General features: G+C 51.1%; 13 protein-coding genes across 22 annotated transcripts; 5 read left to right on the top strand and 8 right to left on the bottom strand.

Annotated features, from left to right (window-relative positions):
- The first annotated feature begins 33,802 nt into the window (after window positions 1-33,802).
- Window positions 33,803-56,898, top strand: LOC122365019 (ubiquitin carboxyl-terminal hydrolase 19-like). Of its 2 annotated transcripts, none has more exons than XM_043335893.1 (20): window positions 33,803-33,958; window positions 39,087-39,195; window positions 39,448-39,719; window positions 40,079-40,470; window positions 46,593-46,789; window positions 47,932-48,038; window positions 48,278-48,452; window positions 48,806-49,032; window positions 49,903-50,079; window positions 50,467-50,577; window positions 51,062-51,175; window positions 51,459-51,584; window positions 51,916-52,175; window positions 52,413-52,503; window positions 52,962-53,046; window positions 53,284-53,379; window positions 53,660-53,885; window positions 54,245-54,388; window positions 54,728-54,888; window positions 55,267-56,898. In XM_043335893.1, the coding sequence occupies exons 1-20, from the start codon at window positions 33,938-33,940 to the stop codon at window positions 55,407-55,409; spliced, it is 3,234 nt and encodes a 1,077-aa protein (XP_043191828.1). In that variant the 5' UTR covers window positions 33,803-33,937; the 3' UTR covers window positions 55,410-56,898. The 2 variants fall into 2 exon arrangements, with proteins under 2 accessions (XP_043191828.1, XP_043191827.1); XM_043335892.1 differs by lacking the exon at window positions 33,803-33,958 and adding an exon at window positions 34,077-34,173.
- Window positions 43,280-45,332, top strand: LOC122365020 (protein SHQ1 homolog). Its single transcript, XM_043335895.1, has one exon. It carries the CDS (start codon window positions 43,365-43,367, stop codon window positions 44,907-44,909), a length of 1,545 nt encoding a protein of 514 aa, XP_043191830.1. The 5' UTR covers window positions 43,280-43,364; the 3' UTR covers window positions 44,910-45,332.
- An 892-nt stretch (window positions 56,899-57,790) lies between the features above and the next one.
- On the bottom strand, window positions 57,791-65,107 carry LOC122365014 (ubiquitin-conjugating enzyme E2 H-like). Its single transcript, XM_043335886.1, has 5 exons — window positions 64,930-65,107; window positions 60,468-60,544; window positions 59,868-60,035; window positions 59,563-59,691; window positions 57,791-59,261 (listed from the first exon to the last, which is right to left on the bottom strand). Exons 1-5 carry the CDS (start codon window positions 64,980-64,982, stop codon window positions 59,122-59,124), a joined length of 567 nt encoding a protein of 188 aa, XP_043191821.1. The 5' UTR covers window positions 64,983-65,107; the 3' UTR covers window positions 57,791-59,121.
- A 2,368-nt stretch (window positions 65,108-67,475) lies between these two features.
- On the bottom strand, window positions 67,476-74,669 carry LOC122365013 (tRNA (guanine(10)-N2)-methyltransferase homolog). Its single transcript, XM_043335885.1, has 2 exons — window positions 74,449-74,669; window positions 67,476-69,641 (listed from the first exon to the last, which is right to left on the bottom strand). The coding sequence occupies exon 2, from the start codon at window positions 69,566-69,568 to the stop codon at window positions 67,988-67,990; it is 1,581 nt and encodes a 526-aa protein (XP_043191820.1). The 5' UTR covers window positions 69,569-69,641; window positions 74,449-74,669; the 3' UTR covers window positions 67,476-67,987.
- A 918-nt stretch (window positions 74,670-75,587) lies between these two features.
- On the top strand, window positions 75,588-79,577 carry LOC122365012 (actin cytoskeleton-regulatory complex protein PAN1-like). Its single transcript, XM_043335884.1, has 2 exons — window positions 75,588-76,869; window positions 77,259-79,577. Exons 1-2 carry the CDS (start codon window positions 75,833-75,835, stop codon window positions 78,034-78,036), a joined length of 1,815 nt encoding a protein of 604 aa, XP_043191819.1. The 5' UTR covers window positions 75,588-75,832; the 3' UTR covers window positions 78,037-79,577.
- On the bottom strand, window positions 78,256-88,904 carry LOC122365011 (myotubularin-related protein 14-like). Of its 2 annotated transcripts, none has more exons than XM_043335881.1 (11): window positions 88,664-88,904; window positions 87,590-87,849; window positions 86,722-87,015; window positions 86,189-86,408; window positions 85,695-85,880; window positions 85,311-85,456; window positions 84,414-84,918; window positions 83,767-83,924; window positions 83,349-83,426; window positions 80,297-80,386; window positions 78,256-79,951 (listed from the first exon to the last, which is right to left on the bottom strand). In XM_043335881.1, the coding sequence occupies exons 1-11, from the start codon at window positions 88,766-88,768 to the stop codon at window positions 79,777-79,779; spliced, it is 2,217 nt and encodes a 738-aa protein (XP_043191816.1). In that variant the 5' UTR covers window positions 88,769-88,904; the 3' UTR covers window positions 78,256-79,776. The 2 variants fall into 2 exon arrangements, with proteins under 2 accessions (XP_043191816.1, XP_043191817.1); XM_043335882.1 differs by having other exon boundaries at window positions 85,695-85,862.
- Window positions 88,905-91,556: 2,652 nt separating this feature from the next.
- LOC122365025 lies at window positions 91,557-96,611 on the bottom strand. The gene is made up of 7 exons (XM_043335908.1): window positions 96,063-96,611; window positions 95,519-95,627; window positions 94,666-94,989; window positions 93,927-94,398; window positions 93,415-93,537; window positions 92,826-92,996; window positions 91,557-92,451 (listed from the first exon to the last, which is right to left on the bottom strand). The coding sequence occupies exons 1-7, from the start codon at window positions 96,087-96,089 to the stop codon at window positions 92,169-92,171; spliced, it is 1,509 nt and encodes a 502-aa protein (XP_043191843.1). The 5' UTR covers window positions 96,090-96,611; the 3' UTR covers window positions 91,557-92,168.
- Window positions 96,612-96,782: 171 nt separating this feature from the next.
- On the bottom strand, window positions 96,783-101,186 carry LOC122365024 (endothelial zinc finger protein induced by tumor necrosis factor alpha-like). Of its 6 annotated transcripts, none has more exons than XM_043335905.1 (2): window positions 101,127-101,186; window positions 96,783-99,505 (listed from the first exon to the last, which is right to left on the bottom strand). In XM_043335905.1, exon 2 carries the CDS (start codon window positions 99,423-99,425, stop codon window positions 97,335-97,337), a length of 2,091 nt encoding a protein of 696 aa, XP_043191840.1. In that variant the 5' UTR covers window positions 99,426-99,505; window positions 101,127-101,186; the 3' UTR covers window positions 96,783-97,334. The 6 variants fall into 6 exon arrangements, with proteins under 6 accessions (XP_043191840.1, XP_043191837.1, XP_043191836.1 ...); XM_043335902.1 differs by having other exon boundaries at window positions 100,936-101,176; XM_043335901.1 differs by having other exon boundaries at window positions 101,043-101,175.
- Window positions 101,187-102,548: 1,362 nt separating this feature from the next.
- LOC122365022 (leucine--tRNA ligase, cytoplasmic-like) lies at window positions 102,549-124,278 on the bottom strand. The gene is made up of 23 exons (XM_043335899.1): window positions 124,215-124,278; window positions 117,651-117,894; window positions 115,192-115,413; window positions 113,762-113,923; window positions 113,102-113,343; window positions 112,717-112,843; window positions 112,180-112,366; window positions 111,594-111,865; window positions 110,958-111,121; window positions 110,414-110,562; window positions 108,967-109,102; window positions 107,959-108,101; window positions 107,563-107,690; window positions 107,089-107,227; window positions 106,589-106,697; window positions 106,170-106,263; window positions 105,709-105,846; window positions 105,252-105,381; window positions 104,789-104,913; window positions 104,157-104,273; window positions 103,929-104,027; window positions 103,370-103,601; window positions 102,549-103,064 (listed from the first exon to the last, which is right to left on the bottom strand). The coding sequence occupies exons 2-23, from the start codon at window positions 117,873-117,875 to the stop codon at window positions 102,856-102,858; spliced, it is 3,549 nt and encodes a 1,182-aa protein (XP_043191834.1). The 5' UTR covers window positions 117,876-117,894; window positions 124,215-124,278; the 3' UTR covers window positions 102,549-102,855.
- A 678-nt stretch (window positions 124,279-124,956) lies between these two features.
- LOC122365023 lies at window positions 124,957-127,606 on the top strand. Its single transcript, XM_043335900.1, has 2 exons — window positions 124,957-125,257; window positions 126,771-127,606. Exons 1-2 carry the CDS (start codon window positions 125,156-125,158, stop codon window positions 127,443-127,445), a joined length of 777 nt encoding a protein of 258 aa, XP_043191835.1. The 5' UTR covers window positions 124,957-125,155; the 3' UTR covers window positions 127,446-127,606.
- Window positions 127,607-131,164: 3,558 nt separating this feature from the next.
- LOC122365027 (excitatory amino acid transporter-like) lies at window positions 131,165-155,800 on the top strand. The gene is made up of 11 exons (XM_043335910.1): window positions 131,165-131,278; window positions 141,541-141,852; window positions 144,137-144,359; window positions 144,575-144,638; window positions 145,433-145,523; window positions 145,794-145,920; window positions 146,381-146,582; window positions 146,791-146,891; window positions 148,799-148,924; window positions 149,062-149,196; window positions 150,809-155,800. The coding sequence occupies exons 2-11, from the start codon at window positions 141,573-141,575 to the stop codon at window positions 151,164-151,166; spliced, it is 1,707 nt and encodes a 568-aa protein (XP_043191845.1). The 5' UTR covers window positions 131,165-131,278; window positions 141,541-141,572; the 3' UTR covers window positions 151,167-155,800.
- A 415-nt stretch (window positions 155,801-156,215) lies between these two features.
- On the bottom strand, window positions 156,216-213,341 carry LOC122365015 (transcription factor SOX-5-like). The gene is made up of 8 exons (XM_043335887.1): window positions 213,114-213,341; window positions 179,627-179,909; window positions 179,227-179,416; window positions 164,291-164,503; window positions 163,710-164,115; window positions 163,174-163,416; window positions 161,537-161,704; window positions 156,216-158,299 (listed from the first exon to the last, which is right to left on the bottom strand). Exons 2-8 carry the CDS (start codon window positions 179,899-179,901, stop codon window positions 157,881-157,883), a joined length of 1,914 nt encoding a protein of 637 aa, XP_043191822.1. The 5' UTR covers window positions 179,902-179,909; window positions 213,114-213,341; the 3' UTR covers window positions 156,216-157,880.
- Window positions 188,420-196,034, bottom strand: LOC122365016. Of its 3 annotated transcripts, none has more exons than XM_043335888.1 (3): window positions 195,876-196,034; window positions 195,630-195,670; window positions 188,420-189,546 (listed from the first exon to the last, which is right to left on the bottom strand). In XM_043335888.1, the coding sequence occupies exons 1-3, from the start codon at window positions 195,924-195,926 to the stop codon at window positions 189,192-189,194; spliced, it is 447 nt and encodes a 148-aa protein (XP_043191823.1). In that variant the 5' UTR covers window positions 195,927-196,034; the 3' UTR covers window positions 188,420-189,191. The 3 variants fall into 3 exon arrangements, 1 of the variants encoding a protein (XP_043191823.1); XR_006253657.1 differs by having other exon boundaries at window positions 189,420-189,546; window positions 195,664-195,670; XR_006253656.1 differs by lacking the exon at window positions 195,630-195,670.
- Window positions 213,342-248,945: the final 35,604 nt, after the last annotated feature.

Here is a 248,945-nt window from a genome sequence, read left to right as displayed (position 1 = left end):
GTATATCAACAAATACTTATTTCATATCAGGACATACAAATGTAAATTTAACAGCATAAAGTGCTCGATATCAGCTTCTTTTATTTAGTACTCCGAAATCTTTTCGGGTGGCAATGTGTTAAACTCTCGCCTTGATTTGTTCTGCAGTATGACATGAAAGGAATAAAACCAATGAAGAGGCATTGTAACACAGCTATAGCTAATTGCGTGATCTTTGATCAGCCAGTTAAAGCTAATTCATAGTCATTATGTCACGCAGAAGGAACTTGCTACTTGCTTCTCTCCCAAGCCGCTGTGGTCTGCTACTCTTGAGACGACGGATTATTCTCATCTCTCTGAACTCTGGCTGTGTCCCCGACCAATTGGAGACTAATCCCCTAAGTGGGCTCATTGAATTCCAGCGGGCTAGACCAGTTTGGAGTTCCAAGGACGCCTCGGCGTTCGTTCATTCCGCCGGCATCCGACATTCTAAAATATCGTATTGTTTCCGCTAACACAGACTACAAGTGAGCTTGTCGCTCTCCGAAGAGCTACTCGCCGGCCAAATGACCGTTTCGTGTAGCATATCTGCGACGATGGATCGGAGTCGTGTTCGGCCTGGCAGCACTCTCGCGCACCAGTAACTGCCGTGTAATCAAATGAAAATGCCATTAGGGGGCCGGCACGCCGCCACAGCCGCGGCCGCAGGAGCCGGGGGTCAAACTGTCGGTAGGGAGGCCGGGTCCGACTGCAGGGTCAGACTGGTGCGGCCATGCACATTGCACACCTAAGGTCATCCGGGCAGTTGCATGCAAGGTGCGCTGTTTGAGTCTACCACTGTTTAGGAGTGAGCTTTTAACTGTGAGTGAGATAGTAAATGCAACACACACGCACATCGGTCAAACAGATATGAAATGTACGTGTCGAATAGCTTGTTGTGACGAATCACAATATAACCTTTCTACTCATGCAGCGGCAAAATGGCAACAAAGTCAATTTCTTGACGGACCTTGGGCATACTGAACTTTTTAATAAATCATGGATGAGTGTCTAAAGAGTTGAATTGACACCAATCATTCGATACAAGCTACAAGGTCCATCACCATAGAGGACAAGAGTGAATGTCACCCAGTCAGCTGCTCGTCCGTCCACCTGGCGGGGCGACTCACCGCCTGACGCAGACAAATGACCGAGTCTGAGACGCCTCGTAATGACGCCTCGACCGCACCAGTTGAGATACCGGAGACAAATGGAGTCCCGCACTCGACGGCATGTTGTGAAAAACGGGCCTAATGGTGGAGACTGCTTGGGAATATCTCCGACGGTAAACAGCCTGACAGGCCGACGAGACATAATTCAGTCAGTTTCTGACATTGGGGGCTGAGGTGACATAGCTGAGTCACTGCTGATGCATGACTATTATTTGGCCACTGCTGATACCATGCTGAGCTGAGGTGGCGAAGTTTAGCCACTCGTGACATTGCGCAAAGTCGCTGACATTCAGGCAGTGTAACTAATGGCACTGATGGCGCTCATGAGCTGTTGCAGGTTGGGCCCATGTTTTTTATCCCATATATGTACAGTAGTAAGAATATGCACACTGAAAGGTAATTTGAACTGGGCATTGGCCAAATTTTTATAATTTAACGCGAATCTCTTGTTTTTTTTCTCTCTCTCTCGCGTGTCCAGAATAATGCCTACTAGACACTCTGCTTACGAAACTTCAATGTGTCAGCTTTTCTTCCTTTTTTATCATTCGGTTTCTTTTTGTCACGGCAACTTCTCACCTTTCCTTCCTTTTCTTGCCTGTTCCCATCTTCCATTTCACCGGTTCACCCTTTTCCTGCCCAGGCCAGCTGTCGCCACTCTGGCCGTCATTCGCTGCTGCTCTCTCTGGGGCCAATTTTCTGCGTCGTTGATGGCTCAAGCGACGGTAATTACTGCCCAGTGTTTGCTGCGGTGACGAGCTGCTGCTGACTGCGACAGAGAGGGTCGGTCGGTGACAGCCGAGCCTGCAGGCCGAGCCCGCCGAGCCGGACTGACCGAGTCGAACCCGATCGAGCTGACCTCGACGAGAGCGGACCGGATGCTGGTCAGGTGCCGACTCGGCGGTCCGAGCGAGCTGGAGACGCGGGACGAGCACTAGGAGACACCGGAGACATCGGAGACACAGGAGACACCGGAGACTCGGGCTCTGCCGGAGCGCGGCCAACACGGCGGCTGAGGTAACCGGAAGCCAGCCAGCGCCGCGCTGCACGGAGCGACAGCCGGCCCGCACAGCTGTCCAAAGATAAAATGGCTCAACTTGGTAAACAGTCGCCGAAAGTTGAGAGAAATCTTGACAAAGGCACGCCGCCGGCGGTGCCGCATCTGGTTGGGAGCTTCCAAGGCCTGTGTGCGCGTATCAGGTGTTCAATGAGAAAGCGCACTTTCTTATACGCATCATATGGTTTTGACGTGCTTATAAAGGCATGTGCTGAAAGTGGAATTATTTCTACGAAAATAAGGCAAACGAAGTAATCAGGGTAAGGTAAACTAAGCCAGGTAAATGTAAAATCAACAAAGCAAGGTGAATATAGCATTGAAGCAATTTAGCTCAGCTCAGATCAAGCAATGTCAATGTCAATGAGATCAAACGTGATTTCAAATCACGTCAGCAAGTACCGGGGAGGCCAGTTCAGGTCAGGTCCGAGGCGCGGAGGACCGGCCGGCCGGGCCAGTTCAGGTCAGCTCTGACCCGCAGACCGGCCGGCCGGACCAGTTCAGGGCAGCTCTGACCGGGCAGGCCCGCCGGTCCAGACCGCTGCAGCTCGTGGTGATCGGTTTCAGCTCTGGTCGGCAGCCGCCAGCCGGTGACATATGGCCGGCCGGGCGCGTCCGGCCCGGCGCCGCGCTCGCCGCCAGCGCGCCGCGCCCGCCGCCGGCAGACAAATTCGCCCGATCTGTGCCACTATGGAGATGGCCTGCGGCGACCGATGGCGGCCGTCAGCGGGCACGCCGGCGGCGTTCAGAGGCGCCGCAAACAGGTCAGTGGGGAGCGGCCGGGGGGAGGGGGAGCGTGAGGGATGAGATGGGGCTCCTGTTGGGAGGAGGGGTGCGGAGTCAGGTAGAGGGAGGGAAAGGATGCAACGGACAGAGGGAGGAGGCCATAGAAGCACAGTAACGGGACTTCAACGAGTAGAAAAAGAGGGTCTAGTGGCGGGAAAAAGAGGGAGAGAGAAAGAGAGGAAAAGAAAGAGAGAAAGAGAAAGAGAGAAAGAGAGAAAGAGAGAAAGAGAGAAAGAGAGAAAGAGAGAAAGAGAGAAAGAGAGAAAGAGAGAAAGAGAAAGAGAAAGAGAGAAAGAGAGAAAGAGAGAAAGAGAGAAAGAGAAAGAGAGAAAGAGACAGACAGACAGACAGACAGACAGACAGGCAGGCAGACAGGCGGGAGGAGGAAAGCGGGTGAGAGAGGAGGAGGAGGAAGGGGTCACGGACCCGTCTGTCACATTGACTGCCAGATGGTGCCGATATCCAGTCAGCACCCCGCAGTCGGCAGACGCAATCTCGGTGACATACTGCAGAAAGAGAGGTATTTTCCCGCGCCGTGGCACCTCGGTGATTGCGTTTCAGAAATGAATCTTCCACTGCGCGTACGGCCTCGAGTAAAGCTGTTACTATATAGATTTATTTCTTTTGGGTATGTGATCATCTTCAAATATATCATAACTAGTTCATTCATGTGAAAAGCGACGGAGGGTTTCCCATAGCTTTTTTTTGTTATATTAAATAAATACCTAAATATCGGTAATGCTTCCAGGCAACTAATCTTATTTACATTTTTGCTTTGGCATGCTCGAAGCCGCTTAGTGCATTGACATCATATGTAAAAAACGTTTCTCAGTGTTCTTTTCTGTGTGTTTATCAGACACACAGTATACTCCAAAATAAGCTTGCATTTATCGCTAACTACATAGACAGCTTAAATATGTATTCTAATCAATAGTTTTATTTTGTCCGCGATAGCGGTAGCGATCGACAAGTGAAGTCAGGCTGTCAAACATGAGCGCGTTTTGCTTTGATCAATGACGTCGGCTTCTATGCTCGATCTCTGACCTTATCGAACATGGCTCGGCGATGTCGAGTCACTATTAATTAGCCGAGCCCAGTTCAATACATAATCAACGCGAAACGCCGCCCGATTCCCGCTAGTAATTGTTGCATGACTAAATCTGGGGTTCAGGGAAATACCGCACGGGTTCGCCAGCCGTCCATGCTCAGTGGCTAATGTGACCAGCCCAATCAATTAGCGTCAATTATACAGCGATAATAGCAGCGCTATATGGTGTGAATTTAGTGTGGTCAATGGCTTATTGAGAAATAATTAGATTATTTAAAATCACTGAAACTATTGCTTTCAAAACTACAAAACCCTAATTCTGGGCTCGGTACTCATAACCCGCATGAACAAAATGACCGATGGAAGCTTACATGTAGTTAGTTGGACTTTGGAAAGGCGCGTATTCCCGAAAGAGATAACCATCCCATCCATGCATTGGTTATCAATTATCTCTGCAGCAGCATTGTTTCCGTCCCTTCAGCCGTCAGGATCGACCGCTGTGCTCTGGCCAGTATGGGCGTGTAACTCGCTTATCAATCTGGCTCGAGCGATGTGGCCCTCCCCCCCCCCCCTCCGTCCTGGGGGGCCCGCGGAGGGGTCGAGGGCTGCACGCCAATCGACAGACCGGCCCGCCTGATGACGCCTCGTGCTGCCTTTTTGCCAATCGAGGCGGCGATGCTGTGAAATGCTCCGCCATCCGAATGGCAATTGGCAGCCGACACGAGCTCAGGGCGACGCGGCGCGGCGGTGGGCTCTGGGCGACAACAGCCGCTCCGCCGGGGCCGGAGCCGGAGCCGGGTGGCAGCCCAGGAAAGAAACGGAAGGGGTTGAGGTAGAAAACTACTACTTCTGTTGTATTGTCGGGCTTAGGTTGTGGCTGAAGTTATTTACAGCTCTAGCCTTGGGCTTTCAGCAGGGACTAGGGGTGCTGGGACCGGACTTGGGTTCAGGCTCTCGATTGGCACGACTGACCGAGACAAATGGCGAGTGTCAATCACGAACGACCGATATTAGCGTGGTAAGGGAAATGACAGTTATCGTGTAAGAAAATGAGAAACGATAGACGATCATGGACTAAGGATTTAAATCTGACCGAAAACTGAACTGAGAATTGAGAAAATAGACCAAGACTGTGTGCCAGAGCTCCCAGCTCACAGCGTTCTGCCGCCGGTGGCTGAGTGCCGAGCCGTGCCCCGCCGCGGGGGTCACGAGGCACCTGCCTCCCAGGCGTGCTCAGCCGCAGTTGTCCGCTGAAATACGGCGTCCGTCGAGCGCGGCTAACAGATGGCGGGAAATGGAATCGGCGCGAAAATGGACGCCGTGTCAGGGAGCAGGATGGTGTGTCAGCTTCACTTCCAGCGGCGGGGCCACGACGTATGATGATGAAGGTACCTCCAAGGTGATGCATCTCCCAGAAAATGACTCATCATGTTTCTTGAATACCTGTAGAAGTCCTTATCAGCGAACTAAAAATACGCGTGCATGCCTGTTGCTATATGTATCGGTAGACAGCTCTAAAAGACCCCCATCTCAAGACTCGGCCAACGAAATGCGCATTTATCCACAACCATGAACGAGTTATAGTAGACACATTCCGGTCCCCCAGGCCTATACCAAGCTTGTTTGCATTCCTATCGCAAAGTGGGCTTCCCGGAACTGAGCTTATTAAAGTTAACAACACCAGAGCAGCTGGCACCGACCCATTCTCGTATGTACATAATGTCGGTTCCGGTCTTTGTGTACCGTATACTCTGCTAGCTATTTTTAGCCATCGCCCTGCAGCCGGTTCCTCTCTATAGCTTTGCCGTATACCGCTAGCCCCAGCCCCTTTCCGAACCCGTGCGGTACGTTCCGGGACCGCTGGCAGTGCCAGTGGCGCCCTGTCCTTGCCGCAGAGGACATCCCAGCCACCCGGCGACGCTGAGCACCCACCGGAATTATTTGGCGTGATGTACACAAACGACCGCGGCTAGGGCCATTGTTTATTGGGTCATGCCGCCAAACGAGTCGCCATATGATGGTGAAATATCGTCCTGCTGGGCGCCAATCTGGTTTATTCGGCCAATTTTACGCTACATGGAGAGGCCACAACATTGATGTCCTCCCTCAGTCACGCCCACGGCTGCTCTGGTAGCCCAAATGAACCGATACGCTGCCGGAAATGGGCTTTTACCGAAGCGTGCACATTAAGAATGATCCAGTAACGAAAATGACAAATATGTAGCATGTGATGGCTTTCGTGTTGTGAAGAGCACGAATCATTTTTCCAATACACAAAAAGATGTTTCGATAGTTTCGCCCTTTTGATTTTTTTTCAGAGAGCCTAAATCCTTTGATAAATGTGCCAATTTATCAAAGTACTAGCTAAACTAAATAATATGTGGAACAAAGACGATAGTGATTGACATGATGATTGGCAAGCTGTACCTATCAGAGGAAGAGGAAGAGAAAAAAGAGTGACAGAGACAGAGACAGATGACAGAGAGAGAGAAAGAGAGAGCGAGAGAGAGAGAGAGAGAGAGAGAGAGAGAGAGAGAGAGAGAGAGAGAGAGAGAGAGAGAGAGAGAGAGAGAAACGACTTATCGGATAACCCTTCTGTCACGTGTCGTCCACCATCCCCGGTTCGTTTTCGTTATCGGCCGTATATTTTCGCCGGGCTGACGTCTGACTATGACAGATTGGAGCCGTCTAACTCAGCGGGGCACGCATGACATCGTGGCCAACTTCGGAGACGTCCCGGTCCGCCGGCCGATTATCAAAGTTGGGGGCGGAGGCGCACAGCGATTTGGATATATCGGCTGCCGGCTGGTGTCTGTCGACAATTCTTACTGGGAGCAATGGCGTGCCGTGGTAAGAGAGAGAGAGAGAGAGAGAGAGAGAGAGAGAGAGAGAGAGAGAGAGAGAGAGAGAGAGAGAGAGAGAGAGAGAGAGAGAGAGAGAGAGAGAGAGAGAGAGAAGAGCAGGGAGATGAGCGGTGATATCAACATGAACGCAACGTAAATATCTGAGCTATACAAGCTGGAAAATTCCTAGAGATATTTCATGCACTTTCACTAGTTAGGTAGTTTTCAATAAGCGCTTCATTTGATCATGGCTTTTATGCAATGAGTACATACATTATCACCAGCCTCAAATCATTTTTAATTAAGAAATGCACCTAATGCAATTGCTTAAAATGGCTGGCTCATTGACATTTGCTTCCGATGTCATCCTTCCGCCAGCTTGATCTTATGGATTCGGGACATTTCAAAGTTAATGTTTGCTAACTAAAACCTCACATTTGTGCTAAACTGCCTCGCAGACATTCCAACAAAGGGCCGCTCAGCTGAATCTCGGGTACAAAGGCTGGCTCGGGCGGCGCCCATCCGTTCTGGGAGAGTGCACACGGCGCAGCTCTCGTATTTTAACCTCGGCGAGCCGGCCTGGTGAGCGCCCTCCCCGGGCTGGGCGCGTCCGCTGACAGACGCCCATTTCCGGAGTGGGGGCAGGGTGCGGCGCTAGCTCAGGTGACTCGGAGAAGGAGCGCGTCAGTTCAGAGGAGTCGGGAGGTTCTTACAGCACATGTGACCTGGTGACCCGTGATGGAAGCGTTTTTGTCAAAGGCACAGAATGAAGAACTCTCCCGGTCCAGACACCCGTGAGGTCTCTAAGTCTAAAGTCTAAACTCAGGTGACCTGGTTCCCAGAAAATGGGATCTTCCAGCGACCAAGAATATCGCAGCACAGATGAGCTATCGGACCATGCTATATGGGTTAGATCGGGTCTGGTATGTCGGCATCACAAACAATCTGATATCGGTGTATGATTGGCGACTGGTTCGTGTTTCTAGTTGACTATTGTGTCCCGGTTACCAAGGGATGTCTGTCTCGATATGTCGGTCTTGATATCATTAGGCAAAGAGCCTGTTCTCTAGCTTCTGATTCGCCCCCGCTACAGCAGCTGGATGGGGTTGACGGGACTGCTGCTGTGCTCTGATTTTAATAATGAGCCCTCCAGCCGAGTGTGCTCACATGTGGCCGAACAGCGCACTGTAAACTTCTGCGACGTCCGGAATAAAAACCCAAACTTTTGGATGATTCTGCAATAAAGAAACGAAAAACGAAAATCAGCTTACAAATAACCGCAGCGCTACCCCACTAACCTGCTATCTGATGCTTCTGCTTGGAAGTTTAGAGCTGCGGAAGCCAAACAGAAAAGCCTGTTATTGGCCCAAAAGAAAACTTGTTCCGGCCTGGACGGCCCCCATGTGTAACTTTGCCGCGCAGCTCTCTTACCAGACAACTTCTGGGAGCAGCTCCTACACCGTCAACCTGCCTCTAATGCAGCAGCTGCTGTTTTTGTCCGGCCCTCTTAGGACCAGGCGCTCTCCCGCTTTCCGCGCGGCAGACGCAGCGGCGAGCACCCCTCGCCGGCGCCGCTCGCACTATGTGGGCGAGATGGGGCCGAGCGGCCGCGCCGGGGTCGACCATTTCGGCCCATGCGAACCCGTATAGGATCATGATATGAATATAGGGAGGCCGAATGGTCCATATTGAACGCCGACCGGTGCCTTTTGGCGGCTGAATGGGTACTGACCCTGACTCCATGTATGTCGCAGAAGTGGCCCGACCACTTTGGCAGACGACTCTTATGGCTGCCACCCACCCGGCAGCGGTCCGACCTGGGATGACGGTGCTGAGGCGCAGCCGATAGCGGCTCGAATATCAGAGGAGTGCACGCGGAGTTCAACTTCGCGTATTTTTAGTAATTCTTTCGTAAATCAGACTTGCAGCCGTCAAACGCTGGGCTAGTTACTACATTGTGTGGTCAAGTCTGAGGAAGCATTCGTCCAGCATACTGCATAGACAAGGAACACGAGCATTTTATATGTTGTAACAGATACCTCACGTGTATGTAACTGTGAAGATTTGACACGTTGAGCACTACAGCGCAAGCCTGTCCCTATCGAATAGGTATATTGTTGTCCAATCAATGAGATCCGTTCCCCATTCGGTGTAGTCCACCAAACTGTTCGGCCTGCGAATCAATAGGTGCACCGGTGCTTGCATAAAAAAAGAATTTAAAAACCCAGAGACTGATTTCTTGAATGTGGGCTTTGCAAAGTGCAGCCGAGAACGATCTCCTATTTTTCGCCTTTGTTTGCAGCGGCATCAAGTGACATTATCGCCTCCGGAACAGCCGGCCCTGTCAGCTACCGACTGCCGTCCGAATCAATAGGCAGGACCAACGAGGACACGCTCCTGTGCAGGAGGGAGAGAGAGAGAGAGAGAGAGAGAGAGAGAGAGAGAGAGAGAGAGAGAGAGAGAGAGAGAGAGAGAGAGAGAGAGAGAGAGAGAGAGAGAGAGAGAGAAAGCGAGTAGGTGATAGAGAGAGAGAGAGGGGAGAGATAGAGAGATAAGAGGGTGGGAAGAGAGGGAGAGGGATAGAAAAAGAAAGAGATGGGGAGAGAAAGAGGGAGAGAGAGGTACACAGAGAGTGGGAGGGAGACAGAAGAGACAGAGAAAGAGGGAGGCAAGAGAGGGAGAGAGAGAGAGAGAGAGGGAGAGAGAGCGAAAGAGTGGGAGAGAAAGAGGAGAGAGCGGGAAAGAGAGGGATGTGTCAGAGAGAGCGAGAGAGTGAGAGAGAGGGATAGAGAAAGAGAGAGGGGGACAGAGAGGGAGAGAGAGGAACGCACCCAGCGAGACAGAGTGTCGACATGACAACTCTTACGGAGAAGCTGCCCGCGGAGAGGGAAACTGGACAGCCGACATCCGGAATCACATAGCCAAAAATACCACAGCTCAGTAAAAATGTGTAAATGTCATGTGTTAAACGACTATGTCACATGTAACGCGTTGATAAATGGTCCAGTTCCCCGCCCCGGACCTCACGTATGTGGTGCGTATCTCACCAGCCATACCTCACACAGCACCACTGCCGGGTTCGCGGCGCGCTGGCTGGCCCTTATCGGTCACCGCGCGGCGGCCCGTGCTGATCAGGGCGGCGATTGGTGCAGCGCGGGCCGCCGGGGCCCGCTCTGAGCCCGCGCCGTCTCCTGTGACGGGAATAAACTGGCCCGCTCGCCGGCAAACAGCGCTGGCGATAACCTCCGGTCCGAACAGGCCACGCCGAATCGGTCAACCACGATAACCTTTGTCCGCTAAAGGCTACGTCGATGAGCCTGTATTGGTCAATCAATCTTCAGCGCCGTGCCCTGGGGACAGGAGTTTCTCGGCTTTTGTCTTGGGAACGATTCCTTTGAAATACACCAGACTGCATATTTAGAGTATCGATTTCCAACTACAGATGATTACCTCGATTTTGTATAGGTATGGGGCATCAGGAGGGTATATTGCCTCTTCGAACGCGATGGGGAGGGGAGGAGGGCAAGACAGGTGTTGTGTTGCGTGAATGCGATGACGTTTGTAATGGCATCTGGGAGAATGTTCGTGACAGCGCTCGTTACAGTGATCGCAACAGCGTTTGTGGCAGTAATTGCGACAACACATGTGATAATTAATATGGCACCCTGTTCGTCGGTGTGATTTCGCCAGAAATAGCACCAGTGACAAGATTGAAAGAGGTAAAACAGTGACGGCGGCAGTCGAAAGTACAGTGATTGGCAGTGACGGAGCAGGGGCATTCCACGATAGATCGTACCACTTTTTTCCAATTTGACACCCTCATCTCTCGGATTTTAACGATAATTGGTCTAAGGGGTAATCAGGGGCTCTGAATCCTCCTGTGACAATTTCAGGCTTATCAGATGAGTAGTTTTTGAGTTATAGTGTATAACATGTTTTGGATCTTGCGTTGCAGCGCCAAGTTTGGCGGGCTGTAACTCTAAGACGGATAATCGAAATGCCAAATGCTATACGGCATTGAACTTGCATTGAAACAAAGAATAATATGCATTTTTGAAATTTTGAAATATAAACTATTTTTCATATATAACATCTCGAGCTTCCTTTCATTTGCATTTTTATGCCTTTGGGACCAATTTTTTTTGAATTTTTATTTTCTTAAAAACATTTTTGGATCATTTTTAAGTAGTATGCAAAAAATTAGGAAGGTGTTCTTTCTATAAATGTACTTATTTTGCGTTACCGTAATGGTCTCAAATTGGGATTTCGGGAAGAGAGCCTACAAATGGCGTGGTAAAGCTGCCTAGTGACATCACTGGTTACTGAAAGTTCAATTGAAGTCATTTGTGCCTGAATTTTGCTTTGTTGACCTTGCGTGACGTCATTCGTACGTCACTAGGGTCATATGAGTTTTTCGTCAATAACTCTCGATCAAATTGAACTAGAGTGACGGGAAAACTACCAATGGACTCGGGAAGACCTTGCGAATCGAATGATGTGCAATATGATTTCATTCACCTAGCTTTGTGGCCTGACCCGACTGTTAACCATCTCTGTGGCGGCGCTGTTTGTCTAGCGCCGCGCTGGTTGGCTTTGCCGCGGACTCGGGGCGGTCACGTGATGCCCGGGGGCTGGCTGCCGGCTGGGCCGCCCGGTCGGGGAGCGGAGCCAAATACACGGCAGTGTGCTGACCCGAGGTCAGCGACTTATGCTGACCTCACCAGAACAAACAGTATACCATTTGACGCGCCGGAGCTAGGCAAACACAAAGATGCTAAAATCGCGGCTCTGCGACCATTTGTTGCGAAGTTATCTACCAAAAACCGGACCCGTAATTTGGGTCACTTGAAAAGACCTCAGGGTTCACCAATGAACCCGAGACCTTAAAATGTGGTATCATTCGATGCATCTTGTAACGGCGCACATGCTCGTTTTTTCCGCAAGGTTCTACCTACATTAGAAGCGAAACGGCGAGCTGGGGTCGTACCGACCCCCCGGACCCCCATTTTGTATGCATTAAAATTAGAAACTTAAAGAAAGAACACCTTTCTAATTTTTTGCATGTCGAATTTAAATGACCTGAAGTTTATTTTGAAGAAATAAAAATGGCAAAAATTTTGGTCCCAAGGGCCATTATAGACAATTAAAAAAAAATGTTACGACTTTTTCAATATGTAAAGCTTTTCTTTCCAATTTAAAAAAAGCTGTATTAATCTTTGATTCATCGTTAGTTCAAAGCTGTTTACCGTTTCTTGCTTGCTTAGCTCGTTTTTGAGTTATAGCTCATCAAATTCACCCTTACAATCTGAAGTTGAGAAAATATTGTGCAATATAACTCAAAAAGTTTTCATCTGAGAAGTCTGATATTTTGGCAGGTGTTTTTGGAGCCTATGATTACCCCTAGTACCAATTTTCATTCAAATCTGAGGGATGAGGGTGACGGGCCTGGTACGATCTATCGTGGAATGCCCCAGCAGTAACAGAGCAGTAACTGTGGTAGTGACGCCACGGATCTGAGCAGTGATCATTCATTGATCGCGGCACACGATCTGGCAGCGTCTCACTCCGTGCAATCGGTTGATGGCTCCATTCGACGGTACCTGACCGTCCCGGCTGCACTCCGGCGTGCTCCGACTGCGGCCGAGCACGGGGCGGCCATCGCACTCTGCCCTGTTAGGTAATTCATCACATCTGGACAGGTAATTTCAGGTGGCAGACATCGCCGGCCCAGATCCACGCGGTCTATTTCCACCGGCCGGCGGCAGGGGCGACCGCTGTGTCTGACAGAGTGGCGGGTCACAGGTCATGGCAACGGTCACAATGGGTCACAGGTCGGCGTAGCGGTCACAGGCCACATCAGTGGTCAAAGACGGTCTAACCACAAATCACAGGCCATGGCAACGACCACAGGTCGGCGCAGCGGTCACAGTTCAGCGCAGCAGCGGTCACAGGCCACAGCTGTCGCAGACGGTCCAGTCACAGGTCACAGGCCAGAGCAGCGGTCATTGTGCAAGATGCATCACATGATCCGTGATATCAGTGGCATCAGTTATTGTCCTAATCACTGCATTGTTTCGTGTGTCCCTTTGTTACTCGCTTTTGAGTAAGGCACTTATTCAAAAGTAACAGGCTCACCATGCGTCAGCGTGTCGAGCCAGTTAGCTCATGTTCAGTGAATGGCAGGTGATTTATCGATGTTAAGATCATTTATCAAAATGGTATAAGCATCCGGAATTTAGTAATTCCTAATCATTTCACCTCTTTCACTACCATACTCCGCGGCCATCAATTGCTGGTAGCCATATCAATAGCGAGGTATGTACTCCGCCCACGGATCAAGGTGCAGGTTTCTTGGGAACAAAATATACATGGCATAGCTATTTGGATGGTATACGACCCAGTGACCCAGTCGACACATACCAGTGACGGAAGCACTATATCCTCACCCTGGCTGATCGTGGAAGCCTATAGCGTCTAGTGTGTGAGCATAATGCACTAACGAGGCCTTCCAAGAGACAAGAGGTCACCAGAGACAAGATATGACGGCAAGGAGAATAGTGTCGCCGGCATCAAAGTCAAACCGGAGGCGACAAATGCAAATTGCGCCGGCGCCCAGGGCCGTGCTGCATCTCTGATGGAGCGTCTTTTGCGAAAACCTGCCATAACCGGCTGTGTGGTAAGTGGACCGCCTTTCTCATATGAAAGGCACTGGCAGACATACGGACCATGTGGAGCAGTCAGGCATGACGACTGAAGATCACGAGTTGATGGAGAGAGCCGATCGTCACATTCTAACGCCCCCTGTCCAGTCCAGCCGGACCCGCGGCGGTTGTCAGGTCCTCTGTCTCTGAACTAGCCTCTCTGCACCCAGTGACACAGCGTACTGCCATTCTTTTGTCACTGCCATTCTTTTGCGAAAACCTGCCATAACCGGCTGTGTGGTAAGTGGACCGCCTTTCTCATATGAAAGGCACTGGCAGACATACGGACCATGTGGAGCAGTCAGGCATGACGACTGAAGATCACGAGTTGATGGAGAGAGCCGATCGTCACATTCTAACGCCCCCTGTCCAGTCCAGCCGGACCCGCGGCGGTTGTCAGGTCCTCTGTCTCTGAACTAGCCTCTCTGCACCCAGTGACACAGCGTACTCAGGCTGGACGTTCGCATTATCCCGTCTATTGGACCCTCTGCAGTAGCGGGACTCGATAGCAACGCTGGCCGACCAGCTCGGTTTCCGGCTCCAGCAACGTATCGCGGCGGTTCCGATGCAAATTGTCAGCGCCAACTGGCCTTTTGTAAGCGGGGAACTGTCTCTGACGGAGTCGGGCCCGGTCCGGTCCGCCCTCCGAGCCGCCGCTGAGGGGCGGACGGCCCGCCGGCCGCGGCGGCCCGCTGCGCTGTATATTTGTGTCTGCGAGTATAGGGACAGCCGGCAGCCGGAGCGGCTCGCCGGCCTGGCACGGCCCATTGGGTCGCTCCGGAGGAGGCGGACACCCGGCAGCGGCGGATGGGTGAGGGTGGGGAGAGGGAGAGGGAGAGGGAGAGGCCGGCACCGGCTGCCAACAGGAGGGAGTCTGTTCTGCCAGTTCGATAGAATAGAAACTCGGTGCGATGGGATCCAGGCTGCCAGTGATATATCGCACACGGCCCGAGTGGAAGGCTGGAATTCCGCGGCTGGTGCAGCGTTTGGAGGGACGACAGACGAAAGAGGAGGCTACCCAGCCCACTCCGCCCTGGATAGCTGCATTCATTGTATATTGAGATGGCTCAATGGCAGAGTTTTCATTATCGATGGCTGTGATATAAATAGGTTCTGCGTCCAAGTGCAAGACTGGTAAATCGTCACAGCTAGGAAGTTGGATCGAGACGTCCCTCATGGTCAGTCATCGTGGCAGGTGCACCATCGACGGTTGAACTTTGTTTTATACAACACAGCTTGACTCTTTAAACAATTTTTTGAATTTTACGACTCATGAAATGGATGGTGCTGTGGTAATTATAAGTAATTAATCTTTCCCTGCGTAAAATTATTCAATTGGCAGAGCCAACTAATCATTTTTGCGACCTACGCTACGGACTCATGCATACTGCATGTTAAAACGCTCACCTTACCATTCTTATTTTTCTCTCCGTTTCAGGCGTGCATTTAGAGATTAACCGGCCGGCTCGCCGGTGCAGGGTGCCCGCAGTTCGAGTCCGGCCGACCTGTCTGTCCGGCCTGCAGGTGCTCCGGTAATGTTCTGTGCGCAATGTTCCAGTAATGTTCTGTGCGCACCCTGTCCGTCAGTACTCGTGTCAGTTTCCGTGACACGCGCCGCCACTCTATGTGTCGTTTATTGCCGGCGCCGCCTTTCGGTCCAGCGGGACGTCAAAACAAATTAAACAGAATCGGATTAGGCAGACTGGGTGGGCCCAGGGCCTGGGAAACGCCGCCGCGGGACCGGAGCTGCAACAGCGAGCCGGACGGAGAGAGGGGAGAGAGAGAGAGAGAGAGAGAGAGAGAGAGAGAGAGAGAGAGAGAGAGAGAGAGAGAGAGAGAGAGAGAGAGAGAGAGAGAGAGAGAGAGAGGAGTTCCGCCCTGGTGAGGCGGAGTGTTAGACATGACCGCCTGGCAGTCTGACATGACCCGTCGCATGTGCCGACCTCTACCCTTTGCCGGTCCAGGTTGGCCTTGGAGCCGGTGGTAGATGAAGTGCTGATGGGACTGACGGCTCGGTCCCGAGCAGTCCCGAGGCACATAACTCGAAATGTACGCTCCATTTGGATCACTACATGGTATCACGAGTACGCTGCAGTATCACGGAGTAATGAGCAGAAGACCAGCGGGATTCAACATTAGTTGGATGCTCGGTCAACAGACTACCTATATGATGTTATGTCGCTGATAAGGATGGTAAAATAATCACTCGGATCCAGAGTCTGGTGTATCAGTTAGCTTGTTGCTGATGTGGCTTTGTGACGTGGTTCAGTGGGCAATTACAAAGGCTCTGCTCACTGTTCTATGCAGTGTTTTCTTTGGATGCGCATAATCTCAGAGAGACATTCATGCTAATATGTCCACCATTTCTTTCTACAGGCAGCTCGCAGACAGTCCATTACATACTGCTGAATGGCTGTGTGTGGACAACGCTCCGAAAATAGACCAACTGTGCCTTCCCGAGACTTGTCAAATAAACATTGATTAAATCTAGTGAGCCCACAGCTCTGACGCAAACCGCATTTCTACCGGCTTAAAACCGACCCACTGTTCTATGCAGATTAGCAATTATTTGGCTAATGATTATTTCAATGGGACGAGTAGCTCGTAAAGGGAATTTAAATGGAAATTCAGAGAATGGCCCATGTGAGTGGCCACCACACATTAATGAATTCCGGTAAGCCGTATGATTGTCTATTGCCCTCGGCAACAGCCCTCTATACTAAAAATTGGAATTGACTGTAAGTGAAATGCGAATGTACCGCATTTACAGTTTTGAGCTGACTTACAGGTTGTATGTGTGCTGTTATTGAATAACCTGGGGATGCAATAGTTCCGTTGTAATTATTTCTGATTCGGTTGCCATCCGCTAAGACAGCACCGAGATCGATCTTCTCGAACTTCTCGATCTCGAATGAAACATCAGAGAACATTTCAAATTGATTAGGTGCCTCCTGTCACTGCAGCTTCGATCTGATGACGGCTCAATGCAGTAGAAAATATTAATTTATGACCGCACTTCACCTTGGCTTGGGTGTCTGACCGCCAGACTCTAGGTCGAGCCACTCCGCGGCGCTCGATATATGAAGACTCCTGACGAGGATTGTCTGAGGCTGGTTGGATCACCTTGTTGTTTCAACTTGTTGAAGTCAGTGAGAAGGAGTGGGCTTGTTGAGCTTCAGCTTCTAGATAAACTCCCAACAACCCAAAATTTTCCGATTGAACGGAGAACGTCAAAACTTGAGCAACAAACTCTGCTTAGTGCAAGTTCTAGCTTCGACAATCCGTCTACTCCGATCATTCGAGCCATTTTTTATCTTTCTCACCTCACTACCAAAGCACATTTACAAGAACACACAGCTACTTCAGCAAGCTAGTTACGGTCACGCCAGTCATATCGACCACACCAGTCGTGCAGACCACGCGCAGTGTTTGGCCAGACGTTGAATGTATGATCAGCCATAGCTGGCCTTCCGAGAACTGCGGGACGGACTCGAGACGATAAACTCGCCTGGGACGAGTGTATAGAGCCACCGCGGTACCGGTCATGGTTCCGCGAACGGCCCAGGTCAGCAGGAGCGGAGTTCTGAGAGCTGCTAGAGGGACTGCAGTTTGCGTCTACCCTCTAAAAATAGGGAGGGGATGTCTCCACCACAGAGGTGATGATTCATCTCAGAGTGGATGATGTCTGTCTGTCTTCATCATAAAGGCGATTAGGCCTGTCTTTACCCCAACTGATAAGCGGACAACGGGACGAGGAGGATGTTATCACCGCCATCAAGACGATACGTTGTTGATTGAATTTTGCGTCCTCCCACTCCCGTCATCATGGTGATGAGCATGTGAGCAGGCTGGTGTATTTGGTTATAGCTCGATATAAAATGACATTGAACCCATGTGGTGCAGACCCTGATCAATGCAAACCAAAAACTCTTTCCGCATCTGTATTAACGTTTTCTTCTCTCTTCGAAAAAATAATCCGATCTGGCAAAATGCCTTTACACCAAGATTGTAATTAGTGAATCCAGCCGAATGAAATACTTTGCAAGGCACGCTGTTTCAGGAACCCGTTTTCATCCCTGCGTGGTCTCCATCGCTGTGTCCAGTCGATGTATTTTATTCAACTCTGAAGTAGATTACTCGCTACCCAGTGGCATAAACTTCTATCAGCGTTCAGAAAGTTAAGCCTGAATTTCGTGGTAAACAACACAAAATTGACTCGACCAAGACCCGGGAAAAGGAGACACAAATATAGTGTGCAGCATCCTTTTCATCAATGGCCTCTGCTGCAGCTTGCTGTGCATTTTTCTTTCGGTATAAGGCGTCGTCACTGCAGCAACATCCTCTACTTAGATTACCAAAAGGCAGTTAAATAGAAGGCCTGAATCAGGGATCTAACTATGATAAAAAACGACAACATGCCGAGAGGTCTGACGGAGAATAACGTCATCACCTTGTAATATCTGTCAAATGACGTAATCAAGCTGCAAGACCAATGGCCTTGGCGGACGGGGCTGGTGATATACCGATAAGGGTGGGTACTGGGAAGTGGTACCGGCTGAAAGGACTCTGGGTCCGATCCACTGCCCGGGACAAGCTTTCCGTCAGCAGCTAGTCCCAGAGGAAGGGGACTGTCTGCCTGACCCGCTGTTGGGTACGAGTCCGCAGAACAAGGACTCACTAGGCTGTGTCAGGAATTGAAACCGTTGGAGACGGCAGTTTCTGAGTGCAGACGATTCTATAACCGCAATACGAGTATATCACACCTTGGCCCAGTGTCAAAATAGGTAGCTCCGAGCAAGCTCCGAGTGTCGTAGAGCAAGATCGCAGGAAAAGATCCGTTCCTTGAACTCCGCCTGGTGCCGTCGATTCCTTGTTGTCCTCCAAAGAAATCTGTTCATTGTTCTAAATATTTCCATTCATTTCTTTAGGGTTATTCATTGAGGCAAGCAATCCGAGACGGAAATAGGCAATCAGCTATATGTATACATATTTGCAGAGCATTGCTCGTAAAATTATTTTTGGTCTTTCGCTTTTCTTCGCTGTCATTTGTGTGTAATCTGTGCAATACAAAAAAGTTATTTTTAGCTTCACGACAAAGCCAGCACCTGATCGGTCATGCTTTGTAAATTTTACGTGACAAATGCACGGACCAACGTTTTTTCTTGGCAGATTAGTATGTCCGCGGCGCGCAGTACCGAATTGGCCCCTCGGAGACGGCGCGGCACCGCACTGTCCGCGACAGTTGATCCACCCACTGCCACATCGATTTAACACACTCCGGCGGGGTGAGGGAACTGGGTGTATGGTGGAAGGTGCCGCCAGCCACCGGTCCCGCCCCTTCTGTTACCGGCTCAGTGTTCACTGTCTGGGTAGAGCTCCGGGTGCCACAACGGTCCGAGTGCAGTCTAGGCTGCTAAGCTTACATAGTTTAGATTTAACCTGCCCTTTTCTCATGCACTGATCCACGCTCCTGAGTGCCTTTGGCGATTAAATGGCTTACCAAGCAAACTGGGCTAGGTCCTATACCTCCAATGTTTTCCCTAAAATCTCAGTCCATTAGGTTTGAATTTACATGATATGAATTCATTCCCATCGCTTAACCAAAATTCAAACGATTATAATAAAAAAAAGCAAAACGAAACAAACGACAGATGGTGTTGCCGGTGTAATGCCATCGTCACGTCAGAAGTCGGATTGCAAGCTTAGCAAAAGCTTGAGTCTATGCAGGAGCCCCAGCGGCCAGCTTCATCAGACCCGGAGGACGGCGGCCACCCAGTGCCGGTGGTCCGAGCCCCCCCCCCCCATCAGCACCCCTCCCCTCCCCGGCCATCAGCAGGGCCGCCACTAATAGCGCTCTGCTGGAAAGAAGCTCCGGCCATTGAGTGGATCTGGCTGTAAATTACAGATAATGCCGCGGACGCCGATGCAAATAATTGAGCGCCTGGACGTGAGTGCATGTAGCGATTTGGCCCCGGTTCTGGCAGCATGTTTTCCTAAGCCCATGCCCTACTCAACCCTCAACGATGTGCGAAATAGCGTTTCTGTCACGATAAAACTAAAAGAAAGAGCTGTGATTTCCTTTATGTTATTGTTCGAACATCTGGAGCCATATGTTTATGAACATATTAAATCAGAATTGCCAATGGGAAAACTATCTCAATTATGGATGAATAGGTAGCTATCAGACATCAATGCATTCTTTCGGGTGAAACAGAAGAATCTTATGTGTGCCATTGTTCGTGTAATATCATAGCTGCAATTAATGAATGTCCAATGGATGGAGTTCACGTCTTAGGCACTGAAAGTAAGTTTTTGCAGCCAAAATGTGCTGCTATGATTTGCTGGTTGTGTCGGGCAACAACTTTTCTAAAGAAAAGGCGTATCAAATTGATGTCGCATAAAGCGTTCGTTTCATTTCGATGGTCGGCCCATTCTCGACCAAAAATTGTCCGGTTTGATATCACCCTCAGCTGATTCGGCGACAAAACGACCGTGTTTGCTCCGTGCGTGTCGGCTGCGAATGATTCGTATTCTGCAGATGAATCGCATCGGCTCGGCGGCTCGGGATGGGGCTCAAACGGCGCGCATTTATTTAATCCGCTGGATAAGGCAGCCATTTTCTGTTGAGTGAGCCGTCTTTGGATGACAAATTGTATCCCCCACCGTCACTGCTGACTGTGGAATTTCACATTGGCCGGGTACGACGCCGATGTATCCGGCTCGGTAACCGAGATCGGGGCCGCCCACGTCTGCAGACCCGTCAGCGACCGTACCCGACAGCTCTCCCCCTTGGTGGCTAATCGGGCCGTGTTGGTAGGTTTAGTACATTAATAAGAAATGAACGTTGGCATGGAATAAGCAAGGGTGCTACAATTTCGCATGCGCTGTTTAACATGGATTTTTCTGTTTCGATCATGACATTCAGGCTTTTCGGTACATTGCAAAGTGCCATTACAGATATGAGCTAGCGAATATCTGCAGCTTGCAGTTATGAGACAGAAATTGTACCAACATATGCGCGCATTGAGCTGTGATTGCGCTTTGAACTTTCATTTTGAACAGTGCTATCTTATACCACCGATGTAGTTGTCGGTAATGCTAAACGGCTGCAAGGTGATACATTTCGCCGATTTTGTTGTCAGACATGGCACTAGTTTAATAGCTTTGTAAAGCATGATGCGACGAGTGCTATTGCTTGTTGCAGATATGACACTGGGGACTCTCTGACAGGAGACATTCCCAATCCGCATTAGCCCGTGCGGCGAGCGAGTATGATGGTATTCGCGGCGGTGTGGCCGAGCCAGTGATAATATCATCGCGAGAACGGTCAGCTGCCGAGCCGAGCGGCGCGCCGCCGAATGGGTATTGTTTAACACTTGGTGAAACTACTGAGACCAACCACCGCTCGGAGGGACCGACCGACCCGCAGTGGAGGTGGTCAAACACCGCGGACAGTCGACAGTTGAGATAGGCAGACGCTGATCGGCAATTACGGTGGCACACAATCTCAACAACACACTGAGGATCAGATTAGAGCGATTACACGGCAGACAGCCGGAACAGAGTATTCCTTCCAACGGCAATCGAATGAGATCAGTCCACTGTCCAAGTACTACCTGGTTCAGTGGGGCCATATGCATTTCATTAATCCGGCGGTATCGACAGACCAAAACAGCTCACCCAGTGCAATGGAGCCCAGACTAATACAGTTAAGCATACTGCGGAGCCCGAGCGATCTGCACACTCTGCCCAGTCTTTCCCAAGCGACTGTTGTTGTTGCTGCTGAAAGTTGGTTCATTAGAGTTTTCGGGAATCTTGTCTTGATCTCAGCTTTGTTGCCTTGTTGGCACATATCTATGTATGTACTCTGTATACCGCAAATTGGAGCAGTTATCAGCGCAGTCCCAACCGCTACAGCAAATACCTCCGTTCCAAGTAGGATTTGTTCATATTGGAGCTGCTAATCTCGTGAAACCTATAAGAAAATGACAAATGGGCGGACCTGGAAAATCTGACAGTCGCCGTGCAGATTGGAACAAGGTTAACAGCCGAATCATTCCCGGAGGTTGCGGGCGAGAGACAGTATTGGAACGGATCAATAATTAAACCTGTGCCGATGTCTGGCTCAGTCTCTCGGCCGACTGGAGCCGGTGTAAGCACGTGGCACGACCGTGTCAGCTCACCAGTACGGCGGAAACAGTTGTGTCCAAAGTCTGACCGGGTGACTCTGAAGTTGTACTAAGCGACATTTTTGGAGCGCGGCACCGACCGTGAGTTCGTCGAACCTCTGTCACTCGAGGTGCAGTGGTGCGCGGCAGTCAGTACCTCCTACGTACACCGTGACAAAGTTGACTGGACTCTGCAGCTGAGGTCAGAAGGGACGCTCTTTTGTGGCCGGCGGGACGGCAGAGTCTGAGCCAGTCCGAGACACTGTGGTCAGCCCAGCGCAGGGCTCGCCGGCTCGTATAGAGACCCCCGCCGTCGGAGCGACTGACAGAGGAGACGTCCCTTCATTTCCGGTCGTCTGCGCGGCTCCTATTCGATCGGCGCTCCTCACTCCGAACAAAGACGGATCTCTGAGGCTGATGATGAATAATTTCGGGAAGAACTGCAGCCCGAAGTAGGCGACCATTAAATTGTTTGATACGCTGCCCTTGCTGAGGGTAATACAAGAAAACCAGACTGGGTGAGAAGTTCAGAGACAATATGCTTAGTTGTGGACTATGAAGTTACTGTGATTAGTCCTTAAGTCTACAACGTTTTTTTTCCGCGAAAATTGTGTGCTATTGACACTTTTTGATATTCTACAAAATTTGAAGAGGCGAGAGAGAGAGAGAGAGAGAGAGAGAGAGAGAGAGAGAGAGAGAGAGAGAGAGAGAGAGAGAGAGAGAGAGAGAGAGAGAGAGAGAGAGAGAGAGAGAGAGAGAGAGAGAGAGAGAGAGAGAGAGAGAGAGAGAGAGAGAGAGAGAGAGAGAGAGAGGAGAGAGAGAGAGAGAGAGAGAGAGAGAGAGAGAGAGAGAGAGAGAGAGGAGAGAGAGAGAGAGAGAGAGAGAGAGAGAGAGAGAGAGAGAGAGAGAGAGAGAGAGAGAGAGAGAGAGAGAGAGAGAGAGAGAGAGAGAGAGAGAGAGAGAGAGAGAGAGAGAGAGAGAGAGAGAGAGAGAGAGAGAGAGAGAGAGAGAGGAGAGAGAGAGAGAGAGAGAGAGAGAGAGAGAGAGAGAGAGAGAGAGAGAGAGAGAGAGAGAGAGAGAGAGAGAGAGAGAGAGAGAGAGAGAGAGAGAGAGAGAGAGAGAGAGAGAGATAGGCAGGTTCTCGCTTCACGTGATGGAGATCACGCCACCGTTTGACACCGGGCGTGCCGCTGTGGTTTGGCCCGGAGCCAACAGGGGCTGACAGGGTCGTCCGACGTCCGCGCCACACACCAGGTCACGCCTCTGGCATCTCTGAAATCACCTGCAGTCGCCCACTGCTGAGATCACCCCCGGTCATGTGGGCAGGTGAGTTCCGTGCCGTCACTGTTTACTGTTTAGAGCAGTGAATTCTAAACCTTTTTGGTCAGTTTTGTACCATCGTGAGAATATTTAACCCGCGACCTGGTGGGGGGGGGCTATTTTTTGCCCCCCTCAAGACTTTTCGATATATCTCCAGAACCACTGCACCGATCGTCACCAAACTTTCAGTACCCTCCCGGACATCAATTTTACACATTGTGACCAAAATTTTTTCTAAAAGCTATGATAGGTTGGCCGGAAATGACGTCAGAGTGACGTCATGTTCTGCCGTTTTCGACCCAAAAAAGGGTTTCGCGGGAAGAGCTGTCAGGCCTATAGCTTTGCAAATACAGAAAAATGTTTAGGACATAAAAGCTGTAAAATTGACAGGGCTACAAAACTGCTATCTCGGATTTTTGAATTTTTTTGATTTTGACCCCCAAAAATCAAAAAATAGATTTTTGGGATATAATAGTCAAAAAATCCAAAAAGTTTTTTGAATTTCGCAAAAACCGGAATATATGTGATAGTCCTTACCGCCTTCCATCCACATACCAAATTTTAGATTGATACCTCTTTTTTTGGCGAAGTTATAGCGAAAAAAACTGTTCAAAATTGATGACGTCAAATTTTCAAACTCAATTTTTAGCAATTCTAGACCTCGTAGTGCAAAACAAAGACCACCATTAGACTCCCCGTGACGAGCTGCATCGAATCGATACCCTTTTATGCAAAAATATCAACTTTGAAATTTGACCTTTTTTGACCTGACCTTGACCTGACCTCCACCAGAAAGTGACCTAAACCGTACCTGATGGTCTTATAACCAACACCATTGGGTTGGAAATGAAAAACTGGCCATAAAACATGCATCACACAACCTTAGTAAAGTTGGGTTCATGTGGTGACCCTTGGTGACCTTTGGTGACCTGACCTGTGACCTGACCTGGTATGACCAGTGACCTCTAATAGCAACATATGTACTAGACAACTGACGTCCTATCGCTGATTTTCGACAAAATGCGTTTTACTCGGTGTTATAGCGCTTTCCCTAGAAGCCCCGTGAACGGTGAAACATTTTATCTTTGACCTGACCTGTGACGTCATCGGTGATCCCGAGGTCAATAAAATTTGGTTTCCTTCAACAAATTTGACAGGGCTATCGAACGCCGTTTGAATTTTGCGGATCCGTCCAGTAGTTTCGGAGATACGAGGGGGGCAAAAAATAGCCCCCCCCCCCCCCCCCACCAGGTCGCGTTATAAACAGACCCCACCAGGGCGCGGGTTAATCCAGCCAATACAAATTGGCATGTAGCGGGGTCGGGGATATCAATATGGATTCCTCGCTAAACGTTTTTAGATTTGAGAGAAAAACTTTAGCACCATAGTCCTTAATTTCACCTTACAGCCCATGTTTCTCCATAGTTCGTTTTTGTTTCGTTTTTTCCCTGCTTCTGTTTCGTTAGATAAGGAAATGCTTCTCAGCACATTCTCTGCCAGTCAACACACACAGCCTCCCGTCTCACGTCAGTCCCATTCCGTTTGGAACTTATACAATGCCGTCCGTGGTGATACTGAATCGCACTTCATTCTGTAGTTTTTGGTAGGGTCCTCGATTAAATAGTTCTTTGATATACTATACACGTATTGAAACGGCAGAGTATTATCATATCGATTACGTTTGGATCGGATAAAAAAGCATGGATTCGGTCCATATACAATGAAAAGGCAGAACAACAGATATACATATACCTAGCAACGATATAGAAATAGCAAAATCACAGACGCATGCGATAATATGCTAAAGGTATGCCATTTGGCAGCAGTTCACAACCATTCTCAATACATGATTTCATGTTCCGTTCACGAATTACGATAGCCAGCATGTCTCGCATCGTATTATTGTAAGTGCAGCGGTAATATTTTAAAATATATTGCCGCTTTTGCAATGTGCAATTCAAGCTAGCTTTCATCGAATAAATAAATGAAAAGACAACACTGAACGATTCCAGTATCGATTGAACATAGCTGTTTCGCTGTTTCGCAACATAAGCGAAGTTTAAGACCTATATGAACACAAGCTGGACCAAACTCAAACAGCGTAGCTTGTTGGTCAGTTGCGCCAAGTTTGACCTTCACTACGTCGGTTGTTTGTCCTGCGAGCCGGCATTACGATCAGGGTAAATGATTTTTTTTAATATTTTTTTTTTATAAATTTAGTCCGAACCTTTTGATGGGAAGGATTCACAAGGACAGAGCCACCGCTAAGCGAAGCTTGTTGCGATGACCCTGCCCTCTACCCTCCGATCGCGCAATTCCGATTCTATGGCAGAATTTAGAGTCCAAAGTTTTACGTGCGCACAAAGCCGTGCACGGCCGGTCCCCTCACTGACTTCGCCTGGCTACGGCCTGCCACCAACCGCAACCATACCTGCCAGGAGCCCCATAAATGAATGAGCCAAAACCTGCGCCTTATCGTCCGAAAAGGTCAGCTTCAATGACACAAGGATCATGATTCATGGAAATGATCATGAAATACCAGTTATCGACGATGAATAAGTATGAATCATCATCAACATCAAATTCTTCTGAGGCTATTTTCCTGTGCCTATAAAGATAATTCATGACTAAAACATTGCATATAGGCATATACTTGCAGCAAACATTGTAACTGGGGAAACATACGGCAAATGCATTTTGCTGCGAACTGTGATACGACTATCACCAACATTACGAGAGTTATTGCTATAGGCGCCACCTGCAAAGCAGGATCGCCTTCGCATGGAAAAGGTGGTGAACTATGCAACTCGCATTGTCACACGGAAACGTAAGTTTGATCGTATTTCTAAGACAAGACAGGAGCTCGGCTGGCTTACCTTCGAGAACATGATCGACTATAGAGACTGTGTCCTCGTGCACTCACTGCTGTATCAGGAGAATGCACCGTTTCACCTAAAAGCACTAGCCACGTATCGCGCGGACATATCAGAGCGTAGTACGAGAGCGACCGCTGCTGGTCTCCTTCATGTACCGCGGGCCCGTCTGGAGCGAACTCGCTTGGCCGCACCCATCCGGTCGCTGAACACGTGGAACGCTCTCGACGAAAAAAACGCGTGTCTGCAGAAGTGACTTTACCTTCAAGAAAAATGTGAAAAAGTCGATGCTTACCAAACTCTAGAGCACGCACACACCTACCATCATTTTAAACAAGAGTGTTTTATATTACATTGCGTCACCATCTTTTTAGCCTTGTCATTGAGCTAGTCGTTACATGTCTTTTTTTAGCTTTTTTTAGGCATCACTCACGCCACTGCGTCCATGTATATTTTATTCTGTATATCATGGCAGCCGGTATGTGTATTTGTATGACGCTGTGGTGTAACAAGCCAATTGTATATTGGAAACCACAAAGATATGCGAAATAAATAAATAATAAATAAATAGTCGCATGCAAGCCACTCAAACTCTGTTAAGTCGATACGAACACATGGAAGTCGTGCTAAGCCTGGAGAGGTTCCGATCCCACAATTATTTTCAGCATTGTAGTGGTGTAGCCCTATCCTATCGCTCATTGCAAACCAAGTAAAAAAATGATTCGCGTATGAAGATATGAAGTATTTAGGGCTCGATCAGCTTATTTCAGAAGGTGGCGCAGGACCCGAGGACATTTAACCCGCGCCCTGCTGGGGGGGGTGTTTGAACACCCCCCCTTGTGGTTTTTCGCGAATATCTCAAAAACGGCGGCGCGGAGCGCCGCCGTTTTTGGTACACCTTATCATGCATCAATTCTACACATGTTGTGAAAATTTCAGACCAAGGTCATTCAAGGTCAGGTCACCAGGTCACTTGAAGTGACCTCACCACATAAAAAGTTTCAATGTCTGTCATAGCTACACCGAGTGACCGATCGCTTTGAAACTTTCAGCGATTGCTAAGAACAATAGCATGTACAAAATGCATATCTCAGAATTTTGATATCGATGACCTAAGGTCAGGTCAATTTTGCGACCTCCCCATTATAAGTCAATGGGAGAAAATTGAAATGCGTCTCTTTTGGACGAAAGACATTATAAACACTCCCAAACACTGAATTACAAGTGGTTTAGACACACTGAACATGAAAATGGTGTCCGTGACCCCTGTTTATGCCCTGAGGTCATCTTAGGTCACGAATGGTATCTAACAGTTTTTCGCAAATAACTTTTGATAGAGGCATGCTAGAGCGATGAAAACACCTTAGATGTGTTCAGCTCGACGATACGGATCGACTGATATGCAACATGACCCTTTCCGGTCAGGTCATGACCTTGACCTGAGGTCAAATTTTCAAGTTGACCTTTCAAGGTCAAGTTATAGTTCATTCGATGCGTCTTGACGAGAGGAACACGATGCCGGTAAAAGTAAGCTCTTACAAGGCTTTGGTCAAAAGTTATTGCAGAAAAACTGTTTCCGAAAAAATCGGCTATTTTTGCAGTTTTTGCCCCCTGCAGGCAAAACCGTTGACGTTAGGTCAAATCTGAGATAATTACTCAGAAAGGGCGTTAATAGGGCTATCGAATGCGCTTTTCCGCGGCGCTGTAGCTCTATTGGTTCCCGAGTTATGCGTTGGCTTCTTGGAAATTTTCGACATTCGACCTGGAAATCGGCGAAATTTTGCCTTCAATGACCTCTGGTGACCTGACCTTTGACCTGACCAAAAAATTGACCGAAGTGATTTCGTCATTATTTTTGACGCTCTTTCGAACGCCGCCTTCCGCGTATCGCTACGTGGCCCAGGAGCCGAGTTAGAAGGGGGGGGGGGGTGTTCAAACACCCCCCCCAGCAGGGCGTGGAAATCCAGGACCCCCAGCCGGGCGCGGGTTAATAACCAGTCACGCCGCTAGTTTCCTTCCCGGCTTCGATGAGCGCGAGCGCCTGAATCTATGCTGTGCCGCATTGCCTGCGTACTTCTGACCCAGGCACTAGATGGCAGCAGAAGTAAGCGCCTGCATTTATGCTGTACCGCAATGCATGCGTGAACAAAATAGTTGTTTGCAAGTGTATGTAGTTATGTGGCTACCGCACAAACTGATGTTAAAACACGTTCAAAATATTTCTTAAATCGTAATAAGTATAAATGGTGTGATTATGGCGACGACGTCCGATGCACAAAGCTGAACTCACCTGCAGTGATTGGGCAATCCACCCCGACCAGGTCCCTTCCTGTGGCCCACGGTGACCTTGAGAGTTGAGACGCTCCTAACCAGTTTAGCCGGAAAATGAAGTCCTCAGTTTATTCGGATTGCAGATTTACAGTCTCGGTTGAGCAGAAGGATAATCCCTCAGTCAACAGATAGATTAGAAGATCTTCCTCACTGATAAATGCGGTGAGGCTGGTGACTTTGTTCCGCAATTTGGCCCGAGGATGGTGCACGCATTCCTCACCAGTCACCGCTGGTCCTGTTCCACCACTGAAGGACAGTGTCCTTTGTCCTCAGCTCAGAAGACAGTCTCCTCTGTCCCAGTCCTCCAGAGTCAGTGTCGTCACTGTCCGCCACCCCTTCACTCCACCACTACCGTCGTCACCACCACCCTCACGGACCACCGCAGGCGACACACTCCCGTCGGCCGCCCGCCCGCCGACTGAGCGTCGCCAGCGACGAACGACGGGCCGCCGCCGCGCGCGCTCCCACATCGATCACCGCCACAGCGCCAGAAATTAGCGACGCCGAAAAACGTCCGCGACGCAACGACGACGACGCGGCCGCCGCTGTCGGCGGCAGGTCAGGTGACACTGGGAGGGCGGCGGGGCGGGGCCGGCTGTCACCTCCGGCCGGCCGAGTTGGAGCCGGGCGGTCACCCGAGTCGGAACCTCCCCCCCCACCCCCCACTCTGCCCCTGCCCTCCCCCGCTCCCGACCGACCCAGCCACTGAGCGTCCACAGACCACAGGCCGTCCCAGCGGCATTCATCGCGCATGGCCGAGAGGCCTCTGCCCTGAGCAGCGGCTGCCGCGACCAAGGACGTTCCTCTATAACAGCCAAAGGTCAGCTCAGGGATTTGGTAACCGTTTGAAGGCACTCCGTCTGGCATACACCGCCTTTCCATTTGATGAAATTGGCCGTCGGTCGGGCTGTCAGTGCACATGGACGGGTGTCACCTGAACAGCTCCTTTCCGGCGACCGATACGCTGATCTCCGGGGAAATAGGATGACACCGTCAGACAGCCGTCCATGTCTCATCACCAGACGCGCCAGACTAACGATACTTTCTGATAAAAAGTTTTGCGCGAAGTTTAAAGGACCCTCCCACCTTAAAAAAAGTTTATGAATTGGCTATATCAGTACATAAATGGAAAAATGTTTCATCATGAAATTAAATGTAAAATGTTAGAATGAGCCTTCAACTTCTCAACATCGTCAGAGTCGTCAGCGTCTTCAGAATCCGACCATGCCTTAGGCCCTACCTACTGTTGGCACTCATAAGTCAGATTATTGGATAAAACATTATCAGCGTCTGAGCGAAGTGATCGTTTGCAGGACAAGGTCAAAGTGTAAGGCTGCTCTGCCCCCAGCAGGTGCAGGAACCAGCTAAGAAGTCCGGCGAACTCCGTGGCTCGTGCATAGGCGGGAACATTCACTAGGGCGGGAACTTTCCACCCCCGGGCGGAGCTCAAACGACACTACACCTGGCACCTGACCTGACATTACAGATATCCTATCGGCTGCTTATTGACGGAGTGGCTCTCGGAGAAAATTGCTGCCAATAGAGGAGACCGGCGAGTGTGAAGGCTAGGTCGGTGTCAGGGAAATGCCGCCGTATATGTCAGGTGTATGTCACACCGGGCGGCTTCTGACGGCGAGCTGCCCCGGCGCGCCTCGATGTGGGTCAGCCGCCCCCGCCCCCGCCCAGATGAGGAAGACCGCCAAAGGGCGGACGGATGGTCGCGGTTTCCGTGCCTCTCGAGCAGCGTCCGCCCCGCCTCCGTAGGTCGGTGTTGCCCCCGCTGCGGCGTCAATAGCACTGCAAACCACACGATCAATCGGGAGCCATGTTGGGCTATGTTTATTTTCATGTACATATTTGTTCTAATCTTATTAGTATAGGTATGCATTTGCTCATACAATTTTGTCATTGTTTATTCATATTCACTAATGTGTTCATTATCATAGCACATGTAAATGCTTTGAATTAGGATACCGCCTAGGCTTATCTAACCTTTAATCGGCCAGTTATGGGATGCTAATATTATAAACGTAGATACGTGGGCGGTGGGAAAATATCGGGAGTTATGTTATGTCGCCTTCATGCTTTATAGCTAGTTCACGAGCTAATGCATTTTTTCGAAATGCCTTATATTCGCCAGTCGCAGTTGAATTCTGGAACTGTTTATTTGGCTCGTGAAAGTACATATAGGGTAGGGTTGGGTAATTTGAACAGGTGGGGCAATTTGAACATAGTATGAATAACACAAAATTACGGAAAATCCATAGGTGGGTTTTCCAATAACAATAAGACCAATGAGGGAAATTATCGTAAGTAAAAGGGCTATAAAGCCGTTTTCACGACGGCCATCTGGTACACATTTGGTGCACATCTGGTACAGATTAGGCGCAGATTTGGCCAAGTCAGGTTCAGTGTGTCTCTTAGCAGCTATCAGCTAGGGTTGCACTTATTGCTTATATGCCTGTTTTGTCATAGTATCAATGAGCATCATCGATTAAAACACTGAAATAAATACATAAAATGAAGATATTTACTTTAAAAGAGATTAGGTGCAGATTTGGTCAAATTTGGTGCATTCGCCGGAAAGCCCGACGTGAAAACGGCTAATATGAACGGGGTTTAAAGTTTCAGGGAATGAAAATGTCGCACACTGTAATAAATAAATTTCGCAAGTAGAAACGCCCAACCTCATATTAAATTCCGAATGGTAGGTAATTGAAATGCAAAATTCTATTAAAACAAATCTTTGAAAAATATCTACCTATATTTGGTCTATGGGACTTCTTCAGGGTAAAAAATGTTTGTAATGTAATTTTACTAGCCGAAAAGTGTTCATTATAGGTACCTAGGTTACGTTACCAGGTGGTGGTGCCTCGATTTAAGCATCAGCTTTTGCACCACCACCTGGACTATTTGCTTATTTCCATTTTATGTTTAAGGCCGCCTCACACTGGACCTCGCATGCGGGTTGCGAGTTTGCGGGTTTTGAGTTTGCGGGCATAATACTAATTCATAGAGTGATTAGACCGTTCTTTATGGCAACTTCATGAATGCAGTGAAGCCGGTACACCTTCAGAAAATTACACATAGTCGCAATACCAGCGCAACGAACCAAAATTCGGCTCCAACGAAAAACCCGCAAACCTCGCAGAACTCGCAGACCTCGCAGCGAGGAAAATCGAAAGTTGACTCAAAATCAACTATTGGAATGCGATGCATGAGGTCGCTCGCAAGCTAAAAACATATACAGACTCGCCTGTTAGATGGTAGTGTGGGTCACTCAGCTTAGATTGTATGATTTGAGCTTGAATAAACCCGAAAACCCAAAAACTCGCAACCCGCATGCGAGTTCCAGTGTGGGGCGACCTTTAATAAATGTGTTTTGTTTGTTTGTTGTAGGTAGGTATTGAGAACAACTAAGCTTTCCATTCGCCAATCAATGCTATGCACGATTACCTAGTTCATAAAAATGCTGAAGTGTATAGCAAGCCATCGTCCAATGCTGTCCAGTCTGCTACCTTTGTCCAACTGATTCCGAATTGGACATTGGACAAAATCGGAACTCCGAATGTTCAGGTTGCGATTGGCACCACTGTAACAGATAAATAAGGTTGGGAGAGTTTTTATGGAACGGAAATGATAGACTATATATTAAACTGCGTGTAGGTACCTATAGCAAATCTTTTAAACGTTGAGCCGATGGGCGAGACGTTTAAAATATTTTTTCTACCTACGAGTGGTTTAATAGTTTTATCCCGTACCACCGATGACCGATAGCTTTCGGGCGCTCAAAGGTAAATATAAAAGTACGACAAATTTCAGACTAGACAAAATGTCGACGTTTAACAGTCTGTTAATCGTCTAGACTTTAAGAAATCAGTTACACGACATCTGATAATTTTATCTCGTTACATGTAAAGCAATTGTAAACATTGTCTACGGTGCGGGATAACTTCACGAGAGGCGACTTCTGTCAACGGACCGGTGTGCAGCGTGCAGATATATGATACTCTGCAACTGTTATTTTTGTTATGTTGATTTTTTAAAATGAAGGTATGTTTAGAATTGTTCGGCCTTTTTGTTTATGCATGAGACAACATCGGTGCTCGCGAGGTTATTGTTTTTTGTTTTTGTTTTTTTGGCACGTAAAGGCAGTATGTTCAAATTACTCCACGTTGGGGCAGTTTGATCACACCTTGACTTGATGGAGAAATGAGGCTATTCTATTCAAGGTATGCTCAGTTCGTCCAAAGATGACGCTTTCATGGTGAAATCAAGTGACATTTGCGCTACTGAAACAATTTTTCTTCATCCAAGGTTGAGCTGGAATTTGGTAGGACGGAGAAGGCATAAAAATATGCCAAATTACCCCACCCTACCCCACCAAGTCCAAAAAAAGCTCTTCCCTTTCACTCGTTTTGTTGAACAATGTGGGTTTGAGTCTGTGGCTGAAAAAAAACAAAGTTGTAGAGTGTAGATCTTCATGCACTTTTCCACACTCCAGAACAGGGCTGCGGAGTCGGAGTTGAAGTCGGTCGGAGTCGACTGTTCTGCCCGTAGTCGGAGTCGGAGTCGGATTCGCTAAAATCTTACGGACTCCGTCTCCGGAGTCGGAGTTAACGCTGCCTAGCTCAACGTCATGCACTGCACCTATTTGATTGACGATACTGTGCTCGAAATTAGATTTTGTCGAAAAAAGGCCATTTTGCTGTTTTGGACGAACGTTGTCAGCGAGAGAAGCTGAAGACGGTGAATTCCCAAGAACCTGCTTTTTAATTCTGCATTTTATTTTTAACGCAAAGCCTTGGGGCTTGGAACGCACAGGGGATCGTTTCAGGCAAGATAAAAATGTATCCATTATGAACTTCAATATCATGGTATGGTTTAAATGGAACCGTCCGGAGTCGGAGTCGGAGTTGGAGTCGGAGTCGGGGTCGATTTTTGAAGCCGGAGTCGGAGTCGGAGTCGGAGTAACCCTAAAATTCATCGACTCCGCACTGCAGCCCTGCTCCAGAGGCTGCCCCACACCACATGTTCAGGTCCAGAGCAGATGCCTTGGCTAATTGCCAGCTAGTAACTTCCCCCTACCCCGACTAGGGCTGTAGCCCGTCGGGAGCAAAATTCAAAAAAAAAAAAATCGGACAAGGCTCGGAGAAGGATGTCCTGCGGAAAAGCTCCGGCTTCTAGGTGGCAGCACCTGCATCCGAATAGATGGCAGCACACCATTGACGAGCCAAATAATTTCGTTTACCATGAGTACGAGCCTGAAGGCCTAGAAGTGGACGCCTTGACCTTGTGGGCGCCCTTCACCGCTAGTTCAGCACTCTGAAATTGAAAGATAGTCGAAAAATGATCCATCACCAAATCATGTCAGTCAAATTCTGCAACAATGCATTCTCATCCTGGCAAAATATTTTAATTTAGCTGCTTCGCTGTCAAAACAGCGCATGAAAGACAAAAGATACTAATTGTTGTGGAACCATGTTGTTATGTCGTTGAGGTAAGCCAGTTTTATTCATGCAACTAATTTGTGTTGCAGAAACAGTTCAATCAGCTGTTCGTACTCAAGGCCGCGTTTCTATTCTCTCTTGTGTTTATTCGCGTTTCCCCTCTGTTTTCAGCGCGGATGCAGGACAAAGGCCTCGAGGTAGATTAATAAGTTTTTTTCTCGCGATTTTCACTTCCCATGCATTTAGTTCAAACTGAAACGGTCTATTGAGTAAAACTGAAGCTGAAATCCACACAACTTTTCAAGGATAAATTTTACTCCTTTCTATGCTTTATAACGTCCTAAATTGAAATCCATTTTTCTGTAGTAAATATGATTTAATGATATTGTGTGGATTATATCTATTTGGTGAAGTAGGTATCTGTCATAAGCGTTCTTATCCTGTGTTCCATATGAAAGAAAATAGTTAATATGATCAAAAGCAAAGGATGATCAAAGGATCAAAAGCAAGCTTTGTTGTGGTGCCCCACCTTTAACATGGGGTTTGAGTTTAGATAGCCAAGTTTGCGGCGAGGTTCAGAAACCACTATCTATCTAGGTTGCAACCCCCGCGGCCTCTTGGTGTTGAAGAAATTCGTTCCCTTCATTTGAAAATGGGCCTTGTACAGTCTGTCTTAAAAGTACCGCGCAAAGTGACGGTGGATCCATCGAGCCTGACTGAGCAAGGGCCTGCTAAATTTGGGTCACTGAAGCAACTGACATCCTTATCCATTCCCTAGGTCAATTGGTCGGTGACTTTTAAATTAAAACAGGCCCTTTCTCGGTCAGGCTTGATGGATCCACCGCCACTTTGCGCGGTACTTTTAAGACAGACTGTACAAGGCCCTATCTTCAACATGGAGCGACCGTTAGTGTGACGTCACCTCGTTTAGTCATTCTGATTTAAATGGGTTTGTTCGTTGAAAAATCGCTTAAAACTTGGTCTGAACTTTGTTGTGGTGCCTACAGAGTAAAAAGAATCAGCTTTATGACAGTAATGTGGCCTGGGGAAGGAGGTAATTTTGGGCTGTGACGTCACATATTTGAAAGTTTGTGTTTGGAATATGGGAAGCCTAAGATGTTTAATGAAAAATAAATGCCAGAACCGTGTTCCTGGTCATCCAATCTATAAAGTCGGGCACAATTTAACTGGTTTTAACAACATTTTAGAAGGTGGGATAGTCCCTTTAATGGTGTCCTTAATGGAATCATTCCTACAGGGTGTAGTGGGGTATCGGTAACCCTGGCGTTACCGGTAGTGCAATAGGTACCTAGTTGTAGTGGGGAATCGGTTACCCTGGCGTGGCGTTACCGGTAGTGTTCTGTGCAAGGCTAAGGTTTCCTGTATTAGGCTGCCGTGCCAAGCCGAAGCATGCTGTGACGTCACTGGGTAAGAGATGATACCGTACCACGCTATCAGTATCGACCGACTCAGAACGAGTCAAACTGACTCAGACCGACTCAACCGACTTAAATTGATTCCGATTGACTCGGATAGACTCAAAACGACTCAGGCAGACTCAAGGTGACTCGACCGACTCAAACCGACTTAGATCGACTCAGACTGACTCAAACTAACTCAGACCGACTCAACCGACTCAAATCGATTCCGATCGACTCAAATCGATTCTGATCAACTCAGTCAGACTCAGAACGACTCAAACTGATTCAGGCAGACTCAAACCGACTCAGGCAGACTCAGACTGATTCAGATCGATTCAGGCCGACTCAGATAGACTCAGAATGACACAAACTGACTCAGACCGACTCAACCGACTCAAATCGATTCCGATCGACTCAGTAAGACTCAGAACTATTCAAACCGACTCAGGCAGACTCAAACTGACTCGACCAACTCAAACCGATTCAGGTCGACTCAGACAGACTCAGATAGACTCAGAACGACTCAAAATGACTCAGACCGACTCAACTAACTCAAATCGATTCCGATCGACTCAGACAGACTCAGAACGACCAAAACCGACTCAGACAGACTCTCACTGACTCGACCGACTCAAACCGATTCAGATCGACTCAGGCAGACTCATCTCGATTCCGATCGACTCAGACAGACTCGGAACGACTCAGGCAGACTCATACCGACTCAGGCACACTCAAACTGACTCGACCGACTCAAACCAATTCATATCGACTCAATCCGACTCAGCTAGACTCAGAACGACTCAACCTGACTCAGACCGAATCAACCGACTCAACTCGATTCCGATCGACTCATACAGACTCAAAATGACTCAGACTCAGGCAGAGTGCAGACTCAGTCAGACTCTAACCGACTCAACCGACTCAAACTGATTTAGACCGACTCAGACAGACCCAGCGGTGACCTGAATCATCAGACCTGAATCGGTTTGAGTCGGTCGAGTCAGTTTGAGTGTGCCGGGTCGGTTTGACTCTGCATGAGTCTGTCTGAGTCTGCCTGAGTCTGTCTGAGTCGATCGGAATCAATTTGAGTCGGTTGAGTCGGTCTGAGTCAGTTTGAGTCGTTCTGAGTCTATCTGAGTCGGTCTGAGTCTGACTGCGTCGGTTTGAGTCTGCCTGAGTTGGTTTGAGTCTGCCTGAGTCTCTCTGAGTCGTTCTGAATCTGTTTGAGTCAATCGGAACGATTTAGTCGTTCTTAGTCAGTTTCAGTCGTTCTGAGTTTTCTGAGTCGGTCTGAGTCGATCTGAATCGGTCTGAGTCTGCCTGAGTCTGTTTGAGTCGTTCTGAGTCTGTCTGATTCGATTAGAATCTATTTGAGTCAGTTGAGTGGTTGAATAGGTCTGACTTAGTTTGAGTCGGTCTGATTCGATCTGAATGGGTTTGAGTCGGTCGAGTCAGTTTGAGCCTGCCTGAGTCGTTCTGAGTCTGTCCGAGTCGATCGGAATCAATTTAACCCTCGCATGTGTAGGGGGGGGGGGGTCGGATGGACCCCCCCCATGGTTTTTCGCAAATAACTCGCGTAAAAAGCGGCCGATCGCGACGAAACTTTCAGTACCCTCACATTGATCAATTTTACACCTACCCTGAAAATTTCATGACCCTGACCCCAATGACCTTTGACCTGTGACCTCTTTTCCGAGACCATGTTTGGCCGGAATCGCGATTCTGCGTATGTCGGCTCGCATTAGCCGCGCGTTTGCAAGCTTTTCGTGGTTTCAAACGTTCAAACATGTGATTTGATGTTGCTTCCATGCATTAGGGTGGGTGTCAAGGTCACCTGAAGGTCAGGTCAGGTCATTGACCTTTGGTGACCTCAGGTGACCTCGGTTCACTTTTTCGAGCTGTACATGTTTCTAGGCTAGTTTTTGGAGCTGAATTCGAATTTAGCAACCATTTGAACATTTACGAAGTAGTTTTGGTGCCTTCGTAACATGTTACGAAGCTGTCAGATGCGGTTGACACGTACTACGAATACCCGTCACGACGCCTACTGGTTGACCTGACCTGACCTGGTCTAAATGCTTAAAGACATCATCTGTGATCAAAACTAACACGATATTCGTGATCAGCACCCCGAAAAATCCCTTAGCAGCCACGCTTTACGACTTTCTAACAGGTCCCGATTTTCCCGACTTTGGGTCATTGACCTGACCTGGAAGGTCAACCAATGACCTAGGACCTTAAAATTGGGTATCATCGGCTTCCTCTCGTCACGGGCAACACGCTCGTTTTTTCCGCGAAGCTCTAGCTCGATCAGGGGCCAAACGGCAAGGGGGGTCCAACCGACCCCCCCCCCCCCCCTACACATTAGAAGCTGGCAAACGCCGCACACATGCGAGGGTTAAGTCGGTTGAGTCGGTCTGAGTCAATTTGAGTCGTTCTGAGTCGGACTGAGTCGATCTGAATCGGTTTGAGTCGGTCGAGTCAGTTTGAGTCTGCCTGAGTCGGTCTGAGTCTATCTGAGTCTCAGTCGATACTGATAGCGTGGTAAGTTATCTTCTCCTACCCAGTGACGTCACCGCATGTTTCGGCTTGGCACGGCGGCCTAATACAGGAAACCTTAACTTTGAACGAAAACGCTACCTACCGGTGACGCCAGGGTTACCAAAACCGTGTAGTGGTAGGTAATGAAATTATCAGGACATCTATTTTTTGTCATATCTGCTCACCCAGTTTCTTTTCTGATATGCAGGAAATTTGGATGAATGTGTGCCTGTTGAAAGGTCATTTTGAAAATTTGACCTCGGATCAAGGTATGGCCTGGCCGGAAAAGGTCATGCTGTCGATTTGTATCATCAACCTGAACACATTGAATTTGTTTTCATCGCTCTAGCGTGTCTCTATTAACAGGTATTGCATAAAAACTGCTGGGACCCTTTCATGACATGGTATGACCTCAGGGACATAAGGTGGGTCACGGGTGCAATTCTTCGGTTCAGCGTGTCAATTTTACCTGTAACCCGATGTTTGAGTGTTTTTTTTTTTACATTTGTTCGGACCTCTCTCCAACGAGCATAGTCCTTAATTACAGGAGAGAGAGCACCTGCTCCTCCTCGTCGTCCTATCCCCAACCGCCAGGCTACGGCTGAAGTGGGAGCCTACCCCACACTGGTGACGCAGCCGGGGACGACGCCCGCGGAACGGGTGGAATCGGGAATCGAACCCGAAATCCGGCACTGCCCGTACCGCGGGAAGAATGACGTTTGTTCAATAGAAGCTCCTTTGAATTTCCTCCCATGGACTTATAAAGGAGAGGGTGCAAGATTGACCCAACCTTAGGTCACCGATGTCAAAATTCCGAGATATACATTTGATAGATACTGTTACTCGGTACTGTTATCGCGATCAATCGCTGAAGGTTTCAAGACGATCGTTTTAGTCTGTTAAGCTATGAAGAGCATTCAATTTTCCTGAGGTGAGGTCACTTGAAGTGACCTGGTGACCTGACCTTTAGCGATCTGGGTCTAAAATTTGCACAACATGTGCGGAAAAGACGCATGAGCAGGTGTACCATAAACGGCGGCGATCTGCGAAAACCACAGGGGATGGGATTGGGGTGTCTGAACACCCCCATGATATTTTGCAACAGCTGACAACAGGTTGACAATAGACCGTGCAGCTCAACTGAGATCATGGCAAGATTACCATTAGTTGGCGTAGGTGGAAAATAGTCAATGAGCTTAACTTAAGTTTCAATATTTTCAACATTTTCATTCGTTTCGTTAGCATTTAGGTTATGGTGTCATCACAAAAATAATGCTCTGTGAGACTGTGACTCATCCATCTAGTAATGCAACTACATTTTCATTAGACTCTGGACGCTCCTTGACCGTTGCATTTTACCTAGATAATGCCTGATGCTACCAAGTCCAAGAAGAAGAAGAGTGGAGGAAGTGCAAAGAGTGATGGGTCATCACCGGGTCGACAGGGCACTGCCCCAGCAACTCCGGTTAAAAGTAAGAATATGTTCCATCAAGAACATTGTGAAACTGAGACATAGCTTGGATAATGCATTTTTCTTTTCTTTTTTAATGACGAATTGTATGCTGTTACCAACCAAAGGTTGTTGTCATCCAATATTGCATCATTTTAAGTGCTTAGTTTAAATCGTTTTTGTTCTATCATTCTGCAGTTATGTCCTGCGTGGCCTTTCCATCTCTAGCTCTAGCTGTGAGCGCTCTGACCGTGTTGTCCTGCGCGGCCCGCAGAAGCGCTGCCGGCCGTGACGCACGAGTGGCGTGACGCCGGCAGCGAGGTGCGCGTCACGCTGGTGACGGGCCCGCTGGCCGGCGCCGGCCGCGTGCAGCTGGACTGCTCGGAGCGCCGGGTTCAGGTCCGGCTGCCGGACGGGCGCACCTGGTCCAGTCGGCTGTTCGCGGCCGTGCTGCCGGACGGATCGGAGCACCAGCAGCGGCCCGGCGGACGGATCCTGGTCAAACTTCTCAAACACGACCCCAGCCTCACCTGGCCCAGCCTCGAGGTGAGTCACATGCCCGAGAATCTATCCTGAGCAGTCTCACAGTAGGCCAATCTGTTACCCAGGGGCCAGGAGGATGAGACATTGATGTTTTTCCTAAGTCAAGGGCTTGTATGTTTATTCTTAATTAACCATGTGAGCTTTGTTAGGCTCAGATTCAGAAGCTATGTTAAAACGACTTTTTAAAGTTTTCAGAGCCCCCGACTTGATCGGTCGATCGATCTGTCGCCTGATAAGGAGTTCCGAGTAGACCACAAAATATAAGTCGACCTAATCAAGACCCAATAACCTGCACGAAAAAACTTTACCACGGAACTTTGACTTTCTCGCTCACCGGGCTCATCTGATCTGCCATTTTTCAGCCGATGAAGATACCTCGTGTGAAGTCATCACCTCCTACCAAAGAGACACCTCCTACCAAGGAGATGAAGGAAAAGACTAACACCGAAAAGATCGAGGAGACTGCCGGCCGCACCTCGGAGCGGCCGGGCTCTCCGGCCCCTAACGGTGCCCTGCCGGGGCCGAGTGACGCCCCACCGGGGCCAGATGACGCCCCGCTGGGGCCGGACGGCAAACCAGGAGCGTCGCCCCCACCCCCCGCTGTCGTGGAGCCCGTGCTCCTGGATAACCTGAAGCATGACACGTTCGAGACAGACGCCGATATCCGTGTCTCGGTCTACCTCAGACATATCAAGAAAGAAACGCTCGCCATCAGTTACGACTCAGACAGCTTCAGCATGGTTTTCGGCACCAGGTGAGCTTGCTAATCTCCGCTTTCGCTGTCAGGGAAAGAGGCCCTTCTGCTAGTTCTCGGTGGTCAATGAATATTTCTACACTTTAGTTCGGTCTCGCCATAAGTATTATAGTAGGGTACTGTTATCCATGTCTTCGGCATTTTATGTATCCCTACCAGTATTTTTTCGATGATAACATAATATTCTGTGGTCATTTGTGTGTGTGGGAGGGGGAGGGGAAGAGGGGGCCTGCACCTGATGACCTCCGTGCTCAAGAGTCAAAACTAAAAGCAAGCATATCCATTATTTACGGATACAGGCGGCCGTGGATTTGGTTTCATTTAGTTGAATTGCATGCATATCCCTTCTCTTATCGGTGCGCCGTCAGCTGTCACCGATTGCCGTTTTATCGGACTGTTTCGTATTTCGGCACACGAGTTTCCGGCCACAAGAGGTTGCCTCTGGTGCAACATGGGCCAGGCATTAGTATCAGACGCTATTTATAGTTACGAGTGGTATAGAATTACGTAAAATGCATAGGTCGTGGTGAAGCGGTAAAGAACTCTCGGTGCTGCGTTGGTTAGCGGATAGACAAAAGGGATCACTGATCAGTGGGCAAAGGGTCAGATGAGACTTTAGGAGCCTGAAGTAACCAAATTACCTGCAAAATTAAGGCGGGCTGCTCAGATCAAGCGGGCAGGTTATTGAACGCCATTTGGGTCAATGCGTAAGAAGGTAGGGAAAAGGGTTTGCGGTGGAATTAACCCGCGCACCGACGGGGGGGGGGTGGTTGGTTATCCGCCCCCCCCCCCCTGAGGTTTTTCGTGAATAGCGGGAAGCGCCGCTAAATTTAGCATGACTATTCTCTCATAAATTTTACACATGGTGTGCAAGTTTGAACCTCCTAACTTTTAAGGTCAGGTCACCAAGTCACTTTGAATGACCCAACCTCAAGTCACTTTTTGCACTTTGCCACAGTGTCAACTGTCAGAGCTACATTAGATGACGGAGGCCTTTGAAAGTCGCAGGATGTTATTAGGTCATTGGTAGCTGCACTTGTTATAACTCGGAATTTCGATATCGATGACCTAAGGTCAGGTCAATTTCTCGACCTCCGCATTTTAAGTCAATGGGGGAAAATCAACTCCCTGTTTTTTCCACTAAAACGCGTCGAAATGGCCCCATATACCATCCATGACTTAACATACGATCAACCTTCACTACCTTGAGGCCTGTTTTGCTGTTGACCAGCTGTAAGGTCATGTGACGTCATCAAAGGTCACCAACGGTTTTTTTGCCAATAACTCCTTACAGGAACGAGATACAGCCGCGCGGATGGTCTCATTGTGTTCAGCTCGTCAAGGCGCATCGAATGATATACATGATGATTGATGACCTCGAGGTCACGTGACCTGAGGTCAACCTTTGACCTTAACCTTTCGACGTCAACATATATATGGTTCGATGCGGATTGATGAGGGGATCACGCTGATGCCCTTAGTTTGTTTCTATCTCGACTAGTTCGAAAGTTATTCGAGAAAAACTCCATATCTAGCGCCGCCATTTTGACTTTTATGATCCCTGTGACGTCATCTTTGACCTGACCTGAAAATGACCTTCGTAAAAATTGTAGACCTTGTCCGTGCGTACCCCATGCCGTTTACCGCTTGTCGCTATCTTGCTTCGTTCTCGAGATCTCGGGGGGGGGGGCGGTCATCCCCCCGTCGGTTGTAAGTTGGCGCAGACCCCCGTCGGTTGCGTGTTGACTTTTGTATCCTATTGGAAACAGTCCGTTTTGCATTTCTCTATTGTACGTATTTTCAAGCTATGTGTTTGTGTTTGTCCGGTGTTTTTTATTAGCTTTCCTGAGTTGGCATTTTGCGGCACTTTTCAAAGTTTTTGAATGTTTGTTATGCGACAGATTAACTTTCTATCAATGGGCATTACAAATCTCTAAGATGGCTACGATGGGCAAAAACGTTCAGTAAGCCCCTGAAGGTAACTTCGGGTCATTTTTTCAGAACATTCTTTGAAATCGCGTGCGGCGAATCGGATGGTGTCATTTTCATCTTGATCTGCCCTGTAGCTGCTTAGTTAGATGGCTACATTATGGGGTAAATGCTCCTCTCGCAACGCCTGAAATCTTTTCTTGTCGAAATCTTGTCGTTTCTTGTTGAAATCTTGTCGTCTTTTTCTAGAATAGAAAGAAAACTGAAAAACTTTTCTTGAAAGCGTTTGTTTTAAACTGCACAGAATTGCATAAGGAATCAAAACCCTAGAAGGGTCTGGAGTTTAAATTTTTGGGTGATGACCCCCTCCTACCTCCCCCTCCAGCGTCCAGGACCGCCTTTCTGGAATGGATCGCCTATGATGGCTGCGGTAGGCGAAAACTAAAGTTGATCTTTCAAGGTCATCGAGGTGATCTGAGCCCTGTGGTTGCTTCTATCTCCACGGGTCATAAAATTAGATGCGATGAATCGGACGGCGTTAGTTTCATTTCGATCAGTTTGGTAATTCCTGGGTTTTAGGATGGCTTAAATTGACTGTGTTTTTGTATTTAAACCCGTTCGCGATGTTTTACGGTGTTTTTATATTTCGAGGGATTTCTTTCACGAAGACGGTTTCATCACGAAACTCCTCTTCATCTTATAATATGTGAAAATTTCCAGCGTTCACACGAATGTGCGCGGCGTAGACGTTTCGATCGGAGGCTGAGTATGATTTGCTTGTCGTGTATCAACGAACGCTGTTACGAATCCTGCGCATGTGATACGTTCCCGACGTTGCCATTGTTTGGGGGCTGGCAATGTTGTCGGTGGCGGGTGACTGGTGTGGTGAAATGTGGATGAATTGAATCATCCATTCTCTATTTTTGTTCAAATTAAGGCTTTAACTCATCAGAAGGACGCTGAAAATGCTGACGCCAAGATTCACCGTGTCTCAAGAGGAGGATGTCGTCATTATAGAAATTGAAGCACCTTTTGCCCATGTGAAGGATACTGAGGTTTTTATGGAGGGGAACTTGTTCACTTTCCACTCATCGCCTTACTACCTGAGGCTCCACTTTTCTGGATGCATTGTTGAAAATGAGAAAGCATCTGCCAAATTTGTTGCTGATAAAAGGGGTTTTGTTGTTCATGCTCCGAAAGTCAACAGTGGAGAACACTTTGAAAATTTGGACATGTTGACTTCGCTGCTTTTGCCAAAGGGAGAAAGAAATGTTCATAAGAACATTGAGGAGATATATGCTGAAGTGGAAAATGATGAAGACGATGTTGGAACAGATATTGATTGGTTTGTGTCCCAAGAAATGCCTGGCGAGGATGTAGTTTCATGCGGATCAAGATATGGATTCGCGAACAAGCACCTGGGAGTGTTCACACACCTTCAGTCAGAGCTAAGTGAAGTTGTTGATGTTCAAGACCCAGATAACAAAAGTGCAGTGCAGAGATCAGCAGAGAGGAAAAGCCAAGAGCAAAAGGACTTTGATGATAACCATTACCTTGCTGATATGTTCGAAGAAGATGAATCGCTAGCTCATGTGTTTGACATGAAATCTCCAGCACTGTTTGGTCAAAATGACCTGGACCAGGAGCAAAAGGATCTGATGCTAAACTTGAAGCCAAAGTTCTTCAAACTGGGCCCATCAGAAATGAGAGAAGCTGGACTAGCTCTTGTTGATGTGATGTTTGCTTTCTGCTATGATCGAAGGACTACAGGAGGTGATGGGAGCGTTGAATCAGGCTGGTGCATCAGCAAGCTGAGCTCCAGTCTTTCCTGGCTGGAGAGACACACAAGTCTCAAAGAAACAGTGGTAACATGTATGAGAAGAAGCCTGTGCTACCCACTATACAGGAACTGGAGGCTATCCTGCCAGGTCCTTGATGATCTGCGCTGGCTGTTCCGGGCAGGCAGAAAGCATCTGGTGAAAGCACTGCTGCAGGTCCATCAGATGCTGCTGGAGAGTGAGCCACGCTACATCCTCAACCAGCTGTACATAGACGACATGTGCATGTGGCTGCAGCAGGTGGACGAGCCGGTCATCTCTGGCCTGTCCGACGCTCTGCAGGCCCTGACTGTGACAAAGGAGGATGTCGGCCTGGACCTGGTGGAGCTGGAGGCTGCAGCAGGCCTGGTGCTAGCTGAAACACAGTCACAGCAGAAGGACCTGGCTGATACAATGGGTGGCCTGGCTCTGGATAGTGATGACAGTGATGACAGTGAGGACAGTGAGAGCAGCTCTGACAGTGATGATGACAGCAGCAGCAGTGACAGTGAAGAGACTGATAGTGAGGAGGACACTGATACAGACAGTGAAGATGACACTAAGTCAAAGGGTGAACATGGAACCAGTGCCAGGAGTGAACATGGTGATGACATGAAGGGTGGACATGGTGATGCCAACAGTGAAAACGAAACTGATGGTAAAGGTGAATGTATCTCTGGCGATGACAGGTGATGCGTGATAGCTGGAAAGGGTGTAATGAGGTGTTAATTCATTGTAAGACTAGGTCATAGATATACATCTAGTTCTACATCTAGTAGAAAAAGCTGACATTTCGAAAAGCTTTGGTGTTGTGGAGTGTGTCGGTCTGTCGTTGGTGTGATGAGTATTGAGCGCGGAGAATAGTTCGTATGGATATTTTGTGGTCATATGTCGGCGATCATCATATCCATAGTCGTTTGTGAAGCATTTTGTCCCTTTTATGAATGTTTGCGCTATGTTTGCGATGTCCTATTTTGCCTTTATATGTGAGTTCTTGCGGTACGTCCGGGCCGATGCCGAATCGGTTCGAAGCCAAGGATCGTGTTTGATGTGCAGTGCACGCCATACCTGGAGAATCACTTCAAACTGGTATACAATACAGTGAACAATCCAGTGCATACCTACTACCTACTACACACTGGGGAACTGCTTCCTTAGACTTCCGATCACTTTGATCTCTGATTCCGTGAAATCGATGGGTCAGCAAATTACTGACTCTTCGTATATTTGATATTCTCTTTATAGGGAGATAATAAGTTTCACCTTCATAGTTCATAGCTAGTTCCCTCAATGAATCATCGTTGAGCACATCACAAGTATCTAAGTTCTCATTGGCTGAATACCGCTGAGAGCGGATAGGCGTTGGAGGGTGGACGGTGGTGATTATTTATGCCTAGCAGTGCACATATTAGGTATTAAGTAAGACCTTGAGGTCCATTTCTAATGCACATCGAGTATGGCGCCGACCGAGGGCTAGTTGACAGCCTCCTGGTAGGATGACTAGGTAGGATGATACGCAGACGGCGTCCCGAATCACTGCACCAGACTGGGTAGATTTATGTCTTTTCCCCGACGGAGGGAGGAGGGGCGGCATAGCTCCGTCGAGGGGACATCTAGAGAGATGAAGTGTAGATATTGCATGACTGCAGCAATTTCTACATTACCAGAATCGCTGTCGATATTACTACGGAGCTAAGAAACCCTGCCGACCAACTGGTGTAAGTACACCGCACATGATAGCACCGTGGCCGCCGGCTCCTGGCGGCGTTGTTTCTTTGTCAGAGCGCCAGTTCTCCACCCCTCTTCTGTGACAGTAACTGCCGATTCCTCACAGCTCTGCGTCTTTGTCCAATCTACCAGTCCCGTATCGCAATGTCCGCCGATTCCTGAGTCTGTCTTGCCCCGCGTTCGATGTCTCTCGGACGGCGAAGATTCTACGTAGTCCGGCCAATCCCGTTCAAGGTCAGCGGGGACTCGGCTGCGGTTCTGGAACTTGATTCTTTGTCGTCCGAGAGACATCGAACGCGGGGTTAATCTCCCTCTCCCCGTCACAGGGACCGGCGCTGTCTGATTCCGCTCTCCGAATCTACTCTCCTACCCGGCCTCTTCCCCTGTGTAACTTCGCCTGCGTTCCCCCTCTAGTTTTCATCCCTTCCCCCTCTCTCCTGTGTAACAGCGACCGCCGGCTCCTGGCTCCACTGTCTGTCTAGTTTCCATCCCTTCCCCCTCTCTCCTCCACAGCGACCGCCGGCTTCTGGCTCCACTGTCTGTGTCTAGTTTTCATCCCCTCCCCCTCTCCCCCTCTGTGACAGCGACCGCCGGCTCCTGGCTCCGCTATACTTGTCTAATTTCCATTCGCTCCCTCCCATTTGACAGTGACCGCCGGTTTCTGGCGGCTCGCGGCCAGCTGGACGAGTGCTTCCTGTTCCGCTGGACGGTGCCGCTCAAGGGCCGCGTGCTGCCAGATCTGTGCTGCCATAAGGTGACCAACTCTGCAGTGGAACTCCGTCTGGTGAAGGCTATACCGGGCCGATGGAACGCGCTACGGCCGCCGGCGCCGCCGCCCGCGCCAGGTCAGTGAGGGTGATGGGGGGAAGGAGAGGGTGGGACACGATTCCCGGGGCCTCAGCGGACCAAATGGTCGCCCCGTCAGTCAGAAGTATCTTAATTTCTCTATCTCTTTCTCCTTTGTTCGCATTACACAGAGCCTATCGACTGACCTCTTATTTACCCTCTTGCGTGTTTTTTTATCTTGATCTATTGCTGCTCGGAGACATGTGGTTTTACAAGCTACAGATCATCAAGGCTGCCATTGTCGCAGTTTATCACTCGTATGTAACCCCATGTATTTTTTGTGTCTGTCTCTGGCTGCTCTGGTGGGTCGTACATTACTCCGTCACGGCCGCTGGGTTCCTGTCCCCGTGACCTAGGGATTACCGGTACTTTCTGACCTTGACATGTCCCCCACTGGGGGTTTACCATACCGCCTACCGCGTGCACTGCAGGCCGCGCCTGCACCCTTGCTCCTGCTCCGCCGTATATCCTGCTTTGCAACTGCTCGGTTGCTTTGCCCTCACTGATATTGACTCTGGATGCCAAAAATGTTACCCCAGCTGACTAAGTATCAATATTAATGACCAATAGAAACTGCATAAATTTCAGAACCTGACGTGTAGCATCAATAATAATATCGCACCATATCAACACAGCTGTTCCCTAATGCTCTACTATCACGCTCGTTGCAGATAGAGCGATCGGTGCAGGAGCGGTTGGTTTGAACATTTGCCGTCCTGTGGGGAGGGGTGCTGTGATTCAGACGCACTCTGTGTGACCACTCATCCGTCATACTTTCCTGTATCCGTCTAGTCCCTTATCCTGCTTATCGACGACCGTAGCTCTAACGTCAGGCTGATATCTCCTGTCTGATTCACTCGACGGACCCCTCTCGCCGTGCCGAAACGTGGTGTCTCCGGGAGTCCCCTCCCGCCCGACCCCCCTCCCAGTGATAGTCCGTTGTTCGGTGACGCCAACTGTCGGGCCGTATCGGCCGAGCCGGCTCGGTCAGTTTGTCAGTTGAAGGAGTGCATTGGTCGGAGACGCATCCTGTGTTAGCTGACAGTACCTCCGAGCTGTGTTAGTGTGTCAGTGAGCTGTGCGGGGTTGTTAAAGACGTCTATTGGATGAGGAGTGACTGACTGTACGATGGTGTCGCCAGTGCCGGCCGCGGCCGCCGCGTCGCGTCGCTCGCCGTCGCGGCTCTCCGAGAGCGCTGCCGTGCCGGATCCTGCCGGCGGCGGCGACCGTCCCGACCCTCCAACCAAGGTGAGATCCATGAGCTAAAGTTGGTGGGGCAGAGGCGGTAGATGGGTCCTGTCTGAACGGCCGTTTTAACGTAGTCTGCTGTATGCATGTTGCTAAAGCCGACGAACTAGCAGATCGATTCTGATGGATTTTGTATTGTAATGACGACGTTCTGTAGTGGAGTGCCCTAGTAGAATTATACACTTATCGATGCTCTGATGTGACCCATGGCTACATTCTGACCCGTTACTCCCGCACAGCTCGTTCGGCCGCCGTCGCCGCTGCCCATCGCGCTGCCCCCGCCGCCGCCGCCGCCCGTCCTGGCACCCCTGGAGCGCGGCTTCACCGGTCTGGATAACATCGGCAACACGTGCTTCCTGAACTCGGTGATCCAGTGTCTGGCCAACACCCGCGAGCTGCGTGACTACTTCGCAGGTGCGTGATAAAGGTGGTGAACGACCTCTGCTCGAGATGGCTGATAACTATATTGGTAAGATGATAGCTGTATCGGGACATCAACAGCGAAATATAACTGTTCATAAGGCAAATTTACTTGGGGAATGGGCTGCCTGCTATGATATAATTACAGGCCAGCGGTGAACGAAAGATCACCCTGATAGTAACTACAAAAAAGAAATGGATGAAAGCTGATTATTTTATTTACGCCCAAGTAAAGTCAGATTTTAATCAAAACTAATAATGCCAGACGAGCGCAGTGTAGTTAACGATTTAACACTACCAACTAACCCACTTCCATGCTCTTACCTCTTTGTCTGCGTGTGCGGCAGACTCGCTGTTCCAGGCGGATATCAACCAGCACAACCCGCTGGGCATGAAGGGACAGCTGGCACTGGCGTTCGCCGTGCTGATGCGCGTGCTCTGGTCGGGCGAGCACCGCTCCTACAACCCGCACAAGCTGAAGGCGCTGGTGGCCAAGCGGTTCACCCAGTTCACCGGGTTCGCGCAGCATGACGCCCAGGAGTTCATGGCCTTCCTGCTGGACGGACTGCATGAGGTGAGAATGGGCTGCGGATGGAGGTGATCGGGCGGGAATATAGGAATTATATGTGACTGGGCGGGGCTGGAGGTGAAGGAGAGAGGATGTAGTGACCAAGGGAGGACTGCCGCGGTGGGGCGAAGGGGTGGTGTCTATGGAGGAAATTAGGATATTAGGATGTTTTACTGGCTTGGTCACTGGCCATTGGTCAGACGTGTTATTTTTCACATATCCTGGCGCCGAGATGCAGAGCATGTATTTTGTTAAGTATTTTGTCGAAAGACCCTTTGGAAGATGTGTTGAGGGCTTTAGGCAAGACCTGAAGGTTGCGCGGCCGAGTGAAGTTTTGGGATAGTTGCGACTGTCGGTGAGGAAGGTTTCGGTTCCGCGCGTCCTCTGTCACAACAGCTGATAGCATATCAGATGATGGAATCAAGTCAACAGATATGATAACTCGCCCCCGCAACGGCGCAACCGACTTTCCTGATGCAGCTTCTTTCGACAGCAGGGGCGCATAGTGACCCCGCTGATACGCGCCCGAAAGCCCCAACAAACAGCAACTAAATCTTTCGACACATGACATTTACCAATACTCTCGGGGTCTCTTTGTTTACGACATAGTTTCTTCGGTGGCGATACAATGCTTACACTGATACTTGTGTTATCTAAGACCTTCAGATCTCAGCCTTACCCATGGCCATGGCGTTTGCTATATTGTTGCTAGGACCCGTCCTGGCTCTTGCATTTCGTATATAATTGTACCAGCGATTTTCTAGAATGGTTATCCAAATAACTATGTCCATGCCACACTTTTTGCTACTAGCTCATAGACTGTTCAGTGTTAATTACTTTGCCTAACCCCGCATCCACTACTGTATTTCTCCGCAGGACCTGAACCGCGTGGTGGAGAAGCCGTACACCCAGACGGAGGAGGCGGGCGACCGTCCAGACGACGAGGTGGCGCGCGAGGCCTGGTACCGTTACCGACTCCGGGATGACTCGGTCATCGTCGACCTGTTCCAGGGACAGTACAAGTCCAAACTGGTCTGCCCCGACTGTGGAAAGGTACGGCGGCGTTCACAGGAGACTGGGATAGTACAGGGACTGCTGGGTGAGTGTGGGGTTCAGGGTTTGAGGCAGTGAGGCAGTTTAGAGATTGGATGAGAAGAACCTCTCCATCGTTTTGTGGCTCGGGTCCTGTACCACCGCCTTGACGGTTTCTGACCTTCCGGCTTCCATAGCGTCTTTAAACCACGTCAAACCATCCTCCCTCTCCACAGGTCTCAACGATGTTTGATCCGTGCCGTGCCTATATTTGTCGATCCCGCTGCCCAGTACCCTGTGCGTAACCCGTTCTCCCCTCTCTGTACAGGTGTCAGTGACATTCGACCCGTTCCTGTGCCTGTCGGTGCCGCTGCCCAATGTGTCTGACCCCCCCCCCCCTCTTCACAGGTGTCGGTGACGTTCGACCCGTTCCTGTACCTGTCGGTGCCGCTGCCGAAGAAGAAGCGACCCGTCTGCGTGACGTTCTTCAGGGCCGACCACACCGTCCGTCCGATCACTGTAAGACGAAGGAGGGGATGAAGGCCGCGAAGGATGGAAGAAGATGGCGAGGACGAGGAAAAGAGAGGAGATAAGAGGGTTAATTGCTTTCCGAGCTATGACTGACATACACCATTAATTGTGCTCTATTCTGCGTTTGTGCATGAGTGTTTTGTCCTAAGTCTCGAATGCTCCATCCGATATCTCTCAGTCGACTGTACGTGTCCGCGGACACTGTAGTGCGCGCGCCCCGTATGACACCTCCAGTACACTCTGCAGTCTGCAGTAAGTGTCGGTGGACACTGTGTATCTGTGTACGCGTCCCGTCTAATCTCTCTGTTCTCCCAGTCCCAGTATACCATGTACGTGTCCGCGAACACAAGTTGTGTGCGCGTCCCGTCTGAACTCTCTGGTGCTCTCCCAGTACACTCTGTACGTGTCCGCGGACACTGTGTAGGTGTGTACGCCCCCCCCCCCCCGTCTGACCTCTCCCGTGTTCTCCCAGTACACCCTGTACGTGTCGGCGGACGGGCTGGCCGATGAAATCATGGAAAAACTGGCGGAGAAGACGGGCGTTGCCTCCAGGCTCATCAAACTCATCGACGAACGCAAACACAAAGTTAGTATCGTCTCAGCCCTCCAGCCCTAATATTAGCGGGACTGGGAGTGCATCTGGATGGCGTGAATGCGTCGGGTGGCTCTACAGTTAAGGTTAGATAAGTATGGATAAGTTATTGCTATATTTTATGTTGATGTATGAGGTTCAATCAATCGTTATTTAAACTTTTCTATCATGCCGACCTTGCCAACAGGCTGATGGACCCGTGGCTGTCTCCCTTTAGCGTTGTTGCCGCATGGTACCCGGCGCCGGTAAGCTGACCCGTCTCCCTCCTTCCCACCAGGTACAGAAGGTGTACACGCGCGGTATGTCAGCGGGCACCATCGGGCGCGGCTCGCACCTGCTCGCCTTCGAACAGCTCGACCCGGCCCGCATCGGAGAGCCCGTCCTGGAGCTGCTCGTCATACAGGTATGACTTGGTGGGTGGATGCTGGATAGTATGGCTGGATGGGTGGACACAGTGGACAGTATGGCTTGGTTTCTGAACAAGAATGGTCAGTAGTGATCATTTTACGACCTTGGATGGAATGTTAATTAGTAACCGGTGCATTCTGTCTCTGACAGCGTCTCGCCCGCCCTTATTACCCAGCCGGGCTTGTGTTTGTATTGGTTTTCCAGCCGCCCACATCGCCTGCAGTACCCGAGCGCGGCGCGTGTCCGCCGTCCCTGTGTCTACTACCGTGAGTTAAGTACCCAGCAGGTTTGTGTTTGTACTAATTGTATCGCCCTGCCGTCCACAGCGTCTGCAGTACCCGAGCGCGGCGCGCGTCTGCTCCAGCTGCAAGAAGGAGCCGACTGCTGACGAGAAGCTGCGCCGGTGCACGCGCTGCTACCGGACCAGCTACTGCGACAGCCACTGTCAGAAGGACCACTGGCCGCACCACCGCGAGCTGTGCCGACCCTGGCCGCCTGAGCCGGTCGGCTGTCCGTTCCTTGTCAGCCTGCCGCGCTCCCGGGCCACCTACACGGAGGTCTGCAGGGCCATGGAGGCCTTCTCCAGGTCAGTACAGGCCGGCAGATGAGGTCAGCTATCTGAGCTGAGGTCTGCCGTTATATGCTTTCTTCGGGCCTCAATGACGACGATTGGCAAACTGCTTTGCGTTAGCTTATCAACGTTACTCATAACCGCTTCTCTGAAAGTAGTTTTGATGACGAACACCCTAGGTGAATGTGAACATAGAGTTAAACTGCTCGACCTGTCGGCGCTGACAGCAGTTTTATGTATCTCCTCCGTCAGGTACTCTGTGAACGTGTTCTGCGTTCCGGTGACGGCCGACCGGGAGCGAAGGGACTCTGTGAGCTCCGGCACCAGCTCCGACAGCGGAAAGGTGAGTGGCGCGCCGCTCTTAGTTTAGTTAGTATAGTTAGCAGCTGTGATCGGGAGCGGAGGGACTCGGTCAGCTCCGGCACCAGCTCCGACAGCGGAAAGGTGGGTGGCGCAACGCTCTTAGTTTAGTTAGCAGTTAGTAGCTGTGACCGGGAGTGAGGGACTCTGTCAGCTTTGGTACTTGCCTCTGACAGTGGGAAGGTGTGTGGCTGATGGCACTCCAAACGAGGCTTGACGTTCGATAGTGATACATGGGGCTTATTTATAAGTTTCTCTGTAGCAAAAACAAGATCTCCTGCGCCACTGGTCTCACTGTCCTGCATTACTTACGTGACGGCATGCACTAGCATTTCGGGCACTGTCTCTTCGGTTCTCTCGCAGTGTGTGGTACGGCCGTGGTGCGCCTGGATGATCGTGTCACTCACCCTGTTTAACCGAAACTCTACCGTGTCTCCACAGTGCACTGACACGGAGGAGACCGTCACTGAAAAGGAGGTCAGCTCCAGTGACTCCACCGACTGCCGGGAGGCGCCCTCCTCGTCAGGTAGGTATGTCGCGGTTTCCGTACTGAGTAAGGAGAACTGGCGTGTTTGTTCAAGATCGGGAGCGACCGTTGACCACCAGCTGTTTGTAACTGCGACACTGTGCGCCACTGGCAGCCTGCTGTCTATTTCCGTCCGTATATTTTTTCAGAAGTGACCGGCGACCACTCTAGCTGCTGTTTGTGATTGAAACACTAGTTATGTGTGTCGGCTGATAGTTTCTTATTGATTCTGTCCAGGTATGACGGGCGACCAGCAGCTGTTTGTGATCCGCTCGGTGGACCAGCAGGGCGAGAACGTCGTCTCCTCAGACAGCGGACGGATACAGGACAACGGTAAGCCACCCGCTGCAAAAAGGTTGGGTCATTTTACCTATCCAGGAAACGGGGAAATGGCCAGTCAAAAGGGACCCGGCCCCACGTGTGACTGAGTCCTTGTGATCTACCTCTCTGTCGTTTGCTCTTACACCAAACAAGTGTAGAATGACCTGCTATTCTGTCCCCATTGCATCGATGCGTTTGTTGCACGACTCGCACGGTGCGCTCCTGTATTGAGCAGTGTCTGTCTACCGAGCGTGTGTGTTTATCTCTGACGCTGTCGTCGCGGTGTCGCCAGGTGACGAGCCGCTGGACCTGCGCGGCCCCTGCACGGTGGCCATGGACTGGAAGACGGCGCGCCGCCGCTGGCAGCCCTGCTGTCTGGTGGACGACAAAGAGCTGGAGTCTGACCCGGACCCGCACCCGGAGCCGGAGCCGACCGGCCGGATCGGCCTGCACCAGTGTCTGCGGCTGTTCACCGAGCCGGAGCGGCTCTCCCCGGGCGAGGCCTGGTACTGTCCCAGGTGTGTACTCTCCCATATACTGTCCCAGGTATGAGTCTGTGCTGTCCCTGGTACTGTCCCAGGTGTGTACTGTCCCATATACTGTCCCCCGGACGAGGCCTGGTACTGTCCCAGGTACTGACGTGCGCATTCTCACTTTCTGTTGGCTGGCGATATCTCAAAACTATAAACCCGTGTATGTGGACGTTGGTCCTGCTGTGATAAGATTCCGTGACAATATCGTTCTTACAGGCTTCGACTTCCCCTGTTCTGTTGCTTTTACTGCAGCCATTGGCTAATAATTTCATCTGTCCTCCACCCCAGTCTGTTTGTGTGGTTTTCCATATGACACTGCATCTCTCCGATGTGCTTGTCCACAGGTGTAAGGCGCACCGTGAGGCCGAGAAGCAGCTCAGCCTGTGGCGGCTGCCCCTGAACCTCATCATCCAGCTGAAGAGGTTCTCCTTCAAGGAGTCCTTCTACGGCCGCGACAAGATCGACAGGATGGTCGAGTTCCCCGTCCGGTAAGCACTGGCCCTTTTCTCTGGTCTTTAATTTTTGCTTTTGAGGCCGTCAGCCCGCCCGTCCTTCTGTGTTCCTCTGTTCGTTTGTTCGTTCGTCCGTTTCTTTGTTATGGTTGTCTTGTTTTAGGACATTTTACTTCACCGGCTGGCTTCTATGGCAGTAGTCATGACGTGGTCTGACGTCATATGGAGGGAGTGCTTGTGCTCAAGCGTGTGTGACAGTAGTTATCTCGACAGTGACAGTACCAGAAGAAGCCAGGCGAACCCGGCTACAGCAGCGTTCAATCTGCCACCGCCGGTATGCAGTGAGGTTGACCACCGATCCCCACTGACCCGCAGGGACCTGAACCTGCGCCAGTACCTGACCGAGGAACCAGACGATGGCCGGGTGCTGTACGACCTGTACGGCGTCATCAACCACCACGGCGGCATCCTGGGCGGCCACTACACGGCGTTCGCCCGCTGCGTGGACCCGCTGCGGCCAGAGAACGCCGAGCTCGGTACGGGCGATAGCTGGGGACAGCGGGAGGACCTCAGGGTGGACAGGATTTCCGAGCACCCGTGTACTCGTTTTCAGCTAAGTCTTTTCAAGTGACACGCTCCTTGATAGAAACTTTTTTTTTGTAGAAAACCATTACTCCATTGGCACAATTGAACATGATTTTATTGACATTAACTTCAATTGTTAATTGCATTTTGCTGCCCGTTATTTTTGCACATAGCATCTGTATCATTGTATGGTTGTACAAAACCGTGACTGCTTATAGTATTTATACCGATATCTGTAACTGACCGTGTGTCTGCGTTGTCAGACCCAGTGTGTGCCGTGTCTGTCCCCCCCCCCCCCATCCGTCATTGACAGTGTTTCCGTGTCTCAGGCTGGCGCCGGTTCGACGACGCCCGCGTTGTGCGTATGAAGGAGGAAGAAGTGATGACCAGCGAGGCCTACCTGCTCTTCTACCGACGGCGCATCCCGTACGCCGCCCCCGAGAGGGCCACGGACGCTGAGGAAATAGACTGAGACGGGCCGACCGAGAGTCTGTCCCGACCTCCGGGACAGGCTCGGAAATAGGTACAAATGGGGCGAGCGTGCCCCGCAGCGCCGGGCGAGTGCGCCCCGCCGGCTGGGTGCGGAGTCTGCCGCCGACGGGAAGCCGGTGACGTTAGGATAGTGGACTGCATAGTCTCGAGGGTGGGGTGGTAACCTGACTGACCGTTCCGCGCGGCAGTGGACCGGGGGCTGGCTTGCTGCCTTGAGAAGTCGGTCGAGACAGTCCTCTACGGGTCACCCCGGAGTGCGCTAATAGCCGCCGGTCGGCTGGAGCGCCGCCCACTAGGACGTATAATTCGTCAGAGAAAGACATGAATCGCCGCAAGTGTAACCGCATATTGTGTACCCACCCGCGTGGTTGTGCCTCTCCTTGTACGCTTAGATCGCTCCAGCAATGCGTCCAGCAATGACGGGATAGACTGTTCTTTCTATCCAAGAACAGTCTGCTTACCAATGTCCGCGCTAGCAGAGGGTACATGCTATGGTTTCCATCTTACGACAGGACAGATTGGCTTTAGTTTGTGTTTGATCTCAGACTGGGGGCAGCCGGCACTGAGCTGGACACAGGACTGCGTTGGTGCTGTATAACCACTCAGGGTTATCACAGCTAATCCTGCTGACATGTATGATCCTCACAGTTCTGTGTGCTTTGACAGCATTGACAGCGAGCGCCTGACAGTGCACAGACGGCATAAATAGAACTCAATGCAATATGTGCGTGTATGGAGTATGGGATGTGCTGGCGCCAGAGGTCAGCGATGTGCTGCAGCTGAGACATACCTCCGGTTTTCTGGAGAATAGCCCAACTCGGCGCTAACAGCCTGTGTATCAATGTGTGTGTCAGGGTGAATGTATGTGGACGAGAGACGTTTAGCTGCATGAGCGCTTTGTAAATATGTCATTCAACTGACTGTGAATGTTTGGACTAGAGCAGTTACCCCAGTGAGTGCCCCGCTTCAACTGAGAAGTCGAAGTCAAGGACATCCGAAATCACCTGTTTCATTGCTTGTCGTCGGACTGGGTACCATTCTCATGTGTATCCGACATTCGAATGCAATCAAGCTGGGAATTGTGTGCCTGTTCATTCGTTACCTCATTTCACTTGCATATCCCAGTGTCAGATGTATACCGCGATTCTGACTCCATACCGATCACTGGTCGCTTGCGTTCAACGGAGGTCCTGTGTCGAACAATGGGGTGCTAGGCGGTGTTACCTCTCACAGGATTGCCTGTGCTGTCCGAGTAGACTGTGCCGACCCCCTCCACTCCCGGCTGCTGTACCCGGGGCCTGTGCTGCGACACCTCCAAACATGTGATTGGCGTGGACCAGGGCCCCTCCGTGCGAGCGGGCAGGCGCCACTGGTCGTTTTCATGCGCGATGTATTCATACCTACGTGATGTGTGTATGCTGTACCGCGCATGATCGCCCTATGATAATACAGAACTTGCCGTTCCTTTATTGAGTCTCTGGATGGTTGTCGTGTATTGACAGAGCTGACCCAGGATAGAACCGATTGGGGCCATGGTTGGAACGTCATTCTTGTCAACGTTGTTCGGGATAAGAGGATACGACCCGTTCTCGCCGCACTCTTGAACGTGAAATTCTGGTCTTTGCCCACTCCTTGGCAAGGGTGTAGTGTCATTCCCACTCAAAACCACGTGCGGGTTACGACAAACGTGCGACATCAGTGCAGCCAAGAATGTGAACGCAGAACGGCATCTCTCGTACGATGACATCACCCAGCTCATCACCCGCTAATTGATGCGGTGATTTATACCACCGCCATGTTCCACCGCTGTCTTTCACAGCTTCGTAGCTATTAGGCATTCCACGAAACATATAAAATTAAAAATACTTTCGAAATATTGAACGCCTGTATTTCAGGGCCTAATTCGTAGGTGACTAACCAAAAGCATTATTTCCCAAACAGAAGCTGCGGCGTGTGCATTGTTTAGTGGGTCACAAACGAAGCATATTCCTTCAGGTCATACAGAGGATAAAGCAATCATTGCCTTGTTAGAGGGTTCATGTTTGCAGTACTTAGTCGTGGATTGGTGCACTGAAGTCGGTTTACAACCACACGCTCATCAGTAGGGGACTGTGTATTTTTGCGTGGGCTGCCCCTCACAATGATGGAGGTATGGGTGGTTTCCGTGCTCTTCAGTCCTAGTGGTAGTGAGGTCGGGGTTGACTTGTCGATCGTTAACTGTTGGCGGCCGACGCCAGAGAGTTCAGCTGTCCTATCCACCGTACTCCTCTCCTCTGTCCCTCACTCCTCTCCTCTCTCTCCTTCAGCAGCCCGGCTGCCATCGAGCCACACCTACACACCGCTGCGCTCGACACTCGGGGCAGCAGGGAGCCCTACTAATTATTGACACATCACTAAACCACTATGTACAGTACACGGGAGACAGGAGCAGCCAGTACCACTGCCAGCTACTGGTGAAAGCGACAACTCCTAGTTTCAAGCGGGCCCACGGCGAGCGCTGGTATCTGCTCGCAGGGCGGCTCACCAGCAATGGACAACACCGCATCGCTCATAACCAGTCGACTAAACCGAACGTAAAACCCGGCTACCGACGAAGCAAACCGACAGTAGCAGACATTTCGCGCATCCCGGCCATAGTGAAACACAAGAGAGAACATATAGTGATTAACGGGGATAGCGTGCACAACACAAAGCTACCGAATGAAACAAGCGGGTGCATTCGCCAGTCGCCACATCTCTTTTTGCGTGGCGAGTAAGTCAAACAAACGAACTAAAATATTCAATAAAACTCATCAACACACGATATACTTATCGATTTCACACAGACCTATGACTCTCGCGGGCGCGGTCGGCAGCGTAAAATTATCGACGGCGGCGGGGCGGCGCGGCGCTACAGCAATGTAAGGTAGTGCTGAGAAGAGATCGCGGACCGCAGCGGTCGCCGGCGGTCCTCCCGCCGTCCCGCCGACTAAAACGTAACAAACACGGCAAGCAGAGTGACCGGTGCCGGTCCCTGGAGCGGCCCGAGCGGCCACACTCGCCCCGGCCGCCCGGCAGCTCACCACGCGACACATACGCACACATCTATATACGGTAAAAATACGCCACGCGCGTTTCTCTGTCAGTGTTCAGGGGTGTGGCGGCGCCCGGCGAGCCGCCGCTGTGTTCTCCCTCACTGGGGACGGGGACGCCCGACTGGACATGGCACCGCCCTCCGTCCCATAGGTAGGGCGGGCACCGGGACCGCGCGCCGGTCCGGCCCGGCTCGGTCCGCGTCCGTTGGAGTCGCGCAGACCAACGCCAGGTCTGGTGACACTGGATGGGCCGACTCCGGGTCCGACTGTGTCTGGTAGATCAGTTTCAGGTTCGGCACTAGGGCTAGACTCGGATGTGATGGCCAGACCACATTCATGCTCGGCTGTAGCGGACAGGCCAGCTTCAGACCCAGCACTGGATGGACCAGCTCCAGACCCGGTCACACCGGACACACCAAGCTCAGGCTCACGGTCATCGCGCATCACAGCGCAGTGAACGGAGCCCGAGACACCACCTGGGTCGTGGCCCGGACTGGAGCCCGGCACAGCATCAAAGTCGCGGCCGGGGCTGGCGTTAGAGTCGTGACCACCAGCACTGGATCCGGAGCGGGGCCTCGGGCCGGAGCCGGCGGACCCGGCGCGCGGACGGTCGGCGGGCTATAGCTCCATGTCGCGTGCCTCGTCCTCGGAGAAGTCGGACATGGACGACTCGCTGGCGTCGCTGGAAGAGGCCGCGTCGGCGCCGTCGGCCTCGATGGGCGCCAGCGCCTCCTCGGTAGCGTAGCGGCGCACATACTCTGCCGGCCGACGGGGGGGGAGGGGAGAGGTGAAATACGGTCTCTGTTCCGGCGGGGAGGGGTGGGATGGAAGAGGCTGATGTGACGAAGTATGAGATCAATGTCGGGATTCATTTCCGCCTGAACTGAACAACAAACGTAATAATCGCACCATGCATTAGGCAAGCGCTACTCGATGCGGTTTCTTCTAGTGATTTATATTCGATGAACCGATATAGGTATTTTAACCAATTCAACAGGCCGAAAGAATAGCCATTCAATCCCGAGCGGAAAACTGAGAAGTACGAACTCATGGACTCACCCATGACTTTTTTCTTGTACTCTTCAGGTTTGTGCATGTACATGGCTGCCGCGTCTCCGTTGAGCGGATCGATCGGATTCGGGTAGGTCAGCAGCTGTGGCAGGAAAGACTCGAAGATGTTGGACAAATCTGAAAAATAGACCGCGAAGGGAAAGAAACAATAAGTACTAATTTATAGATTAAATGTTACCTGGAGAATCAATTCCAGGCGAACTTTCCAGCGCACTCATCTGCGAGTTCACACAAGCAACTAGCATAAATACTCTAGTAGCAACTAACGTCAGGTAGATCTACATCGCGCTCACCGTAGAGTGCCGTCCAGGCCTGGTTGATGACGTCCAGACACACGGTGCCGGACATCTCGTCAATGTTGGGGTGGTACACCTTGTTCATGAAGCCGATGCTGGGCGATTTGAACGGGTAGTGCTCGGGCAGGTGGACCCGCACTCTCCAGACGCCGCCCTCGTACGGAGCTGCCGGGCGGGAGCGGAGGTTACGGCAGATGTGGTGTTACGGAGACATACGGACGATATCACAGAGCACACCAGATCACCAAGGCTGCTGTACGATATTGCAATGCTGACGAGGACATGCTGGCATCGAAATGTTCCTCCTTATAGTGAAGGATCATCGCGGGCCCCAATGGTAGGGAAAAGCAATAATAAAAAAATACGGAAGAGCTTTATGCCTGAAATGACCACCAGCTTTCTGGTGAAATGGAAAATGCACGTTGTTCTTTACCCTGAATACCAGCACAGCTACCATCTCTGGAGCTAAGACAGATTGTCAGCTATCTTACTTTCAAACTGATTTTAGCATTGAATTGAATAAGACCATCAGTGACAGGGCCAGTAGCAGTTTCTGCTCAGTAGCCCAGCGTTATGTGCTTGTTGGTCAGTACTCACTGTTCTTAGGTCCATAGAACTTCACTGAGAATTCATTCAAGCCTCCCATGATTGTGACTTCATGCTTGCTCTCAATTCTGAGATAGGTGCAGTTAAGGAAGTTTGCTAGCCCCTCATACAACAAGCAGCTTCCAGCCACATAAACATAGATCAGAAGTGTTACTAAATTCATAGAGTAGTAAAGGACAGTGTGTGGCACCAAATCACAGAGGCAACCACCAGTTCCATCAGGATTTTAGCTTCGGATAGCCATTGCCAGTCCCCAATCATTAGCCATTAACCCTCGCCCGTATTGGTGTTTTGCCAGCCGCGAACGTATAAGGGGGGGGAGGTCCGTTGGATCGCCCCCCCCCTTATCGATTGGCCCTGATCGAGCTAGAGCTTCGCGGAAAATATAAAGGTGTTACCCATGACGAGAGGAAACCGATGATACCCAATTTTAAGGTCCTAGGTCATTGGTTGACCTACCAGGTCAGGTCAATGACCCAAAAGTCGGGAAAATCCGTACCTGTTGGAACGTCGTAGTGTGGCTGCTAGGAGGTTTTCGGGGTGCTGATCACGAATATCATGTTAGTTTTGATCTTAGATGATGTCTTCATGCATTTAGGCCAGGTCGGGTCAGGTCAGGTCAGGTCGGGTCAGGTCAGGTCATCCAGTAGGGGTCCTGACGGGTATTCGTAGTAGAGATGTCAATCGGATACCAACTTTTTGGTAAACCGATACCAAACCGATACCAATTTGGTATTTGGTATTTCAATCCTAATAAGTTTGGTATGTTGTTGGTATCATGAACCCTCATTAATGTATAAGAGGCTAAGGAATTGGTAAAAAGTCGGTATTTCCCTCATGTTCTCAAGTTGGTTTGGTTTCGGTATTTCCCCACGGTGTTGGTTGGTATTTGGTTTGGTATCAGTATTTCGATTTTCTGTAACTGACATCAATAATTCGTAGTACGTGTCAACCGCCTCTGACAGCAGTAGCCCACGCCGGGCCTGTGTTTGAACACCCCCCCCCCCCTGCGGTTTTTCGCAGAATTCTCAGCGCCTCCGTTTTTGGCACACCTGTTCGTACATCTTTTCCGCACATGTTGTGAAAATTTCAGACCCAGGTCGCCTTAGGTCAGGTCACCAGGTCACGCCAAGTGACCTCACCTCGGAAAAAATAAGAATGCTCGTCATAGCTACACCGATTAATTGATTGCTTTGAAACTTTCCGCGATTGATATGAGCAACATTATCTATGAAATGTATATCTCGGAATTTCGATATCAGTGACCTAAGGTCAGGTCAATTTTGCGGCCTCTCCATTATAAATTCAATGGGAGAAAATTGAAAAGCGTCTGTTTTGCACGAACGCTATTCTAGACACTCTTAACATCGAGATGTAGGTAAGATTGACACACTGAACCGAAAACTGGCAACTGTGACCCCTCGTTATGTCCCCGAGGTCATCTCAGGTCACGAACAGAATCTAACAGTTTTTCGCTAATAACTGCTGATAGAGGCGTGCTAGAGCACTGAAAACGCCTTAGATGTATTGGCTCGACGTTGCGGATCGACTGATATGCAACATGACCTTTTCCGGTCAGGTCATGACCTTGACCTGAGGTCAAATTTTCAAACTGACCTTTTAAGGTCAAATTATAGTTCATTCGACGCGTCTCGACGAGAGGAACACGATGCTGGCAAAAGTAATGTCATGACTCTTTTGAGTCAAAAGTTATTGCCGAAAAACGTTTTTTCATAAAAACGGCTATTTTTGGAGTTTTTGCCCTCTGGAGGCTAAACCGTTGACCTGAGGTCAAATCTGAGAACATTATTCAGAAAGGTCTGTAAAAGGGCTATCGAATGCGCTTTTCCGCGGCGCTGTAGCTCTATGGGTTCCCGAGATAGCCGTCGGCAGTTTCCAAAATGTTGAAATAGTCAACATTTTACCTTTGGTGACCTCTGGTGACCTGACCTTCGACCTGAGCTAAAAAATGACCGAAGTGTTTTCGTCCTTATTTTGGACGTTCTTTCGATTGCCGCTTACCGCGTGTCGCAACGTGGCCCAGGAGCCGAGTTAGAAGGGGGGGGGTGTTCAGACACCCCCCTCCCCCGGCCCGGCACGGAATCTCAGAGCACCGGCCCAGCGCGGGGTAACATGTTACGTACGAAGGCACCAAAACTACTTCGTAAATGTTAAAATGGTTGCTAAATTCGAATTCAGCTCCAGAAACCAGCCCGGAAACATATAAACTCAAAAAAAGAGAGCCGAGGTCATCAAAGGTCAATGACCTGACCTGACCTTCAGATGACCTTGGCACCAGGCCTTATGCATGGGACCAGCATCATATCACACGTTTGAACGCTTGAAACCACGAAAAGACTGCAAACACGCGGCTAATGCGAGCCGACATACGCCGAATTGCGTTTCCGGCCAAACATAGTCTTGAGAAATAAGTCACAGGTCACAAAGGTCATTTGGGTCAGGGTCATGAAATTTTTAGGGTAGGTGTAAAATTGATTAACGCGAGGGTATTGGAAGTTTCGTCGCGATCGGCCGCTTTTTACGCGAGTTATTCGCGAGAAACCGAGGGGGTCCGTTCGCCCCCCCCCCCTCGATACAGGCAAAAAAAATGTTTGTTCTACTCCAGCCTGCAACTCGCTGGACTGTTCTTCCATCATGCTAAGAAACCTGATGGAAAATATTGTACCTATATTTATCATCAAAGCAATCATCATCAAAGCTCCAGGCCAAAAAAGATTATGTAAGCAATAATGTTCTAGCAAGAACAATCTTCATTGAAATGTCAATGAAAGAAGTTTAAATTGTTTATGGTGCATTCTTGTTTATTTCATCTGCTCAGGGCTGCAATGTCTAACAGGTCAATAAAAGAGAAAATGGCAGGGATTTGCCAAACTTCAAAGCATGCCTGTCAATTCTCACCAATGTGAGCCAGCTAACTTGTAGTATATTCAGGTGGTTGCCATAGGATAACTGTGGCAGCCAGTTTCCAACAAAGCTACTCAGGCAGAGCTGATAATGACAATGAATATGAACTTGACAGATGAAGTGCTGTGACCACACCCTGCCTAAATGCTCCAAGCATATGGAACCTTCTCTTGATGAGCTATCATAGAATGAAAGAATCAACATTTATATTGAATATGCCTGATAACCTAGTGTCACTTCCTGCCAACCTTCTCCATTTAATCCTGATTGGATCTAGGCAAGGTATGCAGGGCCTTTGGATGCATAAAAGGGTGAATTTGTGTGTGCTTATGTCAAGATTCAAGAACCAGTTTTCATTGTGTGATTTAATGAAATCAAGCAGCCTGCATGTCTGTTTCATTTCTTACATATTTCTCAAAATATTATGAAAAATGTTTCAAAATTCATGATTTTCTAAGAGGAAAAAATGAGACTTCCTAAAAGTTTAGACTGGTTTATAGGCCTATGTTTTAGTTGGGTGAATTTAATTGAAAAATGAAGTGCACCCATGTGAAAAATGTATTTGTATTGGTAGCTTTTGTGAAACTCAAGTTGGGCCATAGAAAATTCCTTGGTATATCAATAATTTATGTTGACCACATAAAATGTTACATTTTAAGCAATGAATTACAGTGGGCAACATTCTCAAGCATTGGGAAAACGAAAATTGAAGGTCGCAGATCACATTTTGATGAATTTTTCTGTGGCATCAAGCACTTGTGAAGTTCAACAGAAATAGAAAGGATACTGATAGGTGCTTAGATGTTATAGGCATAGTTCAACAATCACACAATATACTGAAAATATAGAACAAATGAGATAAAAATGAAAGTAGGTCAAAATTCAGGTCTTTTGTAAGAAAGCAATAATTTATTTTGAGCTGGTGGCTGTCAATGCTGTATTTTTCTTTAAAGGAAATAGTTCACTTTCCTGAAATTAGTATTTTGCTATGGATTTATGTTTTTTTATGCTCAAAATGATCAGAAAATAAAACAAAACGTTTTTGTAAAAAGGATTATTTTCTACATTTTAGTATCAGAAGAACTATATTCTATATAAAATAATGTTTGACGCGGAAGCTTATTACGCGTTGACCAATCATATTGCGTAGGACAAACCCATCGGCTGTAAGCAGCATTCTGATTGGCTGACGATGACGTGACTGCATTCCTCAGCAAGGCACGCATTCCTCTGCAAGGCACTCTTTTCGGAACGAAAAATGTAATATCTTCGTCTAGGGTGATCGTTGGGCCGTAAAAGCTTCTGATTTGTGCTAGTCTCAGCGCAAGCAACAAAACTGCTATTCCAGTTCAAAACCCCATGTCAAAAGTGAACTATTTCCTTTAACATAACCTCAGAATGCATTGATATAAGCTACATATTGCAAAATATCAAAATGTTATGTTGGGAAAATGCAAAGGGCATCGGTGAGCACCGTCAAACAAAGACATCACAACTTTTCGATGCAAAACCATGCGATAAAGGATACAATTTAATGACATCAGTGTCCATCCTCTTCTTTCCTGCACTTGGAGAAGACATCTTGACCAAAAAAGTGTCACAAACCGTAAAAATTTATCTTGCCCCTCAGGGCCTCTTCCTGTAAAACGACTCAGGAGCCAACCACCTTCAAGGCCACAGAAACGCAACACAATGAGGACAGCGGAGCCAGCGGAGGAAGCCAGCTGCGCAACGATCGGACCATTTCAGGGCACATTTCCAAATAACTGAAACATCCGTGGAAATTGTATTGGTATGTTAGCAAAACTGTATCAAATATACATTGTACGAAGACTAGTCCGTGTTTTAGAATAGAAATATTGTCCCTTTGTCAAAAATAATGCCAATAAATCTTCAAATTTGCTTGTCATTGCTGAGAACCGTTCCGTTATTGAAGGATGCTCTACCAAGAGCTGTACCACGTGACCAGTCAGCTGGTCGAAGTAAACAAACCGTGGGAAAAATATAAAAGAGGCAATATTACGAAATTGACAAGTACGTTGAATGATCTTGCAACGAATATGTATGGTTCGACATGTTTTTTATAACCAATCATAACTGCGATTGGTGCTGTTGGCGCTGCATGGATGCATGATCCATCATTCCTTCACTCGGAAGCAAAAATCTGCCGCCGCCAGCTTTGTCATGACCAGACACACACACATTTTTGCTCTTGGTCTCTGGCAATGCAAACATTTGTAACAAAGCTGACCGTGAGCTTCCACCTGTTTACCGATGTTGGACGTTTTGAAAAAGTGTAGAGATGTCAGAGGGGATTAATCAACAGAAGATAAAGCGATTACTTTTACCCGAATGAGCGAATCATGGATGTCTGATATACCTAACTAACCAAATAAAATGTTAAACATAAGATATATTAGCTCGAACATTTTCACTTCCACAACTCATACAATATCACAAGATGCAATGAATGGTCATAGATCGATTCAAAGCGATATTTAAACGGCAGACCAACACAAATAGGGCTCAGCATGAGCTGACGAAAGATGTAACGAAATGCAGAAGCGTGTGAAACGGGATGAAAGACTCTACGCGATAACAAACAAGTGGCCAGAACAAAGCCACAACTTGTGGCTTCTCGGAGTCTTCAACTAATGCATGGTTGTACAATGCAATATATTGAGCAGCGGCAGTGATAGATTGCAAGACGGGCATAGCCATATCGTCATCGTGTTATATCGTTGGCAGATCACACAGGTCACACAACAGCCAGCACCGCTCGAGACGGACTCACTGAAGAGCTGTACTGACTCCACTCCCCTTATCAGGTGCGCTAACGCCTACGCTCAATCACAGCCAGAGACTCGTCACTGCAGACACCCAGCTTCCGCCCTACGTCTTGTCTCATCTCTTCTCCCATCAGCCCGACTCGATCACTGGCGTCCGCAGATCAGCCTCAGTCGCTGACGTCCGTAAATTGGCCCCCCAGTCACTGGCGCTCGGCCGGCGGCAGACACTCGTACCGCTGGTGCACAGAGCGCACGGTGACGCCGTCCAGCTCAGCTATCCTGCCCATCACCAACTGCGCCGCGTCTTTGATCTCATTGTAGCCGTGCAGCGCGTCAATGTAGAGCGGCAGCTGCTCCGCGCGACACCCAGCCGCCTCCAGACGGGCCAGCTCAGCGTCCGCCGCCGCCAGTGCTGCCGCGAGCGACGAGTCATCTGCGCCGTCCACTGAGGGTGACTCTGACACCGAGTCTGAGCCCGCTACTGCGCCGACTCTGGGGGTGTCTCGTAGGACCGGAGAGGCGGCGCTATCGCCGGTCAGAGGAGTGTCTCCGGCTGGTGGGTAGACCCCACCAGACGTCGAAGTCTCAACACGGCTCGGTGTGCCAGTTAGCAGAGGAGACCGGAACGGGACGGACGCACTCGCCGTGCTCGCTAGTACCGGAGAGGTAGAGTTCGTCTTGCTCGCCGGGGAGGTAGAGCTCGCAGTTGTCGTTTTTCCCGTGGCTGGAGAGGCGCCAGTCCGGTTCGCCAGTAGCGGCGACCGAAACGGCTGCCGGAGCCGGTCCCTCCCGAGCGGTGTGCTCGCCTGGGACCGGCGCCAGGTTCGCGGCGGTCCGCTCATCGCAGCTGCCGGAGGAGAGCCAAGACGATCCTGGAAACGGACATCAGAGTCGGTGAGAGAGAATGCCAAGGGCGATTTCACGGCGTGATACGGTAATGTGGTGAGTTCATGCCAATCACTTTTCACTCAACGAGTAATGGTTTCCTCAGCAGACCCGAGATTGTTCTGAAGACGATACAACGTTAGCCTATGAGCTAACGTTTCAAACGCATTATACGTATACATTTACGTGCGTGCATATTTACGTAAATATGCGGGCCCGTTATCGAGTAAATATTCTATAGTTAGAGGACGTGAATGACTCGTGCCACTTTTACCCATAATGATATTGTCATAGGCAACGTTTAAATTATCCACATACGTGAACCAGCGTCATAATGGATCGATCGAAGCGGAGAGGAACTAAGAGCGTTTTTTTCAGTGATTAACACAGAAAAAGATGCTACGAACAACAGCTTGTATTGGTCTTACAGTTCAAACTTCAAAGCGGTGACAATCCATATTCAAGTGATCAAACACCAAATTCCTTTAGAACGCATTTTCTTTAGGTCAAAACAGTCTCCCAAATACATTACTTACTTCAATCGGGAATCGGGATAGGCCCCACACACTCGGTTCCATACCCGAAATTGGTCGCTCCTACGGCATAAAAAGCGCAATGTCGTGAAAAGCGAAGTGTTCACTTTTGACTTTGACTTTTGACTTGACACACTCCCACACAATGACTCCGAAAACCAAATTTAGACGCATCGAAGTTAACTTTTCCATCACTTCACGAAAAACGCTTCAACTTACGATAAAGGTGTCGCGGCCTGCCAGATTCATGTTGAAGTTTCATGAAAACAGGTGACTAAAGAATCCGATCAAATACCTATGGACGATGATAAAATGATCGACGAAGCCATTTCTCGCAGCTGCATATTCATGACAGATCACAAGGTACACTGACCTAATGTCACCTGACCAGAACACGCTCCTTGGCCTTTTCGTTCGCGGCGACTTCACCCTGAACACTGTCACCATCCTCACTAGTCCCCGCTGCACCACTACGGTCACCAACAGTCCCTGTCATTCTGTCACCAACGTCACCACCGGTCGTTACAGTCCTTGTATCACCGTCACCACCAGCGTCCGTCGTGGTCTCACGATCACCGTTCCCGCCCTCCTCCGTGAACCCACTGCTGAAATAGTCACTGACGAACCGATCGACACTCGTATGCACAGTGGCGGCATCCCCGTCGCCCGGCTCACGCCACTTCTCGAGCGTCAGCAGGCGGCGGCTGGCGCGTGCCGTCAGCGTCTGTTCACTGTTGGCCACCAGTCGGAGACAGGGGTGGCTGGGGAGCCGGTCGGCAGAGTACTGAGCGCGCGTCACAGGCAGCCAGAACACCAGCCGACCTCCCAGAGTCAGCCGGTCGGCGGCCAGTCGCAGCAGGTCGCCAAACAGCGCTCCGGGCCCATAGGCCACCTTGGAGGGGAAGTGAGCGGCGCGGTGCTGCGCCGGGATGGCGCCGCCGGACGGCCGCGCCGAGCCCACCCGCTCGGTCGGCTCTCGGATGCCGTACGGCGGGTCGGTGATGATGGCGTCCACAGTGACGCCGCGCCGCCACAGCGCCGGGAGCGCCGCGTCCGCCACCAGCACGTCCACCAGGCGGGACTGCAGGCCGTACTGCCGCAGGTTGGCCGCGATACTCTCACCCGCCCCGCGCCGCCGACCGCGCTCCTGCACCCGCGACGGCCGCGTCCGCGCGTGCACCGTCAGGTAGTCGATGTCTGTGCCGAGCACGTGGCCACCGAAGTGGGCAGCCGCCACCAGTAGCGAGCCCGTGCCCACGAACGGATCGTAGACGGTGTCGCCGGACCGGACCCGCGCCATGTTGGCCATGATCAGCGCTAGCTCCGGGTCCATGCTCGTGTTGCCGATGTAGGCGCGCGTTTTGAGCGAGTGCGCCTTGATGGCTGCGCGCGGCCCGTCGCACAGCCAGCGACCGAAGAACAGTTGCAGCGGCCGTTCGGGCACCCGGTTCGGGTCCAGGCCGTAGTACTCGATAGTGTCTAGCCGCAGGTCGGGGTGCCGCAGCCGGACCGGCCCCTCCAGCGGCAGATAGTCAAACGACTCCACGCGCGCCACCTTGGCCTCGTGCGACAGCGTCCGGTTGAACGACTCAACGTTCACCTTGAAGGAGGTCTCGGGGCCGAAGTGGGGCAGCATGGTGTCGGGATGGTCGAGCAGTCGCTGACGCAGCTGTCGGTGAAGCTCCTCCTCAGAGTCTGCTGCCGCCCACAGCTCCAGGCAGCACTTGACGGCTACGGTGCGCTGTGCCAGTCGACGGGCGTCTGCTTCACTGGCCAGCCGTACCTCCAGGTACGGCGTGGCGGTGACAGAGCCCGTCCAGTGGGCTGTCAGACCCAGCAGAGAGAGCACGGCGCGCAGCTCGGGCTCGCGGAACTCGGTCAGCTCGTTGGAGAAGCACAGCAGGTAGGTGCGGTCCGAGTCGGTCCCGACTGCTGCGGGAGAGCGGGTCTCGGCCGCCATCTCACTAGGACGGTCTGACGCACCGCTGGCAGACACTACCCACGAGCCACACCGCACTATCTACGCTGACGCGCTGCCGGAAAGACATTTGGATAGTGTTAACTGAAAGATGTTTCATAACCCAATACATTTTCTAGCACGTGGAATCAAACATATCTTTACCATAGGACATAGGTACCTGTAAGAGGAATCTTAATCATATCATTTGTTTGCTGACTGGTGAACAGAATCAAATCAGCTAGTTAAATAATGGTAAAAAATAACCTAACCTGAATGTTTTCAGAATGTGAATCATTCATGGAAGTCCTATAGGACTTCCATTCCAAAACTTCCAGTCCAAAACTAATAAAAAAGAATGGAGATTTGTCCAAAAATAAGCTTTGGATCATAATGCAAAGTGCAGATCATGACAATATAATCAACAGCATCTTGTCAGGGTAGGGGCATTCAGCCAGTGCACACACAGTGCATAATTCCTGTGGAACTGTGCAGGTCTTACAAGCAGTGGTGCAGACCCTAACTAGGCACTATGCTGAAATACTGTGATGGTGCCGCATTGTCCAAGAAAATTATGTTCCCCACTCAGACACAATCAGTATCCATAGATAATCACTCTTTTATTGCAATTGACCAGCAGAAAAAAATATCTTAAATTTCCATGATATGTTGAATACAGCCTGTTTGAAGCAAAGTTCCAGCCTGGTTGGTATTGACTAAGGTGGACTTGTCACCCTGGATGGCCAGTAAGGCTCATCTGACTGAACTACCATGGTCTGCAGTCTGAGCTGTGGGTAAGATAGTGCACCTGACCGCTCTAGGACTTGAGCTTGTCATGAATGTTTGAGGCATATTCACACCAGCCTTGTTACTATTGAGTCATACTCATGACTCACCAGTCTTGTTTCCAGTCAGAGAACACCATCAACACTCACAGGCCACAGGCACAGCCCAAGCCCGAAGCCATGACTGTGGGGGATGGAGGAGAAACTAAGAGTGAAATATGAGCAAGAATGAGAGAAAATACCAGAGAGCTGTTCACGGGCCCTGTGTGTGATAGGACCATACAAAGGCTCCCAGCTCAAGCTGCTCTGCCCACTGCCTCCAATGTCATCCTCCCATCATCTCACTCAGTCAGCGACCGCTGTGGCCGCTTGGGACCAGCCACGGCGTTGGCTGTGTGCAGTCCACCAGACACAGCCATGTAAGTTAACATCATACTGACTACCTACCCATCCCCTACCCTATGGCTTTGCCCCTACCCCCACGCCTGATGCGCTGCACACACCACAATCAGCAGTTTGCGGTGCCCGTGAACAGCGATCAGGTGCGTAAGAACAAAAAAAAATGATAATTACTATGAGTACGCTTTGTGACTTATGCTTGTCAGGTGAGAACATTAAGGGTGCGTTTCACGCGTAACGCTATGAGAAACGTTTTTCGTAAATAGCTAGAGCATCGTTGCTTCGATTGCCTTTGTTTTTGGATATTTTATGAAGGACATTAACCTCGTCATCACAGAGTGGTTACCGTTGTTCTGCAATCCACATATACTGAGCAATTTAGACAAACATATTGCAAAATCAAAATTTCAAACGAATAGAACTCAATAACGGATTGTCGTACGACTGTGATGTTTGCAGTTTTGGACTGACCAAGTCAAGGAAAACATTTCCTAGCAAGCCTTTTTTCAAATTTTGTACTATGTTTTGCATGATACAATTTTCATCTTGCAGTGCATTGCATGAAAGCCATGACAACAATTTCAAAAATGTGGCTGCTAGGAATCATAAAGACATCAATTCTCTACACAATCCTGTAGAGTGAATCATCATTGCATGCATCACTATGCAGTTCTATTCATTTGAAAGTCATTGCACAGCTAGTTCATAAAATCGCCGAGAGATGTCTCTGGCTGTATGGCCCGTGCGTTTCGACGGTCCCCTCGGCCCGTCACTCAGCGGCGTTTGTTGACACAGTGTCACACCCATTAGTTACGGCGCTCCGCTGGCGTTTGGCCGCCGTCGAGGTGCCCTGAACCCTCCCTGCTAAGTTTCGCCGTGACCAGACGGGTCGGAGACTCATCCCACGATCTATCCATGAGCGGCGCCCAGCCAGGCGTCTCCTATCGCGCGCCTCTCACTCTTGATCGGGAGTGCGCCGGGAAGAGCTTGTGAGAAACTAGCAACTTTGAAAGATGTCACAAGTTTGTGTGAGTGGTAAATTACGAACAGCGAACTGGTATATTTTGACAATAGGTATTTGACCTGACCTGGGCAGTCCGTAGCCCGTATTTGACCTGACCTGGGCAGTCCGTACTGAACATAAATAATGAAAATAACCAGCAATGCCTACAAATTCCATGGAGATATTAGACCCTTAGTGACGTGAGACCGAATATCAGTTCGACTGTTATGTCAAAACCCTCGCAGGGTATTTTTCATACCCCTCCCCCGGCGTTTCGAAACTTAGCGTCGTAGCTCGCTTCGCAACAAAGAGTCGATGCAGTCGATTGCTCTCAACGAGTACCTACTCGCGATTGGTGGTATATTTTTTACCCTAATTCAATATTTGACCCAGTTATGGCAGGTCAAAGTTCAAATTTCGGGGAAAGCTGCAATTATCCAATCTTTTTAGCCAATATTGGCGAATCTATGAAAGATAGCGACATGAAACCTTCATGACCGTGTTTCTCAACGAATTAGCAACAAAATGATGAATAATTGATTGAATTTCAGTCAAAATAGCGTCTCTAGAGATAATTTTCACGTATCACTTTTGAAGCAATAAAGCTAGGCAAAAACTGCATAATAGCAATTAGCAGCATCGTAATCCTCTCGTAATTTCGCCTCGTAGCATATATGTGTTGACTTCGAAAGGTCAAGGTCAAAGATTGACCTCGGATCACATAACCAAGACGCACACTGGTGTGGCTATTTTTTGCCCCCCCCCCGTATCTCCGTAACTATTGGACGGATTCGCAAAACTCGAACGGCGTTCGATAGCCCTGTTGCCTTGAGAAAATTAATTTCATTGACCTCAGGTCACTGATGACGTCACAGGTCAGGTCAAAGTTAAAAATTTTCACCGTTCACGGGCCTTTTAGACCATGCGTTATAACATTGATTAAAAGGACTTTTATCGAAAATCATCGATAAAGCATTGGTTGCCTAGTACAGATGTTGCTAAAAGACGTCACTGATACCAGGTCAGGTAACCTATGTAGCTCGGTCAGGTCACCAAGGGTCAACAAATGAACCCAACTTTACTAGGGCCGTGTAATGCATGTTTTGTGGCCAATTTTTTCATTTCCAACTCAATGGTTTTGGTTAGACGGCCATGATTTAGGTTGGCCATGGCCAGGTTTAGGTTACTTTCTGGTGGAGGTTAGGTAAAGGTCTAGTAAAAAGGTCAAATTTCGAAGTTATACTTTTGCATAAAAAGGGTACCTATTTCGATGTACCTCATCACGGGGAATCCAATCGGTCGCAAAACGTCCTCAATTTTGCGACCGATACCCCCGAACCCGATTACGACACGCTGAAAAAGTTTTGTGATACAATTCGAAAGCTCCGACCCGAACGATTTCTTGGGGGATTTAAGTCCGGATGAACTTATAAGATTCCGAGACATAGGTACAAGTTGTAGCTACCAATGGCCTTATTACATCGTGCACTGCAACTTTCAAAGGACTCGGGCATCTACTGTAGTTCTGAAGTGGTGACAAAATTGCAAAAAAATGTTTTATAAAGCATATTCTTCTGTGCCTTCTGATGCGATAGTCCGGCACTATACAGTGTAGCTCATGCTGATAGCTCATGCAATAACCCGAGTTTCGAACATCTAGGATATACCTGAACTGGGTGACCTAAACTTCTGAGACCAGGGTTCCACAATTTCATACGCGATTAGAAATTGGTGTATGATAAGCTATGCCAAGTTTCGCGGCGCTTTTACGGGCAAAAATTGCAAGTTTGACCAAAAATGTCCCACATCCTCAAGCGATGATTAATGAAGCTAACACTATGAATGTGACTGAAGCTGCTTTCCTGTACCTCATTCTGTTAGCCTTTACATTTTTCCGATCTTTCCCTATCCGTGTGTGTCGGCGCGGGTTCGGCCCAATGTGGTTCGACTGAAAGCATGACATCTGGTCCTTTCCGCCCGGCCTGACCGGCGCGGCGGACCCGTGCCAATCCTCCCGAGCTCGCGGGGCGCGGATGGGGAGGGGCGGCCCGGCAGCCCAACCCCTCTGCGCTAACAGATGGATGGACAGGGGAAATGTGATACTTGTCCTATGACAACAAACCGGCGTTCGGCGCTAGGGCCATCTACTGGTCTAGAAACGTATCTCTATGTCGGCAAGATCCTCGCCAGGTGGTGTAAAGGTCGCGTGAAACGCACCCTTAAAGGAAATAGTTCACTTTCCTGAAATTAGTATTTTGCTATGGATTTATGTTTTTTTATGCTCATAATGATCAGAAAATAAAACAAAACGTTTTTGTAAAAAAGATTATTTTCTATATTTTAGTATAAGAAGAACTATATTCTATATAAAATAATGGTTGACGCGGAAGCTTATTACGCGTTGACCAATCATATTGCGTAGGACAAACCCATCGGCTGTAAGCAGCATTCTGATTGGCTGATGATGACGTGACTGCATTCCTCAGCAAGGCACGCATTCCTCTGCAAGGCACTCTTTTCGGAACGAAAAATGGAATATCTTCGTCTAGGGTGATCGTTGGGCCGTAAAAGCTTCTGATTTGTGCTAGTCTCAGCGCAAGCAACAAAACTGCTATTCCAGTTCCAAACCCCATGTTAAAAGTGAACTATTTCCTTTAATAAAAAAAACGTGTTTAGCTCAAGGTCACAATACGCACCCTTTGTTGCCACTTGCCTCCAATGCCAAAGGAAAAGGGATGCCTACAGAATTCAAACTCAGACTCCTCTTATTTTAAATGAACTTTTACAGAGTCCGAATATATAAGAATTTCCGTAAACGCCTCTCGACCCATCAACTACAAATATAACAATAATGCGGATTTCGTGCTTCAAGTGCAGCATGTGAATATTGAGACTCTGTTCTTCTGATAAGCAAAAACTGTGAATGCTGCAATAGCCCACAAGTTGCTAAGCGAGCCCCCAATAGTTGTCAAGCAAATAAGGATCGTGCGCTAACGCGACGTGCAATACCTGCTGACGAACATAAGTTATGACGCGCCACACGTCTCTAGCTAGCCATAACTGTATACTGAATCAGGGTCGTCAACCAAGAGCATAATAAATTCATACTTAATTATTTTCATTTTATTTTTCCTTCTTTTCCTTTTTCACATGGCTATTATTTTGCCATTTCAATGAAAATGCATTACAGCTCCAGCATTGAGATGGAACTACTATTAGAAATGAGCTTTTTTACACTGCCCAGTGCCCACCTTCTACCGCTGGAGGGGAGACCGCCCTCGAGGAGGACGTGTGATGGCTACACCGGAGGGCTGTTCACGGACCCTGTGTGCGGTCGGACCGCACACAGCCTCCAAGCTCCGCCCACTGCGTCCCTACGTCAGCCTTGCGTCACCGCACACAGCGACCGCTGTGGCCGGTCGGGACTGGCCACAGCGGACCGTCCACCGCACGCAGCCGTGACGTCAGAGCCGCCTACCCATCCCCTACCCCCACGCCTGCTGGACGTACCGCACACACCGCACGCAGCAGTGTGCGGTGCCCGTGAACACCCCTCGGGAACGCACGCGGCGGGCTCGAGATTGGCACTGAGGCCCTAACGCCTTCCACTTTCAACAATGTCATGTGGACCCAATGGCGCCGCCAGAAGGTTCATCAATTTCTCCGGATGAATCAAGAGTCCTTGCCCCTGGACCTCAGCGGCCCATCGTCTAGCGCCGCGCCGATGCACTGCTACCGACGCCACCGGACCGCACGTGCCGCTCGCAGTCGGCTCTGTTTACGTTACGATGACCCAGTACTCAGTAGTGCCGCGCAGTGGCCGGGTCCACTCCAAACAATGGGCCGACTTCGGCGTCACCGGACAGCGGCCTGCAGTTGGAAGCGATCGGTCGAGCGGAGGAGCCTTCCGTCCTCCGTCCGAGCGGCGCCGGGAGGGCTAGAAGTGCCCTCGCGCTCTTAGAAGCACCAGCGGTGCGTGAGCGTGATCCCCACCAATAACGGAACGCCGCGGCTGGCCTGAGCATTGTGGCGAGGTTCAGTCTCCTAGACTGTCCAGTGTCCACCAGGACGTCGATCGGTATGTTGTGGATTACGCTGTGTCTCGTGCCGACCCTGGTCGCCGCCGAGGACCAGCTGTCGGCCGTGGAGCAGCAGCGGCGGCAGCTGACCTCCGTCGACATACAGCCACCGGCGCACGTCATCTACGGCCTGCTGGTGGAGCCGTGGCTCAACAGCAGCTCGCGCCACGCCCGCCGTCTGCCGGAGCAGCCGCCGCCGGCGGACGATGAGGCCGCCCTCGCCGACCGTCGCCAGGCGCTGGTGGCAGTCGCCGTGGTCAGCGCGGCGCTGGAGCGGGCCGACACGGACGCCGCTGACAGGCTGCGGCGGGTACTGGCCGAGTACGACTCCGCGCCGGCCGACCAGCAGCACAGCCTGCTGAACAGCTCCCTGGCCGAGCTGGCCGAGCATCTGCACGCGCCCGTGATCCGGCTGGAGGCGCTGCTGATCGCCCAGCAGGCGCAGTTGGAGGCCGTCGCCGGGGCTGTTGCCGCGCTGCCGGACAGCTCAGACGCGCACGATGCCATCACGAGGTTCGTCAACTCGGTGACGGCCACGGTGGGACAGCGCGTGTCAGAGGCGGAGGTCACCATCAACCGACTGAGTGACTCCCTGAGACAACTGAACGAGTCCATCGCCAGCGACCGACCGACCAAACCCGACCGGTCTGAGAAGGAGGCCGACCCGGTCCCTGCACCACCCGGCCGCTGCTGCGACCAGCTCGAGGAGCGGCTCGCTCGGCTGGAGGCGGCAGCTGCTGACCGGGACCAGCTGGCCGAACGGTTAGACGCGGCGCTCGCCCGGCTGAGGGACCTGGAGGAGCGGCAGATGCTGCTGCCGCGGCCCAGTCCGGCAGTGCAGGGGGGCTGGCGGCCGGCTGGTTCAGTGGAGAAGGAGCAGGACCTTAGTACCGCCGGGTCGGAGCGGCTCGACACGCTGGTCGTCGGCCGCAGCGCCTCCACCGGGGAACAGGATATCATCACTGCCGACAGCCTGGTGACGGCCGACGACATCGGGGCGCAGGTGGTGCTGGGGCGCTCCATACAGGTCGCAGACAGGTGGGTACACGTCACACGACACACCTCAGTTTCCTCAGCAAGTCAATCATTCAGCGTCAGTCAGTCAGTGACGGACTGCCAGCCGGTCGGTTGGTCGGTCAGTCAGATTTTGCCGAACAAATGACCGTCAATAACAAGCAGAACCAACAGTCAATCACAATTACGTCGGACTAAGCCGCAGCTTATCGCTCAGAGCAGTATAGGTGAGACGAGTTATTGTCAGCCCCCGAACATTTTTTTTTTCAAGACCCAAGATATGTCAAAGAGCTTGTGGCGCGAATGTTAGATAATGTTTGGCGTTGAGCTATTGTCATGGAATTACATCGTGCGTGCTGCAAAAATGCGTCGCCCGTCCCCGCTCTAACCACAATTCCCCTCTGTTGCGGCAGCGCCGGTGCGCGGACGCGGAGCGGACTGCCCCCTCAGACTCCTGTGGCCTCCGGTCGCAGTCTGCACAGTCTGCTGCTGGGGGGCGGCACCCCGGACCGACCCGACACCAGTGGGTGGCGACCGCTGAACACCGGAGCTGCCGCCGAGCGGCGGTCCCGTCTGCTGCCGGCCTCGGGTGGACCGGGGAACACTGCAAACAGTGGACAGCCGGCCTCAGCAGAGACGGCAGACAGTGGTGAGACAGAAGACACGGCGGAGAGTGGCGAGACATCCGAAACATCCGAGACACCGAGCGGTGAGGTGACGCCAGACACAGCAGATCCAACCGAGTCGCAGTCAGCCGACACGCCTGTCCCAGCCGAGGCGTCCGCGCGGGCCGCTGCCGCCGCCGCCGCTGCTGCTGCTGGTGACCAGACAGCTGAGCCCAGTGAGCTGTCACCGGCGGTGGCTGCGGCCGGAGTGGCGCCGAGACGAGGGCGGCCGGCGGGACCGTCCGTGAGCCGGCCTCAGTCACCGTCCATAAGCCGGCCTCGGTCGTCTGTTTCCCGGCCCCCGCCGTCTGTGATTCGACCTCCTCAGCCGGTGGCCCAGTCGCGTCAGGGCCGCATCGGGCCCGATCTAGGCACTGACGGGTATGTTCGCGGCTCGGGCCGACCGTTCCAATGCCAGCCGACAGCTCTGTATGTCCGACTGCCGGGTATGTACGAGTGGTGTCAGTTCAACTGTCCCATCTACTGCCCGCCCTCACACTGCCGCTGTCAGGGGTTCAGGGGTTAGAAAGTCTACAGTGCTATAGCTGCCGCTCTATACTTACGTAGCAAGAACTGGCGGCGCTGCCTTCTGTTTAGCGACGTCGTTCGGTACACGTTCGCGATCACAATTCAGTCAGTGCCAGAACAACCATCGTGTCGTCCTTGCCGTCTTGGTAATATCGTCACTCAGTGCGCATTGCGTAACGCTCCACTCAATGCGAGGTTCTCCAGTCACAATCTCAGATGTGATTGCCGCTGAAGCGCCCTGTATTTGCCGCCGTACCGCCCCATGCCCCGCAGAGAAGCACCAGCCCCGGTCATAACATTGCCGTCAGCCCGCTGTTAGAACGACTGGCCGACCTAGCGCCCAGATCCCGGCCCGTCACTGCAGCGTATACACACACGATACATCCCTCGGGCGTGTGTATGGCGCGCGCACTGGCCGGGCCGCAGCCGGCACACCTTATCACACGGCCGGAGTATGGGCGCACACAGCGCAGCTCCGGCACCGGCAGGCCGCCCGCCACCACAGCACACCGCCAACCAACAGACCGCACCGCCGCGACGGCGGGTACACGTACAAAACTGAGCGGGCGGCGCCAGCCAGCCCGCCGCTGGCCTGGGCACAGGCTCGGACCCGATCGGCGCCTGAAGCAAACAACAAACGGCCAGGGACGACCAAACGAGGCGTGCCACCGAACTAACACACAAGCTGCCCTGAGCCTGGATACTTGCACAGTTTATCGTAATAGCTAAAAGCGACACCTGATTTAAGGAAGCATACACGTTACCCGGGCTGAGTCCCTTGGTTACATGAGCACCAACGTCTCGGCGGCGGGCCTCGTTTGATCGTCCCTGTCCCGCGGCACGGTAGGCAGACACAGACGCGGTGACGGCGAGCTACCCCCCCCCCCCCGCCCCTGCCGTATACGGTCAGAGGGGAGGGACGGCGCGCGACACCGCTAGAAGACGCCATAGGTACTCAGTGATAGGTCTCAGGTGGGCGGTCATACCGGCAAACGAATACACACTAGTCCGGCGGACAACAAAATATGACTGTGTTACGTATGTCTCGTAAAACGGCGATCCGGCGAGTCAGATCAATAACGGAGCTAGCGCCGCGCGTGGACGCGCATTTTAGTAATAAAAATAAAACGCATTCGAGTAAATAGGCACTGCACATCATTTGATTCGACGCCCTCCCGCTCATGACACTTCAAATGGTACAGGTCGTTAACTTGACTTTGCCCTGAGCAACATAGCGTCTCGGTACATATCGTGGCACGGCACGCCAAAATACTTAACACAAATACGGTATTTTGACTGTACAGATTCAGCGTCGCTACGCAACTGAGCAAGCATGGAACGGTCGGTATTTGACTGTGCTACGGTGTCGGCCTACGGCTCAATATGTCTGGGTGGAGTATGTCATAATTCCAGGTCATTTATCGTATAAACATAGGCATCCAATACGAAGAGATGATATGCAGAATCATCACATCAAATCTTCAGAACTCTATTTCAATGCACGGTGCTTTGATTTGAGTACAGATTCCAGTACTGGTTTGCTGTTGTGTGTGTTTCTCTGGCCAAACAGAGCGGCTGGTGGCGGCCGGTGGGTGCTGACTCCTCTGTACGGGGTAGTGGTGCCGCCCCGTCCGACTCACGGTATCCAGTCGGACTGAGCGGGTGACGCGGGGGCGGCGCACCGGCCGGCCGGCGGGCCTCACTTGCAGCTGAGCGGCGCCGGCCGGCCCAGGCGCGGTCAGGTCATCAGCATGCCCACCCGGCCGGCCAGGCTGGAGACGATGGCCGGCACGATGGAGAAGCCGGCCGGCGCGCCCGTGGTGCGCTGCGACAGCGGGCCCGTCTTCAGGCCGACTGCCGAGCTGTACGACTGCAGGAACAGACAGCGGACCGCGCGCAGCCGGGACGACCGTCTGTGGAGCATAGACATGACGTCACGAAACCGAACTGCCACACTACACAGACACACCATACGCAGTCGGGACGACCGTCTGGGGAACACACAATAATGATGTCACGGGATTCAACTGCCACACTAGGTACACGGAACACATGGATCGCAGCCGAATATATGGCCGTCCTGGGGAGACACAGTAATTACGTCACACTTCACAGGAACGAATAGTGAGACTGACAAGAGTGAGAGAGCAGACACGGTATCGCTCACATACGGAAGAGCAGCTGTGCTAAACACATGAATGGTATGACGACGTTCTGGTTGTGTCAATAGATCAACCGTTTGATGCAGTGCCACTAACCTGGTTTCTGGCTGCTGCTCGGTGCTCTGTTCGCCGGATTCGTCGATTAGTGTCGTGGTGGACTCAGTGAATTCGTGACCCATCGAATTGCTGAAAATAACAGAAGACAGCTAAAAACATAGTGAATGACCGATAAAATGTACTCCAGTTTTGAAAGGTAACTGCCTATTCGCGGGGATACCAACGTCAAGCATTGCGAGGAATGCCGCCTGGCAGTAGGGGAGAGTGGGGAAAGATGCCCAGGGTTTTGCTATGTCATATATTATTCGAAAATGACGATCGGAAAGCAAAAACTTGGAGTTTCTACGGAAGCCGACATCATTTTTCTCCAAAAATATCACACTTTCGTGCCTGAAATATGATAACTTTTTTTTGCTATTAAGCATTTTCCTGAAGAAGTGAAAGGGGGCATCGTACCCCACAGGGTGGGAAAGACGCCCCCTGGCGTTGGGGAAGATGCCCCCTGCACTATAAGTGACATAAATGAGCACGTGAATCGCCTGAACGAATCAGTAGTCCCTTCGAGCCTGCAGTAGACACCAAACCTCATCGTAAGGGCCCTCAAAAGTAGTCTTAAGGGGCTTCAGAGGTCATCGTTAGGGCCATCATAGTCCAGCGCCGCCAAACAAGCCTCCGTGGTGGCGTTCGGAGACCACTGTGGGGCCCTTATAGGTCTTCATGATGCTTGAGGGCCCTCGAGCCCATCGTGGGGACCTCAGATGCCAGCGAGGCCCGTGGAGCCAACGTGGGAGCCCTCAAAGGATGTCGTGAGGGGCCCTGGAGCCAATAATGGGGCCCACAGAGGCCGTCGTGAGGGCTCTCAGAGTCAGATGCCGCCCAAAAAGTCGCTGTGTGGGCCGAGAGACCGGCATGGGGAGCACCCGACCGTACTGGACTCTCAATAGTCCCAGATCGGCTTTTGTCTCTCATCACAAGTATGTAATAAACGATTTGACGGGCTGCTTGATGGACAGCCTACGGATTTAGGGGGGCGTCTTTCCCCGTCAGAAGAGGGGGCATCTTACCCCAAGGTACCGAAGTAACATTAAATCAGTACAATTTGTTAGCCATAAAACTTCACCCTGAAACAAACTATTTAGGACACAGTACACGCATGTTAACCCGCGAGTTGCTGGGGGGGGGGGCGTTAAACGCCCCCACTTTTTTCGCCGGGCCATAGCATAAAAACAGCGCGCCGCAGGCGCGCCAAATTTTAGGTACCTGTAGGGAATTGATTGAAGTTTATTGTGGCAAAGTTTCAAAAAAATCGGTCGGAAAATTTTTGAGATATCGAGGTTTTAGTGACGTCATGATTTATGAGTTTTCGACCAAAAACGGCATATGTTCAAAAAATCATATAAAATCACAGAATAGACATACAGACATGCCGTAAACGCCATTAGACTGCCAATACCATGATCAATCAAATGGCTATCTTCGATTATTGATTATCGTTCCGTATTTTCCATAATCTTGAACTGAATCTTGGCAATTTTTCGTGACCACTTCGCGACCATGATACATGCATTTCTTAAATTGAACTTTTTGAGCCAAACACGTACACATATGATAAAATGAATGTCACCATCGTGTTCTACGCCCCAAATTACCTATTAAACATGTGTCACAGGCTGCGAATATCAGTTTTGATTTTCGGGGATTTGTGCCTACCCGGTTGACCTGACCTTGACCCTGACCTATGCTTGACTGACCCCTACATGGGGCTGACACTCTTGTAGGCCTTATATGATGGATTGTGCACCGTTTTGACAGAGTTTATGACGAGAGGCGCCCATTGCGAAGTCCTGAAGTCCGTGCTACTGAAAGCCCGATTTCAGGTGTTTGACCTGACCTTGACCCGACCTGTGACCTCAAAATTCAACTTTAAAGTACTCATCTGAAGCGTCTCGTCGCGTTCTTTCGTTTGCCGCCTCGTGCGTTTCGCTGCGCCTATTGGTTCTCGAGTTATCGGCTGGGGGCGTTTAACGCCCCCCCCCCCCCCCAGCAAACGGTGGGTGGCAAAATACCCCAGCAACTGCCGGGTTAAAGGAAAAGGGCCACCTTCGTGAAATATGAAGATATCGTTGTTTTTCATTTTGACATTATTATTTTTCATTTTCTTTTTAAAACTGGTGCCAGAAGTGCACAATTCGCGAAAAAGTATTTAAAACTATTTAACATATTGGTACTATGTTGATACTCTCTACGGCACCTACTGTATGATGGCATAGCGATGACGTCACACTCAAGCCAATCAGCGTTCAGAAGACAGACTCGTCGGATTGTGTCAGATAAGCTGATTGGTTAAAGCTGAGCTGGTTGGAGCTGATTGGTAAAAAACCAAAGCCTCGCCGCGGGTGGCTGTATTGTCGGATAAGAACGCATTCCTGGGATAAGGACGCATTCCTGGCGTATTTTCTTTTAAAATTGCCGATAACTACGAATGGAGGCCGAAATCGGCCGTAAGGGGGTAGACAGATAGGTTTTCGGACACGGGCTACAAGATGGCTATCTCAGTTTTAATCCCCATGTTAAAGGTGGCCCTTTTCCTTTAATGTATCACGACTATAGCAAGGGACGCAAAAATTATCTACCTTCTTTGATATTTACAATGTTTTGACACCAAAATATTTTTTGAAAGCAACAAATAAAAAACATGCAATCACCAGCCAGCCGTTGCCCAACTGAGCTTCGCAAATTTGTGTGCAGTTAACAAGGCAGGCTTCCGCTTTACGCTAAGAACATTAATTTCCAGGTTCGATTTTTTGTTTCGCCGCTAGAGGGGGTGGGGCGTCTTTCCCACCCTGGGCATCTTACCCCACTCTCCCCTAATATCAGATGATACGGTATGAATCCTTAGCTAACTGCAGGAGTGGCCTGTCAGCCGCAGCACATAAACACAATACCACACACAGGATCGTATGGATCAGTCTCACTAGCTGCTGCCGCGAGAGTGTATACCTAGACGACCCAGGTGACCCACAAAACACTGCCACCATATCACACAGACAATGCTACGGGTGATCATGGAATGATGGTTAGTTTCACTTACTAGCTGCTGCGGGAGTGTGTTGACGATCCATGTGATCCGGAGCCGTTCACAGAGCCGGACCCAGTGATCAGCTGCCAGCTGCGGGCCGGACGGGGACACCGAGCGGTCAGACGGGGAATGACAGCTGGGCCCAAACAATCTCACACGCAAACACTTATAAAAAACAGCATGGCAGCAGCTCGAAGAAGAGGTAATCACTGCGATCCACCCGAGCGTGCCTCTTCATGCATGAAAGGAACAGGGTGATAATTCAGACTACTACTTAGAATGAAAAATCGGTCAGCCGTCAGGCGATTGATAACGCCTGCAGACAAGTTACCTACTCAGTAATCGCCAATCACATCCAACCTTCCCTGAAATCCACCATCAGCGCCCACCCCTCCCCATCGTCCCCCATCCTCCCCCACCGCGCACATACCTGCCCACGGAGCCGCAGCTCTCGTGCCGCGCCCGACTGCCCCCGGCTCCTGTCGGTACCGTCACGGGACTGGTGCGGGGCTCGTGGTAGGAGCCGCCGCTGAACGACCCCGCCTCGGAGCGGCACGGCCGCAGCTCCGGCCGACTCACCCAGTCGCGCTGCCGGGGACACGGCGGGGCAGAGGGTGAGAGGGGGCGGGGAAGTGAGAGGTGGGATCGACCAGGCAATGCTAGGGACCAGAGGCCAGTTTTACCAACAGAAAGATAGCCGCCTGCCGGTATTTTTTTCAGACCGCTTCACATACAAAGCGTAAACGCGATGAGCATATAAGCAGATAGGGCCCTATAACCGTTTACGCTCTGTATGTGAAGCGGTCTCTAGGCAAAAAATTCCGGCAGGCGGCTATTTTTCTGTTGGTAAAACTGGCCTCAGCTGTCGAGACATCGAAATACGCAGTCAAGCAAATAAAGCTGGGAATAGCACAGCATGACTAAGTGCCGATGACTCAGTTATATGACATAAGAAGTTCCGTGGTATTTGACACAACCGCTGACATCCTGTGAGACAAAATACCAGCACCGCTCAATCCTGCTGCCAAAAGACGTTGAGTTATTCTGACGGCCGCGTGCCACTCTGGCTGCTCTCACCTGTTCTGGTAGCGACTCCAGCGAGCCGGAGCCCTGACGTTCGAGCAGGCGCACCTTCCGCTCGGCCCGCCGCCGTGCCGCCGGGGAGGGCGAGGGCGAGCAGTCGGCCGGTCGCAGCTCTACCGTCTGGTAGCTACCGACCACCGGCGGGGGCGGGGGCGGTGCAGCGGCGGCAGCAGACGCGGCTGAGGGAGCTTCAGGATCGTCCCGGCGGCGTCTCCGGCCGCCCCGCCGCCGCTCGGCCCGCGGCCGGCCGGAGCTGCACGATGACGACGAGGAGAGCTCCAGCTCGCTCAGACTGGCCTCCAGCGAGGTCTGCTGGTCGACGAACGGCCACGCCTCGCCGGAGCCCCCGCCGGCCAGCAGTGTGGTGGTGGCGCAGTCAGAGGTGGACGAGCTCGAACTGTGGATGCTGGAGGCGTCCGTCTCCAGGCCTTCGAGCAACACGCCGCCCACCAGGTGCACGTCTGACTCTGTCCGCTGCAGGCCCGACGGTGACGGCTCGCTGACGACGGGAGAGAAGGAACAACGTGAGCACGGCGCATGTGGCTGGGAAATCGACTCGGAAGTCTGAAGAATATGCAGAATCAAAACTGTAGAGATATCATTCAAGAAAATATTTTTCCATTGAGGCTTGGGCAAACAAAGGTTGGAACCATAGGTGGAACTTTGTGCCGAGCGGAGGCCCGGGCGCAACAAATCAGCCACCTCCCTAGCCCGGACATCCGCCGTCTGCTGCGGCTCCAAAGCCAAGCCGGCCTGGAACTGGGAGAGCTCGGGCACCCCCAGCTCGGCACAAAGTTCCACCTATGGCTGGAATGCAGTAACACTCAATGCGGAATGCTCAATGTTTCCGGTCAACAACGTATCACGGGTTACGGCCGACATGCGACTAACCCAAAGTGTGAGGCGCTGAACTCGTCGCTCTCGATGTGTGTGAGGAAGTTGAACGCGAAGTGCATTATCTCTTCGTCCTTAGCTACCCGATCCTCCAGATTGTGACCGAACAGGAACCAGTCGTAGGCGAGCGTCAGGTATAATATCTAAAAACAATCAGTGTTAAGTGTCACTCACATTCTGGCGAAACCCAGGGGCGATGACCGTAATGAGACTGCTAAACTAATTATTAATAATGTGACTGTGTAAACTAATTATGACACTAAGAGTCAGCAGACAGGCTACATCTGGTAGAATCACCATCTGTTGTTCATTGGGGCTGCCTTTAGGGCGCGTCGCCTGCAAAGGTCATCTTGCGTCCATAGCAGACCCGCTCGTTCATACCTGTGACGCGTCGAGCGCCTGGTGTATGAGCCCGTCGGCCCACAGTGTCAGCCGGAGCAGGCAGACGAAGAGCGGGGTCCGGTCCCATCCGGAGATACAGTGGATGAGCAGGCCGTCCTGACTGGCGTGCAGGCAGTGCAGCAGCAGACGCAGGTAGTTCTGCGTCAGCTGCACAATGTCCCATGTCTGTCAGGACAGAGCGGGGGAGAACACATCAGTGTGTTAGTGGTGGAGGGTTAGATGCACAATGTCCGCAATATGAGCTCAGCCGCAGATAGCAAGTTCGAGTTAAAATGAATTTTTGTCAAATGGGGTTTCCAATGTGATGCCTGGCATTATGCACAACATGAAACTCAGCCATCCGACTGACCAACGGCCAACGCAGTTTCCTTTTGTCACGAGTTACGTGGCCACGACATCCACCGTATCTAAAATCCAGTTGAGCTCCAGTCCAGCTGCCCCACGGTCGGACTACATCCTCCTCCGTTACTCACTCTGTAGAGGTGCCACGGGACCTCCGGCCGGTCCTGCAGTGGCGGCGGCAGCACCACCTCGGCGTCGATGTAGCTCTGGTTCCAGTCGAACATCAGCCCCGTGTCCTGGTAGCCGTGCTGGCAGTACTGCTGGAAGAACTCACAGCCCGGGTACGGCAGGCTGAGCAGCTCGAAGTCAGCGTAACGCTCCTGCTTGTCCACCTTCTCCGACGAGGAGACGCTAAAGGGAGAGAGGGTGGTATGGTAAGACAGGCTACGGACGGGAACGTGAAGCAGACAGATGACTAGGCTCAAATAAACAGAAACCCTCGGTAAATACAGTGTAGCGATTGGATCCGAACTTTGAAGCAATATGATAATTTCCGAAGAATCCCAAACAATGAAACAGCAAGCAATTATAAATTTTGTAATCTAAAATGTAATACGGAATGCAAAAAAGATCATCTCAAGCACGACAAAATAAAATAAAAAAACGGTCGAGATATGTTACTTTGTCAATGCCTGTGCATACAATAGGATGGGTATATACTTACTAGACTCCAAACTTGACCTTCTTGTTCTCAACCATCAGATCTGCGATTGTGTGTACGGAGAAGAGCCGCAGCAGGGTCATGTCCATGTGTCGGAGCCGATCGAACAGCTGGGTGGACGACTCGGGGGGCGGCGGCGGACTGGGCGCCGGCGGCCGCTCCGGCTCGGCGTCCGGCGCGTCGGCGTCAGCGGCCGGCGGGGACGCGGGCCCGCCGTCGCCCGCCGGCCGGCCGCCGAATATCGAGTGGAAGTAGTGCCGCGGGTACATCTCGGCACCGACGGACAGCGTGGAAGACCTGCCCGGCGGAGCGCGGCGAGGGTCGGAAACGGGGCACATCGGTGCGTTCAGGGTGGGACTGGAAGTGCGCATCATGTGGATTGTGGAAGCAGACAGAAGAAAACGATTTATGCGTCGAATCTGGGTTTTTAATCGAGCATTAAAACCATTGGTTGTCCAAATATACAATAGATATCTCAGTCTCCGTGAACACCACCCAAAAACGTAGGTAGGTACCAAGACTACAGAACATAGGGTGGCATGATAGCAAAGCATTAACTGCATTGAACTACTAGCCTCGAACTACGACCCTGCTTCTGATTCCGCATCCCGTCTTTCGATCTCGAATTCCATCATTCCATTTTGGATCCTTGCTCTCAATTTCGAACATCGTATTTCGGGCCCAATTCCCATCTCTTGATCCTCAGCTCCTGAATTTAGCTTCCAGCTTCGTGTTTCAAAATCCGAACTGTCTTCCAATTTCATTTACCGATCGATCCGATCACAGACTATCCTCCCATTTCGACACCCAGTCCGAGTCCCGACCTCTGGAGCCCTCCGAAGTCCGACACCGGTCCGGCTCGCTCCCTCACCTGCAGATGTGCCGTCCGCGGTAGAGGATGACGCTGATGGGGAACCGGCCGCGGCAGCGCGCCATCCGTGCCACCAGCGCCAGCCGGTGCAGCCGCGCCGAGTCGACCGCGGCCGGGGAGACGCCGGCGGCCGGCGCCGCCGACAGCAGCACCATGCGGGACGGGTAGTTGGAGCCGAGCTCGCCGCCCAGATTGGAGAGAATGTCGGCCTGGTAGTCCAGCCGGAACAGATCCACCACTTTCTCCATTACAGACTCAGACTGAAATCATTGGGTTGGCATCAGAATGAGTCATCTCACACTAACCTACCCTGGAGGAAATCAGGTAAATAAAAGCTTTGAAATATTTTTGGAAAGCATCACCTGAGGAAATGTCGCCAAACAGTTACCTACTTTACTAAAACGACTTAAAGTGGGATGAGAAACTGCACTGAGAATGAACAACTGAAGGCAGCATATAAATAAAAATACACTTCACATTCAGGAGAGTAGGTAAACGATGTCACTTTATCAACCTAGTTTAAAGTAGGGTGATAATTTGCATAAGAATAGGGAGCAATTAAGGCAGCATAGACAGACACACTTCAATTTGAGGAGAGTAATTAAATAAACATTGAAATAGATAAAATGATTGTTGAAAAAGTGAAATTAGCCACCATGAGCCAGTGAGTTTTAGGGAGTTATACAGAAAAAAATACGCATGCATAAATAAGGGTATATGTGTAGATGAAGTATCAAGTAGGTATGGTTGGTAGGTAAGTTGGTAGGTTGTAGGCTGTAGGTTGTAGGTTTTAGGTTTTTAATGGGTTTGCTGAAACATTAGTACAAAGTAACTGGATGGGCAGGTAAGCCTGTTGGTAGATTGTAGGTTTGTAGGTTACCTATAGGTTGGTAGGTTCAATGTTGTAGGTGAGTAGGTAAGGTTAGGTCAGGTTAGATAACTCCACCATACTTCATCTTCACATTTACCTTGTTCACTTTCAGTCATATAAATACAAATACTTTAGCTACCTATTCAAAATGAGTCAAGGGTTATAAATGATAATGAACATACGAGATAAGAAACATAGCTTACCTTTTTATCTCTGTCTTGCACTCTATACTGTGTTTTAAAGGCATGACTTAACAGATCTTTTATCTCAGCTTTGGATATTGACTGCATGGTCACTGACGATAACATATTGTGGTATTATTAAATGTGCCGCAAGACTCAACAGAGCCGTTTGAAAGAACCAAGGACAGCGATTTGGGATAAACAACTTCAGAGCCAGACCAGCTTAAGTTAAATCATTTCTTATCTCCGTGGCAGCTGCACTTCATAACAGTAGGCGGAACTATGGTCATGAGTACCCAAATATAGGAACGTCCCCATTTTTGGGAACGGAGTTCCCAAATATGGGAACGGGCGTTCCCATTTATGAGAACGGAAGGCAATTTTTCGGCCGTTCTCCCACTAAAACTCAAAAGTGCATCACGTCTCAAAAAAGTGCACGCTGATTTAAGTATCTACTAAATCTCCATAAAGTTATCTTTAATCTGACCGTGGAAGGAGGAAATTGACCGTGGAATGATATTTTTAATGATTTTTTGAAAATGACAGAATGGTGGAAATATGGGTTATACGACATTTAACATGCAATTTTAAGGAAAATGAAGCATTTTTTAGTTTGAGGTAAAGTATAATAATTTTCGCCTGGTTATGAACTTTCATACTATCGACACCAGATGCTGACAAGTGCAAGCGAAGACGCGGACGGTCCCGAGGTAATATTGTTGACTTTTGTGTCGGGGCGGACGACCGCGTGGAACGTGAGTGAATTTACCGAGCTACTGTTGTAAACTCAGTTTAAGCGGTTGAAAATTATCCAGCTGTATTTTATCATCCCGGAAAGACATATTTTATTTGGATGCTAGCTGTTTAGAGTTGTTTTATAAGGAGCGTCATGAGCGTGGTTTTTGTCTTCCGTGTTTCTAAGCGTGATCGTTTTGGGGGAATTTCTCTTATATAGCTCGCTCTGTGTGGCTTATTTATAATTTTTATGCTGATTTCGATAATTCCTCGTGCCCATCCTACCAGGCCTTTTGCCACTTACAATCATCAAGAAAGGAAAAAACTAGATTTTCATTGGGACTAGGTGTTTTGAGGGTGTAACATATTCAGCGTTCCCATTTTTGGATACTTCCTTGTACTCGTCAACTATCGGTGATAAACAGACAGGTGCTTGACATGTCTCCACCCTCAGCGCGGACGGTGGATATAGGTATGGAAGACCTTGTTGAACATCGCTGAGCGTTGTGAATTACGTAATCCTGCAGAGGGGGGCGTGCCCGCTGCGAGATCGACGGGAATAAAAGCGCAGAAGACCGGGCGAAACATGCGACGGTCTTGCCGGAAAGGTCATCTGATGATTGTTGCGTTAACAATAATTTGCGGCGTTGGACGTGATGCTTGTTAATGAAAAGAGCCCCTGAAAGGCGTCGGTGAAATCGTTCCCAATTTTGGGTACGCCGTTCCCATAATAAGGAACGCTTGCAGCGCCAGTGTACGAGAGCGTTCCCAAATTTGGGCTCGCGGCCCGGACGATGGACTGCTTTAGAAATAGGGGAACGATTTGAAACTACGATGGGCCTTACAATATCAAACTCTTTCCCAACAATATTGAGACAAATATCAGGCGGTTCACCATCGTTTTATATTTTTTGGACGTCATTTAACGGTTCTTTTTCTTGTTTTAAATAATGCCTACATGGCGTTCCCATATTTGGGTTTATCGTTCCCAAACATGGGAACGAAAATGCGTTCCCGAAAATGGGTACGCTTGACCATAGTTCCGCCTACTGATAAGGGCGAAAGTCACATATGGGCGTTTCCGAAACTTTTTAGCGGCAGGCGCTGATTGGCTTGTGCGCTATTTTCGGTCAATTTAGACTGTTCCCTATTGCGACAAATACTGCCTATTATTCACAATAGCCAAAGCAAACACGTAAACTTGTCTGAGACATTTAGAAACACCCTAATTCGCCTGGCACCTCACACGCCCCCATCGACGCAACACACGTTGGGCCGAGAGAATAACAAGAGGATGTAGACTGTAAACATTCGTTGTGAGATTGCAAGAACAAGGTAGACGGATAAGAAATTATGAACTTTGATTGTGATGACATATTTTGATGATGCCTTATCCATAACATTTTTACTTTTAATCGAATTTCAAAAGTTTTTAAATATATAAGTCAATTTTATTGTTTTGTTAAAAAAATTGTTGCTTAACAAAACGAATTTTGGAAGAAAATATTGAAAATTCGTTGTGAGTTTACATATGACGTCATATTTTAAGATATTCAAAATCGAGCGAACAATGATTTTCAGCATGCTTGAAATATCGTGCCACGAGGTCTTTGAGTGTGTATTAAAAATGCAAATTACATAATTATAAGAGTTCTTTTTAAACTTGATCGTTCAAAAGTATACCGTTTACTATTTATAAATTTACAAGCAATTGTATTCTATCCTAAATTTAACATAAAAAATGTATGAAATACAAAAAACGATTCAACTTATCGTAAACGTCATCAAATATATTTCAAAGTTCTGCAGTGATATAAGCGTGATTATGTCTCAGAAGCGCCTTTATCACACACGGGGCAAATAGCTAAAACGCAGCAAATCCTGATGCTCAAAAACACTCTAAACTAAATCAATGCCAAAATGTTCACAAAATGTTATTCCCACACAAAATGTTGTAGAACTAACTCAGTCACAGCTAATCCGTGAATTTCGAGGCACCAAACGTCCTTCGCGTTTTATAAAGGCATAAACACAATATTTTGTTTTCACAATGGAGTGATTATCACCTTTAAACTAACAATAGTGTCATACCAATATCATTATTATTTACCTACCATCGACGGTAAACACGGGCCCGACGGGCAAAGTACCCCGATCAAAACTTAAAAAATACATCTTATACAAATCACAAATTGCATGTATTCAAAACCCATAGGTACGTAATGCGTTCGCTTCACAACATTATCGTGATTTTTCTTTTACAATCTCGCCAAATTTCATCATCACCATGCCCATACTTTAACATGTACAATAATACCACTTTACCCTAGCCTAAATGCCTTCATTATTTTTCCAGATTGATAAATGGGCTTCCAACCGGACACATGTTTCATACGATACTTGAAAAGTTAATCGATGCATATCCAGCTAGCAGAGCCAGCCTCGTGAAGTCTGAATGGTAGCTGACTGACGCAAGAACTGGCGACCAACGACCCGGCATCACGTCTATTTATATACGTTAGACTGGCTTGCTCTGATGCCAACACCGCTATGAAGCAAATGGGATGAGGATGAAAAGGAAAACATCCTGTTCCGAAACATGGAAAAACAGACCTACGAGTACATAGGTCGGACGCACGATGGCAGCGATTATACATATATACCTTCGACAAACGCAAGGTACCTAGCATTTTACTGACTATCTCTACAACTTGACTGGCTTGGACTCAATAATGACGATTACACGATAATTAATTAATGACCATAACTGCCGGTTCGGCGCAGTAGCTGCCTACACGTCCCGCGCCGCTGCGGTCCGCGGACTCGGGTAGGACTCAGAGTCGGACTCAGCGCTGGACTCTGAGGAGCCAGAGCGGGCCCACGGCTCGCGCCACACGTGCGACGTGCCGCCGGTGACGTAGCACGAGCAGCCGGACGGAATCCGCACGTCCTGTAGACGGGGACGTACGAACGGGTTGCGCGGGTCCGCGCACAGCATCTTGACCACGGCGAACCGCTGCACGCACACGGAGCTCATGCACGGCGCCAGGAAGTTGCAGCGGTGTCCCTCGTACCTGCCAATGGTGGAAAGAAGCGAGAGCTGACATATTTAATACTATAAATGTCTACAAACACTAGGGGCCAAACGCTGTTTGAGGCAAATCCATTTGAAAACACATGACTGTAGTGAGGCAAACCAAATTGGATATGCTAGGTGAACAAGACGCAGGGTGGTACCTAATAAGTGGAGAGTAAAAAGCACCCGAATCGGACTTCCGATCGTGATGTTGATAAAAGACACTATAGTTACTGATCGACCGGGAAAAGTGAGGACAATTTTACGTTGCGAATCTGTATTCTGTATCAAACTAGCCAATGAAACAAATATTGGGGGGGGGGGATATACCACGCTTTGTTTGGGAGGGGTATATGAAACTTCTGGACTGACCTGCACCGCTCGATGCGCACGGCCTGCGGCAGGGCGGCCGTGTTGATGACCAGCTGCCAAAGACCGGCGAAGGTGCGCGCCCAGCCCGGTCGGCTGTAGCGCACCTCCGACTCACACACAAACTCGCCGGGACCGTGGCGGGCCGACACGGAGTCGGCTGCCGTCCGACTCCTGGAGGTAAGGGACACACAGGGGTCACAGGTCAGGTCACCGCAGGGAGGTCACAGGTCACGAGTCACGAGTCACAACATGGGGCAGGGTGAGAACGAATGAAGAGCGACATTATACTGAAATTCGTCGTTTTTCCACCGGTTATTCGCAGCTCTTCCCTGAAAGCTCTTCACTTATCGTAGGCATAATTTTTTTATTCGTAATGATGGAAAAAACTGCGACTTGAACCCTCCAAGCCCTATCCCGATGGCATGACAGAAACCCATAAAAGTTTAGTCATCTATGGCACCCGGTCCTTAGAAAAATCACTTTTCGTAACAATTCGTAGGACAAAGCCCTCATTTCTGATTTCCCGATAAATTGAGTCAGCCAATGTGTCCGCTAATGGTAACGAGTATTCCCCCTCCCCGAGCGTTACCGGGAGTTGTCCAGCGTGCCGTTGTCGTGCCAGCGGAACTCCTCTGGCGGGTACTGGTACAGCTGTTCGTACATCTGACGCAGCTCGTCCGTGTACCGGCCCACGATACTGTCCACCGTCGACCTGACGGCAGCGGCAACGGCAGGGCAGCGGGGTCAGATTAGCGAGAGCACGTCAGGTCAACAGTGAACGTTCAACAAATTCAAAATGATCACAAACTGGGGGCACATGTGTAATGGAACACAATTGAACAACTGGCTCTTCAAAGAAATATCCGATGAACGACTGAATGATAATTATGAATGATGGAATGAATGATTGATTGATTGAATGAATGAATGAATGAATGAGTGAACCAATGAATGAATGAATGAATGAGTGAGTGAATGAATGAATGAATGAATGAATGAATGAATGAATGAATGAACGAGCCGAAAGAACAATTGACCGACCGACCGAACGAACTGACGAATAGATGAATGGATGAATGAAGCATTCCAGCGTTCGCTCACCGTGGGTAGTCGTCGTGGTCGTAGTCACAGATGGGCTCCTCGGCGGCACAGCCGACCGGTCTCTCCGGAAACAGAGCCGGCCGAGACGGCGGAGAGACCAGACCGGTAACGTCCACCTCACCAATCTCCTGCAGGGTCGCCTGACCTCCTGCTGACCCCGGTCGGTACCGGGAGGGTCGGTCGGGGGAGGAGTGGGAGTAGTGACCGCCGTACTCTGGGTAGGACTGGTGGGAGTTGTCTGCTGGGTAGGACGGTCGGTCACCGGCGTTGTAGGAGGGACGGTCACTGTTGTAGGATGGACGGTCTTTGTGGTAGGAAGGGTAGGAGGGCCGGCTGGAGTGGCCACTGCTCTCCGGTCGGTAGTGGGCGCTGTCAGCTGCGGTGAAAGGGTCACCGCTCTCCGGGTAGCGGTGTCGGCTGGCGGCCGGACGAGGTAGGAACTGACTGCTGCCTGTCACCGTCTGGATGTACTCTGAAACAGGACAAAGGGGGGATAATATTAGCACAGGCGACGGAAAGCTGCAAGTTTTCCGCAGCAGGTCAGCACGAAGCACAATTTGAGTACCAGTCCCAGTCGGATTATTACCACACTCGCCAAAACACAACATTCACTTCAGGGCTAGAACAATGCTCAAAACTTTCTAACTGAAAACCGATTAGCGGATATAGAATGGCATAAAGTCATATCTATCCGCAGACAAAAAAATTGCACGAATCTCGGACCCGGCCTGGTACGGACCGATGTCACAGACGGCGCGGCACTCGTCCTGCGTGATGAAGTTGTTGCGGTTGCCCTTGCAGCCGCCGTAGTGGAAGGTCTTGCAGCGCTCCTCGCCAGAGTCCCAGTACCAGGCGGTGACGTGACCCGAGCAGGGGCCGGCGTCCGGGTACTGCTGGCAGGCGGAACGTGGTATGGCCGGCGTCTGCGGCTCGGCGGTACCGCTCAGGATGCCGTGCTCGTGCTGCCACGGCGCGTGGCGCCCCTCAACCGCCGCTGGCTGGTCGGGGAACAGCACCTTACCGGAGCCCGAGTCGGAACCGCGGCCCAGCCGGGACACGGTGCCTGGAAGAATGGAGAATTGCGGTTAGAAATGGCACAAAGACTGAGGACAGGTAGCTTAGCAGTATTGTAGCGAGTGCTTGGAGCATGTAGCTAGTCACTTGTCCATCGTACTACGAGCAATTGTTGCAATTTGCTGGGCAAGATGTGCTATAATGATGACATCAAGAGCATTAGCATTCGCAGCTCGTCATTTCATTACATAAGGGCTTTGCTGACTACGTGAATCAGCAGCATCTGAGTCGTCTGTTCTAGGTCAGTGTTACGCTGATGTCAGGGTCAGTCTCAACGAGCCACGACGGTTGTACTCTGAGGCGGCACGCAGAGGCCTAGGTCAGGTCACGCACCGTATCGCTCGGAGGGTCTGTGTTTTGTTTCGTGCGCGGGCCGCGTGACGACCTTAGCGAGGCTCGCACGGCGTGGACAGACAATGGCTCGTCTGCGACCCGTCTCGTCCGGCGGAGCCGCGTCGGAGCGTGACGTCACGGGTCAGCAATCACCCTCCACCGATGGTAAGAGGGTGGGTACTCACCGTTTGGTGCGGCCACCTCCTCTATTGCTGCAGCGAGACTGTTGTCGACCGCAGAGCTCAGCGGGGATTCCGAGACGGCGGCAGTGGTAGCGATCCACAGCAGCAGAACCTGGACGGCATGAGAAATGTTAGAACAAGGGGATCATGGAATGATGAACTCAGGTGTATTCGCATAGCATTGAGTCTACGCGATCTTCGCTTAACGGCGTCTCCTTAAAATTGTACGCATCTAATCACTGAGACGTGTTTTTGATCCCCCATCAGGAAAATGTGCCGCTTCTATACATGACTCTTGGTTTGAAGTTTGAACATAGTTTTTTTAAGGTGGTTACAGTTTTGGAACTCGGAAACTAGGAAACGAGCATGATGCACGAGACCTACTGCTTTGATAAGCCAAGATCCCATTCAAAAAAATCAAAACATACCTACTTGAAATGTTTATCACAAAAAGATATGTAACGTCCTAGCAAGTACCCTGTAACGTAACGAGTAAAAAAGGCAAAATGCCACATCGATAACAGCACGTCATAAGTGGCGAGCTTACCAGTAGCGTTTCTCGGCACAGCTCCATCCCTCGGCTTGGGGTGCTCGCTTGTCGAGAAAAGTCACGGCGAAAGCTAGTCAGTCCTCACAGTGGCAGAAACGTACCGAAATAGAACACAAGTCTCACCGACCAGCAGATCCCGTGCCCCTCAGGCTACTGTTGACGAGTCGTCACGAGTCGTCCGTTCACGAGTCCCCTGCCGTGAACGGACCACCTACCGCCGCCGAGTGTCGCCCCAGGACCTGTGCCGGCGGTCAGACCCTGGGCCTTTCTCCGCTGACCGAGGTCAGCCGCAGGTCGAGGTCACGGCGCCGCCGGCGACCGCTCGGGTCACACCACCGTGTCGGCCGCCGGACGGATGTGCCATTGTGCAGGCCGGATCTACTGTTCCGCGGCGGTACCCCCGCCGGAGTGCCGACCTTGAGGACAGTGCATGTCGAGGTACAGGACGCAGGGGCTAATGTCGCCCGGTGGTGACGAAATCGGCCCAAAGGCGTCACGGAGGGCTCAGAGATGACAGGCCGAGGTTACGGTTCGGTTCGCGCGGTTTGCAGCAGATCCTCAGGGACAGACAGGACTGGGCCGGCTGCTCTCTTGGGTTGATACAGTCCATATCAGTAATGTACACGTACGGCACTCGTTGGAGGCGTTGAAAGTTAATAATGCGTGTTCGCTCGAATAAGGTATGCTTCATAACAACTCAGCCACAAACACATTTACTTATGAATTCATTGTTATTGTCTAAATGACACAAACCATACAAATTGAACACAACACAGATTGCCAAGCCCTAAATACCAATGGCAGTCACCTATCTGACTTAGAATTGTTGACTCTCAGAAAGTACTCAAACCACATCGAAAATAGCCATTCAAGAAGGCTCAAAATGACAAAGCGTTTTACAAGTTACAACTGCCATAACCCATGCACAAAAGCCTTCATCCACACATTGTGCTGAGACGCCGTAAAAAAGGCCCATCGTATCAAACACTACAATCCATCCTGCTTCACAGAGATCAAACAAAGAGCTGCATGACTGAAAACGATCACACCGCTTCACAAACCTCTAACCCCCTCCCTCCCCTTGGCACAAAACCGTGATCAGACACGTACCACGGGCAAAACTGTAATACAGAGTGACTTCTGCTGTGTGGCAGTGACATCATGGTACACCGACAGTCTGTCACAAAGACAGACAGCCGCCAGACAGTCAAAGTATATACCTCCCCCACAGCGAACGAAGCCACTCACCACTCACCAGTCCCCGTCCGGTCAGAACGGGTACGACGGGAAGGACAACATGAACGACGCGGCCGACAGCTGCGGCTGCTGCTGCTGTGACTGCGGCTGCTCGCTCTCAGCCGGCGCCGGGAGCTCGCCCGCCGCCGGGTCGTCCTCGTCCACTGGCGCCGGCTCCTCGTGCACGCGCTGTATGTGCGCTCGCAGCGTCTGCTGGCGTGTGAACGCGCGCTTACACAGGTGGCACTGGAAGGCCAGCGGGCGGCTGTTGATGAGCCGCGTCGGGCCCGGCAGCGGACGGTCGTGTACGGCCTTCATGTGCGCCCGCAGAACGCTAGGTCGGCGGAAGGGTTTCAGACAGAGTCCGCAGTGATGCGGCGCCGGCTCCGTCACTGGCGGACGGTGTCGCTTGGCGTGCGCCTGGTACCGCGCCGCGCCGCTGAAGAACTTGTAACACGTCGGACACTGCACTTTGTTTGGGTCGGCGTGCTGGCGCGCGTGCCGCCGCAGCAGCTCGGCCCGCGCCAGCACCCGCGGACACTGGTCGCACGCGTGGCCCGGCCCGGTGGCGTGCTTCTCCATGTGCGCGTCCAGTTTGTCCTTCCTGCGGAAGCGCTGGGCGCAGACGGGGCAGGCGAAGGCCTTCTCCTCCTGGTGGACGAGCATGTGCCGCCGCAGCCGCTCGGCAGTGGGTATCTGCAGGCCGCACTTCTCACACACCATCGGCTTGTCACCCGTGTGCTGACTCATGTGAGAGTCCAGGTGACTCATTCGGTTGAAGCCCCGATCGCACACACCACATTTAAAACGTTTCACCTGTGCGTGCACTCGTTTGTGCATGGCGAAGTTGGAGTGCATGCTGAAGCGCAGTCCGCAGACATCACACTGGAACGGCTGGTCGCCCGAGTGGACCCGCGAGTGCTGCAGCAGGTACTCGCGCCGGTTGAAGCCCTTCTGACAGATGGGACAGACGTGCGGCCGCACGGAGCCGTGGCTCTGCTGGTGGCGCCGCAGCCGGTCCAGACGAGTGAACGTCTTCTCACACTGGTCACACGCGTGGGTGGCACTGCCGTGACTCAGCAGGTGTTTGTTGAGCACGCGGCGTGTTCTGAACGCCTTCTGACAGACGTGACACACGTGCGTCGGCTTGTCGTCCTCTACCGGGGCAGGCTCTGGCACAGGCTCGGGTTCACATTCCTCTTGCTCCTGCTGAGTGGGCGGCGGACACCGACCGTCAGTCTCATCTTTGACGTCCTGCGGCGGAGGCAGTGGCGATGACTTCAGTGCAGGTTGGTGGGAGACTGAAGGCAGCGGCAGCTGTGACGGAGCTGATACCACTGGATTCTGATGATGCTGTTGTAAGTGCTGCTGTAGCGAATGTGACTGCTGCTGCTGCTGCTGCTGTACAGGTAACTGCTGCAGCTGTTGTGGGAGTGACTGCTGGTGTTGATGTTGCTGATAAGGGAGCGAGTGCTCCTGTTTCTGCTGCTGATGCAGAAATGACTGTTGCTGTTGCTGTTGTGGCTGCTGCTGAGGCCGCGGTGGCTTCGGTGGCGTGGACATTGCATGAAACGCGGCCGACAGTTGCGACGGCGGCGGGTGAGACGGCGGCGTGTGCAGACCAGGATCAGTCTGAGGCTGAGGTGGCGCGGGCGGCGGCTGGCACTGAGTGGCCACCGCGCCCACCTCGAGCACCACACAGTCGCCGGAGAGCACGAACCGGCCCTGGACGCTGTGCTCGTGCGCGCGGAACAGGTCCACGTGCCCGTCACAGAGGCTGCAGAGCCCGCTGCGTTCCGGCTGGCCAGTCTCGTCGCTCAGCCGGAAGCGCAGCACGAGTCGGTCACCGTCAGCGCTGACACTCCCGTAGAGAAGGCGGGCGGCGCGTCCGCCGGCCGGCTCGGCCGCCTCGGGTGGCGCCAGCACCAGCTCCAGCGGGTCGCCGCCGGCAGCGAACGGCGCCTCCAGCAGCAGGTGGGCGTCCAGCAGCGCCTCGGTCGACTGCGCCGCGCCGCCCGGCTCCGCGTCCGGCCTGGAGAGCGGCGGCAGCAGCTCGTCCACCACCGGCCACAGGTCCCGGTACGGCAGCGGCTCATACTGCAACTCCCCGCCGGCGTCTCCCATCGCTGATACCACCGGAGCCGCAGGTCACAGTGGTTGGTGGATCCAGCAGGGCAACCAGTGATGAGCTATTCAGTCACAATCTGAAATCAAAATAAATTTTTCAAGAACACGCAGTACTTGCTGTATATCAAAACATAAAATTATGATTACAGAAACATTGGCAATGCATTCTTGTCTCATTGTAATGAATGCACCAATTTGTCTGATGGTAAATCGTCTTATGATATAGGTAGTTTCTGTCCTGAGGGAGGGAGAGGGGATAGAAGCATGCCATGAATGGTGTAGGTAATGCTGGAACTAGGCATCATTTTCATGAGTTCAGAGTTTTTGTCCATTTTTCTAAAATTGCTAGGTACTGCATTTCTGATGATGCTTGTGGGAAAAATTCGAGCCAACTGTATGAGCTTCAGTGGAGATACTAGCAATGTGATGTTGGATTGTTTGATACTGTCAAAAATTAATAACATTAAACCATAAGTAATTGCTCAATGCCAATTGGTCACAGCAAACAGTATTCAAACTTTAAAGGGACCCTCCCACCTTCAAAAAAGTTAATGAATTGGCATGAAATGATTTCACTCGGTTCAGAAAGGGCGAAAACAAATATCTACCAAATTTCATCGAAAAATATTCACCGGTTTTCAAGATATTAGACTTTTACTTTTGTGTTTACTTTATGGGAGCTCCGCTGTTCCTAGCTACTTTGCTTGAAAGTGCGGCACTTGCTGCATGCATAGAAGCTGCATGCAATATGCATAGGGTCTCAGACTCGGAGTGTAATCGCCACGCTGATTGTGGATTGCTCTTGATCGTCAATACATACATACATACATACATACATACATACATACATAGAAGCTTGGAACGGTTTACCTCCTAGAGTTATCAATAGTTCCTCCTTAAGTAATTTTAAAAATGAGTTAGACTTGTATTATAAACAGCGTGGGCTAGTGTTCGATGAAATGGTGTAATTGTACCGTGTTTTACATACAGTGTTTGCTCATCTACCTGTAACCTCGTTGGGCCAAAGTGGCCTGCTGTTACATGGAATACAATACATGTTATGTTATGTTATGCTATGCAAAGCAGCATATACCACCATGCACTACCAAACATTTAAGTAAAAGATTTAAAATCATTAGATCTGTGCAGACGCCACACATTCAAAGGGGGCATTCTAATGCATTAGCCCCTCTGAATCCAAGTGCTGCAACTTTGAAATTAGATATTTTCTATTTGAGGCATTTCTTTATCTTGTGAGCGCTCAAACTGGTAAGTGCAAGCCAGGGACCCCATTTTGGCTATCTCAAAACTAATGTTAAGGTGGGATGGTCACTTTATTATAAAAAATGCACCTGGTCAGGGTAGGCACCCGCATGAATTGCATGCGAGGACCGACTGGACCCAACTAAGTTGAAATAGTAACAGATATTTCCATCAAAATCAAAATACAGTCAGGAAATAATGACATTAGGATTCAAAGCTTTGACATAGGCACAAAAGTACCTACTAAAGTTTGCTTGTTCGGCATGCTTGAGCTCGAAATCCACGATTGCCGTGCACCTTGTTTTATATAAGTGCAACTAGGTCAGGAAAGATTCCCTATTTAATATGCACCATTTAATGCACCATAATATGCATCCCTATTTAATATGTCTGAGCCAGGTCTAGATAAATCAGCAAAAAAGATCGAATAAATACCCAAAATAATATGAATAATAAATCGTCACAAAAGAACGAAACTGACTCGCTCTGATCGGCGGCTGGCTAGTACTCTTGCCGGCGCTCACATACGTGCTGGTTGCCCCGGCAACGGGCTATTGACCAATGAGAAGCGAGGAAAGTGCAACGTCACTGCGATTTTTCATATACCTGTGCCCCCCGTAGCGCGCTTCTCATTGGTCAAGAGCCCGTTGCCGGGGCAACGTGCACGTATGTGTGCGCGGGCTAGCGCGCTAGCCGGCCGCCGAACAGCGCTTCGGCAACTCACGTCATTCAAGGTTGTCGAAATTCCGACTTCCGAGCGCTCTGTCAAATAAGTCGTGAGTAAAATGAAGCTCATGACGTCATTGGACCGCCTGCCCAAAACGTGACGCACCTCCCCCAAGGCGGTGTTTCACGGGCCCTGATCGGCGGCCGGCTAGTACTCTTGCCCGCGCTCACATACGTGCACGTTACCCCGGCAACGGGCTATTGACCAATGAGAAGCGAGAAAAGTGTTACGTCACTGCGATTTTTCATATACCTGTGCCCCCCGGACGTGACGTAGTGTGCTCGCGCGCGTGCAGGGTCTCTGCGATCGAAAAAGAGCGCTAGCAGCGCGCCACTCGACGCCGCAATTGTCAAAAGCGGCGTGTTAGTATGCTTTATTATGAATGATGTGTGTAAAAGTGAGTTTTTATGTTGTTTATTTGGAGGAAATGGTTGGAATAAATTAAGTTATTTTTATTTCTGTTGGTTGGAGTTTTTATTCAAAAGATTTCGGTCTATACCATTGATATTTACTGAAAATACCTTCGCTTGAATAAATTGCAGATATTTGGCAACTGAAGTGTTAGGTAAGCCTAAATGATATGTAAAAAGGTAAGAGACATCCTGATTATCATTTGAGAAACGAAAATATATGAATTTTCCTTATAAGACTCGCTCAATATGCTACTCCGCGGTTTATGCCCCGAGGGTGTCCGAGGGTTCCCGTTAGTTTGTCGTTGGCGCTCGGCTCGCGCGCGAGCCGACGTCACCGCCTGTGACGTCGGCTCGCGAAATACGTCATACCCTGCACACAAAATAGCCGGCTGCCGAACAGCGCTACGGGCCGCTGCTACCACGCTGCTATCAAATTGCGCGAGCTGACGTCATACTTGTGGTAGTGTTGGAGCAATGGGCCTGTTGATGTTTCCATGGAAACCCAATTTGACACGTGTAAAAGCAGCGTGCTGCTATCACCGGTGAAACAGGGCCCAAGATTACTTTACTTATACACCTCCCCTCTCCCCCTAGACCTATAAAGGCGCAAGTTACTTTACAAAAGCGGATATTTGTTTTTTTTTGCGTCCGCGAAGGACAATTACAACTAGTGAAAAAATAAATCCCAAGTTCGCTCAGAAAGAAAAAACGCCGGTATTCGTCAATAGTCAATTGTTTTATTTCGAATCAAAATTCACAGAACCGTGCACCCTGTGTCGCCGGGACAGAACATTTCTTTAAAGCCTTTTGGTGTTGCAAATTCACCGCTTAACACCATTTCCCTTGAGTGCTGACCAACAAAATCCCAATCATGAGGAACCCTCCCCTAAAAACTCCCGTAAAAACCAATAACAACCTTCGCGGAAATTCTGCGACAAGTTGGGCCAGCTTGCGGGAGCCGGTCCACTTGATTAGTCCCTAGTCACCAGAGAAGCCACCTCTGGCTGCCATCTTGGGGCGGTCATCACGCGCCCACCATGTAGACAAGCTGGTCGCCGATGGGCAGCGGCTGGCCGGCGCGTCGACACGTCACCTCCTGACGCGCCGTGTCGATGTGGAACGTGACATCCTCGCCCAGCATCTCCTTGCCAGCGGCTGGCTCTCCGAACACGGGCATTTGCCGCGGCCCCAGCTGCGGGTCCGTGTATCGCAGCAGGCGCACCTGGGTGGCGTCTGCCGGGGAGCGAGGCGGTCAGCTAATACGAACAGGCCTACGTACAGAGAAGGGGCCAAGTGGAAAAGGGAGATTAGGATAGACAAGCACCCAGCCCATATCCCAGCTGGACATAGTTATATTTCAGACATTGACTCATAGCGAAGCTTCACGTCATATTTCATGATCATGAAAATACGCTCGAGTACGCGACACACTCCCTAAAAAAAAAAAAACTTATCCCAAATTGCAGCTGTCTCTTGAACACTTTCTTCCTCATGCGTCAGCTACCCCGCCCCGCCCACCTTCCAGCCATCTCACGAACCTTTGACGGCGCGCTCGGTCCTGGCGAGCCGCACAGCGACGCGGCGCGGTGTGTCTCCCTCTCTCACGGCCAGTTTCACCTGGAACAGGCCGCTGCCCGGCTGCGGGTTGACCGCCACCAGCGGCACGCTCGGCTCGGCGCGGTACTGGACGTACGGGGCGCCCGGACAGCACTCCTCGCGCACACGCTCGTCGGGCGACTCAGTGGAGAGACGCAGGTTCAGGCCCTCCAGCTGTGGCGAACGAAGGGAGAGGGTCAGAGAGCGTCAGCAGGCAGGGGTAGGTATGTAAAAGACCATTTGAGGTAGAACAGAACGTTACGTGTCAGAGAGGGCGAGGCAAAAGGAGGGACAAAAAGCTAGACGGGGTAGCGGGAGAGCTGGTCGCAGACAATCACACAGCCGTAATAGAATCATTAGGGCAGGAGTATTCCTCTATACTCCAAACAACACACGAAGTCGACGGGTGGTAAAATCTACCTCATGCCATCATGCCAACATCGCTGCAAGATCCCGTATCCCACTGCGAATCTCCTCGCGCGGGGAGGGCCTATTGCTTACCTCGAGCGTGCTGACCAGGTACTCGAGGTTCGCCTGCAGCACCTCCCGCTCATCAAAGTCCAGAGTGAGGTTCAGAGCCTGCATACCGACGATGCCGACCTGTCGAAGGAAGATGGAGAATCGGTTGATGTCAGCACGAGTCAGGATGTCCCGTCAATTTAGCAGCGTCCTACCAAATGTCACATTATTTTGTGAGTGATCGATATAAAGATTACTTCCACCACCGACCTTGTCGATAACGACTGACACGAACGGCATGATCTTCTTCATGTACTTTTTCAGCTCTGCCTTCTTGCCCATCTCTGCAGCGATGGCCTTCTTGTCAGGGAAACTGCCCCCGTTTGCCTGAAGACACACAACGAGTCAGTGGTATATTCTACACCCTCAACCCGCTAATCAGCGGTCAACAATAACCGTGTCCGGCTAACTCGGCGATCTGGCCATAACTCATCACCATACCTTACCAGACACCAGTTATCAGGGTAAATCGACATACCGATTAGAAGTCCATGTTTGGTGCTACACAGGTTCAAAATCAATGGCATGGACGGAGACCATAGAAAAGATAGGAGGTTCAAGAAACTCATGACCCTCTATCGATAAGTTGGAGCTCGAGGAACATCACTGAATATCGTTACAACAAAGCTCAGCTGGCAGCTGCCCGCCTGGACTCTAGACCCCAATCTAGCGGCAGTATTGAAGCAACCGTCAGACATCAGCGCCATACGACACTGCTTCACTCCGACTGAGTGGACACGTCCAGCCCTTCAGTGCTGCCAGTGATGACCACAGAACCCATCTAAGTACACGACATCAGAGCCAGCCCCTCGGTACGGCCAGCGAGGGACGGCAGAACTCACCGTGTGCATCTCTTTAAGCGTGGTGAGCACACAAGCCTGCCAGGGCGGGTAACTGTGCGCGATCCACACCGTGCCGTGAGACGGAGCCTCCACCACGCGCGGCGCCTCGCCTTTCTTCGGCTTGCCTGCGGAGCGCGGCGAAGGGGAGTGAGACTCGGCAGTCAGGGGCCCTGACATGCCCTGACTCAGGGCATGAAAGAACGGGTGGTATAAGAACGAATGATTGTAAATAATGACAAAGCAAGCTCAGATTATTGGCGCGCAAACCCACAGAACTAGTTGGCTAGAGCTTACTAACGTGATTTACTTGTTCAAGAATGCAAAAAAGCAAAAACAGGAACCATGAGCAACAATTGACATTATCATCATGGGACACCTGCAGACATTAAAAGCTACATACATTAGGTACAATCAGAACACTTACATGCCATGATTACACAATATCATATAAAAACCCACTGACCTGGCGTCATGTAGTTCTTGTACTTGATTCGGAAATCGTGCACGGCGTTGGTGAGGTATTCAGCCTTCTTGAGCAGCATGGGGTCCACAGGGTCGGCTGTTGGCCACCGCGCTGACTGGATGCTCCCCTCCTGAACACACAAACAGATGGTAACACTATCGGGCGAACTGAATACTTCCGTCCTAAATACAAAGATAATAATGGTAACACAAACAGAAACGGCTGGGTGAACGGTGGAAACACGTCTGCTCAGTCCGTAGACACTATAACATGACGAATCGAACTGAGTGAGAAACACCAAAAACCAACCCACGTTTTGGATCAAAATCATACCATGACCACACATCGGCAACAATAAATAATTGGAACATCAATCATACATCTATCTGAATTGAGAATCGCCGGCTGACCTCCCCCTCCCCCTCTCCCCGGCCGTCCACTCTCGCACATCCCTTACCTTGCCGATGAGCTGCCAGATTTTCTCGGCCACGTGCGGGCAGATGGGACTGAGCAGCAGCGCCTGCACCTCGATAAAGCGGAACACCAGATCCACGTGCATACCCTCCGTGGTCTGCTCGCGGTACGTGTCACGCACCTGGAACGGACGGGTTGTTATTAGACCGGTGGTTGACTAAGTTAGTTATCGGACACTTCAGGTTCCACTGATTACCATACGTCAATGTCTGACACCAATGCCCGTGGAAAGAAGACGTTTTGGGACAGCAGAGACCGTCATATTGAAGGTGTGGTACACTGACTCACATATTAAGTTATACTGTCCCACTTGATTCGGCAGTTATAGTTTTTAACCTTAGTTCATCAGTAAGGTAACATTGCGTGGAAAATAAGGTTGTGGTTGAATATGTGGCTGACCATCGAAATGATCTACACTTTATCGCCCCGACCCGACAAACCCACCAGCTGCAGCTCGAAGAAGCCCGTCTTCAGGGCCTCCTTGAAGAGACATTTGTCGTAGTTGGCCTGGGTCTGCACGATCTGGTGGTTGATGGCGCTGTAACATACGTACGGAGACCTCAGCGTAAGCGAAGGGTGTCACGTCACATCGGGTAAGATATGGGGCAGACCATCACACCCGAGGGTCCCAGATAAAGAGAATCGGTAATCAAAGACGATGGGCAGGTCGGAAACAATAACAGACCAGGCAGCAAGACTAATCATTTTGTCAAGCTGCTGACAGCAGCATGAAACAGACTGATAATGGTTAGGTTCCTAATCTATTCATTCAGCAATCACAAAACCTCATAAGTCACACAAGTCCTAAACAGTCTGGGATGTAGCTTCTTGTCGTACTCGTCCCGCTTAGCCTGGTGACCTACTTGAGGAAGACGCGGTCGTTGAAGCAGCTGGCGCTGCCGGCGCGCAGTGACGCCTTGTTGGCCACCATCTCCTTCACCCACTCCAGCATCGTGTACAGGCGCAGAATGCCTGCGGAAGGGAGAGACACAGGACGTCAGGCGCGTTTAAGTGAAGCTGACAGCACCAAACTCACAGACTTCAGGGAGATCTAGCTCAGCGATACAATCAGGCACAATGACATTCACCGTAACCGTCCAAATCATGATCATCGATACAGCTGCTATCTGCTACATACACTTGGTTACATTCAGTATTTTATCGAAAACGCCCTTGACAACATCATACACCCCATGTTACATTGTTACTTGCACCATTTGCTTCCCTTAACCCATACAGAAGCACAGTAAATGCCCCTGACAAACATTTTACAGCCCATCTCCTACAAAAAAAGATGCGCAATTTACTTATTGCTCTGGGATCTACCATAATTCTCAAAGACACCTATACGCTATACACATACCGGCGTCAGCCATCGACTCGACAAAGTTGGCGTCCTCTACAGAGTCACCGGCGTCGGCCAGCGAGAGACGCATGCCGTCGGCCGAGAACTTGTCGATGGCCTCCTGCAGGGTCAGGAAGTTGCCCGTCGACTTGGACATCTGTGAGGGGGGTGGCAGAGGTCAGTCAGCGGGGCAGACGAACGGCACGAGCGGAAAATATGTGTACGCTGTGTAGATTCAGAGAACCGGCTGAGCGTTGAAAATACCAATTAGCACTCCAGAAAAAAAAATATGACGAAACGCGAGAGACGCCCTCACAAATGAATGAGTGACAAAATTATTGAAATTTGGAAAGTAAATGGGACTGAAGCGCCCATATCTGCTGTCTGATCTTGTCCTTTAGTTGAGCAGCAGGGCCAGGTATCCTTCGGCTCCGATTCCCGACCCAGCATGATATACAAATTAAGCAGCAAATGCTTTCTTTTCAGCCCTACCTTTTCGGAGTTGAGCAGCAGGTGGCCGTTGGCGCGGATGGCGCTGGGCCAGAAGCGCGGCTGGTCAGCCCAGATAGCCGTGTGGTTGTACATGTAGTACGTCAGGTGGTTGGGCACCAGGTCCTTCCCTGGGGGCGGGGTGGGCGGTCAGGGGATTAGACGTTACCAATCATTACGTGATCACGGCGGAGGCATAGTATAGCGACGGTTCGTGCAGACAACAGGATGAAGCTGTAGATACGCAACAAAAATAACACGAAGTAAACCCGATTACGAGTGAAGTGCGCTTACCGAGAACAACGTCGAATCTGCCCTCTGTAAAAGGATGAAGTTTTGGCGACGTACAGGCACAATACGAGTATGCCGCTGACTCTGGTGTTCCATTGTCGAACTCACCTGACACCCGCAGGTCGACCGGGTACCAGAACTGAAACTCGCGCCGCATCTTGTCGAGAAGGTTGCGCGGGATGTCGGTTTTCGGTGGTTTCTGCGTTATGCAGAACACGTAGTCCCATACGTCGGGCGTCAGCTGTTCGGGCCTGCCGGAACGGGGACGGGAGGAGACGGGCGAGTCAGGAGCGTGGTGGTGGCTCCTAACGGTGATCCAAACAGGACGGCCGTCCGGTGTCACAATTCTCACAACGATACACAGATCACGAAACAAACAGTACGGCAGGCAACAATGTCACATCAAAGAGTGAAATTAAAACAATGAACACCCGAGGGCAAAGGAGAACAATAACACAACCACTAACTACCATTAAAAGTTAAAAGAAATAGACAAAAAAACTTTAAAATACCACCATGATCACGGCTTTACGGCCCTACACATCAGTAATCGTCAAAAATATAAGTCAGGGCCAATACCAGAAATGGATAGCAGAACATGCTCACTGCTCAGCTTTCAAGCCACGAACTCCGCTCCAAAAGCACATCTATAAACTGCACTCACCTCACCCTCCGTTTCCGACCATTCCTCGATTTGCTTATGAAGCAAAAGAAAAAGAAGAAAATGTATCTGATGTGTAACGGCATTTAGCAAGGACGAGATTACACTAAGAACTGAATCACTTAGCTGCTGGTTAATAACCCACCAAAATGTCAAAGATTCGCGGCATGAAAGCCAGAGCATCAGCATAGCCAACAGAGTAGAAGCAGAAATAACTAAGTGCCTGCACCTAGCTGCAACTTCAGGGCTTCAGGCTGATTTGATGTCGACGCTGTAGAATCAAACACCAGCCACTATAAAAAGCAGCTATATAAAAGCCAGCTAGGAAACTCGTGTGAATCTAGTTATAAGCTCGTATCAAGTGAAACTGACGGATATAACAAGAGAGGGTGAGTGATCCATCACCAAGATTGATCAGCCTATCCCCTGTCCTGATGATGCCCCTATCCTCTGACCTGATGGCCGGCTTGGGCGCGGAGCCGTCGATGACACCCCCCTGCAGCAGGTGTGCCACCGTGTAGTAGGCCATGTAGATGGTAGAGTCCGATAGAGACTCGATCAGCCAGCGCTCGTCCCATGGCAGGCGGGTTCCTGTTGGGGAGAGAGAGTCAGTGGTGAGTGGTTAGTGGTCAGACGTCATTGGTCAGTGGTCTGACGTCATTGGTCAGTGGTCAGACGTCAGTGGTCAGTGGACGACTCAATCAGCCAGCACTCAGCTCACGGCAGACGGGTCTTGTCGGGGAGGAGGGGTCATCAATGGTTGAATTGTGTTGTTGCGTGTTTTTTTTTTCTCGGGGAAAAGAGGGCGCGAATAATGAGGTTCGAATGCCGGCTAATTCTGAAACAATGTGACGACTAGGGTAATCAAATTGGATACAGCCATACTTCGCCGACATCAGAACCACAATTTGCTGTGCAAAGGTACCCCAATCCCATCTTAACCCTCGCCCTATAGGGGGGGTCGAACGGACCCCCCCCCTGTTTTTCGCGAATAACTCGCGTAAAAAGCGGCCGATCGCGACAAAACTTTCAGTACCCTCGCGTTAATCAATTTTACACCTACCCTGAAAATTTCATGACCCTGACCCTAATGACCTTTGACCTGTGACCTACTTTTCGAGACCATGTTTGGCCGGAATCGCGATTCGGCGTATGTCGGCTCGCATTAGCCGCGCGTTAGCAGTCTTTTTGTGGTTTCAAGCGTTCAAACATGGGATATGATGTTGCTCCCATGCATTAGGGTGGGTGTCAAGGTCACCGGAAGGTCAGGTCAGGTCATTGACCTTTGATGACCTCGGTTCACTTTTTCGAGTTTTACATGTTTCTAGGCTAGTTTTTGGAGCTGAATTCGAATTTAGCAACCATTTGAACATTTACGAAGCAGTTTTGGTGCCTTCGTAACATGTTACGAAGCTGTCAGAGGCTACTACGAATACCCGGCAAAATCCTTACTGGTTGACCTGACCTGACCCGACCTGGCCTTAATGCATGAAGACATCATCAGTGATCATAACTAACATGATATTCGTGATCACCCCGAAAAACCCCGTAGCAGCCACGTTTTACGACGTTCTAACAGGTCCCGATTTTCCCGACTTTTGGGTCATTGACCTGACCTGGAAGGTCAACCGATGACCTAGGACCTTAAAATTGGGTATCATCGGCTTCCTCTCGTCGCGGGCAGCACGCTCGTTTTTTCCGCGAAGCTCTAGCTCGATCAGGGGCGAAACGGCAAGGGGGGTCCAACGGACCCCCCCCCCCCCTTATATGTTCGTGGCTGGAAAAACACCAATACGGGGGAGGGTTAAGTCAAATTAATCGTCTATCGAACTTCTTTTCACCCCGATCATCTCTCCTCCCCCGGGGCGACGCTGCAGGAAGGCCAGGAAGGCCGGTACCCACCGAGTCCGTAGGTGCGTGAGCACGCGTGTTCGTGCAGCCAGTCGAGTGTGGCGGCGAAGTTGCGCCGCGTCTCGTCGTGGTACGTCTCCATCTTCTCCAGACACTCGGCCGTCTTCTTGCGCCACGAGGTCTCGCCGTAGTCCAGGTACCTGACGGACAAAAAGGAACAACTCAGCTATAGAACCTCTGACCCGTAGCAGGAGCACTTACAGAGTACACAACTGGCCGGGCGGGCAAGATTCAGACAAGGACCACATATTTTTGGCCCAATAGTAAGCTACCTCCCAGTAAGTTACGCAGAGTGGCATAGCAGACATACGTTCTTGTCACTTATTTGCTGAGTAATACTTTTTAGCTGATAGCTTGATAGCCAGTAACGCAAATCACCGATGGATTTGGTATTAAGCATCTGCGGCCAAAATCTGCATCTACATAATCATATGTGCTTTGCTCTAGTAATTAAGGCTATCGACTCCCAGTTACGATATTATAGGCCACCGAAGCGAGTCTGCTTTTAGCACCCTTCTTTCACTGCCCCACTCACCACTGGTCGCAGAGCGCCACCACACACTCGTCTCCAGAACGGGAGATGATCAGCTTCTCGGGCTCCTGGTAGATGACGGCCTGGCCGCTCTCCACCAGTTCCTTCTGGATCGGCTTCTTCACGTCCTGTACCTTCTTGCCCTTGTGGGCGGGCACCAGCATCACCTGGCGACGGAGGCGAGGCCGTCAGATGGCGAGGCAGATATCCAGCCACCGAACATATCCAGCACAGGTATATTCAGTGAATGGTGAAAAACGATAGCAGAAACGGCCACAAAAATAGGCATGAAAAATAAGCATCCCGACGTGAGGCGATTCTCCGGAATGCGTAAGACGAGGTGTTCGTAATACGGATATTAGTAGACGGGGACAACGTCCAACTCAACTCAAGACAGGGACGAAGGTTCGATTACTAGCATATGTGCGTTGCAACACGTTCAGAACGCCATTGCAGAATCATCATGAATGAGTAAGAAATGGATGCAGCAATAAACAAGCCCACATGCGCCCCAAAGCTTCGAAGCTCTGGCTCCTTATTTTTTGCCTTTGCACGGCAACTGAGCTGCTTCCACATTCCAACGCCCTAATTCGACGGCTTATCGAGTGCAAAACAACCTTACCCACCCTCATGACTCACCCCCTCGTAGAATCCCTTCAGGTAGACCTGCTCCTTGGCCTCCGCCAGCTTCTCCTTATCGTTCTGGCTCTGCACCTTGAGCGCGTCACAGGCGGTGACGGCACTAAGCGGACCCAGGCCGGGCACCTCGATAATCGGCACCGGCTCGAACGGCAGCACCATCTCGTCCGTGACGCCGTACTTCTGGCGGAGCGGGGCCTTGTTCTTCAGGTCCCGCAGCGCGGCCAGGTCGTCGGGCGCGTCGGATGGTACGGAGGTCACCACACCCGTACCTGGGGCGGTCACAGGGGATGGCGCGTTATCTATCTGATGGGGTTTAAGAAATCAATTGAGACAGTTTGTGCTGGAGATGCACAGTGATTGCGCATTGGTTCACTTCGTAATTCAACAGCTGAAACCGATGCAGAAGCCCACAAGTGGAGCACTATTCAATAACTAGCCTGCTCTGCATGATTCTAAAACTTAACAAACGGCTCAGTCACTGACCCATGACATTATCCCAAGTTGCTCAAAACTATCCCCTTCTATTCTGTCACCATCGTTTTCCCCGACTTCACCCTTCGCCCGTGTTGTCACCCCCACTCACCCTTGTCTTCCTTGATGGTCAGCATGGGCAGTGTGTAGATGGTATCGTATGAGGTGAGTGGCGCCCGCAGCGGCAGACCCATGATGTCCTGACCAGTCAGCTCGGCCAGCACGGGGACCTCGCCCTCGGACGGAGTCAGTCCCTGGTAGGACATGTTGCGCGCCGCCCGCCTCGTGCACACAAACACCTGCGCATAGAGAGAAAACGATAAGGTGATTTCACTGAATTCGTCAAGTGAATTCGTCACCAGCACAATTCGTCAAGGGAGTAAGTGATTTAGCATTTGAGCTATCTGTCTGGCTAGCTGGTGATCTATCTACATAAATCTATCTATGTAGCTGGCAAGTGAGCTAACTTTCGTCGGTGAGCTAACCAAACCAAATCGGGTTAGCTACACCGATTTGGTGTAGCTAACCAAATCGGGAAAGGTAGGTCCTGATACAAACAAGTTAACACCGCAGAACGTCGTTACAAATTTCCTTTCAATACCAACGACAGAGCCCATATCGGTAGCCTAGACTGTACAGTGTCACCTACCTCGCCGTTGCTAGTCTCGAAAGCGATGTACTTCATATCGGGCCGCACCCAGCAGTTGGTCTGGCCGTACATGGTCTCCGGTCGGAGAGTGGCCGCCACCAGGAATACCGGTTTGTTCCCGGCCGCCCTGTCAGAGGGAGTACCACGGTCATCACACTGGTATGCTCAAACGTATCGAGGCAAGATATCGACGCAAGACAGATAGTGAGTACTCTAAACATTCACAAGAAAATAAAATACATACACTGAACACGTCGAGGCCAGTTTTGGCGAGACTAACCGAAAAAAAAAACAAAGGCACCAGCCGACACAGTCATGACGATGCCCTGATCTACCGCATTTTAGATCTGCCCGAAGTTCGAGCGTGCGCCGTGCGGCATCTTACTTGAGCGCGGCCGGCACCGTCTTGGCCCTCATCTTGATGAGCGTGTACTCCTGGGGGCCGACTCCCTCGCCCGAGCTGCGGTCGTGGTCCATGCAGGGCTGCGCGTCCCTCGGCGAGTAGATGGTGTACCGTTTGCCGAACTCCACCTTTCCCAGCTGGCGGAGTCGGAGGAACTGCCACCGCACGAAGGAGTCGTAGTAGGGGTTGGCGTCGGTGGTGATGAAGCTGCGCCGCCAGTCCACCTGTCGGCAGGGTTGGAGAGCGCAGTCAGTGACGGATTTAGTGACGGCACGCAGTGGCATTGTCCAATGCCAGGAAACGGCGCCAGAGTCCAGCGCCGCGGTTCAGCACCGAGATTCAGTGGCGGGGCTCAGCGGTTGAGCGCCGGGCTACCTTCCTTGCCTTTCCTTTGCATCCGCAATTCCATTATTTCTTCCGTTTATCAGACCCCACTCTTTTTCATCCCACCAACACCACCATATCCTCTCCAAGTTTCCGCCCTCGGCACGTCCATCCCTCCATCGGGAGCAGCTCCATTTCGGCCATCAGCAATTCTTCCCCTCATTCACCAGCAGTTCCTCTCCTCTCCCGGCTCTCCCTCTCCCGCAGCCAGCCGTTCCCGTCCCCCTCCCGTCAGACTCTGAAGCCGCTGCCGCTCACCCTCAGTCCGAGGCGGAGCAGATCCTGCTGCGTCAGCGGAGGGAAGTAGCGCAGCCAGTGGTCGGCGTCGGCAAACTTCTTGATCTCGTCATCGGGAAGCCCAAGACTCTGCATGATCTGCCACTGGTACTTGCAGCCGCCGGCCTTCGCCGCTGCTTTGCTCTGGGGATGGACGCAGACATCAGGTCAGGCAATAGGATATAACCCGGCAGTTGCTGGGGTATTTCGCCCCCCCCCCCCCACCGTTTGCTGGGGGGGGGGCGTTAAACGCCCCCAGCCGATAACTCGAGAACCAATAGGCGCAGCGAAACGCACGAGGCGGCAAACGAAAGAACGCGACGAAACGCTTCAGATGAGTACTTTAAAGTTGAATTTTGAGGTCACAGGTCGGGTCAAGGTCAGGTCAAATACCTGAAATCGGGCTTTCAGTAGCATGGACTTCAGGACTTTGCAATGTGCGCCTCTCGTCATAAACTCTGTCAAAACAGTGCATAGTCCATCATATAAGGTCTACAAGAGTGTCAGCTCCATGTAGGGGTCAGTCAAGCATAGGTCAGGGTCAAGGTCAGGTCAACCGGGTAGGAACATATCCCCGAAAATCAAAACTGATATTCGCAGCCTGTGACACATGTTTTATGGGTAATTTGGGGCGTAGAACACGATGGTGACATTCATTTTGTCATATGTGTATTGTGTACGTGTTTGGCTCAAAAAGTTCAATTTAAGAAATGCATGTATCATGGTCGTGAAGAAGTCACAAGAAATTGCCAAGATTCAGTTCAAGATTTTGGAAAATGCGGAACGATAATCAATAATCGAAGATAGCCATTTGATTGTTCAAGATATTGGCAGTCTAATGGCGTTTACGGCATGTCTGTATGTCTATTTTGTGATTTTATATGATTTTTTGAACATATGCCGTTTTTGGTCGAAAACTCAGAAATCATGACGTCACTAAAACCTCGATATCTCAAAAAATTTCCGACCGATTTTTTGAAACTTTGCCACAATAAACTTCAATCAATTCCCTACAGGTACCCAAAATTTGGCGCGCCTTTATGCTATGGCCCGGCGAAAAAAGTGGGGGCGTTTAACGCCCCCCCCCCCCCAGCAACTCGCGGGTTAAATCCAGGGCTGCTGAGTTCAGGTAGTGAGGCATGGGCGAAAAGAGTGAATGCATCGGGCATTAGTTCGTGAAACTGGGCTTACTGGGTATCGAGTGCACACTTAGCACACCATTGATTTCAGTAGCAGCAGTGAAAAACGCTCAAACATTGAAGGTAAGGAAATGTTATGATGTTGCTCCATCCAGCTCGCATTTCGATCCCTGAATACACTCATCCTAAACTGAAACTTAGACAGGTCATATCCTCTATGAGCAGACCGTGGCCACCTTCTGGTGGGTATGCACTCTCAGTGTCTGTATCTACCTTTTTCCCCTTGGCCTTGTCCTTGATGATGGGCTCGCCACTGTCCTGCTGCTGGGTCTCATCGTCCCGGTTCTCCTCGGCCGGGAAGGTCGGCGGACAGCCGTACGTCTCGATTTCGCGGCGCAGCTTGTCGGCGCACGCCTTGATCGGCATACCGGTGCAGTGGAAGCCGAACGGGAACAGGCACTGTTTGCCCTGCAGGCGCTGGTAGCCGACTGCAAACTGGAAGTGGGAGCAGACATAGGCCACATGGTGAGAAAACAAACACTACAAAAAAAAAAATCCAGCACACTTGCACAGACATCACTGAAGTCAAAGATGTGTCTTTTTATGAACCAGCATAACGCCTTTTGGGGCGACTAACGGAGCGAGCGAGAGGGTGAGCCTTGCACGTGCGAAATTTCGAGGGGGTACCTCCAGCTGACTTGTGCACGGCACCTTACTAACCGGTCTCTAGCAATGTGCCAAATTTGAGCACAATCGGCCCAGCCGTTCTCGAGATCTGGAAGCGGCACCCTGCACGTGCGCACGTGCAAAATGGGTCCCAACTGACCTGTGCACGGCACCCTACTAACTGGTCCCTAACCGTGTACCGAATTTGAGCGCCATCGGTCAAGCCGTTCTCGAGATCTGGAAACGATCCCTGCACGTGCGCACGTGCAGCAGCACCCCAACTCTGGCACATAGATATGCAGTGCCTAGTGGGTGCCTACCTACATGCCAACTTTCAGCGCAATCGGCCAAGTAGTTACCGAGATATTGCAACAATTACAAAACTGACACCCCTTCGTTTTGCACGTGGCAAGTGCATAAGGGGTCACCCACATGCATCGGGAATAGTCCAATACTTGGTAGAAGGAATGAAGCTACCCTACAAAAATTACCGCATGTAAATCGGTCAAGTGGTTGCTGAGATATAAGCGTCGCAGAATCGTGACCACGGCCGGCCGGCCGCTGCCGGCCGCTCATACTCAGAAATTTCCGTTATTCTACGGAAGACTCCGCTCGCTTCGCTCGCTCCGTAATAATGCGAATATAATAGTAAGCCATCATGCTTTTTGCCAATATGGCAGCTGCAGCTCTCCTATCCCACAAATAACTAATATCATTGCAACAAGTAGTAAATGTAGAATTGAGCAAACAGCCTTTCTAGTGGTTGATAGCATAGAGCATTCCAATCTAGCTTAAAGATCAATCCTGTATACTCAACAGTCACCATTCACAGCGCTAAAGCAAGCAGCTAGCAATACATACACCAGTATAACGCCTTTGGGGCGAGTAACGGAGCGAGCGAGAGGGTGCGCCTTGCACGTGCGAAATTTCGAGGGGGTACCTCCAACTGACTTGTGCACGGCACCCTACTAACTGGTCTCTAGCGATGTGCCAAATTTGAGCACAATTGGCCCAGCCGTTCTCGAGATCTGGAAGCGGCACCCTGCACGTGCGCACGTGCAAAATGGGTCCCAACTGACTTGTGCACGGCACCCTACTAACTGGTCCCTAACCGTGTACCAAATTTGAGCGCCATCGGTCCAGCCGTTCTCGAGATCTGGAAACGACCCCTGCACGTGCGCACGTGCAGCAGCACCCCAACTTTGGCACATGGATATGCAGTGCCTAGTGGGTGCCTACCTACATGCCAACTTTCAGCGCAATCGGCCAAGTAGTTACCGAGATATTGCAACAATTACAAAAGTGACACCTCTTCGTTTTGCACGTGGCACGTGCATAAGGGGTCACCCACATGCATCGGGAATAGTCCAATACTTGGTAGAAGGAATGAAGCTACCCTACAAAAATTACCGCATGTAAATCGGTCAAGTGGTTGCTGAGATATAAGCCTCGCAAAAGCGTCCGCACGGCCGGCCGGCCGGCCGGCCGGCCGCTCATACTCAGAAATTTCCGTTATTCTACGTAAGACTCCGCTCGCTTCGCTCGCTCCGTAACAACACAGCAATGTGATATCATCAATTCAGTGCTGGAAATGAGGCCGCTTTCTGGTCCCGGCGTTTTATTCTCCTCGCAGGTTAATCCCGTCCAGCGTTTAGCCTTTCGGGACCCACTCAGGGTCGCGGTTGTTTTCGCCGCTCGCCCTAGTCGAGATGCAAAGTTAATAGTCACACGAAGCTTATTTAGGGCCAGCCAAACCAGTCTAGTCTGGAGTTACTGTTAAATGTATGCATATAGATGAAAGTAAAAGGTTTTGTAGAATCGATTTATTTCGAAGTCGTATATTCAGAGGCCCCAAATAAACTTCGTGCGACTATCAACTTTGCATCTCGAATGGACCGAGCGGCGAAAACAACCGCGGCTCTGAGAGGGTCCCGAAAGGCTAAGCGCTAGACGGGGCTAACTCACCCGGAGAATAAAACGCCGGGACCAGAAAGCAGCCTCATTTCCAGCACTGATCATCATCGTTATTATTTAGTCTGAGCATCAGTGAAAGGGATTGTACTTACCTCGCATTTAGTAAGGCTAAACGTATGTCCCAAATGCAGTCTTCCATTCATGTACGGATATGGAAAAGTGACAAAATATTTCTCGCCTTTTCCTGATTTTGATGATTCTGGGGCATTTTCTTCAAAAACCTTGTCTCGTGACCATTTTTCTTGCATGTCACGTTCGATCTCCTTTAGGTAATCGACCTTGAAGGTACCCTTCCTTTCCATTTTTATATCACCCATTTTGGTGCTGGGAACAAATCTGAGAACAACAAAAAAAAAAAAATTATGACAAGTACACACTAACACAAGACAAAAGCAATCATTGCTAAATAAAAATCCTGAAATTTTGAGACGGCAGCAGCACAAATTACAAAACAGAATAGGCTTAGGCAGAGACACTTCAGGGAACTACTGAGTACTCATACTCATAGCTCAACATGCTGAGCTCAACACACAAGAAGTTGAGTAGGCCCTACTACATAGATATGGCAGCAGGGGCGACGTCTGCTAAGAGAATACCGAATTAAGTGCCAGGACCAGAAGCAAGCCACAATTTCGATGTCGACAGGCTGAGTCCGGTTTTGATAGAGACTTAGAACAGGGCCCTGTTTCACCGGTGATAGCAGCACGCATTGCGTGAGCTGACATAATGTGATGACGTCACACTAATGATGTTTCGTGTAATCCATGAGCTTTTCCATAGCTGCGTTTGGAACAGAGTTGCTGTCTTGTTGATTGTGTTTGATAAATTTGTTTGATCACACGGCCATGAAGATGTTGGCAGCAATATTTGATGACATCACACAGATTGACGATGTCATGGTTTGTTGCTGTTTCCATGGAAACCCAATTTGACACGTGTAATTAGCAGCGTGCTGCTATCAGGGGCGTTCCACGACAAATCGACAAGTGCCCTGCACCCTCATATTTTATTTTTTGCTTAAAATTGGTCTAATGGGTTGTGATGGGCAGGGAAGCCAGCTGTGGCAAGGATTTTTTTCTTCGAACAACGGTTTCCGAGATAATAGCCCCGAGCAATTCCTGGAGGTCGCGCTGCAGCCCTATGTTTGGCGGCCTATAACTCAGAAACTATTGGTTTTTCTATGATAAAAACTTTATATGGTTCAACTCACAATCAACCAACAAACATTTTGGCTATCCCGAATTTTCAATTTTTGAAAATGTTGATCACGTGACCTTTTGACCTATTTTTCGAAGAGTGACCTTGATATTTTCCCCACTGAAAGTTGCAATTTTGTCTAATGACGATTAAAGCCTTATCAATTATCATTCATATGCGATAATAAAAAAGTGGTTATCGCCCTGCGTTGACCTCAGGTCAGGTCATTTCTGTTCAAAATTACGAGCGGGAGCGTCAGCGAGATCTCGAGAACAAAGCAAGATAGCGACAAGCGGTAAATGGTACAGGGTACACACGGATAAGGTCTATAATGTTTACTGAGGTCATTTTCAGGTCAGGTCAAAGATGACATCACAGGAGCAAAAAGGAAGTCAAAATAGCGGCACTACATATATATGAAGTTTTTCTCGAATAACTTTCAAGGTATCCCAGCTAGGAACAAACTAATAGCACCATCGTGATCCTCTCGTCGATCCACATCAAAACATATGGATGTTGACCTCGAAAGGTCGAAAGGTCAAAAGTTGACCTTAGGTCACGTGACCAAGGTCAACGCAGGGCAATAACCGCTTTTTTATTATCGCATATGAATGACAATTGATAAGGCTTTAATCATCATTCGACAAAATTGCAACTTTGAGTGGGGAAAATATCAAGGTCACTCTTCAAAAAATAGGTCAAAAGGTCACATGATCAACATTTTCAAAAATTGAAAATCCGAGATAGCCAGAATGTTTGTTGGTTGATTGTGAGTAGAACCATATAAAGTTTTATCGTAGAAAAACCAGCAGTTTCTGAGTTATAGGCCGCCAAACATAGGGCTGCAGCGCGACCTCGATGCTCACCATAGATAGTAGATAGGAAAGAGGCATAGGGAGGGACGCCGGTGAAAACAGGGCGCCGGAGGGCATATTAGTCACGTGACATTTGGAGCTTCTCCCCCCTCCAATGGCCTTCAAGATGCTAAATGTCACGTGTGAATTTCACGAACCTTGATCAAATCGCCCCAGGCGCCCTGTTTTCACCGTCGTCCATTGGGAGCGGATGCTCATAGGATGCTGCCTCTTCTCAATGTCATATGACGGTCATATCTGTTCTTGAAAGCGTTGATGCTTGGAATCAGTACCACATGTTCAGGCAGTTGGTTCCACTGGTCCACAACTCTTGAGGAAAAATCTCCATGAATTGCTCGAGGCTATATTTTTTTATTTTTTTTTATAAATTTAGTCCGAACCTTTTGATAGGAAGGATTCACAAGGACAGAGCCACCGCTAAGCGAAGCTTGTTGCGGTGACCCTGCCCTCTACCCTCCGATCGCGCAATTCCGGTTCTATGGCAGAATTTAGAGTCCAAAGTTTAACGTGCGCACATAGCCGCGCACGGCCGGTCCCCTCACTGACTTCGCCTGGCTACGGCCTGCCACCAACCGCAACCATACCTGTCAGGAGGCCCATAAATGTCAAGCGCCCGTCGCGCTTCGAACCCGGACTGTCGTAACCGGGAACGCGTGCTCTCACCACGCGGAGTCCAACGCTCTACCAACTGAGCTACGGGACCGGCATATTTTATTCTTCATTGAAAACTGGTTTAAGGGGTTGTGATGGGCGGGGAAGCCAGCTGTGGCAATCTCGGAAACCGTTGTTCTAAGAATAAAATCCTTGCCACAGCTGGCTTCCCCGCCCATCACAACCCCTTAAACCAGTTTTCAATGAAGAATAAAATATGAGGGTGCAAATTTAATTTTTTATTTGTTGATTTGTCGTGGAACGCCCCTGCTGCTATCACCAGTAAAACAGGGCCCAGGCAAAAATTCCTAACAGTTTCAGACCAGTCCCACGCACAAGGGGGAAAAGCTCAAAAAATTGAGCGCTCAAAAAATTGAGCGGGCCCCATTATGAAGGAATAGGCGAAACGATGGTATTTTACAATGCCTTTAGCGTCACACTACGGCAAATATCGTATCCAAATAAGGTATCAAATGGCAAGAGAGAGCAACAAGGTTTCTTCTCGAACACTCGCCGTGATAATTTATATCGGTGTTTTTGGAAAGAAAATGCCCTAAAGACGCTCAACTTTTTGAGCGCCACTTGTCGTTCGGGACCGCGATACTCAATAAATTGAGCGCCACGACAGACGACAGTCAGCTGGCGCTCAAAAAATTGAGTGCCGGCCAGCATCTACACTCAATTTTTTGAGCGTTCTCCGTGACAGGTGAAGCCGGTACTGGCTGCCATTTTTGATGTTATGTTCGTTGAAATACGTTAAACTGAGTTGAAACAGAAATGCAGGAAGTTGAATGCTACGTAGTACCTAAACTTTTCACAAACCCATGGCATCATGTCACATTTTCCGCTAGTAGTTTTATCGGTCTGTCGGATTCGGCACACCTCAAATAATTGTATAAGGCTTGAATAATCCGTATGAATACTGTAATTGATATTCTCTGACTGTACTGGGAGAAGGGAATAGAATACAGAGATATCCACCCACCCTTGAATATTGGAGAATTATAGCAGGAAAAACTGTATTGCCACGGTTACAACTTACAAGGCCATCGGCCGCAAACAAACAAGAATACTATACAATGTGGGTTAGATTCACAAACATCATCAAGTGTGGAACACAGAGACGAGCAAAACAACATCACATTATCGCATGCCAGCCCGACCACATTGGAACCGGGTCCGGGTGACCTGCGACCGGAACCTGCGTCTTGCCAGCATACATCACAAAAGCAGGAGGCAGTGTCGTACTGCTTTGATCCAAAATATGCCATATAACAAATGATATAAACGACCTAAGCTCGGACTAAGCTTTTCATTATCAAATCCTTAACATGTAAAAGACGAATGGAAACATCGAGTCTCAGACCAGCAGTAGCAACGATCACAGTAGCAACATCACAAAGAACACGCGTCATTATCAGACAGCCGTTTTGTTATCGGGCTACAGGCGGCGACGGCGTGGTTGCAGACCAGCTGCGAGGTAGCGGCGTGCGGGCAAAAGACGCGGGCACACCTCCATGTGGCCGTGCGGACAGTGCGCGGTCGGCGTCGCATAGTGGGCGGCATCGGGCTGTCCCGGGCCGTCGAAGCCGCACAGGTTGTCGGCGCATGTGGGCGCGCGCGGTCACCACGGCCAGCTGCTCACCGCCAGCACAGACTGCGCAGCGTCGCCGCTCCGCCGGCCAGAACACGCAGACAACCCTTCTTGCAGTCGCACAATACGTCGCCAAACTCATTCACCTGCTCCACCATGTTGTTGATGTCACCGAGTCGTTCGAGTTGTGGCTCGTGCCGTCGAGCATGACCTGCCCGATCGGACACGGGTCAGCGGCTTCTGCTCCAGCGAAGTCTTCATCTTAGTGACGTCTTGCTGATCTCCACATAGGCTGAGCAGATGACCTTACCCACAGAGACGGCCGACGTCCTCGCCAGCGACCGCTTGGTTGTGCAGACCTGCCAGAAAAAGAAAAGCTGTTTGGTGATCTCAAACGATTTTTTTCTTTATGCAGTGGAACAAAACGGAAAATATGTCATACAACAGGAACTAAAAAAAAAGATGCAGCCTAGGTCGTCTAAGAAATGGGTGCAACATTGATAAAATTCTTCATTGAATGAATTCTGCAAATGCTTTTGATAAAATGTGTGGTGATTATAAGGAGACCACTTTACTATAAAATTGCTCAGGATTCCCTATCTGGACCTGTCAAAAAAATCCTGACTGCACACCAACAATGAGCATTAAATCCAAAACCTCTAACAGGTACCTAGGGATAATTAAATTCTGATTCAGGAAAATATTTCACATCATACAAATAAAAACCTTTACTATATTGAAACTGAAAATGTGATGCTGATCCAGTGACCTAAGGGTCTCAAAGTATAACAATGAATTAATCGATTATAAATTTGGTGGTGACTGCCGACTGGCGTCTGGCGGCCTAGACCTTGAGGCTTGAAAGTGGCCTTCCTTTTCCGTTGACTCCGATCCTCCAGATGGAAATGATATAAAGGATCATTTTTATCTTATTTCATATGAGCGAGCCAGTCAGCAAAGTGGCTATCCTGTTTCAGCATTCACCCACACAATAGTTGACTGTCAGTCTGTCCAGCTGTCAGTGTTGTGAAGTAATGAAGGAGTTGAGTTTTGTTGATTATAAATTGTGATGTTATGCAAAGGACTGGAAAATGAATGTGAAAACTATGGAAACATATTGGCAGAGTATTGTCACTTACTATCAGGACATATGGATAGAGAATACATTCAAATTAATAAGAAATGCCAAATATCAAGCCTATCAAGGTACTCAATCACTGATAGCAGTGGACTATCATATGTTTTAATGTCAATTATATGAAAGTTAAGACTGAAACTACCTTTTACCTCATCATAACTAATGAAAAATTGTGTGACGAAAACATTCACAGCCTCTTTGAAGCACTTAGACCACTAAAAAACAAAAATTTTCACGTAAATATGTTGTGTCTCCTTCCTTCAAAACATCATATCGGATGGCGCCACTTTCGTCGACAGTTACTTATCTGCACGCAAATCGAGGAAAACGTGAATTGATTGACGTTTACGTGTTTCCAAATTTAAAATCACAGCATATTCAAACTTTTCAGTGTACCTTTTAACATCTAAGTACAACTAAAACGATAAAAACTTACCCTCAACACAAGGACGACGACAACCACGCGACCGGAGACGTCGCGACGAAATAAACAAACGGCGCCGCCAAATGAAAAATATTCTCCGATATGGGTAATGTGAAATTGAATCGCAATCATTTTGGGTAGTATGAAAAATGCTCTTTCCAACAGAACCCTAGTAAAAAACGTGAATGGACAAAAAATAACTTTTATTTCGACATAAATATTGGCCTGTTTTTAAGTCATCCTGGTATGCCGTAAGATTTCGACCTATAAATTGGTGTTCCCCCAATCATTGAAGCTTGAGCAGTGAAAAATATGAAAGCCTAATCTGTTTTGCATCATTAGTGATTCTCCTAGGGTGTTGCCATTTCTCCCTAGGTGTTGCGAGTTGCTTTTGCAAAACGTGTTCCTGAAACGGCTCAATTTTTTGAGCCCTCAGCATTACGCCTATGGGAGCCTCTGACGTCACACGCTCAATATTTTGAGCGCTCAATAATTTGAGCTTTTCCCCCTTGTGCGTGGGACTGAGACAGCTAACAGCTGCATAAGAATTCAAACAGCTGTGTAAATTAGGGCAAAATTTTTGGATCTTGGGACTATTTGATTCTGGAAGTCGAAGTCAAGTGGAGACCAGTGACCACGCATCGCCAGCGAACCCAACACAGCACAACTCTGCTTCCCCGCTAGGCGCCAGCCACGGACCACATCAGACCACATAAAAAAAATGACTACCACGGCTACCCACACTTCTACCCAAAATAATGAGTTATCGGAACATACCAGTAATAATAGACATTAAAAATGATACGGCAGTCGGCAACCCAGCACACGCTCACCACCATCACACACAGCGCGCGGCAGGATCGAATGCGCCGTTTCCGCCGTTTTCACACCACATCCGTCTAAGTCCGACGCAATCGTCTGCCAGAATCCAAATAAATGACGTCAGAAGAACAATTTGTGTGCGCTTCTCTTTGGAACTGGAGCCTGGGGGACATGATATCTTCTTGTTCAAAACTCGTTTTTTGCTTATTTTTTCTCACATTTCAAATGTCAAATATCTGTCGAAATGAGCTTGACTGCCACGACCTAGCAATGCACATTGTGATTTGCATAAGAATGAGTCATAAGTAGTTTTCTATTGCCTTGCATAAAACCAAGGCCAAACCAAGGCAAGTCATAATTCAAGTCATATTCACGGATCTTATTCTTGCATCATGATAATGACAGAGGAAAATGACGACATTTACGCGCGACATTACGGAAGAAATAGTAGCACATTCAAGTGTGCTTATATCATTATATAAATGGACAAAAACGAATAAGAGCTTGGATGATCAGGAAAGCTTATGGCCTGCATTCCCATCTACATCCATCACTACGCATGAGCAATGAGCATAATATGCAGGCATATGCAGCAGTTACGTCATATTTTTAGAGATTCGCACATGATCAATTATGAAATACACCACTTGTACACCACCCCTTGACACCACCCATTGTAGAGTTCAGTGACACCACCAGATAAACAAGACCCTTGGAGATTGCGGAGGAGATTGGGGCGGTTTAGAGCGGTTGTCTTTGTTTTCCGGGCTACGGAACCTGCCGGAATTTCGATCGACCCCATCGTCAATCGGTGATAGGGCCCCTATCACCGAAAGAGGCCGTGCGAGGACTTGGTTGCCAGGTTGAGGACGGGTCTGACCAAGGCAGGTCTGACGATGCCTACGCCAACCTCCTCGACCGAGACGACTGGCCACGGTTCGTCGGCTAGACGAAAGCGTCGTGCGGGTGTCGACGCCGCCGCCGTCCCGCCGGCCTTGGTCCAGCCCAAGGCTATATAAACCAGGTAGAACGCTCCCGACGAAAAAGTGGTGACAAGCGATAATTAGTAGCCGCGACCCTCTTTTGTTCAAAACTATATCCGCAAGCAGCATTTACAGGCTAGCGGAAATCGACCAATCGGCGTTCGGCAATACTCAACGCTGATTGGCCCGATGCTCGTGACGAAATTGCGGGGGACTGCAGCTATTCCCCTATGGCGTTTAATAGACTTACGGCTTTTGAAGGGGATTTGTACCAGTTTTTGTTGGGTTTGAGGCCATTTTTGAGCTTGGATATTCTTTCTGTGACTTTTGACTGTGTAATAACGACATTTAATCATAACATTTCTATATACTACCGGTGTCACATCGACCAAAAAGACCGTAAGTACATGGGATAGACGGACCACTGCTGATGGGGCCACACATGCCGGCGTGTGGTCATCGGAGGCCCATGAGGGCTCGACATAGGCCCTTCATGGGTCGGTATAGGCCCGGTGGGTCCAGTGCAAGCCTATCAGGGGCCGGTGCTGACCCAACAGGGCCCAGTGACATATAATGTAAGGCCGTCTAGGGACGTTGAGGGCTCATGGGGGCCATATAGGACCAATAGGGACCACATAAGCCAATCAGGGGCCATTTAGGCCAATAAAGGCACTTCAAGGGACTTGAAAAGGTCATTCAAGAGCTGTGGTGGGCCCATGAGAGGACGGCACCGGTCCAGCAGGTGCAGTCAGGGGATGTTGTACGGGTTTCTCAGTGGCCCATTTGGGCATATCAGTGACCAATTTAGACCCAGCAGTGGGCTTTGTAGACCTATCAGGGGCTGGTGATGGTTCATCAGGGGCCAGCGTTAGTCCATCGGGGCACGGCATATGCCCATCAGAGGTAATTGCGAGCCCACGCTGAACAATGCTGGCCCTTCAACGGCCCCATGGATCTACATTGACCCATGGGCCATGATGTGTCATGTATGCCCCTATGACAGGCCTACTCAGACCCCTGATGGACGTTCCCGGCCTCTGATGACCCTATGCTGAATGCTGATGGGGCTCTAAGAGTCTCCAATAACCCTTCGTCACCCCATTATTACCATACGCTGGCATTAGGGACCCCACATCAGCCGCAGGGCAGTCCGTACCATGACAGCATGTCTTTTCGGCCGATATTTCATCGGTAATATTTATCAAAATCATGATTTTATGGTGCCATTATATAGGTAACAGTCATAAGAAATATATTTCAACTCGAAAACAGCTCGAAACAGCATATGATTTTAAAGAAACCCCTCCGAAATCCAAAAGCCTATTCGGGTCCATAGAGAATAACTGCGGTCCCCCGCAATTTCGTCACGAGCGTCGGACCAATCAGCGTCGAGTACCGCCGAGCGCTGATTGGTGAATTTTCCGCTAGCGTGTAAGTACTGCTCACGGAACAAGAGTTCGTCGACAATCCTCCACAAACGTCTGTCACCATTTTTCATAATGCTTAACAGCCGGAGCGTACCCCCCTGGTCCAGCCTGTCCCTAGCTCGACTACCGGCGTCGGCTGCTCGACTCCCGGGAGCCCGGAGGTGGATTTCTTTTTGGATTTCGTGGCCAGCAGCTCGGATGAGGACAGCGATCTTTGCTCGCTGTTGAACGCAAGGCTGAACGGCTCCTCTGCCTCCGCTGACGCCGCCGGGCGCCGGGCCTACACGGATGAGGAGGAGCACACCCTGGCTCGGCACGTGCTGCAGCTGCGGCGGAGCGGCGCCCGGCTCGGCGGCCGGCACGCCTGGCAGTGTCTGGAGCGGCGCCGGCTGCTGCCCGGCCGCAGCTGGCAGTCGATGAAGCAGCACTGGCGCAGCAGCATGATGCCGCGACTGTTCCCCGAACAGCCGCGGCACCGGCTGGGTGGGAAGGGCCGGCCGCCGTACCGCCGCTTCACCCGCGCGGAGGACGAGGCCATTCTGCGCTACCTGGAGGCCGAGGAGCCGTGCCGCGCGCTCCGGGTCGGCGGCCGCCGGCTCTGGCAAGACATGGCCCTTCAGCTCGGTGGCCGCACGTGGCAAAGCCTCAAAGAGCGCTTCCTGAAGCGGGTGGCGCCCAACCTGAGCCGGTTCAGTGAGGTGTCGCCGGCGCTTCTGTCTGCCCTCCAGTCGTGCACGTCTTACCTGGTGTTGGATATGGACGTGGAGAGTCGCTAGGTCTACCATCGCCGGAGGACGACGATAACGCAGTCACGCAGTAACCCAGGCTGTGGCAAAGAGTTTGTTGATACAGATAGTTTGTTGTTGATGCAGAATGTCTTTTTTCTTCTGTTCTTCTAATCACTAGCTCAGATGCACGAATAAAAAGTAGCGTTTGTTCTGATTGTTTTCATATCTTCGATAATTCCGATCGGCAGATTTCGCTTGCGCCGAATTTCAGCATCATGGCATGTCAACAACTCCCATTAACTTTCGCTGTTAAGAAAATATAGATAGTGTAAGCTGAACACGTGAGGCTACAGCATTTCCTTTCAATCTCAGCATTCATATTCAAACGCATCACCATTCAAATACATGACCTAACCTAACCAAACTTATTCCTGCTGTAGGAAGGGACCATGTTGTGCAGCTACTGACTTCCCAATAGGCAATAACCGGCCGATGAAGTTTTGGGGCCTTGGGCCGATGAAAATGACGCCAAAAAGCTGCGAGTTATAGCACCTCTTGCACCTTGCGGACTGACTCCCCGACTGTCATTGACGGGCGCCCTCGAGCTGGTACCTCTTGGAGTCGCTGGATGGCGCCCTCCACTGCCACTAGAGTGGACGGCAGCCGGCACCCTCAGCCGTTGCTATACGGCGCCCTTGATGGTCGCTGGACGGCGCCCTCGATAATTAGCGCCCTGAGGGTCGCGAATGGAATTACTTCAGGCTGTCGCTGGATGGTGCCCCTGCGATCGCCAGACATTAACGTTCTCTGTACACTCTACACTGGGTAGCGTCCGTTAGCGTCCCTTTTAGAGACCCTTTTAGCGTCCCTTTAACGGTCTCTATGTAGTCATTGGATATCGTCCTCTACATATACGGTCGCTGAACGGCGCCCTCGAGAATTAGCGTCCTTTAGGGCCGCTGAACGACGCCCTCGGTGGTGTATGGACGGTGCCCTCGACTGTCTGTATATACGGCGCCCTCGGCGTTTTCTGGACGGCGCCCTCGACTGTTTTGTACGGCGCCCTCCACTGCCGCTAGACGGCGCCGGCCACTGCCGCTGGACGGCGTCTTTTTGTCCTGACGCCGAGCAGCTCGATCACAGTTCCCGGTAGTGTCAGTAATGGATAGTGACCGACCGAGCCATATCGAGCTGGCAACAACAAAGGTGCGGACGTAGCCGACAATGGCTGCTCGATCTGAGGAATATTGCTTCGCATTGCGGACGTTACCGCCTACCTCTGTGTATGAGAGCGTGCGGTGGTTCTCGGAATGTGTCCTTCAGTGGCGTCCGCATTCAGATGACGGTGGCAATCGGCATAGTTGCCGTTCTGCCAAATGGCAAATAATTAGGTCATAGCTAACATCGGCTTGGGGGGAATCGCAAACTCGCGAATGGCAATCAATGCTCCCGCCCCTCGTCCTGAAATCAAATCAAATTCCTTTACTGATCATGCTGACCCAGGCCGTGATGGATCAATAGTCAGTCATTGGTAATGTTGAAATATGATTGTTTATGCCGTTTGATTCGCCGTTTTGATCTTCCTACTGTTACCTTTTATCCGTACCTACACTTCCTTTTGCTGGTTTTATTTTGCGAGAAGGCAGCAGCGGTTGCTCCTTGTTGACCGTCGTAAGCTGAGTCAAGAGCTGAGTGAGCTCCGTATATTATCTCGTAAACACGGGCGCCGACAGCGAAGAGCGGAGGACATAACAAGTGTAACGATGCCCTGTCCCCGCTCCAGCCTCGGCCTGTCCGGTGAGGTCAGGGGGCGGGGCGGGGTCAGGGGGTGGGGCGGGCCGATATGTGAGCACCGACCGGGGTCGGGGGGTCAGGGAGGGGAGGGGGCCGCTCGGTCGGCGCCGGCGCACACTGGTCGGAAACGCTCCAGCGAGAGGCCAGCGGCCTTTCCGCAAAAGTTTTTTGCTTGTTATTCCACAACTAGTGAAGCAAACTTCATAAAACTTTGCATACCTTCTCTGTCATATGTAATCTATCATTTGGATGTCAAGCACTAAATATGTGACGTGAATTTGTTAAGTTATGACGTCATAATTGAGTATAATACAGGATCTAGCACCACTTTAAGTCAACAAGGGAAATTGGGGGCTGCTATTCGGGCACCGGGAATGGTTTCATGCACTTCTTGCAAGGTCCAGTGCTTGACTTAAGCATTGTTGACTTTGCGTGACGTCATTTATGACGTCACTAAGGCCATATAAGTTTTTCGTCAATAACTCCTGATCAGATGGAGCTAGAGAGTCGGGAAAGCCACCATTGGACTCAGGAAGACCTGCCGAATCGAATGATATGCAATATGACCTCATTCAACCATTTTCGTGACCTGAGGGGCTCCGATCTGACCTTGACCCGAGGTTAACACCTTAAGTTGAGTTCACCCGAACACCAAGTATAGCATTCAACGCGCCTGAGCTAGACAAACACGATGATGCCAAAATCGCGGCAGTGCGACCATTTTTGGTAAAGTAATTAACCTAAAACCGAACCCGTGCCTTGTGGCACTTACCTGACCTAAGAGGTCACTGGCTGACCTAAGACCTTAAAATCGGGTAGCACCTGATTTTTGCGTCTTATAACGGCACACAAGCTTTTTTTCCGCCAGGCTCTAGCTCAATTAGAGGCGAAACGGCGAGGGAGTTGTACCAACCCTCCCCGGTCAATATAGAAAACCAATCGGTCCGGCCCGGGGTAAATACCGGAATTGTGATCTAATGTAACTAAAGACGGCCCAAGGTAACCCGACGTCAGTGACAGGCGTCCTATATTTGCAGCGTCTTATATTCACGAAGGTTTCAATTTCCACTTTCTTCAGCCGAGTGATGGTTGTCAATAGCTGATAGCAAGGCTCTCTAAATACAAGCCGTAATCGCCACGCAATATGTGGAAGGCTTTTGATGTCAATACATCAACATAAATGCATACATAAAACGCGCTTTTCACAAAATTCATAAACTCAAGCGCATCTGTTTTTAATGACCAGTCAACTACGCATGGATGCGTGCAGGCCACACAGGTCAGCGTAAGCCGGGCGCGGCGGCCGAGCCGAAACTGGGGCGGGGCGGGCGGTAGTTGGGTAGGAAGAGCGGCTCCTGCAAATTTTGCGCAAATATGCGCAGTTAGCTTTTATGTTGCCCTGGTGTAAATTTAAATCCTACTTCATCTCACAAAAAATCAGAGTGGAACTAGATGGGACTACCTGTTGTTTCCTTACCTAAACTTTGCAGTTATATTCCAGAATCACTGTAGGAGAGCCTTCATAAAAAGCTATAGTACATCTTAGTTAGGGATTTAGTATGCCAAAAATTTTGCACTGACCAGTCGGCAACTTCATAACGAACATTTTGATGCATAATATGTGGGATTTCAATTTGGTGTCTATCAGCAATAAGACTCTGAATATCCGGCTCAAGAAACCTCTTGCTCCGCGTCAGTTTCCGAGTTCTGGGATACCCCATCTTCGGGGGCTGATTACAGTTATTTTTGGTCACCCGGATTAGTTTTTTGGCCTAAGTATAATAATTTGATCAATTTCAAATCGATCTATATAAAAAATAATCCGAAACTCCGGAATCGCCCGTGGCCTCTCGTCAGGGCGTTTCCGACCAGTGTGCGGCGCCTCGTTATCGGTTGGCTGCCGGAGGAGGGCAGGGGAGTGGAGGGGAGGGGAGGGCCTAGACTGCGCGGCGGCCGCCCGGCAGACAGCGCGGCGCCGCCCGGCTGCTCGGAGGCCGCCGTCACCGACCGACCGACCGACCGACCGACGCGACGGAGGGACGCGGCGCCCACAGGCACGGCCGGCCGGAACTGAGCACTGAGGGAAGGTGAGTTCTCGACAGACGACCGAGGGGCTTCCAGGGAAGGTGAGTCCGTACAGCAGACGGCTGAGGGGCCGAGGGAAAGTGAATAGTGAGCCCCGTCAAGCTGCGCCCGAAGGACTGAGAGAACTGAGAGTGTGGGAAGGTGAGTCTTCAGCAGATCTCCGAGGGACTGAGGGAAGAAAAGTCCTCAGTAGACGATCGAGGGACTGAGGAAGGGTTAATCCTCAGCAGACGACCGAGGGGGCGGCGGAGGAAAAATGAGCCCTCATGAGACGGTCGAGGGACTGAGGAAAAGTCAGTCCTCATGAGACGGTCGAGGGACTGAGGAAAAGTGAGTGCTCAGTCGAAGGCCGGGGGGGGGGATGAGATGGGAATTGATTTCTCGGCAGATTTCCGAGGGCCTGAGGGAAAGTGATTCCTCAGCAGGCGGTCGGGGACTAAGGGACGGTGTGTCTTCAGCGGCCGATTGTTCGACCTGGCACTGAGAGTGGACGAAAATGTGCATTATTTTGTCTTAAGGTCAGTTTGTATGAGCTATTGGTGTTGATGTTGCCTGATATCATTAATATCCTTGCTGAGCGTATGAGTGCTGTCAAATTACACACCGCGCTCTAGACTTTCGCTCGCATCAAGCCTATCTATATATGTAGAACATAGCTAACTTTTTCTATGGGCTAGTTGATCATGTGACCTGCGTGCGTGTGTTTTTGTTGGACAAAGTTTTGAACAAAATCGGTTTTGTTCCAAGTGTCTGCCTAATTATTTACCTACACCGGGCTCTGCTTAGGCTTTAGATGTAGAAAAGGAAAGCCTAATAGTTCGACTTCATGACTTTACTAATCACAATATTAGTCATTGGAACTGTTCTGGGAAACAGATAAGCCCGCGCACATGGCCGGGCATGCCCCGATACATGGTTGACACTTGACTGGAAGCTCCACAGAATCGCTCTCCAGTTCCGAAATTGCATAGGTACGTAATTGTCCGATAATTCCGATTCTCTATTTTCAAACGGTGTTTGATAGTCCTGATAGAACGGTCAAACCATGCGCAATGCGATGACTGACCTAGAGTCCTTGACATCACAATGACGTTAGAGGCCACATCAAGGGGAAAATCATCCATATTTACGCATACCTATCCACGCTTTGGACGCTAGTAGCCGTTTAACATATCACTTTTGTGACTCAATGTCAAATCATGTTACAAAAACCCGGTACGCATAAATAAATAAATAAAAGTTAAAAGTTAAGAAAAATACGTTCCATTCAGCTCGTCCCGACAGTGAAAATACGATCACCTATTCTTTTAGCGATTTCGTATGCACTACCGGTACCGATGCATCCAATTTTATTGCAAATAAAAACGTTTTCCACCATTAACACCACCAACGTCAGTTAATTGCTTTTGCCCTCTGAATGCCAAACCGCTGACTTTGAAATTGAATTTAACGAAGCAGTAGAGAGAAAGGCATAGGCGGCGGAACGGGGAGGGCACCGGGGCACCCTGCCCCCCTTTGATTTTGGCATTTTAACATTAGCCCTATGGGCGTTGCATGGAAAGAATGGGACCAAAAGTCGGCAGTGCCCCCGCTTAACCCTCGCATGTGTAGGGGGGTCGGATGGACCCCCCCCCATGGTTTTTCGCGAATAACTCGCGTAAAAAGCGGCTGATTGCGACGAAACTTTCAGTACCCTCGCATTGATCAATTTTACACCTACCCTGAAAATTTCATGACCCTGACCCAAATGACCTTTGACCTGTGACCTCTTTTCCGAGACCATGTTTGGCCGGAATCGCGATTTCGCGTATGTCGGCTCGCATTAGCCGCGCGTTTGCAAGCTTTTCGTGGTTTCAAACGTTCAAACATGTGATTTGATGTTGATCCCATACATTAGGGTGGGTGTGAAGGTCACCTGAAGGTCAGGTCAGGTCATTGACCTTTGGTGACCTCGGGTGACCTCGGTTCACTTTTTCGAGTTTTACATGTTTCTAGGCTAGTTTTTGGAGCTGAATTCGCATTTAGCAACGATTTGAACATTTACGAAGTAGTTTTGGTGACTTCGTAACATGTTACGAAGCTGTCAGAGGCGGTTGACACGTACTACGAATACCCGTCACGACGCCTACTGGTTGACCTGACCTGACCTGACCCGACCTGGTCTAAGTGCTTAAAGACATCATCTCTGATCAAAACTAACACGATATTCGTGATCAGCACCTCGGAAAACCACTTAGCAGCCACACTTTACGACTTTCTAACAGGTCCCGATTTTCCCGACTTTGGGTCATTGACCTGACCTGGAAGGTCAACCAATGACCTAGGACCTTAAAATTGGGTATCATCGGCTTCCTCTCGTCACGGGCAACACGCTCGTTTTTTTCGCGAAGCTCTAGCTCGATCAGGGGCTAAACGGCAAAGGGGGAGGGGTCCAACCGACCTCCCCCCCCCCTACACATTAGAAGCTGGCAAACGCCGCACACATGCGAGGGTTAATTGAAGGTGCTCGGCCGCTACTGGAGAAAGGGCCTTGAAATGATAGGTAATCGAATCCTTGATGTCATTTAATTAAACGTCAAAATCGATAAATTTTGACCGAACTATAGGTAAGCACTTCTGGTAGCCTGACCTTTGAATTATTTGTTACGAAAGTCATTTATATATCACTTTGAAACCCGTTTAAACACCATTTTATTTTTTCGCTTCGCTACCTGAGTACCCAGTAGCCAAACAGAACAGGAGCGAAAAAACGCCGTCCTCTTACCCTCCCCCGTAAACTCTATTTCGGTGTGTGAGTTACTCTATTTAAACTCTATTTCGGTGTGTGAGTTACGGGGGGTTTCTCGTGTGCCGTTGCCAAACGCAGCAAGAATCCAGCTCAAAGTAGGGGAGAGTGGGGTAATTTGGCCGCTTTTTTTAGAAAACGATGTAACTAAAAAACGACAACACATTTCTGCATTTTCTCAACGCTGACAGGTGTGGCATACATTTTACTTTACTGGACAGTAAACTCGAAATGATAGAGTAACTACTTATATTGAAATTGTGACGTATTACAAAGGTCTGCAAAGCGGCCAAATTGCCCCACTAACAGGGTTATTTGGCCGGGGGTGTGGGGCAATTTGGCCGGTGTTAGTTTGAGGCCATGATTTTTGTTATAGGCGAGTCAGCTTCACATTCAGCAATGACTCGTGTCCTAAGACGCATTTGAAGCATTTTGAAGGTTGACTCAGCCGTCACAGGGGTCGAAAATAGTCAAAATAGCGGCTCTAGATGCGATGACAGTTTTTTTTTACGAATAACTTTTGAAGTAATCAAGCTAGGCCAAAACTAAAAGTACCATCGTAATTCTCTCGTCATTCCGCATCGAAACATGTATGTGTTGACCTCGAGAGGTCAAGGTCAAAGGTTGGCTTAAGGTCACGTTACCTCAGGTCGCTTGACCTCAAGGTTACGTGAGTCATCATGTCATCATGCATATCATGTATATCATTCGATGCGCCTTGACGAGCTGAACACAATGAGACCATTTGCGCGGCTGTATCTTTTTTCTGTAAGTATTTATTAGCAAAAAATCGTTAGGTAACCTTTGATGACGTCACATGCATGGCATCAAGGTAGTCAAAGTTGGTCATGAATCATGTCCTTTATGGTATAATTGACCATGACAACACGGCCGTCCCAGCATAGTGACTCTGAGCGCACCGGCCAAGTTGCCCCGCTAGACCCGGCCAAATAACCCCACATTGCCATTCTGAAAATTTTTGTCTATAAAGTTGTCATGGCTGTACAGAACTACATGAAATTGTTCTTGGAACCGCTGAATACCCTCAAGAATGGCGCTATAATGTTGGAATTCGTTTACAGCCCAAATACTACATGTTATACAAATTTTTAAACGGAAGTAAAAGTTACCATTTTCTAACGAAATTCACGTTTTATTAATTTTGAATAAAACTAAGAGGGGGTAAGTTTTGACATTTGTCCTCGAGTTAGTTCTGCCGATGACAAATGAATAGAGGCAAAAGTTATTTCATTCACTTTTATCAGCTTTCTTACAGGTGGGGGCGGCCAATTTACACCACCGGCCAAATTACCCCACTCTCCCCTACCTAGGTGACTTTTTAATATTCATCGCACACGTTCTGGCAAAATAAAAGTAAAAATTAAAATGCCGGTTCAGGTCAGATCCCAGAGCGGGTTTGTTTATTCCACCTCAGAAAAGTTTGCAATCACGCCAGGGCTAGTTTTTTTTAACGCAGAACATTTTTTCTCTTAGAATTGATTTGGGGATTAGTGCAGTATCTGTATTTCAGAATTTATATATGCTTGACCGAAGGTAACGTCAGATTCGTCATCATCACGTTATTTAGGTACAATACAAGCCCATGGGAAAATATTAACCCTCGCCCCGTTGGGGGGGGGCCATTTTGCCCCCCCCCCCCTGTGGTTTTTCCTAAATGCCAAATTTTTAGTACCTTCCGGGGCATCAATTTGACACCTTCACACCAAATTTCAAGTCTTAGGTCACCTTAGGTCAGGAGTTATTGAGGTCAAACTGAGGTCATGTTCAAGCAAAAATGAGCAAAAAACATGCAATCTTGAAACGCTCACCAAATCTACAGTTATCAAGCAATTTCAAAGTTCTTTATATGGTCTAGTAGAAAAAAGCGGTGCTACAAAACTGTTATCTCGGATTTTCAAAATTGTGGGTTTTTGGCCCCAAAAATTCAAAAAATTGTATTTTTTAGAAAAACTAAATAAAATCCAAAACTTTTCCGAAGTTCGAAAAAACGAAATATCTGTGATAGTCCCTGCGCTCTTCTATATACATACCAAATTTCAGATCGATATCTCGTTTTTTGGCCAAGTTATAGCGAAAAAACTGTTCAAAAATAATGACGTCAAATTTTTGAACTCAATTTTAGCGATTCTAGAGCACGTACGGCAAAACAAAGACCACCATTGAACTCCCCGTGACGAGCTGCATCGATTTGATACCCATTTTATGCAAAAATATTAACTTTGAAATTTGACCTAATTTGACCTGACCTTGACCTGACCTTGACCTGACCTTGACCTGACCTTGACCTGACCTTGACCTGACCTTGACCAAAACGTGACCCAAGCTGACCCCAAAGGCTGCCTGACCCACATAATCGCATTTGTCATGTGAAATGGACCATAAAACATGTATCACACGACACTTTCATATTGTGACCCCCCCGTGACCTGACCTCTGTGACCTGACCTGGTATCAGTGACCTCAAATAGCAAAATATGTGTTTGAAGAACATTTCCCCATCGATGATTTTCGATGAAATGCATTGTACTCGATTTTACAACGCATTTCTTGAAATGCCTGTAAACGGTGAAAATTTGACCTTTGACCTGACCTGTGACGTCATCGGTTTGACCTAGGTCAATAAAATTGGGTCACAAGGTAGTTCCCCGTTGGGGCTATCCAACACCGTTTGCCGCTTGTCGCTAGGTTGCGTGGTTCTCGAGATCTTAGGGGGGGGGGGGCAAAATGCCCCCCCCCCCCAACAGGGCGCGTTGCTCGGCAGAGCCCAACGGGGCGCGGGTTAAAATGCGTCCTGCTACGAATTTACAAGTCAATACCACCTTATTACTTCAGCATTATGCCATATTATCTGATCTGCAATGGCCCTGGTGCCATTTAGGCACTGGCACGGGCATTGGGAAAAAGTCATATGAGGTCATGTAAGGCCATTTATAGTTTTTTTTTCTCTCCATTAATCCCGATGTGATGGTGCTAAAGACTTGTCATTGGTATCAAACTGCTTGCCTATTCTTGACTTGACTGCTTTGAAGCATGACCCTCTTGGGTCCTACCGGCCCTCGACATGAGGTCAGATTTTGACGTTGACCTTTCAAGGTCACCGAAAACATGCTTCGAACCGTCTTGATAAGAGGGACACGATACTGCCAATTTTATGTCTCATTTTATTAGTTCAATACAAATAAAACGAAAAGTTACTTTCTTCAGAACATTTTATTTTTGATGACCTCAATATGACCTCAACATATGACCTGATATATGACTATGACAACAATATATGAATATATGACATATTTTTGACTCCTTGCATACCTCAACACGGTAGTGAGGTTCATGCCACATATGTTTTACCTTGCTAGAGCAATCGCTGTGGCATTTCAAAAAGCTCTGAATAAAAAAAGAAATTATCGTCAGAGTTGCTTCCAAATCCAGCTTACTTATGAACCTACTTATATTTTTATCATTAGGTTAAACTTGTTTTAGCATTCACAATTCACATATTATTGAGCAGGAGCTTGTAGTTCAGATGTGATCCACCATCATTGGTTCTGAATAACATCCAGGTGTTTTCCTCGCCTGTTTAGGGAACCAATCACTCGCATAAAATATTGATTATCTCTTAGCTCTTTTGCTCTCACTGCCAGCGAAAACTAAATAAATATGCATGTTTTTGACGTTTTTACCTACCATTGAAAATTTAAGCTGATTACAACTCAACGGTTTAATTTAATTATATTCTATTATGGTCGTAATAAAAACAACGACAGCACCTGCACCAATTCCTCTGATCGGTAATGCGCCTTTCAACAGAATCACACAGAAAAACCAACCTTCTGTCCAAGCTTCGATGGTTTGAAAGGTTTCTTCTGCAAGATCGGGATTTTTCTGACAGGCGGCTATAAAAAATTGACAGCTGTGAACACAAGAGAAGCGCTTGGAGAACTTCATCCGCAGTAACAGCACAGCTGGAGGGTGTCGCATCAGTCTGTTTTGTCTTTGGCTGACGTCAGTTCCACGAGTGAAATGCGACGCTATGCCCGCTAGCTAGACAGTAGGTAGGTACGACCCAGGCACTAAAGAGCTGTACGACCTCTGATGCACTACACAGGCACTGGGATCTACCGTGCCTCCCTGTGACGGTTTATGGTGGTGTATTCGAGGAACGAGATTTTCTGCGGTCCTGGGTGTCCCATGTGCCCCTATGGTGATTTATGGTCATTTATTCGCCGTTGCGTCTGGGATATCTTAGCCACTGACGGATGGCTTTAAAATTAGTTCACTGAAGGTGGCAGCCGTGAACCGAGCACATGTTTCATAAAGCACATTTATGAGTTAAGCACAATGGGGTCGTTGGTGCCTAATAACCTGCAAAGTAGAAGAAAATTACAGAGCTGCTGTATAAATCGTTCACCTTAACAACACGGAAATGATACGTGCGCTGGGTTGCCCGGGTCGGCCGCTCCTGCCGGCCGGCCGACACATATTGGGGCGGCAGCGGGGACGGTGACTGGCAGCCGAGTGGCCTGCGCTCCTCAGATTGGTCAGCCAGCGTGGCCCCCGGTCCGCAGATTGGGTCAGCCAGGTCCGATCGATGAAGGCCGGCCCCGGCGGACTGGGGAGCGGCCGCCGACCGGCAGAGGTCGAGGGTCAGCCGCCCGGCGACGCACCCTTCCGGTCACCGAGTCTCCGACACTCGCGCTTCCTGGGTGCTGAGCGCTAAGCAATCCTTCCTGCCACTGAGCCACTGGGCTCCACTTTCCCGGTTCCGAGACTCCCAACAGATATTTCCTTGGGATGAGCCACTCGACAGTCCCCCGGTGAGAGGCTCTCATCAACCGTTTGAGCTGGATGGTTTAGCTATATAACCTTGAAACTGCCCCTGAGCAGAGGTCTGGCTTCCTGACTACTGCCAAGTCGGGGCTGGCCCCACTCCCACCGCCAATATGTCTAGGCGGCAGCCGACCTCACCCGTATAAACGCGCCCCCTTCGACCTCCGCACCGGTCTCAAAGAGAACTCTCGGCCGGCCGTCAACCGTGCTTTCACGGTGCATTGTTACGTAAGTCCCGGTCAAGTGCGACTGGAAAGCCATTGGTGCGCGCTGGTGCGCCCGCGTGGGCGCAATGTGAGCTGACGGCGGCTGATGGCTCGTCCGCGCTTGGTGCGCAGCTCTAAGCTCTGATAGCTGCCACAGACGTAAAAACCCTGCCGGAACTCTAAATAAGAGTACAGGGGAATTTACTTATTAAGCTATCAACTCAGTCATCTTAAAAATGCAATGTTTCGTAAATTGCTTTGGTGATTCAGATGCCGTTTTAGCACAAACGTTCAGGCGGATCAAGTGCCTTTTTACATAGTGCTTCATCCATTGACCTCTGTACACCTGTGTCCTGTGTACAGAGGTGTATAGGTCTATGTTTCATTCTCACCTGCTTTATTCTATTTTCATGCTTTATGCTTTGTTGTAATAGATTCTTTAACTTGCGTTTTGTAACTTGCGTACAGAGGTGTATAGGTCTATGTTTCATTCTCACCTGCTTTATTTATTTTCATGCTTTATGCTTTGTTGTAATAGATTCTTTAACTTGCGTTTTGTTTTAGTGGGTACCTATTTAAGTGTCAGAATATGTACTTCTTGATTGTCGTATCGCGGTCGAAGTATTTTCAAGTAAATATTTATAGAACCATATCTGCCTAAGTGTCCTTAGTTCCTTCCTTTACAACGCAGGAGGATGACTTTTGACTTGAAATGATTAATTTGCTAGAAAGTAGCCACAGTTTTCGTTCATGCGCCAGGTAAAACTACCAATGCATATGTTTGGCTATGGAAACGGAAATTCTTTTGGCTTTATCATCTCACGATAGAACTTCGCACTCTGTTGACGTCATTTTGATACATGGATATTAAGCAGAAACCACAAATCTTCGAAGAATTGTGTGGCTTTGCTGGTGAAAAAAATGATGTAGCCTCCTGATGTCAGACTATCGCATGTATTTATTTGAGCGGCCGCTGTTGGGTTTTGACGCTACGACCTCGCACATCTCTCCGCCTCTGCCATGGTGTTTCCGATTGCCTCCTGTCCGTCCTGCCTCCCTGCCTGACCCGACCACCCCTCCCCATGTCGGGGTCCGATCCTGCGGTAATTGCCGATCACCTCCGAGGAGGCGGCAGCGGCGGCGGCGGCGGCGGCGCCACGCGGCCGACGGGCCGGCCTCAACTGGCTGCAACGATCCGCGCCCGCCAGCTGGCAGATAATCAATGCCCGCGGCCGGACGGGACGGCACCGGCCGCCGGGCCAGAGACGGACGCCACGCCGCCGGGCGGAAGAAAGACGGCGAGAGACGGAGACTTTTAGCAGGCAGGAGACGGGGCAAGTTACGGACGGGAGACGGACGCGACGCCGCCGGGCGGAAGAAAGACGGCGAGAGACGGAGAGTTTTAGCAGGCGAGAGACGGGACAAGTTACGACCGCCGGGCGGGAGATGGCCGCGTACTGCAGCAGGTCGAGAGATGGAGACTTTTAGCAGACGAGAGAAGAGACGCGAATGGAATGGACAGTGGACACGATGGTAGACGGCCGCGCCGCTTGCGGCTGCCGGGCGGCAGGGGCGCTGATGGTGCTGGGGACTAAGGTAAACGAATGAATATACATTACATATGTAGTTACAGATACGCGGACGGAGACTAGGAAACGGAATGTTGATGACCGTGCAGTCATGTCGGTTCACTTTGAATGTTTGCCAAAAATTAGTAGTATATGTAGATGTGTCTGCCTAAATGCCCGAAGAGCGGCAGGTGACGTCATGACATAAAAGTCGATGCGACATCGAAAAGCCTCCGTGTAAGCACGTCTCCACTGGGCCTTTGTACGGTGGTGGATGATTCGGTTTCCCGTCTCCGCCTACGGTCAACTACGGAAATGACATTACCTTCCGTGGACTATGATCTTATTGTGCGGCTACCGAATCAAATGTCGCCGGGCGGGTCGGCAGTCGATACAAGGAGCCTTCACAGACTATGGAGACAGCGACCAAAGGATCAATTGATTGCGAACGACATGGCAGCCTCAATTTCAGCAGTGGATCAGAAACACTGCGATGGAGGCGATGATGCGACGTTGCGACGATATGTTTTAGCTCGTATCCGATCCGCAGACGGGGAGAGAGATCTGCATTCTGCAGTGTACTTGGTGCAGTTTCCGATCGTGCAGCAGTTACGTATGCAGTATGAACACGAGCAAATTATTTTTTCTAGTGAATATGAACAAAATTTTATCCTAGGCTCTTTGCAGGACGTTATATAAATATTTCTTAACATCCTAGTTTCAGGAGCATTTAATGTCGCTGTGAGTGTATTAACATCTCATTCCGTTTTTTACCCTCCTTCCTATATTTGCTCTCTTGCTGTTGCTCTTTCTCTCGCTCTCTCCCTGTTTGACCACCCCTCTCCCCCCTCCCTCAGATCCGGCGGCGGCGGACGGCAGACGGTCCGCCATGGAGAAGGTCTCGGAGAAGACGGGCGGCAGTCAGACGATCCGCATCCCGGGCGACATCCCGGCACCGAGCGGCGGCAAGTTCCGCCAGTGGGTGCGAGAGAACCTGCTGCTGGTGCTGACCGTGCTCGGGGTGTTCAGTGGCTCGGCTATCGGCCTGCTGGCCAGACAGACCGAATACTCGGACGAGGTGGTGCTGCTCGTCGGGTTCCCCGGCGAGCTGCTGCTGCGCAGCCTCAAGATGCTCATCCTGCCGCTCATCATATCGTCGCTGGTCTCAGGTGAGTGTGACGTCATATCACTCGCTGGTCTCAGGTGAGTAGGACGTCATATCACTCGCTGGTCACAGGTGAGTGTGACGTCATATTACTCGCTGGTCACAGGTGAGTGTGACGTCATATCACTGGCTGCTGCAGACTCTAGCGTGAGTGTACTACATATGGGTGCTGCTTATTTTATTAGTCGTCTTGGGTAAGTGTGATTTGAGCATCGCCTTCCCTGGTGGCTTGAACACAGGTGTCCTGTGCGCTTCGCACTGTAAACAGCCCATTATCTGTAAAAGGAAACAATCACCGACATATACAAGTACATCATGATCTGACATACAGTCCTGTACCAAATGTGGCATATATAATCGTTTTCCTCAGTTTAGACTTTGCGCTTTATTGCAGCGATGCAAAACAAAACATTCGCAATCTAGAAAATGAGAAAAAGAAAAAAACTTGACTTATCTGCCAGAAGCTTCGGTTTCATTTCGTTTGCTTTCCTGGATTGCTCCGAGTTGTATGAGTGATGAAAGAGATCCGATGAAAACAGAGCCGAAATGGTTTCCGGTTATTTGGGAGAGATCCGGCAGCCTCTCCTTTCAGATGCTCTCAGCTCTGCGGGAATTATTCTCTCCCCGTCCGTCTGAGAATCCAGTGGCTATTCCTTGGGATGATGATTATTCGCGCCCGCAGTTTCCGCGTCGCAGCGCGCTGGACCAAGTGGGATGGTTTTTTATATTTTTTGTTTTTTGTTTTTGTTTTGCTCACGATAAAGATGATAAATAAATTGTAACCACACTTAACACTATATCATAAGTTATTGTAAGTGCTGTGTGGCCAGTAAGCAGTAAGCACTGGGACCTGCAATATCTCTAGAAATGCAAAGGGACAGCTACATCTTACAAAAGAGGGCATCTTAGGAATTACGGCCCGTTGCGTCAACCATCATAGGTCAGTAAGCAACAAGATTCAGCTGTCAATTCAATACACCCTTTAGACATGAGGCTGGCTGCATTACGAAAGTAAATTAATAGGCAGTCCAGATCCGGCGATCCCCCCCCCCCCCCTGTCGCGGAGCCTCTGAGTCTGGACCCGTCTAACCGATGCAGCGTTTACCTACATCAGCGCGCTGATGGGATTGGGATTTGAGATACGCTGCGGCACAGTATCCCCCAGGCGCTGAATGCTAGTGGCATCTAGCGGCAGTGATAAGAAATAGCAGAGTGTCTTGCGGCACAGTATTTGCCAGGCGCTCTATGCCAGAGACATCTACCGGTAGTGGTACGAATAACTGAGTGTCTTGCGGCACAGAGGTTTGCCAGGCGCTCTACGGTAGTGACATCTAACGGTGGGAATATGGAATACCAGTAAGTGTCTTGCGGCACAGCGTCTTTCAGGGGTCATATACTAGTGACATCTAGCGGCAAGCTTATGAAGTAACAGCGAGTGTCTTGCGGTACAGCATTCGCCGGGCGCTATATGGCAGTTACGTCTAGCGGCAACAACGTGAAACAGAAAGTGTTTTGCGGCACAGCATGTCAGGCGGTATACGCTGAACGGGACAAGCGCCCGGTCTACCGAAGCTGTGGTGTCGACCGCGCAGCCGTTTGGGTAAAACATCCTCTAGCGGTAGGAATGTAACATTTTTATTGAGTGTTTTACAGTTGCGGCACAGCATTTGTCAGGCATTTTATGGCAAAAACATCGAACAGGGGACACAGGGCATATTTTAAGGCACTTGCTGCGTCCCATTCTGGGACGCAGCCCCCTCGCCTTGGGATGTAGCCCCTGCTGATTTGACCCACTGCGTCCCTGCCCTGTGCCCTGTCCGGTTCCCTGACCTGTGCCCTGCTGTGTGCTCTAACCTGTACCGTACCCTTCCATCTAAAATGTCCTGTGCCATGCCCCTGTAACCTGCCGTGCCCTACTTTCTGCCCTCCTCAGTGCCCTACTCTGTTCCTTGCCCTGTGCCCTTAGTCGTAGCACGTGCCCTCTGCTCAACTTTGGGACGCAGTAAACATGTGTTAAAATATGCCCTCGGGGACAAGCGACACACATTCGATTCCTGTGGCACAACATTTTTCAGGCGCCATCGCCAAACAGCTAGTCTTGGGACAAATCATTTGCAAGATCATAAGCTGTGAGTGTGACTTTTGAAGCTTGTGTCTCTGTGCACCGTTTGTCCTTGTGACTGTGCGCTATTTAGGTAACCATATATGTGTCCTCTGTGTGACCCCTGTGACCTCTGTGAGCCCTGTATGATCCCTGTGTGACCTTGATGACGTGTGGCCACCTACAGGACTGGCGTGTCTGGACGCCGGCGCCTCGGGCAAGATGGGCTCGCGGGCGCTGCTCTACTATTTTTCCACGACCATCATGGCGGCGATACTGGGCATCACCGTGGTGGTGGTCATCCACCCGGGCGACCCGAGCAGCTCTGGTAGCCAGCAGGAGCAGAATGCCTCCGGTGACTCCGGGGACGGCGACAACAACGTCATGGACGCCCTGCTCGACATCATCAGGTGACGTCGGACTCTGGGCACCGCACAGTTCAGCAATACGAGCATACGAGTATGACAAGCTCGATGACAGACACTTCGTGCCTATATAGACGTAATTAATTGAAGGATGTAATTATAGACGGCTTGCTCTATAAAGAATATGAGTAGGTTAATATTGAATTGAGATATGATAATCTAAATAGTACGCAGATATTTAACGCGGGTCTTATTTTCAGGAACATGTTCCCAGACAATTTGATAACAGCCTGCTTCCAATCAGTGAAGACAGAAGCAAAATTGGTAAGATGATCGACTATATATGTATGTAGAATATGTAGAATATGTGAGCGTGAGAGAGAGGGGAAAGAAAGCGAGAGAGAGAGAGAGAGAGAGAGAGAGAGAGAGAGAGAGAGAGAGAGAGAGAGAGAGAGAGAGAGTCCTAGCCCTGCGCGCTGTTTACCTGTGCCCGTCCCGCCTGTCCCTGCTGTATGTGTTGCGCCGCCGGCGGAGACCGGAGGCGGTACTGTCACGTTATTGTCTCAGCACGGGCGGCAGTGGGACGGGTAGTTTCCGGCTGTCGGGCGACACAGCGGCTACACAGCCGCCGGAGACGCCTCCGAGGACGGTACCAAGCGAGATTTGTGTGCTCAGTCTGCCGGCCCGGAGACAGGCCTTTCCGACGGCAGAACGTGGGGGGGGGGAGGGGATAGACGAGGGGCAGGGGCAGGGAATATGGATGCAATCGTTGGCCGTAGTAACGATCAGTCCTACGCCAATATTGTATTGCTGCGGGCGAGTGTTTGAGCTATCTCATGTTTGTGACTTTTCTTGAGCATTTGCAACGCTTACAATATATCTCGGAGCCGACCTTTGATGATCTAGCATGAACTGTCTGGCGTATGTACCTTTCTGTTCTGAGATTTGGTCTGCCTTACTGTGATCTGTCATGCCTCAATGTCACCTTCCGCGACCCACTACCATTGTGACCTGATACATATACCATTCCTAATTATGACCTGCCTGTCTCATTACGAATTACCGCGCTCCACTGTGACCTGATCTGCCCCACTGTGACCTGACCTGTACCACCTCAGGTGAATAAGACAATCGGTGAGGGCGCCGATCAGCGGCAGGTGACCAAGGTGCAGCGGGACCTCGTGGTCTCGGACGGCACTAACGTCATGGGTGAGTGACGCGATTCTTTCGGCGCTCTTACCAATAACGTACTGAGTAACTATCCATTCCTACGCAGTGCTGACTAGTCGGGCGAGTTGTTGGACGAGTTGTTGGACGAATGACAATGAAGATGTAACTTATGAGAGAACATGTATTCGATAAATGATAAAGGTAATTTGGGTGTATACTCGATCATTTTGATTCCATAGCTGAAAATCTCAAGTTTGTGCTGAAGTGCGAGAGCTGGAGTGACCTCACTTTGGATGGCTACAATTTCAGGTCTGATCATCTTCTGCGTGGGCTTCGGCCTGATCGCCGGCCAGATGGGCCCCCAGGGCAAGCTGATGGTGGACTTTTTCCTCATCCTGAACGAGATCACTATGAAGATGGTCTGCATCATCATGTGGTGAGTCTCACAATACGGGCCTGTCGATAAGCAGATCATGATCGTTACTTGGATTCACCGGGGATTTACCACTGGGCTTCTCATTACTCTTGGTTAAATTAGAATTCACCCAACAAAAGTATGCTCGTTTGCGTGGGTCGACGAACCAGGATATTCGGGATTGAAGTAATTTTAGCCGGATAAAACCAGACTCGCGTATCCGGGTAGTGACAAAAACTTGCGGCAGACGCGTGTTGGATTAAAATCCAGTCCTGGGTATTTATCGGTACCTAATAAAAGACAGAAACTCAATAAGAATATACGGATTCACTTGAATTGAGCAGAGTGGAATCAACTCGAAAAACTGATGCCGGCTGCTGCGACTGTTGAGTATGCTTATCTTTCCTCCGACCAGTAGCATATAAAACATTCATTATATGTCAACGTTGCACAATACTGACCCCCTTTTCGCGCCGGCCAGGTACTCGCCATTCGGCATCTGCTGTCTGGTGGCCGGTAACCTAATGGCCATCGATAACCTGGCCGATACGGCGCGCAGCCTGGGCATGTACATGGCCACGGTGGTCACCGGGCTGCTCATACACGCCACCGTCTCACTGCCCATGGTCTACTTCTGTGTCACGCGCAAAAATCCGTTCAAGTTCTGCAAGGGTATCGTTCAGGTATGACTGCTTGGTTATAGCGTTAATTTTACCGATATTGCGGTAGTGAGTGAGTAAGTTGTAATCTAATGGACCAGATGTTGAGATTTGTCACTGTCGAGGGTTGTGAATAGTAAGCTGAAGCTAATCTCGCTCTGCAATATGCGCTCATATATTCAAAGTCGGCAAATTATGGTTATGATGACGCTCATCTGGTATCGGCTTCCAGGCATGGGCTCTGGCTCTGGGCACTGCCTCCAGCTCTGCCGCTCTGCCCATCACCTTCCAGTGCCTGGAAGTCAACAACGGACTGGACAAACGCGTCACCAGGTAAGGATTTCTCGCCAGACATCATCTACCCACCGCCCAAACTCGACGGCTGGCTACCCAGGCAAACCACCTAGTCTGTCGCGGAGAGGCGACCCAGTTCACACTTCCTCCTCTAGCGGCTTAGGCTGGTAATACGACCTCAGGTTGCATTTTCTCTTTTCATCTCAGTAGTATCTCTTAGGAAGTCATTTCCTCTTTTCCCTGCTTCTTCAACTTCATCAACTTGCACTTGCCGCGCCCCTTCAGGTGGCTTAGTCGTTCAGTCTCTTAAACATTCTCGCTGATAAACCAATGGTCATCACTGAAAGAGACGCACACTTACGTGATATGACAACATCTGCGATCCGCGTCGCTATATGCGGATGTAATACGTATGTGTGCCGTCTATTGTAATACAATGATAGTGTGTGCGGTGCACTTCTTATTGATTACGTTTACTTATGCTAGCACTCAGGACCGATCATGACCATGATCGTTTGTAAGAGACAAATACGTGCAATGTAGCGCACGACGTCGTAAGTAAATATTCCCAGAGTAAAGGGAGGTGACTGGTAAGCATCCACGGTAACTTCCGTTCGGCATCCCGCTCATACCCCTGGCCGAGCAGACCAAGACAAAGGAGTTGGCGCATTGGATATCGGTAAAATCCAGATATGTAGAGTCCGGAGTCCGGACTCGGTAAATGAGTAAATGAGATAATATGAGGCTGTTAGAAATGAGTAGCGGCTCGGTGGCTGGTAGTCCTTCTGTATGAGATTGGCAGACTTTCGGAATAGTTATGCAGATTAGGGTGCTGACTACTGCCAGACTTCAGGGAAGTAAAAGTCAGCATAATTCTAAGCACATAAGAGAAGACTGTCTTTGATAGCCCACCGGACTGATAGTGTAGTGTATAACCCTTCTGTATAGTTAGAGAAAGTCTCTCTGTTGTAGTGAAGAAGAGTCTTTAAAGCATCTCTCAAATAAAGTTAAGCAAAAAATGCGACCTCCGTGACAGCCGACGGCACTCTGTGGATGGAGTACCTAAGTGCACCATGACGGCTTCAGGTAGCCGTGAGCTAAATAAAAGCATGGTCAATCGTGCTGTCGAGAATGCTCTGTGCCAGTCGGCCGAACTCCACCGAGTAGTTTCGCTGTGTCAGTCGGACAGACTCGGCAGAGTGCCTTTTCTGCGGCCGTCGGCCGCCGCTGAAGTGGCTCCGCCTGTCGCGGCGTATGGCCGGCGGAGTCGGCGACCGAAGAAGCCTGCGAGCCGGCGCCGCTCGAGCCGGAGATTGGTATTGATCGCGCCAGATAACTGGCCTGATCGGAGGCGGCGGTCCGGCGGAGACCGGCAGTGTTACCTGAACGGGAGAGCGGCGGGAGGAGAGGGAGAGAGAGAGAGAGAGAGAGAGAGAGAGAGAGAGAGAGAGAGAGAGAGAGAGAGAGAGAGAGAGAGAGAGAGAGAGAGAGAGATAGAGAGAGAGAGAAGAGAGAGAGAGAGAGAAGCGAGTTATGAGGAACAGCAGTGCTGGCTTTTGACAGCATATTTTTTATTTCTTCGAGCATATTCGCTATTTAGATACCATATTCGCTATTTAGGTACCTATTTATATTTAGGTTTTATGAGCTTAAGCTTTTATATTTAGGTACCTACAGCTTTGTATTCCCGGAGACTCATTCCGTCGGAAAGTTACGATCTTTGATGCGACTCTTGTCGTTTTATTTGCGTGGTGTTTTATGTCTGAATGTTTGTCCCCTCCTTCGTCATGTTTGCGAAGCCTTGTGTGTGCCTGACTGTTTGACCCTACTCCGTCAGCTTTGTTCTGCCGGCCGATGTTTTGTGTTTGACTGTGTGATCCTTTTCCGTCAGATTTGTTCTGCCGGTCGGTGTTTTGTGTTTGACTTTTCGCTCCTTTCTCCGTCAGATTTGTTCTGCCGGTCGGTGCTACAGTCAACATGGACGGCACAGCACTGTACGAAGCCGTCGCATCCATTTTCATCGCACAGAAGAACAACATGAACCTCAGCATCGGCGGCCTCATCACCGTTAGGTAAGGCTGCTCAGGCTACTTTGGGCCGCAGTGGAAAGCAATGGGCTTCCTTGTGGGCTTTATGGGCATCTACAGCAACCTGTGACCTGATTTGTAAACCCGTGACCTGATTCGCTGACCCGTGTCTCCTCCGGCAGCCTGACGGCCACGCTGGCCTCGATCGGCGCTGCCTCGATCCCGTCAGCGGCGCTGGTCACCATGCTGCTCATCCTGCAGGCGCTGGGACTGCCCACTCACGACGTGGCCCTCATATTCACCGTCGATTGGCTCCTGTGAGTAGACCTGTAGACCATTTGTGACGCTACGGATTAGCTATAGTGAGAACACGAATAGGCTCTCTGTGACCGCGATCGATGGTCGCCAGTAAGTACAGTCCACAGCAGACGTAATGTGGGGTTTCAGTCATGGGTATGTTCTGCTTCTGAAGCTTAGGAACGATTAACCAGACTACAATGAAACTTTGAATGTAGCTTATATGTATCGTCACCCTTGCAGCTGCAACTTTAGCTATTGACATCTTCTTTTCGATCACTCCGCATTAAACAATCGCCAGTCAACGCCAACCGTTGAGATTGGTAAAACCCTACATTACTTTAGCGGTGGGCTGTACGTATGTACATTGCCTACTACCTTATACGATAGGGCCGCTGTCTCGTGCAAGTAAGTGCTTACATACATCGACCACTTCTTACGATAGGCTGGCTCATATAACATGTGAGTAGGTATCTCTAGTATCCAATGCGTATTCCATCCACTCATGGTATGACTCCTCTTTAGAGAAGGCTCGTATCCAATTTCGATATCGTTTATTGAAGGTAGAATGGCATTGGAGTTGCACAGTGCACTCGCATTCACGCTCTTTACTACATAAGCTAGTAGATACTAAATATGATCGTAAGTAATATCACGTGCCCACGAAAGATCAGTTAATGTAAGCAACCGTCGCATTTGATACATCTATCATAAATTCATATATAAGACTAAATTTACCTCATAGGATTTTGGAATATCAATCAGTAAAGTGTTTTCATGTGTTGGGGTGTTGCTATTGCTTGAGACTTGATCCAAAGCTAATATAAGCAAATTATTATCTCGTATGAACCATATACGGCGAACTTTTAAGCTTTAAAGATGCTTTACTATTTTCTCAGCCCTGCATTGTTTACAGCGTGTCCACGTGCCAGTCATTTTCTCGGTAATCGCTTACTCTCCCGGCTGACGCAAGCCGTTATTTTGTTCATAACGTTGTTATGCTGTCGTTGGGGATATTTGCCTGGATCGGTTATTGGATGAGCCCGTCTAGCTCATATAGCGACAGCATACCGAATTATTGGGAAAGCGGTGTGAGCTACCAACATTTTAGCTACTGGTCCTGGTAACCTGACCGGTATCTGTTAGTCTGATGATCGGGGCCGTCCCTGAAATCTTATACCTAATTGGTCCTATCTCATCTGCACGTTAGGTGACCGACTAAATTTTCCTATATTCCTGGCGATTTGTTCTGGTGACCAGTGATCTCTTCAATGTATGTATATTTCCTGTGATGAACCTGACCTTCTCTCTAACTCTAACTTATGTCCAATTACTTTCCCTAACCCTAATTCTAGCCACGAATATGTCTGGCGACGGGCTGCCATATTCAACGATATGTGTAGTGGCAGCTCTAAATACAGTTTCATCGATGGGCCTGACCTCCTCAGCCGCGTTCATCGATGAGTGGTGAAGGGCCTGACCTGTATAAAAAAACATCATCATATGCATCGATTTGTGTGGCAATAGTTCAAAATTAAGTTAAATTGATATGTCTGGTGATCGGACTGAGCTCCCCATATTTACAGTGACCTTTGTAGATGGTCTCTGTGACCCCCTGTTCGCTCTCTCCAGGGACCGTATGCGGACGTCCATCAACGTGCTGGGCGACGCGTACGGCGCCGGGATCGTGCAGCACCTGTGCCGGGACGAGCTGGCTCGTATGGACGCCGAGGCGGAGCGGCGCGACCGCGAGATGGCCGAGATGCTGCGCAGCGGCAGCGTGGCACTGAGCGGCGGCGGCCGCGGCTCGCTGCTGCCCCGCGGCTCCATCTGCCCCTCAGTGGCGCCCAGCGGAGCCATGCTGCCGCTGCGGCCGACCGGCGCCCTCTCGCCGGCCGAGGACCGGCCGCCGCCCCCCGCCCCCGGCGCCGCCGCCGCCAGGAACAGCTGGTTCGAGAAGCGTATCCCCAACTCCGAGACACAGATTTGAGGGGTGACGGCGGCCATCAAGGGAGGAGATGTTCCCTCACAGCTGACGGAAACTGCGGACATCGATGGATTCGCCCACAGCGATTGGCCAGGTGGGCTTAATACTGCAGAGCTGATGAGAGTTTATGTCGCAGTACAGGCCGGTGCTTCGACAAATAACACTGTGGTCCTGGGGCAGACTGACTGTCCGTTGTGTCTACAAACGTCGAGGCACACTGGGAGATCAGTGTGATTGTACGGCATGAAAGGGGGATGTGAGGATGGTTGTCAGAGCGGTAGACGTATTTTGTTCATGAAGAGGGTCCGTAGACATTTTCCGCACATTCCACAGACAGGGTTAGAGACGTGTGGTACAAACAGATAGATATATCGTTCATTGGTTACCGTTTATTCCTAACTCGGCGCAGTCCGACGCGTGTGACTGTGTACGCATGTGGATGTCCATATGTCTGTGTTTACTTGGTGGTTTATGAGTGTTGGGATGGGCTAATCCTAGCACAGCCCTGCCCTCATATCTGTGAGATGTTGGCAACTCTTGACGTCTGGGTCGGGCCGGGGCGGGGCGGGGAGGCACCAGACCTGCTGGCCCGTCAGGCTGCTGGCCGCCTCAGTAGATGGCAGCACCGGTAGGCCGCGGGCCGCAACATCCACACAGGGACTTCCACAAGGCTTGCTGATGTCTGGACGGGCCGGCGGGCCGCCTGCGGTCGCCGGCCCTCCGCTGTAGCCTAGAGCTCGGCCGGGTCGGCCCGGCCGGCTGGTGGGCGGCTCTCCCCGCTCGCTGCCGCTCCGGGCCGCCGGCTGAGCACGCTCTCTGTTAGCTAAGTCCTCCTCCCGTCTTGCTGGTCGGTTGTTGAAGGCAGGTCAGACGCGCCGCCGCCGCAGGGTGCAGCGCAGACCGCTTCGGCGTCGTGCTGGGCAGCTCTATATTCTTCTCTTCTTTCTCTCTTATCTGTCCTATCTTCCTCACCTCGCACTGTTTCTCTCCCTCCATCTCTCACGCTCCCCTCTCTCTCCTTCGCACGGTCGATGTTATTGCATGCTCTGAGGCAGGTCTGTTCTCGCAGTACGTGTGATCAGATCAGTCGTCTAGTGTGATTCAGTGTTGTGGACCTGGCTGAATGTCTGTTTGTCTGCCTGCTGTTACGTACAGCAGACATATTTGTCCCACAGGACGGTGTTGTGGAAATCGTACATGTGAATTGTGATTGCTGATCCAACTCGTCGCAGAAATCTCGTCGATCGCCCTCAGCCAACCTGGCTGGGGCGTTTTTATAGTGTTTACTGTTGACCTTTTGTAGCTGTTTTATAGGACGGGCTGCTACTGGATTTACAGCCCGCCGATAGCCAAAAGTAGGGTGCACGTCTCGGATGGAGAGCTGTGCCTTGTCCGTAGGTCTTATGGTGAAAATTGTTATTATTTTTCTGGTCGGCTATTGGTTTTGACGGCATTATTAAAACCTGAATCCGTACATTTCAGTATAGCCCTTGGTTTCGCGTCTGGTTTTCCTTGAAACTTCATTCAATCTTTCTGATTTTTTAAACGATTATGTTAGTAATATTTAATTGTTATACTTGTTGTTCCGTGGTGTAGCGTTGATATACACGTTGATAGTTTTCATAATAATGAGAATTTAAGGTTAAAAACTGTTTTCCTAATTAATTTAAGCGTATTTTATTGTGATTTTCTTGTTTACTAAATAGCTTCTCGTATGACATGTTAAAGAAAAGTTGTCTTTTATATGTGTGTCAATATTATTTTAATACTTTTTTAAGGATTCGATCTTTATTTAAAAGATTTATCGTAGGCCTATTTTTATGCTGTAAAATAATCAAATCCCGTTGACAATATTATGGTTAGGTACCTGGTAAAACTTTGGCGATGACATGTAGTCTTTCCCTTTGAAGAGTCTCCTTTTATATGAACGCATTACCGTTTAAAGGCACAGAGCCATGATGACAGTGACTCGAGCAAAATGCCTGACCTTATATTGTACATATTTACCTTTCACTTTCTGAGAGGGATAGACGTGCAAGGAAATTGTTGATTGGAGAACATATCGATTGAACTTGATACCGACCGTCTAAAATATCCTGTTCTGCGCAACTCGGTCCGACTTTGAGTTATCACCTTTAACCTTACCTTTGCTAGGTAAGGGGCTCATATCAGATACAGTATCGAATGTACGTAACGACACATATCGGTATGGACGCGTGACATCTTGTTTCCATTGTAGTATTTTTATAATATGCCTTCCATTCGTCGATGTACTACATATTTTATGTTTACAACATGGCTTTGAAGTGCTAACTAGTTTCTGTTTCATTCTTACCTATCAAATAATCATAATTTTGCGTGATCGAGGGTTGGAACTCAAAGGAAATAACTCACATTTGCATAAGTAAATATTTATTCCATCTAAATAACTCAATCATTTTGTGACGAGGTTAATCGTTTGTTTTAAATCTGAGACCTATGAACGACTGCTATAATTAAGAAATAAACGTTTGCGAAACAACTTTCGCCGTTAGGCATTTTCTTTAAAACGTTAATTGTTTGGTGTTTGTGGTTGTAAAAACTCCGCATTAAATTGTCTCAATCTTGGCATTTGTTCGTTTTTCACCTTTTGGTGATCACTAAAATATCTAACCAAGTGCGCGGATAGCCTCGTATTCGAGGCTCTTTCTATGTGCATATGTGCTTGCTGTACATGCTTACCTGTGCGCCAGTTCATCGCGCCGCGAGGTCACTTTGTGTCCGCTCTCCACCTGTCCCTCTGTTTCCCTTGTCTTTGATGTACGTTGACCGTCTGTATATGTACATATAGTGTGTGTCCGTCGGCCCGCGCGGCCGGGGCCGCCGCCGTTCGCTATCCTAGTTGTGTAGTCAGCAATAGAGTGTCGGGCACGGCGGACCGCCGCTCGCCGGTTGCCCAGTAGATGAGTGTCGTCCGCCGCCCGCGCAGAGCACATCGCACCGCACGCAGCACGCACACGTCGCGTACCAGCACCAGCACCAGCACCAGCACCAGCACCTGCACCAGCACCAGCGTCCGCCCTCTGAGAGCGCGCACCACGGCCGGTGCCGACGCCTCTTACGGCAGACGCCGCGCCGGCTAGTCATGCATGTATGTAGGTTTGTCGTTTTCAATACCTCGATCAGCACCGAGGTAATCTTGTCATCTTATGAAGTAGGATTTCCCACGCACGTCGCACAGTTGTTACATGGATTTAATGTGCGGCACTTGACTGAAAGGACATGCCATTGTACGCACAATGCACATAAATCATGATCACTGTTATTGAGTGCATACTGTCGTACCATGTTTGAAGCTCCGTGAGGTTAGGACACAGGTGAAAATTTTTTAAGTGAACCGAAACTATAACTGTGCAGCTAAATTCTCTCATTCTCTCCACGAAAGAACGGGTGCAGGGATATCTATGTTGTAACAACACCCTACAGTCAAGCACGGTGTTCCACCTTCCAAAGTGTCATTTTGAGGCCCAGTCGGTCAGCCCTTTTATTTCGGTAAAGTTTAAAGGCACCTCCAGGATGGATTGTGGAGGAGCTTTTCAACATGATGCTGCACAGTGTACCTACCGTTTTGTCATGTTTAATGTACATACAGCATATTGGGAGTGTCAAGTGATTATTATGTGTTGCACTGCACCTTGCACGAACGAAGTGTGAAATGAAGTCTGCTTGTGAGAGAGAAAGCTGATCGAAAATTGGCTGGCTAGCTTATCATGGACTGTTAGGCTATTGTATCCAAATTGCTGTATAAAAATAAGCGTCAGGCTGCTGCGAAATCTAACCCAATATTTGCGCAACGTGGGTGTCGTTGGTAACGTGAAATTGGATGTCAAGCGCCACGTCGACTTTACGAAAGAGTAACGTGTCCTGCACCATACACATCAACATGGATGAAATGTCAAGCGATGGGTGTTGTGTGCACAAATATGCGTGCACCGCTGTTTGTGCGCAGTACATGGGCGTTAGTTGAGCGAAGCTAGCTGCACAAACCGGATGTGCTCTATGCTGCAGTCTCTCCACAGGGCGCTGCGTCGCCCCGGCTGTACGGAGCCGGGACCAGCTCCGCGCGGAGCCGGTCCCAGCTCCGTAGGCCGCGGCTCGCAGCGTCGCGATCCTCTCTCGTCGTTTGGCTGTTGAGACCGCCGTGGCTGCTGTAGCCGGCGTTGGTAGTGTAGCCGGTAGCCGGTGGTGTCCTGTGTCGAGCGGTAGCGGCAGAGGGCTCGCCCTATTGCCGGCCGTTCTGTAGGTGTAGCGGAACTGTCGTCGGACGCCCGCCCCTGTCCGTCAGTCCCTTTGTGTGGAGTTGTCGGCACTCCGGTCCCGTCGAGCGACCGACTAGTTCAGCGTGGTGTGTCTGTGTGCATATCAAATTTAGCCGGCTGGCTGTTAGAAATCGGGCAGCGGAACCCACCAGTCGCACTTTCCTCGAGAAATGACAATAGTTGTCCGCGTGGGGTTCTAGTCGCCAGGCTTCGCGAGTTGTTTTCGTCGTTTTATGCGTGATACTTTGCTGTCATAATTGTCACCACACACAATACCTGGGTTACTAGACTGGTATATGTGTACTTTGGACTAAAGTGATAATACATGTCTGAGTTGGACTGCTGTTTTCCTTCCAATCCGATTCGAATGTTCGAAGCTAGTTTAAGTGACATGAATTTAGTCCAGTATGAACCGTTCAAACGTTCTAGGTGGAGTGAGTCGGGTCGTCCACACTCTGTTGACTTTCCGATCATTTCGATCACTGTCAGTCATATTATCCTCTCGTGCCAGGGGCGAAGCAGCCTTACTGCTGAATCGTCTTTCAAAGCAAAGCTTCATATTCGGGTGAATCACTTCTGTCACGACAGACGCCGCTACCAACTGGGTCAATGATCAGCCGCTCTGACAGAACCCTGGGGAAGATAAATCGAGACAAAACGTATCTTAACCATACGGTACCGCATAATAAATCCAATGTGGCATGTAACCGTTGTGCTTCCAAAACGAAAGTCAACACATTCATAAAGCCTTGACGTCATTACATTTTCAATATATTAAGTGATCTCCATCTAAACATTTGGCACAACAATAGTAAAATCAACACTGCTGCCGAGGGAGTGGGACATTACAAGACGGTGTTTGTGTCCAAACGGGGGATTCACGGTGCCTGGCGAGCGGTCTGCTGTGTCTCCTCGACTGCCAACAGCGAGACAGGGACACGGTCAGTCGGTCTGCCCCAGTGACCGATGCAGAGAGAGCGCTCGTGAGCAGGACCGAGAGCGGTTGGGTGGATCGGGAGGGCCATCTGTTTGGGAACAGGTCAGGCGGGGTGGGGATCGACACACATACAAACACATACGTCCGCGTCTGCTGGGGACAGCGACGCGGCACACCTACCGACACAACAGCTCTGCACGGCTCTGTCGTCACGCAGGACACAACCAGGCCTCGCGCCGGCGCAGAGTGCCCCGGCAGAGAGAAATAAATAACAGATGGTGTCCGATCACCACCAAAGTCCGCCGTCGCTGACTGGATATGTTATATGTACATTTCTCGTCCCCTCCAACGACAACATTACCACATGACTCCGCGCCATCCGCAACATTGCAATCACCCGTGGAAACGCTATGTTCTAGATCCAACGAGGGCGGCGCGTGGTCCCAGTATAAAACTCAGCGCAGAGCAATCAAAGACACGCGAGAAGAGATTCACATACTACAAGAGAGCAACAGGCAGTGTCCGGCAGTGCCGCACACTGAAAAATTAACAAAGGTTTAGATGTTTGAACACGAGACCATGTGACTTCTGGGACAAGTCTTTTAGTGAACATAAATAAATAATTCCAAAATATTTAGCCATCAGCGCCGTAACCTGCCTCCGACCCCGAAACCGTCGCCTGACACAAACATATTTCTTCGCCCGTCAATCTGGCTACTGGGTGAGCGACAGTTACGACCTCGGCCAGCAACACATACGAAGCAAACATTGAGTATTTTCCGCATTCGCAGTCGCAAACACGGTACTGTGCTTCCCGATAATGGCACAGACCGACACTGAACTGCACTCGGCCTCAAACTCTTAGACGCACTCAGAATTGGCTATGTAGAGTCATCAGCTCATCTCGACACCTAGAGTCGGCTTCTCTGACACCAAGTCAGTTCCGCTCACGACATTCTCGTCCCGACTCGCAGGCGTCGTGTGAGAGATCACGTTATCTAGCTAGCAGCATGAACCATTGTCAGGGGAGGCGGGCTGCAAAGTGTGCTGTCAGCGCTCTTTCACAACGCCAGGCTCGACAGGCATAAGTACGTACTAGCAGACAGATGCGAGAGCTCTTTCCGAGACAGACAGCGATTCCATGAACGGATGAGGTCCGGTGGATCCCATGCCAGATATGGATCCACTGTGTCCTTTTAGCGAAGTCACCTGATTCTTCATGGATGCACGCTCAGTCGACCCTTCATACATATGCCTGTGCCATGCGGTTCCTTGGCAACAGCTGTCTGCTCCAGTCACCGACCAGCTCTCAGCTGTAGTTGCCTATAGTCACCGGCAGTCCTCAGCTTTAGTTGCCCATAGTCACTGACCGATCCTCTGCTTCAGCTGCTTACCGTTACCGGTCTCCCCGGCCGCAGCTGCCTGTCTTTACCAGTCTATCGGTCCTCTGGTGGTCGCCCGTGTCCGCCGATCACCTGCCGCTTACACCAGCCCGGCGGTAGGCTCGGCGGCACTGACCGCCGCTGCCGCCCCCAGAGGAGAGTACGGCGACGCCGAGTCACGCGAGGTGGTGGGGCTGGGCTGTGGTGACAGCGCTGAGGCCCCGGCCGCTCCGGCGGCGGCCGACGCGCCCTGCTCAGCCAGCGCTGCCGGGCTCAGCAGACCGGGCAGGTCGGTCATACCCTCCCGACACCAGAGGCTGCGCATCTCCTGCCGGCGCCGCCGCATCAGGGCCTTGTACTCGGAGATGCGCAGCTTCTTGCCGTCGACGATGCAGGTGCGTTTGGGTCGCGGCCGGTACCGGTACTCGGGGTGCTCCTCCATGTGCTGTTTGCTCAGACGGGACTGCTCTTCGTAGTAGGGCTGCTTCTGTTCGTTGGTCATCGCCTTCCACCGAGCACCTGGTGGCCAAACGGAGAAACTGAGCTTCACCGAGATCACACCAGGGATGCGCATAAAGAGTCGAAACCGAGGCCAATCGGATCCCAAATTTCCCATGATTTTAGGACTAAAGTACGTATCGCTAAAGTACGTAGGACAAAAGTACGTATGCAAATGTTCGTACGCAAATATACGTAGGCGATAAAGTTCGTATGCCAAAAGTACGTACGCAAATGTTCGTACGCAAAAGTACGTATGCAAAAGTACGTAGTGCATAAAGTACGTATGTCAAAAGTACGTACGCAAATGTTCGTACGCAAAAGTACGTATGAAAAAGTACGTAGTGCATAAAGTACGTATGCCAAAAGTACGTACGCAAATGTTCGTACGCAAAAATACGTATGCAAAAGTACGTAGTGTAAAATGTACGTATGCCAAAAGTACGTACGCAAATGTTCGTACGCAAAAGTTCGTATGCAAAAGTACGTAGTGTATAAAGTACGTATGCCAAAAGTACGTACGCAAATGTTCGTATGCAAAAGTACGTATGCAAAAGTACGTAGTGTATAAAGTACGTATGCCAAAAGTACGTACGCAAATGTTCGTACGCAAAAATTCGTATGCAAAAGTACGTATTTAGTGTAAAAAGTACGTATGCCAAAAGTACGTACGGTTCGTATGCCAAAGTACGTAGTGTATAAAGTACGTATGCTAGAACTAGAAGTAGGGTATAGTAGTGTAAGTTGAGCCACTTTTTCTTTATTGCTGTTCTGTTGCCATACTACAGGGAACTCATGATAAATTCATACATATACCAAATAATATAGCTTTGTCCATTTTGCCCATTTACTCATCGATAAATTTTGCTTTGCCTTGTAGCAAATGCTCATTAAATAAAGAATAAGAAAGGTATTACACATTGATCAACTTAACCCAAGGGTGGGGTACGTACTTAATACCCTACGTACATTTGCTATACGTACTTTTGTCCGTGACGTAGGCACTTTTGTCCACACGTAGGGTAGACCGGGGCAAGTCGCCCCGCCGAGGTAAAACGCCTCACCGATGTTTCTCGGAACTGGCAGGGTTCTGGGGAAAGATCCTCTCTTCTGGTAACCCGGCCGGACCCGGGGGGTAATTCCAACCACCGCAGCCCGGGAAGGGGCGTTTTCGCCCCCCCCCCCCTATCTAACTCCGTAAATAAGGGAGCTACGCAAACAAAAGCAATACCAAACGAAAGGTCCTTACGAGACGATTCTAAAGCACCCAAATTTTTTTACCTCAGGTCAATTTCCAAGGTCAGAGGTCAAGGTCAAAGGCAAAAACCGGCCACATGTGTAGTGATCTCAAAGTGAGCGTTCTAGAGGACGGCAGGATGCAAGGATGCATAAAACCGGCAAAATTGGGTGTCAAACGAAAGAAGAGAATCTGAGAACTCCGAAAATGTACTCAACATCAAAGGTCAAGGTCAAGGTCATGCTCAAAATTGACCTCAAACTTTGCACTTTTTCGTACATCTTGCGTGTCAACTTCCAAGATGTTTTGAAATGTTTTGAGGCTTATCAGGTCCCTATTTGTGGTTCATCTTACGATACAAGGCTGCTCAAAGGTCAAGGTCACAGAAGAGAGTCCTTGCTAGAGGCTATTTCACTGATTTAAGGTAGTAATAATAAATAAGACAATTTTGCCATCCGGGGGCTCTAAATAAAGGCTTAGAGGAAAATAGATGCCAGATTCGTGATCAGCGGGTACGAATCCATCATAAACGACTTTTGATGTGTCAAGGTCAACCAAAGGTCATTCGAGGTCACATGAGGTCAACATAAAACTTGCCCTTTTCCAAACAAAATATATATCGTTCGACGCGGCTTGACAAGGCAAATGCGATGGTACCACTGCCGTAGCTCGTAGCTACGTAGCTCTAGGACCATTTTTGTCGAAGTTATTTGCGAAAAACTAAAACCACAGCTTGGGGTCGTTGACCTGACCTCTGAGTTCTGACCTCAGGTCACTAAAACTAATTTTGTATTTTTCTCTAGGTCAAACGCTACACATCCGTGCTCGTAATTTGTCTTTATCTCTAAAACTATTTTTAGCAGCTATTTGAAGTTCGCGTCTGTGACACCGAAGTTTGCCGTGCAGGGGTCTAGAAAAATCGACTTTGTGACGTCATCAATGTGGCTAGGTCCAATTTCTTTTTCTTCAGAAGATGTCAAATTGATGGGAGAAAAGGTACTGAAAGTTTCGCTTTCCTATCCTATCCCTAAGCGTTCGGGAGCTATCGCAAATATTTGCCGGGGGGGGGGGGGGCGAAAAACGCCCCCCGGGCCCGCGAGGGTCTAGTGTATGGGGCCTCTTGCCTCAGGCCGTGGGGCGTTTTGCCCTGGGGTTGGGGGAAAATGCCCCATTTGCAGTTGCTTCATAAAGCACTTCCTAGCTGGGAGTCCGATCATAAGTGAATGAATTTGAAGGGTGGAATTTAAAGTAAAATGTCCAAAGAACACATTGAGCACAAATTTGGCCTTCCAGGTGATGTGAGACCAAAGTAGGTACCTATGTAGCAAAATAAATTATCTGGGGCGTCTTGCCCAAGTCTTTATACCCTACGTACATTTGCTAAGCGTAGGCTTTTGTACGTGACGTACTTTTGCCCATTCGTACTTTATACCCTACGTACTTCTGCGATACGTACTTTTGTCCGTGACGTACTTTTGTCCGTGACGTACTTTTGTCCATACGTACTTTTTACCCTACGTACATTAGCTATACGTACTTTTGTCCGTGACGTACTTTTGTCCATACGTACTTTATGCCCTACGTACTTCTGCGATACGTACTTTTGTCCCTGACGTACTTTTGTCCATACGTACTTTATACAGTACGTACTTCTGCGATACGTACTTTTGTCCCTGACGTACTTTTGTCCATACGTACTTTATACTGGACGTACTTCTGCGATACGTACTTTTGTCCTTGACGCACTTTTGTCCATACGTACTTTATATTGTACGTACTTCTGCGATACGTACTTTTGTCCCTGACGTACTTTTGTCCATACGTACTTTATACTGCACGTACTTTTGCGATACGTACTTTAATCCTACGTACTTTTGCTTACGTACTTTTGTCCTACGTACTTTAGCGATACGTACTTTTGTCCGTAACCCATTTCCCATACATTGACTTTCCATGTTAAAGTGCGTTAGAATTGGGTCGTAGTTTGAACCGAGCTTTACACTTATCAGCATTTCACTCACCGAGTATTTTGCTAATGTTGGAGTTGTGCATATCCGGGCAGGCCTTGAGTATTTTCCTGCGCTCGTCCTTGGCCCAGACCATGAATGCGTTCATTGGCCGCTTGATATGGGGCTTGCCGCTGCTGTCCTTTCGCTGCTGGCGTATTATCTTAGCTCCGAAAAGCTTAGCTGAAATAAACGGGAAATTCGACCGTTAGAATTGTCACCTATGAAACGGATAGGTACTCTTGTACAAGGTTTCATTCGAGGACAGCGATGGTGTTAGACAATGCACAGTTAATCCCAAGTTCTTATTTGAAATGACGCATGATTGCTTTACCACGTTTATTCTGCTCAGGACTCCGGGAGGTCATATGAAATTGCCAGAAGTGGTATAGGTAAATATCAATCATTTGGTATATTTATCTAGCTAGGTGGGAATAAACAAAGTGCACGTTTTCATTCATTCCAATAGAGAGGTTCGCCAAAATGTCCACAGCCACCTCTAAACCAGATCTACCGGACCCACAAATTCCGCGTTTCCGAAGAACCCCGGACGAGTTTTGCGGCACAGTATACTTCAGGCGTCTACTACCAGAGACATCTATGGGCTATAATGGAAACTAATGCTATTGCGGTGCAGTATACTTCAGGCGTCAAACATCAGCGACATCTACTGGCTGGAATCGGAACAACCACTCAAGTCTTGCGGTGCAGCATCTTTCAGGCGCCCAGTGCTGAGGCCATCAATTGGGTGGAAATAAAACATCACCCGGTGTTTTAGGTACAGAAGGTATACAGTTCTCAACTTCTGCACGCATACCGTGCACGGGGCATCCGAGCTTCATTGGACACGTTTCAGTTGTAACGTTTCGAGGTGACTGGCCGTGACCGAATAGCCGTGATGTTCCGGCATACAGATTGCAAGTTATACAGAGCGGAAAATTCCGACGATTCAGGAAAAACAACATGAGTCCAGGGATACTGTTTCTTCATGCTCTAAAAGAAAGAAATGGTGAGAAGCATTGTTGCCTCCAATTAGACCCCCGTTTTGCCCCCAGTCCTGGGTCTGGTTTGTGTTTCGTATTTCCGCCACGTCATGGTTTATAGCATGTGACATCAGCAGAGCGTGATGACTGACTCCCTGGACTCAGCCGGACGTGGACTCCCACTCTGACTCGGGAAGGCCGACTCTGACGTGTCGCGCCATACCAGAGTCATAAACAATTCCGTCACTGGCTGACTCGCCTGACTCTGATGACTCGACTTCACTTCCCGGGTCGAATCATCGGGATATTTTGGGCGTTCGGTCACGCCTCTCTAAAACAGCTTACCCCAAAGCGACTGTTTGCATAACACGCGCAAGCGGCGATCGAAAACTTCGTGTAATATTATCTGATTCATGTTGGGAATTCAAATAAGAAAACAAATTTACAGATATTTCCTAATATTCGCTAACTACAAAACAATCAAAATATAATGTTGTCGCTAGCCATGCTTATGTTAAACATGTGCCTACCTGTTGATTTACTGGCGTAGATTTAGACCCTGTTTACAAGCATCATCACTCCCTGGTGAGGAATGAAATTAACGACAGACACCCACAGCCACTGTACTAGTGTAAGCAGGACCACCCTACCGCCACCGCTAGTACTCACTGGTGCAGGTGGCCGCGGTTCCGAGCTCCGAGTCTGCCTTCCCTGCCTCCTCTCCAGCCCTCCCGGGCGGTGACACCATGGTGAGGCCGGAGAGGCCGTTACCCAGCCTCCCAGTCGGGTACAGCATGTGCAGCGGCAGCGGGCCATCTCTGACAGAGGTGGGTACTCCTCCGGCCAGTGAGAGCGGCAGCCCGCCGACCGGGGACGGACCGCCTGCGACCGACGTCGGCAGATCCAGCTTAACTGCAAAACAAGACACAGACCGTCAGCTTCCAGTCTGGGTGCACCACAATACTCGGCAAACACCGATTCACATAGTAAACACTAAACGTATGTCATGGAAGACGGTGTAAGTTAATGCATCACATACACTTAATCACGGAATATATAGTCTACGACATGTCGTAGACTATATATGTCGTAGACTATATATTCCGTGCACTTAATAGAAAGAGACGTCTGTGTTAGAGTCTGATTCTCTATTTCTGGTCTCCATGTCACATTGCAGACATGAGACAACAATAAATTTTGCTCACATTGGTCGACGGAGGACGGCGGCAGACCCGCCATGCCGGGCGGCAGACCGTACGGCATGAACGGAGACGGCATCAGTGGCTGTGGCGGAAACACGGAGAACGGCGCCGCCGCCGGCTCAGGCCGCTGCTGCTGCTGCTGCTGCTGCTGCTGCTGCTGCTGCTGCTGCCTCTGAGGGCCTGCTCCGGCCGGTGACGGAGAGTCGCGGCTCTTGGTCAGGTTCAGAGGACCGTCATCTGAGGACAGCAGCGGCGGCGGCGGCGGGATGGACGCCTGCTGCTGCTGTTGCTGCTGCTGCTGCTGCTGCTGCTGCTGTTGGGCCTGCTGGTGTTGTTGCTGCTGTTGCTGCTGCTGCTGCTGTTGCTGATGATTCATCTGAGCTTGTGCCGCTGAGGCCCACGAGTATACCTGTGGAGTGTGAATTGTGAGAATGACGGGACGACAGGCATATGTAGGTATCGCTTGCGTTAGTTTTATCCCATCAACGGAGCCAGGTAATTTTCTAAGACACTCTTTTTTATAAAGGGTGTTGAGTGAATGGTCGACTTCACACCACATCATCAATCGACTGGGCGACACTGACCGGATGTGTGGGTGGTGAGAGAGTCGATCCCGGCGCCAGAGTCGGAGTCGGAGTCGGAGTCGGCGGCTGGGCGGAGGGCGGTGCGAGTCCGCGGAACGGCGGCCCCAGGAACGGGTAGAGCAGCAGGGGGTGAGGCACGCCGAGCATCTCTGGGGGCCGGAGTCCGGCGGCCGCCGCCCGCTCCAGACTGTCCTGGTGACGCTGCTGCAGAAACTGCCGGCACAGAGAAGTGCACCCAGAAGGTGTTAGACAAATGTTGCACAAATGTTTTTGCATAACGGACTGCAGAATGTCAGGCAGGCAAAGACACGAAGATATTGGCTGTAACAAGTTATAAGCAAATCATAACTGACACCGCATTGGTTAATGTTTCTATAGAAAGATAAGTCTGCCGTCATAACGTATTTATGTTTAGGAAAATAAAGCTTACTGCCAAAGCTTAAAGTTGCAAGGTTAAAAAGTCGCTATCTCTTACATCTATCTATTTATTGCATTGTCTTTGTTCCGCTGGATCAGTGCATAACCAGCACTCACACGCTAGTAACGTTCACACCCATTAGTGAATTGTAGCGTATTGGCTTTGACTGATTACCCCGCACCGTAATAACATGCGTCCCTCCACCGGAAGGTGACTGGGTGGGTGCCACCGTCGGCGATACTGGGTCGCTGGGATCGCCGGCGATGTAGAATGCATCGGCGTTTAAAGGGCGCCGCCGCCGCCCGGCCACCAAGTTTGTCCATTATGGCGGCAAGCCTAACTTGGACGACGCTCAGATGGGAAATAACGAAGGATCAAAGGCATTCGGAAAGAAGTTTCTTACCAAAAGTTTGGTCAAAGTAGCAAAGTAGGCAGTGTTTGATCAGTTCTCTTCAAAACATGCGTCAGAAATGGCAATTACGTTGATAAGGGTTGATACGGCAAGTCGGAGTCAACTTATGCTATTTACGAACAAGGCATAATAAATGGAAAGCCGGCCGTATTATACCTAAGATAGATAAACATAAGATTTTAGGAGTCAACCATTGGACTTCGGACACTCAACTTCAGGACCTATGAAATGTCGCGTTACTATCGCACATAAGCTCTGTCCCAAGCTTAGCGTAACATATTTCACGATTGTTGCAGGAAGTAATGAACATTAATTGGGCGTAAGGGCGCGTTACCTTTAGTTGGAAGTTATTAAAGACCATCCGTACGCCAGCGAATCTTAAGTCTTATTTTCTGCAGAATTTTATTTTTAGGAACCTTCCTTTGTTAGCCTAGTGGTTGACTAAAATGGAGATAAGTGAAGATAACTTACGACTTATGATAGTTTCCAAAGCTACTTCTATCTACAGTACATACATAACCACATTTTAAAGTTAGCTTTATATAACTACATTTGTAGCGTTCTAACTAGTTTGTATTAAATTCTCCTAATCGCTTGTAAAATAAAAATATAAATATGAATACTTACATGAAGGTATCTCCTATGGATATTTCAAAAATTTATCAGAACTGTACTACCTACATATGCTTACTGAGCTACTGTTAGGAGCAGATGTCGACACAAATAACTTCAAACGAAAATTACGAGATAGTTAACTGCAATAATGACTACACTTCGGGATTTCATGTAACATTTTATTGAGGACATTCCAAATCATTTCTGCGGCCAGGGAAACAGGATGCTACATACTGATTTGGAGTCCCGAGTGGGCACCACTGTTCTGCAATCACCGTCTTTGTTTGACGGCCTAAACGATATAGGCATTAGTCAGCAAGGACTAGCCGGTGTTTGGGTGATAAAGAACAAAAGTATCAGCGTCTCAGCGATGATCAATGACTTTGGCATTTGTTGAAGTTCGATGCTTTCTCATTCGACGCCATTCCAGCATCTACAGCGCCATTTTCTTTGTCCACCCACGGACCTGTCGAACTCGGTGACACACGATCGGACACTGATCGGCGAGGTACCGGACGGGTGGCCGCAATTACCCAGCCGGCAGCGCCACCTATACCGAGCCCAGCCCTGCCCGGAGGAGGCCGAGCGACCGTCCGTCCGACGGGACTGTATGTACGGAGCAAGCGGCCGTGGGCCCGAGGAGAAAGGCCGTCGGAACAGAGTGCCTCCCTCGTCTCCTTTTCTGATCGGTGTGTGAGCACCTGCACATTCGGGATTCGGGATAGTTCAATGGATATACGGGACGAGTTGAAACAGAGTTTATCCCGTCAGTAGGTAATCATAATGCAGAATGTCTATCACCGACCTTCCGGTCTTAGCGTGAATCAGATTGATTTGGTGTAATTGATACCAGATTTAATTTTGTTAATGGACCTAACAGTATTAATGAAGCACAATTGCTAGTTTTTTTTTATTTCAAGGCTTAGGACTAGAGATGTCAGTCGGATACCAACTTTTTGGTATACCGATACCAAACCGATACCAACTTGGTATTTGGTATTTCAATCGTAATGTGTTTGGTATTTTGGTGGTATCATGAACCCTCACTAATGTATAAGAGGCTAAGAAGTCGGTATAAAGTTGGTATTTCCCTCATTTTCCCAAGTTGGTTTGGTTTCGGTATTTCCCCACGGTTTTGGTTGGTATTTGGTTTGGTATCGGTATTCCGATTTTCCGTAATTGACACCACTACTTAGGACTGAGCTCATCGGTCACTGAACAATGAACAGTGAGCACGGAACATCCTCCCCAGATACCAGCGGCTCGTTTCAGCCGCGGCCGCCGCCGCTGACTGACGGCCCTCCCTCCTGACAGACGCACCTTCTCCGCCCTCGGCCGCCGCGAGAGAAAACAAAAGGTCCGCCGGCTGCTGACGGGCGCACACCGCCAGTGGAAACATCGCGTCGGCGAGTCATTTGCGGGGCCGTCCGCCGCGCGCTCCGTCCCGCCGGCAAAACACGCCACCGGAGCACACGAGCGTCAGTCGAGAAAATAAACACGGCTCCCTCGGGGTACCGGGGACGGGCGGCGATCGGCCCGCCCCCGCCCCCGCCCCCGCCCCCGTCCCTGGTCTTGCACTGTGCTCTGCAACTGGTGCAAGATACGGCATGAGGCCGCCGACCGGGCGGCCGCCCGCGGGGGAGGGAAAGGAGCTTCATCGAACGACCCGCCCCCTCTACTTTAGTCACAACAGGTCACTGGCGGGGGAGAGGGGGTAGGAATCGGCGACCAGCGGCGGCCGGCAGAGTGCGGAAGTCAATATCGGCAGCTGGGCAGGCGAGGTGGTTGATAGCTTTATCAAGCCGCGGTAGGTTGGAAACCCCCAGCTCAGCCACATCACGCAATACATAACGCACCTGCCCTGTTGAACGTATACGGCTCCATAAGTAGATTTATTTCCAGTAAACGACAATGATCAGCACGCTTACGAGAAAAGAAAAACGTTTATGTAACTATGGACACACGTTTGTGCTGCTCGTTGCACATGAAACCGGATGTAAACCGTTTCCGAATCGGCGTGCTCGCAGTTCCGGTGGGCGGCCTTCTTCCAGCGACCTGCAGCGCCTGCTGCACATGACTGCCGAGCACCGTCTCGCAGTGCTAGTCTCCACGCGGGTTTTGTATTGGAGCGTAACCAGTGGGGGGCGGCATCAGGAACCGGACCGGTCTCATGAGGACAAGCCACGTGCCAGGGGATGCAGAATGAAAAACAGCTTGGTTCACTCAGCGTTTGAACCCAAGATCTGTCCAGTACGAAAAAGCTTGCCTCCGTTGACCTCAGCGATACCGATGTTTTTTTTTTTCCTTTCGGTCGCGCGACTTTGCCGCGGAGGTGCCGGGACCAAGCAGTCCTTCGAGCAGTGCATCAGTGGTCAAGCTGTCAAGCAAGCAACTCTCGAGTTTTTTCTTGAGCCGTCTTCAGATCCGTCTAAAAGCCGTCTCATATCTCGAACCTCGCATCTCGAGCCTTTTTGCAAGAATCGCTTCTGTTGTGTTCTGTCGAATCTTTCTCCCAAGTTTTCTTACGAGCTGTTGGTCCAGTCATCAAACCGTCTGCCGGCTCCATCTCCCAAGTCTTTCTCCAAGCTGCTTGTTCAGCCATCTGAGTTATCTGCCACGTCGTCAGCAAGTCGTCTAGTCTGTCTGACAGTCCGCCAGGCTGACTCCTGAGCCGTTGGGCCGTCGGGAAGCAGCTCTCTCCTCCGCAGATCGGGACCGGACGGGACCGGACAGCGCGGCGTCCGGACGGCACAGGACGGCACGGGACGGCCATCGGCCGCCTCCCTCCCGGGGGACGGTCACTCGTGTAAACCGGCTCTGACGGCTGATGATAATCCCATCTGGTGCGTTGCCGGCCGCCGGGCACTGCCGCCCCCGCCCCCGCCGCCGCCCCCGCCCCGAACAATGACGGCGGAGTCAGATGTGACAAGGCTGCCGCCGCCGGCTGCGAATGACAACGAGCGAGAGCGACGGAGAGCAGCCCCGGGCGGAGAGGCGCCCAAATCCGACCAACGGGACATCTACGGATTTGGAGAGGACGGAATGTAAAACTTGTGACTGGCGTGCGGCCGTGCCAATTTCAGTACAGCTGGAATCACTGAGGCAGCCGAATTCCACAGTCATAGTCCGTCACATGTTACACGATCTGATGACATTACTGTTTGAAATAAAACAGATATGAATCTATCGAACCGCAAAGACAAACCGTAAAACAGTTAGGTATCGGTCAACTGAATTTGACAAAATGTTTAGATTCATTTCATAACAAACGTTTGCAAAATCATCATCATGTTCATTTCTGTTTTCCTGGCGAATGTTCACTTCCATATCTCGGACGTAAATAGCATTACAAACACCTGTAACGTGGCCTCACAAACATGAAAGCAGCGCTCGTGAGCGTGACATTACTCATGCCAGGCCAGTTTTGATTTACAGCGAATGAAGCGCCTATCAGCATTTAGCAATCATGCATGACATCCATTGCAATATCATGTGACCAAGCCAGGGCGCAACCTCACGTCAGTCCGACACTCCCTGGCCAAGGTGTGAGGGTGTAAACTGATCGGTCATTTCTCCCCGTGCCGCGGGGGCGGGTGATCTAACACGTCAGGCCGCGATACTCTGTGCGGTGACTGAGGAGCCGGTCTACCGAGGACCCAAACACACGGGGCAGGCGGAAATTGGCCGGCCCGCGTCGGCCGCTGAGAGATGAGACTGGAAGGGGTGAGGGTGAGAGCGTGAAAAGTGAGAGAGTGAGACGGACGGGGAGAGGGTACAGAGGGAGCCGCCGGGTGACCTCCGCGGGGTGGGTCACCTGAGACCGCTCGTCACCCGAGGTCGATAGGGGAGGGGCACTGAGACCACTGCCAGCCGCAGATGACTGCAGACAGCGCGGCGACATGCGACATATGGTGTCACGAGGGGACAAACACGTGTGCAATTGGCTTTTGATACAACGCTCAAATGCAAAACAAAAGAGCGGATAAACTGTACCGTTCACAACAGCAGCATGGTGCAAAATGTGTAGCGGCATATGACGTCAAAGCCAACTTTAAATGTATCGGTTTTCTACACACCGAAGGTCTTGCCGTGCGACCGCTCCTAGCCATTTTACTCTCCGCACACTACACAACTGATCGTCACTATTTAACGCAGTGTTACATATTGCAGTAGCTGAGAGAAAGCCCTCCAGTCGGACCCGTGAGCGGACATATTGCCGGCGTCGGACGTTTGTCTGATGTCCAGCTCAGAGAGTGATCACATTAGGCTGGAGGCTCAGCGGCGAGCACCGACCGCCGTCCCTCGAGACAGCCCGCTCGGCTCAGCGTCTCGGACCCGCGGCATTATCGTCCGGCCCCCTGAGACACACAGTCGACCCGGCGCCGGACTGAGAAACAAGCAACAGTGGATCGGCGAGCTGTGGCGAACGACTGAGAAATAAGTAATAGTGGATCTGGGAGCTGTGGCGAACGACTGAGAAACGAGCAGCAGTGGATCTGCAAAGTGCAAGGTGTGGGAAACGAATGAGAAACAAGCAACAGTTGCCTGTGCGAGCTGCGGGGAACGACTGAGAAACAGTGACCTCTGCGTACTGTGGCGACGCCGGACTGGGAAACAAGCAACAGTGGCCTCTGCGAGCTGTGGAGAACGACTGAGAAACAAGCAATAGTGGATCTGCGAGCTGTGGGGAACAAACGAGAAACAGTGCCCTCTGCGTACTGTGGCGACGCCGGACTGAGCAACAAGCAACAGTGGATCGTTTATCTGTGGAGAACGACTGAGAAGCTAGAAACAGTGGCCTCTGCGAGCTGTGGTAACGAATGAGAAACGAGCAGCAGTGGATCTACAAGATGTGGGGAACGACTGAGAAAAAATCAACAGTTGCCTCGGCGAGCTACGGGAAACAACGGCAGCTTCTCCGTAAAACACTGAATCCTTCGCTGACGACAATAAAGCACTCTGACATTCGCTGACTGATGTAAGACATGATGCATAAACTCGCCATTCCATATCACAATTAAAACGTCTCTTTATCCCGTATGAGACAGTAGTTTTCCTAATCGATTATAAAAAGTAGCCGTCGTCAAAGCAAAAGATACCTACCCATACAATTAAGTGTTCTAAAGCAAATATATCTGCCGAAATGTATGTTTTGGATTATGCATGTTTAGATCGGCCGCGATTTATCGGATAAATAAACGCGATAAATCGGAGCGATTTAATTATTTAATACTGTAAGCATTATTCACAATTCACATTCATCGAAGTGGGCGTTTTGAAAGTCATACGAATTGATATCATCGATTGATTTCAATTAAATACCATTCACAATATTTCACTCCACTGGGTGTCAATTTCCTGGCCCGCGGTTTCGACTAATTCCTTTCTGTCCGACCACCAGCGATTACCCCATCTCCATTTCAGATCGGCTCGTGCTCCATCAGTTTCCGTTTCTTTCTGGCGTGCTCCCCTCGCCGCCACTACATCATACCATTATGCCCATCCGATTGGGCCATCTCCTCGTCGCGGCTAATAACCCCAGCGCCCGGGGCGTCTCCCCAGGTCCCCGTGTCCCCTGCGCCACCGCCGCGCCGCCGCCACAAACGCCGCCGCCGCCGGCTCGACAGCGGCGCGCCGAATTAGGCCCAATTCTCATTCGGATATAGAATAATGTGGCGCGCGGCGCGACGGCCCGGTGACGGAGCACCGGTCGGCCGACAGCCGCTGACCGATAGCCCTTTATGTGGCGGCCGGTCGGCGGCGGCGGCCGCGGCGGCAGCGGCACAGCGGCGCGGCGCCGCGGTCGGCTCAGGTGGCCCCACATTGGATTAGCGCCGCTAACGGAGACGGAGAGTGGGCGCCGGCCGTAGCGAGCCGCATGCCAATGGCGGCCCGACGGCGGCCGGCAGATTTACAGACCGATCCAATCGGCCGGCCGGCGCCGCCGCACAGTAAACTGAGCGCTGCTGCTGCAGAGTAGTGGGCAGCCGCCGCCGCCGCCGGACAGTAAAGGCTCCTACAAGGAATTGAGGAGCCAGCCGCTGTCACTGGACAGGGGACAGTAAAGTGAGGGACGCTGCTGCAAGATGGTGAGGAGGCATAACGCTACTCCTAACACATAGGCTTTGGTCAGTGGTGTTTTCAAGACTTATTTCATTTTTGATATTGCTATCAATTGAAACGAGCTACATTTCTAAATTGCTTCGAAAACAGCCGAGAAAACCATGATCGTGTTTTGTTATGAACTGCCATCATTAGGAACCACGTTTTATTCACGTCCTCATGCATACAGACCTCCAGCGTCCAGTCAGGCTGATCCTCCCCACCGGAACAGGAGTGGGCGGAGGGTTACGTAAAATGCTTCTTTTATAGAAAGGCAGAAACACGGGTCACTCGCCGTCCCTCGACTAAAGAGCGTGATACAACAATGCACGGGGACAGACCCCCGCGGCGTGTGACCGCCTGCCGCGGCGGGTGGCCTCTTCCATGCCGGAGTCTTTTCAAGACGTTTCGGGTCGGCCAGGTCGGACCTTCTCCTTCCTGCGCTTCTGAAGAAAATCGACAAAATAATAACGATAAGAAAGATTAAAAATACTTCCCTTCTGCCAGTACCAAATAACTTATCATGTGGATACCGGCTGTGTGCGTTTCTCTCTTCCGCTCAGCGCTCTTTTCCTTCCGTCTCTCCCCTCTCCGGCAATAACACACGGCCGAGGAATCCGTTCCCGCCGGCTCATCGGAGACAGTTATATTTGTACCTGTCCGACTGCGCCACCGTCCTCGTCCCTCCAGAGGATCCTTTTTCACTTTCCATGACTTATTGGCATTTTTGCCTCGGCTCCCCTCTGCCTGACGTGGGTGTGCGGAAGTTTACGTTGAATCTGCTTTTAGGACGTTCTTTCTGACCATATCGAGGGGGACAAAAAGCACCGGTGCGGGGTCGGTAAATGAGCTGGCTGGTGCGTCACTCGCCGTCGGATAAGCGAGCTCCTTAACCGGGTGTCGGCGCATAAAGGGCGCCACTGGAGCCCATTTAGATACGGCTGGCGCTATACAGCCGTGGTGTTTAGTCCCCAGACTGAACCGCTGACCCGGGAGTGGTTCAAGATGGCACACCTAACAATGCGGGCAACAGAAGCTGCTTTCGCATTGTGCTTTTGAGGTTCCTCACACAGAATGAAACAATAGATTTTATTGTGGTATACCAACATACCTACTTAAATTAATTACTTTGACCTCAGACCTATTCATGAAGGCGTAAGCACCCAATGAAAGGTAATTTGGCATTGCTAGCTTAGTTCACTCCTCACTTAGCACTTAGCATCAAGCAACTCAATTAAACACCGTTTAGAAGCGATTCATTGGCCGACTTGAATGATTCAGACTTATATTGTTAATTTGTTACGTCATCGAGCAGGCACAAAGCTCATACCCTGTCAGGGCTGCCTCCAGTCGGCAGCCGCTGTCATGAACTCTTTCGCCTTTATGTCATCTAGGGTCTTCTGCTCTCAGCCCCCGCCAGGGTCGCCCCGCTGTCCTCAGCTCTCTGCTAGGGCCGCCTACGTTGCCACCAGGTCAACTATAGTTTCCACAGCCTTCCGCCCCTGTAGCCTGCAGAATCGCTTCTACTGCCCTCAGCCCAGGGTCGCCCTGCTGCCCACACTTCCTGCCAGGGTCGCCCCCTCTGCGGCCGGGCTGGTCCGTGCCGCAGGTGTCGCCAGTCGAGCGCAGCGCCCACAGCTCGGCGCGGCCCGATGACGCACCGCCGGCATCCGTGGCCACGTGCCCAGCCGGCAAACGAGACGAAACCGGCGCACTATCGGCGACACCGCACCGCCGTCCGTCTCATCTGCGCCGCATTAAAGCGTCATAACGGCATTCTTCCCACCTCCGGCGGCAGCGCGACAAACAGCATTCCTCGTGCGGCACACGGCGAGCTCATTACGGCTGCCGCGCCGCCTCTGCCGCCGCCGCGCCGCCGCTGTCGCCCCGGCCGACCGGGCCGCGCCCACCACAGGTCTGAGGTCCCACCGCCAGCAGCGGCGGATTAGGTTTTTGCGCTGCGTGCCGTGACAGAGGCCGTCAGAGACGGGGCGCCGCCGACAGCAGTAATGGTATAATTTAATTAGGCCTCTCCTGCTGTCACAATATTTTTGAGGTGTCATGGGGGTTCGGGGTGTTGAGCTGATGGAGCCCGAAATAGCTGGGAGGTGATTCAACTCGGACGGCCGCGCTGTGTGGGGAGAAGACGGCCGCAGCTACCGCAGCCGGAGGGGAAACAGGCACTGACGCTGGCCGGTCACAGAGCTTCCCAGAACATGGTGTTTGGAAAGGCCACACATCGGCGGAACCACGGAGGAACTGCTGTTTCACAGAACGCATGATCGACTGTTTGACCACAGGGTATGTGATCAACGAATGCATGAGTGAAGCTGCGCTGCATCATGCATGATAGCGATTGATGAACTTCATATCTCGCTACATGGAAACGACATCTGGCATTCGTGGGCGTTGTTTGAGGCACCCACACGAAGTGCGGAGTTCATGGCACCAAAGACTGCCGCGGCGCGTTGTGAACTGTCGACGGTAACATTCGAAGCTGCGCGGGCGCCGCCGCCTCCGCTGCCGCCGCCGACTGACGGAGCCGGGGTGCGCCGCCCACCACCCGGCCGACAACAATAGGAGACGCTCCACCGCCGCCGAGCGGGGGCGGGAGGAGTCAGCCAACCACCGATACCCTCCATTTTGTGCAATCAATGCCTGCCGCGCGGCTCGCCGCCAGCGCACGCGCTTCATTGCGACACACCGTGCAAAGCCGCCCAGCCGTGTCAGCCTAACAAATGGACGTCATTTAGCGGCCAACATAACGCAAATACCGCGCCGCGCACGCCACCATCGCTCAGCGTGCTGCCGGCGGAAACGGCAACAAATAGTCGGCACCGGAGGACGACTGTCAATCGGGCGGCCGCAGCGACTTCAAAGGCCGGCGGAAGGGCCGCGCCGCCGCCGGAGCGCGCCCGTGTCGCCGCCGCCGCGCGGCGCCCGTTCGCCACGACTCATTGGCGGCGGCCGAGAGACAGTGAGCGACGCGGCGCTGCGCTCCGTCTCGTGACTCAATGGAGCGCGCCGCCGACCGAGCCGGCACCGGCCGCCGCTCGGCGGTCGGTCGGCCGGGGCTCTGACGTCACACAATGCCGGCTGACCGCCGGGCGGCGGCCATTATGTCTGGCGAGGCTCCGCCTGCAGCGGCGCGGCCTACTGCGCCGGCGCACACCTGAGCTCGCCGGCGCAGCTGACTGCCGCGCGGCAGGCGGAGCGCCAGGTGTACGGCGGCACAGCCTACGCGTGGTCCGACAGGCGGCAACGGCGGCGGGGACGAGTGATGTTGGGAAAATTACTGGTAGGTTGCAAAGCCTTACGAATGATGGGCGAGTTAATCTGCGTCCAGTTTGTCCTCTAAAAAAAGCAAGAAGTGTTATTGACAACTTTGAGAATGCTACGCCGGTGCCTATTCCTATCTTTTGACTTCGAGAAAGACAGGTGCCAATCCCCTCCCGTCTGTCATGGTTCTGCGCTGGGGACAGTTGCGGCGCGTCGCATCTCGTGCTGACGCGCCGCTCCTCGTCACCGTCATATTTCATCGCGCCAAATATGCCGCAATGAGCAACCGGAGTCGGCGACAAGAGCCACAGCCGATAACCTCGCATAGTCGGTCACATAAGCGGCGTCCACCCCTTCCGGTGCGGCCGCGCGACACGCGACAGAAGCCGGGAAGGGGAGAAGGGGAGAGAGAGACGGGAGGGAGAAGAAGGAATTGGACAGGGATGGGTGAGGTTAGTGAACGAGCCATGAACTTGGAACGGCAGAAAGGCTTTGCAGATGAGGCGGAAAGGCCAGGGGTTATTTTCTACACTGTTACCTGGATTGAAATGGGAATTCGGGAAAAGTAATGAGAGGGAATTGACGGTATTTACAGAAAGTTATGAAAATTTTGTACGGAACAGGTCTTAAATGATTCCACAGAACCTCCAAGAAAATACTTTGTAAAAGACTTTATCCGTGGAAGTTATGATAGCATAACGAACCGTCATGGCAGCCGGCGCAGGGGCCCCGAACTGCGTCGGTGCCGTCCGACATAGCTCCGTCCTCAGCCCCGCTCTGTTGGTCAGCACATTCTCTATGGCGCCGCCTCATTGTCCTAAATATAAACGACCTGACAACATTCTGGTGAGCGAGCCGGCCGACCGGCCAACTATGGGCGGCGGCGGAGGTGGCAGAGGCGGTGGAGGCGACGCGGTTGCGACAAAAAACGACCAAGATCCGGGCTTTGAGCGGCGGCTTGGTTCAGGCAACCACGATAAAGAGCACGAAACATGAGTTGCTGTGGGGTGAAAGCATGGGAGCATAGCCTTTAGTCGACTAGCGTTATGACTTTTTATGGGAAACCATGAGAAATATCCCGCATACACCACGCATGGATTTGTATGGATAAATCCTAAGAGATAAAACTGTTTTAATATAAACACCATCATGACTTCCGTCCTTTTTTAGTCGGTTCCGCTGAGCTCAGAGCTCAAGGTGCTGCCATGAAGCCACTGCCGCCGCTACTGCCCCTCCCGTGCGGTCTGCAGGGTCATTGTTGGGCGGCCGTCCGTCGGCCGGCGCCGTATACCTGTTGACGGGCGGCGGCAGAGCTGCCGGCGGCCGTTTTGAGGCCGCGCCAAACGGCGCCGTTCGCCTGTCAGCGCGGCCCGCCGCCCCGGGGGTGTCGGTCGGCCCCCGGCCACGGCAGACCGGGTCGGAGGTCAGGATGGAGGACTCGCACGGCGGCCCGGACCGCCCCCGCTCCCCCGGCGATCATCTGACATCGACAGCACGTGATGGAGGCGGCACCGGTCCGAAAACAGCGTCTAATGAGCGCGCAGCCCGCGAAACCAATGTGTTTGGTCAGTGATTGAATCGCGTGAAATGAATTCAACGTGTCATCTGGAAAGAGAAAAACAAGCTGAGGAGAAATAATAGCGTTCAAGATAAACTGTGTAGTCGAGTGAGAACTGTCCGCAGTTTCGGTGATGAATAGTTCAACAACAAACCTAATTTCATTACTACAATAAGCTGAGTTCAAAGCCAGGCGATTTCTCGCCAGAGATGCTACCTTTCTAGACGCTGCCGTTTCTTCTTCGTCGTCATTCTCGCCTCGTCCGACGTTTCTCGTCTCGTCGATTGACGCGTGTCTGCTCTGTTCCTCTCCCTTGGGGGCTAGTGACGAGCGCCGTCCCGACAGTCTGTCCAACAGTCCGCTCCCGGCACCCTCAGACTGACAATAGTCAACACCTCAGCGCGGCACGCTTCATCGGCCTTCAGCCGGATGCGCTAATTCCATTACCGGCACGATCAACAAGCCGACGCCATTACAAACAACAGATGGCGGCACGGGCGGCGCCCAAAAACGGTCGACATCCATCGTCGCCGGTCCCCAAGCCATCCGATTGTGATTTTTACCCGCTAATAAATGGCCCTTATGAATGACTGGGCATGATATATGTGCGTCCTTAAAACGGCACCACGTAAACAGCAATAAATATCGCGCCGTTTTCGGTGTGAAGGGGCGGCCCGCAGCTCGCTATGGAAAGCGATGTTGTCGGGGTGGCGGCGGACAGGGGTGTGTGACAGTCGCGGCTCAGCGCCGGGTCAGGTGCGCCACTCCTCTCTCCGGCTCCCCTCCGTCCCTCTGCCGCTGACAGCTGCCTCTCCGCCCCTCTCCTCCGCGCCGAAACCATCGCCATAAAGTCAACAGGCTGCGCGTGGCGAGTCGGACCACAGCCGGCCAGCCGCCGCCGCCGCCGCCGTCTTTAATCATTCTTTGTTTGGGCACCTTCGGCGAGAAATTAATACGGCCTGCGTCACACCGGCCAGCCGCGGCGGTTACTGAGGAGAGAGGGGAGAGAGGGGAGAGTGGGGGAGCGTGGGCGGAGTGCTGACTGATGACGGTGACGGAGACGGTGACAGAGACGGCGCGGGAATAGTGACAGTGACGGTTACGGTGACGGTCGCGTTTAGACCGCCACCGCAGATGGTTTCTACTCGAGTCTTCACGAGATCATTCATAAATGAGTTGGGTGGGGAGGAGTCCATATACGGGGTGAGCCTGTGAGTTCATATACAGGGGAGGGTGTGAGGTTTGTATACGGGTGCATAATGGTCGAAGATTTATTGAGCGGGAGAATAGAGCTCCATTGACAAGGAGGGGAGAGTGGTAGATGGTATATAAACTGAGCAGGCGGGAGCCGATGGTTCATTTCTGGATGAAACGAGGCAGTTGGGAACAAAAGATGGTGTCGTAAATTTATCCTACTGGCTGATTGACCAAACACAAATGTTAGCACTGGAATGCCAATAAAATTCCCTACTGGGTCACAGAACATGCAGAGCAATTTCTAGCTACAGCAATACTTTGCTATCCAGCTGTGTTCGAGAACAGCTCATTGTTCTCTGACTCCCAGAAAACTGCAAGCCGCCGGAAGCTGCCCCTCTTTTGGACTGCTCCGACTTCCCGGCTGTTACTAGTTCATCCAGCAGCTGATTTCCCCGGCAGCTTCTCGAGGAAACTGCCATCTCCCCAACAGCCGCAGCCCTTCTCGCCACCGTCCCCGGCCACTCGAGCTTGCTAACAAGGGAAGTTGGCGACCACCGCTCGGGGCGCCGCCTACACCACGAAATGTGTTGTTTATCGTCACAATGGCGGAGGCCGGCGCCGTTCCGAGGCCCCACACCGACCTGGAGAGGCCGGCTGAATGTCGTTACTGAGGTGCAGTCGACCGCGGTGCCGGGAACACATTGTCGCCGGCTCAGTTCCGCGCCACAGAGCCGCTCGCGAGCCAGTGCGATCAACCGGTCTGCATCGGCGAGCTGCGAGCTGAGAACGGCTGCAGTTGGACGGAGCTGGGCCGGGGCATTAATCCGACCGACTGTGAGTCACCGAGGGCATCCATCGCCTGCCGTCCGCCAGTGATTTAAACATTAGCAGCGATTACACCGTGAGTAATTTCGCTCCGAAATGATCATCCGAGGATTATCAATGTGGCGTGTTTGCTCGTTCAAAGAGAGATGCTTGATCAAGTCACTTTTTCCGTATAACAGAAGGGTAATAAATTGTACCTACATGTGTTCGCGGACTAGCACTATCAATCGCCTGACAATTCTGTTACGTGGGGGTGGGTTCTATTGTTTTGTATCGCTTTGCGAAACACGAATGTATAGCTGCTTTTAGGAACGAGGTGGCGTGCACTTGTTCCAGCTCTGCGTTCAGAAGGAGGATAGCGTTGAAATGCAGCTGCAATCTCCAAAGATTGGACGCATTACGCAAGAGGATATTTAATTGTTCACTGGTGACATTTTCTGCTTACTCTGAGCCCTTTCTAGAGAGTAATCTCGAGTTGCCGTCGTTCTCGCTGCTTACCTTGAGCTGTTTTTGCTGCTCCTACTGCTTACCTTTAGCTGCTGCTGCTGCTGTTGCTGCTGTCGAAGCTGCTCCTGCTGCTGCCGCAGCTGGATGCTGTGCTGCACCAGCCTCAGCTGTTCGATCATTTCCTGGATCTTGTGCGGGTCCATCTGATGTTTGTCCACCAGCATGGGCAGCAGGTCCGGGTGGGAGCGGGACACGTCCGGCATAGGGGCATCTCTGGGGACGCGGGTCAGGTCAGGTCAAGTCAGGTCAGATCCTATCAGCAGCTCAGGGCATGAGTGAGATTTTTTAATATCGCAAACCTCTATGAAACAGTTTAGAAGGTACGTCAAGTCAACCTTCGTTGGTGAACAAAGAAAAGCGCTGAAATAATACTTCGTCATAATTCGAAGTCTGCATTCCGCCAAATGTGCCCTGTGTACTCACGCCGAGCTGACGGGCGGGCCGGCCTCGTCCAGGAGCCGTGAGGAGAGCCGCCGCAGCACGCTCTCCATGCTGCGCCGCTGCGCCAGCAGCTCCTCCCCCGAGCTGGGCGGCTCGTGCCGCGGGCTGAGGCCGCCCCCGCCGCCGCCCCCGCCCTGACCGGCAGGTGACTCTCGACCGTCGCCGCTCAGCGCTCCACCTCCCTCCGACATCGCCAGGTCCGGGTCTCCCTCGGCGTCCGACAGCTTCGACGGTGGCGACTTGCGCTTGGCCGACATGACTCCAGCTGTAACACATGGACGGAAGGGAGGTGGGTAAATTCGGCGTCACGGAATGTTGATTACGATCTGTGGGTCGTTTGGCTTGGTGTTGTCGCTCGTCGAAAGTCGAGAGAGGAGCCTCCTCGAGAGACATTGAGCCGAACGTGACACCGGCCCAATCGAATTTCCAACAAAAACAGGAACCCAAACAGATTTCACACAGGTGCTGGCCGCGTGCACAAATGATGAATTGTTGCCTTCCGCCGGCGTAAAAAGCGGCCCCCCAAGCAGGGACGCTGCACGTGCCACCATTTGCAATGGCCCGAATCCGGCCAACAACTGGCGGGAATGCGGGAACACGCCGGAGGAATGGGACCGCCGTCACTGTCGGGCGCCGCTGCCCTGGGTGGTCGGGTGGAGTGGCTCGTGCCGTCCCCTCTCATCCTCCCCCCTCCCTTCCCGAGTCCCGGGAGGCAGTGTCAAGTGTCCGTGGGCTAGGGTTGAGCAGTATGTAGTCATTGAAGGATGTGGTACCCGCTTCGAGAAATTATGTTTCCGTTGGGTGGTCGTACTGAGTCGTTATGATGCGATCCGATACCACACCGCAAGTGACATTAATTTGCTTAGAGGTCCGATATGAGAAAGGCGTAACGCGGCTGTACTTGACATAATTATCCAGGTGGGGATAGGTTAGGTTGGACTGCATTAGCGCTGAATGGTAGCAAGCGGCATAAGACGGCCGCTTGTAGTTAAGTTGCGGCCTGGTGCTGGAAAGATAACTTATACGCTGAGGCTTGACTGCATTTAGGTTCTCTTGAATAGGTGCGATTCTTTTACGATTTGTGAGACATTTATCTCACGTCGGACCTTTGGTCTGCCCGGACAGCGATGTGAACCGTCCCTGTGGCCGGCAGACCCCTTCACCCAGCTGGCTCCCCTCCGTCGGTGCCTGGCAACCCGTTCTCATCAGTTCTGCCGACAGCCGCCAGTTCTCCGTGGTCCTGCGGCCTATTTATTTGGCCATTTTGCTGGTATATTGTAGTAGGGGGCTGTATATTTTCATCGCAGCCAAATCACGAGCGACAAACAATGCTGTTCAGGTGCGGCGGCGGCGGAGTAAAAATACGGTGGCGGCGATTACGGTGCGCCAGTGCGCCGGAAACGGCCCAGCGCGCCGCCACTGCCGCCGCCACCTGGCCGGCTTTGTTTCGGCTCCCCGGGGCCAGCGTAAGCAAACAGAATCAAACAGACTCATTGAGAATCATGTAATTAATTTCGGCTGATTATTGGGCGACAGTGGCGCAGCCTGTGTGGCGCGCGGCGCACAAATGTGCGCCGTGTGTGTCCCGTCGACAGGAGACAAACAGTGGCGCAGTGGCGGCGGAGTGCGCCGCGCTCTGTGCCAAACAGAGCCACTGTGCCGGCCGAGGCACCCACTGAGACCCGGCTCGGTCCAGCCAGGAAGTCAGAGGCACCTTAGTAACACTCCCCAGGGCGTGAGGAGAGCTATATTATATTACATATACATTAGATATTAATCCAACGCTTCACGCCATATAATTAAACAGTTATCAATTTGCCAGCCTAATAGATGAGTTCATAAAAATGTTCTGTAAACACGTATTTATGACACCAAGGGCTATTAAGTTCTCCAATACTAAGATCTATCAATACAGACAGGAAGTATGTGTCAACAGCTCACTAATTATCAAGAATTGACGTCAATGGCGAATTCAAAATGCCTTCGCTGAAATAAAACTTGAATAATCTGGACGGCATTCTGAAAACATTCTCAGCGCTGTAAACAATGACGTGGTCGCGGTGGTCGGGGGCCGGCTGCGACCTGCACAGCCGCTATGGACGTCTGCGCTGATCCGACGCTTCATTGGACGTCTGCTGTAAATATAACGGCCTGACCGATAGCGGACAACGCTGCCCCCGGTGACCGAAGGGACGCCTCGAGGGCCCGGCGGCTGTCTTAGACGGCAGCCATTGTACTGCAGATGCTGTCTCAGACGGAGCCACTGTACTGCAGCAATTGTCTCAGAATGAAGTCATAGCCTATTGCAGCGACTGTCTCAAATGGAGTCATTGTACTGCAGCGACTGAATCTGGCCAATTGTCTACTTGTTTATATAAAATACATAAAAATGGCGAGCTACGTTAAGAAATAGATAAATAATGACAAATTCGCATTGTTCAAATTAGTGTTTTGAGGCGCCTGCACCTGAATAGCAACAAAAGGCAAAATTGTTTTCATTTTCCAGGCCAACTTTATTCAAAATATCACCGACGCCCCAGGGAAGCCGGGTAGGGGACATACCAAGTCGTCACTAACAGCTCTACCATCCATTATTCAGATGACAAAACGAGCGACCAGTTGTTGCCGGCCGCATATTACAATGCACTTAACGTCCACATACTTTAAAAAACTGGCGGCCCGGCAAGGCTTGCAAGCAAGTCATCTTCAAATATGATAAACAATCCAGTGCGGCAGTAACTTGCGCTCGGTCTCCTCCGCGGTATGGCCGCCCTCTCCGCACTAACGGTGTTGTTGGAGCTGATGTTGCCCGCCCTGCCGCCCGTCTTCCCACAGCGCCCTGCTGCAGCGACGGCCTCCTAATGCCTCGGCCGGAAGCCAGCGGCCTGTCGACTTCGCCGTTGTCATATACAAGATGATATATCAGAAACAATGTGCGCTAAAAAGCGTGACAAAAAGCCGGCGGCAGCCGCGGCCCGCCGGCAAGGGTGACAAATCTGATTTAGCGGCGCGCCGGAGAGAGCCGGCGCGAGAAATTAGCCGACGGCCGACACATGTTTCATTAAAAGCTGGGCAGGGCGGCGGCGGCGGGCTCCACTCGCAAATCAGGCCGGCGGAGGCGGCGCACGGCCGGCCGCGCCCACATGTGGCCGTGCGAGCGGTAAAGGCGCCGCATTGTTGTCTTACGAGCCGTGATGGCCTGGCGCGGCCGGAAGCACGGCGAGTGGCGCCGGCGGCGACGGTGCCAGGGCGGGGGCGGTGCCGATCGGCGCCGCTCGGCGCAGGCTTGGGAAGCAGTGAACATGGCTCTTCCTTGCATTCTGCACAGGGCCCAGACTACACAGGCGTTCCAGAGGTCAGCATCAGCCACCAGGGACCCAAAGAACTTCGGAGGCTGTGTTAGACCGAGTCCAGCCGTGTAGGGAGCACACACGCATACAGTCACCGCCTCAACATTATATTGCATGACATCGTTGTGGTCGCAGCGCTTTCCATTATTAAAATATATGGAACGGTTGTGAATTCATCGATAATCAAATTTCAATGCAAAATAGTAGTAAATGGAAACCGTTCCTGTGGATATGTCAAGCAGCTCCATTACAACTTCAGCTAAGAGCTCCCGTGCGTCACCACTGATGTGCTGGTGACGGTTTCAGAGTCGCTGTCGGTGGTGGTGGCGGCGGCAGTGGCCGGCTATTCTGGTCGGCACTAAGGTGCCGTGAACACTCTGTATACTAATGGCGCTATAATTTGGGGCCATCTGCCAGCACTTTCACAGGCCAACTGGCCGCCGGGCAGTTTCACGTTCCATAAATTGTTTCGCCGGGACTGAGGAAACCAGGCACAATTGCCAGTGGCCGACATTTTCAGTGGCTCGTAAAGCCCGGCCGGGCCCTCCGGGCCGAGGACGACTGGCCCTCCGGGGCGAGGCCGACTCTGTCCGTCCCTCGTCTGCCTGCCCCGGCCGGCGGGGTCCTGCGGGCGCAGAAGGGCTGTTCCTTCCCGTCTCACAGTCTCAGACGCGCCGGGGCTCGGAGGCCGGCCTAACGTGACAGCTGCCTGAGGCGTGAGAGAGCTCCATTCGCCGCAGCACAAAACTAACGCCGTGTGGCATCATTAACAGCCCTACACCAGTTAGAGAGCCATAAAAAGGAGTGAGAGGTTTATCTTAGGCTATCTCGGGAAGGTTGACAGCGCTGTTACATTTTGTTTTCAAGGTCTTGAAAATCATGAGAGGGTTGGCATACCTCGCCATTAAGCGAAAATGAGAAGCTGGGATGCTTAGGGTGTTTTGGGGGGAGGGTGCACGGTTACATGGCGCCACAATTCACATTGAGAACCACAATGCTAAACATATAATGTACGACAGTTTATGCCATTAATTATAGTTCGCATACAATAACAAATTGATAAAGACCAAATCAATTTATTCTGTTTTTCCTTCTAGGAATAGTCTTCTGAAAATGACTAGGTTCTCCACTGCTAGGTCCACCGGACCAAGAGCTGGTTTCGTTGGCAGTCACGGTGATTATCCAACAAGGCCAGTGACGCGCGCTCAGTCCCTCGGTCGGGTGGCTGGACCCAGCAGCCGAGCTCGACGGGGCGATGGCCGCCCGCTGTCCCTCCAACAGAGGCCCGGTGTCTCCCAGACCCGATATTAAACACCGCTAAACGTGCCATTGTCTGCGCACCGTAAGCAGAGGCGTCACCGAGACAAAACAGAGAACGATCCAAACACGAGCGCAGGTCGCGCCGGCCGCACAACTGACCCGCACATAGTGCCGCCGGGGAAATCAAAGCGGCGGCTATTTGTTTGGATATGTGCAGCTGTGCCTGCCTGCTCCGTCTCTGTTAATTATACATTATCTTATCTGCAGGGCGCCCTGCACAGCCAATAACATGCAATGGGACCGCTCTGACCGCATGACGCTGTCCAGACATTGTCTGAGCTGGACTGTCCAGACCGCCGGCACGCCGGCGCAGTAACAACCGCGCCCGTAATGAGCCGCGCTGCCGCCGTCGGCTAACCAAACAATGTAATCGGCCGGCGGGCAGCTCGTTTGGTGGCGCCGAGACCGCTGCACAGTGCACTGGCATGGCACAGAGGGGGGGGGGGGGGGGTCAACTGTCGATGCACCGGGGCGGCGACAGGCTGGCCGGCCAGCGCATAGCCAGGGCAGAATGGTGAGCATTGTCACCGGTGCAGCTCCAGGGGCATGGGGAGCGCCTATAAACACAAACTGCGCGCGGCTCCGGCCCGAGGAATTTGGGCACCCACTCCGCCCGGAAGTGAGGTCATGTCGGTTGCTAAAGAGCACACATCAGACACCGTACGCAGACAGCATTCATCCGGTGTAGCCTCAAGGAAGCACTTAGAGATAATAGTGGCCAGACCGGGATAATTTTCCGGTCGGACAAGACAAGAGCATGTGACATGAATCTTAATGCATTTATGAAGTGTTGTGGGCTACTCAACATAAGTGCAGTTCCATTGTATTTGAGGAAGCATACAGAACTTCAGCTCGAAAATGTGTATGATAGCTCGTCCAGTCACAATCCCTTATCAGACTTGCTGACACACGACCCACCTGTCCCTGTTCAGTGTCCTAGTTATGTCCCTTAGCGAGGTTTTGTCTCGTCTATCGTCTCGTAATATATACTGGAGCGGCTCGTTACTGAGCAGGGAGACACAAAGTGACCACGGTAAAATAACAACAGTGCTGCAGCCTGGTCACCGCAGGAGGACATGGCTCGTTAAATAATCACCCTGGTCCTCAGTGCAGTGGCGAGTGAGTCACCCTCTGCACAGTCCCTGCCGGACTTCTCTCCGCGAGACATCGCTGCAATCTGATGCCAATCCCCAACGTGCATTGTGCATACTCAAAGTATTATGCGTGCCTCAGCATCGGTTATAAGAAGCATATTCTGAAAGGAACATAACTATTGGTTTGCTGTACTTACTTTTGAGAATCTAAAAAATGTATGTTTAGGTAAAGCATTTGATAGTTTCCTCTCTGTCTTTCCATCAGGATATTTTTTTTTTTTTGCATCGCTCAGATGAGCCAGCTCGGACACAGGCTCTGACACGCCGGGTCACCAAAACCGCAGCTGCTCTCTCTGCACAGACAGGCGAGTTCGAAACCCCACGTCAGCGGCCTGTGTTTTCCCCGTGCGGAGCGGCGCCACGAAAACAGAGCCAGCCATCAGTTCCGTACAAATTGCTTTCCTTGGTGGAGACCACAAAGTTGGCTCCAACAGCGAAAACACGCCCCTTTTGGCCGCCGGCTGTTTAGAGGGGCAACAGACGGACTGCGATCGGACGTACCAGCTCCTCTATTCAGCGAGCTGACCCGCGGGGAACAAGGCGCGACATGGGAGGAAGCACAGAGGGCTGCACGGTGCGAGCTGCCGACACACAGACGACGTCAGAGGGCAGCTCAGCTACACCGTCCGCCGGCCGGTCGACATGTTTTCTGAGCTGCTGAGGTGGTGCCTCAGGAAGCGGTCACCGGATGGACGAGGGGTAGAATCATTTCAGCAGTGTTGTCCGATCGAGACCGGTTACTTTGAGCTCCTGTGGCCACAGAGCCGGCCGCAACAAACCAACCATCTGTGATGCTTGGCACTGAGAGCTTGGTAACACCAAACCAACTCTAATCCCACTTTACTAAGCTCTCAGTCAATGATGGATTCAATAAACAGAGAATCCCCAGCTGAAAGCGACCCCTTGGCCTGACAGGTTTTGGACGAAGATGCATTGACCACTCACTGCGCGCGCTCGAGTTTCAAAAGCTTATTTCCCGAATGTTGAGCATTTCATCAGCTCGTTGCCACGATAAGCCACGTCAGTCAGGTCGTTACCAGGTGAGGCCGTCGCTCGGTCGGTCACGGTTGTTACCGAAGGCCGTTCCTATGCGAGAGTGATGCACTCCAGTGGATAGGGATGAGAGGGGTCACGAGCTGTTCTAAGTAACAGCGCCTCTCCAGCATCTCGTCAGGTCGGACCGATCGAAATCCCAGCCTTTGGACCTCGCCATTTCGTACTCAATGGTCAGCTTCATCGTCATCAATGGTCAGCTTCATCAAAAAAAAGAAAAAAATGGTGAAACGCATTCAAGGGCAGTTCACCTGCCAGCTTATATTTCAATCGCTAGGTGGCACTGGTGGTCAACGCCTGAAGGTAGGCTGTGCCGCACGACGTGATGCGGGAAGCCGGCCGCCCGGTGTGATGAAATGTGCCGCAAGGCCATCGGGCGTCGTAGCTGCTTTTGGAAAGCAGGTTTTTATAGAAAGAGGGAAAAATTATATGTTTTAGCAGAAAGTAAGTAAGGTGACGCCTCTCCGTTCCCGGCTTTCTCCTCTATGCCCTTTTCTTGTCATAGTTTGTAATGACTGTAATCTGTACTATGTAATGTGTGCCAGGCTTGTCCTTTGGTTTCCGACGTCCTGTCCCGCTCTGGCCATCTCAGTGGACCTCGATGATTTATGCGCTGTTCCCCTGCACATGGTGCTCGTGGTCTCTGTGTCCGGTCCTCCCCATCCTCCCCTCTCCCCGCCTCCCCTGTATCTCTCTCCACACACACTGAATACGTCCGGTCAACAATAAATATTCAGGCCCAGATCGGCTGCTCTATTATTGTGCCAATGGGGTATTCTGGCGCTGCGCTCCGTCCGCACACAATGCTGCATGACAAATTAGTGTGTCGCCCCCGGGGGTGCCGGCGGGCCCCGCCGCACTCTCGGCCGGGGAGGGGGGAGGGGGAGGGGTCAGTCCGGCCCTCTCAGCACACCGCCGGCCGCGGACACACTGATGACGTCACTGGGTCCCGCCCCGTCCATAGATCACCGCACTGACACCCACTTTGTCGGCGCACAATAACACTGACAGCGTCTGTCCAGCGGCCACAATCAGACTAATACCCGCCAATGGAACCACGCGCCCGGCCCAGGACGTAATGGAAACACAGACACTGCCGCACTGGCCACAGTGGGGCATGGAACAACGAATAGATATAACAGACAATTATTTACATGCTCTGTACAATCATGATAATCCGTGTCCATAGCCGAGGCGCTGTAGTTACTCTGGAGGTAATAAATATGTTATGCTGCATCAATCATGTTTCCCTCCTTCCCCTCCCTCTAGCTACCCCATACCCCTCTCTCTCTCTCTCTCTCTCTCTCTCTCTCTCTCTCTCTCACTTTCTTGATTTTTCTTTTTTCTTGCTTTTTTTCTTTCTTTCTTTCTTTCTTTCTTTCTATTTCCCCACTTCTCTTCCTCCATTTGTTATTCTCGTTATGTTACTTTAGCAGCAGCGCCTGCCTCATTTTACCTCATCTACCCCAATCCCAGCCATCCCGCCCATATCACCGCCTATCCTGCCTACATCACACCTCCCACCATCTCCAGAATCCATCATCAGTCCCTCTAACAAACACTCCAGCACTCCCTGCACCATCGGTCGACTCCTCCGCTTCGGTCACTGTAACTTGCGGGCGGCTTCTGACCGCTCCCGGCGGGGGAGGAGGCGGGGGCGGGCATTGTTTGGTCTTCCGGGACTAGCCAGTCGAGTCGCTGATTTATGCTGATTATTATGGTAGTACATGACAATACAGATGTGTTGATGACGGTGGCAGGCCCCAGAGAGGGGGAACGAGCGAGCGACCAGGCCCAGGGGAGCTGAGAGTGAGAGAACAGCGACGGAGAGGGAGAGCGGCACGGTACGGTCACTGCGGGAGAGAGAGACGGGGAGTGTTCTGGCTCACAAAAGAAGATTCAGTGCTGACTACAGGTATATTCTAATGTTCGCCCAATGGTGGTTACGTAAAAACTGAAAATACACAAAAATAACACAATCAGTCGAGTAAACACATGAGATACTACAATCATGGCGCTCATTCATAAAAAGCACACAAAATATCACAGCCAAAGTTACGATAAATAAATATAAATCAGTAACAAAAGAATGTAGTAACACAACAATACATTATTTAGGTCATAACTGAACCATAAATATCAAATAAATCATAACATACTCTTTCCTCTCTTTCTGTCTGGCGCGGTCCACGTGTATCAGTATCGGGCATCACCCATTACGGCGGCGCCCAGCTCCGCGCCGACTCTCGCCCAGCGCCGCGCCGACTCTCGCCGCCGCCACGACGACGATCACCGCAACCAAATAATATCGAGTCGCGGGCACATGGCTCCCCCAAATTTGGGACATTCAACCAAATTTGTCCTTCTGGCTCCCTTGACGGGGAATCTTGCGCTCAATTCATCACAGTACCATAAGCACACGTGATCACCTGCCGGGTCCGTAGCCCGACAGTGCACCGAGCAGTCACACGATAGTGCACGGGGCAAAGTCACGCCGCAGTGAACGGGGCAAAGTCACTCGGTGGTGCACAGAGCAGTCACTCGGCGGTGCACGGAACAGTCACTCGGCGGTGCACGGAACAGTCACCCGGCGGTGCACGGAACAGTCACTCGGCGGTGCACGGAACAGTCACTCGGCGGTGCACGGAACAGTCACTCGGCGGTGCACAGTCACTCGGCGGTGCACGTAGCCGAGCCTCCAGGTGCCGCACGGAGCAGGGTCACCAGCCGGTGAACCGGTCTTCTGTGCTCCGAGCCGTTCATCAGGACGCGCACCTTGCGTACCAGGCCGTCACTGCCCGGATACGTGTTGACGACTCGCGCCAACGGCCACTGAGAGCGTGGGCGCTCGTCATCCATGACGAGGACAACGTCACCGACCTCGACGTTCTCCGTCGTTTTCGTCCACTTGCGGCGCTCCTGCGCAGCGAGGACGACCTCTTTCCTCCAGCGGTTCCAGAAGACGTTCGCGAGATGCTGAACTCGCCTCCACCGCTGGCGGGCGTACACGTCCGCCGTCGCGAACCTACCAGGAAAAGGTAAGATTACTCTACACTTCTGGGTCAGAAGGGAACTCGGGCTGAGAGCCTCGAGCTGGTTAGTTGGGGACATGTCAGCTATGGAGATGGGACGGCTGTTAAGGATGTCCTCAACCTCGCACATCAACGTTCGCAACAGCTCATCGTCCAGCTGTTCTCCATTCGCGACCAACAGGCTGGTCAGAACTGACCGAGCGCAGCGTATCAGTCGCTCCCAAACCCCACCCATGTGGCTGGCGTGGGGAGGGTTAAACGTGAAGTTGATGAAGTCGCACTGGTCCTTCAGTAGACTGTTCTTGATCTTCTCTTCATCCATCTCAGCGAGAGCAGCCTTCAACGCGTTCTGACCTCCCACAAAGTTCGTGCCGTTGTCGCAGAAGAGACCTCTCACGGGACCTCTTCTGCACACAAATCTTCGGTACGCATTCAGGAATGCGTCGGTTGTCATCGAGTTCAGTGTCTCCAGGTGTACGGCTCTGGAGGCGAGGCAGATGAAGACAATGCCCCACCTCTTTAGTTGACTTCGTCGTTCTTTCACGTAGAACGGGCCGAAGCAGTCCATGCCACAGTAGGTGAAAGGAGGTGACGGCTCAAGGCGCTCGACTGGCAGATCAGCCATTTTCTGTTCCCCGGGGGGACCACGTAGCTTTCTGCACGTCACGCAGCTGTTGATGTAACTGGAGACGGCAGAGCGTCCGTGCAGGATCCAGTAGCCCTGCTGCCGAAGTTCGCCGAGAGTCATCTCTCTTCCTGCGTGTCCCGTCCTCTCGTGACACTGACGAATGATCAATGTACCGACATGGCTCTTCTTTGGGAGAATCACTGGATTCGTGACTTCTCTTGGCAGGTTTGCGCGTCTGATTCCGCCTCCGACGCAGAGAATTCCACTTCTCGTCAGAGGATCCAGCTTCTTCAGACTGCTCTTCTCCCGCGGATCGGGATGGCTGCTTCGGCCACTCCCATCTTCTGTGCACGACTTCTTGATGGAGGCATCAGCTCCACTTTGGCGACGCAGTTCGTCGGCAAACGCTTCCTTTTGCAGTGCCTTGACGATCACGGTTTCAGCCTCGACCAGATCTTGGACCGTCAATTGTTCGTTCGTCATTTCACTGCACTCTTCACCGCGTCTTCTTCTGCACGCTTCCTTGAGTTTCCTTATGTATCTTCGGCAGTTCGCCACCGCAGTCTTGGCAGCAAACCAAGTCGAGAAGCGTTCCAGCCGTTGCAGCAGCGTCGCGTGTTCTGTGGCTGGTTCACTGCTCGTCATCATGGTCACTCCTTTCTTCACTTCAGGATCTTGTTGATCGACAACGTCTTCGTTATCTTCGAGAGGCAGATCCGTTTGACACGACAAGAATGGAGGGCCGTGCCACCACAGGTCGTTTTCGATGAGCTCTTCGATCAGACAGCCCCGTGAGGCTAGATCACTTGGGTTCTGCTCTGATGGGACAAAGTGCCACTGACTCGGTGTCGTGCGATTCAGGATCGTCTGCACTCTGTTGGCGACATACACATGAAACCTGCGCACGTTGTTCCGTATGTATCCAAGAACCACGCGACTGTCGCACCAATAGTGATGCTGGATCGGGGATATGTTCAGATTTTGCTGCAGAAACTCACCGACTTCTGTCGCCAGCACTGCTGCTGCGAGTTCCAAGCGTGGAACTGTGACGGTCTTCTTCGGCGTCACCCTGGCCTTCGACAGCACGAGATCCGAGGACACTTCACCATCCTTGATGACGCGTAGGTAGCTACAGGTTCCGTATCCTGCTGTGGACGCATCAGAGAAGTGATGAAGCTCGAAAGTTGCAGGCGAGCCGTCAGAGTCGAGTATCGAGCCGTACTGTCTTGGGATCTTCACTTTAGACAGATCTGGTAGCGCCGCCTTCCAAGTCAGCCACTGCTCCTTCAGCTCCTCGGGAACCGGGTCATCCCAGGAGCAATCACGTCCACAGAGCTCCTTGACGATCATCTTTCCTTTAAGAATCACTGGCGAGATGAGTCCAAGTGGGTCGTACAGGGAACTCACCCCTGAAAGGATGCCTCGCCTGGTGGCAGGCCGATCAAGGAGCTCTGCTCGGAACTGAATGGTATCAGAACCAAGGTCCCATCTGACACCCAGTGCCTGTTCACACACCTGGGAGTTCCCCTCGAACGTCAAACCCACCAGCGTCTTAGATCTCGAATAGATTGGGACAGTTTGCATGACATCAAAGTCGTTGCAGGCGAACTTCGTGAGTTTAAACCCACCTTCGGCGCACAGATCGGTCGTCTTCTCGATCAGAGTCGCTGCAGTACCAGCATCTGGCGTCGAAGTCAGTCCGTCGTCGACGTAGAAGTCGTTCTTGACGAAGTTGGCTGCTTCTTTCCCATACTTGGGCTCATAGAGCTCGGCAGTCAGATTCAGTGCGTGCATCGCGCACGCGGGTGAGGAGACGGCTCCGAAGAGGTGTGTCGTCATCCTGTAACAGACTGCTTCCTGGTTGACGTCGTCTCTTGGCCACCAGAGGAACCTGAGCAGGTTCCTGTCACTTGCAGTAACCGCGACGCGGTTAAACATGGCTTCTATGTCACATGTCAGAGCCACAGGTTCCTTTCGGAATCTTGCCAGGATCCCGACGAGGTTGTTTGACACGTTTGGGCCTTGAAGTAGCTCGTGGTTTAGACATCGTCCACGAAACTCCACACTGCAGTCGAAGACTACTCGTAGTTTCCCTTTCTTCGGCTGGACGACGCCGTGATGGGGAACATACCACACTCGTCCGTCATTAGCTTCCAGTTCAGCTTGCGGGACGGGCTCGGCATAGCCCTTATCCAACAAGTCGTTGATTGCTGTGATGTAGGCTTCCTTGTAGCTGCTGTCCTTCAACAGCTTCCTCTTCAGGGACTGAAGTCGAGCCTGAGCCTGGTGAAAGTTGTCTGGAAGAGACATGTTCTGATCTCTGAGGGGGAGGGGAGCTTCAAAGCGGCCGTCTGGACGCTGGTGCATGCTTGTCTTCATGATCTCGATGAACTGCAGGTCATCTTGTGACACCATCGTTCCCCCTGGCTGTGAAGTGAAGTCAGAGTCGAAGAGTCTGGCCAGCTGCTCAGGAGGTACCTCACGAGCACGGACTCGGAACGCGAAGTGTCGAACTCCCTCCTGTTCGGCTCGACCAGTCACGTAGAGACACGCTGCACCGGCACCGTTGGATGGCTGACCCATGAATCCGATCACACTCCATCCGAGGCTGGTGCGAATCGCCCAGGGGTCATTGTCGCCACCGGTGACCACTTCGAGTGGCTTCAGAGCTCTGGGGCAGTTGATGCCGATCAGTATTCCCACTTCAGCGTCGGGGACGTACTCCGGCAGCTGTCCGGCCACCTCCTGCAGATGGGGCCATTCAGCTGTTGTGTCGTGTCTCGGGATCAGTTGGCGCTCAGCAGGGATGTCCGCCTTGGAGTACGTAGGAGGTAGCTCGAACTCTGTCTCGCCCTTGTGATCCTTCACCACCAGACCATGTACGACCTGGCTCTGTGTCCTGGTCCTGCCTGCGATCGTGCTCACCTCGAGGGTGACGTCCTCACCGCGCAGATCCAACTCCTGTAGCACAGACTCTTTCACAAAACATGTGTCAGATTGAGGATCGAGCAGTGCGTACACGGTCATGCTTCTGTGGGGAAGATCTCGGTGTGTCAGGTTCACAGGTACCAGCATGGAGTGAGTACACTTGGGAGACTCAGCTACCTTGTCACAGGACACATGGAGGGATACCGCAGCACTAGTCTGGGTGCCTTGGGTTGTTGTCTTGTCCACTCTGAGGGAAAGAGAATCGTCATGGAGCAGGGTAGGGTGCAGCCTGCTACACTTTGTGCATCGCTGTTTCCTTCGACACTCCTTCCATCTGTGCCCCTTCCTTAGGCACCCTCCGCAGAGACCATGCTGTCGGACCAGCTCCTGTCTGCCCTTCAGGGACATCTTGGTGAATGTCGAGCAACGGTCCAGCGGATGATCATTCTTGCATACCACACAGTGGTGCTGCTGATTCACCCGGCCGCTTGCTCTGCTGTCTTGAGGCTTCTGATCGGTTGGTGCAGAAGTGAGGAGAACTCGTGCATTTCTTTGCTTCGGTTGCACTCGCTTGTCTTCCTCACCACTTCTGGGTAGCACTGGACCAGAGGCCACCCTGGCCTCTCTGCTCATGAACTGCACAAAGTGTGCGAACGGTGGGTACTGCGAGACAGCACCTTCTTCGGGTTCATAGATCCACCTGTCAACGATTCTTCTCCAGCTGTCAGACAGGTATCTGGGCAACTTCTTGAGGATGGCATCAATCTCTGATGGACCACCGAACATCTTCACATCACCCATTGCATTCGAACTGGCCAGACAAAGCTCTAGAAAGTCTGAAAGCTCAGTGAATGACTTACTATCACCAGCTCGCACATCTGGCCATCTCTGAAGGCGCCTCTTCATCTCATTCATAGTGACAAATGCATTGCCATACCTGTCGGTGAGGCGCTTCTTGGCTTGCTGGTAGGCATCAGCCGTTCCCATCTGCAGGAAGCCAGTGATCGCGTTCCTTGCTTCTCCAGCTGTGTAGTAGCCCAGGTAGTGTAATCTTTCGCTGGATGAAGAGCATCTGGTCTCAATGTACGTCTCGAAGGCGTTCAGCCAGATGCGGAAGGTGGTGTGATCGCCTTTGAACACACCTGGTTCCGTAGGAGGTAGCTGACATCTCTGCGCCTGTATGGAAAGAATGTCAGCCAGAGTAGCAGCAGTAACTGGTGTTGGAGCAGACTCAGTGGACTGAGGGTGAGCAGGGGCAGGAGCCTGACAATGGGCGGAAATGGGTACAGTAGGCGGTGGCACAGCATAATCAGTCATGTCATTAACAGCTTCATGACAGTCAGTAGGTTGTGCATCAGTGTCCACCCGTTTCGTCCCATGTGACTCCATCTCCATCATGTCAGCCGCCTGCTGTCTTGGTGACATCATCAACGATTCAACTTGCTGCTCCATCCTTTCAATCACCTCTTCTTTTGCTTTATGAATCCTTCTTTCTGTTTCTATTTGATGCTTTTCTTCTTTCCACTTCAGCTCTTGCATCTTGGACTCCATGATCTTTATCTCCCTTTCCAATTCCTGTCTTTCTTCCAGTGCATCAGCTTTTGCTTTCATCTCAGCTGCCTGAGTGTTCTCTTGAACCTTCATCATGAAAAGCTGGGCTTTCATGCCAGTACTCGAAGATGATCTGCTTGTCTGGGTTACCGACGAGCGTGCTCCCCGACTCTTCTTGTTCTGTTTGCACGTCGGTTCTTGTGGTGTCAACGACTCAATCATTGCTCTTGTGGTGTCCAGTTTGATGAGTCTGTCATCATACATCAATCTGTGAGCTTCAAATTCAGCTCCCAACAAGGAGCGCAGATCTTCATGGGTCTGACGAAGCATCACGTAGTTGTGCCTCCATTTGGCAATCCTCTTGGTCATTTTTTCTTCATCCTGCTCATCGTCATCTTGGCTTGTGAGGTCATCAACCAGGGACGTGCCTTCCTTTTCCAGTTTTCCCAACATCTGCTTGAACACTTTGACCTTCATGGTGGTTTGGTACTCTCTACCTTTCTCAGTCAGCCGCAATTCATGTGATGACCTCGTGTCTGGCCCACAGTCATCAGTACCCTTCTCCGAATCAGCCATGGTGACAATGCGGGTTGAGAACTCAGGACAGTTGTAAATTGGGCAAGGATGAAAATGTATGGATTCAATTCATGAAGTTAGTATGGGCAGTATTATCATGAGATATCAACTACACCAAATCTACGAAACATAGGTAGGTAGAATCTACGAGTTGCATTGTGGAATGGCATATTCTATCTACAAAGTAATGTGGCACATCCATCATGGAAAGTCATTGTCATTCAATCTACTTTTCACTATTTTACTGAGCCACAAGGAAGAAACATTTCACTGTGCCACGAAGGGGAAAGACTTTTACTGCCACGCTAAAGAGAGAAAGATTTTTACTGCCACGCAAAAGAGAGGAAGATTTTTACTGTTCTGGCTCACAAAAGAAGATTCAGTGCTGACTACAGGTATATTCTAATGTTCGCCCAATGGTGGTTACGTAAAAACTGAAAATACACAAAAATAACACAATCAGTCGAGTAAACACATGAGATACTACAATCATGGCGCTCATTCATAAAAAGCACACAAAATATCACAGCCAAAGTTACGATAAATAAATATAAATCAGTAACAAAAGAATGTAGTAACACAACAATACATTATTTAGGTCATAACTGAACCATAAATATCAAATAAATCATAACATACTCTTTCCTCTCTTTCTGTCTGGCGCGGTCCACGTGTATCAGTATCGGGCATCACCCATTACGGCGGCGCCCAGCTCCGCGCCGACTCTCGCCCAGCGCCGCGCCGACTCTCGCCGCCGCCACGACGACGATCACCGCAACCAAATAATATCGAGTCGCGGGCACAGGGAGAGAGACGTGGTTGGAGCAGAGGAAAGCATAATAAGTTGGGAAACATAAGGGAGACAGAGTACCTAAGTAAACAAAGTAAGAGACGGTGGCATGGAAAGAAATGATCAGGGAGAAGGGAAGGGATGTGCTTAACAAACGCGAGGGATAGATGAGAGAGAGAGAGAGAGAGAGAGAGAGAGAGAGAGAGAGAGAGAGAGAGAGAGAGAGAGAGAGAGAGAGAGAGAGAGAGAAAGAGAGACAGAGAAAGAGAGAGAGGGAGAGAGCTTGGAAGAGAAATGGAGGAAAAGAAGACAGAGCAGACAAAAGGAGAAGGAAAGGACGAGAGAGGGGCAATCAGATGACTAGCAGTAGGACAATCGAAGATAAAAGCGCTAGGACAGCCTAAAGAGCGGAAAGATGCACAAAGGACCTGGGAATGGGGATTTCCGGGGATGAGAGTGCACGACAAAAGAGAATGGGAAAGACGGCCGGACAGAAGAGCCATGTGAAAAAGAAACAATTTGATAACAGCTGGCGGCCATAGAACTGGAGCACAGTTTATCATCCACTCAGCTGGTTCAGTGGCCCCAAAGCATGACCGTTTTGCTCATGCTTTGCTCGGTAGCTATTTTTTTATAGGATGGCTCCAAACCCTGAAGAAAAAATTTGCGGTTCGTGGCGTTGACTCGTCGAATTCGTATTCCTTACAAGTATTTGTTCTTGAAGTCGCACGTCGTCAGTGCGAGTCCAATATCAGCAACACACCATCGGGCAACAAACAGGCAGTGTACGCTAATGGCCCATCCAGGGCGCCGCCACTTAGCGCCGTCAGCAGCCGCCTGTCAGCGCGAACCACAGTCACCGGTCCCGACCTATTAACATATACCGGTGAACCAGCCTCTGACACGCGACAGTACGACACGATTTCAGCTCAAAGGCCGCTGCCTCGCCAGCGATGAATAATAACTGCTACATATGCTAATCCTGATAGCATGAAGGTTCAGTCATGCGAGAACTCTGTCTTTAATATCGCTCCTTGCCAATTGCAAGTCATGGAGATGATATTCAGGCTGTCACCGATGCGGTCGCGTTCGCATAGATCACAGAAGCCAGTCAGACTCGATCTGTACCGGGTCATTTGATGGCGGTATCAATCGGAAGCCGAGGCTGTCTGCACCGCGAACCGGGGACGTTCTGGTTACGAATTCCCCCTCGTCCCTCCAGCGCAGCCCGCGGTAGACATGAACAGGGTTTGGCCTCCCGATCGGGGCGGTTTATAGCCGGCGCGTCAACAATTAATGGTGGCTTTATTGTGGCGCACTATGAAGGCCGGGCACCGGACAGGCTGGGGCCATCACACAGCTCCCATCGGAGACAGACGCAGCTCCCACGGCGGTAAAAAGGCCGCCTCAAACGGCCGCCGCTTTAAACGAATTATTGGACGGCTGGGGTGAGAGAGGCTCCCCGTTTTGCGGTGCAGCGGGACAATAGCGGCGCATCGAGCACAAATTGGAACAGTCTGTGGATGGGAGCTGAGCCGAGAACAGCCTGTGGGCGGTGATTGAGCGCACTGAACACGGCCTCACAGGCGGGCGTGCTGGTCTCTGTCTTCTTGTCGTGTTTCAGGAGTACGGTCAATGTCATGCTATAGAAAGAAGCGAGACACACAGCGGGTGCCTAATCACTGGTATATTTCTTCGAAATATTACTGCAAAATAAGCAAAAAGAAAAAATATACGCAGATGTTGAATAAACCAGATATAGAAATGAAATATAATGGGATTTTTACGTTATAAAAATTCCTACTGATCTGAACACGCGTCACGGGCAGCGGTTCGGTTCCCAGGGCTCAGCCAGCTAACGGTGATGCTCCGTTCCGTCCGTCCTGCGCCCGCCGTGTGCCAGACGAGACCTGCCTGGGACAGCCCCAGCCCCGCCAGGTTTGACAACGGAAACAATCTGACTGGGCGACATTACAAATGGCGTCTGAGCCGCAGCCGCAGCCGGCAGCTAAGGAAAATAGTGACGATCACGAAGCTGCGTCGACCGACAAAGCGCCGACAAATCTTTTGACTGAGTCTGGCCGATTTATCAGGATTACCGGTCGACGGTGACCATTTATCACGAGGCTGTGCACGTCAGGTGTGCCCAATGCGCCGACGACGACGCCCGTGAAAGCCGCCGATCTGCCGCGCCGCCACTGCGTGAAAAATCCACCGTCGCTGCCGCCGCCGCCGTCGGCAGAGGCGCAGTAACGCCCAGCTCGGAATAATATTTGTATTGTGCACCGGGTGGAACGGGCGGGGCTAGTCCACTTTATTGCCGATAGATGTCAGCTGCATCGCGCGAGCCCAGGCTCAATTAGCTCGGCATGGTGAAAAACGCACCTCTAAATGAGGACATCAGTTTGACTGAATTGCCAATCCCGTGATTTAGATTGTGCATAACGTACTGCAAAGCAAAGAGCAGCGCTCTTTATTGCAGCGTATGTTTCAATTATCTTTGACGTCTATCACCTTCTGTGCACCTTATAGAAAATGAAAAGAATCTCCTTTGAGCTGAAAGAATAACTTTGTTTATATCGGGCTTGAGTTTAAAGGGACCCTCCCACCTTAACATTAGATTTGAGTTGAGATAGCCAAAATGGGGTCCCTGGCTCACAATTACCGATTTCGGCACTCACAACATCGAGAAATGCCTTAAATCGGAAATATTGAATTTCAAAATTGCAGCATTTTCATTCAGAGGGGCTAATGCTTAGGAATACCCCTCTGAATGTGTGACGTCAGCGCAGATATCAAACGATTTTTAAATGTTTGACTAAAACGTTTTGTAGCACGCGGTGGTATATGCTATTTGCGCGCAACATCTGCCGCAAACGCCGCACTTCTAAAATAAAGTCGCTAGAAACAGCGGAGATCCCAAAAAGGTAAACAAAAGTAAAAGTCAAATATCTTGAAAACCGGTGAATATTTTTTGGTGAAATTTGGTAGATATTCGCTTTCGCTCTTTCTGAACCGAGCGACATCACTTTCATGCCAATTCATAAACTTTTTTGAAGGTGGGAGGGTCCCTTTAAGCAGGCTCTAAAGCATTCACGAACCTTCCGTCCATTTTGTAGCTAGCACATTAAACGAAATGGTGCACAAGTCCAATTTCATTTTCCCATGCACGAACGATAACTTTGACGGAGGGATGTGTTTTGTCTCCGTACATTGTAACAAAAAGAAAAAAGATTAGAAAGAAATACAGTGCATCATAAAGGTCTAAAAGTTAACACAAATATATGCCTTATGGTCTGCCACCACACATTTGTTATTGTGTGATTGTTACATGTGTGACCCAGGCCAGAATCGGAGCGGGTGGCGAAAGGCGGAGGCTCAACAGAGGCAGCGGTGACCCAGTTCAACTAGGTCACAGAGAGCAAAGTGAATTGAAGAAGCATTGAAGAATGCTGTGCCCCGATTAGAACACCACCTTCCCAGAGCTGAACAGCACCCTAAACAAGGCGCCCGTGCAGCGTGGAGCCTTTGATCCATCCCTGCCCGGTAGCAGTCGTTTGCACTACCGCTCAGGTGAATCACTGATCACAGGTCAGTGAGTAGAACACAGTCCTTGTTCGTGTCAGTCGGCCGGTCGGCAACTTACCATCCGCAACAGTGACCCCGTTCTGAGCTACAACTGTGCGTCACAATCTTCCTATTTTGGTCCACACCAGCCCGCGCTAGCCCATGTCTCAGTGATCAGTCCTCACCACTGCACTGGTGTTATACCCACAAGGGCCGCCACCTCCACTGGACACTCCTCGACGCAGACTGACCCTGAATCACTACCCCGCATGGGAGGACCGACGGGCCGCCCCACAGTCGCACAGACCGACTGGGCCGCTCCAGCGGCGGTGACGGCCCGTCGCCCTGTCAGTCCTTCGCGTCGGCCCGTCAGTCCGTCGGCCCGTCGGTTCGTCCGTCGGTCCCTCCCCTCCCCTCCCCTCCCCACGGCCGTTGTCTCACCATGTGCGCGCCCCACTCCCCGTGGGAACAATGCTCGTCTATCTGGGCGGGCCGAGTTGGGCTGTTTGCACAGATGCCTTCAGGGCCGCCGGAGGGGGACGGGGAGGGAGGGGAGGGTGACACCGGAGAGGTCTCGTTACCGGCTTTGTCGTCGGGCTTTGTTGTCCCACCAGCACGACACACGGCCATTGTTTCTGCCCGTGTCGCCGGCAGGTCCGGGCTGCCGACGGGGAGGGAGAGGGAGCAGAGTGTCGGTACCGACGACATACAGCGGAGGTGAGACGGCGTCTTTAGAGGGTCCCTGTTTTGGCTTGAACATTGTTTGCTCAAGCCAAAACAGCATTGTTTGAGCCTGAATAACACCTCATAGTGAGCCAGGGGTTCAAGCCCATCAAAATATATTTCATATCGTGCGACAACTCAACAGTTGCGCGACTGCACTTTTCCTCTGTTTTAATTGTGATTCCTCAGAGCGCAAAGAAAGAATTCACCCACCTTCACCGGAACAAAGGCACAAACTTTTGGCTTGTTAGCACCGGCATTTAGAACAGCCCAGTGCGCGAATTCAACAGCAGGGCTGTGTCCATTGTGGCTGCGAGCGACGGCGCTCTCGAGGGTGTCTTGGAGCGACTCCATGTGGTATGAATGGTGCGAGAAACGCGGGGAGGGAGGGCATTACTGAGGAATTGCTGTGGAGTGTGAACTGTGTCTTCCTCAGCTCCCCTACGACGGCAGGCGGAACAAAACGACGGGGGAACGGTCGCCCGGGTCGAAGAACCGCGGGTCATCAAATGGACCACGGGCAATCGAATAAACGGACCGCAAACTGGCGGACCCACGCAACGGCGGCGACGCGACGGGGTGGCTCCTGGCAGTCGCAGGGCCCTCGATATTCCGCTGCTCGACGGGCCGGCCTCTGAAGCTGTCGGTCCCTCCCTCCATCCCTCCCCTCGGGCGTGAGAACGTCACGAACTAACGAACCGCGCGCTCCGATACAGAACAATGCGCCACGTCCTGAGAGGAGCGCCGGCCCTCAGACGAGGCCCACATGTGCCGCACGGGACGCGTCACCGACAATGGTGGCATCACTCTGGCCCGCGCACACTGCGCCCCCAACAAACACAGTTTTTAGCAGCGGCACCGACAGAGTGGAAATTTGTAAAAAGACGTGCTAAATGCAGGTGACAACTGTTCCGCCCGGGGCGCGTCACTGTAAAATATGCTGTTTGGTGCCGGCGCGTCGACTGCGTTGTGTCAGCGCGCGCGGCGATACTGGCGCCCATGTCGCCCAAAACGGCGCACCGGTGAAGAGGGCGGCGACAAATGGCGCACTTGTGTCCTCGGCGGCGATTTACGGCGACATTGTCGGAGCGGGCGGCGAGGGTGGCGCCGGCGAACGAGCTCTCTACATAAATAGGTGGATGGCGCTGTCGAACGACCTCTTTTGCACGGTGATGCAGTGGATGCCAATGGCAGCCCTGTGAGCTTTCAACGATAGCGAGGAGGAGACAACGGCCAACCAAGAGACTTCAACTAAGAAGAGACTCCAGGCGTCTTACCTACTCCTACCTTTGGTCAGCTAATCGCCTAATCAGAATCAGAATCAAGTGAAGTATTTATTAAGAATACAACTTCTTGAGATAAGAAACATCCTCTAGACGTGGACACTGGACATGAATATTCGTTGCCGCCTCAACTACCGTATCACCATGACTGCAGCGAGCGTCCTGGCTTGTCGAGCACCGCCAATGGGACACCTGTACCGGTGCTAGTGCTAGAGCAGCCGGTCGAGCAGTGCGGTAGTGTGAGCGAAGCCGAGGCAGGGACAAGTGAAAGAAAGTTGAAGAGAACGAAAGGAGGGGACGGGAGCTGGTCGGTAGGGTAAATAGCTGCTGCAGCCTTCTTAAAATGGTAGTTACAGGATCGGGGAGTATTCTGTTGAAACACAGTATTCGTCATGAGAGGATAAAAGAAGGGAGAGAGAGAGAGAGAGAGAGAGAGAGAGAGAGAGAGGGGGGGAGAGAGAAGAGCGAGAGGAGTGGTGGGAAAGGGAGCAGCCTGCAGAGCGGCCCGCTCATAAGTAAGCCGGCAGACATCCGACAGGATGTGTTGTCGGCTGCGGCTGATATGCGCGGCACGATTGTCGCCCGCCTGGGCGGCGCCAAATAAAGAGAACTCTGTTTACTTTCGCCCCGGCCGCGCCGGGAACCGGTTTAGCTCAATGCCTTAATTCACAATTATCGTCACGTACACCATTCTGAGGGCTTCTTTATTCGCCGGCGCACGGCGATCGTGCCATTCAGCCGACCATTCTTTTTGTTTATCGCTAAGATCTGGGAGGGCATTCTGATGCAAATGCGGCGCGGCGGCCGGCGGCTCGGCGGCGGTCATGGCGCAGTGGGCCGGCGGTGCATTCCTTGGCTGGCCGGCGGCTCGGCCGGCATTTTGTCCCGAAGACAATGGCTGCGTGGCGAATGGATTAGTATTCGGAGCGGTGCAGGCGGCCGAGCGGCGCGGTCGTGGGCTCCATGCTGATATGCTGCCGGCGTGGCCGGGAGACGGCGAACGGCAGAGACGTGAGAGACGAGAGAGGGTGAAACTCCACCGCCTGCCGTGTTTTACCGTGCGGTGATATTTTACCGACAGACGGACAGAGTCCCGGCGGGCCAATAACACTCCGTTGCAGACACACACACGGACATACACTAGACGGGACACGTTACTTGGTAATCGGCACAGCCTCCACAAACGGTGGACTGTGGCTCAGAGATACTCCCAACGCTCTGTCCCATCGAATGGGTGTGGCCATCGTACGAAGTGGAGTAGGCAGGCACTGCACTGGCGAGGCTGCCCTTTACCAGACAGACACCAGCTTGATCAGCCAAGTGCGCCCAGCGGACATGCTATCGTGACCGGATCAGCTGAATCAAACGGATAGGTACAGCGCTCCAGTTCTAGCCTTTCTAGAAGCAGGTGTGGGAATTGTGAAATATTTGGTTACACAAATAGAATTCCACCCGGTGAAGCTGGAAGCAGCCAAGAATGTCGCCAAATGACGCTGGATGACGCGCAGATGACACAGTTGGTAGAGGCGCCGAGCCGACGCCGCCGCCGCCGCTGCATCGGCGGCATTTTTCCGGCGAGAGCGGAGTCTTTTGTCCCCTGCTGGCGGCCACTGAATGGCGCCTTGTATCGCGCTCCTTTCCTAGGTGGATGATGAAGCAAATCGTTTGTATTGGCAACTGGAGCCTGAACCGTTTGGCAGAAATTAAATCGTCTGTTAAATCGTTCTTTGGATACTACAACTCTCGAGAGGAGTATCACTCTTTTCCTTGCCGCTTTGTAACAATGCACAACTTGAACAAGAGGCCAGAAGTTTCTCTTTGAGCGGATGCCGAGTCAACAAGCGGCCGCCTCCGGGGCGGCGGTTCCTATTTACTCAGTTGACAGGGGTCAGAAGCGCCGCGGTTTACAAAACCACGCTCAGCGCGACACGGCATAATGCCGCTGTCGCTCAGAAGTATGCGTCGCTGATTGTAAACCTAACTGGTTACGTCTACATAGTACTAACTAGAATCCACTTGCTGTAATGTTCAATGCACATGAGATACAATTTGATTGTTAAGGCTTTTAAGTTTTACAGTGTGTATTCATATCTGTCATGTCTTTGGCTTCATACATGACTGCATATGCGTAATACATTACACAATGTGCATGCGTTCATGAGTTACAGTGCTCACCCTACGCCGCAGAAGTGTCGGTTGAAGAAGAATATCCACTGTTCGGCGGCCTCTGTTCACCCCAGGGTCATACAGAGTAGTGGAGTGGTGCTTCAGGCAGTGTCACCAGTGGCGCTGGTGACGCCTATTGTCCGCCAATTGCAGCAGTTGTGTCACTGACCGACGACCCGCCGAGGGGAGGGCAGGAATCTCACGGCCTCCATTGCTCGTGTATGTAGAGGTCCAGAAACAGTGACGAGGGGTATGAAGGGTGCTCTAGAAAGTATGCCTCAGCTTTGAAATCATAAATATATGGTCTCTGCCGCCAGTGTAAGAAGGTAGCGACCAGGTGACAGGCGACAGGTAATTGGTAAATTGAGTGCAGCTTTTAGAAAGTGGTATATTGAACGTCGCGACACAATTGATGGTGACGCGAGTCAGACATAAACTCCGGATCTGTTTGAGATTGACGACTAAAAACACCAAAGACGACCAGCTGGGGTCCGTCTCCTGATCTCCATTCCATTACCACTAGTCTGTATTCCATGCTCTTCTTCCTATTCCTGCTACGAAACGGAGGGCTGGCTAACGAACGCGGAAGGCACAGCCTAACCACGGGCCGTTGAAAGATGTCTGACTGAATGTCATCAGCCTCACTACGGCACTGGCAATAACATGCAACAGAGCCCATGGAAGTCAGTATGCTATGCTGTTCTGAGTGTCCGTGCAAGATAGAGAGAAACAGAGCTCGAGGTCAGTGCCGTCAGCGTTCAGAGCCGGCCCGCGCGGTGTCAGTGTTTTCTCAGGGAGCGAGGATGACTGATATCCGGGGCTTCTGGCGGCCTTTGCAGCGGCAGTCGGATCTGCATGTCCAGCCGTTCCATTTAGAGTCAGAGACGTGTCATTGGAGGGCTGGATAAATAAAGTGCTTGGTAGTACAGCGCGCGCCTGTACCTAATCAGCCCCAACCCACGGGTGATATCACTGCGCCGCCACTGGGTGGTCGCTTTGATCGGGACGTGTCCCAGTCAAGGTATGTGTGTTCCCCGCCCGGCGAGGGGGCCGGCGCGCCGCCGGCGCCGCACGCGCGTCACGGCATCGCTCCTGCCGCCGTCGGTCGACAATTAATGACGGCCCGTGTTGACTTTTCAATGGTGCGAGTAATGAGTGGCTGTGAGCGCCGGCCGCCGGCCCGGATTTATACGGCTCAATAATGACCGGTCGACTGTCAGCGCCGCTGTCAATCGCAGCCCAGCCGCCGACCGATCAGCATGTCATAAATTGACCGCGGCTCCCCGGACGGCGCCGGCGACCGGCCGCTAAAATTAGCGGCCGAGCTCCACCGCAGCGGGATCGGAGCGCGTTTGAACCGGGGCGGATCCTGTGGGTGAGTTCTGGCCCTGAGGATAGTCACCAGTCATCAGGAATCTCGTATCAGTCACACGTAACCAGTCATTCACACATACCACATTACCACCATCGCTCATCCACTCTCAGTCATCAACCCCAGTCATCAGCATCAGTCCTCAGTTCCCAGTCCCCCAGTTACCATACATTAGACAATAGTCGCCGATAGAAATTATCAGAGGGTCTTTCCAAGATTTACTAGCTTAACAAAGCCATACGAAATAGCAGTTTCACATCAATCCGGATAGCCAAACAGATAAAGCCCTGGCGTTTTTCACAATCCACACTCATTACTACACTCTAAGCTGGGAAACGCCACGATGAGCCTAAATCCCGATTGTGAATGGAGAATGGCATTGGTCACGAAATGCCAGAACATTTGTTACTCTGAAAGCACCGCGCATTGTTCCGTTCCGCGTGCCAGGCGGGCTGCATTTTTCCGGGCACACGGCTCCGGGCCCGGGGAGGGTGCGCGGCAGGTGTCGATTAGAGTCGGATCGAAACTCGGTCCATTCCGGTCGAGGGTCGCTCGGCTGCATCTCCCCTCCACGGAGCTGATCCCGCTCGGGAGCATCCTCCATTATTGTGATAGCTCACAGAGACGGCCATCGGATATCTGTGAATCGGGCCGGCCGACCGGCCGAGCCGGGTGCCCTTTTGTGCTCGGACCACTGACTGACACACCGGTATCAGTGGCGCGCCGGCCGGCCGGGGCTTTCAGTCGACCTGCGTCACCGCTGAATCGAGCGCACCGACCCGGTGGTTCTGCGTGTCGGTACCGTCACACACAGGCACACAGACAGGCGCAGCTGACGTCACAGCTGACAGCCGTTGTCCATTGGAGGCCGCCGTGCACCATTAGGATGGGTTACACAGATAATGTGGCCGGAGACATCGCATCAGTACGGTTTTCAGAAGCAGCCACATCAGGTAAATGGACAAGAGCGTGACGTGCTGCCCACTTCGAAACCATTGGCAACGGCGGAAACAGCAAAATAAAAATGATGTGTGTTGGATGGATCTATGATTAGTTCTCCTGTGCACCTGTAGCTATTCAGTATAGGTACCGGTTCTCTGCCTTGCGTGGGCTTTTCCAAAAAGAGTGCCTATCGCCGCGAATGAACATGAGATGATGAGTAACGTGTACTCAATATATAGATAGAAGCCCAATGGATAGATATCCGGTAGCAGTCGGCCACCATCTCACATTCCTAGTTCAGTGTCCGATCTGTGCATCATTGAGCCTGTAAGCCTGAGACACCTGTAAGCAGCCAATGTTCGAATGCTCCATGGTGATCTGTAGCCCGTTCTGTTACAATTCTCTTCGTCACAACCCCTATCAGCTACCCCTTCCCAAATACGAGGACACGGCGGCCGTCTCTGGTGGCGGCTGTAGGCCATGGCACCTTCTCTAGCCTCCTCTCTGGCCTCATCTGCTCCGCTGTAGCCTCGTCCCGTCCTCCACAGCCCCGCCCCCGCCCCCCTCCGTTGCACGGGCCGCGTTTCCGGCCCGACACGACGCGTTGCCGCCGACCACGACGCATCAACGGCGCCGGTGGCTTTTCATCCCGCTTTGTTTTCGGTTGGCGGACGGCGGCGTATTTACGTTGGCCGCACGGCAGCCGTCTTCCGCCGCCGCCGGGGAGAAAAAACACGGCCTCAGGGGCGGCGCAGGCTCGCCCCGGCCGAGACACGATCCGATCGAGCACGATTGACGTGAGTGAGCGAGTGGGAATGCAAGGCATCCCAGAAGCTCAGGCTCCTTCGACTTAGAGAGCTGACCAAGCGTTGGGCCACCTCTACTTCCAGAAGCATTAAAGAGCTTCTGGACCATCATGACCCTGACCGAGCTCCCCTTCTCTCCTCTAGTCTATAGTGCCGTGCCCTTCCCCGTCCCTTCCCTCCCCGTCCCGGGCCGGATGGTCTGAATGGGCGGACGTCAACGGGAGACGCCGGCGCCGCCGCGTCTGGCTCCGTCCGCGGCTCCGGCCCCGGGACGCTGGCTCCGGGCCGCTCCGGGCCTCTCCAGGTCGCTCCGGGCTGGACGGGCCGCGTGCCGGATACGGTGGCCGCTGCCTAAACTGGCCGCTCAGCCGCTCAAATTGGCCGCTCAGCCGCTCAAATTGCCGCGCCGCTGCCAGCCGCGCCGGCGCCGGAAGCCATTGTGCGGTCGCCGCGAGCGGGCGAGGCAGCTGGGACGGCATGACACGGCCGTCGGATGTCACGGTATGTGACGGGGCACACCGCGGCCAGGAGGGACAGAGCCCGACCAGAAGGGGCACACCGTGGTCAGGAGGGACACATCGCGGTCAGGAGGGGCACGCCGTGGTCAGTAGGGACACATCGCGGTCAGGAGGGCGCGCGCCGTGGCCAGTAAGGACAGGTCGCGGCCAGGAGGGGCACGCCGTGGTCAGGAGGGCACAACGCGGCCAGGAGGAGCACACCGTGGTCAGGAGGGGCACGCCGCTGCTAGGAGGGACACAACGCGGCCAGGAGGAGCACACCGCTGCTAGGAGGGACACGCCGTGGTCAGGAGAGGCATGGACGATGGTCGTCCCAGCGCCGTGGAGCTGAGGTCAGCACAGGCTGACCAGGCGGCCAACCTGGGGTCCCCGGCTGTAGCACACTTATTCTCGGCTGTAGCTCAACTAATTTCATATCTAGACTGTAGACTGTAGCCATTGTCACACCTCCACTTCCGGCAGCGGGCCGAGAGTGACATTATGGGACATTTCGGCTATCGCTGCGGCAAAATCACACTGCAGCTGTAGGTACGTACTCTGAAGCCAGTATTGCAGTTCGAAATAATTGAAGCGACAGATCATATGGATTCTACAGTCTACCGACGAGGCCGGATCACCTCTCTGTTACTCGTGAATACTGGATTGGTATTCTTTCCCTGAGGTCAAAACACGAAAGCAATTCGAGCGAGGCTTGTGGCTCGAGTCCCAGCCAGCGATTGATCCATCGGTAAACTCCGGGTGGGTGGCAGTGCTCTGTACTCTGTAGGGAAGGGGTCAGAAGAGTTCACGAGTTAGGCATGGCCTGCCCCACTCACTAACTTTATGTGTTGTGTAAGTTAAAAGGCGACCGCTGATACCGAGCACCGTTCCTTCGGGTACCAGAAGCTAAAGCGCCTGGAAATAACAAATAAAGTCGGATGTGATTTCAATAGAAACAATTGTTAAGTTTACAGAGTTGCCAGGCCCGTCATTTGATGTATAGTGTCTCTAATGTCTCTTGTGCTCATCTGATATTAAGTCGGGTATGTTGTAGTAATCTTGGTCGGGTAGGTACTACATATGTCAAATGAATTTGAAGATACGCAATTACAAGTCAAAATATACTTGAGAATAGCGGTAGGCTTTAGCATACGAGTATGACTCCCAAGTCCCATACGCCATACACGAGTGCGTAATGCGTATCACCCACCCACAATCACACATGCGTCGGCACATAGAAGCCTGTAGAAACAAAACATTGACATCAAACGTTCATTAGAAATGGAAACACCATTGTGCGTAGCAGAGTGTTTGTTCAGCCATATGTCACAGTGTGCACTGATAGGGAGGGGAGGTGGGACACGCCGATTCTCTATTTGCAGAGCGCGTGCTACATCTGTTTGCGAGGTTTTGTGCCAACTAGGTACTGATGCGTTACATCATCAGCTCCTGAGCTGATGATGGCGCAATGCCGAAAGCTTCTCAAAAAGTTTGTTTTATTTCGAATCCGGAATTTACTTTTAGCCTTTAGGTAGAATGAGAGTGAGTTTAATTTTCTTACTATTTGTTACAATGTCTCTCAAACTAGCGTTGAAGCATACATATTCAAAAATAGGTACGTACCTATCATTCACTGTCAAGAGCAGAAAATTCAGTACAACCGTGCGTTGTTCCTGTAAAATAATCTTTCACAGGGAGAGCGAGCGAGCAATGACCTTTGGCCAGTGCGTTTCTGTGGACTGCAAAGTTGCGTTATTAATTTTGGCTTACATTATAGGGACAAATCACTCCAGACATTTGTCATATCTTCTGATTTTCCGGAGCCTTCGACACAAATTTGTTTAAAAATAATTCCGATGAATAAGTTAATATTGTTGGTATTTAACCCTCGCCCTGGCAGGGCATTTTTCATAACTCGGCCTGGCAGGGGGGGGGGGTCGATGCGACCCCCCCCCTCGCGATTGGCTCCTATGGCACCTAGAAACACCAAATTCGGTAGGTAGGTGGGCCCCCTGGAGTTCTCGCCACTGTGCAAATTTGGTTGCTCTAGGTCAATATTTAGGGGGGTTTTGGGGGGTATAAATGTAAAAATTTCGCTAAAAACAGGTCAAAAGTTTTTCGCTTATAACTTTTGATCTAATTACGATAAAGCAAAAAGAAAAGCACCAGTGAACTCAGCACGTCAAGGCGCGTCGAATGATATACTTTTTATCTTGCTTAAGTGTACATAAAGTTTTTCTTAAATTTTAAGTAAACTTAAATTAATAAATTAAGTTAAAGTTAACCAAATTGCATCATATCGCATATCATTCGATTCGGCTGATCACCAGGAACACAATGGTACCATTTTTTAAGCTCTAGCGTCATTATGTGCCAAGTTATTGGCAAAAACGTCATTTGACCTCAGTTGACCTCATTTGACCTGACCCATGGATAAGTACACCAAACAAAGAAGCACCAAGTGACCTGCTGTTGAGTACTGTGGTTTCAAAGCACAAAAGTGATAGAACGAAGCGGATATCTCCAGTATTTTCCGAATTTAGTATTTTCCCATAGGCTTAACATTACGACGTAATGACCTCTAACTGACCTCAGGTCAGTGACCTCAAAAAACCCGAACTATATGTTATACAACTCGGTGAACTTAGCACATCCTGAAAGTTTGAAGGAAATCAGTGCAAAACTGTGAGTTGGACAGGTGCAAAAAGAAATTTGAAATTTGACCATGACCTTGTACCGGTTTTTCTGACCTGGTGACCTGACCTAAGGTTACCCGGACCTGAAATTTTCAGGTCATATGTAAAAAGGTTGCCCCATAGGCTGTGCCAAATTTGGCGGCGCTGCGCGCCGCCGTTTTTACGCTATCTTCGAAAAACCTTAGGGGGGGGTCGCATCGACCCCCCCCCCCTGCCAGGGCGAGGGTTAAATGAGGGTAATTACTGACAAATTGTGTAAAACTTCACTTGCAGATATGTTTGAAGGCCCGGGGTCGGGGATATGCAAATCTTCAAGTAGGCATCTCTTATCTCGAAGTGTTATTCAAATGAAATCTTAAGCACCCCACAACAGCTTGCCAAATTACCTTCAGACGTGCTAGCTCGAGTGTCATGTTCGCAAAAATATATAAGCATATAGGCATGCATGATTGTCGTAACACCTCAAGAATGATCTTCCACTCCCAACAGTGACCATCGAACACACATTGTGACCATCACATTAGATGATTAGACGCGTTTACATAGGGTTTGTTGCAAGCTTTTATCTCCGTCCGTGATGTTGCAAAAGATGCTTTCGTGCTTAACAATTTACAAAATGATCCCCTCTAAATATTTGGAGACCACTGCATCGAAATTATCGCCAAATTAACGAGCTAGAGCCTCGTCAAATATGCTATGTAAACCGGGTTATTGTGACCAATGTGACCAGTGACCTAGCACACATTGTGACCATCGAATTCAACGATCGGATTTCCATAGAGGTGAAAACTGAAATGCATGGCGGAAAGTTAGACATGTGCATAGACTTTAAATGGGAATCCATCGATAAAAAAACAGACGATTATTTTCGTATCATGCGAAAAGGATATAATACAGCAATAGCAAAAGGCCAATATTACTCTTCGGATTGTAAACATTTTCCATGCCTAATCAACGCACACAGTTAATTGCGGTTTGTTTGTTGCATATGCTAAGACATGGCCTGCCGCGCATCCCATATTGGAAAAATGCAATTGAGGCAATGGTAAGCAAATTAAACATTCGAAAATGGAAGTAAAAGTAAAAGGCATTGTAGTCAATTCCAAATGAGGCCTTTTGAGACTCCTCTGAACCATGCTGCTTTGCGTTAACAGCTATCGCGTTGGTTTACGGTTGCCATAAAATCCTGACATAATAAGACGCCCTCATAAGTGTCACTGTATGTGCAATGATAGTCCTTCGGAGCTGAGGCTCCTTTATCCACTTGCCATAGCACAGGGCTGACGGCAGCGGTCAATGGTCACTGGTCACTGGTCAGTCGTTAAAAGTCAGTGGTCAGAATCAGTAGTGAGTGGTCAGCATTAGTATCCAGTGGTCAGTGACCTCGGGTCAGCGGTCAGTGGCCACTGCACAGTGGCCCTTTTTCAGAATTAGCACGCATAAATTCAAAATATTTTTTCTCTTCTTTTGAGTAAAAAGCAGTCTTATCGTGTGCAAAACATTCCAAACTATCCGATGGTGCCATTTTTACCTCCTAAAAAATAATTACCTTTGGTAAAACTGACCGCAAAATCGAAGTTTGTCGAGAGGCGCGCGGACACCACCGGCGGACCCTAAAAAGTAGGGTGAGATGAACATCAATTTGTAAGACTTTCGATGCAAAAATATTAAAAATGAGTGGCATGGCTGTGAAGCTGAGTTTACGTAGAAGCCCTAGAAACCACTATTTTCATTATATAAACTTAAATAGACCACTTTTGCCGAATATTGTGGACACAATAACAGGACAATTATTAACTGGAGATGGCGGCATACATATGAAGCTTTATGTTAAGTGGCACACTCTGGAACATGTCGTATAATACATCGTTCGAATCGCCGATCTCTTCTGACCATGTCCGCCAAAGGGCATCGCGCCATTTTGCGCCATTTTGCTTCTACGGTGGATAACGTGAGCCAGTTCAGTCCGCGAGCGGCTGTGGCTCCTGTTCGATACGACTAAGCTCATTGACCTGGCTCGAAGCTGGTGTCACCTGGTGTGCGCCTAAATGTGGCTTGACTTTTGCCCACAAGATGTGCTAATTGAAATTATACTAACGGTGGCTGGCAACAGCTGTAGATGCGGTCACGTGACGCCCTGGGGCGTCCTGGCGGTCAGTGCAGCGCGGTCGGCTGGCGGGCTCGCCACACTTGCGTTCGGAGCGGGCTGGCCGGCGGGCGAGCCGTACGAACGTGCGCCAAATCTTGGGCCGAGCGGCCTGTCGCTGTTGGGCCGAATCTCCTTGGGCAGTTCCTTTCTTTTCTTCTCTTTGCAATGGCAGGGAATACGTCCTTGATCACGTGTTGATGTCTTGCACAACTTTCAGGTAATGTGGGAATTAATGCGTGCTAATTCTGAAAAAGGGCCACTGTGCACTGGCCAGTTGGCGACACCAGCCCAGTCACTGGCCCCGGCACACTGTGGATCCTGGGTCAGAGTTTGGGTTCATTGTTCATGAGCTACATTGAGCGGCTCGTTGCTTTACAGCATACCTACTGGCCAGAGAATCTGTCTCCAGCGACCAGTGACCACTGCACAATGACCAATGGCCATGAGCACTCGATTCTGGCCAGGATCCGCTCGTGAGCCCCTCACATACAAACCGGCCAGTGACCCAGACCGACCGCTCATCACTGACCAGCCGAGCACAAAACCCCCTTCGATCCCAAATTCCTACACCTTGGGTTGTTCCAGCCGTCCGTCCGCCCGTCCATCTGTGCCTGTTCCCATGAGTCCCCACACACAAATCGGCCAGCGACCGGTCATCGCTGACCGGCCGGACACGACAACCCATCGGTACCGAAATCCTTCACATAGGCGTGTCCAAGCCGCCCGTCCGTTCGTCCGTCCTCAGGCCGGTCCCCGTGCCGTGGTCACACGTGCGTCCCCCGTCGCGGGTCCCTGGCCGTATGGTGGCCACCTGTTCGGCCGTCCCGGCCCGCGGCGGCCGCCCCGACCCATGGACCATCAAACACCGCCCGCACTCTGTCCTTACCTGTCTGAAGGTCGCTGCTGACCGCCGACTCGTCACCGCAGACTGGACAGTGGACAGCTCCTCTCCTGCACACTGGCTCGGCGGTCACAGCCGCCGCTCTCCGTCCGTCCGCACACGATGCAGTCGACTCCGGCGTGCGCACCCCGCGACTGGTCGCCGCTCGCCCGCCGAGTCCCGCCGGCCGGCTATTGTTGGCCCGCCGAGCCGCCCAGGCCGCCGCGCCGCGCCGCCGCCGCTCCGCGCAAGACGTCCGCTGACGTCATGCCATTGTTGGCCAATGGGCGGCCGCGCCGCGCCGGCCGCAGCCAATCACAAAGGTGTCTTCAAGACAATGGTTTTAACGCCGTCCAATGGGAACAACAAGTGCGCGTCTATTGTGGCCGGTCGGAGGCGGCTTGGCTCGGCGGGCGGCGCGGGCGGCGAGCTGGCAGCGGCCTATACGGGCGGGCCCAGGTAACAATGGGATGGGCTAGCGTCGGTGCCCCTCCCACCGCCCGCTCGCCGGCCGGCCGGCCGAGCGGCGGCGCTCGACGGGAGGGCCGGCCGTAACGACTCTCCGTCTCAGGTGTGTTGAGTCCTGGTCCTCCATACTATTGCTTCTCCTACCAGACTGGGGAGACTTGCTCCCCCAGGGCCAATTCCAAGCACTTTTGGAATCCGGCGCCTAACAACCGAAGCCCCTAACCGCCGCTGACCCTGGTGCTTATGAGATTAGGATATCCTCAATTATAGCCGAAATGAAACTATTTTGTTAGGTGATAGACACTCAAGAAAGCATACTTTTTTTTAGCACAAATGAAATGCTCCGGTGGGCGGTGAGGCAATAAAATCCATTGTCCAAATTGATTTAGCGTGTAACGAGAGAATTGAAGAATTTCCTGTCGCCTTTGCTTGTCATAAGTCATAACCCCAGCGTTGATGAGGCCAAAAATTTTACAGGTATTTAGATGAGGCATACGAGTAGTTTATCAGCAAGGTGATGTCTTGAAGTTCTCCATTACCGATAACCGATAGCATAAAAAAAAACACGGAACAAATAGTGCATGGACGCGTTTCGATTTAAATCTTCATCAGCATGACATAATCACAGAGAAAACAAGATATCTTGTTTTCTCTGTGACTGTGATTATGTCATGCTGATGAAGATTTAAAAATCGAAACGCGTCCATGCACTATTTGTTCCGTGTTTTTCTACTTGTCTCTATCAATATACAACCGATAGCATGTTGGGCAACAGCTTTATAGGTAACAGCATAGACCTCTGTATACAGTCAGGTCTATGGTAACAGCAAACAGAAACGGACACTTGAGCTGGAGTGAGCTGGAATCGTTACTGGAGATCAACCGCAAATTTGCAAAGGTTTGAGTCTAAATACCATTGACTTGAGGTATCTTGAATATGAATCGCACAAACGAAAAAAATGCATCTCTTGCTCGACACTGGCCTCCCGTTCATCGAGCCAAATAGCATCTGTTTTTTTTTTTGTGAATTGACAGGACAATTTTTACAGGGTTAATATCGTCTACAACTTAGACAATGTTTCATTGTGTTGTGTGTCATTTTTTGCACTTTTATTCGTGATAAAATAACTGTATTAGCGGTTTTCACAACGGCCATTTGGTACACATTTGGTGCACATCTGGTGCAGATTAGTCATTAGGTGCAGATTTGGTCAAATTAGGTTCAGTGTGTCTCTTAGTAGTTATTAGCTAGGGCTGCACTTACTGCTTATATGCCTACTTTGTCAAATTATAAGAGAGCATCATCGATTAAAACACTGAAATAAATTCATAAAATAAAGATATTTGCTGTAAAAGAGATTGGGTGCAGATTTGGTCAAATTAGGTGCATTCGCCGGATAGCCCGTCGTGAAAACGCTAATGCACGTTTTTCTGGTTCAGACTGGTTATGGGCTAGTCAACAGCCTTGTAGTCTAATTTACCATGCAACTGAGAATCGCACACACTCACACACTTACAGACAGACGGATTTTGTTCCTTTAGTAAGTTAGGTTACCAGCAGGGGGTAACCTAAGGGTAGCGCCCTTTCTGAAAAAGCGCTTAAGTTAATAGGGTTAACCATTGCTTCTGTACCTTTTATACCTAACACCAGTAGGTATATTCGCTTTTTAATTATTAGTTTCGGGCCTTGTTTGAAATGTGTATATTGGTACAGTCCACAGCAGAAGTAATGTGTGGTTTCAGTCATGTATGTTCTGCTTCTGAAGCCTAGGAACGATTAGCCAGACTGCAACGAGACTTTAAATGTAGCTTACATGTATCTTCACCCTTGCAGCTACAACTTTATCTATTGACGTCTTCTTTTCAATCGGTCCGCATTTAAATATCGTCGGTCAAAGCCATCCGTTGAGATTGGTAAAACCACACATTACTTTAGCGGTGGGCTGTACCAATTTAACCCTCGCCCATGTAGGGGGGGTTGGTGCAACCCCCCCTGAGGTTTTTCGGAAATAGTGCAAAAACGGCGGCGCGCAGCGCCGCCAAATTTTGGGTACCTTATGGGGCAAACCTTGCGCATCTTTTGATAAAAAAAAAATTTGACCGGGTCATGTCAGGTCACGGAGTTATGACGTCACAAAGGGAACAGCCTCCGGCCGGATTTTCACAAACTGAGTGCCAACGCCCGAGGTTTCCTGCCGGTGGTACGGACATCGGTTGATGGATCGTGATGAAACTTCCCATGCATGTTGGGGCAAGTATTGGCTATCATATGGTATAAGAAACTTGACTGGGTTAGGTCAGGTTACGGAGCTATGACGTCACAAGAGGAACAGCGTCCGGTACTATTTTTGAAAAGCGCCCGAACCACTATTTTGCTAATTCTTGTCACCTCAATGGGAATATGCAGCAATATTAGCTTCTATAGGGAGCAAATGGACATACCAAATCCAAAAATACAATCAGATTTCAAAAATTTAAATTTTGATTTTTCGAATTTCTGCCGCCGACTGTGACCTTGCCGACTTCCGGCGCTCCCAACGCGTCATTTTTAGAGCTAGGGAAACGAAATACATACCAAACGATAGAGAATTGATTAAGGAACACGATAGTGAAGGTTTCAAGTCGATATCTCCCACCGTGTTGCCGCAATCGCCGCGGAAAATTTGAAAAAGTCTATTTTTCCGAAAATTTGACCTTTGACCGGTCAAAAGTAGGTCAAATGTTGACCTAGGACCAAAAAATATACCACCAATCGCGAGATCTCGGCGAGAGCAATCCGTTGGTCTTTTCCGCTAAGCTCTACGACGCTCCGTTTTCAAACGCCAAGGGGGGGTCGCACCAACCCCCCCCCCTCCCCCCTGCATGGGCGAAGGTGGCAGATCGCCGTTTACGGGCGAGGGTTAAGATGGATACTCTTTCTTACTGCTCGTAATCGTTTCTTTTTTCTTAGTGAACCTGCAGGAGCTAAAATTATTTCGTGACCGCAAGTGTGGTATAAGTAGACGCTATGATGTTTTATTGCTTTAATGTGTGCTCTGACTGAACTGGATGGTATTCAGGGGCATCGGATGCATTTAATCCTTGGGTTTCGTCCAAAGTTGATGAGTTTTTTCCCACATAGAATGAAAACTGAGCCATTTCGGTAAAGCAAGCTTGCGTTGAATTGCACAGCAGCTTATCACAATCTGCATTTCCTTCCATGCCCTTAATAGAGAACACTTTTTATGTGAGCCAGTTTTCTTTCTTCGCTAGATAAGAAACTCATATCCTTGTCAGTTGTCACAAATGCCTATAATAGAGCGACAACACATCTCCTATAACTCGCCACAGCTTGCGGTGCCTGATCCTTCTGGAAGCTGTTGAGTTCAATCAAATACGGCATTTGTACTGTGAGAGAAAAACACGGCCCTATCGCGGTGCCGCCGGCCGAGTAGCATGGTTGGTATGCCGCGCACCGAACGCCAGAGATCAATACGTAAACGCCACAGAGGAACTCGCCGATTAGCGGCACACAGAATCAAAGCAGTCAATCGCAGTCCACTCACAATGTGAGCAGGCTCACATGATGAAAGGTTGCCAGTTTTCAAAGTGCATTCTGAGTACCAAAGTTGTCAATGGTTAAAAAAATGAACTAACAAAAATGCAGAATTCCATCGCTTCTGAGCTTGCTTGCAAGCTGTAGCACAAGTTGATTTCTTCGGAAACAGCAAAACTTAGATGCATCAGAGGGGTAAAGTTTATAAGCAAAACTTTTCCAGCGATTTCAACCACTTATTTTGCAAGAAGCTCAACACATAGGTTCCAGATTGATTTTTTAAAATGCTTGCTGTTTTGACTTTGTCTTACAAAATAAGGGCTTTGGCTTTGTCGTTTCAAAAAAAGAAACGTTCGCTTCCATGGATTTGTCTCTAAAGATAGAAGCCCACTAGAGGAATTAAAGGTCCCGGCCTTCCCAGATCACTTTGTCTGATATGTTTGATGATCATTCCTCTGTTAGTCGGACAAAACGGCTGTTAACCCGCGCCCCACTGGGGTCTGCGTATAACACGCCCTACTGGGGGGGGGGGGGGGGGCTATTCATAGCCCCCCCTCCTAACTCCGAAACTACTGGGCCGATCGTCAAAATTCAAACGGCGTCTGATAGCCCCGGAAAAACTGTCGAGCGAAACCTAATTTTATTGACCTCGAGGTCACTGATGACGTCACAGGTCAGGTCAAAGTAAAAATTATTAGCATTTTGGCTTCTTCACGTTTTGGGCTCTGGCCGCCGTCTTACAAGTCAGATCAGGCTCATTTTTGGTTCACACACTCGTGAACAGATGCTCTAGATACTCTGAGGGTACCAAACTTGTACTTTGATTTTCAGGTCAAGGTCAGGTCATCACAGGTCACGAAAATATTATATCATCCGTCGGTCACGTGACACATGTTTTATGGTCCATTTAGGCCAAACATTTCGAATTTGATGTCGTCTGTGTCATGCAAGGTCATTTTGAGTCAAATTTAGCTTAGGTCAGGTCACTTTCAGGTCAAAAAAGGTCAAATTTTGAAGTTAAAATTTTTCAACAAAAAAGGTGTCTATTCGATGCAGTTTGAGCTCAGGAACACGATGGTGCTATTTATATTGGCGTACGATGTCAAATTCGTGCTGAAAAATTGATTTGAAAAATTAATAATTGTTATTTTTTTTGCAATAATGCGTATAACTTGGCCATTTTTGAAGATATTTAGCTAAAACTTGCTAGAGGTAGTCATAATAATGCGTTCTATCACATATATTCCGGTTTTTTCGAAAAGTCAAAAAAAATTGAAAAAAAATGTAAAAATATAAATTTTGAATTTTGTTATTTAAAATTTTCGAATTTTACAAAATTTCGAAAATCCGAGATAGCAGTTTGATAGCGCAGTCTATTCTGAGTCCTCTCATGCAAAGAAATTGGATCTAGCTTAAAAACTGAGCTCTTGGGAGCGATTGCCGTGGTTCAATGTTTTGCGTCGAAATCGGCCGAACATGACGTCACTCTGACGTCATTTCCGGCCGAACTATGGTAGGTACGAAGTTCAAATTTTGACACAAGGTGTCAAATTGATGCAGCCGAAGGTACTGAAAGTTTGGCGTCGATACGTCAAGCGGTTTGGAAGTTATTGCAGAAAAACGGGAGGGGGGGGCTATAAATAGCCCCCCCCCCCAGTGGGGCGCGGGTTAAGAGTGACTGCTCTCAGATGACCTCTGACTGCCTCCCCGCGACCCATCTCACCTGGATGTGTGATGGCAGACGTCACACGGGCACCAGGCGGTCACCACTCACCGCTGGACACCCGCCAGTAGCGTCACCACCCGTCACTCACCGTCACCAGCGCCTCCGGCCCGTCAGCAGGGCGCCCTCCCCTCCCCCCTCCACAGGGAAACACTCTCAGCAGACTTATGCAAATGAGCATAAATCAAACGAGAGAGCAAAACGTTCAGTGAAATCAACGAGCACCGACTTGATGCACTTTAATGAAAGACAATATTAAACAGACATAATTAAGCATAGTTTGTCTAACCCTAATTGGCAGTTGGGAGATCAAAGCTAAACTGTGGGGAACAGGGCCGGCCGACGGCTCGACAGTCGACTTTTACCCAGCGTTCGTCCCCGCCAGTCCGTATGCCTGTCTGCACACGCAAAGGCACCATGCTCAACAATTTTGCACCGATTTGTCGGTGCGGCTGCTGATTTTCTATTAATCGTATGCGGCGGCTATGATTCGGAATTGCCCAGGGGCGCGCGTTTTCCTTTGACTAGCCGAGCAGAGGTCATTGTAAACGCAGCGGCGAAGATTGTAATTTTCTGTGACGGCTCAATCTGACTTCAGCGAGGCGAGCAGTGACGCACAGCACTCGCCGCAGTATTGAATTGGGTCTGGAGCTTTCAATTCATTTTATATTATTTCAGACTGCGATATAGCAGCTATTGCGATTTGAATTTATATTATGATTTGCCAATATAAATGGGGAGACGGGAGCAATGGTAAAAGAAAAAACATTATAGAATGCCTCAAATATCTAACTTCTTCAATACATAAAACATGTGTATTGCGTACTTTTACTCATCAACTATTCAAATCGTCTTAATGGATAAGCTATATGTCCGATGCTTCGTCGTAAAAAGGGTTTTAACTCTAGCAAAACAGAATGCTCCCAAAGCTGCGTTTCTTAGGCCGAAATATCTACATGAATATAATGTTGGCCCGGACAACCACATAGCACTTAAATCGAACTGCCAGTCCGTTCAGTCCTTCTCCTCGAACCGGAGCCGTCTGAAAATGTCGAGGAGGCCGGGCTGGGACACGTGCACCCACTCGTGCGGTCGGCCGCCGAGCCAGCGACGCACATTGTCCCGCCCGCCGAAAATCAACACTCGGCCCGCGCCGTATACAAATTCGGCTCTAATGAGACATCGGGCTGCCGCCTCAATAGCCATTATTTTTGGAGTGAGCTTTGTGCGCCACAATGGTCGCGGTGCGCTGCGTCGATCGGCGGCGTTCGATGGCGACCGACCGATCGAGAGATCGTCGTCTCACGATGTCGCCGGCTTCGACGGAGAGAGACGGGGGCTGGTGGTACCAATCGGAAGGTGGTAGAGTAATTCTGCTGGGAAAGGAGAAGGGCTGGGCAGGTCAGCAGGGGAGGCGGAGAGCGAGCAAATACTATAAGTGTGGGAGGGTCAGTGGCGACAACCTGGGTCCTGCACCGATCAGTTGGAAGAAGGGCCTTCATCAACTGGATGGAGAGGCGGAGGAAAAAATTTAACAAATACCTACAGTTCATATTTACGTTTGCACGCTATGCGAGTAACGTTGTTTGAACAGAGATATTTCTAACATCGGGATCTAGTCGAGAGAAAGCACCCGACACCGACCTGAGTCAGGAGACGGAGCGTCGCCTCTCTCTCTCTCTCTCTCTCTCTCTCTCTCTCTCTCTCTCTCTCTCTCTCTCTCTCTCTCTCTCTCTCTCTCTCTCTCTCTCTCTCTCTCTCTCTCTCTCCCTCTCTCTCTCTCTCTCTCTCTCTCTCTCTCTCTCTCTCTCTCTCTCTGCCGCTGTATCTCCGGCCGCTCTGGCTCACTGGACCGGTATGGATTCCTCATATATCACTCTGTGACAGGCTGGGAAGAAAGCCGGGCCCTTCCTATCACCGACAATAATTGCCTTTGAATGGGTTTATCTAGTCGCTAATGAATGGCTGCATGCAAAGATGCGCGCGCGTCGGTGCGACGATCTGGGCGCTGCTGGGCGGGGCGCGGCGTCGGCGGCGCGGCGCGGACAAAGGTGGCGCAGCGCCGGATGTCACCTCGGAGGACAGATCGGTGGGGTCGGCACCGTCACCCCTGGCCGGCAGAGACAAGGTGCCGTGGGGAGATGGGAGACGGGAGACGGGACTCTACAGTCAGGACGGCGGCGGGCGGGATAAGGTGGTGTGGGGACTGAGGAGACGGGGATACGTGACCAGAAAGCCCGGAACGGAATACTGGACCGGTTGGAGAAGAAACTTCATGACTGACACCAATTGGATTATTGTACATGAACGAATTTAGGTGCCTTTTGTCATGAGCTCACTTATTCAGATCCTTATACCGTGCTCAAAGATCCTGTTTGAAGGCTAGACCGAAAACAACTGATTTCTTACCGTGACATTACAGCACATAGGCAGGGGCGGATCCAAGGGGGGGTCACATGGGTCATGGCCCCCCCCTTGAGGCCCGGGGGCCCAAAGACCTGCCAGGGGCACCACCGGCCTATCAGGGGTATCACAGTCCTGACAGGGGCACCACAGGACCGCCAGGGGCACCACAGGCCTAGCAGGGACACCACGGGCCTGGTGCCCCTGGGCCCTGACAGGACTGTAACGCCCCTGACAAGCCTGAAGTGTCCCCGGTAGGCACGTGGTGCCCCTGACAGGCCTGAGGCGCCCCTGCAAGGGCGGTGGTGCCCCTGGCAGGCCTGTGGTGTCCATGGCAGGCCTGTGGTGCCCTTGCTAGGCCTCTGGTGCCCCTGACAGGCTTGTAATGCCCCTGGAAGGACTGTGGTGCCCCTGGGCCCTGACAAGCCTGAGGTGCCCCTGACAGGCCAGTGGTGCCCTTGCTAGGCCTGTGGTGCCCCTGGCAGGCCTCTGGTGCCCCTGACAGGCTTGCGGTGCCCTTGGAAGGACTGTGGTGTCCCTGGGCCCTGACAAGCCTGAGGTGCCCCTGACAGGCCCGTGGTGCCCTTGTTAGGCCTGTGGTGCCCCTGGCAGGCCTCTGGTGCCCTTGCTAGGCCGCTGGTGCCCCTGGCAGGCCTCTGGTGCCCTTGCTAGGCCGCTGGTACCCCTGCGCCCGGAGAGGACTGGTGCCCCTGAAAAGTCTGAAGTGCCCCTCGGCAGGCCCGTGGTGCCCCTGACAGGCCCAAGGTGCCCCTGCGAGGCCGGTGGTGCCCCTGGCAGACCTCTGGTGCCCCTGGCAGGTCTGTGGTGCCCCTGGCAGGTCTGTGGCGCCCCTGGCAGACCTGTGTTGACTGGTGCCCCTGCTAGGTCGCTGGTGCCCCTCACAGACCTGTGGTGCCCCTGGGCCTTGACAAACCTGAGATGCCTGGCTATGACAGGCTCGTGGTGCCCCTGATAGACCAGTGGTGCCCTTGCTAGGCCTGTAGTGCCCCTGGCAGGCCTCTGGTGCCCCTGCTACCCCTGCGCCCGGAGAGGACTATGGTGCCCCTGAAAAGCCTGAAGTGCCTCTCGACAGGCCCGTGGTGCCCCTGGCCCCTGACAGGCCCAAGTTACCCCTGCGAGGTCGGTGGTGCTCCTGGCAGACCTCTGGTGCCCCTTGCAGGTCTGTGGTGCCCCTGGCAGGCCTGTGTTGACTGGTGCCCCTGCTAGGCCGCTGGTGCCCCTCACAGGCCTGCGGTGCCCCTGGAAGGACTGTGGTGCCCCTGCCCCTAGGGGTGCTCATGGGCCCAACAGGTCCGTTGTGCCCCTGACAGGCCTGTCGTGTATACTTGCTAGACCTTTGGTGCCCCTACTTCCTGGCAGGCCTGTGGTGCCCCTGGCGGGCCTGTGGCGCCCCTACAAGGCCGTAGGTGCCCCTGAAAGGTTTGTGGTGTCCCTGGAAGGACTTTGGTGCCCCTGACAAGCCTGAAGTGTCAAGGACAGACCCTTTAGACGCCAGGGTCAAGTTCGTCGGACTGACAACGATTTGCTTACCTGATAACGTTCCTGGTAAGTACTCACTACTCAGCGTCCACAACATATATACACATAGCATCTATGCACATAGTACATTCATATATACTTGCTTACAATTGGTAAATGTGGTTGTGGTAAGAGTTAAGATACTGACTAAAAATAAAAAATAAAAAGAAAAAAACTGAAAATGGGGGCACCACCAAAATGAAGTGGACGAAATCCGTTGAGTTTTTAATTTTGGGTATAGGTAGGGGCACCACTTCGATTCATGACCCTCCCCTTGGAGTTTTCCTGGATCCGCCCCTGCACAAAGGTACATTTCAACTTTGTCTAGTGGCTTTTACAAGTGCTTTTGTAATTCTCCTTAAGATCTATAGTTCGAATGTTTGATTTGGAGAATTCGGAAGTACTTACCTACACCAGCCGCTCTAAGCAGAGTTGCCTGCGTAGGCACTCTTCCACACCACACAATCATGGGGAATTCCCTCAGCCAAGAGAGTTTAAAAGTCAAACTTCACAGTAGGTACTCACGATGCTTAGCACGGTCTGTCCCACTAGCACTGATTTAAGCTGGTATCGGGCGCTTTCACTAGCCGCGGACTTTATTCGTACTCGAACTGTCAGCTGCAGTAGGGGAAAGTGGGGTAAGACGGTCAAGGTAGGTAAGACGGGCACCCCCTCTGCAGACCAAACCAATAGCGCTACGAGCGAGAAAAATTAGGACCAGAATAGCCTTTCCCACTACACACCGCCATTGAAGTCTGGTGAATTTGTGTTCGGTCAATAATCTTTTATTTTGATTTCTTTAAAACACTCATTTCATTGAAAACATTCATAATGTATTGTGCAAGCTTTTGTGTGCAGCACTATAGAGTTAAAAACTGGCAATCACTTGTGGCACACTCATATGCCTCCAGTGTTCATTCACCGCGGATTTGCTTTGTCTGCATCAAATTGTCCACAGAGAAAAATCGTGCTGAACTTCTGACATTGAGTTTGGGGTAAGACGGGCAACTATGAATCCGATGGGTCTGTAATGGTAAAAATATTTTTGTTGCTGTAGGAAAAAAGAAGCATTTCTGATAAGAATATGTTCGATTCCGATACTCACAGACATGTTAGCAATATTCCTTCGGCACAGTTTATTCTCGAATAATGAATGTGAAAAACGGCTCTACATGGCTTCTGAACTAGGGCCTATATACGAGTATACGCCTTCTGCACGAATCTCGTATACTGCCATTTCCGAAGCACTTGAGACCAACGAGCGACTGTATCAATGCGGCTAATCTCGGGCATTTGCTGCGAGCTGTGCTGGTCGGTGAAAGAAGCTGGCCGTCTTGCCCTACCCATGTGACCGTCTTACCCCATGGAGTGGGGTAAGATGGGTTTTTGCAAGGTTTTGCAAAAATAGCTGCAGTTTATTTGTTGAGTCAGGTCTAAGTCTCATCTTCTGGCAAATGGAAGTAAAATGTCTGTAAAAGGTTTTCACTCAGTTTCCCGTTTCTATGATGTTTCTAACCGGCCGAAAAATGGCTCCAAAGTTAAGGTGCCCGTCTTACCCCACTTTCCCCTACGACCAAAAGATTGAGTGCAGCAGCGGCTCGAGCCCTGGCTCTCGCCACCGGGGGTCCGATGCTGTACCAATGGAACAATTGACAAGACTACTGCATTTATATCTAAGCATTTCAACCATGCTATCAAAATGATTTTTTTTTTAAAGTTGCACGTGGCCTTGACCCGATGTACGCTGCCTATCACTATGAGGCCAGGGACAGAGAAAAACATCAAAGCTTCTCTAAGTGCAATGTTAACGTTCACAGACCAACAATTAAACAGCGAAATATTGTTTGTGACCCTAGAACCTCATAGATGTTGTATTGTTGATTATCAATAGGTACTCTATGTCAGTTTCGAGATCGTATTCGAGAACGTTATTGCTAAGAATAGGGTGTTGGGCGTTTTTGTGCTCTCGCAAATTGGAACGATAATGCGTACATTATGCCTAAATCAGAAAGCATCATAAGCACAGGAAGTTGGGAAGCACTTGCACGTTTAACACCACGGTATGGATGTGATGGTGCACCTCCCTTAGAACGAGGTGATGTGTTTTCAGACCAACGTGTAAAAAATGTTAAAGACAAGACAAAGACAGACAGATGCACAAATTTCCTTACATTTGTGGCATATGGGGCTCTTATCTGATTTGTTCATGTAGTCATCTGCCTTCAATTCCGGAAAGTTAAACCGATATTCATTGGATCATTGTTCTTAAGCCCAAGACAACAGAATCACTTTACTCTATCCCATTGGGGAATCTGCCGGATCAATCCAGCTTAGTCAGACCTTTCTGCGTGAGCCGCGGGTTTTCTGTCGATTTGCTCAGCTTGCGGTGCCCTTGGAAGGACTGTGGTGTCCCTGGGCCCTGACAAGCCTGAGGTGCCCCTGACAGGCCCGTGGTGCCCTTGTTAGGCCTGTGGTGCCCCTGGCAGGCCTCTGGTGCCCTTGCTAGGCCGCTGGTGCCCCTGGCAGGCCTCTGGTGCCCTTGCTAGGCCGCTGGTACCCCTGCGCCCGGAGAGGACTGGTGCCCCTGAAAAGTCTGAAGTGCCCCTCGGCAGGCCCGTGGTGCCCCTGACAGGCCCAAGGTGCCCCTGCGAGGCCGGTGGTGCCCCTGGCAGACCTCTGGTGCCCCTGGCAGGTCTGTGGTGCCCCTGGCAGGTCTGTGGCGCCCCTGGCAGACCTGTGTTGACTGGTGCCCCTGCTAGGTCGCTGGTGCCCCTCACAGACCTGTGGTGCCCCTGGGCCTTGACAAACCTGAGATGCCTGGCTATGACAGGCTCGTGGTGCCCCTGATAGACCAGTGGTGCCCTTGCTAGGCCTGTAGTGCCCCTGGCAGGCCTCTGGTGCCCCTGCTACCCCTGCGCCCGGAGAGGACTATGGTGCCCCTGAAAAGCCTGAAGTGCCTCTCGACAGGCCCGTGGTGCCCCTGGCCCCTGACAGGCCCAAGTTACCCCTGCGAGGTCGGTGGTGCTCCTGGCAGACCTCTGGTGCCCCTTGCAGGTCTGTGGTGCCCCTGGCAGGCCTGTGTTGACTGGTGCCCCTGCTAGGCCGCTGGTGCCCCTCACAGGCCTGCGGTGCCCCTGGAAGGACTGTGGTGCCCCTGCCCCTAGGGGTGCTCATGGGCCCAACAGGTCCGTTGTGCCCCTGACAGGCCTGTCGTGTATACTTGCTAGACCTTTGGTGCCCCTACTTCCTGGCAGGCCTGTGGTGCCCCTGGCGGGCCTGTGGCGCCCCTACAAGGCCGTAGGTGCCCCTGAAAGGTTTGTGGTGTCCCTGGAAGGACTTTGGTGCCCCTGACAAGCCTGAAGTGTCAAGGACAGACCCTTTAGACGCCAGGGTCAAGTTCGTCGGACTGACAACGATTTGCTTACCTGATAACGTTCCTGGTAAGTACTCACTACTCAGCGTCCACAACATATATACACATAGCATCTATGCACATAGTACATTCATATATACTTGCTTACAATTGGTAAATGTGGTTGTGGTAAGAGTTAAGATACTGACTAAAAATAAAAAATAAAAAGAAAAAAACTGAAAATGGGGGCACCACCAAAATGAAGTGGACGAAATCCGTTGAGTTTTTAATTTTGGGTATAGGTAGGGGCACCACTTCGATTCATGACCCTCCCCTTGGAGTTTTCCTGGATCCGCCCCTGCACATAGGTACATTTCAACTTTGTCTAGTGGCTTTTACAAGTGCTTTTGTAATTCTCCTTAAGATCTATAGTTCGAATGTTTGATTTGGAGAATTCGGAAGTACTTACCTACACCAGCCGCTCTAAGCAGAGTTGCCTGCGTAGGCACTCTTCCACACCACACAATCATGGGGAATTCCCTCAGCCAAGAGAGTTTAAAAGTCAAACTTCACAGTAGGTACTCACGATGCTTAGCACGGTCTGTCCCACTAGCACTGATTTAAGCTGGTATCGGGCGCTTTCACTAGCCGCGGACTTTATTCGTACTCGAACTGTCAGCTGCAGTACGACCAAAAGATTGAGTGCAGCAGCGGCTCGAGCCCTGGCTCTCGCCACCGGGGGTCCGATGCTGTACCAATGGAACAATTGACAAGACTACTGCATTTATATCTAAGCATTTCAACCATGCTATCAAAATGATTTTTTTTTTAAAGTTGCACGTGGCCTTGACCCGATGTACGCTGCCTATCACTATGAGGCCAGGGACAGAGAAAAACATCAAAGCTTCTCTAAGTGCAATGTTAACGTTCACAGACCAACAATTAAACAGCGAAATATTGTTTGTGACCCTAGAACCTCATAGATGTTGTATTGTTGATTATCAATAGGTACTCTATGTCAGTTTCGAGATCGTATTCGAGAACGTTATTGCTAAGAATAGGGTGTTGGGCGTTTTTGTGCTCTCGCAAATTGGAACGATAATGCGTACATTATGCCTAAATCAGAAAGCATCATAAGCACAGGAAGTTGGGAAGCACTTGCACGTTTAACACCACGGTATGGATGTGATGGTGCACCTCCCTTAGAACGAGGTGATGTGTTTTCAGACCAACGTGTAAAAAATGTTAAAGACAAGACAAAGACAGACAGATGCACAAATTTCCTTACATTTGTGGCATATGGGGCTCTTATCTGATTTGTTCATGTAGTCATCTGCCTTCAATTCCGGAAAGTTAAACCGATATTCATTGGATCATTGTTCTTAAGCCCAAGACAACAGAATCACTTTACTCTATCCCATTGGGGAATCTGCCGGATCAATCCAGCTTAGTCAGACCTTTCTGCGTGAGCCGCGGGTTTTCTGTCGATTTGCTGTCAGTCAGCGTTGTAGTGTGCCGACAACAGTGGACCTATCTCCCCCGAGTCAGATAATCGGCTCCCGGGCCGTGTCCCGTCCTCACTTCATCAGCACGCGTGCCGCCGCCGATGGTGACGAGCTCATCGGCACCTCGGCAGCGCATTCAGCGCCACACACAATCGACAATGCAAAAAGCGGGGCTTCACTCCTAATTACAAAATCAATGGCGCTCGCCCGCTCTCAGTGTGTGCGGGTATCGGGCGGGGCGGGCCGGCCCCAGATGGAGACTGTCGTCTCGATACGGACTCAATGCCGGCCGATAATGAGCGCAGCCGAGACGATCCGACGGATTACGTCAGCGGCGTCGGGGCCACAATGGACCGCCTCCGCCAGGAAGCCCGGCCGAGCCGGCGGCGTTGTTTTGTGCGGCTGATAGTCGGCGCAGCCATTCAGGCGGCGGCGGCTTTCATCGGGAGGTCCCCGGGCCGAGCTGGGTCAGCCCAGGGAGACCCGGGATCCCCCAGTTCACACAGCTCAGCACAGCGCGGCCCTGGGGCCTGGGCCCCCTGGTAGGTTTGGAAAGATCAGCTCTATAGGTATACATACAAGTGGCCTTGCTTCAAAATTCAGCCAAACCACGAATAAATGAAAATATATCGCCCATGCAGAGGTGAACAGGCGTTAGAAATTAGCCGTAAATGATTAGATCCTATGTTATAAAAACATGTCCTTTCTTCTTTTTTATCAATGGTTCGCTAAATTATTTCCCCACCTTATGACCAAAACATTGTTATATATTTGTATTGCATGCCTAGGTACCTACAATTGTGGACAAAAAAGAATTTCCTTTTCTTTAGAATATGGAGAAATGGGTTTGGGTAAATTGCTTACCGCAATCTATTATACCCATGTTTGACACACACGTCACGGCACACATCGAAACACTCAATGCACCTGCATTGTCCTGTGTCACGGTGGAATTACTGTCCACATTGCGCCGTCCCAGACCCAATGCTCGGCTCGGGGCGGCACTGCAGACGGACAGACGCGTCAGTATTGTCGCCGGCGCGGCATTGTCGGCGCCGACGATGGATCGCGGCGCGCCGGATAAAGCCGCGTCGATTACGACCAATCCGGTGCGGCGCCTCGCTGCCGGCGCGACTAACCGCCGCATTCAACTCGGTCCGTCGGCAGTTCGCGGCGGTGACCGGCCTGCGAGTCGGCCGGCGGCGGCTCCGACAATGATCGGCCACAGGCGACAGTTCATTACCGGGCGGTAATTGTGGAGATCGGTGGGGTCGGCACCGTCACCCCTGGCCGGCAGAGACAAGGTGCCGTGGGGAGATGGGAGACGGGAGACGGGACTCTACAGTCAGGACGGCGGCGGGCGGGATAAGGTGGTGTGGGGACTGAGGAGACGGGGATACGTGACCAGAAAGCCCGGAACGGAATACTGGACCGGTTGGAGAAGAAACTTCATGACTGACACCAATTGGATTATTGTACATGAACGAATTTAGGTGCCTTTTGTCATGAGCTCACTTATTCAGATCCTTATACCGTGCTCAAAGATCCTGTTTGAAGGCTAGACCGAAAACAACTGATTTCTTACCGTGACATTACAGCACATAGGCAGGGGCGGATCCAAGGGGGGGTCACATGGGTCATGGCCCCCCCCTTGAGGCCCGGGGGCCCAAAGACCTGCCAGGGGCACCACCGGCCTATCAGGGGTATCACAGTCCTGACAGGGGCACCACAGGACCGCCAGGGGCACCACAGGCCTAGCAGGGACACCACGGGCCTGGTGCCCCTGGGCCCTGACAGGACTGTAACGCCCCTGACAAGCCTGAAGTGTCCCCGGTAGGCACGTGGTGCCCCTGACAGGCCTGAGGCGCCCCTGCAAGGGCGGTGGTGCCCCTGGCAGGCCTGTGGTGTCCATGGCAGGCCTGTGGTGCCCTTGCTAGGCCTCTGGTGCCCCTGACAGGCTTGTAATGCCCCTGGAAGGACTGTGGTGCCCCTGGGCCCTGACAAGCCTGAGGTGCCCCTGACAGGCCAGTGGTGCCCTTGCTAGGCCTGTGGTGCCCCTGGCAGGCCTCTGGTGCCCCTGACAGGCTTGCGGTGCCCTTGGAAGGACTGTGGTGTCCCTGGGCCCTGACAAGCCTGAGGTGCCCCTGACAGGCCCGTGGTGCCCTTGTTAGGCCTGTGGTGCCCCTGGCAGGCCTCTGGTGCCCTTGCTAGGCCGCTGGTGCCCCTGGCAGGCCTCTGGTGCCCTTGCTAGGCCGCTGGTACCCCTGCGCCCGGAGAGGACTGGTGCCCCTGAAAAGTCTGAAGTGCCCCTCGGCAGGCCCGTGGTGCCCCTGACAGGCCCAAGGTGCCCCTGCGAGGCCGGTGGTGCCCCTGGCAGACCTCTGGTGCCCCTGGCAGGTCTGTGGTGCCCCTGGCAGGTCTGTGGCGCCCCTGGCAGACCTGTGTTGACTGGTGCCCCTGCTAGGTCGCTGGTGCCCCTCACAGACCTGTGGTGCCCCTGGGCCTTGACAAACCTGAGATGCCTGGCTATGACAGGCTCGTGGTGCCCCTGATAGACCAGTGGTGCCCTTGCTAGGCCTGTAGTGCCCCTGGCAGGCCTCTGGTGCCCCTGCTACCCCTGCGCCCGGAGAGGACTATGGTGCCCCTGAAAAGCCTGAAGTGCCTCTCGACAGGCCCGTGGTGCCCCTGGCCCCTGACAGGCCCAAGTTACCCCTGCGAGGTCGGTGGTGCTCCTGGCAGACCTCTGGTGCCCCTTGCAGGTCTGTGGTGCCCCTGGCAGGCCTGTGTTGACTGGTGCCCCTGCTAGGCCGCTGGTGCCCCTCACAGGCCTGCGGTGCCCCTGGAAGGACTGTGGTGCCCCTGCCCCTAGGGGTGCTCATGGGCCCAACAGGTCCGTTGTGCCCCTGACAGGCCTGTCGTGTATACTTGCTAGACCTTTGGTGCCCCTACTTCCTGGCAGGCCTGTGGTGCCCCTGGCGGGCCTGTGGCGCCCCTACAAGGCCGTAGGTGCCCCTGAAAGGTTTGTGGTGTCCCTGGAAGGACTTTGGTGCCCCTGACAAGCCTGAAGTGTCAAGGACAGACCCTTTAGACGCCAGGGTCAAGTTCGTCGGACTGACAACGATTTGCTTACCTGATAACGTTCCTGGTAAGTACTCACTACTCAGCGTCCACAACATATATACACATAGCATCTATGCACATAGTACATTCATATATACTTGCTTACAATTGGTAAATGTGGTTGTGGTAAGAGTTAAGATACTGACTAAAAATAAAAAATAAAAAGAAAAAAACTGAAAATGGGGGCACCACCAAAATGAAGTGGACGAAATCCGTTGAGTTTTTAATTTTGGGTATAGGTAGGGGCACCACTTCGATTCATGACCCTCCCCTTGGAGTTTTCCTGGATCCGCCCCTGCACATAGGTACATTTCAACTTTGTCTAGTGGCTTTTACAAGTGCTTTTGTAATTCTCCTTAAGATCTATAGTTCGAATGTTTGATTTGGAGAATTCGGAAGTACTTACCTACACCAGCCGCTCTAAGCAGAGTTGCCTGCGTAGGCACTCTTCCACACCACACAATCATGGGGAATTCCCTCAGCCAAGAGAGTTTAAAAGTCAAACTTCACAGTAGGTACTCACGATGCTTAGCACGGTCTGTCCCACTAGCACTGATTTAAGCTGGTATCGGGCGCTTTCACTAGCCGCGGACTTTATTCGTACTCGAACTGTCAGCTGCAGTACGACCAAAAGATTGAGTGCAGCAGCGGCTCGAGCCCTGGCTCTCGCCACCGGGGGTCCGATGCTGTACCAATGGAACAATTGACAAGACTACTGCATTTATATCTAAGCATTTCAACCATGCTATCAAAATGATTTTTTTTTTAAAGTTGCACGTGGCCTTGACCCGATGTACGCTGCCTATCACTATGAGGCCAGGGACAGAGAAAAACATCAAAGCTTCTCTAAGTGCAATGTTAACGTTCACAGACCAACAATTAAACAGCGAAATATTGTTTGTGACCCTAGAACCTCATAGATGTTGTATTGTTGATTATCAATAGGTACTCTATGTCAGTTTCGAGATCGTATTCGAGAACGTTATTGCTAAGAATAGGGTGTTGGGCGTTTTTGTGCTCTCGCAAATTGGAACGATAATGCGTACATTATGCCTAAATCAGAAAGCATCATAAGCACAGGAAGTTGGGAAGCACTTGCACGTTTAACACCACGGTATGGATGTGATGGTGCACCTCCCTTAGAACGAGGTGATGTGTTTTCAGACCAACGTGTAAAAAATGTTAAAGACAAGACAAAGACAGACAGATGCACAAATTTCCTTACATTTGTGGCATATGGGGCTCTTATCTGATTTGTTCATGTAGTCATCTGCCTTCAATTCCGGAAAGTTAAACCGATATTCATTGGATCATTGTTCTTAAGCCCAAGACAACAGAATCACTTTACTCTATCCCATTGGGGAATCTGCCGGATCAATCCAGCTTAGTCAGACCTTTCTGCGTGAGCCGCGGGTTTTCTGTCGATTTGCTGTCAGTCAGCGTTGTAGTGTGCCGACAACAGTGGACCTATCTCCCCCGAGTCAGATAATCGGCTCCCGGGCCGTGTCCCGTCCTCACTTCATCAGCACGCGTGCCGCCGCCGATGGTGACGAGCTCATCGGCACCTCGGCAGCGCATTCAGCGCCACACACAATCGACAATGCAAAAAGCGGGGCTTCACTCCTAATTACAAAATCAATGGCGCTCGCCCGCTCTCAGTGTGTGCGGGTATCGGGCGGGGCGGGCCGGCCCCAGATGGAGACTGTCGTCTCGATACGGACTCAATGCCGGCCGATAATGAGCGCAGCCGAGACGATCCGACGGATTACGTCAGCGGCGTCGGGGCCACAATGGACCGCCTCCGCCAGGAAGCCCGGCCGAGCCGGCGGCGTTGTTTTGTGCGGCTGATAGTCGGCGCAGCCATTCAGGCGGCGGCGGCTTTCATCGGGAGGTCCCCGGGCCGAGCTGGGTCAGCCCAGGGAGACCCGGGATCCCCCAGTTCACACAGCTCAGCACAGCGCGGCCCTGGGGCCTGGGCCCCCTGGTAGGTTTGGAAAGATCAGCTCTCTAGGTATAGGAGATACATACAAGGCCTACATACAAGTGGCCTTGCTTCAAAATTCAGCCAAACCACGAATAAATGAAAATATATCGCCCATGCAGAGGTGAACAGGCGTTAGAAATTAGCCGTAAATGATTAGATCCTATGTTATAAAAACATGTCCTTTCTTCTTTTTTATCAATGGTTCGCTAAATTATTTCCCCACCTTATGACCAAAACATTGTTATATATTTGTATTGCATGCCTAGGTACCTACAATTGTGGACAAAAAAGAATTTCCTTTTCTTTAGAATATGGAGAAATGGGTTTGGGTAAATTGCTTACCGCAATCTATTATACCCATGTTTGACACACACGTCACGGCACACATCGAAACACTCAATGCACCTGCATTGTCCTGTGTCACGGTGGAATTACTGTCCACATTGCGCCGTCCCAGACCCAATGCTCGGCTCGGGGCGGCACTGCAGACGGACAGACGCGTCAGTATTGTCGCCGGCGCGGCATTGTCGGCGCCGACGATGGATCGCGGCGCGCCGGATAAAGCCGCGTCGATTACGACCAATCCGGTGCGGCGCCTCGCTGCCGGCGCGACTAACCGCCGCATTCAACTCGGTCCGTCGGCAGTTCGCGGCGGTGACCGGCCTGCGAGTCGGCCGGCGGCGGCTCCGACAATGATCGGCCACAGGCGACAGTTCATTACCGGGCGGTAATTGTGGACCCCCTCTGAATGGCCACTGTCCGGCGCAGGCCAAAGGCCAGCGGTGGGCGGCGCGCGGCCACTCAATGGCCGGCCACCGGCTCAATACACGGTCACACGGCGCTGCCGACCGATCAATGGAGCCGGCCGGCCGGTCGGCCTCCGCGCACGGCACCTGCAGCCGGCCGGCCAGCCCGGCCTGCACGACCGGGCCGGGCACAATGACGCCGTATTAGCCGGACAGCCGGGCGGTTATTCATCAAACATCAATCCCCGTCTCCGAATGCAGGCCGCGTTACCAATTGTCGCCATCAAAAGCCAACAATCAAAGGCAATATAAAGCGAGAATGCCGACTGGCCGCTTACCATTGCCACCCCACCCAGCAGAGCCACAGAATGTGCACCTGACCGGCATGTTTGTTTACTTTTTTCAAAAGTGTCGGTCTCTCACATCTACCCAGACCCGTGGGAGCGGTTTGAAATGATGGTCTCTGCAGACCTCACATGCCCGCATAGCGGACGGTCTCTGGATTTAACCACTTCCGGCAGCGCGAACTGGGTGTGGGAGGGACTCTTCCCGATGGATCCCCTGCCCTGTGTGTGTGTGTGTGTGTTTGTGTGTTGTCCGTCTCACGTTGTCGTCGGCTGCCACGTGATGTTCCCCGGAGACCCTCCCCTGTTTGGAGAGCTCAGACAATGTTGAGTCCAGCTGAATAATGCCGTTTGATTGTAGCACCATCGGATTGCTGGCGGCCGCCGGGGAATTGTGGGGACCGGTCGTCGGCAACTTTGGGGACCGCCAGCGAGCGAAGTGAGGGAGCGATGCATGCTTCGAGAGCTCGCTGTCTCCAGTTGTTTCTGTCGCCGAACATCAGCCGAATGGGCCGAAACGTTGGCAGAAGTCGCGGTAAAAACAATGATCGAAACCAAACTCGATGGCGGAAGATAAAAGGCTGGACTGATGGCCAAGTAGTGCCGCTTCACTGGCCACGCCTAGACAGGCAGAGTACATAGAGGAGCGGGCAGAGTGGAGAGGGTTGAGTGGGGCAGTGTAGAGGAGAGAGGGACACTGATATGCCAAGGGACAGAACAGAGTGGGGAAACCATGAATGATAGAAGAATGAGCGTAGATGAGAGGGTTCCCCATACGAGTAGGTATCGAGAAAGACAGAGCGAATGAATACTCGTAGTTGACGGGAAAACACAAAACAGATCAGTTGGTGACGGTTGCAAGGACATTGTCAGAAAAGGTGCGTCAGAATAAACATAACGGCCAATGAAATGAATGCAGAGCTAAACAGAAGGAATTTTCAGCTCATTGGGTGGCAGAGCTGGCGAAGCTGGCGAAGCCCGAGCCCTGAGCTCCGTCCATAGGTCTGGATAACTGCATGTAATCGAGTCTCGTGGGATTCGGTGAGTAATCAGCCACGGAAAGATGATTCCGTGTCCCAATTCGTGGGTGTGAATCGTGGAAGAGGTGTTGCTGCTGTGCAGTCACTAGAGAGCCGGCGATCTTCTCACTACTGACTGCAGCCGTCTGCAGCTCAGCCACGCACCATTAGGTCGTGCCGTCCCCGGTGAACGCACAGGGGCGGCGCCGGCTCAGGTGTGCGGGGAGGCAGCCTGCCGGACGGCGGGCTACTACTCCCCATCTCCCGACACCGCCGTCTCCCTCCTTCCCTCCTCACCACCTCGTCCCGGTAAAAACTCCTGCCGGCTCAGTTTTTGTCGCCGCCGCCGTCGTCACCTTGGTCTCAGCGCTGCGGCTCCGTCACGCGCGGGGCCTCTCACAGAGCGGTGCCGGCTCCTGCACCGACCCGGCCCTCATAATGCACGGCACGGCGCCGGCTGAGCGCCATTCAGCTCACGATGATTTACACATCAGTCCATTGTGGTCGACCGGAGACCCCGCCGCCTCCGCACTAACGCTTATTTATTGCAATAGGTCGCGTCTGCGTCACAGCAGGTATTGTGTGAAAATGGCGGCCGGCGGCCGGAGAAGACTGCGGTGCACTCGGGGCTCGGCTCACTGCATGCAGAGACTATTGGCTATGATGTGGGGAGCAGAAATATTACAGGGCGGGAATGCATGGCACCTAAGGCGAGTTCAGGTGGTAAGTACACCTGGGTGAATGGAGGGAGGCCCGGACCCCGCCAGGGTCAGTTGGCGCCATGGGGAGTCCGGAAGTCGGATGGAATGGAGGCACTGAGGGCTGGCAGCGTGATCGGGCGGATGGTAGGACAGGGGGCGGAGCGGGCCGGTCGGGGATCAATCAATGCGGCCGGAATGGGATGGAGCGGTCCCGGTCAGGGCACAAGAGATCTCACCGGGCGGTGAGGTTTGAGGGGGCAGGTCGCGGTCAAAGGACAGTAGCGCCAGGCACTGAGGGTGGGAGGGACCGGGCCCGATCAGGGCAGACGCCGCCGCCGCTCTATTGTGACAGTCGCCGCTAATGAGCGCTCCGGTCGGCCGCGTTTGCGGAATGTGGCCGCGCACACCTCACACGGGCGACCTTATCGGGGGATCGGCCCGCGCCGCGTCACCACCCGATAAACACAGATACAGGCGGTGCGGGCGCCAGGTCGGCCCGCCCCAGCGCGTGGCGCACGGGCGCCAGGTAGGGCCTGCTCCAGCGCGTGGAGCACCGGCGCGCCTCTGCAGGGGCTCGGCCCGCCTCAGCGCGTCAAGCCGCACTGCCGGACTGCAAAGGGGGATGATGGAACCGCGGACGGTACAGGGGACTGACCGGACAGTGAAGAAAGAACACGACGTGGAAGGAGCGCATGAGGCAAAAAAAAAGACTGATGCGAAGAAGCTCATGAGACAACGCAAGAATCGCCGGGATGAAGTAGAGGCTGACAGAGAAGTGAGGGAACGGAATGTGCAGGGCGGATATTTGTATGTGCTTACATTGTTGGCTGCCATATATTCAGAGTGCTTGCTTATACGAGTCGTCAGGAGCGTTGCTACACTTACTACTCGTAGTAAGTGCATCCATCGCGCGAGTTTCCGACGATCTAAAAACCATTTCTACTAGCTTCAGCTTACTTTCCCACGGTAGTTAGCAGCTTACTTCCCCAAAAAGTCACCGCGTCCGTAGTTCACCCGTCTCTAGATTTCCACACAATCTTTAGGGCTCCCGACCTTTTGGTCCCAACCAAGTCCCAACGTTCGTCCTGCTGGGCTTTCTCATTACTCTAGATCCACTCGGGGGTCGGTGAGCGGATAGCTGCCCGGGCCAATGGGTGCACAGTTGCACACTAGACATACAAATTATAAGAGTATCAGCCGGATGACCTCTCCAGCTAGGAGCGCCCTCGCCGTTTCCGGCACGTCTGCCGGCGCTCTCGAACGGCTTCGATCTCCGACAGAGGTGCCCTGTGTGTATCACTTAAGAAAATTGTTTCCAACTCAATTTCGGCCGACAAAAGTTATGACTGGGCACGGGCGTTTCATAAATATGGCGCCGCTGGATTGGCGGCGGAGCCGGCGGCCGGCGGTCGGCGGCCAGCGGGCCCTGGGGACCTCTGGCAGCGCCGGCCGCACACCCCTCTCATTATTTGAGCCGAAAATATGACACAATTTCGGTGGGTAATTTCGAAATAGATGACCGGCGTCCGGCGCCCCGCGAGATATTATGGCCGATCGTACAATGTTTTAGGAGACGGCACCGGCTTATTGTGGAAGTTATCGAGTTTGGTGGCGCTTTTTATGGCAGTACCGAGGCCACCGGCGGCCGCAGATGAAAGGGTGCTTTCAATAATTCAGCGTGTCGTTCGGTGGTCCGGCGCGCAGTGTCCGGCGCGTGGAGAGGGGACGGGCCACTCCGCGGCGCCGCCTCTCGCCAACGAACCCCTCTCCCTGCCTAAATGGCCATCGCCCGATGACACTCTCCCTCTGAGGGGACTAATTCCCGGCGATTGGCGGGCACACAGCCTCGACAGTCGGGACAAGTGTCACAGATGTTGCACTCAATTAAATCGCTGGTTTTACGAGCCCCGCATCATACGAACGAGTGCTCGACTGGTTGGCAATTAGGATGGGCATTGCGCAATGCTCATATACCCACGTGAATATAATGCAGTTAAGTTGACGAGAAGGTATGTTCAAGGTTTTCTGGTGAAGTGGTGAGTGGGACCTAAAAAAGACAGCTAATAAACTGCGCAAAAGGATAGACTCACTACGTCCCGCAAGAGTAGGCTTTTGCTAGCATTCCATTCAAAACAGAAATGGCAACTCGCCACTCTGTTTGAATGTGACATCCTCTGAGTTTGAGAAGCATACCACTCCCAGTTCAGAGGAACCACGGCGCCCCACAGATTGAGGGAGACATTACATCTGGGCGGAGGCGTTTCTAGCACAATTACCGCCCACCAATGAATCGCTGCCGGCCCGACTGCGGCCTGTCACCTCCATTTGCCGTGGCCGCTGAGCTGTTGGTGTTGGCACGGACGCTGGACGGCGATGGAGGCTCGTGTCGCGCGCCGGACAGTCGGACCGGCCGCGGCGACTGGCAGCCTTTACATACGTAAATTAGCAGCATTTTGCACGACATGAAGTCGGTGGAAAACACAAATGTAACAATGTCAAATGCCGTTTTTTTTACCAAAAAAAAAAATAGACGGGGACATGACCGAAGAGTGAACAATGGGATATTTTTTGTTCGCATGTCTTCGCTCGACCGTCGACAATTTCCTTCGCGCAACGAGGCTCAGCCTGGGAAGTCATCTCATGCACCAGGGCCATTTCTCTACCGACCACCGTCCTTCACCAGTTACCGTTCTCTGCACCAGCCGAGGCTGGTCCTCTGCCGTCGCTCGCTCGGACCCTGCGCCGCCCTCCGGTGACAGCAGATAGACCGGCATTGTTCGCCATCAATTATTCAGGCGGTGCCGAGCGGTCCCGGCCGTCAGAGAGCGGCCCAAACGGAGCCCTGCCGGACTGAAGCTAATCCCTGACCTCGTCAGAGCCGCTGACAAACGCCCTCACACACGCGCAGGCGCACACACGCATCCCGGCGGCCCGGTCCCACGCGACGGACCGCGGGTGTGTGCGTGTCAGAGGACATACCGGTGCAGCCTAATGGCGGGCTAATCTGATGACAGTAGCGTCATTTATCCCTCATTTGATTGTTTCTGTACCCGCACCTTTTTCTAAAGTCGTGGTATTGTGTCTGGCTCTCTGATTAGTGAGGGCCAACTTGATGAGACAGCGTTTTCTAAAACCGGTTGCTGATGGGTGGTCCTAGACCTATCACGTGAGGAGCCTTCCGCCTTGGGTCTGCCGCTTTCGACCACCGTTAGCCGCTGTCCGCTATCTGTCCGCCGCTCTCCACCACTGTCAACTTCTGACCACTGTGGCCATCGCCGTCCATTTCTGTCCACTTCTGACCTCTGTATTCCGCCGTTATCCACCGCGGCATAGCTTTCCCGTATGCTGTCCACTTTGCCGTACCTAGAGGTCTGAGGTCTTATATGAGAAAAAGATTATAGAAACCATAAGAGATCTTATACAAGACATCTGATCACTGCTGTTCGGAGCTGTTCCATAGCTGCAGCCGTCCACTGGGAGTACGGCTAATTATCGCAGTGTCTCCTCCATCCGTGTGCAGTCGTGTGACGTGTCTGGGGACTGCGTGACACTTGGCCCCACACACACACACACACACACACGGAGTTTATTGGCATAGTACATGAGGTACATCGAGTACGTATCACGGAGAGTTGGCGCAAAAGCCATGGGCTTATCTCGAGGCGCCAAATCTCGACCTCTTCACTATCTCCAGTATCACTACCACTACCACTACCCCGGCCCCGGCGGACATGAGAACCCATGGGATGGGCCTGAAGACCCCGGGGTTATCCCATGCCACACTGGCCAACCAGCAGACTGCCTTCATCGCACACATCAGATATGGCCATCTCCCATTGATGGAGATAACGTCCAACAAGAGAGGCACTCTTCTTTTAGAACTGGACAGCAATAATCCACGCAAATTGCAATAGATGTATACTTATCTAGCGCGTAGTTAGATATACGTAGAGCCGCGACATGGTGCCTACATAAAATTTCTAACTTGGCATCAGCCCCTGGGCATTAGTCCTCATATTGTGTCTAAGCTACGTTTCTTTGGAGTTATCTGGAATCCGCATAACTGGTCCTGCTGTAAATCTTATCAGTGCTGCTTCAGCTAATGCATGGGCAATTCGTAACAGTTACAAACAGCTCACCTAACAATATCAAACACTTCACATTCATTTGTTTCTCTTCGCGTAACACAAGCCGTTCGATTCGCCTCGCAACAAGCTGAGCGAGCTCTAGAAGGCGGGCATTCTTCACAGGTCGCTGGCAGTTATTTACGCGGCGTCGGCGCTCATCATGTGGTTTATTTTACCACGCCCTCAGCGTTGAGTTAGTGCCGTTCCGGTGGCCGATCCGTGCCGAAATCCGTCACCGCGGAGGAGCGCCGACACCTCTCCAGAGGCGGCTGCCGGGCCGGTCGACGCGGACAACCCACCATCCCTCATCCCAGTGACGGCGGCCCGGCAGCGATCGGCCGACATCGCTCACTGTACCGGCTAAAGTGACTAGCTGCTTACCGAAATCAATCGGCCAGACACAGTGACTGAAAACAGCGCCGTCGGCAGCGTGTCTGCTGTCGGTCGGCCGTCACACGGACGAACGCTGGACGCGTGTTGTAGCTGCGTTTGATTGACGATAATGGCGCTCTGAGGCGGCGCCGTCGGCTGCTGTTCATCACACCTGAACGGCCAGAGGCACGATATTGAGACTGAACTGAGGCTGAGACAGAGAGAGGCCCACGTATGAGACGGGTCTGAGGCTGAGGCAGAGGTCAGAGACCCGCTCCGCGGGACCAAAGAGAAAGGCCCGCTGCTGAGACAGGCCTGATCGAAACTGAGACAGGGAGGTCACTTTCTTGGGCAGGAGGGGCCCTCTGGCCGCCAAAGGTCATCTGCTGCTTGCCGGGGCCAGAGGGCACGGATGGGACAGAATTGTCACACTCACACGCAGTCATAGACCGCATTGGACTGCGGAAGAGAAAACGAAGCATGGATCGAACCATGTGTCAGCTAGTCCGAGCATTCAATGCCTTGTAACACTACAGCAGCATAGTGCAGAAAACTCCATCCAAATATGACTATTAAACTTTTTTCATTGCAAATGCCAGCATTGCCCATAACCGCTGCGGTAGGCAGGTGTGAGCACGACTGTAATTCCGCTGGTTTATGTAGTCCGAGCTCCACAGCTATACCACCAGCGTAGTGCCGTATATTGTCCGTTACGGGGCAGCAGCGTGCAGTGGCCCCACAGGTCGGTCGGCGCTGCTGACCGGCGCGGCGGTCTGCAAAAATGGCCCTGCGCCTGTTACACAGCAGCAGTATGTGCAGTGGCCCGCAGGTCGACGCTGCTGACCGGCGGCCCTGCGTCTGTTACACGGCAGCAGTATGTGCAGTGGCCCACAGGTCGGGCGGTGCTGCTGACCGGCGGCCTGCAATAATGGCCCGGCGCCGGCGATCCGTATCGGCCGGCCGCCATTGGCCGAGCAGCGCCGCTGAAAAACGGCGCGCCGCCGATAAAGCGCGCGCGCCATCAGATAGTGCCGGTGGCGGCGGCGACCATTGTGTCGCGCCCGACACTGACTGATGGTCGACGTCGGACGCCGCGCCGGACACACACAATGTGACGGCGGATTAACGCCGGGCCCGTGCATACGGACGGTCTGGGAGGACGGAGGATATTGTGGTCCGCACGGTGCGACAGTTCGTCGGTCCGTCCAGTCCGACGGTCTCAGGGCCGTCTGGTAGGGGTCGCTCAGCTGATTCTGTTCATGTGTGTGGCACCATGGGGGATGGAGGACGGGGTCAGACCGTCGACTGACCCGGTCCATCTGTGGGGAGTGTCGGGAGACGAAACTAGGGCCTGCAAGCTGGCCGACTGACCCGCGGTCCATGTGTTAGGTGTGCTGAGGTGGCTGCCTGCTGGTGGCTGATCGCTGTCGGCTCAATGGTGCAGACAGTGGCCCATCTGGTTCTGTTTCACCTGTCAGTGCAATCCCCCGGCCGGTCCACCGGGCACAGGTGCCAGCCACGTGCAGCGGAGCGGTGAACGCGCCAGAATAGGTCCCTCACTGGGGCACAGACGGGGAGATCGCCGAGATCGGATTCAATATTGACCACTGGCAGCTGACTTACATTTCAACAGGACCATTGACTGACAATTCATCACTCATTGCCATATTTTTTATAGTGTTTGACCCATGACTCCCGAAAAACGGTAACATCGCATCAAACCCATTCCTGCCATGGTCACTTTATAATTCGTTGACGGTTTATAAAAATTTCACTGTCCAGTGTCCAGTGCCTTCCTCCATCTTCAGTAACACAGCACATCTCCCAGCGTCGTTCCAAGCTCTTATCCTATCCTCGCTCTGCTCAGGTGCGCGACGGAGCGATGCGCCAACTGTCTCTGGACGTGCTCCCTTTCATATTCGAGACAGAGCGCGCGGCTGCCGGCGCGGACGGTGCATTTTTCGTGCCCGCGGCCAATTTGGCCGGCCCGCGGCGGCCGCCTGCCCGAGGCCAATTGAGGTCGTCAGTGTGGCGGTTACCCCCCGACAATGAGTACCAATTATACAACAATAGGCCGTGATTGTGACAGCGGCGTCATTTGTTGCCTTTGTCGGATCCTTTTGTTGGTTATCTCTCATTTTCTGCAATTATCTGGCCGGCCGGAGCAGCTTTGTGTCGCGCCCGACGAGACCAAATAGCCGGCTGACGGTGTCGGCACCGGCGGCCGCGACATGTCGGTTATACCTATACAATATAACGGAAGGACGTGGAAGTATACAATACGTGTAACGGAGCAGAGGAACTGTTGGTGAATATAGCGAAGTATCATAGCTATGCGGACGAACTCGATCGTCATCTTATGCTGCCACAACTCGCGGCACCTCTGTCAGCATCTACCGGGGATACTCGTACATACCTACCCGACGGCGGAGGCCTCTCCCAGCGCGGCCCACGCAGCTGCCAGCGGCACGGCATGAGTGGCAGTCCACGGGCCGGTAGCTCCTCGCGGGCCGCCCGGCGGAAGATAGGGCAATAGTGCGCCCGGCCACATGCCAGTAAAAAAGATCGTTTTTAGCAGCCAGAGGCCAAATCCGACTCGATTAAACGGACAACATTAACAAGCTACAAACTGCTAAGGGTACCGGGAGTCACGACCATCAGAGGCTGAGACAGAAACGATTGCTGCCCTGAACATCACACGTATAATTGCCTAAAAATCGACATTCCTAAGCCACTAATGCCGTGTGGCAGAGCTGCCAGTAACCATGCAAAAGAAAGATGCTCTGTTATGATGTGGATTGTGGGATTTGTGCTGTCATACTTGAAAGTCTAGAGACCCTGTGACACTCGGCCAAAAAACAACACAAAAAAACGTTCCTATTGCCCCTCTCTTATGATTTGTAACCGTTATCACTTTTCTATTTTAGCCAGCTTTTGGTTCTATTTATTGTATTCTGCTCTTTTTATTATGTTTGGTAGGTAGGTAGGCATCCATTATCCAGTCCATGGAATGAATAATGCGTAACGTTTAGTTGAACGTTCGCCTTGGTTTAGTCATGTTTAGGTTTTATCCAAATTCGCCGTTATATGTAAGCGGGGCAACACATTCCTACATACCCACTAGCAGAATGAACGACGGTGACCATAAAACCTAATAGATTAAAATGGGCACGTTAAACGTTGAACAAGCATGAATGATGTCAGGCACTCACTTTTGGGCGTAAATGTTCTTTTAATAGCACTGCAAAGATCTATTTATAGCTGTTACCAAAGTTCAGGGGCCACTTATTGCTTGACGCCGTGAGATAGGTATTTCATGCATGCTGATACTGAATTATGCTAAATATGCCGTGTTTGTAATTCCGGAAGAATTTGAATGGGGATCGCCTTATGGGCTGTGCCGTCGTTAACACTCACCCTGTTCGGATCTTCCTCTCCGCCGCGGTTGTTCCCGCCTCTCCATGGGGCGGATCTCCGCTCCTCCGTCCGTCCGTCCTCCGGTTCGCTCGGTGCTGCTCCCCTCTGACCTCTGACCTGCGTCCGTGTCCGGTGACGGCTCGCGCACCGCCCGCGGCGTGCCCCTCAGTCACCTGTTGCACCTCGCCCGCCGCTGTCGGATAGAGCACCTCGGCGGGCCGCTGCCGCCTCCGACTCACCCGGGCTAATGCAGGCCGCCCCCGAGGACCTATGCCGGGCCTGTCCCCGGACCGACATCCGAGGGCCACAAAAGGACAGGCCGTCTTACGTAACACAATAAAGCGGGACAATGCGGCGACGACAATGCGCCGCTCACTGTCGCCGCCCGCTCGCGGGGGACGGGTGACGTGAATCGGGCCCGATCGGCCTCTGAGGGGAATTTGATAGATGGGGCGCGACGCCGGCGGCCGCTCACCAACTCTTCTGCCAGCGGTGGAGGCGAACAGCCGGCCCGACAAGACACTGATTTACATAAGCCCGGTCGGACATAATGCAAATCGGCGCATTCTGTCCCAATTTCAGACAATTTGGCCATCTAAGTAAACAGAGAGCTGCAGCAGCTGCGACCGAGAAGAGCCGACGGGTCCACGAAGGCCAGCGCTGCGCCAGAAAGGGAGACAGAGGGGACGTCCGTCTGGGGCGGGGACGGAGAGAGAGAGCGCGAGAGAACAGAGCGGGGCTGGACAAAGCGGCGCGTCCGCCGGTCGGCGCTGAATAAAACTCGAGATGCGCCCGATAATGCGATGTGATGCACAAAATACTTCCTGTGCTTTGAGACGGGCGCTGGGGAACAGGCCGTTCTGGGTCCATTGTCGCCCGCAGGCCGGCCAGGACAGAGGGAGAAGAGGAAAGGAGAGAGGAGAGGGGGAGAGGAGAAGAGAGGAAACCGCTCTTCAAGTCCACGTAGAGGACGACCGGAGACTGGAGAGCAAGGCTTTCGTCGACACAGAGCACGGACAGATGACAAAAATTGGGAAGAACGAGGGCACGGACTGACTGGACAGCATTGCCTACATTGTTGACGGTAGCTCTGTGACATCCCTTGACCGGTCAGCCAGCTGATCTTACTGACCTCTACCATTCAGCCCGACAGGTCAATATGTATTACGGCCGGTAAAGTCAGGTAATGAAGGCTCTAAGGAGTCTCCATGCAGTCAGGCCGTTCGCTGCGTCCATTGGTGCTGGTTGACCGGTTTTGCGACGTTTCAATCGTAGCTGCAGTGCCAACATTCCTTGGTGAGGGTTGTTGAAGAGCTCTAATCAGTCAGCCAAGACGAAACGATGTTTAGCATTCGATAGCCTATTAATTAATTGTGGCGTTTCCGCCAACTAATTTTCATTTCAAAATTAATGGTTTTAAACTGGAAGATCGATTATCAATCATATTTTTAATCAATCCCACTCATGAAACTTCAGAAAGTGGCCGTGATATTATGTTTGTAAGCTTCCGAGTGAAATCAGCTCTTTCAGTCGCCAATCTGTTTCCTGAACTTTGTCCTCTCGAAAAGGATCGCCATCAGCCGATCGAAGCAAACATTTAGGTATCTTTGATTGCTGTCATCCGCCGGTTTATGATTTGTGTTAATTTTTGTGGCACTTGACAGCCATGTCTGTCGAAGTTTTGCCTAAACATTTTTAGCACAACCATCGGGAGTTGGAACTAAAGGAACCTTATCCCGTAAAATGATAAAATACGGCTGAAACAAAAATGTGCAAACTACATTTTACATTTCTACGGTACTTTCTGCTCAGTCGCTGAATAACATAAAAAGCAAACGCAAACATCGATAATAATTTCCTTTCTCTTTAAAATGGTGTCAGTTCGCTAGCTGTTAAACGGAAAGAGCCAGACGTGCATGGTGCATGGAATCGTGAAAATGTATCGACGGTCTTATAACACGGAGATTGATCGGATCCGATGGAATCATATATTTCTGCCCATTCTTCGTGTCAAGGAATCAATTGGGGTCATTATATGTGAACCTAAATTTTGATGTAAACACTTGATGCAATTCTCATAAGGCCTCTTTTAACGATGTTATATGATCACTGATCACGCAACATAATTTGCAGTTATGTGGCGCACACATTGAACCACCTAAATTCACGGTTCATGCAGATTGAATGTTTTGGGATCCACTCAGATAACAGATTCTTGTCCTTGGCTTGTCGTCAGATCCTTTGAGATAATATATCCGGGATTATTTTCCACGTGCGAGCCACCTGGATCATGGATCCATACTTGTATCTACCAAGGCTATTCCTACCCAGCATCCAGCATGAGTATCCACCGAGATAACAGATTTATCACCCGGATTTATGCACACCTATGTCTGTTATCTTTTGACCTATTAAGTTTTGTTTTGGAATAAACATTTCTTAACCAGAAAAAATACTGATTCTTTTATTGCCCAAAGCATACGTTCCGCTCTACCTAAGATATAAATAGTCGGTTGCATTTCACTTTACATTATTTGTTGTCTCTATTCACAAACCGTTTTCTTTTAGGTACCCTTACCTATTGTTCATCTTTCCCCGTGACTTTTCCCTCATTTTAACGAATCATGGTCTATAAAGCCGATTGGTCAATAGTCCTTTCATAGATATGCGTGGTAGATATTTCATGCATGCATTTGTACCTATTTATTTAGGAAAAAAGAAATAGGTAACACGTTTAGTGGCGGAGCGGCTCGGTGGCCCCAGCACATACGAGTAAGAAGACACCGTTTACGAGCCGGGACGTTCTGACGCCCATCCTACTCGGCCATGGGCCAGGCGGCATAGGCAGCAAGCGGAGTTAGAGAATTAACGAAGCCGCGTTCCAATTTTTCTAAATCTGGCCTTCTTGGTTATACTCATACGTGTTGACCCTGTTACTCGTCCTGGGATGGCGATGAAGGGGATGGTATGCATCTTCTGTGTGGACTTCCCAAGGGGATGAGCCCGTGGAGCTCTTAGAATTTCCTCAGGTAACTAGCGGTTTTCTGTGCACACAGCACAACTACACGACCAAGTCAGCTAGTCCGAGGTTGCAGCGGCGGCGGCGACTGCAGCTGAGAAGCCGCTGGGTCCCCGGGTCCGTCCGGCCGGCCGGCGCCGGTAGTTAATCCCATCTCACGGTGGCAGATGCCGCCGCTGCCTGGGCCGCCGTGCCAAGAGCGGGGCGGACCGGGCCGGACCGGCGCGCAGCCACCGTCACAAAGCGGCCGTCACTCACGGAAACTAATGATGATCCGAGCCGGCGTCACCTTTTGTCGCCGGCGCGCCACCTTTGTGACACCTGGAGGCACAATGCCGGGATGCGGCGCAGCCACGGATTAGAGACCTTCTGGACCGGAATCAAACCAAATGAGAGCGCATTATTTGTGGAGCCATTAGCCGGGGGTAAGGAATGATACGGGCGGCCGCTCAATGGCGCCGGAACTAATGGCACCGCGGCCGCGCTCAAAGCCGGCTCTGAGAGACAAAAATGAAATATGAAGGGTTTAATTAAGAGTCTGATTCAGCTGGCCACGCCGCCCGGCCGTAACTTGCCCGGCCGAGCCGGCGGACGTTGCAGAGAAAGCCGCGGCCTGTGAGACGGCGACCGATTGTGTGACGTGGAATGTCGGAACGATCACAGACAAGCGGCCCAGGGAACTGATAGCTCACAATCGACCCTCCTAACGGCACCGGTGACAACTGAGCGAACAGTTAGAAATGCTAATGGCCCATCACCCGTATATCAATATGCGTAGTTAGTTACCATTTACCTATAACGCTGGTAAATCAACCGTTTGCATAGTAACGACGACTGAGCTTAGGTGAAGAGAGATGCGGATATCTGAAAATTATTCAAACTTATACAAAGCAATAGCAACGCGGTGCTTCACGATCTGGGTAAACGGGCAAAAGGAGGGCTAAAATCTCGCTGAGTGAAATTTAATTGTCAAATTGGATGAACTCGATAATTGACCGAGATAATTAGTTGCCATAACAGCAAAACTACTGCGTTTGTGTGTAAAGTTGAACATACATACATCGATAACGTGGCTTCAGAGCTTCTTTGAACAGTTACGCCCTGTCTTGAGTTCAATGTCTTCCCAGTGGTTGGGTCCTCCCGTCTTCATAACCTGCTAGGTGACCGTCTCCATAGTCCCGCTGGATGATAGGGTTTCCGTTCTTATGATTCTGTTGCGGAGACGGTGTCCTACTCGTATGCTCTCGCTGAATAAACGATGACCGTCTATTATTCTACGCATTGGAGAGGTCTGCATCTCAATAATCCCGCTGTATGAACGATGGACATTTTTACATAAATGGTATCAATGAGGGAACGTGCTCAAACCTCGCTGAGGTGGCCGACCGTCTCCAAACTCCAATATAGCAATGGCTAGCCTTCAGATCCTACCAAAGGACAAACCGTAACAAAATCGCTGAGATGACCATTGACCATTGACCTTCAGGTGTCTCTCGTCACCAGACTATCTGCAGTGACCTGCCGTCCCCAGACCCGCCGAACGGACCTCCCTTCCACAAACACCGCTGGAGTGGCCTGCCGTCTTCAGGCCCGCTGAGGAGACCTTCCGTCCGTCGGGCCACTGAAATCCCTATCCCCAAACTTGCTGAAGTGAATTCCCATTTTTCCAGGCTCACTGAAATGACCTGCCGTCTCCAAACCCGATGAGTTTACCTCTCCCATGAAACCGACTCTCCCTAGGTCACCTCCTGGCCTCAGAGCCGCTACGCCCTGTGGTGTAGTTGCTCGACCTATGGTGTAGCGGTATGGTGACCTGCCGTCTTTAATCCCCACTAAGGTCACCTCTTCCAAGACCCGCTGAGGTCACCTCCAGTCTTCAGCCCCGCTAGGTTCACCTCTCTCCCCGTAGAGAGCGCTCAGGTGACCGGCCGCGCCGGTCCGCTGCTCCCGATCACCTCAGCTTCACAATGGAAGCCACAATACGTGTCGGAGGATTGTGCGTCTGACGCCGAAATTAATGCTGCCGGTGACGCGGCGCCCACCGCGGCCGTCGCGCACAATCACAGGAATGTTAATGGTTTAAAGTGCGCGCCGACCACTGAATGGCGACCGGCCGGTGCGCCAGGGGTGCCCCGGCCGCGCGGAGGACAGTGGTTGAGCCGCCGGTTCTCAGGGATCAGAGCTGGGAGTCCGCCGGCCACTTGGCCGGAGAAGGGAAGGAGCAGAGAGAGAATTATGAACTAGAGCTTTCGATTGGGCATGCATTGCCGAAAAATAGTCTTCTTGAGAGCAAAGAGCCGAGAATACACAGCCTGCAGGTTACCAGATATCGAGATGATAAGGAAAGTCGCGAAAACCTCTGTAAACCTGGAGAGAAAGCATTACGGTTGGACCGATGGCGGTCTCCCTTTGTTTCTCTTCCTCACAATCTTTCAGCCTTTCTCCTTTCTCCCTCTCCCCATTG

The sequence above is a fragment of the Amphibalanus amphitrite genome, unplaced genomic scaffold (assembly GCF_019059575.1).
Source record: "Amphibalanus amphitrite isolate SeventyFive unplaced genomic scaffold, NRLGWU_Aamphi_draft 000711F_arrow, whole genome shotgun sequence".
Taxonomy (NCBI): Eukaryota; Metazoa; Arthropoda; class Thecostraca; order Balanomorpha; family Balanidae; genus Amphibalanus; species Amphibalanus amphitrite.
The sequence above is the reverse complement of the archived record's forward strand: the minus strand, read 5'-3'. Positions and strand labels throughout refer to the sequence as shown.

Bases quoted from the DNA above. Each gene is read 5' to 3' on its own strand.
- LOC122365027 (XM_043335910.1), top strand. From the start codon at position 141,573: ATGGAGAAGGTCTCGGAGAAGACGGGCGGCAGTCAGACGATCCGCATC. The intron at 145,921-146,380 runs GTGAGTCTCACA...CGCGCCGGCCAG, and splicing joins ATGGTCTGCATCATCATGTG to GTACTCGCCATTCGGCATCT. The intron at 146,583-146,790 runs GTATGACTGCTT...ATCGGCTTCCAG, and splicing joins TCTGCAAGGGTATCGTTCAG to GCATGGGCTCTGGCTCTGGG.
- LOC122365016 (XM_043335888.1), bottom strand. From the start codon at position 195,926: ATGCCCGATACTGATACACGTGGACCGCGCCAGACAGAAAGAGAGGAA. The intron at 195,671-195,875 runs GTATGTTATGAT...GTGTATTTTCAG, and splicing joins AGACAGAAAGAGAGGAAAGA to TTTTTACGTAACCACCATTG. The intron at 189,547-195,629 runs GTAGTCAGCACT...TTTTCCTGGTAG, and splicing joins GCGAACATTAGAATATACCT to GTTCGCGACGGCGGACGTGT.
- LOC122365025 (XM_043335908.1), bottom strand. From the start codon at position 96,089: ATGGAGCTGTGCCGAGAAACGCTACTG. The intron at 94,990-95,518 runs GTGAGTACCCAC...CCATTCTTCCAG, and splicing joins GGAGGTGGCCGCACCAAACG to GCACCGTGTCCCGGCTGGGC. The intron at 93,538-93,926 runs GTGAGCGAACGC...CGCTGCCGTCAG, and splicing joins GACCACGACGACTACCCACG to GTCGACGGTGGACAGTATCG.
- LOC122365014 (XM_043335886.1), bottom strand. From the start codon at position 64,982: ATGTCTTCTCCAAGTGCAGGAAAGAAGAGGATGGACACTGATGTCATT. The intron at 60,545-64,929 runs GTATCCTTTATC...CACCTATCTCAG, and splicing joins GACACTGATGTCATTAAATT to AATTGAGAGCAAGCATGAAG. The intron at 59,692-59,867 runs GTGAGCGCGATG...TCTATTTTTCAG, and splicing joins GGCCTGGACGGCACTCTACG to ATTTGTCCAACATCTTCGAG.
- LOC122365011 (XM_043335881.1), bottom strand. From the start codon at position 88,768: ATGTTATCGTCAGTGACCATGCAGTCAATATCCAAAGCTGAGATAAAA. The intron at 83,925-84,413 runs GTGAGAGCAGCC...TGTCCCCGGCAG, and splicing joins TGGAGTCGCTACCAGAACAG to CGCGACTGGGTGAGTCGGCC. The intron at 83,427-83,766 runs GTATGTGCGCGG...TCCGGCCCGCAG, and splicing joins AGCTGCGGCTCCGTGGGCAG to CTGGCAGCTGATCACTGGGT.
- LOC122365019 (XM_043335892.1), top strand. From the start codon at position 34,141: ATGATATTGTGTGGATTATATCTATTTGGTGAA. The intron at 39,196-39,447 runs GTAAGAATATGT...CGCGGCCCGCAG, and splicing joins CCCAGCAACTCCGGTTAAAA to AAGCGCTGCCGGCCGTGACG. The intron at 52,176-52,412 runs GTCAGTACAGGC...CTCCTCCGTCAG, and splicing joins GCCATGGAGGCCTTCTCCAG to GTACTCTGTGAACGTGTTCT.
- LOC122365023 (XM_043335900.1), top strand. From the start codon at position 125,156: ATGCCTACGCCAACCTCCTCGACCGAGACGACTGGCCACGGTTCGTCG. The intron at 125,258-126,770 runs GTCCAGCCCAAG...CGTACCCCCCTG, and splicing joins CCGCCGTCCCGCCGGCCTTG to GTCCAGCCTGTCCCTAGCTC.
- LOC122365015 (XM_043335887.1), bottom strand. From the start codon at position 179,901: ATGTCGGCCAAGCGCAAGTCGCCACCGTCGAAGCTGTCGGACGCCGAG. The intron at 179,417-179,626 runs GTGAGTACACAG...CCGCGTCCCCAG, and splicing joins GGCCCGCCCGTCAGCTCGGC to AGATGCCCCTATGCCGGACG. The intron at 164,504-179,226 runs GTAAGCAGTAGG...CTGTGCCGGCAG, and splicing joins AGCAGCAGCAGCAGCTAAAG to TTTCTGCAGCAGCGTCACCA.
- LOC122365012 (XM_043335884.1), top strand. From the start codon at position 75,833: ATGTTGTGGATTACGCTGTGTCTCGTGCCGACCCTGGTCGCCGCCGAG. The intron at 76,870-77,258 runs GTGGGTACACGT...CTGTTGCGGCAG, and splicing joins TCCATACAGGTCGCAGACAG to CGCCGGTGCGCGGACGCGGA.
- LOC122365024 (XM_043335905.1), bottom strand. From the start codon at position 99,425: ATGGGAGACGCCGGCGGGGAGTTGCAGTATGAGCCGCTGCCGTACCGG.
- LOC122365020 (XM_043335895.1), top strand. From the start codon at position 43,365: ATGCTGACGCCAAGATTCACCGTGTCTCAAGAGGAGGATGTCGTCATT.
- LOC122365013 (XM_043335885.1), bottom strand. From the start codon at position 69,568: ATGGCGGCCGAGACCCGCTCTCCCGCAGCAGTCGGGACCGACTCGGAC.
- LOC122365022 (XM_043335899.1), bottom strand. From the start codon at position 117,875: ATGGGTGATATAAAAATGGAAAGGAAGGGTACCTTCAAGGTCGATTAC. The intron at 109,103-110,413 runs GTGGGTACCGGC...TCTCCCCAACAG, and splicing joins CTCACGCACCTACGGACTCG to GAACCCGCCTGCCATGGGAC. The intron at 106,698-107,088 runs GTATGTGTATAG...TCCCTTCCGCAG, and splicing joins CGAGTCGATGGCTGACGCCG to GCATTCTGCGCCTGTACACG.